General features: G+C 44.8%; 2 protein-coding genes across 3 annotated transcripts; one reads left to right on the top strand and one right to left on the bottom strand.

Moving 5' to 3' along the window:
* Positions 1 to 66,287: 66,287 nt before the first annotated feature.
* DPYS (dihydropyrimidinase) lies at positions 66,288 to 186,641 on the top strand. 2 transcript variants are annotated; one of them, XM_030217944.1, is made up of 10 exons: positions 66,288 to 66,848; positions 118,557 to 118,715; positions 128,392 to 128,571; positions 133,000 to 133,189; positions 149,364 to 149,520; positions 158,039 to 158,180; positions 159,349 to 159,491; positions 171,039 to 171,246; positions 176,640 to 176,730; positions 186,187 to 186,641. In XM_030217944.1, exons 1-9 carry the CDS (start codon positions 66,591 to 66,593, stop codon positions 176,700 to 176,702), a joined length of 1,500 nt encoding a protein of 499 aa, XP_030073804.1. In that variant the 5' UTR covers positions 66,288 to 66,590; the 3' UTR covers positions 176,703 to 176,730; positions 186,187 to 186,641. The 2 variants fall into 2 exon arrangements, with proteins under 2 accessions (XP_030073804.1, XP_030073797.1); XM_030217937.1 differs by lacking the exon at positions 66,288 to 66,848 and adding an exon at positions 104,359 to 104,743.
* Positions 186,642 to 246,272: 59,631 nt separating this feature from the next.
* On the bottom strand, positions 246,273 to 263,262 carry DCSTAMP (dendrocyte expressed seven transmembrane protein). The gene is made up of 4 exons (XM_030190199.1): positions 263,187 to 263,262; positions 254,587 to 255,652; positions 249,664 to 249,999; positions 246,273 to 246,674 (listed from the first exon to the last, which is right to left on the bottom strand). The coding sequence occupies exons 2-4, from the start codon at positions 255,628 to 255,630 to the stop codon at positions 246,594 to 246,596; spliced, it is 1,461 nt and encodes a 486-aa protein (XP_030046059.1). The 5' UTR covers positions 255,631 to 255,652; positions 263,187 to 263,262; the 3' UTR covers positions 246,273 to 246,593.
* Between the last annotated feature and the right edge of the window lie 24,920 nt (positions 263,263 to 288,182).

Here is a 288,182-nt window from a genome sequence, read left to right as displayed (position 1 = left end):
CACATCTCACTACTGCTTTCAGCAGGATACCCAACGCGACAGTCGGTTCGGGCAGTCGATGCTGCAGAATCTGTTCGGGGTTTAGAATCCAACTCCACCCCCTAGACCCATTTTTGTTCTGTTCCAGGCTGCACTCTCAGTTAGTTGTTTATAGTTTCAGGTCAATCTATGTTATGTCTTCGCCGTTGCGAGGCCCAATTGACCAATGTTCATTGTTTTGAGTGAGCCTGGTTGCTTGGGAGACCCCACCTGTGAGAACAAGCAGCCTGCTTGTCCTCTGAGAAAGCGAAGATACATACCTGTAGCAGGTATTCTCCGAGGACAGCAGGCTGATTGTTCTCACAAACCCGCCCACCTCCCCTTTGGAGTTGTTGTTTGTTTATTATTTGCTTTTTGATTAAACTGAGTGGGAACGCTCACGTGACGGGTGGGAAGTCATCCGTGCATGTGAGGTGCGCACGGTTCGTGTGCCAGAAGGCTCTGGCAAAACTTTTTAAATTTTGCTGTAGAAAAATTTGCCGTTTCCTGGGCCGCTGTTGACGCCGACCCACATGTGAGAACAATCAGCCTGCTGTCCTCGGAGAATACCTGCTACAGGTATGTATCTTCGCTATACTGAATGTTAAAGGAAGAACAGAGACAAAAGCTCTTAGCTTATTGCTGATAAACAACTGTCCTTTCCCATTCATCTTGCTGTATCATGTTACAGTAAATATTTCTGAAAGAGCTGTATGTTGAGTTATGCTAAATATTGGACATCTGAGGAGGATATTTTTAGAAATTTTGAGAATTTGTGTGCTTTCTTAGTTTCAAGCATTTTAACAAAATGCATGATGTTGCGAAGTATGAACCACCAGCAGATCTGGAACTAAATATTTCATTAGTATAAAAAAATCACTTAACACACTACAGAGGAATCAACAAGCTATTTGTCCCAGATATCCTGTATATGGTTTTTATCCTAATAGTACAAGTAATAATTTATCCCATAAGCTTCAGATTTATCCCCCTGGTTACTAAGCCGTGTGCTAATGCCGACACAGCCCATTCATTTTGAATGGGCTATCTCAGCATTGCCGCACAGCAGCTGCTAGCATAACTTAGTAAATGGAGGGGGGGTTAGATTTTAGACTTCATACTACACTTTTCCAAAGTTCAAGATAAAAGTCAAGTTACACGTATGCCTACTGTATCTCTGTATATTTTAGTGTTTCTTTTAGAAATTTGCTCGGGAGTAACTGAAGTACACAGGTTCTTCTGGGGGAGGTGGGAAGGGTGGATGGTCAAGTATTAGTATATATGGGTGTCTAGCATTAGTGCACGCTAAAAAGTTAACGCGCCTACAGTGCGGCTTAGTAAACAGGGCCCTTAGTTACCATCAGAGGGTGAACATCAGAGAAGGAATGCTGCTTCTCATGTTTTTGTTTCCTTTGCATTCCAAAATTTACAATATATTGATATAATTGAGAAGTTCTAAATTAATTTGGTAGGATAAGCTTTCTTGGAGCTGTGCTTACCTGCATATTCTGCATCATTAATTTCTGAATTTTTATCTGCCTCTTGAGCAGCCACTCTGTCTGCCTAAACTCCACTCTAAAATTAAATTATTGTCAGGTCAACTTTATAATACAGTGAAACTGGTCTAATAAATCCTTATAGCTTAAATTGATGTATAACTGAAACAAGCATGAGTACATAAATAATAGGTTCTGATAACTGCAGATTGTTTCTTCTGGTATTCCATTGATGTACTGTGGTGAATAACGGCATGTAGAGTATATGAAGTTAATGCATTACCTGGTGGACTTACTTAATTATGACTTTTGACTCCATCCCTAAGATAAAAATTTGAACTTGCATTTTTTAGAATCAGTTTTTTGTAAAATTAGCTTCACTTATGAAAGTGAATTTAGGGGCCGTTCTGCAAAGGCGCAGTAGGCTCTACATGCGTGTGCTGCGCACCAAAATGAGACTACCACCAGGCTAGCGTGCCCCACTGGCAGTAATTTCAGATTTGGTGCGCTCCTATAACGCTGGGACAAATTTTTTAAATTTCCTACCGTGTGCGGTGTTTCCAGTGTTAATCAGCAGTTGGTACGCGCTGACTGGTGAGGCCTTACCACTAGATCTCAGGCTGAAAATGGACACGTGCTGGTTTCAATTTTAGTGCACTCCATTTTCCAGCCCCCTTTTAAAAGGCCCTTTTTCCTAGACGCAGTAAAAAAAAAAAAATGACCCTGTGTGTGCCCAAAAGATGCGCTCGCACTACCACATGCCACTTCTTACCATGGCTTAGTAAAACGACCCCACAGATTAAAAAAAAACAAACTAGTACTATCTAAATCAAATGCCATTTACTTGTATCTTTTTAAATGCAACATCAAATGGCTAAAGACAATGTATCCTTTGCATTAGTCTATACAATTTTGAAACATCAGTATGGTACAAGTCGCAACTCATAATTTGTTTTTCATGGGTAGATTTAGACTCCATTCCATTAGGTTTTTAAAATATACGTTCCACTTCTCTTTTCCCAATATACCCGAAGAGAAACGTCAGTAAAACAGGCATCGAGAATGATTTTGGTTACATAGCCTGTGCACTGTAAATTTGCAAGGACCTAGGGATTTGCACTAAAGTTGTATTTGCCTTGATTGAGCTTGGTGCCCACGCACTATCACTTTAAGTACTATTATTTTCTGGTACTACAAAGAATATTTGATTCCAAGACTATTTCTTGAGTGTTGCTTTTTCAGTTTCTTTTTTAAAATTTTGCTACAAAGGGATTTGCAGTACTAATTCCTTATTTATTTGTTCTATTTAAACAATGGGCCGAATTTTAAACTTGTTATTAGGCAAGTATTTTGTCAAATCATGTAATATTTTGGTTGTCTAATTTTTGTAATGGCACATGTTATAACAAAACATGTCAGAGAAAAATATTCAGTGTTCTAAATTTTTTGACAAGTAGGTTTATATGCAGCTATCAGAATGAATATTAAGAACCTACATTCAAAAACAAATTGTCAACTGCTATTTATTTATTTCTTGCCAGTCTATTTTAGTAAGTTTAAAGACTCATGAAAATGTATTTGTGTGACTGTATCCTATTTATTAAATTTTAAATACCTTGCTGAGTGTCATTTTAAAGCATGTTTAAAGTGTTGTGCCTTTTTGTCTTGTGTTATGCTGTCAAGCAAACCTGTTTAAATATGTTAACAGAAATTAAAATATTTTGTTATGTGTTAAGGTAATTTCTTCAGATAATTTTAAAGTAGCATTTTCCTTTTTTGCAGAAGGGAAAACTATTAGGTCCACCTTTTAATTGGTAACCATATGTTAAACATAGATATTAAAATTTGATTAGTGGACTATTTTTACCACAGGTAAAATGAAGACTTTGAAAATTAGCAAAGAAACTGTTATCCCTTGGTTATTTTTTTTTAACTATTTAGGGGCCCCTTTTCTAAAGTGCATTAAACATTTGCAGTGAACACAGCTTAACGTGGGATTTCACCGCACATTAGCTGCAAATCTAACGTGAATTAGCAGAGGCATTTGTAGCATGTTTTTTAAATTCAGGTAGTTCTTTAACGTTCCCATTAGTGTGCAGTACCTGCGCACAGTTAACATAGGAGAACTTTGAATGGGCTTTGTTGACATTTTGCCACGCAGCTTAGTAAACAGGGGGGTAACTGTGCATTGTTAGGTAACATAACTCACTAACTGTACATAAGTAATGCCATACTGGGAAAAGACCAAAGGCCCATCAAGCCCAGCATCCTGTCCCTGACAGCGGCCAATCCAGGTCAAGGGCACCTGGCAAGCTTCCCAAACGTACAAACATTCTGTGTGTTATTCCCGAAATTGTGGATTTTTCCCAAGTCCATTTAGTAGCGGTCTATGGACTTGTCCTTTAGAAAACCGACCAAACCCTTTTTAAACTCTGCCAAGCTAACCGCCTTCACCACGTTCTCCAGCAACGAATTCCAGAGCTTAATTACGCGTTGGGTGAAGAAAAATTTTCTATTTGTTTTAAATGGATAACATTTCTACACCCATTCCCTGTCTGTGTTACGCTCCCTGAAAAAGAAATTAATGTATAGTTTATTGTACGATAGCAGGTAAACTACAGCAAAATGCCTTCACACAGTTGCATGTTTTCAAGCGTTAAGGACTATATTCTATATATGGTGCCTGACAAAAATATTTCTGCCTTGGCGTATTCTGTAAACCTGGTCTAGGTTTAGGCGCTGTTTATAGAATACACCTAGCCAGTTTATAGAATATGCCTAGCGGCCATGCCTGCACCTAACTCTAGGTGAGTCCTTTTACACCAAGTAAAACTTGGTATAAATACGAGCGCCTAAGTTAGGCATGGAGCAAGTGTATTCTGTAACCCTGCATGTAGATTTTCAGTCTGCCCATTCTATACCCATGGCCACACCTCCTTTTTGGCAGTATACATTAGAATTTGCGTGCAGTACTTTATAGAATACGCCTAGCAATCTGTGTGCATAAATTCTAATTAATGCCAATTAGTGTCAGTAATTGCTTAAGTGGCAATTATTGGCGCTATTTGCCATGTTAAGTAATTAAATTGCACATGCAAATCCAGAATACGACTGGATTTGCGCATGCGATTTCGGTCACGCTATATAGAATCTGGGAGTTAAGTGCCTAACACACTTTAGTAAAGGAGCCCCTTAGTGTACATTTTAAAACTTAATTTTTTTATCCCTCACATTTTTCTTTTGGTGTATCTGTCCCTTCTCCCCAGGTGGCATTCATAAGCAATCTATATATCAACACCACGATAAGAGCAATCTTCCCCTGAACAGGCCCTAAATGTTGCTTCTTTATCCAAAAGTAATTACTACAATAGTGACTGCAGCCTTTCCCTCCTAGGATGAGGTGGGTTGCTTGCAGGGTTTGCCCTGCTTGCTTTCTCAAGCAGAAAGCTCAAACACAAGTCCTTATGCTGTTGTGTTAGCTCAGGTTTCAGTTTTGTTTTACCTTTTTTTTTTTTTTAATGTAGGGAACCTCCAATATACAATTCATTCAGAACTGGAATAGAGATCTGATATAAAGAGCCTTCATTCATAACTTCATGGGGTATTTTGCTCCTATTTTTTGATACCACTTTTCTCCACTTTAGGCCATTCATCTCATTAGCTTTTTTTTTTTTGGCTAGGGGTTCATGCACTCATGCTGCTCCCTTTGCAATTTGTGATCATGATTCCTGACTCTTTCCACAAGGTGTCACTGTTAAGCAGTGGTCAAAGTTTGCCTCTTCCTAAGGTTTTAAATGGTGAATCTGTAGTATCCATAGGCATCCCAGATTAGCAGAGCATTTGTTTACTCAGCCTCATAGTTTAATCCAGTTCTTGTACATGACAGTGCTTGGTGCTGCCTGTGAACCACTGGGTCTGTCACATATCTTTTTAATGAAATCAAAGTTTTAGGGCTCTAATGTGTAAATTGTGGTAGCTGGCATTTGTTTCAACTGTGGAGCAGCAGCAAATCTCTACAAACAAGGCTCATATCTTAGATCATCTTGTGAGCAAAGTTTATCAGAAGGTTATACTCGCCTCTTGCTTAGCTTCTTGCAAGCTTTTCATGGATCAGTACAAGATAAAGAGTTTCCCAAAGAGAAACATAATAGGATATTAATGGACAAAGGAAAGGAGTGCACTAAACATCAGATTGATCTACATTGTTTTCAAGGTGGCATGGCTGTAAGTACTCACAGGCTTTAATGGTTGCAGGGCGTTAGACCTCAGATACAATGTACAGGAAAAGCTCACTTACATTTATTGTTTATCAAGCACTTTACTGCCTTTAGTGTCGAGCACAGCAAAGCAGTATACAAATTCAAATTAATAAATTAATAGAAAGGGATGCCATATTCAGATAAGGCAGGGAAAAGCAGTGTTGTTTAAAGTACTTAAGTAAAAGTAAAGATAAATGCATATTTTGATACAAATAAAAAGTACAGTGAAAATCACATTAAAAGTTACTTAGATAAAATTTAAAATAGTAAGTGCCTACTATAATATTTTTGAGTAAAAAATACTGTGACTACAAAATGTGTGTTTATTAAATTTGATATACCACTTAACAGCAGTGGCCACTGGACACAGTAAATTAACATCAATTAAAATCAAACACTTAAACGAAAAGGAACGCTGATCAAGAATCTGTGGCAGGTTGCCAGTGCAAATATCCAAATGACAGCCAATGACAAAGCTCAGAGTCAGTTGCAGCCTGGAACAGGATTATTACATGTGATCACAGAAATGAAATACTCAGTTGCACAGCTTCAACATTTGTTTTAAAAGGCTCAGTAATAAAATATTGAAGCCCCCCCCCCCCCCTCCAATTGCCTAAAGATACAGAAAAATGTTTTGACAACAGCTGAAACTTGTTTTGAAAAAGACTATTATCTGGAAACCCAGATACTTAATTAAAAGTGTTAACCAAAACAATTGCAACCCCTTTAATCGAAGGAGAAGGAAACGATCTACACCAAACATATCCAATCTTTTTTTTTTTTTTTTTACTGGGGACCACATTTAATCTTTTGTAACATTCGGAGGTCCAAAACGTGCATCATTGTATTTTGCTACATTTTGTCAAATAGGGCAAAATATGCCAGTGCATCATCACTTCCCGCCCCCCCCCCCCCCCCCCCCCGCGTCTTCACCCAGCCATATACCTGCCATCATATTTTTAAGCTTTAACAGTATAAAAAAGAAGAACCGGGAGCAAAGCCACAATAGTGAAGGTCAAGATAGGCAGTCTCCAGCAGAGTAAGGAGCTGCAGTGGTTAACGCAAACAACTTCAGGCAGGCTGTAATGTCCCAGCAGTGAATAGGCATCCTGCAGCAGGTTATAGCACCTTCTCTCTGCCACATCCCCCTCTTCCACATGGGTGGGACACAGCAGGGAGAAGGTCCCATAGTCTGCCAGAGGTTTGCCTGTTTTCAACACTGACTTCGTATCATGGGATGTTGCTACATAAGAGGAGGAAGCGTGGGAGAGCAATGCTAGACACACTGAGGAATCAAAGATAGATGGCGAGAGACAGAGTTGGACTGACAGTGATCTGAGCCCTTGAGCAGTAAAGGTCATTGGACCTCTTGGCCACTTCCCACCCCGTGCAGCTGCCCCCACCACCACACAGCCCCCTACCCAAAAGGTTTGTGCACACACTCCATCCACTTTTATATCCAGCCCCCACAAAACACCCACCATGCACCTTAGTTTCCAGCCCCCTCCTGCACACTACAGACCCCCCCCCTTTGTTTCAAGCCCCCCCTGCACACACACACTACAGCAAACCCCCCCCCCTTTGTTTCCAGACCCCCTCCTGCACACTACAACTTTGTTTTCAGCAACCTGAGCCTTAGTGGGCCCTCCACAGCCCTGTCTTGAAGGGCCCACGTGGTCTAATGGCCTCTTTGAGGGCAGGAAAGAGCCCCACTCTTTCCTGCCCACTGCCACTGCTCTTCCTGGTGACCATTTTCAAAATGGCTGCTGAGACTGCTCATGGTAGTCTTGCGGATCTTAGCAGTCTTGCAAGACTATTGCAGGAAGTCTTGGCAGCCATTTTGAAAATGCGGCGGTGCTGGTGGGCAGAACAGCAGCAGCGGGCAAGAAAGAGTGGGGTTCTTTCCTGCCCCCAAAGAGGACATTAGACTACCAGGGTCCTTAAAGGTAGGATTATAGAGGGCCTACTGAGGCTCAGGGGACTGATGTGTGCGGGGGGGGGGGGAGAGCCTCTGGGCCCCCAAGTACTGCCTGGTGCTCGTATGGTAAAAAGACTGGAGAGGGGAAGCCTTAACTGCTGCAGCTGCTAGAGATTGAAGCAAATTTTAAGGACCCCATGGGAAGAAAGCGAGAGGGGAGATAGAGCCATGTGAAGAGGAGAGGGGAGAAAATTTGGGTACTTCAGCCTTTTACTTGTAGCGTAGAGGCATGTAATGAGGTAAAAGTACTTAAAACCGGTTCAGATAATCCTATATAATAATTCTCACCACCAACGTTCTAATGTCTTGCCTGTGTCCGTGGCTCCTTTGGTGTTGCTGAGCTAGGCTCCATAGCCAGGCTGACGTCACTCACAGCTGATCCCCCCCCCCTCCCCACACACACACACGTGCAAATCTGGCATCAAACAACACAGCAAAAAAAAAAAAACAGCCTCGCACCCATCAGCTGTCGCGCTCCCTAACAGAGCTGCACACACTACAAAACGGAGAACCGGCTTCAGCGCACTGTCGGAGAACGCCCGCCTGCTCTCCCTTTGAGACTTACAAGGGCGGACTCCAAAACTTCAACCGAAATCTCGTGAGTCCGCCATTGGACATCTCAGTGGCCATTTTGCACAGCGATCCAGCAGCGGGGGAGGGCCAGCGCCAGCAGCGGGCAGGCAGGACCGGGGATCTTTCCTGTCTGCCACGAAGAATTAACTACACAACCTGACTGGCTACAGGGGGGGCAGGTGAGAGAGCAGGGTCGTTGGACATGGGTGGCTGGAGGGGGGGCAGGGGGAGGGTTGCTGGACATGGGTGGCTGCAGGGAGGGCAGGGGGAGAGGAGGGTCGCTGGATAAGGGTGGCTGCAGGGGGGTCAGTGGGAGAGGAGGGTCGCTGGACAGGGGTGACTGCAGGGGAGGCAGGGTAAAAGGGGCCTTGGTGTGCGGCAAATCTATGTGCCAATCCTATTACAGGGCCTCTTTTATGCAGCTTGGTAAAAGGGCCCCTAAGCAAGGAAAGCAGAATGATTTCGAGATTTTTATCTGGGTCTGAAACCAGACTGGCATGGATGTGGGACTCATTCAGCAAATTGAGAAAGCCTGCTAAGCATGGTTTGCTGCCTACATAGTTCAAGAAGGAGCGTGGCATTTAGGTTCTTGTAGCTGCATCTCCTGTGCAGGGCTGTGTTTCCTGCTGCTCTCCTCACTAGCTGGCCCTGCAATACACTAGTTGAGAACCGCTGAATTGATTTAATGGAATCCTGTGCTGTTTGTAAGCACAAGTTGAAAGTGATATCAAACTGAAATCAAGTAAAAACATTGGGCTTAGAGGGGCTCAAGATATGGGATCCATAAAGCCTACATTTCTATGTGAAGTAAAAGTCTGTAGTATACCAAATGAGCTGGTGACAACATATGTAGCAGGCATATCTCAGATCAGCCTCCATTAGAAAGACCTGCAAATCTGCTACTTGGCCTTCACATCAGATTAGTTTGTAGAGAGATTCATGACATGGTTGTAGATTTTGTCAGTCTGTTCTGAGGAATCTTGGAGATTTAGAATTCAACTCCATACCCTCTAGGGCCTAATTTTTCCATCTTGCCTTCTTGTTTTCCATTTTCCTCTCTTTTTTTGATAGTCAAGTTATAGTCAGGAATTCCCACTTGTGTGGAGATTTTATATCCTGTTTATCCTTGTGTAAAGATTTAAAGAAAAGTAAGCATAACTTGGTAACTTTGAGAGAAATGTAGGTGAGGCTCCAGCCTAATATGGATGGATTTTGAAGCTGTGCTTCAGTGCAATAAAGTATAAAATTGTGCCTCTGTGTTACAGAAATTCATTAACTAGTTAGCAGGAGCATAGTTCCTGCAAGCTGCCAAGCAAAAGAGAAGATATAAATAATCAATTCAAACGATCTGAAGGTTGCCAGTCAAAGTAATAAAGCTGTGAGGAAAACTAACTGTACTTTTAGGGGTATAAGGAGGGATATTAACAGCAAGAAAATAAGCGCTTATACAACCTGAATGGATACTGCCAAGGTTCCTGCCACTTGCTGTTCTGGGCTGTATCCATTCAAGTTATATAAGTGTTTTCATTGCTATTGGAGTTAGGCACAGGCTTATCTAGAAGCCTCTCTTAGGGTTCTGAGTGTGTGCATTTGCCTCAGCCTGAATAAAAGTTAGACCATCTGTGTCGTTCCTCATTTATCTCTCTCATTGTTCTTGCTGCTATTGTAAATAAATAAGCAACCTATTTTTATAATAATTGGACTGTGGGAGCAAAAGGCCCTGCAGGAAGCACTATCCAGCACCATGAATCTGACTTTAAAAGATACAAACTCAGGCTAACACCATCTTTCACGTCAAGCTTGCTGCTCTAACAGGCCTCAAGTCTATATGCAGAACATTGTTGAATGAATAAGGCTGTAGGACAGTGGCGTAGCAATGGGTGGTCCTGGGTGAGTACAGGCCCACCCATTCTTGGCTCAGGCCCACCCCACGGTGTCCCAGCATCTGCTTGCCCATCGCTGAACCCCGACCCTCCCTGGCGTACCTTGCAGGCGTCCCTGGTGCCAGCCCGGCAGGCTTCCATCGGCCATGTCCCACCCTCGCTTTCATCATTTCCTGTCTGGCAGGACAGGGCCAATGGAAGCCTGCAGGGCCAGTGCAGGCAGCAATCATTGAATCACTGCAGGCACCGTGGACGCCTGTAAGGTACTCCAAGGAGGGACGGGGTTCAGCGATGGGCGGACACATGCCGGGATGCCGCGGAGGAGAAGAGATGTTGATGTGGCGTAGGTGAAAAAATGTATACATATTTTAATATCTCGGGGGGGGGGGGGGGGGCTGTGGAGTGCCATGCCATGGAAGGGCCCATCTAAGTTAGCTCTGGGCTCATCCAAAATACTGGGTCTGGCTACACCACTGCTGTAGGAGAGCAAAAACAACTTCAACAACAACCTCGTTTACAGAAACTGGGTGTTCAAATTCGGAACAAATCTGCTCCTGGCATCTGGGGCCTGGTGTTGTGGTCCTCCAAGCCATAATGATAGAAAACCCCAATCTTTTGTTCCAGACAGCAAGGCTCGCCTTTACCAAAGGAAGGGTATAAGAAGCCCTTGGAAGAGACATGAAGTTGTCTGGAGTAGTCCATGTGGAAGCTGCTTACAGTGAAGCAGATGGCAGCCCTGGTCTGAACCTGCCACATCATGTCAACAACTGAGGCTCGTTAAAGACATGTGGTCTTACATTTACCTGCTCCAGTCCTCTGCCCACCAGGTGAGCCAGTGCATGTTTTGAATGCATTCAAGTAGGGAAAGCAGACACGCTACCCTAAAAGGTATACATCACTCAGGGGTTAGTCGATTAGCCCCATACCCCCTGATAGGGTTAGTGGGTTAGACACCTTCCCCACCCCCCTATGGTTCTTCCACCTTCTTGATGACCTGTAGAGGCAGAATATGAAGTTTAGCAGACACAGGGACAGGGTCCACTCTCCTAAGATCAAAAGAGTTAATTTTAGCCCAGGAGGATTCTTGACAACCTGTCATATTCCTTGAATCTGTACCTGGAAAATATAAATACAGATTATTAATTAGAAACTGAGTTCTCATCACTCTCTCTTTCACTCAGGATGGCAGTAAGCTTCCTAGGGTGGTACAGTCTGAGTTGATTCATATGGGCCCACTTCAGGGTACCTTCTTCATTCCCAGCCTTCCTAATGCAGATTTGATAGGCTACAGGTGATGCCTTATCAACAATTTGGTAGGGGCCATTCCAGCTAGGTAAAACTTTGAGAGACTTGGTCTTTTCTTTATCAAAATTATATTAGAAGGCTTTATCACCAATTTGATATTCCTTTGCAGTAGCCTTTAGATCATAATAGGCCTCTTGCCCCTTGGCCACTTTATCAAGATTCCTTTGTGTGAAGGAATACATTTTCTGAAAATGCCTATATAGATGAATAATGTACTCATGGGCAGTAGTGGTGTTAATGAGATTCACATCCTGCTTTCAGTGTAGCAGGTGAATGGGTAGCATCTTTGCCCTACCCATCATCATCTCAAATGGTAGCAGTCCTGTGGAATGGTGAGGTGTTGACCTAATAGCTATTAAAACCAATGGTAACTTTATATCCCAATCTCTACCAGAGGTTGGTGTATTTTTTAAAATATACTAACTGTTTGGTTTACTCTCTCCACTTGACCTGAGGATTATGGATGGTAAACAATGTAACATATATTCTCGACACCTAAAATTTTCCACATATGTTGAATTACCTTACCTGTGAAATGGGGGTCCCTGATCAGAGTCTACCTGCATCGGTAGAGCCCTTCGACTAAACACATGGTTGATAAGAAGGGTAGTTGTTGTTTCAGCGGTGCAGTTGGGAGCTGGTAAGTACTCAAGCCATTTGGTGAATGTACAAACGATGGTGAGCATGCATGGATTGCCATGGGAGGACCGAACTACCTGTCCTACCCAGTCAAGGGCATAGTTATTCCTTTGCTTCGGAGGGGAGCACGATGGGACGGAGCCAAGGGTTGAAACCTGCAACAGGTTAGACAACCTCAAGTATAGATCTTTATGTCTGGATACATATGGGCCCAATAGGTCACTTGTCTCAAGGCTTCATAGGTAACCTGATCTCCCCAATGACCGCTACAGGGTTATGTCCTCCATGGTTCATACACACCAACATCCCTCGTATGGCATACAATATTCTTAGCTTGTCATTGTTCTTAGTTTCTGCTCGAGTGATAGGATTTTTCTCGTAGTCAGGATGTATGCGCAGAGCCTCCCAATAGCTGGGTCCTCCTGTTGTGCAGTGATCAGATCAAATGAAGGTTCATTAGAGAACCACTGCAATACAAGATTATCTGCAAGAAATCAGGATTGCTGTATGGTGACAACTGCAACAGGGGTGGATCCCAGTTGTTCGTATGTCCATGGATTACCTGAGGGAGCATCCTCCTTGGCTAGCTAGTCAGCTAGATCATTTCCTACTCTGTCTGGGTGGTCTACTTTGGCGTGCCCTTTCACCTTCTTCCAGTGGACATTCATATCATTATCCTGGATGAATCGGTCCAGGATCAATATGAGATCCCTGTTCACAACAGGTTTCCCTCTTAAATTAAGCATGCCATTGGTTTTCTAAGTTGGTAGGTGGACTGCGAACGCGTGTTGGATATAATCAGTGTCAGTGCAGATGATGATTGTTTTGACTCCTTTCCTGATAGTGAATTGCACAGCTGCAACTGTGGTACCAAGTTCCATATACTGGTCGGTTTTATGTCTCAGTTGAGATTTAAGTTGTTCTTGTGGGTTCACGGTATCCAAAAGCACACCAATCCTGACCACCACCACCATTTCTCCGAAAGGCACATCTGTCCACATACACCTGAGTGGCTTGCCCACTGTGCTCTTCATCATAAAGCAAATGACGAAAAGACCCATCTAACATCACAGTGAGAGGAGCAACAGAGGCAACTCCTTCTGGGTCATGTCCTTCTACCATGAAGTCATGCAGTTCAGCCAGACCCTGTGTGACTGTGCTCTTGTGTGTTTGAGTATACTTTATCTTCATGGGCTACCCCTGTAATGCTAATGTCTCTAGGATATAATTTGACTGTTGGTAACGCGGCAAGTCTTGAGGCAGTCACTGCCTAGAAAATTCAAGACTTCATGGCTGGTCTTCACAGCCAGTTCTTCCCCTTGGACAGAACTACAAAAGTGTTGTAGGGCCCATACAACTGTCAACAGTGCTTTTTCATAGTTGCTATATTGCTTTTCAACCTCAGACAAAGCTTTGCTGGCCTAAGCTACTACACGACAATTGGTGTCATATTGTTGGGATAATATGGTCCTCATGCAATTCCATGTGAACCCTAATTCTAGGTAGAATTCCTTGCTCCAGTGAGGGTAGGCTAAGCATGGAGCATGACCCAAGATGTCCTTCAGCTCTTGTACAGCGGAGTTCTGTTCTGGGCCCCATGCTCAGGGTTCACCCTTTTTAAAAGCTTGACTAATGGTTGTGTTATCTCTGAATATTGGTCCATGAACTTTAGGGAATAATAGCAGATCCCTAGGAAAGATCGTAGTTTGGAGATATTTGTAGGCATCTTTAACTGCTGCAATGCAGGGATTATTCTCTTCTGTGGACAAAGTCCCTCTGCAGACACCTGCGACACCAATGTCTCTTTTCCAGGAATAATTTAGCACCTGCATCCTTTAACTCAGTGGTTCCAAAACCTTGTCCTGAAAGCTCCCTAGCTAGGTAAGAACAGTGGGAAGTAGACCTGGCTCTCCAGGGACAAATCACAAAGACGTCAAATTCTTAATGGCACAAATTTTATTGATAGAAGACTCAACACAGCCTCAGGAGTCTAGGTAAACATATAAAACATAAAATATTGTTGACAATGGTAAAAGCATGTACATATAATTCTAAATAAAAGATTAATTAAAACAATAATAGAAAATATCTCTTAAAGTAATAAAAGATAAAATAAATGAATAAAAAGCAGGGCATCATCAATACATATGCATTTGGCAAAAACATGTATATATAATTTGAATTTAAAAATGTAATAAGAACAATACTGAATCATAAAAATGTCTTATGGTAATAAAAGATGAAAGCTAGGGTATCAAAACATGGCATATCAACAAGAACCAAAAGGAACTTACCTTTCTCTATTATCTCTGGTAAGTGAAATCATCCAATGGTAAGTCTACCAATCAGCTTAGAAAGCAAGTGGTCTACAAAACCTGTGTCAAGATGTATCGTAAACAGAACACTGAACACCAAAGAATGAATATGAATGAAAATCAACTATGTATATAAATGTATCTCTATGGCTTAAAGTATTTATAAATCAAAAAACATTGAGACATTTGCCAGTAACATAAAGTTACATAAAGCCAAGAGCTTCCACTGGCTACCTTCCAGGAGCTTTGGAGGACTTGCAGCACATCTGCATATCCTCCCAGCCTTCTCCGGGGTGACTCCCAGATCCACCCCGATCCACCCACATCTTCCGCTCCAGGTGCTGCACACCACATTTTCTCGCTACACTTTATATTTTCTCTCTGCTACTCCCAACAACTCCAGTACAATTTTTTTCTTGGTACTATCCCTTTCCAATCTCTTTCTCCATCTGAAACCACTGTATACCTCAGAAACACATTGCCAACCTTCTGCTTTCATCACCTCACCATCCATTTTTTCTTCTCCCTTCTTTTCAGCTCTCAACCTTCAACATTTTCTTCCTTTCATTCAACCATCTCCATCTTTATTGCTGTCGCCATGCCTCTCCTGCTGTTCTCTGTACTCTCTTGCTCCTTTTCCTGCTCTCCACTGGGAATATCAATCCCAATCCTGGTCATCCAGATCAGCTCTTATCCTATTCATGCAGGTCACACCGTGATGTCTCCAATCTAAATTCTGTTCTTCTCCTCTCCCCTTCTTCACTACCTTTCTCATGTGCTCTGTGGAATGCCTGCTTTGTCTGCAACAAACTTTCCTACATACACAACCTCTTTTATCTCTCATACTCTTCATCTGCTTGCCCTAACTGAGACTTAGTTTTGCCCAGAAGACTCTGCTTCAGCTGCAGCTCTGTGCCATGGAGGTTACCTTTTCTCTTATACTCCTTGCTCGGCTGGCCACGAAGATGATGTCAGGCCACTACTCTCTCACCATCATGTAGATTTCAACCTTATTGCTTTTCTTTCTTCAAAGTCCACTCCATCCATCTATTCACTCCTCTACCTCTCTGAGTACCAGTCATTTATCGACCCCCTGATAAATTCTTTTCTTCCTTTCTCACTGACTTTGGCTTCTTGCTTTCCTTCTTTCTTGAACCTTCATCTCCTTACCTCATTCATTCTGATGATCCCTCTGACTCTTATGATTCTCATTTTCTCACTTTAACATCTTCTTTCACTCTTTAACTGTGCTCTAGCACCGCTACTCACCTTCTCCAACTACTCACTCTCCAGTTTCTGTGCCTCAGCTATTGCCCTCTCTGACCATCATCTGATAATTTTCACTCTTAAACACCCAGTCCCATCCAAGCTCTACCAATATATTTAGGAATCTTTAGGCTGTTGACTCTTCCACTCTCTCCTCCAGTGTTTCAAATTTCTTCTCAACCAAAGGAGCCAACTTTTCAAAATGATTGGGGTTGCTGAATGAACGCAACCCAATATTCTCCAGCCACCTGCCACCACCAAAAAAGAAATAGTCTTAGACTGCATTCACCTTTCTTTTGTTTTGGTTTTTTAAAATATATTTTATTGCAACAGTCAGATAAAACAATAACAACAGAGCAATACCAAATCAAAAATGAATGGTGTGCAAAATGAGTCTACTGTCTAAGTAGTTGCAGGGTGCAAGTGTAAAATCTTGCACCACAGCATTTCTTTATCGTCAGCTGTGGGAGACAGTGGGACTGCTGTGCTGATAGGTCCTAAGTTCAAAACAAGTCATTTCCCTCATATTGACAAACCATAGCTGCAGATAGTGGTGGTGAATCTTCTGCCACTCAATAGGACAGAATCAATTTCTTGATGAGCAAAAGAGCATTATAAAGGAAGTGGCACTGTCAGACCAAGATGCCCTGCTCCACCAAGTGTTCCTGAACATCCAAAAGTAAAAAGCCATAGTCCCACTCGGGGAAGCACTAGACAACTCATGCCAGCACCAACAGTCTTGCCAAATCAGAAACAATATGTTATCAAAATCTCAGAACCTAACAAACAGATCCCTATTCAGACACTTGGCCTTGCAGTCACACATGCAGAACAGAGATAGCCCCTCTTCAAATTCTTCAAAAATTAACCTGAAATCCTAAGAAGCTAGACTCTGCATGCAGCACAATACCAGAAAAACAGAAAGAAACACATTGCTATACATTACAAAATAAGACAGCAGATGTAAATTCTCAAATTGGACATATTCCAAACACTAAAATGAAAATAAAATTATTTTTTTCTACCTTTGTTGTCTGGTGACTTTGTTTTTCTGATCATATTGGTCCCAGTCTCTTATTCTGCTGCTCTCTATCTGTTCTCTTAACTCCGTTTCCAGGGCTTCCTTTCCATTTATTTCTTTACTTTCCTCCTTTCTTCTTCATTTCTTGCCCTACATCCATAGGTAAAAGCTGGGTCCTCCACAGACTTGACTGGAGAAGGTATAGAGTGGATCCAGCTTTTGCCTATTTTCTCCATCCGTATAGTTTTTCTCCTCTTTTCCCATTCCCTCATCTCCATCAGTATGCATCTCCTTCCTCTCTCTTCCCTCTCTTCCATCCATGTCCAGCATTTCTCCTCCTCCCTTCCATCCATGTTCATCTCACTTCCTCTCTCTTCCCTCCCCTCTGTCCATGTCCAGAACTTCTCCTCTCTCCCCTCCATCCACGTGCATCTCCTCCTCTGTCTTCCCTCTCTTCCATTCATGTCCAGCATATCTCCTCTCTCCCCCTCCATCCTTGTGCATCTCCTTCCTCTGTTTTTCCTTCCCTCCATCCCTGGCCAACATTTCTCCTCTCTTCCCTGCCCTCCACTCCATCCATGTCCAGAATTTCTCTCTCCCCTCCCCTCCATCCATGTGCACCTCCATCCTGTCTTCCTTCTCCTTCATCCATGTTGAGCATTTCTCCTGTCCTCCCCTTCCATCCATCCATATCCAGCAATTCTCCTCTCTCCCCTACCCTCACCTCCCATCCATGTCCAGAAATTCTCCTCTGCCCTCCCCTCCCATCCATGTCCAGTGACTTGCCCCAACCCCCACCTGCCCCCCCTTTTCAGCCCCCGAGTTCCAGTTCCAACCCCAGCCCCAGCCCTACCTGCCCACCCTCTTCTCCCACAACAGCCCTCCTTTCCTTACTGCCGCCGTGTTTAAAACTTTTATTTTACCTCAAGTCGCGGCAGCGGCAGTGGCAGTGAAAGCAACAGGCTTGTCTCCAGCCTTCCCTTCCCTCTCAGTGTCCTGCCCTCCTCTGATGTAGTTTTCTGTTTCTGCGAGGGTGGGACACTGAGAGGGAAGGGAAGGCTGGAGGTGAGCCTGCTGCTTTCACTGCTGCTTACTGGGTTGCGCTCGCCCTGCGGCAGCCGTAGTTCCACTTCCAATTGTGTTCTGATTGGGTCCCAAAAATATTGGGGGTGCTCAAGCACCCAAGGAGTCAGTGCCTATGTTCTCAACCACTACGTTATCCAAGTCTGTCAATGAGGCTGTCTCTTCCTATAAAACTATTCTCTCCTCTGCTCTGGAAACTCTCACTCCTCCTATTCCCTGTTCTGTAAGGCATTCCATACCCCAGCCTTGGCTGACATCTAGAATCCACTACCTACGTTCCTGTGCCCGATCTACTGAACATCTTTGGCTGAAATCCCATGCCCATGCTAATTTCATGCATTTCAAATTTCTTCTGACCTCCTTCCAGTCTGCTCTTTCACTTGCCAAACAGGACTACTACAGCCATCTGACAAACTCTCTTGGCTCAAACCCTCAACGTCTCTTTGACACACTGAACTCTCTCCTCAAGGTGCCTTTACCTCCAATCCTCCCCCCCCCCCCCCTTCAATTTCTTCCCAGACTCTAGCTGAGTACTTTCTTGATAAAGTTTACAAGATTAATCTTGAGTTCTCAACCAAGTCAGCTCCACTTCTCTTTCCCCTAGTCCATTCTGTCAACCCTCCTTCAACCCCTGCCTCCTTTCCTTCCTTTTCTGAAATCACTGATGAGGAAACTGCATATTTTATTTCCTCCTCCACACTGACTACCTGTTCCTATGATCCTATTCCCTCCCATCTACTTAGCACTATCTCTCCTACTGTGATCCCTTTTATCTATTATATCCTCAATCTTTCTCTTTCAACTGCGACTGTTCCTGGTGCCTTCAAACATGCTGTAGTCATACTGCTCCTTAAAAAAACCTCCATTGGACCCTCTCTGCCCTTCCAACTATTGCCTCATCTCCCTCCTACCTTTCCTATTCAAGATATTTGAATGGGTTATTCACTGCCGTTGTCTTGACTTTCATCTCAAGCTATTCTTGATTCACTTCAATATGGATTGTACTCTCTACATTCAACTGAAATAGCCCTTGCTAAAGTACATCATGTTGGGTTCTGAGTCTTTTCCCCCTTTATTTTAATCACACATTATTGCTATATAATGGCTATATAAATAGTTACTAATTGTCAGCATCAAGAAGAGTGTTTTGGATCAATACACATTATCTAACCCATTTGAAGAAACTGGCCCTTGAGAACTGCAAGATGCATATGAGGGAAAAGTATGAGCCTTGTCGAATGTAAGTGCTGTCCTTTCCTGAAGAGGGTTGTTGTGAGAAAAGGATGCAATAATAGGAGCATGAATTTATTTTTTTATTCATTTGGAACAAAACTGTATTGCATGCAGGTTATAATACTGTTCCCACATTTCCTTGTTTTTACTGTATTCTTTACTATGTAAGATGCTTTCTTTTACTATGTAAGCCGCACTGGACCTGCTGTATGTGGGAAAGAGCGGGGTACAAATGTAATAAATAAATAAATTAATTAATTAATCATACCAAGTGTCCTGCTAAATCATTGTTTGTTTCCTGTCTGTAAAAAGCATTTTTACCGGAGTGAGTGCTGTGATTTTCTTCATTAATTCCTATGAAGCAGGCCAAATAAGTGTTTCAGAAAGCATAAAAATGAGGTAGTCTGGAGGCAGAAATGTCAGCAGTTGTTAATATTACAGCCTTAGCATGCTTAACCTCAGAAAAGATAAAACAGATCTAGTGAAAATGCTGGACCTGCATTATATTTTTGGATGTATATTTTTCTATTAATGTAATATTTTATCATTGGTGTTATCTGGTCCATTTTTAATACTACTATATATTTTAATGTTTTTATTTTATGTTTATATTAATACACTTTATGTTTATTTTCAGTGGAATATATTGTTTTACTATCTGATATATATTTTTTTAATTTTAGTTGTTGCCTATTTTGTTTAGGAACATGCACTCTGCATTGAATGGATTAAAGCACTTGAAAAGATGAATACTTCTCAAATTAGCGTGCTTGCTCTGTCTTTTTCTTTAGGTAGCAACGTCACCAGGACAATGTTGTATGTCCAAATTAGAATAATTAAGCAGCTAACGTATTCCATAGCATAGAACAGAATGGGCTCAAATGGTTCATTATACCTCCACATTTAAGAGTCCTTTTTCTAGGGTGCGCTGAAAAATGGCCTGCAGTAGTGTAGATGTGTGTTTTGGGCGTGCGCAGAATCATTTTTCAGCGCACCTGCAAAAAATGCCTTGTTTTAATTTTTGCCAAAAATGGACGTGCGACAAAATGAAAATTGCCTAGCGTCCATTTTGGGTCTGAGACCTTACCACCAGCCATTGACCTAGTGGTAAAGTCTCACAAGATAACCGGGCGGTAATGACCTACGCACGTCAAATGCCACTTGGCGCGCGTAGCTGACGTGCACCAGAAAATAAAAATTAGTTTTTGGATTCCCGCCAAAAATGAAATTACCACAAGGGCAACATGGTAGCTGGGTGGTAACTCAAAATTGACATGCATTGGGTGCGCATAGGTGCTTACGCAGCTTAGTAAAAGGGCCCCTTATTATTTTGGGCCCTGTTTACTAAGTTGTGCTAGGGTTTTTAGTGCGTGCTAAATGCTAGAGTTGCCCATATATTCCTATGGGCGACATAGCATTTAGTGCATGCTAATCATTAGTGCACGCTAAAAATGCTAACACGCCCTTAGAACTGCTTAGTAAACAGGGTCCTTATTCTGCTTCAGCTTTAAATAAAAACTAGATGGATGAGCAGGTCAGCAAATAAAGGGTGCTACATTTGGCCATGAATTACAGAACTAGGGGGTCTTTTTATTAAAGCGCGCTAACTGATAAGATACCCATAGGAATGTAATGGGCATCTTCTAATCACTAGCGTACCTTAATGAAAGGATCGTCCTAGGACTGAAGTAGTGTCATATATGAATGGATTTTGTTTAATTCTTTTTTTTGCAACAGTGATAGAATAATTTTAGGCAACATCACACTATCTTTAAGTTCTACAACCATTTATTTATTTTTCAGCGGTAAAAATAAAGTTAATTTTAACTGTTGCATTTTTATTGGACTAACTTAATTTATGGATTGCATAAGCTATTTGAAGCTAGAAAGGACAAAGACTTTGGGGCCCTTTTACTAAGGTGTGCTAACAGATTTAGCCATGCTAATGATTAGCACACACTAAATTATAAGATGCCCATAGGAATATAATCTATTAGCGCACCTTAGTAAAAGAACCCTTTTATTTTCTGACCTGCTCAGCGATCTATTTTTTTTATCTAAAGACTTGGGACTTGATAGGGGTGGCAATTCATACTTGCATGTATTGCCCTGTTCAGAACATCAGTATTGTATAGAATTCCTTATCACATCTCACCCACATATCATTCATCTGTTTAGAACTTCAGTATTGTATAGAATTCTTTATCACACCTCCCCCACATATCATTCCTCTTCACTAGGAGTGCATTTCTGAAGTAGGTTCTGAAAACTTAATGCTATTCATAGCTATTCTGCATGCTGTTTTAGACTCACGCTGAACTTTGCAGTAGCTGCCGGGTGTTCTGCATACACTAGGCAGCACAGAGATAAGTATGGCTTCTCTTCTAAGAATGTTTTTTCATTGAATACGGTTATTAGAATTGAACTGAAGTATTTTGAGGAGCTAGCTCTTTTTCCAAGAAGTGTGTTTTGAATGTGCTTTTTTGTAGTATGTATGGATATTATTGACACACTCAGGCTTATTTTCGAAAGAGAAGGGCGCCCATCTTTCGACACAAATCGGGAGATGGACGTCCTTCTCTCAGGGTCGCCCAAATCAGCGTAATCGAAAGTCGATTTTGGGCGTCCCCAACTGCTTCCCATCGCGGGGATGACCAAAGTTCCCAGGAGCGTGTCGGAGGTGTAGCGAAGGCGGGACTGGGGCGTGCCTAACAGATGGGCATCCTCAAGCAATAATGGAGAAAAGAAGGGCATCTCTGATGAACACTTGGTCCTTTTTATTTTATGACCAAGCCACAAAAATGTGCCCTAAATGACCAGATGACCACCAGAGGGAATTGGGGATGACCTCCCCTGACTCCCCCAGTGGTCACTAACCACCTCCCACCCCGAAGAAAACAACTTTAAAAACTTTTGTCTTTTTTTTTAGAGTATGGGTGAAGGATGTCCTTCGCTATGCCTCTTTCCCTGCAACAGCAGTTGAGGACATCCAAAATGTGGATGTTTCTGTGAGAAGGATATCCATGCCTTTGCTATGTCTCTGACACCTCCTTTATTTATTTGGATTTTGGATCACAAATAGCAGCAGTGGGATTTGAACCAGCTATCTCAGGATTGCAAGACCAGTGCTCTAACCACTAGGCCACTCCTCCACTCCCTTGAAATTTGGCTGTCCCTGTCAGGAGGGCAGTATGCAGGTTCCTGGGGGGAGAGGTATGTCTGTGTCACCGGAGGCAAAACAAAGACGTGGACGGCCTTCTTTCAAACATTTTAGACATCCTCAACTGCCCCCCCCCCCATAGGGACAGCCAAATTTCAAGGGAGTGGAGTGGAGGAGTGGCCTAGTGGTTAGAGCACTGGTCTTGCAATCTAGGGGTGGCCAGTTCAAATCCCATTGCTGCTACTTGTGATCCAAAATCCAAACAAATGAAGGGGGTGTCAGAGGCATAGCAAAGGCATGGATGTCCTTCTCACAAAAACATCCACATTTTGGATGTCAACTGCCATCGCAGGGACAGAGGCATAGCGAAGGACGTCCTTTACCTATACTCTAAAAAAATAAGACAAAAGTTTTTAAAGTTGTTTTCTTCGGGGTGGGAGGTGGTTAGTGACCACTGCATGCCTTTTTCCGTTCAGTTAGTGCATCAGTTAGTCCACTGCAGTGCCCCCTAGGGTGCCCGGTTGGTGTCCTGGCATGTCAGGGGGACCAGTGCACTATGAATGCTGGCTCCTCCCATGACCAAATGACTTGGATTTGGTCGTTTTTGAGATGGGCGTCCTTGGTTTCCATTATCGCCGAAAACCAGGAACGACCATCTCTAAGGTCGACCATCTCAACATTTATGTTGATCATCTCTAAGGTTGACCTAAAGGTTGAGATTTGGGCATCCCCGACCATATTATCAAAATGAAAGATGGACGCCCATCTTGTTTCGATAATATGGGTTTCCCTGCCCCTTCGCGGGGACGTCCTGCAAGGATGTCCTCAGGAAAACTTGGGTGCCCCATTCGATTATGCCCCTCACTATATATCATTTTGAAAGGAGTATTGTAAACATTGAAAAGTATTGACTAGTGGCATATTTATAACATCTGTATGTTAGAGTATATTAGTATACTAGCGCTTATGCTTTAGATTGTATGAGTCAGCATACTAGCTCTTATGTTTTAGACTGTATTAATAAACCAGAGAGGGTATGAGAACCCTTATAGAGTAGCTAGTAGCTAGCAAGGCTTTAGGCTTTTCAAGCACACTCATTTGTTGCAAAGTTAATTATGGAGCATGAGATAGAGCTTCCTTGTTCAATATAGGATATAAATGGAGAGCTTGTTTGTAATTTAATATATAATACTAGTAAAAAAAGGCCCGTTTCTGATACAAATGAAACGGGTGCTAGCAAGGTTTTCCTCGGAGTGTGTATGTTTGAGAGAGAGTGTATGAGAGTGACTGTGTGAGAGAGAGAGAGAGTGAATGTGTGAGTGTGTGTGTGTGTGTGTGTGTGACAGAGAGAGAGTGAGTGAGTGTGGGTGCGAGTGTGTCTGTGAGAGAGAGAGTGTGTGTGAGACAGATAGAGTGTGAGAGTATTGTGCGATACACAGACTCTCTGTGAGATCAAGAGAGTGTTTGAGAGTGACTGTGTGACACATAGAGAGTGAATGTGATACAGTGTGAGACATAGAGTGTGTGAGAGACAGTGTGTGAGAGTGAGAGGGAGAAAGACACTGACTGTGAGAGAGAGAGAGAGAGAGAGAGAGAGAGAGAGAGAGAGTGTGTATGACAGAGATACCTCCTCCCTCCCCCTCCCCCTCTGGTCTCAGGACCCCCTCCCCATCCTCCCTCTCCCCCTCCTTCCCTCTCCCTCTCCCCCTCCTCCCCTCTCCCTCCCTTTCAGGTCTCAGGACCCCCTCCACTCTGGTCTCAGGACCACCCCTCCCCTCTGGTCTCAGGACCCCGTCCCCCTCTCTGGTCTCAGGACTCCCTCCCAATGTCTCCCCTCTTTCTCTCTGCATCCTTCCATCCAGTGTCTCCTTTTTTTTCCGTACCCTTCCATCCAGCGTCTTCCCTCTTTCTCTCCCCATCCTTCCACCCATCTACCCTCTCTCCTGATCCTTCTATCTAATGTCTCTCTCCCCCTCCTTCTATCCAGTGTCTCTCTATCTCTCTACCCTTTTCTGTTCAGTGTCCCTTCTCTCTCCACATCCTTCCAATCTCTCCCCTTTCTCTCTGCATCCTTCCATCATGTCTTTCTCTCCCCATCTTTCCATCATGTCTTTCTCTCCCCATCCTTCCATCTGTTTTCCCTCTTTCTCTCCCAATCCTTCCATCCGTCTACCCCCTCTCCCGATTCTTCCATCCAGTGTCTTGCTCTCTATCCATCTAGGCCCGCCCACCCAACACAGACCTGCCAAGTCTCCCATGAAACACGCGGCACCAGCTCCCATTTCCAGCCACTGCTGCTTCTCCTGTTGAGCAGCAGTGGCTGGTACAAAAACAAAAACAGCTGTTTTTAAAAAGTAAGCATGGCACCACAGGCAGCCATCAGGCATTGGCTGTCGGCTCTGCAGCCGCTCCTCTCGCCTCTCACATCACTGTGCTCCTCCGGGGTCTGCTCCAGGGGCAGTGACGTGAGAGGCGAGGGGAGCAGCTGCAGAGCCAACAGCCAATGCCTGATGGCTGCCTGCGGTGCTGCGCTTGCGTTTTTAAAGCATTTTTGGTGCTTTAAATAGCTCTTTTTGCTTTTGTAGCAGCCGCTGCTGCTCAACAGGAGAAGCAGCAGTGGCCGGAAAAGGGAGCTGGCACCGCGTGTTTCATGGGAGACTTGGCAGGTCTGTGTTGGGTGGGCAGGCCTTGAGGGAAAGTGGCTGGGCCTGGGCGGTGACCTCGGGGGGTGGAGGGGGGAGCAGTGGCTGCGGCGACCTTGTGGGGGTGGAGGGGGAGCGGTGGCAACCTTGGGGGGGGGTGGAGGGGGGAGCGATGGCGACCTTGGGGGTGGAGGAGTGAGAGGTGGCGGCGGTGACCTTGGGAGAGGGGCGTGGCGGCAAGGGAGGCAGGGGCGGGGCCCCGTGCTGCTGTCATGCGGTTGGTCAGTGCTCCGTGTGACGTCAGCCTGGGCTTCGGAGCTTAGCAGACCAACTCTGAAGAAAGCCACGGACACAGGCAGCTAGACGCATAGAACGTTGGAGGTGAGAATTATTATATAGGACTAGTAAAAAAGGCCCGTTTCTGACACAAATAAAACTAGCGCTAGCAAGGTTTTCCTCGGAGTGTGTATGTTGAGAGAGTGTGTGTGAGAGTGATTGTGTGAGAGAGAGAGAGTGAATGTGCGAGTGTGTGTGTGTGACAGAGAGAGAGTGAGACTGGTTGCGAGTGTGTTTGTGAGAATGAGATAGTGTGCGACTGCGTATCTGAAACAGTGAGTCTGTGAGAGAGAAAGTGTGTTTCACACAGATACAGTGAGTGCTACTACTACTACTACTACTTAGCATTTCTATAGCGCTGCCAGGGTTACGCAGCGCTGTACAAGTTTAACATGGGGAAGGACCGTCCCTGCTCAAAAGAGCGAGTGTGAGAGAGAGAATGTGTGTGAGGCAGAGAGAGTGTGAGAGAGTATGTGTGCGATACACAGACTCTCTGTGAGCAGCCACCCATGTCCAGCAACCCTCCTCTCTCCCCTGCCCCCCTCCAGCCACCCATGTCCAGCCATCCTCCTCTCTCCCCTGCCCTCCTCCAGCCACCCATGTCCAGCGACCCTCCTCTCTCCCCTGTCCCCCTCCAGCCACCCATGTCCAGCAACTCTCTTCTCTCCCCTGCCCCCCCTCACTCCAGCCGCCCATGTCCAGCGACCCCCCTCTCCCCCTGCCCCCCTCCAGCCACCCAGGTTGTCCAGCGAATGCTTCGGGGCAGGCAGGAAAGATCCCCAGTCTTGCCTGCCCACTGCCAGTGCTGACTCTCCCCCATTGCCGGATTGCTCTTCAAAATGGCCACGAGACTTCCAGAGGCGGCCTCACGAGACTTCTGCTGAAGTCTTGGCGGCTATTTTGAAGATCGATCTGGCAGCGGGGGAGGGTCAGCACCGGCAGTGGGCAGGCAAGACTGGGGATCTTTCCTGCCTGACCCAAAGAATTCGCTGGACAACCTGGGTGGCTGGAGGGGGCAAGGGAGAGAGACGACCTCGGGGGGGGGCGAGGGGCAGAGCAGTGGCTGCGGCAACCTCGGGAGGGGGGGGTGGAGGGGGGAATGGTTGCGACCCTGGGAGGCATGGAGGAGGGAGCGATGGTGACCATGGGGGGTGGAGGACTGGGCGGCGGTGACCTTGGGTGAGGGGCGTGGCAGCGAGGGCGGCAGGGGCGGGGCTTCGCACTGCTGTCGTGCGGTTGGTCAGTGCTGCGTGTGACGTCAGCCTGGGCTTCGGAGCCTAGCAGACCAACTCTGAAGAAAGCCACGGACACAGGCAGCCAGATGCATAGAACGTTGGAGGTGAGAATTTTTATGTAGGATATCACATACACTATTTTAGAGTGGTGAACATTCGTGTTGATTGGGAGCAAAAGATTTACTCACAGGTGTTTTGAAATATATTCGGAGACATTATATGATAGAGAAACCCATCTACTCTCTAGGAATAGCCTACTTAACGTGGGCTGTCCGCTTGGGTGAGTACAACCTCTGAGAATATCTCCTTTCACACAAAAAATTTGTGATTTAGTATTTTATGTGATTTGCTTTAGAAGTTTTCGGCTCTCTATTTATAGCCTTTTAATTAGCATAGTTAAGTTGAGGGAACCCTGGTTTGTATTGGTATAAGTGTTTGTAATTACCAGTGGTTTATAGAGTGGGATGATTTAGTTTTGTTTAGTGGTCTTCCTTATTTTAGAGCATAAAGCACTGTATATCCTTTGATTTGTATAAGCTGCACGAAAGGTCTGGTATAATCAAGCTCTGTAATATACTGGTTATGTGGTGGCAGGGGCTTATACTCCTACGAAAAGAGTGATAGAGCATCCCAACACTGAGGGCCAGATGCACTAAACTTAATGAGCCATTAACGTGGGTTTTAAACTGGTTCTAGCCAGTTTAATGTGCAAGTAGAAAACCAGGACATGCACAAAAGGGCATTGTCCGATCACGGTAGCAGCTAACGAAAACGGAATGCAGATGAGCAAATTAGAATTATAATGTGTAGAGATCATATTGTAATGAGATGCACTACCGTTTTCCGATTGCCTAACCATGGAAAATCTAATGGGAGGTCTGTACCTCTCGTTGGGGCTGCGCAGCCTCTAAAAACTTCTATAAATGTAACAAAAAAAATTTGGAAAAAAATGTCCAAGTGCTTGTCAGGGCCATCCTTTATGGATGTCCTTCACTGCCTAGCCACATCCAAGTGCTCTTCAGGGCCGTCCTTCTAAAGCACCTAACATGGACGTCCTTCACTGAAACATTTGAAAAAAAAAAAAGAATGGCCCTGACGAGCACTTGGACGTTTTTCCCCAGATTATTTTGTGATGGGTGTTCTTCTGCGAGGACATCCAAATAAAAAAACTATTTGGGCGTCCCTTTCGATTATGCCCCCCCTCCAGGTCTCTCTCAGCCAATCACAGCACGTTTAGCTGTCACCAGTGTCAGCTAAACGCGCTGTGATTGACTGAGAGAGACCTGGAGGGGGGCATAATCAAAAGGGACGTCCAAATAGTTTTTTTGGACAACCTCGCACGTCCCGATGCCGGCGGTGGTAATTTGGGGCAACTCTCACCCCCCATAGCCCCCAGAGCCGCACGTTCCTGGGGAAGAGGGTCTGCATGGTCAGCCGCAATCCACCCCCTTCTTCCGAGAGTGGGGCGGCAGGGATCACCAGCTGTACCGGCGGCTGCAGCTTGCGCTCCGGCCCGCGGCTCTGACAAGTGCTCGTCAGGGATGTCCTTTTTGGATGTCTTTGGCATGCGCAGATCAGCCAGCATAACGCTTGGCTGCTCTGTGCATGCTCGACCGGCCGACTGGTTTCCGAGGGAATAGAGAATGCAAGTGAGCTACAACGAGCAGCTCATTTGCATTCCATTTCCTTGATGCATGGCTGTTCCCTACCGATTCGCTATGGAATCGGTAAGGGAACGGCTCTTTCGAGCAGTGGCGTAGCTATGTGGGGCCTGAGGGGGCCTGGGCCCCCTTAGATTTCAGTCGGGACCCCCTCCCAGCCGACGTCCTCTCCGACCTGCAGTCAGACTCAGAAAAGTCTTCTTCCTTCAACAGTTGCATGCTGACGTCCTGCACGTTGTAAGTGCAGGACGTCAGACTCAGAGAACAGAACGTTCTGTTCTCTGAGTCTGACGTCCTGCACGTACAACATGCAGGACGTCAGCATGCAACTGTTGAAGGAAGAAGACTTTTCTGAGTCCAACTGCAGCAGAATGGTCGGAGAGGACGTCGGCTGGCGGGGATTGGGATCCCCCGCCAGCAAAACCGAAGGTAGGCAGCGGCGGGGGAGGGTTTGCTGCGGGATGGGGGGCGGCAGAGATGGGGGGCGGCAATGGCGGGGGGGGGCGGCGCCAGGGGGGGGGGCTAAAATGTGCCCCCTCCCCTCGAGCTCTGGATCCCCCTCCCACGGAAGTCTGGCTACGCCCCTGCTTCTGAGGACTTTAGTGCATCGGCCAGCAAGTCCCTAGGCCTCACAGTTTGATTCAGTGATTCCCAATCCTGCCCTGCAGGAACCCCAGCCAGTTAGGTTTTTAGGATATCCCAATGAATATGCATTTCTACTATTTTTTGTTGATTCTTATGATTATTAAGTACTTACAAGCAATACTAATAAAACATGTCTAATAAATATATACTAAAATTGTGAAAAAAGGTGCTCAGTATATCCCCATGATCTCTATCTGGGAAATCATATTGTGATGAAAATCACTGTACCCACAGCATCACTGATTAAGGCCATTTCTGCACAGCAGCTAACCTTTCAGATTATACACCATTGGATTCCCCTGTAAGTTACGTTTTTTAGCCTTCAGTAGGCTCTGAGCAGAATATAGTTGCTGGATTGAATTTCTGTGGCAACTGTTTGTTGTCACTGCAACTTCAGCAGTGTCTGTAGCTGTACCCACTGGAACTTTTACGTGTTGCTGCAGTAAAGCTACTATAAGTAACTGAACTGTTCCACTTTATCCATTTGGTCCTGTCAGTCACAGGACAGTATTCAACTTAGGACACCATATATAGGAAGCTAGAATGGTGGGAAGAATGCCCAGCCCCAGGAAGCATGAATTTTAATCTGAGTTTAACAAAAAAAAAAAAAATTCATAGCCAGTCATTGGAAGCACAAATGTTTGTGCTCAGTAAGCACACCATATTAAGACATTATTCAGCAGCCAAACAGATATAAGTATCAGGGAAAAGTCACCAGTCCTGGTAACAAGAGGTCGGAAATTATGTAGTGACAGCACAAACAGGGCAGGCGGCACATTGGTACTCTCCTTTCATCCCACACATCAGACTCAAATAACAGCACATAACAAATCATTTAAGAAGAGGAATGGAATTATTTTGGCTGCAGCATAGTACTCTTTACTTACAGATATGAAATACAATTACATACTTGAGTCCTTCATAGCATTCTATCTAAATGCTTCCTGGGCAGGGTATCTAACCTTTTGAGTCACACAGCTCCAACTATTTCCACCTCAATCAGCAGCCAAAACATATTTCTGCCCCGTCCGTGCATGGACTATAGACGTCTCAATGCACTACCATCACTTCACCTATCAGGGATGCATTAAAAGCACATTCCTTTCCTTATCCGTTTTACTCCTTTTCTTGTTGCCTAAAACCCCATATTCTGTCAAAGTCTGGGTAGGCCCCCTGTCCTTTGTTTTCTCTGGCACTGGTCATCCTCAGTAGAAGAGGGGAATTGCCCTGGGTTTTTGACATCATCAATGTCTCTGTTAATATACGTCACAACAACTTCTCATTTGACCACTGCTAATACTTGGTTTTCATCTAACATTACATACTGCTATGTGCTCTAATTGGCTGTCACGGACTGTGACAGCAACACCTCATTTGTTACAGTCAGCCAACTTCCCTTACTACTAGCTAAACAGCTGTGTGTGCGTGTATATATATATATATATATATATATATATATATATATATATATATATATATATATATAGGCCAGCTTTGCAATGAGTGTTACAGAGGTTTTAAAGGCTGAGGCACAATCCAGACATAAGACGCTATAAAAAGCTTACACATCCATGAAAAATGTACACATCCACTAATCAAGTCTTTGTTCTCAATGGAAACAGTGAGACCTGGCTTCCTTCAATGCAACTATATCTGTCAAACAATGAGTTTACACATTCATTTATGAACCATCAGTTTTCAGTGGGAACAACAAGGTCTGACTCCCTCACATAAGCTTGCACATCCACTTATCAACGGTGAGATCTGAGTCCCTTACCTGCAACTATGTAGACAAAAGGCAGCTTACTGTTCTACCTTCATTTTCATGGAGGCAGATGATAAGATTATATAATAGAACTACAAATCCCTGTAACCCTGTATTTCCCTGTAATAGACTCTTTCATGGCACATGTCCACCACACACACACACACACACACACACACCTCTCTCTCTCTCTCTCTCTCTCTCTCTCTCTCTCTCTCGGGTCTGTAAAAAAAAGTCTGCAGCATGTTTCTTCTGTGAACTGAAACTGCTTATGCTGTAGTCTGTTGTATGATCCCTTCAAACTACTGTGACTATCAAGGTTTCACCAATAGAAAGTATAAACAGCATTGGCTGAAATTCTCCCAGCATCTTTTGCTTGAGAGAGAGAGAGCTGGTTGAGAACAGCAAGGCAAAAACTCTTGTCCAACACATCTGAATTGTAAGTTATTTTTCCTTGTTTAATTACTGTATTAAAGAAGATTTTGGTTCAAGAGTTCTGAATCTTCTCATAGGGATATTCTATACTCTGGTTTAAACTGACTGTCAAGCACAGTTTTAGGAAAGTGGATCCAACCATGATTGTCACAGGAACCAAGATAGTACCTCCAATGTTATATAGTTTTGGCATCCTGGGATGCATAGTTTGGGATCCAGTGGCATAGGCGTCACTTTTATCCAAGGAATCACGATCAGCACTGGTGATACGCCCTTCCCTGGTGGATCCATCAACCCCAGCTGTGATACCCCATTCTGTTCTATAAGACAGGAAGAGCTAGTCTACATGCGCAAAAAGGGGCTAATACCCAACCAAAAGTGTACATGAACCCCACTCTGAATGGTGTAAGTAAATAAAGGGTATATGTTAAATAAAGTATCATAATGAAAGTGTAACGAATAATGTCTAATAAATCACAATGCTGAAGTTAAAATGTTGATGATAGAGGGAGAATTGAGGGTGCCATAAGGTGTACCCTGTAATAGCATTTTTTTATTTGTTGGTTTGTGGTTGGGAGGCAATGAGGTGCACCAGCTAATGGCATTTTGGTTTTGAAGCATAGGGCAGCCTAAGACCACATTCCCTCATTTTCAGCTGGTTTTAACATTTCTTGAGCAACTTTGTTCTTTCTTCAAATTCACATGGCATCTGGTGGTAAACTTAATGCAAAAATAAAATGGCTGCAACCATCCACAGGCAAAACAAGTTAAAACGTCAACCCTAAGTAGACAGACCAAATTCATATATTGTATTATCAAGGAGGAAAAGACCTCAGATGTCACATGAAACATCCACCCAAACCCTAAGCAAATCTCCTGAGGGGGTTACTCTTTGGTGACGACCATCATGACTCTTTTCTCTCCCTCGCTACAAATCTCAGTCTCACCCAGCACATTTTTGTACTGACATACAAGGATGACCACACTCTCGACTGGGTCTTCACTTCACAGCCTCTTTCTGTCCTTCCGCACTCATGTCTCCCCTCTCTTGATCCCTAGTCTGATCACTTCCTCCTCACTTTTTGTCTTCCTTGCCCTTCTCCCTGGCACACCTCACTTGTCCAGGTCTTACATTCATGCACACTAAGTGAAGGTAACATCATTAATATCTCCCAAGCCCTTTCTCAGTTATCTCCCTCCCCCTCACCACTTCCCTTAGATCAGCACATTTCCAGCTTTGATCAAGTGCATTCTTCAGTCCTCTATCTGCATGCCCCCTGTTTCACTAAACCTCAGTTCCACCCCCGGGCTTCCCCTTGGTTCAGCCCTTCTCTTTGTGTCCTACGTTCACACTATTGTGCAGCAGAACTCAAATAGCATAAGTCACATCTGCTGTCATCTCAAGCACTCTTCCAGTCTTGCTACAGGGATTACTGCTTGGCCTTGCATCAGGCTAAGGCTGACTACTTTAGCCATCAAATCTCTAACTCTCTCACTTGCCCACACACTCTTTTGCATTCTTAACACTGTGGCCCCTCCCTTGACCACATCTACTGAATACGACCCTTCCATGCTTCCCCTAGATTCATTCGCAGCCACCCGACAGTCAAATACTTCATTCAGCGCTCCTTCCTACACTTTCTCTTACTTCTTACCCCTCTCCAAACTCCCCCTCACCCTGTTCACACCTTCCCCATCTTTGATCCTTCCCCATTGCCTTCTATCCCCACAGCCCTCCCTTTCTCAACTCCTTCATGCCCCTCTTCCTCCCGATAGTTCTTCAATCTTCCTACTGCCACATCAGTTTCCACAGCCCTGGCTTCCCTTCATCCTTCCCCTTCTGATTCTTGGCCTGCATCACTCGTGAAACACTGGGCCCATCTCCTCATTCCTCACCTGTTACATCTCATTGCTTCTTCTCTTGCATCTGGTACTGTCCGTTCACCCTGGAAGCATGCTATTGTACGCCCCCCCCCCCTCCTTAAGAAACCCTACCTCGACCTTACCTCTTCCACAAATTTCCACCTGATTTCCAATCTTCCTTTTTTCTCCAAAATTTTGAAAAAACTTGTACACTCACAACTAATCCAACACATTGAACAAAGTAACAATCTTCAGCCCTACCAATCTGTCTTCCGTCACCATCATAGTAGCGAGACGCTTCTTGTAGGCTTACTCGACCTTATCTGCACCTCCCTAGACCAACACTTCTCTGTTATCATGGTTTCTCTTAACCTCTCCTCTATCTTCAACCTGGTTGATCACTCGCTTCTTCTTGACCATCTTCATTCTATCGGTATCTCTGGCACCATTCTTTCTGGTTTTCCAGCTATCTTTCTTACCGCTCCTACCAACTCTCCTTCAACCAATCCTCCACCTCACCCCTCCCTCTCCTTTCTGGCATCTCTCAAGGTTCCACTTTGTATAGCTGTCTTTTAACATCTTTCTTGCCCCACTCCTCACCATTATCTGGGATCATTATTACACCTCCTTCTGTTAAGCTGATGATATCCAAATCCTTTATAGGGTCTCTGATGTTCTCTCCCTTTCCCACCTTAACACTTGTCTCACCCAGGTTTCATGCTGGCTGACTTCCAACCATCTTTTCCTCAATGCCTCTAAATGTGAAGCAATCCTCTTTCCATCCTTCTCATTCCCACCACCTTCCTTGAATGGTTAACTACTCTCCTTCAAAGACTCAGTCAGGATCCTTGGGGTCATTTTTTTACCCCTTTCTTACATTCACACCACAAATTAATTCAGTCCTCCATTCATCCTTCTTCGCACTCCACAGTGTATGCTCTGTTCATCCTTTACTACTTGCCACCACATTACATACCCTCATTCTGACTTTGGTCATCTCACACCTGGACTACTGTAACATTCTCTGCACTGGTCTTCCCCTGAACTCTTTGATATGCTTGCAATTAGTACAATCAATTGCAGTTAAACTCTGACACAATGCCCGTAGATTTGACCATGTCACTCCCCTATTATATTCAAAACATTAGCTCCCAGTCTCTGCATGTATCAAGTTCAAAATCCTCACGTTGGTTTACAAATCCAGTTCGACCTTCTGCTCCCTCCAACCTCAATAATCTCCCCATCTCCTACACCCCCCTATGCTGCCTCCGCTCCACAAACAATAACCTCCTCATGTTTCCCCACCCTCACTTTTATGACTATTCAGTACCCATGACTCTGCCTTCTCTTACCTCAGTCCTAAGTTATAGAACAACCTTCCCCTGCATATCAGAAACAAACCCTCACTCCTCAACAGGCCTTGAAAACATACCTCTTTTCTGCTTCTTTCCCTTCTACCACTTAGCCCTTCCCTCATCCTTTCCCAACTAGTTCCTCTTCTTATCTTTTGCACTGCTGTCTTATTACTGTTTATATTTTAATTATTAACCGCTTCCTGCCTCTGTGTAGGCTCAGCGGTATATCAAATGTGCTGAAATTACTGGTCAAAAACCTCCTGTATGACCAACTGTGTGTTCATCTTCTTTAAAAGTTTTTTTTATCAGTGAGTCTTAACAATAACTTCAAAAAGTGAATCATGAACAATGAGAGTTCATGGTATATCATTCAAAACCATTCCACAGAATCCATATTATCTTAGGCAGAACCAAAGATCAAAAACTAATTCCTTCCAGTGAAGGGGAAGCTCCACTGGTAGGTGGGGTGAGTGCCCCTTTTGGTAAGGCCCCAGGACACATAAGGCATAAAAGGGAAACCCAGGCATCAGCCTTGCTATTACACTGCCCTGTTGCCGTGATACAGGGGATGCTATTCTGTGCATAGAAAACCAAAGATGCTACCAAAATCCACTGGACCCAATATTAAACACATTGCCTAGGACGCATCGAGAGGCAGCTCTGAGGTCCCGTTTGGCGCTAAAGTTTTTTCCGCGACAATGCCTCATACCAAATGAAAGGGGTCTACGAGGTTAGCTCCCCCACCTACCTCAACGTCCTCCCCATTCCACACGGGGCTCGAGCGCTTCTTCTCGCCACTTTCCCACGGAAACAGAGACATGGATCCCGTTGCGCAGCCCTCGGGAGAGGCGGAGACCATGCTGGGAGAGGAGGTGTCTCTTTCACCACCAGCAATGCTGAAACCTCCGTGCCTAGCGTCATCGACGAGTCTGGTTGAGAAGCAGCAGCCTACCGGAAGTGTTTTGGCTGCTGCTCCCAGTGAGGGTCAAGAAACGTTGAGGAAGACGCTAAGAGCAGAGGCAGGAGCCTCAGGAAAAGAACTGGAGGTAAATCTTGAGATGATTTGGAAGAAGCTGAATGAAATGGATACAACTTTACATCAGACATCAGGTGAAATTAGAGCCTTTAATAGTAAATTTCAAGAACTTAATTCTAAAGTGGATTTAATTAAAGAAGAAACTGTTGAAAAAATTCATAGTGTTCAAAAGATGTTGACTCTTTACAGGAATTTAGATTATCTGTGATTAAAGACAATATAGACATTCGGAGAAAGATGGAACAGATTGAGAATTTCAATAAAAGACTAAATTTACGTTTGTTAAATTTCCCTAATCTCTCTGGGATTACTCCCTATGATATGTTCAAAAGATATGTGAACGAAGTTTTACAAATTCCTTTGGAAGCTATTCCGCCAGTAAACAAATTATATTATATTCCTGTTCCTAAGGGAGAGAAAGGGAAAAAACAAGAGCTTCAAGAAGTCAATCTGGACTTAAATAATATTTCAGCAATACTGGAACAGACATTGGATGAAAATACCGAAAGATCCACTTTAATTGTGTCATTCATTTTTGAACAGGATTTGAATAATATAATGAAACTTTATTGTAAGAACTTGAAAACCTGTTTTGGGGGAATTAAGGTTCAGATTTTCCCTGATGTAGCGAAATCTACCCAACAAAGAAGGAAAGCTTTCCTTGCGTTAAAATCAAAAATATCTGATATAGGAGGGAACTTCTTCTTGGCATTTCCATGTAAATGCATTGTTAAATTGGGTCAGATTAAATACACCTTTTATTCACCTGAACACCTTAAATCATTTCTTGATTCAAGGCAGCAGTAACGATATACAGTGGTGGAAATAAGTATTTGATCCCTTGCTGATTTTGTAAGTTTGCCCACTGACAAAGACATGAGCAGCCCATAATTGGTAGGTTATTGGTAACAGTGAGAGATAGCACATCACAAATTAAATCCGGAAAATCACATTGTGGAAAGTATATGAATTTATTTGCATTCTGCAGAGGGAAATAAGTATTTAATCCCTCTGGCAAACAAGACCTAATACTTGGTGGCAAAACCCTTGTTGGCAAGCACAGCGGTCAGACGTCTTCTGTAGTTGATGATGAGGTTTGCACACATGTCAGGAGGAATTTTGGTCCACTCCTCTTTGCAGATCATCTCTAAATCATTAAGAGTTCTGGGCTGTCGCTTGGCAACTCGCAGCTTCAGCTCCCTCCATAAGTTTTCAATGGGATTAAGGTCTGGTGACTGGCTAGGCCACTCCATGACCCTAATGTGCTTCTTCCTGAGCCACTCCTTTGTTGCCTTGGCTGTATGTTTTGGGTCATTGTCGTGCTGGAAGACCCAGCCACGACCCATTTTAAGGCCCTGGCGGAGGGAAGGAGGTTGTCACTCAGAATTGTACGGTACATGGCCCCATCCATTCTCCCATTGATGCGGTGAAGTAGTCCTGTGCCCTTAGCAGAGAAACACCCCCAAAACATAACATTTCCACCTCCATGCTTGACAGTGGGGACGGTGTTCTTTGGGTCATAGGCAGCATTTCTCTTCCTCCAAACACGGCGAGTTGAGTTCATGCCAAAGAGCTCAATTTTTGTCTCATCTGACCACAGCACCTTCTCCCAATCACTCTCGGCATCATCCAGGTGTTCACTGGCAAACTTCAGATGGGCCGTCACATGTGCCTTCCGGAGCAGGGGGACCTTGCGGGCACTGCAGGATTGCAATCCGTTATGTCGTAATGTGTTACCAATGGTTTTCGTGGTGACAGTGGTCCCAGCTGCCTTGAGATCATTGACAAGTTCCCCCCTTGTAGTTGTAGGCTGATTTCTAACCTTCCTCATGATCAAGGATACCCCACGAGGTGAGATTTTGCGTGGAGCCCCAGATCTTTGCCGATTGACAGTCATTTTGTACTTCTTCCATTTTCTTACTATGGCACCAACAGTTGTCTCCTTCTCGCCCAGCATCTTACTGATGGTTTTGTAGCCCATTCCAGCCTTGTGCAGGTGTATGATCTTGTCCCTGACATCCTTAGACAGCTCCTTGCTCTTGGCCATTTTGTAGAGGTTAGAGTCTGACTGATTCACTGAGTCTGTGGACAGGTGTCTTTCATACAGGTGACCATTGCCGACAGCTGTCTGTCATGCAGGTAACGAGTTGATTTGGAGCATCTACCTGGTCTGTAGGGGCCAGATCTCTTACTGGTTGGTGGGGGATCAAATACTTATTTCCCTCTGCAGAATGCAAATAAATTCATATACTTTCCACAATGTGATTTTCCGGATTTAATTTGTGATGTGCTATCTCTCACTGTTACCAATAACCTACCCTTCAATTATGGGCTGCTCATGTCTTTGTCAGTGGGCAAACTTACAAAATCAGCAAGGGATCAAATACTTATTTCCACCACTGTAAATATAACGTGGGAATGTTAAGCCACTATCTTTTTGTTTTTTCCTAATTTTGTTAATAAATACTTGTTTTAAATCCTCTCTAAATTCCACCGACCCCTCTCTCACCTTAATGTGGTCTAATGAAGCAAAAAAATGTATGTTATAGGAATTTGATAGAATACGATTTGTATATCTGTATAATTGTACGATATTTCCTTAAATGTTGTTTAATTTCCTCTTATGAATCATGGCTGTATTTCAATAACAAGTATTTTCTTGTTGTAATGTTTAAAATTAATAAACAAATTTATTAATAAACACATTGCCCAATTGACCTATCTGGTACTGTAGTTAGGATTTTTTCTTCTTTTTTTGTACTTTTATGATTGAGCAACATCACCCTCACTTTTCATTTTAAGGAAATATGTGCTAAATAAGAACTGAACCCAAGGTTATAGCTACTTCTTTCTGGTTTAATGAGCTCATGTGGAGAGAAGACAAATCCTGCTAGTGGTTAAAAAAGTGTTGTCAGAATCAGGCACCAATTGTCAACTGTATAGGTCTTCATACCAGTGAGATTCTGGAACGCTCTGGGCTTGAACAATCAAATGCCTCAGTAAGGTGCCTCAACAATATTATTAGGTCTGAAAGAAATAAGTGATGCATTGCATGTTATATTATAGTACTTATATAACCAAAACTATGTTTACTTATTCTCTAGCTGATGGCTAAGAAATGCTGAGAAGGCTACCATGCTGAAAACAGCTCTGGAAACAGGGGGGGTGGGGGGGGGGGGGGCAAAGCTCCATCTTCCTGTTGCAAATGGCCGGCCTGCCCTGCCCTGCCCCCAGTGCCACTTTGGAAGAACCCTGGGAACCGCAAGGAAACGCTACTCAAATCTGAAGGAGCTCCTGATAAAATCCCAGTAACTCCAGACATCCGAGGGTTCAAGGTACAGTTTATCAGGTTACCTGCTTAGGGTCAGACCATCAAAGCAGTGTACGTAATTAAAAGTATAAAACAAAAATACAGATATAGCTCATCTCAGGTCAGAGGTTGAATTTCTATGTCCCACTTTACCAGAGGGTGTTGACTCACAGATGTGCACTGTGAAATGGGTACCAGTCACTAGTATAATGATCAAGCGTATATGTATATATGGGTGAAATCAAGACAGAGCCAAGCCAATGCGTTTAGATAGGGAAAATAGATGATGATTTGCAAAATGGTAGTAACAGTAACATAAAACTTACATAAGTTAATATTCAAATTCTGTGTTGTCCACCTCTATTCAATGCCCCCTCACTGCACTGAAACTCTTGCTCCTTCCAGCTAATTGGAACCCCAAAACACTCCTCCTCTCTCTTCCGGGGTCCTCTGGTACTGGACTCTGCAGGCTGATCATTCCAGCTATGATCCCTTTGGATATTAAATACCTCTTTCTCCCGTGTTCAAGTTGTATCTTGGTTATGCTCCCTCTGGCTCATGGGATAGAACTTCCAACCAAGAGACCTAGCTGGCCATCAAGAAGATAGCACCCTAGGAACCCTCCTTGTGGGCTCCTACATCCTCTCCTGTTTCCTCTGTCTCTGTTGGGCTATTTATTCTTCCCTCCACAATCACAGGAGGCACCCCCTATTCAAACACCAGCAGGCTGATCCATTCCCCATGACTTTACAAACATGACTAAACAGCATTTAGAGGCGGAAGATAAACATTAGAGGATCACACCCTGATGCAGCCTTATGCATATGCCAGGCGAAACATGGCCCATGTTGGTAGCAGATCCTTCTTAAAAGATACGCTATTAAGCTATCAAGCTATGCATTACTATTATTAAAGATTAATGATATTACATATGCAAAAATCACTTTTATTGTGACTGATGAGAAGGCAGGTGAGCCATGGACCGTGAAAAAAGTTGCTGCTGAAGTCACTTATCAGTGTATGAGGTACTTGTATTCAGCACTGGGAGTTTTCAATTGTTTGCAAACAACAGGTCTGATTAGGAGCAGGGACTCCAGAGTGCTTTCCAATGTGGTCACAGCGGGCATATTGAAGTGATCCTGTTACATTTTATTACCTCTTAAGAGACACATTTGTGAATTATATAATACACACAACTTTTATCTCTGACCTGTGAGAAGAAAGCGTGATATGAAGATATGACTTTCTTCCTCTGGACAGCTTTATATCATGCATGCCAATCATGGACTCACTTTGAAGTTTGTGATGATTTCCAAATAATTATGTCCAATGGACATAAATTAGAGGGGCATTTGCATTAACTCCTTAGGGCTCTGAGAAAGAGTCAAGGACACAACATTCTAAGCCATTGAGTGAGAACCAAGGGAGCAGAATCAAAGGTAAAACTAATACTTTGGACTCCAAGTCCTTCTGTAATATCCTCATAGCACATTTTCACAGCACTTCTAGATAGTAAATTAAACCAGATCATCATCCATATACTTTCTTACTTTCCAACTATTTTATTACAAATAAGCAAAATAAGAAACTTACAGGGTCTTTTACTAAAGGTTAGCTCGAGTTATCTGCAGCAGGTCTCATTTTATTCCTATGGGCTGTACTGCAGATAAGTCAACCTAATCATTAGTAAAAGAACCCCTATTTGTAAATAGATGAAATCAAGAGGGCTGCAGTGATTCTGGTTCAACGATGAGTCTTTCTGTAGGTATTTCAACTGAATGTTAACTGAGTGAATGGATGGTTCAATAATTGTAAAACAATGATGCAATTCACAAGGGTACAGAGAGGAGGAAAGCAGTGGAGTGGCTTGCTTCCTGTGTTCAAGATGGATATTTCTGCCTTAAATGGAGGAGTATAATAGCTTATCCAGAATGCTAGCTTCTCTAATGATAACCAATAGGGTCAAAGATTACACCTTCATCTAGGGCATGCATCCAGCAACATCTTGAGAGGAATAGAGGAAATTAGTCACATGCAACATTCAGCCTATAAGAACCACAGGGCTAATATTCAACCAGCGGCTCTTAGCATTTTGCTAACTGCCACCAGTGTTATAACTGAAAATTCAATGATGGGCCGTGTCCACTGTTTCCTCTAAGCTGAGCAGGAGTCCCCCATCTGCAGTCCTACCAGCAGGGGGTGCTGCTTCATTACCACATTTTCAATAGCGAGGGACAGGCAAGCTCTGTAGGAATCCAGGGAAACTGCCTGTATCCTCTCGATTGAAAACACAATATTGAAGTATCATTCCCCACTGGCAGCAATGCAGTTGGAGAACTCCTGCTCAGAGAACAGTGGCAACACTCCATGCTACCAATCCCAGGGCAAGCAGTTGCTTTTCCATGTTTGTCTCAATAGCAGACTATGGACTTTTCCTCCAGGAACTTGTCCAAACTTTTTAAACCCAGATAAGCTAATTGCTGTTACTGCAAACAATTCCAGAGCTTAATTATTCATTGAGTGAAAAAATATTTCCTCCTATTCATTCACATACTATAAGGGAAATTGAAAAGAACTTTGAAAACAGATCTGAAGAAATGTGAAGTCATAGATTTAGAAGTAAATAAGTGAAATCTGTGCTGTCTTCAAGAAGAATTCAACTTGACAGCATGATCATTCATGTAGGAGCAGGTCAGACAACAGCAGCAGCAGTAGTAAGAGTGGCAACAACACAGCAGGGTGTTTTATGCTGCCTTCACACATAGAGTGAATAAATGAGAAGTTAAAATCTGGCAACGGCCTGGTCACTTAGCATCACTAGATGAGTATTTTAGCAATATATTTAATAATTTCCAACTTGGTAATTCCAAAGGTTTAAATAGTACATAAGTTCATATGTAAATGAGGCTCTGAGGAAGCAAAGCCTTGCTTCGCTGGCTTCCAGTCTAGTCAACGATTGCTCTCAACAATCCTTCACCATGGCCTTTCTCAGTCCAAGCCTATTAGTGAAAATATAGTCCTCAAACGTTTCTCATTCTGGTTGGCATTTTACACTTTTCACAATTTATCTAGTATTCAAGAGTAAGACTCCTTAGTTTCAAAAGCTCTGGGGCCGCCTCTTACAGCTCCTTCCCTTAGAATAATTTTACTTTAAGCAACTGATATTATCCCCACCCCATAACTGTCAAACACTAGTAAAATAGGACCCGATATTCAGCTGGCAGTGGGCAGCACTTTTGCTGTCCGCTGCCAACATTAAACCCAGATATTCAAAGCCGGGTCACTTCCAGCAACTGGCATTGAATATCTGGGGGGCTTTTAACCACTAAAAAGTTAACTGGTTATGACAATATTCAGTGCTAACCAGTTAAATTTTGGGGGTTAAAGATAGGACAGCTATTTATGCAGTCCTAATTGACTACTAAACTTCTCTGGTTAGGCCCTGAATATCAACACATAACCATATGAGTCACATGATATAGCTGGTTATGCGTTAACTGGCAATATTCAGAGGAGACAACCGATTATCAGCCAATGAATATTAGTGGTTAGGCACCAATATGGTATTTAACCGATCAGCAGCCATGTCTGGCTGGTTAAATACCTTTGAAATCGGGAGGATAGTATATAATAAGTCTCTCTCTCTCTTCTCAACAAAAATGGCTTCAACTCTAACCCCCCCCCTGCCCCCACCCTTCACATCTCCATACCTTGGGGTTCAAACTCAGCTTCCAAGTCAGTTCAATCCATATATTCAGACTCAGTCATTTGTTCTCTAACAGGATTCTGAATAGTTCCTGTCTCAACAGAGGTGGGTTTCTCCAGCATCTCAGGAATATGCAGGAGCTCCTCCTCTCTGGTCCTGCTGGGAGCCATTACATACTGTTTGTGCACCCAGAGAAGTTTTTGCTCCCCAGGGCTCTTCCCATCATTAAACCCTCCCAAAGAAAAATGTTCTAGGTACCAGAGATCTTCCCTCCTTTCCACTCCTACTCCAGCCCAGGATTTCCCTGTCCCCTCCCAGGATTCCCTGTCCCTTGTATGTTGTGTTCTTCATGAGAGTCTGCATTCATCTGGGAAGGGTTTTTTTTTAAGGCTGGATCAGAAGCTGAGGCTTTGGCACCCTCTTGATTATGTCTGCGGAAGAACTATCATCCAAGATAAGTAACAATTTCAGGTTACTTTTGACTCAATACAGGGTCTCAACCTATAGGTGTCTGTAAGGGTATAATGGCAGAGTTATTGTGAATTGGATATTGTGGAGTTTTTTTTGGAGACTTATGATTAATGTGGTGCTCTCATTATACAAAAGGCGTGTCCTTTTAAAAACGAGGTGTTTCCGATATCACTGAGGTCTTTTTTCTCCACTTTTTTCATTGTTGCCTGCCACAATTACCCACAAACACCTTGATTACATTGTAGAATTGTTGGAGATTTTTTGATATTATATTCTACATATTCCACGATTAACAGTGAAACAAAGGAACTCCCCATTTTGCAAGATTTATTCAAGACCTAGCAAACAAGAGAAATTATTCTAGCTTCTAACCTGAGGAACCAGAATCAAATAAGGCCAGCTACTTTCAAAATGAAAGGCCAAACAAGAACACCAATGTCAGGAAACCCATATCTGTGCACACAACAGAAGTGGTGCCCACCACGTCTATACTCTCTGACCTTCATCCTTACTGCGAACTGAAGGATTCAAATTGCTAATATCCTTTCTTCATGAAGCCTCATCTTTTGAGATAATGTTATGAGTTTTGACAGTAAACTCTCAAAGAATTTAAAAAGTTGTTTAAAAAGTACAGAATCTGCTATAAATGCTGTTCTTCATCTAGTCATCTTGCTAAAGACTGTAAAGCAGCCATCAAGTACATAGAGTGTGACAAAGGTTTAGAACAAGGACCATGCCAGGCAGACTTTTACAGTCTATGCCCCAAAAATGGCAAGGACAAATGAAGATCAGGTATATATATATATATGAAGTAGCACATCATACCTTATGTAATAAATGTATCTTGTTGGGCAAGCTGGAAGTACTGTCATCTACTATGTTATACCCAGAAGGTGTGAAACCTAGCCCCCTAGAAACCTCAGCTTCCAAATTAGAGCATGGCAGGGAGGAATGATAAAGCAAAGACAGCAGCACCTCAGGTTAATCTAAACTGTACAAAAATATGTGGAGGAAGATGTCACGGGAAGTCAAGCACCAAGATATGCCTAGCCAAAGTATAATCCAAAGGACAACCTAAGATGGCAGTCAAGAGGTATGTCATCATAGATGAGTAAAGCAACAAGCTTCTAACTAGGTCAGAGTTCTATGACTTGTTTGGCATTCATGAAGACTACTCTCTCTATTGTCCCAAAACCTGTACAGGGTCTTAAAGACAACAGGAAGAAGAGCAAGTGGGTATATTGTACTGCCAGGAACAGTGATTAGCTGTTCTGCAAATTCCTACTACAATATGATAGAAGCAATGGATGGCAGCATCAAGTTGCACCTACCCATACTCATCGAATGTAACCAGATACCAGACAAAAGTGATGAAATGCCCACACCAAAGGTTGCTCAGAACTATCCTTACCTGAAGCCTATAGCCAACCAACTCCTACCTTTGTATCCAGAAACTGAAATCCTACTTCTACTGGGTGGAAATGTACTAGAATTATTCAGAGTTCATCAGCTACATATCAACCCATGTGAAATTCCCTATGCCCATCAACTTGCCTTGGGATGGGTGATAATGAGTGGTTTGTCTAACAGAATATGAAATTTGAGCAATGATGCATATGCCACAAGTGTTCTAGAAAATGAGCACACATATTTATTTGAACCGTGTCCTAATCATCTATGCACTAAAGAGGCTCTCAACTTCAAGGAACCAAACCATGATCTACCAACCTGCCAGACCACCTCTCTACAAGACTTGGAAGAACATCTGGGAAGCTCAGTGTTCTGGGTCACAAAAAATGATGATAGACTCTATCCATGGAAGACAAAGAATTCTTAAGAATTATGAGCAAAGAATTCTTTAAAGATGTATCTCAGAGCTGAGCAACACCTCTTCCATTCCACACGCCTAGACCTTGACTCCATACCAATAGGAATCCTACTCTCTCATGGCTTGCCTCACTGCAAAGAACTTTCATGAAGGTTACAAAGCGCTGTCTCATCTCTGGCTTCCTTATGAAAGTTATGCTCACCAATGGCCAAGCAGAACTAGTCCCCTACCCCCAAAAGAGAATGAAGAATGCTAGTACTTACCTACCTTTGGGAGTATATTACTCTCAAGCAACCAAGTGAAATATGAATTGTCTTTGATTCCAGCTCTCAGTTCTAAAGAATCTCTCTGAACAATGTGCTCCTCAATGTACCTGACCTGACCTGACCAATAGGGGTTTTATTATACTTCAGAAAGGAACCTATCACTGTAACAGCTGACATTCAGCAAATATTTTACTGATTTGTTGTCCACAGAAGCTACATGAGATTCCTGTGGTTAACTGAAAGGGAAGCGTCAATGTCACAAACAGATGTAAGAGGGAAATGGACAAATGCAGCAGGAGAAAGGAGAAATGGCAAATGGGCAGAAGACCTGGTAAGAGATTTAGAAAAAAAAACAGATACAGAAAAGCAGAAAAAAGAGATTGGGACCAATGAGTGGAAAAAAATAAAATTCTCAGATAATAAAGGCAGGAAAACTATTTTATTAATTAAAATATGTCTGTTTTGGGAAATGTGCATCTGTGATGTTTTTTGAATTATGCTCAGTAGAAAAGGAAATACATTTCTCAATTTATATTTCTCCAGTATTGCACTGTATGCAAAGTCTAACTGCTTGAGGTTTTCAATTAAAATGTTATCTATTTCTAATTTGTGGTCCTTTGTTTTGTATTTGGTGAGGTACTGTTTATGTTTTGCATATAACTGAGGTGCAATATTCTGACAGTGTCCCTTTCTGTATAGGACTCTATAGCAGTGCTGCCTTTTCATAAGTAAGGTTAGTGTTGTGTTAGTCTATGGAATGGCAAGTATGCTATAAGCTCTGAATGAGCAGGGTTTTATGGTGCATTAGAATGTATCTGGTTGTCATGTAGAAATCTGATAGTCTTTCTGTAACTCCACTGCATGTATAAACAATGTTCAAACACTTATGAAGTTATTGTTAGAACAAAAAAGAAGCTTGAGAAGGGATTCACTGGAATTCCCCTGGGGAGGGAGAGGGGTTCACATTAATCATTTGTATAGACAGCTAAAGAAGTAGCACCAGCTATGATACGATCACACACACTGTTAACCTTAATGTTTCCTTGCTGAAAAATTCACCAATAGGGGGTTCACTGTTGTTCCCCTTTGTGAAACAGCCTTGTTGTAGTATTTTCAGAACCCAGTTCATAAAGTTACTGGGATTTGACTTGTTCACTAATTTTCTATCTATATCCTTACCAGAGTTGCTATGCTTATGGTACTTATTTCTCTTGTATCACATTTCCTCAGTTATTCTATACATAGATCAGCTATTTTCTACTCAGCTTTTATGATTGTAATACCTGGTAGTACCGCTGTAGGATTAAATCTGCTCTTGCCTTACAGACTACATTTTCAGACATGAATTCCCATCTTTTTCAGAGATGCCCTTTCTCACTCATTTGAAGCCTTTCTCAGTTTTTGAGCTCCTTCTTTCACTCATCAGAGCTTTAATGTTTCTTATGCATTGGTCCTGACCACTGCTTTCATGAGAGACAGCTGTGCACTATTCTGTAAGGCATGATGCCTAACCCCCATGGCGTGTATCTCGAAGGGAGTTGTGGCCATGTTGGGGGCATTCCGAAAAGTTGTATGTGGAATTACAGAATACTTCCTACCCACGCCTAACTTGGGCACTGGCATTCATACCAGGGTTTAGCAGCCGTAAGTCTAATGCCCAAAAGTTAGGCGGGGGATCCACACTAAATGTGGAGGAGTGGCCTAGTGGTTAGAGCACCAATCTTGTAATCCAGAGGTGGACAGTTCATATCCCACTGCTGCTCCTTGTGATCTTGCACTTAACCCTCCATTGCCTCAGGTACTAACTTAGATTGTGAGCCCTCCCGGGACAAAGAAATATCCAGAGTACCTGAACGTAACTCACTTTGAGCTACTATTGAAAAAGGTGTGAGCAAAATCTAAATAAAAAAATAAGGGGGTTGTTTACTAAAGCTTAGCTCAAATTATCTGCCACCAGGCCCATTTTATTCTTATGGACCCTGCTGCACAGAACTCGAGCTAAGCTTTAGTAAACAACCCCCTAAGAGAAGAAAAGCCAAGTGTCCCAACCAATGGGAAGAAATCTGAGCATAGCTTCCCTTGTACTGCCTCCTGCTGCCCATTGCATTTCACTGCACCTACCAGCATCTGTGCTATAAAAACTATTCACATTCACTCAGTGGAGAGCAATTTTCAGCCCACAGAATTTACCCATATTGCCTCTGCTTTATCTGTATCTGTTTAGACACTTGGAAAAAAAAAGAAAATATAATTTTATCAGCTTTCTTCATAAGCAAAGCAATACTACAGTTAAATCTTGCCAGATTTATACCATAGATGCACCCTCTGGAAAATCTCACTTTTGGTCCTTCAATCTCACTCATCAGGGTAGTAAACACACTCTTCAGGATGGTTCACCTTTGGCATCTCTGATTATTTTTCTGATTGGGGTCACTTAAGAACTGGAAAAAAATCCTGAAATTCATCACTACCTCAGTATGAAGGGATGTAGAAAAACCACAGCTAGGACAAACAGGTAGAATGAAATGGACAGACTAAATGCCCAGGCACAATAGGGAAGAACTATTAATAAAGTAAGGAGAGGGAGGTACTGAGCCCAGGCTTCTATGTGACCCCAGGTTCATATGGAACACAATTCTATTACAGTGCACCTATATATAAGCACCTATAGGATGCCTGATTGGTGCATATTCTATAAAGGAAAATAGGAGCTTACATGTGTATGCATTTAGATGTGAGTATTTACACCAGCCATAGAACTGGTATAAATGCTCACACCTAAGTTGCTGTATTCTATAAAGTGTGAGTAACTGTGTGCCCCACCCATGCACCTGCAAACTATGCACTAATGAAGATATGCAGGTAGTTACACGTCTATGCCAAAATACATGTCTATGATGCATAAAATTTAGTGCCCACTGTATAGAATTACCCCATTGTGCTCTAGTATTCCAAAGATATTAGTGAAAAAAATCCTTTGTGAAATAGATTAGGTTTGGGTGTAATAATTTATCTGATAGGGATAGGGGTACCAGTTGCCCCAGCCACCGAATAATGATGTAACTATTGAAGGCTTTTCTAGCTGACTCCCTACATGGAGTGTCATGTAATGTCATAGAGATTATAAGTAGAAGTCTTTTGAAAGGAAACTTTCTTGTGTTTTTTTTTGTCTGCCTCCTAAAGGCAAGGTGAGAATCCAATAGTTGATCCCAAGAGCTTAATCCAGTTTTGGTATAAACAGAAGGAAAAATAAGGGACCCAAGGAGGGTCCCAGATTCAGATACCCCTGAGAAACACTGTTCCTTCTAAACTGAGCAGGAGTCTTCCACCAACAGTCCTTTAAGTGGGAGGTGCTGTTTCACTATGACATTTTCTGTAATGAGGGATGGGCAAGCTCTGTAGAACTCCAGGGAACCTACCTGTCTTTAGCAATTGAAAACAAAGCACTCCCCCCCCCCCCACCCCAGCAGAAAGGAGGGGGGGGGGTTGTCTCTCTCCCACATTTTCTACCCACATGTACCAAGGCAGCCGGCTCCTCCCCAGCACTATCTAAAATCCTATCTAGATGACTCGTGAAGTCCGCCACCTTTGCACCAGGCAGGCAAGTGACCAGGCGATCCTCACTTCCACCAGCCACCCAGCTATCTACATGCCTAACAATTGAATCACCAACTACAACAGCTGTCCTAACCCCTCCCTCCCTGGCAGAAGCTCCTGGAGACACATCCTCTATGCGAGAGGATATTACATCCCCTGGTGGGCTGGTCCTGGCTATAGGATTACTTCCAGCTGACCAGGGTGATGCTCTCCTTTTAGAAGACCTCCCTCCTCCAAGGCAGCCCAGGAGCTGCCAGACTAGAGGTGGGATGTCTCTACAACGTCCCTGTAGGCCTCCTCTATGCACCTCTCTGTTTCCTTCAGCTCCTCCAAGTCTGCTACTCTAGCCTCAAAAGAACGGACTCATTCTCTGAGAGCTAGGAGCGCACACATATAACCTCTCAACAACTGGAAGATAATCATACGTGTGACACTCAATGCAAAAGACTGGAGAGCACCCCTCTCGCTGCTGGACTGCTGTCTGCATCTTAGTATTATAGAGTTGTTTAATAATTAAAACTTCTTAAGGTACTAAGGATATCAGATGAATATAAAGTGCTTTAAGATTGTATGGTGTAATTTGTAATTTATTTAGTGTTTGCTTCTCAGAAACTAATTAAATATAATTAAAACTCTAATGAAAACTCTTCTTGTTGTTCTAATTAGAATAATTGACTGTAAATGAAGACTTGAGCTAGGGGTGGGTGAGAGTTGGGGAGGGTGGGTAGGAATGAGGATTGAACTAGGCCCTACTGTGCCTTCTAGAGTCTATCTGTTAATGCTGTGGTAGAAAATTCAAGTTTTAAAACTATGGGGAAAGGGTATGGAAACTTGCTAATAAAGTTTGCTTCTTCTTTTTTAAATCAATATCCTACAATTCCTCTTTTAAACCAAGCACAGTGCAAAATAATGTCACTTACCCAGAGAAATGTCCTCTTCTTTCAGAACTTCTCATAAAGAAAGTTAAGTGAAACCTTTTTTGGATATTAAGGAGACTGTTTCACTACTACTAATCATTTCTATAGCACTACCAGAGATATGCAGTGCTGTACACATTATATACAGGTACTTTCTCTATCCCTAGGGGGCTTACAATGTAAGTTTTTTGTACCTGGGGCAATGGAGGGTTAAGTGACTTGACCAAGGTCACAAGGATCTGCAGTGGGAATTGAACCAGGTTGCAAGGATCAAAGTCCACTACACTAACCATTAGGCTACTCCTCCAATCCAAACCCTTTGAAACTAGCCCAGTAATCATAGTGCCCTTAGTAACCTTTGCAAATATTCCACTTCTTCACACCTTAACTAACACCTAATTCAGGTCAATAGCAGTACTACTCTCCAGCAGGCAAAGAACAGAAAATAACTTTCTTTTAGGACAGTTTGAGTCTTGCTATTATCCTTTTTAATACTCTTGGCTAAGTTTCTACCTCTAGAGAAAGTTTCAGTTTAAAACTATGTGGAAAAGGGTTGTACACTATGGAAACTAATTAATAATGCTTGCTTCTCTCTCTTTTATTATTTTTTTCTTTCACTGAACAAAGCCCTACTGTGCCTTCTAGAATCTATCTGTTAATGCTGTGATTGAAAATTCAAGTTTTAAAACTATGGGGAAAGGGTATGGAGAACAGCTAATAAAGTTTGTTTCTTTGTTTTATTTTTTTTTTTGCCTGTGCTTATCATTCCTCTTTTAAACCCAATCTTTAAGTTACGAAGCACAGAGCAAAATAATCTCACTTACCCAGAGAAATGTCCTCTTCTCTCAGAACTTCTCAGAAATGGCTGTTTTGGGACATCTTCGTTTCCCCATCTATATTTCTTCCCTTGCTGCACTAATCTCCTCCCATGGTTTTCAGTATCTTTATGCTGATGACTCCCAGATCTACCTCTCAGTACTAGAAATTTCAGCAGGAATCCAGGCCCAAGTCTCAGTCTGTTTGTCTGACATGGCAGTGAGACATCCAGGCAGCAATCTGAAACTAAACATGGCCAAGACTGAGCTTCTTATCTTTCTCCCTAAGCCCACTTGTCCTCATCCCCCATTCTTTATCTCTGTGGATAACACTCTCATCCTCCCTGTCTCATCAGCTAGTAACCTTGGGGTCATCTTTGATGACTCTCTCTGCACATATCCAACAGACTGCTAAAACCTGTCGTTTCTTTCTCTATAATATCACCAAAATTCATCCCTTCCTTTCTGAGCATACTACCAAAACCCTTATCCACACTGTTATCACATCTCGATTAGACTACTGCAACTTGCTTCTCACAGGTCTCCCACTAAGCTATCTCTCTCCCCTTCAATCTGTTCAAAATTCTGCTGCACAATTTATATTCCACCAGTGTCACTATGCTCATGTTAGCCCTCTCCTCAAGTCAATTCATTGAATCCCTATCCATATCTGCATATAGTCATACTCCTCTTATTGTCTTACAAGTGCATTCACTCTGCAGCTCCTCAGTGTTAATCTGATTGTGAGCCCTTGTGCCCAGGCCAAGGCTTAGAAAGGACCTTGGCTGAGGCCTAGGGTAGACCAAACAGGCGCTATGCAATACCATGGGCCACAAAGCCCCGCACACTCAGGAAAATCAACAAGCACCACCAGAAAAGGGAAATAGACCACTCAGGTGGGCCACAAGGCCAATCTGGAACCCACTCATACAGAGTCCAAGCATACGGGCTGCAAGGCCGAACTGGAACTGTATCATACACTGGGAAGGGAAAAGAACAACGAGGGGTCCCAGAAGGGACTGGAGCACAAGCAGCGCACACAGCGCCAGACGGTGACATCAAGGGAAGGGCAACAGACCAAACTGGCGGATACAGACTACAACCAGAGGGACAGAATACAAACAAGGGCTACACAGTAACCCAGGTAGCGGAGGGCACAGCCCACAGGGAAAAAGGGAAAGCCAGGGTCAGAGCAGGACACTATAGACTCAGAACCTAAAAGAGCGAAGCTCCACAGAAATGGCTGAGCAGGAAAAACAGGCTGAAGGAAAAGGCTGCTAGAATTCCCTAGGCGGAGGAGGGCCAGGACCCACCAGGGCCAAATCAAGGACAGAAGCGGACAGAAAGAAAAGGCAGATTCTAACTAACTACAGCAGAAAAGGAGGACAGAGCGTCCCAAAGTCAAATAACAAACACAGGGCACCCAGAGTAAAAGCAGAACAGAGGGAAGGACTGCCTTCAAATACACACACAAGAAAATGGCCAGAGCCCACAGCAAAATAACAAGCAAAAGCAGACTACAGAGAAAGGACAGGAAAGAAGCAGGGCACACAAGAGAACAGAAAGGGTTAAAGCAGAGACCAGAGAAAGGCTGCCTAAAAGAGGCAGGGCACAAAAAAGACAAATACCAAGCACTGCACATAAAGGGTTAAAGTAGAGTAGAGGGAAGCTTAGACAAACAAAGGAGGAACGAGCTTACCATGGACAGAAAGGCTGCCTAAAAGAAACAGGGCTCACAAAAGACAAATACCAAGCACTGCACATAAAGCGTTGTAGAGGGAAACTAAATAAACAAAGCTGGAACAAGCTTACCATGGACAAATTAACACCACAGCCAGGCAGGGAGAAACAAGGCAGAGGAGAGACAACAGACCCAGCTGAACTGCAGTCAAACAATCAAGGAAACGCTGGTTACAACCAGCACACACAGAGACCACAAACAGAAGAGGAAAAAAAACTCCAAAGAATACACACTGTGCCACGAGCACAGACTACACAAGAGAACCAGAGCTCAGCTGAGAGGAAATAATGCTAGAGTGTTCACTGTAGGGAGAGGTAAGTTTAATTAAGGTCTGACGCCTGTTGCCTCAGACGTCAGCTCAATCCCTGACAGGCCAATCAGAAGCGAGTCCCAGTCATTCCCCTGCCTGTCTCAGAATCATAACACTCAGTACCTCTCCACTCTTTTTTCTCCCTACACTCCTCCCAGGGAATTCCGTTCATTGGGTAAATCTCTCCTATCTGTACCAGGGGCGTATCTGCGTGGGGCCATAGGGGCCTGGGCCCCCGCAGATTTCGCCCTGGACCCCCCCTACCACCATCAACCCTCCCCCGCTGCCGTTGTTTACCTTTGCTGGCGGGTCCGAGGTCCGCTTGCCGCCTTTAAAGATATTTCTTCAGCTGGCGGGGGACCCCAACCCCCGCCAGCCGACCCGACGTCTTTAAAGTTCTTCTTCGGCCTCCGTGGCCATGCTGTAGTTGATAGCTGTTCAATCCAGTTTGGAGTCTGACGTCCCAGCACGTTGTACGTGCAGGACAACGTGCTGGGACGTCAGACTCCGAACTGGATTGAACAGCTATCAACTACAGCACGGCCACGGGGGCCGAAGAAGAACTTTAAAGACGTCGGGTCGGCTGGCGGGGGTTGGGGGTCCCCCGCCAGCTGAAGAAATATCTTTAAAGGCAGCAAGCGGACCTCAGCTGGTGGAGGGTGGGGTCCCCACCAGCAAAGGTAAGCAACGGCAGCGGGGGAGGGTTGGCGGCGGGGGAGGGACGGTGGAGAGTCGTTGGTGGGGGGATCTGGCAATGGCGGGGGGGGGGGGTTCTGGCAATGGCGGCAGCGGGGGAGGGGGTCATTAGGGGGGCTAAAATGTGCCCCCTCCCTCTGGCTCTGACCTCCCCTACCGCCGGAGTCCAGATATGCCCCTGATACCCTTCTCCTCCACTGCAAACTCCAGACACTATTCCTTTTATCTTGTTGCACCATATGCCTGGAGTAGGCTTCCTGAATCAGTATGTCAAGCTCCATCTCTGGCTGTCTTCAAATCTAGGCTAAAAGTCCACCATTTTGAGCGTGCTTTTAACTCCTAACTCCTATTCACTTGTTTAGTACCCATGTCTGTTTTATCTTTCCCACCTTAAGTAATTCCCTTATCCCTTATTTGTCCTGTTTTTCTGTCTTGATTAGATTGTAAGCTCTGTAGAGCAAGGACTGTTTCTTACATTTTTCAGTGTACAGCGCTGCATACATCTAGTAACATAAGCAGTAGTAGTAGTATATGTACTGGCTAACAACAAGTCCTGCTTACCCCACCATTTACTTTTTACTCAGCATGAGTCTCGGCACCTGTTTTCTCAGAACAAAGCACTAGCCCACATCCTCATGTCACCCTTCCACTAGGCCCAATCCTTCTTCGCAATTTTCACCCATTTTCTTCCCTATTTGGTGACAGATATTCATACCAGAAGAATTGCTCCAGGGTGCCCTCCAAGCATGCCACTTTCCCAACCCCCGTAATACCTCACATTGTACCTACTGTTAGTCACCACTGTGTAACTAATAATCCCACCACAAACCATTTCATCACAGTTAGGCAGTACTGCACTTTGGATTGCTATATCATTTACAAAAACATTCACAACAATTGCTCAGTGAATTAACAGTTTCCCTGTCAATAACCTTGTGATGCCATGTCAAAGGGTCATTGTCATACCTCCCAGTTATACAGGTGTCTCCAGCAAGCTGTGTAACAGAGTTGCTGTGTCGAGGTAACAAGATTCCACTCAGCATTATAGTCACCTCTGCCCTCCAATGGCAAAAGGAATCAAGTGACATGTGTTAGGATCATTAAAGACTTACCTGTTTTGCAAGGCCTATCCCACTGACCCTACTTAAATGCTTCAACTCTGCAACACAACATAACATTAGATCGTATTGGACTTTATATATTCCTTATTATCATTGACTCTTATTGTATCTTATACCCTAACCTTACCGGACCTCTATTTCAATCTATATTTGTTTACCCTACCAGACTTGGCGTTCACCTTTACGGTATTTTGTAAGCCACATTGAGCCTGCTAATGGGTGGGAAAATGTGGGATACAAATATTACAAATAAATAAATAAACATTGGGGTCATTCCATATCTGACTTTGGGGGTTTTGTTAGTTGGTGGAGTTGGAGTAATGTTGCCTGTTTTGTCGCAGCTCAGGTGTTAGGTTTCGAATATGTGGGGTTAGTTATGATGCTTGATATACGAATGGCAGGCGGTGAGGCACATGCGATACCGCTGTGCTACATGGTATGGGTAGAGGGGAGGAAAAGTGATTGAAGTGATGCAGTCTGGCATCACCACAGGCAGGGGGATAAAGGCATGCAAATTTGATAACTTATGCGTGACTAGTATAAAACCGTCTAGTCATAATCTTTCATTTTAATGTGCACTGTTGATATAGTCAATGTAATACATGCTATTCCAGTATTAAATAAAGCTGCGGCGTAGATTTGCCACTTAATAGGTGTCAGTAGTTTTTTGAGTATTTTTTGCGTGTAATGCTGCTTAAATGGGATACTGTGGAGGGTCTTTTTTTGTGAAACTTTGCCTGGCAACACACATTAATTACTGGTGTTCTCAAATGTTGAGTTTTCCCACTTGCTTCATTTTCCCTTTGGAGGGTAAACTGGTCAGGCATGGGCTTTTGGTGTGCATACAGCACTGTTTGTCACAGTCTGGTCTTACTAATGTGTCCTTTGCTCCTTTCATGCAGACTTTGCAACTGTGCAGGGTGGTGGTGTGGATGCCACCCCAGAGGTGGAGGATGCTGCTACTGCTGGCCCTTCACAGCACATTCCCCAGCACCATAGGCTGGAACATCAGGGTCCAGCAGCAGTGGAAGAGGCCAACATGCCACCTCTTGAGGAAAATGAAGACCTTGGGGACAAAGGTGTCAAGGCAGAGGAGGAGGAGAAAGATCTAGCTGAACCAACCATGCTGGAAGATCTTGACAACGAGGCCCCTGCATGTCAGAAGAAAAATCTTGTCCACCCTGAGTAGGAACAAAGAAAGGAGGAAGATAATATTATAGGCGTTGACCAACAGATTTGAGAACAACAGGTCCTGCTCAGGGAAGAGGTTTCTGGCGTGCTGCAGGAGCTATCAGACAGTATGGTATACACCCCAGGGTACTGAACTCAGACATAAAATTTCTGATCTGCTGTTAGTAATCTGTAAACTTGTCATTAAAATCATCCATTGTACCTGAAGATTGGAGGGTGGCTTTTGACAAAGTTCCTCATGAGAGACTCCTGAGAAAATTAAAAAGTCATGGGGATAGGAGGCAATGTCCTTCTGTGGAATAGGAATTTGTTATTGGACAGAAAGCAGAGGGTAGTTTTTATCAATGGAGGAGGGTGAATATTGGAGTGCCGCAGGGCACTGTATTGGGACCGGTGTTATTTAGCATATTTATAAATGATCTGGAAATTGGAATGACGAGTGAGGTGATTAAATTTGCAGATGACACAAAATTATTCAAAGTTGTCAAAACGCATGTGGATTATGAAAAATTACAGGAAAACCTTAGGAAATTAGAAGACTGCGCTCCAAATGGCAGATGAAATTTAATGTGGACAAATGCAAAGTGATGCACATTGGGAAGAATAATCCGAATCATAGTTACCTGATGCTAGGGTCCACCTTAGGAATCAGCACTTAAGAAAAGTGAAGACAATACACTGAAATCTTCTGCCCAGTGTGTGGTGGCAGCCCAAAAAGCAAACATGATGCTAGGAAAGAAAGGGATGCAAAATAAGACCAAGAATATTATAATGCCTCTATCGCTCCACGGTGTGATCTCACCTTCAGTATTGCGTTCAATTCTGTTTGCCATATCTCAAAAAAAATATATATAGCAGAATTAGAAAAGGTTCAAAGAAGAGCAACCAAAATGATGAAGGGGATGGAACTCCTCCCATATGAGGAAAGGCTAAAGAGGTTAGGCCTCTTCAGCTTGCAAAAGAGAAGGCTTAAGGGGGAAATGATCAAGATCTATAAAATCCTGAGTGGTATAGAACAGGTAAAAATGAATTGATTTTTCACTCTTTCAAAAAGTACAAAGACCAGGAGACACTCAATGAAATTACATGGAAACACTTTAAAAACAAACAGGAGAAAATATTTTTTCACCCAACAAATAGTTAAGCTCTGGAACTCGCTGCTGGAGGATGCAGTAACAGCAGTTAGAGTACCTGGTTTAAAAAGTTCATGGAGGAAAAGTCCATGGTCTGTTATTGAGATGGACTTGGGGGAAGCCACTGCTTGCCCTGGGAATGGTAGAATGGAATGTTGCTACTAATTGGGTTTCTGCCAGCTACTTGTGACCTGGATTGGCCACTGTTGGAAACAGCATAATGGGCTAGATGGACCATTGGTATGACCCATATGGCTATTCTTATGTTCTTAGACAGCTGCTGGCTGGTGTGATAGAGGAGCTAGTAGCTGTGAGGGAGGACAGAAGGGCCAGGACAAATTTGGGGACTGTTTACTATAGCTCATGTCATCTGTTGTGTCCAATATGGAAACCCAAAATGATACACTGGCCTCCATCCTCCTCTAGCTGCTGCAAGGCTGCCAGTCAGTGGGCAGCTTCCCCAGCTCTGTCATCCCAGTGTCCCAATCGTGCCCCTTACCCATCCTTAGGCAATCAAGGCCACTAACTGCTGGGCCCAGCGGATCACCCCCAGCACCTACGCATCCTCCAATCCTGCCACTTGGCAGAGGAAGTGACCAGAACACCCGAGGCTGGGGCAGGATAAGGGGGAAGCAGCGATGGGGTCATTTGGGCCCTTCCATTCTCACCAGGACTTGAGATATGTTGCTGCTTGTACTGTTGCTTTCTGGACTTGAAGTCCGGGTTTTACCATGCATATCTCTCACATTTTCTTTCATGTAATCCTCCACATCATGATTGCATGTTGTGATGCCAGATACTAGTTTTGGGATTGGGCCTTACCTGAGATGCTGAAGTTCTGTAAAGGACATTGTAGTCCATGGTAAAGGGGGAGGGGGGAAACCTGGGGGCCACATATTTTTTAGTTATCACTGTGCAGCACAATGGTGGGGGAGGGGGAAACCTGTGGTCACATACATTTTGGTTATCACTGTACTGCACAATGGTTGGATGTGGGAGAAGGGAGACAATAACACTTATGTACACTTATATAATAAAAATTCTCACCATATTCACAAATAATGTGTCTAGATTATGTTATTTCGGACTTCCTGGTCTCTCTGACATGCCTGGTTAGGTGGCAGATCTTCCTGGAGTACCTCAGGTCTCTCATCCTCGCTGTCACTCTTCTCCCTGGTCTGTTCCTCTGATTCTGGCATATGCCAGATTGTACAGCATGCAGCGAACATTTCACAGATCTTTCTTGGCTTGCACAAAAGCTTCCCCCTCCCCGAGCAGCCTAGGCCCAGGAATCTGGTCATCAGAAAGCAAATGTCCTCTCAATTACTGCCCGGGTAGCACTGTGGGTGGGCCCTGTTGTATCTGACCTCCTCTGGCCTCTGGAGGTTCACAATAGGGGTCATCAGCTAGCTCCTGAAGGGATAGCCACGGCCACCTGTATTAAGGAGAGGCAAGAATATTTTAGAGAAGGTACATACACCTTTTATTGTGTGTTGGCAGTTCCTTCAAGTGTGTTTTGTGTCATCCTCCAGGCCACTGAGCCTACACTGGTCACACACCTATGGAGTAAAGAGAAAGATGTAGTCAAAGATTGAAAGGATGTATAGGTTGTAGGATGCTCTTCACCTAGTAACCATCCCCCTCTGATTTCTCCACTCTGAAAGGCGTCGTGGATGCCAGAGCATTAAAGGACACAGACATTGTGACAGGATCTGGGAAAGTTGGAACACACATTCGATATCTTCAGTGCTGCATTACAGACAACCTGCATGTTGAGAGAGTGATAGAGCCTTTGATTTCTGCATTCTGGCTCACTGGCTGCAGGTGGACTGGAGGCCACATGTGTATAGTCTATAGCCCCCAGCACAGAGTGGAATTGGGCAAAGTCATAAAATACTATTATGGTTTCTTGCTACAGAATCTGATATAAAGGGTGTCCCTTTTCAAAAAGGCCTTAAGAAAGTGGGTGATGATGCATGAGGCAGCTGTCTGGCTGATTCCTGCTGCAGATCCCAGAGGTGTTTAGAATGTGCCAGTTGCTAGAAATGCCAGGGCTGTGGTCACTTTCACATGGACTGGCAGGACATGCCCCCTCCAAGCAGTAGGCTCCAGCTCCTCTTGCAGTTGTTCACACAGGTGTACTATGGTCTCTTTATGAAACCGGTACCTAGCTACACATTTTTCATCAGTCAGGTCCAGGCACCTGGGTCTGAGCCTGTACACCCTCTGCACCCGCCCTTGCCCTTGGCCTCTCCCTCTCCTCTGTTGCCCCCACAACTGACATGCCATCAACTAGCCCATGAAGAGCTCAGCCATCACTCTGTGCTGCAGCCACAAACACAATCACACACATACACAAACGATGGGACAACAACACTGAGAGGACACACCAAAGGCAGACACAAGTGGCTGCAGCACCCCCACCACCACCACACACACACACAATAGCACACTAATGTTAAGACACTAATACACAGACAAACACATCAACTTGTTGTGTACAGGATGGGGGGATGGACAAGGGAAGGGATAAGGACAGCAGGTAGTGGGAAGGAGGAATGGACAGAAGTGGAGCAGGTTTAGGTGAGAAGGGAGTTAGCAGGAGCAGCAGGGACAGAATTTATATCAAATGGGTATGGAGGGTTGGGTCAGAGCACACACCAAGATTGCAAAATATCACCAGAAGCACGGTAGAGCATGTGTCCTAAAGACAAAATGGAGTACACTTGAGCACTAGTTATAGCACCTGTGGAGATCAGCACTTATGTTAGGCATCATCACATTCCGCAACATTTGCAGAACCCAAATTCTATGCTGATTTGACTTGTTATTTGGCGCCAATAAAATAAGTTAGAGCCTAAATGCTAGCAGTCATTCCTATTGCCATGTTAACTGTGACCCCAGTACACAGTACCACTAGTGGAATTTGAACCTACCACCTCAAATGATGTGTCAGCTGTTGTAACCACTAGACTACTTCATCTATTAAGCCTACTGTCTAAGACATCTGCACAGATCTATTACGAGCACAGCATGTTCCATATATGTGAAGCCCTGGAAATAAGAGACTGTGGAATGTGGAAGGGGATATAGGAAGAATGATGTAGTACAGTAATGTCATGCCCCACTGTAAAGAACAAGGTAATATTGTAAGACTTCTGTCACGTGCCTACAACTCAACCTTCCTCTCCATCTCCCCCTTGTCTCCATACAGATAGAAGACTTCAATTTGCAAACTTTACTACAGACAGTTCTCTTAGAGGCCTCTCACAAAACAGCTCCCACAAAACATCTATGTATGCTCAATACATCTGTCCACCACCTGCCACACCCAGGAGACATAATAAACTGTCTGGGTTTCCCAAAACACATATTTCTTCAGGGGATGGTTCTGTGCTACAAAGAAAAACCTTTCTATCCCTCCTGGATTCACCATCTCACTCTAGCTAAATAACTTGGGTGAGATGTGTATGCTGGCCAGCTGCTACAGCAGGACTTTGAACCTCAGACAGTAGTATCAAAGGTTGCTGTGCTAACCATTAGACTATACTACCAGGCTATCCTCTAGCCTTTTCATTGAAGAGACACACCTTCCAGCACAGTCGAGAATGTCAGTACATCTGTGCCCAGGAAGCTACCCCAAATCAACACACACTCCCATCTATTCAGATCAACCTAGACAAACATCTGTGCTTGATTGTTGTGACCAAGTGAAAGGCGTGGCTTGCAGAGGAGGAAATATATCATAGCCCTAAGCTAAAACAATAGGTAACATCACAGGAAGGGTAACCTGTTCAACAGTAGGACATGAAGTCATAGGTGCCAGATATAGAATAGCACCTAGTGCCAGGATCCGTTAGGCGCAACAATTTATACCAGGTTTCAGCAGGTGTAATTTATCACACCTAAGGCATGATTCCGCCAAATTCTGTAATACTGTATGCATCTTTGGCAATGCCTATGAACCGCCCATTTTGCTGCCTTGGGTGCGCCTCTTTTTCTGATGTATGCAGCAGAATTTAGGCGCACCTCTTTATAGAATACTACTAAATAGATATGCATATAAATTCTAATTAGTGCTCATAATTGCTTGTTATTCCTCAATTATTGGTGATAATTGGCTCATTATTCAATTAAGTTGTGTGCACAATTTGGCCAAGCAGCCAAATTTGCACAGACAACTCAAAGTGCCATATATAGAATCCAGGGGATGCTGTACTAAACATATATAGTATATATAGATATTAAATAAATATATACATAAATATATACAAACCCCCTGGTGGTGGAGCTAGGTATTACACCGATGTTAAAAATATGTCAAGGTTTTCACCCCAAATATATTCTATGCCAAACCAGGGAATTTAATTGAATAATATGTTTTAAGATGTAAATTTATAACTAATATTAAATCAAACATTCTATTCTAAGTAAAGGAGCAACCCACAAAGAATGTAATTTTTCCAGTGACATTTTCAATCACAGTTTACATACAACTACAATGTCAAATAAGTAATTGTCTACTGGTAGATAACTCATTGAGAATGTTTTCCTTAACATCAACTCCCTTCCTGAATTTGATACTTTGTATTTAAATTTGTGTCTTTTAGGTACAAATTCTACACTGAATTCCAATACAGGTAAGTATTTTATTTCCCCTCTGTATCTCTCTTCTCTACTCTGTTTCACAGTTCCCTTTCTCTTTATCCTGTAGAACCTCAGTTCATGGACTTAGCTGAATGGTAAGATATAATTTGGATCACACATATATAATTATTATAGAACAATTACAACAATTAATTAGTTATTATCTTGACTGAATATATATGTATGTATGCATATATATTCATTCATTTGCTATTATTACAGTTATAGATACATGTTAAACATGTTAATGAAAGATTCATTAGTTCCTAAGCAGTTGTGCTACTTCAGCCCAAATGTATCCAGAGGGGGAACACCTGTTAGAAGATCTGTTTATACCTTATTAGGCATTACCTCAATACCCTCGTAATGCTATGCCTTTTATAAGCAACAGGTGCTTGGGAATTAAAGAATGGCTTTTATTTAACACAACTTAATAGTTACGCAGATTAATTAACAATTTTAATTAAGGTGTGATTAAACAAATATGTAGAAACTTACAATCTCTGTATCTAGCTTACCCCTTGTTCCGTAAATGGACTTAAATTTTGCCAGCTGCTGTCAGGCCAGTACTGCTCCAAACAGAGTCTGATTTAAAAACAGAAATTTCACTGTAGCAGCATTTCTGATGTTAACTCAGTTTGAATAGCAATTTCTCACCTCTGCTCAGGGAGAAATCCTTGCTCCCCTCCCCCTCTTCGGTGAGACATCTTTTTCCATGACTTATCTTTCTAGTCCATGTCCCTCTGCTGCACTGAAGATCACCTTCTTTTGCATACTCCAACTCACTCACTCACTGTCATTCTTACTCTCCCACTCTCACTCTCCAACTCCCCTTCTCTCACTCATTCTTGCTCTCACATTCCCCTTCTCTCACTAACTCACTCACTCACTCTGCCTAATATCCAGGAAATCCCATGTTGTTTAAGATTTGTCTCCATAGCAGTTGACAGACTAACATGGAAGTGATGGAGCTTGGCAATTCATGATTGGTCCAGCTTAATGAGGATTATGTCATGGGGGCTGATCCTATGATCCAAAGTCCTAGTTAGCATAAGCATACACAACCCATTTTCTGATAGGCTCATCAAAGGGGGGTCTCTGAAGACATACTTTCTGACCACCTTCATCAGCGGGCATAATTGGGCTAGGCTATCATGTCCTCAGTTATACCCAGGTTGCCTAGAGGGGCATAATCGAAACAGACGCCCAAGTTTTGTTGAGGACATCCTCGCAAAACATCCCAATGGAGGGGCATGGAAACCTGTATTATCAAAACAAGATGGACTGCCATCTTTCGTTTTGATAATACGGTCAGGGACAGCCAAATCTTGAAATTTTGGTTGTCCTTAGAGATGGTCATCCCTAGACTTGGTCGTTTCTGATTTTCAGCAATAATGGAAACCAAGGACGCCCATCTCAGAAACGACCAAATGCAAGCCCTTTGGTCATGAGAGGAGCCAGCATTTGTAGTGCACTGGTCCTCCTGACATGCCAGGATACCAACCGGGCACCATAGGGGGCACTGCAGTGGACTTCATAAAATGCTCCCAGGAACATAGCTACCTTACCTTGTCTGCTGAGCCCCCCAACCCCCCCCCCCCTAAAACCCACTACCCACCACTGTACACCACTACCATAGCCCTTACAGGTGAAGGGGGGCACCTAGATGTGGGTACAGTGGGTTTGTGGTGGGTTTTGGAGGGCTCGCGGTTTCCTCCACAAACGTAACAGTTAGGGAGGGGGGTGGGACTGGGTCCGCCTGCCTGAAGTGCACTGCACCCACTAAAACTGCTCCAGGGACCAGCATACTTCTGTGATGGACCTGAGTATGACATCTGAGGCTGGGAAAAAATATTTTTAAAGATATTTTTTGAGGGTGGGAGGGGTTTAGTGACCACTGGGGGAGTAAGGGGAGGTGATCCCTGATTCTCTCCGGTGGTCATCTGGTTAGTTTGGGCACCTTTTTGTGCCTTGGTCGTAAGAAAAACAGGACCAGGTAAAGTCATCCAAGTGCTCGTCAGGGAAGCCCTTTTTTTTCCATTATGGGTCGAGGAAGTCCATGTGTTAGGCACGCCCAAGTCCCACCTTCGCTACACCTCCGATATGCCCCCTTGAACTTTAGCCATCCCTGCGACGGAAAGCAGTTGGGGAACTCCAAAATCGGCTTTCGATTATACCGATTTGGACGACCCTGGGAGAAGGACGCCCATCTTCCGATTTGTGTCGAAAGATGGGCATCCTTCTCTTTCAAAAATGAGCCTGCTAGTGTATCACAACTCTTCTGTCCCATGATCTCACCTAGAGTAAATAGTCGAGCTCCACATTGCAATTCTCTTTGGTACACCAGCCTGGATCAATAATGCTGACAGATTAATTCTCTTAAAATTACAGTTCAGGCCTGGTCTGAACAGCTAGGAAGCAAAGCCTAATTTAATCTAACTTCCCTATAGCCTAGAGGTCCAAAGTCACCCCAAAGCTAACCATAACAAGCTGTCTTGATAAATTTTATTTGGACGTTTCTCATTTTTTTATTTGTTCACATTGTATTGCTTCTTTTGATGTTATTTTTAAAGTTTTAGCTAAGCATATGAATTTAAGATGTTCTTCTGTTTGAGTCTCATTCTTTAGCTTGATGTTTTGGGGGGTTTCCCCTTATTTTATGTGTTTTCTATCCTTTATAAATTTCTGGCCCCTCATTGTTTTTCTAGGTGACACAAGAATGGCTTTATAAATACACTGCAGGGCTGGCTGTTTTTACAGTGGTAGAAATATATCTTAGGCAAATAAGCAGACAGTTGACAGATGAGATTTACTGTGGACAAGTGTAGTACAAGATCAGAGAGGTTGAGCCTGGTCAGCCAAAGTGTAAACATGTCCTCAGATATCTGTTATTTTTTTTCACAAGAGACTGAGAACAAATAAACAGTACATATTGATGGCCTTTTTAGGGAGTTACTGATTTGCTGCAGTAGGTGTCTCAAATAATATTCAAAGCATGGACTTGGGGCTTTTTATCCAACATAAAGGTAAATATACAAGAGTTCTCAGTCACCTGTGACAGAACTGGGTCTTTCCGGACCTGTAAGTATGGCAATTCCAAATAGAAGAAACTGCAGGCCTAAACTGAACAGATTATGCCTGTATGGTGACTGCACTATGCATATATTAAATGACACTGACTACACGGTCAGCAACAATGACAATACAAACAAAGTTAAATGCCAGTACTGGTACTTTAATCTGACCGCCATGCTGCAGAAAAATGGCATGCCAAGCATTTCATCACTCCTCAAGACTTCTTAAATTGCTTTCCATTCTGTGTACATGTTCACTTTGTTGCAGATTTTATTGTCATCCACAAAAGGACAAACTGTTCCTTCTAATCCCCTTTGTTATATCACTCAGAAAGCCATAATGGACAGAGCAGGCTCTAAGCCCAATACACTGAGGCTCTCTGCTAATTACCTGGTTCCAGAGATGATCTGGGAAATTATAGACCAGTGAGCCTGACATCAGTGTCAGGCAAAATGGTACAGACCATTATAAAGAACAAAATTACAGAGCATACTCATAAGCATGGATTGATGAGACAAAGCCAACATGGAAATATTCCAGGGAAATCTTGCCTCACCAATCTACTACATTTCTTTGAAGGGGTGAACAAACATGTGTATAAAGGTAAGCCGGTTGATATTGTGTATCTGGATTTTCAGAAGATGTTTGACAAAGTACCTCATGAAAGACCCCTGAGGAAATTAGAAAGTCATGGGTTAGGAGATAATGTCCTATTGTGGATTAAAAACTGGTTAAAAGATAGAAAACAGAGAGTAGGGTGAAATGCTCAGTATTCTCAATGGAGAAGAGTAAATAGTGGGGTTCCCCCGGAGTCTGTGCTGGGACTGCTGCTTTTTAACATATTTATAAATGATCTAGAGATTGGAATAACTAGTGAAGTAATGAAATTTGAAGATGACACAAAGTTATTCAAAGTTGTAAAATCATAAGAGGATTGTGAAAAAAATTGCAAGAGGACCTTACGAGATTGGGAGACTGGGCATCCAAATGGCAGATGACTTTTGCCCCAGATTCTGTGTATGGTGCCTGAAAATCTGTATGGAAATGGAAGAGTATTCTAAAACAATGCGCATAACTTAATTGGTTAGCTAGCTAATCAGTGCTGTTAATAGGAAGTTAACAAGCAATTAGCCGCACTATTTGGCATTCAGATGTATGCGTACTTGATCCAACAAAGTGTCATTATATTTCACCATTTCTCAAGTAATATAATATAATAAACATTTTTTTCTAACACTCAAGTCCACTATAAAAAGGTTCCAAGAATTTGGAGAATCAAAGAAAAATTACAAAGGTTAATCAGCACTTAGTACAGAACAGAGAATACTAAATTAGACTCCATCAGATCTTTTAGAGGATATGAATGATGACAAGTGTGAAGGATCCATGAAAACGTATTTATGTGAACTGTATTGTATGACAGCCCCATCCTAGTATATTATGGGAGTTACAGCACTGATTTCCTTACTACTCCCTTGCCCATCTCTACTTGCCTATCTCTTTTTATTCTGTTATACTTAACTCACTGGACAAGTCTCTCTTGTCGTCCTCCTCCTCCATTGCTAACTCCAGGCTTCGCTCCTTTTCTCTCACAGCACCTTATGCCTGGAATAGACTTCCTGCACCTATACAACTAGCTCCATCTCTACCTGTTTTCAAATCTATGCTGAAAACCCACCTTTTCACTGCTGCTTTTAGCTCCTAGCCACAATTGCCCTCCCCTTGTCCCTTCCTCCCTTCTCACCCATTACTTCCCTCACCCGTAACTGTCTTGTCTGTCTGTATTATTTAGATTGTAAGCTCTTTTGAGCAGGGACTGTCTCTTTGTATCCGGTGTTCAGCGCTGCGTGCATCTGGTAGCGCTATACAAATGCTAATAATAATAATAATAATAATAACTTATATTTTCTCTACCAATATTATGTAATCCCTATTACTATGTAAGCCGCATTGAACCTGCTTTGAGTGGGAAAGCGCGGGGTTCAAATGGATAGGATTGGCTACTACAAATCCCATACTGCTTTCAGATATAAATTCAAAACCAGGTCTGGTTAAAAGGTCCCCCTGCAGGAACCGGGTAACTTGGCAGCTCTGTAAATAAGAAGTCTAGCAAAACAGTTCCTCAGGATCTTCCTTTAATAATGTTAAGGTTTGATTGATTCGGGTGTGGGAAAACAATCTGTCAGTGCGCTTTTATTTTGTTTTCTGGTAGTGATGGAAGTGAACTGTGGGGCATAGAGGAATTGTGGCTAATGTGTAAAGAATCCTTTGGAATGCAAGGCAGCAAAATATTCAGAGTCAACTCTGACCATGCACTAGGAATGCTACTAGTAAATTCAGTCTGCAGGCGTGCCCTAGGGACTAGTAGGAACTGCCTTCAACAACTTTTGTGGCTCAGACTGGATGCATCATTGGTATTTCAAAGAAGACCAAGAAGGAAATCCTAAGAAAAGTTATTTAACTTGGAGCTGAAAGTTTTTACTGAACCTTGGAAAGTAGCTGACTAGCAGGTGACAGAATTGACTCAGAGACTAGTGGAAAATATTTCAGATATAAAAGAACTAATGGCTTCCCAGAACAGTATTTTAATTAAAGGTGGTAAAATAGTGAATTATGACTGTTCCCAGCTGGCTGATGTCTATGTAAAAGATGGTGTAGTGGAAGACATTGGAACAGACCTGATGCCAGACATACTGGAAGGGGTGAGAGTGATTGATGCCACTGGCAAACTGGTGATCCCTGGAGGAATAGATACCCACACTCACATGCAGATCCCTTTCATGGGTACCTGCGCTGTGGACGATTTCTACATAGGAACAAAGGTACTGAATATTGTCTTTTTCATGTTTGTGCAAGTATTTTTCATGAATGCTCATTGGGCACATTCTGAAAATCAAGGGCATGCTTCTTTTTGCTTGAGTTTTATTTTGTGGAACTCAGAATGTGAAAACTGCAGGTTCAAAAAGTCACAAATTAAACAGAGCCATTGTTTCAATCAGACAAAATCCTGATTGATGGCAATACTGAACCCTTAAGCTTGGTAGTGATGCTCCATTAAGTTAAGGATTTTGCATTGAAAATTTCATTTCAAAGCAGCAAATTAAGCAGAGCTCAATTTTCAAACTGTCCGCATGGGGGCAAAATCGCATTGAACTTGCTGCAGAGGCAAAGTATCTGAGGATATGTGCCCTGCTTTTTTGTGTGGATGGTTTTTCCTGGAAATGTGATGCAAACATAAATGAAAATGCAATTTAAGCATATGTTCTCTTCCCCGGATCTAAACAGGGATCACCACTTATAACTGTACATGGTTTGCACCTTTAGTCATTTTGAGAAAGGATCATTTTCCAACTACCAGTTTACACAAATAAATTGCTATTTTCTTGCACAAATGGTTTGGAAAATTATATTCTAATTGCATGAAATAAATATGTGCAAAACTGTCAAGACTTTTCTAAAATATCATGCAAAAGGGAATCTGATAATCTGAATCTGACCCCTAGCCTGGGGTATAGTGGGTAGGAGCAATGCCCAGTTGCTTCTGCCTCAACAATGTGTAATGTTTGGGCCAATGATTTATCCGAGTACAAATCTGTTTGGCAGATCATTGGTAGCCTTGAATAGGTGACCACTTTTAGAAATATTTCGGACCAATATTGAAAAGAAGTTATATGGTCACCAGCAACTGGTGAATGTATTACTTCCCTATCCTTGCATCATGGATAGTATCAGGCCAAAGATTAATCTGAACAGCCTGATTCTATCTGTATAGGAAAAGGGTAAACCGAGGTCAGTGGCAGAATTATTCGGATAGCAGTGAGATTCAGTCACTACCTAGGTAAGTTATTCATTTAGTTTAGGTCTGCTGAATAGGTCTAAATCAGCGGTTCCCAACCCACTCCGTAGGACACACCAAGCCAGTCAGGTTTTCAGAATACCCACAATGAATATGTATTAGAATTTGGAGGCAGCACATGCAAATTTATCTCATGCATATTCAGTGTGGATATCTTGAAAAACAGATTGGCATGGTGTGTCCCAAGGACTGGGTTCAGAACCCCTGGTCTAAACCAAACATATACTCCCTAATTCTATAAAGTTGCATGTCCAATTTTCCGAGTAGCACACAAAGTCAGTCAGTTAACCAAGTAACTAAGGGGTCCTTTACCAAGTTGTGGGAAAAAGGGCACTGCGTTAACAACAGGGGCCATTTTTTCCCATGCACCAGGGCCCTGTTTACCACAGCGGATAATAAGCCCCCAGACAAACATGCCATGCTGTAAGAGAACTCTCACCGTGCGGCCATGTGTCAGGGGCCCATACTGCCACCAATTGAGGTGGTGATAAGGGCTCCCATGGTAAACCGGTGGTAACTGGGCAGCATGCAGCAATGCCCGATTACCACTGGGTTACCCCCGTGCAAGCCATTTCTAGGGTTTTCTTTTCCCCCCAGAAATGGCATGTGCTCGGGGTGGAACTACCGCTGGCAGCCATATTGGGCCAGTGGTAGTCCTGATTTAACGTTCGGTAAGCCCATGTTAGGCTTACTGACACTTTGTAAAAGACCCCCTTAATTAACTATCAAGCTACTAACTGGTGTTAACCAATAATTGGTGTTAACTGGCACTAATTATCAGGAATTAGTAGTTATATGCAAAACTGCCCCTAGTCAGTATTCTATAACCTGTGCACGTAAATTCCACAGTGTGTAATTGCAAGGGGACATGGACCTGGGAGGGGCATGGGTGAGTCAGGTGTGTGCCTAGCAGTTACTCACGTGGATTATAGAATACTTGCATTTATGTGCCTAACTGTTCTGGAACTCTTTGCCAGAGGATATGGTAACAGCGGTTAGCATATCTGGGTTTACAAGAGGTTTGGACAAGTTCCAGGAGGAAAAGTCCATAGTCTGCTATTAAGACAGACATGGGGAAGCAACTGCTTGCTCTGGAATTGATAGCTTGGACTGGTGCTATTTGGGTTTCTGCCAGGTACTTGTTTGACCTAGATTGGCCACTGTTGGAAGCAGGATACTAGGCTAGATGGATCATTGATCTGACCCAGTATGGCTATTCTTAACTGCCTACAGTTAGGCAGGTGCATTTTCACCGGCCATTTGGCAGGTGTAAGCGTTTGCATCTTAAGTTAGGCACATAATTGTGGACTTATACTAGTATTCTGTAATGGCAATTGCATGCACAATTGCTGTTATGGAATCCGCGCTTAGCGGGTATTTATTTATTTATTACATTTGTATCCCGCGCTTTCCTGCTCATCGAAGGCTCAATGCGGCTTACATAGTAACAAAAGAATACAATCTGTAGTATCTGAATCAACAAAGGAGGTATGTGGTAGGACAAATGAACAAGGGTAAATGGGATAAAAGAGGTATGAGAGAAAGGATAGCGATAGGTAAGGAAGTGGAGCGATGAAGAAGAGGTAGGGGAAGAGCATGGAGGGTAAGAAGATTGGTAGGAGGTAATTTCTGAGCCAATTACCCCCAAAGAAGGCTATTCTGCAAAGTGTGCCAAAAGTTAGATGCCAAAAAGCTGGGCACTAACGGAGAAATTCTATATATAGCACCTTAAAAATTGGTGCCGTAAAACCACACAGCATGATTCTATAAACTATGCCTAAAGTTAGGTATACTTTATAGAATAGGCTTATGCACCATTCTTTCACCTAAAATTTAGGCGCACCCATAGACGGTCGGTGGCCCAACTGTTTGGGGAGGCTAAAGGGGGCGGGGTTAGGGGTGGGGCCAGGGGTGGAGCTTAAATCCATAATTGTCTGATAACACGCAGAAAAAATAAATAAATAAAAATAAAAGTCACAATTAATACCTTTTATTAAATTTAGATATTAGATATGTATCATATGTCAAAGCATAAAGTGGTTGCTCAAAGCATATTCTAACCACAATCGCTCAGCTACAAAACACTATGCACAACTTTGTCCAAAAACACACTCAGAACCTTACTGTACCATAAATACACTGGGCAGACCTAATACACCAATATACCACCCATACGGAAAATGCAGACTGTCAACAATATGAAACAAGGGATCATATCATCACAATTCTCATGTAGAGCCACAAAACACCCTAATTCATGTTTAATGTGGGATAAAATGCCATAAATAAGTAAATAAATATAAACTTTTAATGTTGAGCACCTGATTCTCAAAGTGGACATATTCTAAACACTATAATGAAAATAAAATGATCTTTTCTACCTTTGTTGTCTTGTGACTTTTTCTGATCATGCTGGCCCAGTATCCGTTCTGCTGCTATTTGTCCTCAGTGCAGGTCAGGAAGTCATCCTCGTTAAATATCTCCCTGGCAACCCAGGACACCTCCAGCCAACCCCCCCCCCCCCCCCTGCTTTCCCAGCAGTAAGGTAAACAAACCATAAACCAATTTCTACAACTGCTAGAGGGCTTTCACTGCAGCTCCTGCTGTGAGGATGGAGGTAAATCAACAATTTAATCCCCTCAGAGCAGCTGGACTCCACAGCTGATCCATTCTGCTGCAGCAGGGGGGAGGCTTAGCCTCTCCAAGCCTCTTATACCGGGCGCCTATGGGCGCACCCATTTAGGCCACCTAAAACCAAGCCTAAATACATGCGCCTAAGTTAGGTGCAGATCAGGTGTATTCTATAATAGTGCACATACACATCCCGCCCATTCCACACCCATTGCCATGCCCCCTTTTTGACTGTGCATTAGAATTTACACACACCATGTTGTAGAATGTGCCTAGAAAGTTATGTGCATAAATTCTAATTAAAGGCAATTAGTGCCGCTAATTGCTTGTTAACATCCAATTATCAGCGCTTATTGGCTTGTTAATAAACTAATGTGTGCAATTTGGCTGCACAGCAAAATCAATGTACACAACTTAAGGCACCATATGTAGAATTTGGGGGTAAGTGCAAATTCTATAACAGGATATGGGCGCCAACATTTAGACGTATTACAATATCTCCATGGCAGTCATAAATGCATGCATCTATATGACATGTAAATGACACTATTCTATAATATGTGCATGTAATTGTGGGAGATGACCATGTCCTGTCTATATCCCGCCCACTTGAACACCCCCTTTCAATTGCTTGCTATACAAGTTGGGCATTAAGTTTATAGAATACAGTTTAGTGCCCAACTAGCACTTACATGAGAATTTGTAGCATTCACTTGTGTCAGTGCTAGTATTCTATAATCTGAGTATGCAAATGGCACATACATTTAGGCGTTCAAGTTATAGAATGAGGGAGATAACGTCAACATCAGTGCTGTGACTGGTTTGTTGATGAAAATGGTGTTTATTATTAAAAATAAAGTAATAAAATAGGTAAAGGGCTGTAAAAGGTTCTGATCCCCATATCAGCAGGACCCCCCTCCCCCAGGTAGCCGTTTCCCCTTGTGACTAGACACTCCCCATGGCATCCCCCCCCCCCCCCAAGGTAAATACCCACCCTCTAAAGGCTAATAGCTTCCCAGTACAGCAACCAATCCAGAGTAGTAACTACCATTACCATTTAATCTTCATCTTAGCCATGGTACGACTGCAACTCGAATATTGTGTTCAATTCTGGTCGCCATATCTCAAAAAAGATATAGTGGGATTAGAAAAGGTGCAGAGAAGGGCGACGAAAATGATAAAGGAGATGGAACAACTTCCCTATGAGGAAAGGCTAAAGCAGCTAGGCTCTTCAACATGGAGAAAAGGCGGCTGAGGGGAGATATCCGCTCCCACCCCACCCTCGCTCTCTCCTCAATCACTGGCTGATTACTTCCACGACAAGGTGCAAAAGATCAACCTTGAGTTCACTACCAAGCCATCTCTTCTTCACCCTGCAACCCTCTCCCTCACCCAACCAACCCAGGCCTTTTTCTCCTCCTTTCCTGTCATCACCGAGGAGGAAACCGCTCGGCTTCTTTCCTCCTCGAAATCCACCACCTGCCTTTCTGATCCCATCCCCACCAACTTACTTAACATCATCTCTCATACTGTCACCCCCTCCATCTGTCATATCCTCAAACTCTCTCTCTCCACTGCAACTGTCCCTGACACCTTCAAGCACGCCGTAGTCACACCTCTCCTCAAAAAACCATCACTTGACCCTATCTGTCCCTCCAATTACCGCCCCATCTCCCTCCTACCCTTCCTCTCCAAAATACTTGAACGTGCCGTTCACAGTCGCTGCCTTGATTTTCTCTCCTCTCATACCATCCTCGATCCACTTCAATCCGGTTTTCGCCCTCTTCACTCGACAGAAACAGCACTCTCTAAAGTCTGTAATGACCTGTTCCTTGCCAAATCCAGAGGCCACTACTCCATCCTCATCCTCCTTGATCTATCCGCCGCTTTTGACACTGTGAATCATGACTTACTTCTTGCCACACTGTCCTCATTTGGGTTCCAGGGCTCTGTCCTCTCCTGGTTCTCCTCCTATCTCTCCCACCGCACCTTCAGAGTTCACTCTCATGGATCTTCCTCCACCCCTATCCCCCTATCTGTTGGTGTTCCCCAGGGATCTATCCTTGGACCCCTAATCTACACCTCTTCCCTGGGCGCCCTGATCTCATCTCATGGTTTCCAGTATCATCTCTATGCTGATGATACCCAGCTATATCTGTCCACACAAAACATCACCACAGAGACCCAGGCAAAGGTATCAGCCTGCCTATCCGACATTGCTGCCTGGATGTCCAACCGCCACCTGAAACTGAACATGTCCAAGACCGAGCTCATCGTTTTTCCACCAAAACCCACGTCTCCTCTTCCTCCACTTTCTATCTCAGTTGATAACACCCTCATCCTCCCTGTCTCATCTGCCCGCAACCTCGGAGTCATCTTTGACTCCTCCCTCTCCTTCTCTGCACATATCCAGCAGATTGCCAAGACCTGCCGCTTCTTCCTCTTTAACATCAGCAAAATTCGCCCTTTCCTCTCTGAACACACTACCCGAACTCTCGTCCATGCTCTCATTACCTCTCGCCTTGACTACTGCAACTTACTCCTCACCGGCCTCCCACTTAGCAATCTATCCCCCCTTCAATCTGTTCAGAACTCTGCGGCATGTCTCATATTCCACCAAAACCGATATACTCATATCACCCTTCTCCTCAGGTCACTTCACTGACTTCCAATCAGATACCGCATTCAATTCAAGCTTCTCCTTCTTACCTACAAATGCATTCAGTCTGCTGCCCCTCACTACCTCTCTACCCTCATCTTCCCTTATGTTCCCGCCCGTAACCTCCGTTCACAGGACAAATCCCTCCTCTCTGTACCCTTCTCCAACACCGCCAACTCCAGGCTCCGCTCATTGTGCCTCGCCTCACCCTATGCTTGGAACAACCTTCCTGAGCCCTTACGCCAAGCCCCCTCCCTGCCCATCTTCAAGTCTTTGCTTAAAACCCACCTCTTCAATGCTGCATTCGGCACCTAACTCTTACCATTCAGTAAATCCAGACTGCCCCAATTTGACCGCCCCTATCGGACTGTCCGTTCACTTGTCTCTTAGATTGTAAGCTCCTTGAGCAGGGACCGTCCCTCTATGTTAATTTGTACAGCGCTGCGTAACCCTAGTAGCGCTTTAGAAATGTTAAGTAGTAGATATGATAGAGGTCTATAAAATAACAAGTGGAGTTGAACGGGTAGATGTGAAGTGTCTGTTCACGCTTTCCAAAAATACTAGGACTAGGGGGCATACGATGAAGCTACAATGTAGTAAATTTAAAACGAATCGGAGAAAATGTTTCTTCACTCCACGTGTAATTAAACTCTGGAATTCGTTGCCAGAGAATGTGGTAAAGGCAGTTAGCTTAGCGGAGTTTAAAAAAGGTTTGGACGACTTCCTAAAGAAAAATCCACTATTTCTGGGATAAGCAGTATAAAATGTTTTGTACTTTTTTGGGATCTTGCCAGGTATATGTGATCTGGATTGGCCACTGTTGGAAACAGGATGCTGGGCTTGATGGACCTTTGGTCTTTCCCAGTATGGCAATACTTATGTACTTATCTAGTGGGTAGGAGCAATGCTCAGTTGCTTCTACCTCAAAAATATGGGCTCTTAAAATAGTCACCAAGACCTTTGATATTACTGCTAGGGGGTCAGACTTCCATATAAGGATCATCCCAGTAAGGCAGGGTTAGGGATTGGGAGTGGGGGAGTTCTGCTATGGGGCACATCTAAGGGGAGGTTGTGGTCTGGAGGCTTGCCATGTTTTGGAGGGTTGTTGCCAAATAGAGGGTTCTGCCTGTGAGATGGGGATCAGATGCCTTGGTGAAGTTGGGATGGGATCAGATGTCAAGGGGGGATGGGGAGAGGATTGGATATAGGGGTAATGATTGAGGAAGGGGCCAGACATGTACAGCTGCCCCTTACTGCAAGCTTTTAAACTTGCCTTAGAGCAGCTGTAAATGTCGACATCTGTGTTTTATGTCTTCCAATAGAGATGTGGATTCCCTAATCAAAATATCCCAATATTTCAGAACATACTTTTGGGGCTGGGTTCTCTGGAGAGCCCTGAAGCATGTTTTGAGAGCCTCAAGGTCCCTCTGGAACTGGAATCACCTGTGGGACAGGATAGATCATAACAAATTAAGTGGGCTTTATCACTTGTTCCACCTCACCATCCCTGTCTCTGCCAGCCTCAGACCAGATATAGATGTTATCTGGCAAACAAAAAAATCTCACAAACCAGACACAGGGTGTAGCCTGTTCTTGTACAATATTTGAATCATGCTCCTGCCACTAGCACCACATCTTCTTTTGTTGGTGGCACAAATGGTGCAGTGAAGTCTAGGACCTTTCATTCTCATAAGCTCTTTGTAGGTGGGAAATATCTTAGCCACAGTATCAACGTATTTGTTGATGCCACACTGATAACTGTCCCTATATCATTACCCAACTCCCAATGTACCTTGATCACCTTATTCATACAATCTTCAAGGGATATCTAGATATAGGATCTATCAGATAACCATGTCACCACCATTCATGGTATAATATGAGCCAGGCATTTTCTATGGTGGGCATGTACTCCTCATTGATCCGTAATTTTAATTTTCTTAAACTGATAACTGTGGCATATTCTTTTTAGGGGGGGAGGGGGAGGGAGGAATTAGTTGCAGCCTGTCAGATTTCTCTCCTTAAGGTGGCCATGGCAGATGCAGTGGCGTACCAAGGGGGGGGGGGCGGTGGGGGCGGTCCGCCCCAGGTGCACGCCGCTGGGGGGGGGGTGCCGCGCGCGCCTGTCCATTCGTTCCATGCTCCCTCTGCCCCGGAACAGGTTACTTCCTGTTCCGGGGCAGAGGGAGCATGGAACGACACGAAGGACAGGCGCGTGCGGCACCCCCCCCAGTGGCGTGCACCCGGGGGGTTCTTTCGCGGGGGGGTGTCCTTTCACTGGGGGGGGTCACGCTGCATCCCGGGGGGGGCGCTACACCCGGGGGCGGGGCGCATCGGCGATTCGCCCTGGGTGTCAGCCCCCCTAGGAATGCCACTGGGCAGATGGATGGACCAACGTGTCTATAACATTCTTCTGAGTAGGATCAAGGATCCCTGGGCCTGTGTCTCTATTGGTTTCCTATTAGGGAACACTTTTCATTAGCATTTTAGACATTTTCATGGCAATATATTCTTGTGGGGAGATCCCAGCCAGGCTGGCAGGGCATTTCCTGTATGTTTATTAGGTGCATTTGTGTCTAGCCCCATTGATTTGATCTCTCTGCTCCATGGGAGTCTACTAGATGTTCTATTTAGTGCATGGGCACATGGATTTTGCTTACCTTGCTGGGGACATCCAGATGGATTCCCAGGCCTTCATTACTGCAGCTTGGACTGGCCTTGGGGCTCCAGGCCTATACAGGGTGCCCTCATTAGAGATCATCAGGTATAACAGGAGATGCCTCTCTCCCTCCTGGTTGCCATATTGGTGCTTTCTAAAGAGGGCACATTAGAGACTGCTGTGTAACACAGAACCAGAAAGACATCATTGTGCCTCTGTAGGGCAAGCAATTCCATGTGCTTAGGATGTGCAGGAAAGCACATGTTATTGGAGGACAAAATGCTACTTACTCATGCAACCTACAGGGACTTGTGCAAAATGTCGCCACTCGCATGTGGTTGTTTCCATGGGCCACAAAGGCTATTTTACAAGTGTAAGGTGTGAATATTCCAAAATACATGTGCATAATGATCCTGGACTGCTCTATATGCACTGACATCCATTTGGAACATGGCAATATGCACATGGATATAACAGTTATTTCAAGACATTTACATATGTATTTCACCACTCCTAGTTTTTTTTTTTTTTCAGGCTGTTCTCTGATAGCAGAAATATGTGTATTTAGGATTGGCCTCCACATTAATCACTGCTTTCATAAATACTGTCTCTATCTGCACATGTGGAGGGGCATAGCTGAAGGGGACGCCCAAGTTTTGCTGAGGAATTCCTCGCAAAAAGTCCCGGTGGAGTGGCACATTCCTTGATATTGTGGTTCAGTTGCCTGCCATGCAGATTATCTTTCTCCACTGCTGGCATGGATTCTTTCTCACTGTTGCTTTCACTCACTTCTTTCTCACTTAATTATCCCAAGCTTGGCCCATCTCAGCTGTCATTAATTCTTTCTTACTTTCTCACTCAATTATCCAAAGCGTGGCCTCTTTCAGCTCCACAAATACATCTAGTGGTTAGAAAATGTCGATCAGCCCTAGACACGTCCATAGAACAGCTTGGCAGCCCTTTTGAAAGATTATCGAAACAAGATGGACATCCATCTTTCCTTTCGATAATACGGTTGGGATTGCCCAAATCTTGACATTTAGGTCGTCCTTAGAGATGGGCGTCCCTACACTTGGTCGTTTCTGATTTTTGGCGATAATAGAAGCTAAGGATGCCCATCTCAGAAACTACCAAATGCAAGCCCTTTGGTCGTGGGAGGAGTCAGCATTCGTAGTGCACTGGTCCCCCAAACATGCCAGGACACCAACTGGGCACCCTAGGGGGCACTGCAGTGGACTTCAGAAATTCCTCCCAGGAACATAGCTCCCTTACCTTGTGTGCTGAGCCCCCCAAAACCCACTACCCACCACTGTACAACACTACCATAGCCCTTACGAGTGAAGGGGGGCACCTACATGTGGGTACAGTGGGTCTGTGGTGGGTTTTGGAGGGCTCACATTTACCACCAGAAGTGTAACAGGTAGGGGGGAGATAGGCCTGGGTCTGCCTGCCTGAAGTGCACTGCACCCACTAAAACTGCTCCAGGGACCTGCATACTGCTGTGATTGACCTGAGTATGACATTTGAGGCTGGCATAGAGGCTGGCACAAAAGATTTTTAAAGAGTTTAATTGAGGGTGGGAGGGGGTTAGTGACCACTGGGGGAGTAAGGGGAAGTGATCCCTGATTCTCTCCGGTGGTCATCTGGTCATTTCGGGCACCTTTTTGTGGCTTGGTCGTAAGAAAAACAGAACTAGGTAAAGTCGTCCAAGTGCTCGTCAGGGACGCCCTTTTTTTTCCATTATGGGTTGAGGATGCCCATGTGTTAGGCAAGCCCAAGTCCCGCCTTTGCTACGCCTCCGACACGCCCATGAACTTTGGTCGTCCCTGCGATGGAAAGCAGTTGGGGACGCCCAAAATCAGCTTTCGATTATACCGATTTGGGCGACCCTGTGAGAAGGATGCCCATCTTCCGATTTGTGTCGATAGATGGGCGTCCTTCTCTTTCGAAAACAAACCTGATAGCCATGCACACCTAAAAGTCTCTTTCCACACAGATATGTTCTATCTAAAATGGGATTTTATGTGCCTTTATAAAATCCAAGGGCTAAGTGGCAGAAATCACAGCTGGATTGAAGTAACGGACATTTACTCTGGTTTGGAGGAAGCTTTCAGGTTCCTTCTTTAACAATCAAGGTTAGAAGCAATTTGTTGAGCCATGAGTCTATGGGAGCAATTGTATTTCCCACTCCCACTATGCTTAGCACTTATGCATCCATAAAAATGATTCACTACATTAAAGAAGTATTTCATTACAGGTCTTCATTTCCACAATCCATGTCATTTAAGTAGTGTCATGTAAGTAGTGCCTTCCTTGCAAAGACCAGTTTTGTACTAGAACAGCTAAAATCATTCTTTTAAAAAAATTTAACTTCATTATTTTATCCCTCCAGAACTATCCTAACATACTCAGGGGCCAATGCAGAAAGCTTACACTGATATTGGGTTAGCATGGTATCTGCAAGTAATTTTATGGTCATGCAGTGCAGAGAGGTGTTTACCATAGAAGATAACACTGTATGAATCTGTGCGTAGGATACTGGCATACAGCATATTGAAATGAATGCTAATGGAAGCTGTTAGCTATTTAGCCCTGATGCAGACAAGTACATGGAAGATTTTAAGTCTGAGAACAAGGCAGGAGCTTTAAAGCCACCTCAGAAGAGGCACAGAGAGTTACAGTACTATCTGTAATGATTATTTAGACCCCTCCCTTTTCTTACATTTCCCCATTCCAGAAGGGCCCCCCCATATCCTGATTCCTAACCCACCAGAGATGCCCCCTCCCCTGACACAAACCAAAAAATCTCTGGTAGCTTAGTGGACCCCTACCCCTATCCCCCATGGCATCCAACAGAAATATCCCTGGTTGTGTAGTGAACCCCCCATCCCCTGTTAACCCCCTCTCAGCTTTCCAGACCCCCCCCCCTTTGTATCTTAAAGAAGAGACAGGAATGTTGCCCACCCACTCCTGTCTCCACACCACCATCTTCAAAAATCCTCTCCAAGTGCATCATGGGATGCACCGCATGGGATCAGTCTGCCAAATAAGGGAATTTTGACTTTATTTGGTAGTGTGGGTAAAGAATACCAAATTAGGGGGAAAATTCCTTATTCAGCAGTTGCTCCCAGAATTTGCTTCATGGGGTCAGGTGCAGCCATTTTAGAAGGTGGCAAAATGGAGGGAGAAGTGAGTGTTCATTGCCCCTGCTTCTTCTTTAAGATACATGGGGGAAGGTCTGTGTGGACCATGGGGGGGCCTCTACTAGACCACCTGGGATATTTTTGGGGTGTTGGGGGAGGGGTTGAATGTGGGGGTCCACTAAACTACCAGGGATATTTGATGTTGGAGACAAGGGGTGGGTGGCTACTAAACTGGGTGGTAGTTGGGACCACTAAGCTACTAGGGATATTTTTTGGGTATCAGAAGAACAGGAGTGGAGATCAACTAGACAACCAGAGATATTTTGGGGAGTGTTGGGAGGATCAGTGGGTGGTCCACTAGACTACCAGGGATTTTTTGGTTTGTGTTGGGAGAGAGGGACAGTGGCGTCTCTGGCAGGTAGGAAATTGGATGATCTTTGGGAGGGATAGCAGCTGGCTATTAAAAAAAATGTTTCCCTTCCTGTCAGTGCATGAGGCAATCACTACTCAAACATTTACAAGAACATAGTAACATAGTAGATGACGGCAGAAAAAGACCTGCACGGTCCATCCAGTCTGCCCAACAAGATAACTCATATGTGCTACTTTTTGTGTATACCCTACTTTGATTTGTACCTGTGTTCTTCAGGGCACAGACCGTATATGTCTGCCCAGCACTATCCCCACCTCCCAACCACCAGCCCCGCCTCCCGATCTTGACTAAGCTTCTGAGGATCCATTCCTTCGGCACAGGATTCCTTTATGCTTATCCCACGCATGTTTGAATTCCGTTACCGTTTTCATTTCCACCACCTCCCGCGGGAGGGCATTCCAAGCATCCACTACTCTCTCCGTGAAAAAATACTTCCTGACATTTTTCTTGAGTCTGCCCCCCTTCAATCTCATTTCATGTCCTCTCGTTCTACTAGCTTCCCATCTCTGGAAAAGGTTCGTTTGCGGATTAATACCTTTCAAATATTTGAACGTCTGTATCATATCACCCCTGTTTCTCCTTTCCTCCAGAGTATACATGTTTAGTTCAGCAAGTCTCTCCTCATACGTCTTGTAACGCAAATCCCATACCATTCTGGTAGCTTTTGTTTGCACCGCTTCAATTCTTTTTACATCCTTAACAAGATACGGCCTCCAAAACTGAACACAATACTCCAGGTGGGGCCTCACCAACGACTTATACAGAGGCATCAACACCCCCTTTCTTCTGCTGGTCACACCTCTCTCTATACAGCCTAACAACCTTCTAGCTATGGCCACCGCCTTGTCACACTGTTTGGTCGCCTTCAAATCCTCAGATACTATCACCCCAAGATCCCTCTCTCCGCTCGTACCTATCAGACTCTCCCCGCCTAACACATACGTCTCCCATGGATTTCTATTCCCTAAGTGCATCACTTTGCATTACTTCGCATTGAATTTTAATTGTCAAACCTTAGACCATTCTTCTAGCTTCCTCAGATCCTTTTTCATGTTTTCCACTCCCTCCCGGGTGTCCACTCTGTTACAGATCTTAGTATCATCCGCAAATAGGCAAACTTTACCTTCTAACCCATTCGGCAATGTCACTCACAAATATATTGATCAGAATCGGCCCCAGCACCGATCCCTGAGGCACTCCACTACTCACCTTTCCCTCCTCCCAGCGAATTCCATTCACCACCACCCTCTGGCGTCTGTCCGTCAACCAGTTCCTAATCCAGTTCACCACTTCAGGTCCTATCTTCAGCCCATCAAGTTTATTTAAGAGCCTTCTGTGGGGAACCGTGTCAAAAGCTTTGCTGAAATCTAAGTAGATTACGTCCATAGCTCGTCCCTGATTCAATTCTCCTGTCACCCAATCAAAGAACTCAATGAGATTTGTTTGGCATGATTTCCCTTTGGTAAAACCATGTTGTCTCGGATCTTGCAACTTATTGGCTTCCAGGAAATTCACTATCCTTTCCTTCAGCATCGCTTCCATTACTTTTCCAATAACCGAAGTGAGGCTTACCGGCCTGTAGTTTCCAGCTTCTTCCCTATCACCACTTTTGTGAAGAGGGACCACCTCTGCCGTTCTCCAATCCCTCGGAACCTTTCCCGTCTGCAAGGATATATTAAACAAATCTTTAAGAGGACCCGCCAAAACCTCTCTGAGCTCCCTCAATATCCTGGGGTGGATCCCGTCCGGTCCCATGGCTTTGTCCACCTTTAGCTTTTCAAGTTGTTGATACACACTTTCTTCCGTGAACGGTGCTCTATCCACTTCATTCTCATTTGTACTATTTCCAGTCCATCGCGGTCCTTCTCCAGGATTTTCTTCTGTGAAAACAGAACAAAAGTATCTATTTAGCAAATTTGCTTTTTCTTCATCATTTTCCACATAGTGGTTCGCAGTATCTTTTAGTCTCACAATTCCCTTTTTAGTCACTCTCCTTTCACTAATATACCTGAAGAAATTTTTGTCACCCCTCCTTACATTTCTAGTCATTTGTTCTTCCGCTTGCGCTTTTGCCAGTCGTATCTCTCTCTTAGCTTTTACAAGAAGGGAGATATCTTTGTGCTCTTCTACAGCAAACAGCTGCATTCTACCACCGCTGTATGTGCTGCTTTGTTTGATAGCGCACACTTTTAATCATGGCGGCAATTTGCATGCCATTAGTTTACTGCACTAGAGAACAAAACTTGTGCATTAGGTTGGCATCAGAAGCCAAGCACTCAGTCATTGGCACACAGCTCTAATGTACAGATTTCTGCATCAGTCCCTCAGTTAACAAAATCTGAGCTCCACATCTTTCAAAAGGGCTACCAAGCCACTCTATAGGTGTGTCTAGGGCTGATCGACATTTTCTAACCACTAAGGCCCAGATGCATTAACCAAATGTAAAAAAAAGCAAAAACGTAAAAGCTGTTACCGAATTTTAAAAAACGAACAATGCAGCAAAAATACAAGTCGCATATGTTTGGTGCGGTATTGTAAAGTACAATGCATCAATCTGGTGGAATCCTCGTCGGTAATCGGCCCCTAAAGCATGCGCAGAGCAGCCAAGCGTTATGCTGGCTGCTCTGCGCATGCCACAAAAGTCAAAAAAACAAAAAAACAAAACAAAACACAAACACGTGGATCGGGAGGGGGCAAAGGCGCTCGTCAGGAGCTTCCTGTATGGACGGCCTTGCCCCCCCCCCCCGCCCGTGGTCGCCGCTGCTGCTCCCCGCTTTCTCCCTCAGCATTAAATAAAAACACAAAACAAAACTCAAAGCTTTAGGAGCCCTGGCCCCCCTCCCTTCCTGTCTCTAAACTCTTTCTTCACACAGCTCCGCCTCCCTCTGCCCCCGTGCCCCGCCCCCGCCACCCCCCCTAAGATCGTCGCCGCCACTTCCCCCTCCACCGGCCCCCCCCCCGCATTACCGTGCCCGTGCAGCGCCTCTCACCTCTGTATGAAGGCGCTGCACGGGCAAGAAGACCATCAGATCGCTGCAGTCTTCAGGACGTCTCTCTCCTTCATCTTCCCTGACCTATATGAAAGTCTTGTTGAATTGGACAAGGTAATATGCGTGAATAGCTAGATTATTGTTAAAATTAGGTGAAAATAAATTAGGGTTTATTATTTTTTTGTTTATGAAGGACTTAATATACCACATTTAGGGGTCTGTTTACAGTGAGATGGGCCGTGTTGGCACTAGCGCATGGTCAGTCACTAGCTCCGCTTAGTAAACCGGAGAGTTAGTATCAAAGCAGTTTACAAACCATTAGAAAAAGGCAGGAATGTCATAAACAAAATAGGATAGAGTGATGGATAAGGAAGAAGCCAAATTTGGAAAACTGAAATTCAGAACCTCCAGGGTAGCATTTTCAGAAGTGTTCCCCGTTCCACACGTGGGACCCTTGAGACAGGAAGAGCTTCAGAGTCTCATTGCATGGATGGGATGATGGTGCAGGGAGGAAAGTTTTAGATTTGGTAGGAACTGGGCAACATTCTGGGAAAGGGGGAGGATATGCCGGAAAGATGGGCTCCACCTTAACCAGGGTGGAACCAGGCTGCTGGCACCAACATTTAAAAAGGAGATAGAGCAGTTTTTAAACAAGAAACTGAGGGAACGCTGACAGTCATTCAAAAGCGCCTAGTTTGAAACAAGATGTCTTTAAAAGATATCACCAAAACAGGAAAGATAGGGCATCCCAATAGCAAGCCAAGACCATAGTATTTATTTATTTATTATATTTGTATCCCGCACTTTCCCACTAAAAGCAGGCTCAATGCAGCTTACGTAGTAATAGGTAACACAGAATTTTGTTATGTGAAGTAGGAGATTAAGTAAACATAATAACAGGATGGATGGGTAGTAATAGAATGGATAGGTAGGTAGAGACAGGTGATAGAGAGAGGAAGGTAAGGTGGGAGATAGAGTCTGGGTCAATGTCGTTTTCTCTTCAGTATATGTAAGGTAGATGGAATCAAGAGATTAATCTGGGTCTTTTGGGTAGGCTTGTAGACTAGGAGGGGCATAATCAAAAGTTTTGTTGAGGACGTATTGTGGAGGGGCGTGGAAACCCTTATTATCGAAACAAGATGGACGTCCATCTTTTTTTTTGATAATACAGTCGGGGACGCCCAAATCCTGAAATTTTGGTCGTCCTTACAGATGGTCATCCCTAGACTTGGTCGTTTCTGATTTTCGGCGATAATGGAAACCAAGGACGCCCATCTCAGAAATGACCAAATGCAAGCCCTTTGGTCATGGGAGGAGCCAGCATTTGTAGTGCACTAGTCCCCCCTGACATGCCAGGAAACCAACCAGGCACCCTAGGGGGCACTGCAGTGGACGTCATAAAATGCTCCCAGGAACATAGCTCCCTTACCTTTTGTGCACAGCCCTCCCAACCCCCCCCCCAAAAAAAAACCCACTACCCACAACTGTACACCACTACCATAGCCCTGACAGGTGAAGGGGGGCACTTAGATGTGGGTACAGTGGGTTTCTGTTGGGTTTTGGAGGGCTTGCGATTTCCTCCACAAACATAACAGGTAGGGAGGGGGATGGGCCTGGGTCCGCCTGCCTAAAATGCACTGCACCCACTAAAACTGCTCCAGGGACCTGCATACTGCTGTGATGGAGCTGAGTATGACATCTGAGGCTGTGAAAAATATTTTTAAAGATGTTTTTTGAGAGTGGGAGGGGTTAGTGACCACTAGGGGAGTAAGGGGAGGTCATCCCCGATTCTCTCCAGTGGTCACCTGGTTATTTCGGCCATCTTTTTGTGCCTTGGTCGTAAGAAAAACAGGACCAGGTAAAGTTGTCCAAGTGCTCGTCAGGGATGCCCTTTTTTTTTCCATTATGGGTCGAGGATGTCCATGTGTTAGGCATGCCCAAGTCCCACCTTCGCTACGCCTCCGATATGTACCCTTGAACTTTGGCCGTCCCCGCAATGGAAAGCAGTTACGGACGTGCAAAATCGGCTCTTGATTATACCGATTTGGACGACCCTGTGAGAAGGATGCGCATCTTCCGATTTGTGTCGAAAGATGGGCGTCCTTCTCTTTTGAAAATGAGCCTGTAGGTGAGTCTTTTTCAAAGCGCCTAGACAGCATTTCTGAAGTGCTACCCATTCCACACAGAGGACCCAAGAGGCAGGCAGAGCTCCGGAGTCTCAATGCGTGGATGAGACGATGGTGCAGGGAGGAGGGTTTTAGATTTGTTAGGAATTGGGCAACATTCTGGGGAAGGGGGAGCCTATTCCGAAAGGATGGGCTCCACCTTAACCAGGGTGGGACCAGTCTGCTGGCATCAGCATTTAAAAAGGAGATAGAGAAGCTTTTAAACTACAGACCGGGGAAGGCTGACAGTCGCTCAAAAGCGCATGGTCCGGAATAAGGAATCCTTTAAAGATATCATCAAAACAGGAAAGATAGGGTATCCCGATAGTGAGGTTGCAAAAGAGACCATAGTAGATCAGGTGTCCTTAAATAAAAATAAAAATCAGACAAAAGATTGCAAATTAATACTGTCAAGTACTGAGCATGATGTAAATAAGAATAACAAACATAGTTTGAAATGTCTATAAGCAAATGCCAGAAGCCTAACGAATAAGATGGGACAGTTAGAATATATTGCACTAAATGAAAAATTATATATAATAGGCATCTCTGAGACCTGGTGGAAGGAGGATAAGCAGTGGGACACTGTCATACCGGGGTACAAATCATATTGTACTGATAGGGTGAATCGAATTGGTGGAGGGGTAGTATTGTATGTTAAGGAGGGCCTTGAATCAAAGAGATTGAAAATTCTGCAGGAAACAAAACACTTCTTGGAATCCCTATGGATTGAAATTATATGTGTAAAGGGGATACGGATAGTGATAGGAATGTACTATCGTCCACCTGGCCAGGATGAACAGACGGATGTAGAAATGTTATTGGAAATTAGGGAGGCTAACAAACTGGGCAACACAGCACTGATTGGTGATTTCAATTACCCCTGTATTGACTGGGTAAATGTAATGTCATGGCATGCTAGGGATGTCAAATTCCTTGACGAAATCAAGGACTGCTTTATGGAGCAGCTGGCAGTGGCATTCCTAGGGGGGCTGACACCCGGGGTGGATCGCTGATGCGCCCCGCCCCCCAGGTGCAGCACCCCCCCACTGGTGCAGCGCGACCCCCCTGGTGAAAGACCCCCCCCCCCCGGGTGCAAGCCGCTGAGGGGGTGCCGCGCGCTGGTCAGCTTCGTTCGTTTCCATGCTCCCTCTGCCGTCATTAGAGATGGCTGCCCTTATAGATGGCCGCCCCCATTCGATTATGCCCCTCTGAGCTTCTAAATGGCAGATGACGTTTAATGTGAGCAAGTGCAAAGTGATGCATGTGGGAAAGAAGAACCCGAATTATAGCTACGTAATGCAAGGTTCCACATTAGGAGTCACCGACCAAGAAAGGGATCTAGGTGTCATCGTTGATGATACGTTGAAACCTGCTACTCAGTGTGCTGCGGCGGCAAGAAAGCAAATAGAATGTTAGGTATTATTAGGAAAGGAATGGAAAACAAAGATGAGGACGTTATAATGCCTTTGTATAGCTCCATGGTGCGACCGCACCTCGAATATTGTGTTCAATTCTAGTCACCGCATCTCAAAAAAGATATAGTGGAATTAGAAAATGTGCAGAGAAGGGAGACAAAAATGATAAAGGGGATGGGTCGACTTCTCTATGAGAAAAGGCTGAAGTGTCTAGGCTCTTCATCTTGGAGAAAAGATGGCTGAGGGGAGATATGATAGAGGTCTATAAAATAATGAGTGGAATGGAATGGGTAGACGTGAAGCATCTGTTTATGCTTTCCAAAAATACTAGGACTAGGGGGCATGCGATGAAGCTAGAAAGTAGTAAATTTAAAATGAATCGGAGAAAATATTTCTTCACTCAACGTGTAATTAAACTCTGGAATTCGTTGCCGAAGAATGTGGTAAAGGCAGTTAGCTTAGCGGGGTTTAAAAAGGTTTGGACGGCTTCCTAAAGGAAAAGTCCATAGACTATTATTAAAATGGACTTGGGGAAAATCCACTGCTTATTTCTGGGATAAGCAGCAAAAAATGTTTTGTACTTTTTTGGGATCTTGCCAAGTATTTGTGATCTGGATTGGCCACTGTTGGAAACAGGATGCTAGGCTTGATGGACCTGTGGTCTGTCCCAGTATGGCAATACTTATGTAGACTTACAAAGTTCCATAGGTTACTAAGGAACTTTGTAAGTCTAAGTGCTTTGAAAATATGCCTCCACATGTCTTTAAATAAAGAACAGACAATTTTTAAAGATTGCAAATTATCACTGTCAACTGCTGAGCAAGTTGTAAATAGAAATAATATACAACCTAAATAGCAAGGTATATCTTAAGTTATTTCAACTGAATATTTCACCTAAATATTGCAGCTAAATAAAAACGTGGAGGAAAACACCAGTTTTTTTCAGTGCCTTGCCTGTCACTTAACAGCACTAATGGCTACATCAGACTCACAGAAATAGAAGCCTGCCTTTGCAGATCAGCAATGCGGCCGCACCGGAGAAGAGGACTTTGGCTGGCGGAGATTGGGGACCCCTGCCAGCAAAGGTACCCAACGGCGGCGGCGGGGGAGGGTTGGCAGCGGCAGGAAGAGGGAGTAGAAAGGGTTGGCGCTGGGGGGGGGGGGTCATCTGCACCCTGGTTCATAAAATTATCTATGGCGAAGCCCCGAGATACATGAAAGACCTCATAAACCTACCAATCAGAAACACAACAGGATCAACACGAACATACTTAAATCTCCACTACCCAAGCTGCAAAGGACTGAAATACAAATCAACCTATGCATCCAGCTTTTTCTACATAAGCACACAACTATGGAGCGCATTACCAAAAGCCGTGACAACAACTTATGATCACCTAAACTTCCGGAAATCATTAAAAACTAACCTGTTCAAAAAGGCATACCCTACCGACCCAACTTAAATGCCTGTACCCTGCAACACGACGAAACCAAAGTCCATAATGGACATATAAGAACTCTTCCTCTCTATGATTCTCTAATATGTCTGTACACACGAACCTTATTCTACCACAACATTACTGTATTTGTTCATACCCAAAGACGCAAAGAAAAGTGCCAGTGAACTAACTAACTACAGACCAGTAGCATCCATTCCCTTAATATCCAAATTAACGGAAGGGTTGGTGACCAAGCAACTTACAAACTATCTAGATAAATTTTCAATACTTCACGATTCCCAGTCAGGATTTCGGTCTAACTACAGTACCGAAACTGTATTAGTAACTCTTATGACTAAATTCAAACAAATGATTGCATCTGGTAAGAACATACTACTTTTACAATTTGACATGTCAAGCACTTTCGACATGGTTGACCACGGAATTTTATTACACATCCTTGAATACTTCGGAATTGGAGGCAACGTCCTCAATTGGTTCAAGGAATTTTTAACCACAAGATCATACCAAGTGACATCTAATTTGACTATTTCAGCAACATGAGCACCTGAATGCGGAGTACCACAAGGATCCCCCCTCTCGCCGACTCTATTCAGCTTAATGATGATACACTTGTCCAAATTACAATCAAATCAAAACCTTAATCCATACATTTTTGCAGATGACGTAACGATCTACATCCCATTCAAACAAGACCTAAAAGAAATTTCCAATGACATCAACCAAAGTCTCAATATCATGCATTCTTGGGCGGATGCATTCGGCTAAAACTCAATGCAGATAAAACCCAGTGCCTAATACTCACCTCACAGCACAACAAGAAAGAATTCACCGCCATTAACACACCAACTCTAAACCTTCCTATTTCAGAAACCCTAAAAATTCTTGGAGTCACTATTGATCAACACCTAACACTAGAGAACCACACGAAAAACATAACCAAGAAGATGTTCCACTCAATGTGGAAATTAAAAAGAATAAGACCTTTCTTCCCAAGGAGTGTTTTCCGCAACCTGGTACAATCAATGGTGCTCAGTCATCTAGACTATTGCAACGCACTATATGCCGGCTGCAAAGAACAAATAATCAAGAAACTCCAGACAGCCCAGAACACTGCAGCTAGACTCATATTTGGCAAACCAAAATTTGAAAGTGCCATACCCCTACGAGAAAAACTACACTGGCTCCCACTCAAGGAACGCATCACGTTCAAAATATGCTCACTAGTTCATAAAATTATCCATGGAGACGCACCAGCTTACATGTCAGACCTGATAGACCTGCCACCTAGGAATGCCAAAAGATCATCCCGCACATTCCTTGATCTGCACTTCCCCAACTGCAAAGGAATGAAATACAAAATAATGCATGTGTCAAACTTTACCTACCTGAGCACACAGCTATGGAACGCACTGCTGCGCAGCTTGAAATCGATATACGAAAGAACGAACTTCCGCATATTACTGAAGACACATCTCTTTAATAAAGCATACCACAAAGATCAACAAATGTGAATATGCACAACTCGCACATCTATATTCAGAACTTATTTCATAATATCTGCTTGTATACTATAACTTTGTTTATTTTGTTTGTTTTATTATCATCATGTTGACCAAAGTCCTGCAATACCGAATGTTTATCTACTAACATTCTTCCATTACTCATGATCTATTGTAAGCCACTTTGAGCCTGCAAAGAGGTGGGATAAGGTGGGATACAAATGCAACAAATAAATAAAATAAATAAAATACCGGAATTGGCGAACGCCTTTACGGTACTATGCAAGCCACATTGAGCCTGCAAATAGGTGGGAAAATGTGGGATACAAATGTAACAAATAAAATAAATAATTCTTTCTTTAAAATCTGAAAGTTTTGATTGGTTTTGGAAGCAGAAGGAAGCCTGTGCAAGCCCCTAAGTGCTGGTGGTGAGAAACCAGTGTGTGCAAGTCAGAGCAGACTCTAAAGTGAAAACACACATTGGCACCTGTTTCCTGCATTTAAATATGTGTTACAAACTAAAAAAAAAAATGAAACGCTTATATTTAAAGGCGCAGAAAACAGATGCCAATGTGTGCTACAGTGATAAAGGTATTTCACTATGCAACCAGTACCTCTTCCTCCTCCTTCCCTCCTCCCCTCTAGCGTTCTGGGCATATGCTGAAGAGCTGTGCTTAGCAAGCAGCTTTTGAGCGCATGCGCCAGGCACCACCCTCCCCTAACTTCTAAACAACTTCTTAATTCTCAATGCTATGAGCACACCTACATTTGCTTCTCATTAGCATTAAGCATTAGGGAGTAGTTCAGATGCGCTGTTCTGGTGCTATTTCTCCGGGGCTGTTCAGTACAACACTGGAGTTTTGAGCATCGGGGCCTGGATGAGGCAGGTGATGGATGAAAGTTGATTGAATCAAACTATCACCCCCGACATATGAAGGGACCCTGCTAAAGTGTGCTGAAATCTGGACTTAGCACATTTTAATGCAGGATTTTCTCATGAATTAAGCCTAGATTCTATGCAGCACATTTTAGATTTTAAAATATATATATTTTTAATGCATGTTGTGCGCTAATATAACAATTATCATTTGCAGTACTTGCTGGGGTTAGGAGAACTTACTGCCTCCTATTTGAGAGGCTGTACATGCTCCCGTGTTAACACTGTGTGATCCGGTTAGCATATACTAATCATACCATGCTAGCCGAATAGCCCAGGAACACCCACTCTCTGCCCATGACACATCCTGCGCCAAATATATATAGAAAAAATAGTTACCACGTGTATAAGTGCACGGCAACAGGAAAATTACTGCAAAACTCTTAACACATTTTGCTGTAAACTTTTTATCATGTGCTAACCTCATGGTAGGACTTAACGTCCTTTAATAAAAGGACCCCTAAATGAGGCAAGTGAAAAAACAAAGATCTTAATTTCACAAAGCTACTTGTAAAACACCAGGAAAGATAAAGAGACAGGGGACATATATAGATATACAGCAAGAAAGCAAAGAAACAATGCCCAGAAGGCCATGTGTATGGATACTCATAGTTGGCTAATATATATATATATATATATATATATATATATATATATATATATATATATATATATATATATTTTTTTTTTTTTTTTTTTTATATACAGTTTTATTGAAGAATTTGCACTTTATTTAGTTTCAATGCAGTTCCTTTAACAATCACTGGATGGCATCAGAAGGTTAAGGTTTTATTTTCTTTCACTATACATGAAAGGCACAGACTGAGTTTCAGAAAAATAGACATTTTACTTAGGCAGAGTAATGATAACTGATAGTACTAACCACATCACTCAGCTCTCATTATTTATGTCTCTTTTTTTTCTCATAGAATCTTTGCAAGTATTAGAGAGTTTTGTTGAACTCTAAACTATTTTATACTGGGTTTCAGCATACTTCCATATTCTGCAGGATGTACACGGCCAAGCTGTGCGTTTCCTCTTTCCTCTACTGGTGTCAGCATGCTGTGGAATCTGCTGCTGGAGGATGTGACTAACATAGCAAGGTTCAAAAGAGGTTGGACAGGTTTTGGGCGGAAATTTTCACATAAAATTATTAGGACCCTGTTTACTAAGGTGCGCTAGCGATTTTAGCGTGTGCTAAAAATTAGCGCTCGCTAACCATATAGTTACCCCTAGGAATATTATGGGCATCTACACGGTTAGCTCACACTAATGTTTAATGTGTGATGAAAACACTAGCGCGCCTCTAGCGCACCTTCGTAAACAGGGCCCTTAATGAGGAAGATTTGGGGAAACCATCATTTATCTCTTGAAATGTCATATTAATTTACTTCACTGTAATCACTATAATTTTATTCCAATTTTTATTAATATCACAACATCAATTCAGTACAATTTTGATACTTGGTACAATATATTTTTCCTTACTCTCAATCATACCCACACTCACTCAGAAACGGTTTCGAATATAACACAAACAGGAAATTTAACAGCAGAAATTGGATTACAAACATTGCAGAGTTTAGAAATTGTATAGTGTTAATATTCAAAAAAAAGGTTCAAGAAAATGTATGGTCAATATACATAGCTTGTGAGTGAGTGTGGGTATGATTGAGAGTAAGGAAAAATATATTGTACCAAGTATCAAAATTGTATTGAATTGATGTTGTGATATTAATAATAATTGGAATAAAATTATCGTGATTACAGTGAAGTAAATTAATGTAATCAGAGTGAAATCTAGATAACTCAGGATAAGGTTGAAATGTCATATGAGAAATTTGATTACTTTTGGGGTAATTGTAACTCAGACTGGCCACTATCAGAAAAACTATGCTGGGCTCAATGGACATTGGTTTGATTTAATATTGCTTGTCTTATATTTTTCTCTAGGAGTTCCTGGAGATGATTCTGTGATGATAGACTGTTTTTGGTGGGGGTTTTTTTGCAAAACATTTGTGTTACTTAGAGCTTCTTGTACAAAGCTGTGCTAGTGATTCCTGCATGGTAAATGAGAGGCTTCCTCTCAGCAGGAATTGCTAACATGGCTTTATAAAAGAAGACATCAGTTTCTCAGTGTTATTGCAAAACCTTTTTATTTGAGAAGTTCTTTTCCTGAAATACATTAATGATATTTATAATTACTGTATTAACTGTACTGTAGTTCCTGGAACTTTGTTCTGGCTTTTTATTTGTAATCTGCTTTAGGCACATGGGAGAAGCTGGTGGAATAAAAATGTATAGACTGTATTGTATTGTGTTTATTCTGCTTGTACAAAATTTCTGCTGGTTTTAAAAAGAGAACTAGAGAGACAGCCGTCATGAATAAGACCCCTATGTAGATGCCTGAGATTTTGCATGTGTGTGTGAATGTAAGAGCCAGTCAGAGAGAGAGAGAGAGAGAGAGAGAGAGCAACATCTTCATGAAAGTTGTTGATGCGGCCTTGCAGGATTATATAAAACTAGTAAAAAAGGCCCCATTTCTGACACAAATGAAACAGGCGCTAGCAAGGTTTTCCTCGGCTCCCCTGCAGCCATCCCTGTCCAGCGACCCTCCACTCCCCCTGCGCCCACTGCAGCCACCCATGTCCAGCGAACCTCCTCTCTCCCCTGCCCCCCCTCCTGCCACCCATGTCCAGCGACCCTCCTCTCTCCCCTGCCCCCCTCCAGCCACCCATGTCCAGCGACCCTCCTCTCTCTCCTGCCCCCCTCCAGCCACCCATGTCCAGCGACCCTCCTCTCTCCCCTGCCCCCCCCCCTCCAGCCACCCATGTCCAGCGACCCTCCTCTGGACATGGATCAGCTGTGAGGCATGTTTTTTTTTCCCCCCGGGTTCTGAAGTTGACATCATAATGGCTACAGTGATGTCAGCCTGATCTATGGAGCATAGCAGACCAACTCAGAATGAGCCACGGTCCCAGGCAAGTCAGAACGTTGGAGGTGAGAATTATTATATAGGACTAGGAGCAAGTCCTTGCTCCTATTTTTATATAATCCTGAAGGCCGCATCAATATTGGTCCTATATTATGTAGTACACCCTGACCTAGCAGGATGAGCATGGGTGTAGTGTGTGTGGGGGGGGGGGGCAAGGGGCATTATTCCCCCCCAAATGCTGCAAGGCATAATGTCAGAGCAGAGTAACTTCCTACTGTCTTTCATACTGAACTAGTGTTCCTCTCTTCTCCCACAGTTCACGCATCTTTGTTCCTCCATACAGCACTAGTATCCTGCTTCCTCTTCCCTTAAACCTCTGTTCTGAGTCAGATCAACAATAAAAAGAACAGCGGGGTGCCTCAAGCCTTTGTGCCAATGTACGCTGAAGTTTCAGCTAGATCACATCCCCTCTAACGCACACTTCCTCTACATCATAGGGCAGCAGATATAGAGTACTTTGACATGAAGGCTGGAAGTGCCCCGCTGTTCTTTTTACTGTTGACACTGGCGAGGATGGAGGAGCAGTTTGAGGAAAGGTGGGTGGGAGGACAGTGTGGAGGGATACTGACGCGGCATGGAAGAGAGATTTGAAGGGATGGGGAGAGAGAGAAAGAGATTCTGGAGCACTGAAGGTAAAGAAGTGGAGAGCAGGAGAGGAGATGGAAGGTGTTGGGACTATGCTGGGGGGGGGGGGGGGAAGGACAAGAGGGGATGGTGCAATATCATTGGTTGCCTGTTGAATTTAGGATATACTACAAATTGTTGACATTTGTTCACAAAACTTTGTATAAGGGGGTACCTGTCCATCTGGAACCACTGGTTAAACCATATGCACCAGGGAAGACTTTGAAGTCTGGGGCAGTGCCAGGGCGTGATTACCAATGACAAGGGAGAGTGCATTCTTTTGGAGAGCTCCAGTGCTGTGGAACCAAGTCCCCTTGGATTTGAGATTGGAGACATTTTAAACAATTCAAGTGGAAATTAAAAGCTTTTTTCAGAAGAAGTTTGCACAAGAACTGATGTGGGACTCTGGGTGATCATCTATAGTAAATTGAAGATAATGTGCAGGAACATTTTTTTTAAGGATATGTGTGGTGTAATTGGTCTTGTTAAGTGGGATCTTTTCTATTTTTAATAGTATTTCTTTTTTTTTCTATTTTATAAGTTTTAGTGCAAACCACTTTAAATGAAGAAGAAAGATGGTATATCAAGAAATGTAAACTATTAAGCTAAACTATCAAATGGGGCAGGATATGCTTGACTAGATGGGGAAAAAGCTGTACTATGTGGGAATAGAGAGGTGGCACGCAGGAAAAGAGAGGGAAGATGACAGACCATGGGGAGGAGGTGGGAAAGAGAGAGGGTGGTGCTTAAGCATGTGGATGTGAGGGCAGGAGAGTAGCTAGAAGGTGCTGGACCATGTTGAGGGGGGGCAACATGGAAATGTGTTAGTTCGAAAAGGGGAGCAGGAATAAAAGGAGATGAGAAGAAAGGTGCTAAACCTTATGTGGGGGACAAGAAGGGTAGTTGCAGGACCACATGAGAGTAGGGAGGTGGAGAGGATTAGAAGGAAGATTCCAGACTATATTGGAGGGGGTGGCAAGAAGAGGGATGCTATACCATGTTGGGAAGGGGGAAGACAGAGGAGATATGCTGGACATAGGGAGAAAGGAATAGGGAGAGGGGAAAGCTGATGTTAGTAGATAGTAGGGTGGGAGAAGGGGACATCATGTTAAAAGAAGGGGCTGGGGCTGAGGCAATGGCTGGTGGTGGAAGAAGAGAGATGACTCAGACTGACAGATTCTGGTACTGGGGTTTGATTTGGAAGAAGGGCCTTATGCTGGGGCTGGTTGCTGACAGGTCCTGGAACTGGCAAGTAGCAGTGAAAGAAGAGGGCTGATGTTGGGGAGTGAGAAGAAGAGTACAAACTGGCAAAGGGGCGAAAGCAAGGACATATATAGGAGAAGGTAGAGATGTACAAGTAGAAGGATGGATGCTGGGGCAATGAGGAAAAGCAGGATAAATGAATATTGGGGAGGAAGGTAGGTGAGTGGGTGCAATTTAAGACCATATACAGGAGGGGGAGGGCAAATGGATATTTGGGATGGGGGAGAGGCAGTGGCAATGGATGCCAGGAATGGAGAAGAAAGATGCAGATGGCTATGAAGCAGGAAAGAGAAAGGGAATGGGATTTGATATACCGCCCTTCTGTGGTTACAATCAAAGTGGTTTACATATTTAATGCAGGTTCTTGTTTTGCATCTGAGGCAATGAAGGAAGTGACATATGACAATGTCAGGTTTTTGAAGGAGGTGAGAGTGGTTATTATTATTATTTATAGCATTTGTATCCCACATTTTCCCACCTATTTGCGGGCTCAGTGTGGCTTACAATACATAGTGAATAAAGGAGATACATTTTGTTACAATTCAATTATGAGTTACATCATGAAGGGTTATGGGAGGCAAAATCAAAGTATCATTAGGAAAAGAGAACAGTGGAGTGTAACAATGGGGAAAATGATAAGGGCGATAGGACGATAATAAGAAACATTTGGGTATAGCGATTTAACTATAGGTAGAGTTCTAAGTGCGGTGAGGATATGGGGGAAGAGAATTCAGAAGAGAGTGTGTTGATGCACTTCTGTTAGTTTGTATGGACTTCATGCGTTTTGATCCTTGCGATAAGTTTTATCAAAGAGATGAGTCTTCAATAGTTTGCGGAAGTCGGTAAATTCGTAGATCGTTTTCAGGTTGCGTGGTAGTGTATTCCAGAATCGCGTGCTCATATAAGAGAAGGTTGATGCGTGCAATACTTTGTATTTTATGCCTTTGCACATAGGGAAGTGGAGGTTGAGGGGTGTTCGGGATGATCTTTTAGCATTTCTGGGTGGTAGGTCTATTAGATCAGACATGTATGCAGGGGCTTCACCGTGAATGATTTTGTGAACTAAGGTGCATACTTTAAAAGTTATACGTTCCTTGAGTGGGAGCCAGTGTAGTTTCTCACGTAATGGTTGTGCACTTTCGTATTTTGGCTTTCCGAAGATGAGTCTGCCAGCTGTATTCTGGGCTGTTTGAAGTTTCCTCAGTATTTGCTCTTTGCAGCCTGCTTATAGTGAGTTGCAGTAGTCCAGATGGCTGAGTACGAGTGATTGCACTAGGCTGCGGAAGACAGATCTTGGAAAGAACGGTCTTATTCTTTTCAGTTTCCACATGGAGTAGAACATCTTTTTGGTTGTGTTGTTCGCGTGAGTCTCAAGTGTTAGGTGTCGGTCGATAGTGACTCCAAGGATTTTTAAAGTTTCTGAGATTGGCAGATTTAGTTTAGGTGTGTTGATGGCGCTAAATTTTTTCTTGTTGTATTGGGAGGTAAGTATGAGGCATTGAGTTTTTTCTGTGTTTAATTTCAGTCGAAATGCATCTGCCCAGGTGTTCATGATGTGTAGACTTTGGTTGATTTCGGTGGAGATTTCTTTAATGTCTTGCTTGAAAGGAATATATATTGTTTCATCATCAGCGTATATGTGTGGGTTAAGGTTATGGTTTGATAGAAGTTTTGCCAAGGGGATCATCATTAGATTGAAAATAGTTGGTGAGAGGGGGGATCCTTGTGGTACTTCACTATCAGGGGTCCATGCGTCGGACGTAGTTGAATTTGTTGTGACCTGGTATGAGCGCAAGGTTAGGAACCCCTTGAACCAGTTTAGGACATTGCCTCCGATGCCAAAATATTCAAGTATGTGTAATAGGATTTCATGGTCAACCATATCAAAGGCACTTGACATGTCAAATTGTAGGAGGAGTATGTTGGTGCCGATTGCAATCATTTGTTTAAATTTGGTCATTAGGGTAATTAATATTGTTTCCATGCTGTGATTTGTTCGAAATCCTGATTTGGCATCATGCAGTATTGAGAACTTGTCGAGATAGTTTGTGAGTTGTTTGGTTACCATTCCTTCGGTTATTTTGGTTATTAGAGGTATAGATGCTACTGGTCTGTAGTTAGTTATTTCGCTTGCGTTTTTGTTAGTGTCTTTGGGTATTGGGGTGAGTAAAATTTTTCCTTTTTCTTTTGGGAAAAGTCCGTTTTGTAGCATGAAGTTCACGTGGTTTGTTAGGTCTATTATGAATTGCTGAGGAGCTGATTTAATGAGGTTGTTTGGGCAGATAACTAGTTTGCATTGGGATTTGGCGAATCTTTTGAGTGTTTTAGAGATGAGGTCTTCTGATATTAATTCGAATTCGGTCCAGATCCTGTCTGCTGGGTATATTCCATCTTCTGGGTCTAGACAGTTTAGGAGTGTGGCGTATTCAATAGGGCTGGCGGGTGTTTTAAGTCGTAGTTGTATAATTTTCTCCTTGAAGTATTTCGCGAGGTCGTTGACCCCTGGTGTATCTTTGCTGTTGTTTAACTTGTGTGGTGTCTAACAATTTATCTACTAGGAAGAAGAGTTTGTGTGTGTCTTTGTAGTTTGGTCCAATCATCGTTTTGTAGTGTAGTCTTTTAGTCTGTTTTATGGTGTATTTGTATTTCCTCCGAAGTAATTTCCAGGCATTCAATGTGTGTTCATCTTTCTTTTTGTTCCATGCACGTTCTAGTCTTCTGACTTGTGTTTTGAGTTCTTTCAGCTCTTCAGTGAACCATGGATTAGATTTTTTTCTATGTGATGTTCTGGTTTGGATTGGGGCAATTGTGTCTAGTGTTGTCTTACATATATCGTCCCATTCTTGGAGGAATTGAATGGTGTCTGCATTTGTTGACCATTCATTTTGGTAGACCTGTTGCCAGAATATTGTGGGGTCTATTTTTCCTCTCGTGGTGTATGTTGTTCGTTCGTGTTTGTTGACTGCGTTTCTGTGTATTTTTCACCAGTGGAGGGAGACATATGCTTTATGGTGGTCTGTCCATGGTGTGGGTGTCCATCTTGTGTCTGTAAGCAGGAGAGTTGAGTCTGGGTCGAATTTGTGTGTAATGTGTGTGTCCTTTTTCATGTGTTGGTTGAGTATTAGGTGCGTGTAAGTCCCAGAGTTTTAGGAATTCTTTGCATTCTGGTGTGCCTGTTGAGGTGTTGTCTTCGAGGTGTAGGTTGATGTCTCCTATTATGAGGATGTTTGAGGCAGAGACACATGTGTTTGCGATGAAGTCCATGAGTTGTGTTTGGGAGTCTTTCCATTTTCCTGGTGGTCTGTAGAATAGGATTGTATTGAGGTGTCCTTGTAGGTTCGGATGATTGATTCTTGTCGAGGCGATTTCGAGTTGTGGTGAGGTGGATTCACCAGTGGTTGTGATGGTGAACTCGGATTTGTATATTATGGCTATTCCACCACCTCTTTTTCCATTTCTTGTCCAATGGGTGATTTTGTATTCTGGTGGGCATGTCTCTTTGATGGCGGGGTCTGTGGGGCTGTGAAACCATGTTTCCGTGACGAATAGAAGGTCTAGGTTCTCTGTGGTAATCCAGTCTAGTATGTCTACTGAGTTGCTTACTGCTGATCTAGCGTTGATGTATCCTATTTGGATTGAGCGGTATGGTTCTGTGGGGAGGTTAGGTGTGTTTATTTTTATTAGTTGTCTATTTCCTCGGTGGTTGAATTTGTTGTTGTTGGTTTTCTTCTCTTTCTGTTGGTGGTGTTCGTGTGCGGAGACTTTGCCTTTTGGTTGGTTATTGTATTTTTGGTCTGGTGAGTTGTTAATAGGTTGTACATATAGTTGGTGTATTGTGGTTGGGTTGCTGTTGATGTTGGGGGTGGTCCATGCGTGGTGGATTATGGGAATGAGATAAATTATTATCAGTAGCTTATTGGTGTTCATGTTGGATATATGTGGACGGTGCTCGTGGGAGTGTGGGTAGTGTTGGTGGTTTCAGTGGTGTTTGTGGGCAGTGCTCGTGGGAGTGTGGGTAGTGTTGGTGGTTTCAGTAGTGTTTGTGGGCAGTGTTCGTGGAAGTGTTGGACAGTGTTGGTGATATCTAAAGCATTTACCGGGAGTCTTTCACACACGTTATGGAGCCTATAAAGCAGTTAAAGCATTTGGATGAAGCATTTATAACATTTAGAGCATTTGTAGAGAGTCTTTCAGCATGCAGCTAGCATTTAAAGTACATAGCACATTTAGTCATTTAAAGGGAGTCTTTCAGACATGCTATAAGCATATTAAGCAATTAAAGCTTTAGATGAAGCTTTTAGAGCATTTATAACATTTGAGAAGAGTCTTATAGCATGCAGCAAGCAGAAATTCGGGATAAAGCAATCGGTTTATTTAAGTTAGGTATTGCTCACGAGTCTTCCATAAATAGAGGCTGATGTTCTGGTCAAAGCGTCCGCCAGTCAGGTTTGTGTGTGTCGGCTGTCCCCTGTTGCTATATTGATCTGGACTCTGGGTTCTTTTTTTTTTTTTGCGTGTGTTCCGGTTTGCTTGCTCTTCAGTCGGGTTCGCCGACATCCCTCGGTCTCCAGTCCAGTGTGGCTTCACTCCGGTAGGCAGTGACAGCACCGGCTGTCCTTCGTGCGGATCAGCCGCTCTCCTCGCGTGCACCTCGCCGGGATCAGCCGCTCCCTCGCGTGCACCTTTCCAGGGAGACCGCTCAAATACCAGCAGTCCCTCTCTCTTAGCCTCAATCGGGGGCTGAGTGCCTCTGGGTCTTTTCGTGTATCGGGAAAAGACCACGAGGGAGATCTGCAGGGCTGGGACCGGTTCCAGCGGCAGCCGCCTGCCAGGCTGTTTCGCAGCACCTCCCGCTCGTTGATCAGGGCCTCCCTGTCTCCCGCAGTCTCTCCCTCTGCACTGCCAGTGAGTTCCCCAGTTGAGCGGGTGGGGGGCTAAGTCTCACGGTTTGGTCCCTCTCAGTGCCGCGCTCCTGTGCTGATCAGCTGTTCGGGTATGATGAGTCGGGAGGAAAACTTCGTCCACTCTTTGTCCCTCAGTGTCTTGCTCAGTTAACTGGCTCAGCGACAACTTATTGAATAACAAGGGGGAAAAGGAAAAAAAAAAAAACTCTCTCACCGGGGGAGTTGGACTCGTCCGGTCTGGACTCGTCGTGGCCACTCGGTAAGCCGATGGCCGCGGCCTATCCGGGTCGCTCTCTGGCTCGCGCTGGGGTTCAGTGCTAGAGCTCGCGCTGGGGCTCAGCGAGGTCCTTTCGGTTTTCCGGTGATTCACCAGTCGGCCGCGTGGCCAGGCTCACCGTCCCCCGATCAGGACAGGCAGGTCGGTCTTGGCAGCAGGATGATCGTCAGGATCTGCGAAACGCGACCACGGACTGCCTCTATTGTTCTCGGGCCACTGTTCGTCCGGATCGCCCGCAGCTGCTCGAGCCCTCTTTGCCCTTCGCTCTTCGCGTGGTCAGGCTCACCTCTGGCCACACTGAATGTAAGACCAGGCCTGGGGGAATAGGAGCCTAAATAAGGGGATAAAGACTTAAGGAAGAGACTGCACAAGCGCCTCTGACTAAACTAGATCCTGCAGTGTCTGCTAGAGGCTATCTGTTAATGCTGTGGTACAAAGTACAAGTTTTAAAACTAAGGGGACAAGACTATGGAGATTAGTTGATAAAATTTGCTTTTTTTTAATTTTTATTCTGCCTATCACTAACCTACAATTCCTCCTTTAAACTCCAATCTTTAAGTTCCCAAAGCAGAAAGCAAAATAGTGTTCACTTACCAGAGAAATGTCCTCTTCTCTCAGAACTGCTCAGAAAGAAAGTTCTGTGGGACCTTTCCTCTTTATATATTTTTTGAATCTAATGGGCCTTTCTTAAACAGGGTCTTTCAAGTTAACTCAGCAACCTAATTAAACTCTGGAATTTGTTGCCAGAGAATGTGGTAAAGGCGGTTAGCTTAGCGGAGTTTAAAAAGGTTTGGACGGCTTCCTAAAGGAAAAGTCCATAGACCATTATTAAATGGACTTGGGGAAAATCCACTATTTCTGGGATAAGCAGTATAAAATGTTTTGTACTTTTTTGGGATCTTGCCAGGTATTTGTGACCTGGATTGGCCACTGTTGGAAACAGGATTCTGGGCTTGATGGACCTTTAGTCTGTCCCAGTATGGTAATACTTATGTACTTATGTAACCTATGCAAATATTCTACTTCCCCACACCTTAATTAACACCTAATTGAGGTCATTGGATGTGCTACCTCTCCAGCAGCCAAAGAACAGAAAATAACTGTCTTTTAGAACAAGAGTTTTTGGCTGTTACGTTTCTACCTCTAGAAAAGGTTTCAGTTTAAAACTATGGAAAAAATGCCTATTTTTAGAGAAATTTTCAGTTTAAAACTATGGGAAAAGGGTTGTACACTATGGCAACTAGTTAATAATGCTTCTCTCTCTCTCTCTCTCTCTCTCTCTCTCTTTCTCTCTTTATTCCCCCCTTAATACTAAACTTGCTTTTCCCTCTCCCTCTCTCTCTCTCTCTCTCTCTCTCTTTTTATTCCCCCTTAATACTAAACTAGATCCTGCAGTGTCTGCTAGAGGCTATCTGATAATGCTGTGGTACAAAGTTCAAGTTTTAAAACTATGGGGAAACGACTATGGAGATTAGTTGATAAGATTTGCTTTTTAAAAAAATTTTATTCTGCCAATCACTAACCTACAATTCCTCCTTTAAACTCCAATCTTTAAGTTCCCAAAGCACAAAGCAAAATTGTGTTCACTTACCAGAGAAATGTCCTCATCTCTCAGAACTTCTCAGAAAGATCAAGTCACCTGGTTCCGGAGAGGAAGGGTTACAATAAAGCAATCTTGCCATATAGTTTCCAGCTGTATTATTACTTATTGTTATTGTTTCTGAAGCTACTAGTGTATATAACACTGTACAAATACACATAAGACAGTCTGGCTCCACAGAGCTTAAAATTTAATCAAGAGAAACACACATGACAAACCAGAGAATCTGTTTACTCTTTCCAAAAATACTAGAACTAGGGGGCATGCGATGAAGCTACAAAATAGTAAATTTAAAACGAATCGGAGAAAACTTTTCTTCACTCAATGTGTAATTAAACTCTGGAATTCATTGCCAGAGAATGTGGTAAAGGCAGTTAGCTTAGCAGGATTTAAAAATGGTTTGGACAACCTCCTAAAGGAAAAGTCCATAGACCATTATTAAACTGACTTGGGGAAAGTCCACTGCTTGTTTCTGGGATAAGCAGTATAAAATGTTTTGTACTTTTTTGGGATCTTGCCAGGTATTTGTGACCTGGATTTGCCACTGTTGGAAACAGGATGCTGGGTTTATTGGACCTTTGGTCTTTCCCAGTATGGGTACATGAATGTATTTATTATAGAGATATGGCAACATGTTATCTTTTGCAACTATCCCCTTAGCCTTCTGTTCCTAGAGAAGACAGGCTGTTTATCCCTGCTGTGCCCAACCCCCGAATCCCACAAAACCAGAAAGATTTCTTTCGAGTGATTCAAAATATTTGATAATTAAAATCTTTTTTTTAATACATCATGTAACACAAATGAAGAAGGTGGCTAAAATATTTTGAATATTTTGAGATCTTGGTGGGCAATTTGCCAATTGAGGGCGTATCTGAGGCAGACTATTTGAAAAACCTACCGGTGGGAGATTACAAGGGGCCACATTTCATAGAAAAACTTCAGCCTCCCCCCCCTGCCCCCAACCGGCAAGTCATCTGGGACGGACTGTTTTACAGCAGCTATGCTCTGCTGGAGCCAGTGAAAAGCTCGTCCCTTGCTTCGACTGGGGAGCATCAGGGGCCTTAGGCACATGTTGCTGACAAAAACAAGCGTGCTGGGGCTGAACCTGAACAGGCTGGGCTCTGTGGGAAGTAGGCACCCCTCCTAGACTTGCCAAAAGACCTCCTAAATGAGGAGGCTGATGCAGAAGGTGCCTGGTGGGAAAGAGAAGAGATGGTTTCGGTGTGTTTTTTGATTTGGTCAGCTGTTCCAAGTCAGAAACATGCAGCCATGAGAGTCTGCGTATTGCTATACTTTGAGCAGAGATCCTGGTTGCCACATCAAAGGTGTGTTGTAGGCTCTGGCTTACGACACACCTTTTGCTGCTTGGCCAACTGGTGTACCGACTTGGCCTGCTTCGGTGGGAGAGAGTCCAACAGCTTGCGCACTGTGTCACGCAAGTACACGCTTGTAAAGAGCTGGTAAGACTGTATATAGGACACGAGCATTGAGGCCTGGAATATCTTTCTCCCAAAAGAGTCCAAGGTCCAAGCTTCTCTTCCTGGGGGCGCCGAGGCATAGTCTTTAGAACTCCTGGCTCTCTTGAGAGCGGATTCCACTGCCATGGGAATGGTGAGGCAACTGGGGCCTATCAAAACCTGGACTGATATACTCATATCACCCCTCTCCTCGAGTCACTTCACTGGCTTCCGATCAGGTACCGCATACAGTTCAAGGTTCTCCTACTAACCTACAAATGCACTCGATCTGCAGCCCCTCCTTACCTCTCTACCCTCATCTCCCCTTATGCTCCTACCCATAACATCCACTCTCAAGACAAATCCCTCCTTTCAGTACCCTTCTCCACCACCACCAACTCCAGGCTCCGCCCTTTCTGCCTCACCTCACCCCATGCGTGGAACAAACTCCCTGAGCCCATACGCCAGGCACCCTCCCTGCCCATCTTCAAATCATTGCTCAAAGCCCACCTCTTCAATGTCGCCTTCGGCACCTAACCACTACACCTCTACTCAGAAAATCTAGACTGCCTCAACTTGACATTTCGTCCTTTAGATTGTAAGCTCCTTTGAGCAGGGACCGTCCTTCTTTGTCAATTTGTACAGCGCTGCGTAACCCTAGTAGCGCTCTAGAAATGTTAAGTAGTAGTAGTATCAAAACCAGGTGTGCTGTGGATCTGATATATGATAATGCTGGGCAGACTTATATGGTCTGTACCAGAGCTGGTGGTTGGGAGGCAGGGCTGGTGATTGGGAGGCGGGGATAGTGCTGGGCAGACTTATACGGTCTGTACCCTGAAGAGGACAGGTACAAATCAAGGTAGGGTATACACAAAAAGTAATACATATGAGTTTATCTTGTTGGGCAGACTGGATGGACCATGCAGGTCTTTTTCTGCCGTCATCTACTATGTTACTGTTCTCTCCTTATTTATATTCAGTGCATGTAATTGTTCCTGTACTACAGGTAAAGTAAGAATTAATGATTTAACTAACTTGATCAGACAAACTGGTTAAAAATGAAAATGTTTAAATATTGTATTCATAAAAATAAGTACTAACGTTCTTTCTTTTGGGGGTGAGGGGAGTGGATTCCTGGATTTAATGTAGCGCATGAACAAGATATAAACTAGTTTAATAAAGGGTTGAGTGTCATTGAGTGTCTCTTTAAATAGAACCATGGAGGGGAGCCAAGGAAAGGTGGAGTCCTAAATCACCTCTTATAACAGATGTTTGTAGAATCTGAAGTGTATCAGATGACATTCTAATTATCGCTCCCAATGAGAGTACTGCCTTTGTAATAAAAGGACAGAGTGACAAGCTATATAGTCAGTGACTTGAAACCAAATCATTTGTTCTACCTTTATGTCTTGTTGAAAACTAGTAGCCTGCAGGGTTGCATTTCACTAGTCTGTCGGCTGAATTTAATAACAAAAGAGACGGTGTGATGGATTCCCAAAATAAGATTTTAATTAAAGGTGGTAAGGTAGTAAATGGTGATTGTTCCTTCCTTTCGGATGTCTACATTGAAGATGGTGTTGTGAAAGATATTGGCGTAAACCTGAAACCGGCAAAGCCAGAAGGGGTGAGAGTGATTGATGCCAGTGGTAAGCTGGTGATCCCTGGAGGAATTGATACTCATACCCACTTGCAGTTCCCCTTCATGGGTTCACAGTCAATTGATGATTTCTACCAAGGAACTAAGGTACTGGACTATATCAGTTTCATATAGCATAGAAATATCATGCAGTGTTCTCAACTATCCTAAGATGGAGGATAATTTTTGTAACGTAATTTGCAAACTTGCACAAAAAACATACACATAAGTTACACCATATATGTACTTTCCCTTTGAAAATTACTCTACTGAAGCTATACCTGTTACTTCATACTCACAAAATTGTTAAGAAAATTTATGTGCGGGCTTTTGAAAATCAAAACGTATGTGCAGAAGTCCAAACTCCATCCCATATCTGCTCTGGGAATGCCGCTTGCTTGCTGTGGCTGAAAGATTGTGTGAAAATGGTATTTTGCACAACCATGTACTTCAACCTGAATAATATAGTCTGGGCAATTTTAGAGCAAGTCAATTCTGTGCATAAACTACAATTTTTGTATGCAAATAAAACGTTTCTGAAATTGCTTCCTTAGGGTAGTAAGGAAAGGGTAATGTTTTTAAATTGTAAGACATTTTAACAAGACATGATGACATGAAAGAACAGGCATCTTCATTTTCACATATGCCAAGTTCTTCAGTAGAATACTTAGGGCTCATTTTAATAAGCCACAGTAAATGTGGCTTGTGGTACTGTGGGTGGGTGTTTTTGGTGTGTGCTGGGCCATTTGTTACCGCAGCTTGGAAAAAAGTTTTTTTTCAATTGGGGTAGTAAATGGCTGTGCACGAGAATTAAAGGTAGTGTGCGGCTATTTCCTGCCTGAGCCCTTATTGCCACCCATTGACCCAGCGGTAAGGGCTCACACGCTACACACGCGGAACTCATGCAGCATAGGAAACAGAGAGTGGGGTTAAATGGGCAGTATTCACAATGGAGAAGGGTAGTTAGTGGGGTTCCTCAGGGATCTGTGCTAGGACCGCTGCTTTTTAATATATTTATAAATGATTTAGAGATGGGAGTAACTAGCGAGGTAATTAAATTTGCTGATGACACAAAGTTATTCAAAGTCGTTAAATCGCGACAGGATTGTGAAAAATTACAAGAGGACCTTACGAGACTGGGAGACTGGGCGGCTAAATGGCAGATGATGTTTAATGTGAGCAAGTGCAAGGTGATGCATGTGGGAAAAAAGAACCCGAATTATAGCTATGTCATGCAAGGTTCCACGTTAGGAGTTACAGACCAAGAAAGGGATCTGGGTGTCGTCGTCGATAACACACTGAAACCTTCTGCTCAGTGTGCTGCTGCGGCTAAGAAAGCGAATAGAATGTTGGGTATTATCAGGAAAGGTATGGAAACAGGTGTGAGGATGTTATAATGCCGTTGTATCGCTCCATGGTGCGACCGCACCTTGAGTATTGTGTTCAATTCTGGTCGCCGCATCTCAAGAAAGATATAGTAGAATTGGAAAAGGTGCAGCGAAGGGCGACTAAAATGATAGCGGGGATGGGACGACTTCCCTATGAAGAAAGACTAAGGAGGCTAGGGCTATACAGCTTGGAGAAGAGACGGCTGAGGGGAGACATGATAGAGGTATATAAAATAATGAGTGGAGTGGAACAGGTGGATGTGAAGCGTCTGTTCACGCTTTCCAAAAATACTAGGACTAGGGGGCATGCGATGAAACTACAGTGTAGTAAATTTAAAACAAATCGGAGAAAATTTTTCTTCACCCAACGTGTAATTAAACTCTGGAATTCGTTGCCGGAGAAAGTGGTGAAGGCGGTTAGCTTAGCAGAGTTTAAAAAGGGGTTGGACGGTTTCCTAAAGGACAAGTCCATAAACCGCTACTAAACGGACTTGGAAAACTCCAAAATTCCAGGAATAACATGTATAGAATGTTTGTATGTTTGGGAAGCTTGCCAGGTGCCCTTGGCCTGGATTGGCCGCTGTCGTGGACAGGATGCTGGGCTCGATGGACCCTTGGTCTTTTCCCAGTATGCCATTACTTATGTACTTATGTGGCTGCGCTACCAATTAACGCTGGGAATGCCCCATGGTAGAAAATAGGAAAATATTTTCTACTGTAGGAAACAGCGCATGCCAGCTTCGACATTACCACCGGCTGGGTGCCCTACCCAGGCAGTGGTGTCGATTTTGATGAGACCACAGATTATACACTGGAGTAATATTTTTCGCAGAAAGATCATGGGATAACAGGAATATTTTTAGCTAAGAAGAGAAAATGAGAGAAGGAAGGCGTTTAGTTTGCTGTTATACTGCGTTTGTCCAGGAAAGTCCAACTGAAATGCAGAATATATTGCAGTTGCCTCTTGCTCTGTAGCATTGTTCTTATTATGTTGGCTTTCATTTGGTCTCTGATGAGAAGTGCTAATAAGGAGCCAAGGAATAAAGTAGCCACTGGACAGTCAGTTTTGAAAGTAAGGAGCGTAGTACAGCAACCACTAGGCATGAGGATATAAAGGTTACAACATATACATCTATGCAACAAAACTCATTAAAACTATTTTAGCGTGGACTGATAAGCATAAGGAGGGCAATCTTAAATTCAAAAACATGATTCCTTGGAAAGAAAACAAATCTTTTGTATTTACTGTTTTAATTTTTCTGGAAAATAGTTGAAATGTTTTGACAATTATTAGAAATGGTGACTATTTTCTTATTTAGCTATCCTTCATCAGATGTGCCTGTTCTAAAAAAAAAAAAAAAACTCTTTACAACACCAAACAGTTTTGAGAGTCAGAAAGCATGCTAATTGCAACCATGCCGGACAGTTGCTTTCTGGTAAAAGAACTTACAATAAAAATTACTCCATGTGTGTAATTTATTGTTTCACCCCTAAAACCATATACTTTTTTCTATTTTTTGATGATTTGAGGTACTTGTGTTTATATACAGCACTCAACTTGTATTGTTATTGGGCATTTGTGTGGAAAACGTAATGTCAGTACAGCAAATTGGTATCTGTAAACCTGCCCACCTCATGTGCAGGAAAAGTATACATGTAAACCTTCTATGCTTATATTACAACCCACAGCAGGAAGAGATGTCCCCAGAGGTAGAGTTAGGGTGGGATTTAGAATTGCATTTCAAATGTATGTGCACCATTTTCCCAGAAAACACTATGGGCTAGATTAACTGCAATGATCTAATTCAGGGGTTCTCAACCCAATCCTTAGGATACACCTAGCCAGTCAGGTTTTCAGGATACCCACAATGCATATGCATGAGATTCGCATGCATATTCATTGTGGGTATCCTGAAAACTTGACTGGCTAGGTGTGTCCTGAAGATTGGGTTGAGAATCCCTGCTCTAATGCATTAGCATGTGCTAACATAGGTATCCCCTCATTCTATATACTGTGCCAAATGTTTAGGCACTATGCCCTGGATTCTATATAAGAAGCAGCGAATTGTTCACATTAAATTGAGTGTGTGCCCAATTTATGCATGCAACTTAATTGAGCAATGAGCTAATTAGCACTGATAATTGGCCGATAACAACACTAATTGGCAATAATTGGAATTTACACATGCATCTTTGTAGGCGTATTCTACAAAGAGGCACATGTAAATTCCATTGCATGTTGCTGAAGGGCGTGGCCATGGGAGGAGTGTGGGCATGTCAAAGGTGTTCCTCAAATTTATGTGCATGGTTATAGAATTTGGGGGAACCATGCCCAGGAGCAGCCCTATAATGAGGCCAACTGAGGAGGCGGCCTCAGGCAGCACTCTTATGGGAGCAGTATCTTGCCGCTTGTCAACAATCTCTGCCACACACACCCCCCTCTTCCCCTGGACTGGCATCTCCTCCTGTCCTTCTTCATCCCAATCCTAAGTCTCTACCTCCCCCGGGCAGCATCTCCTTCCTTTCTTGAACCCCCGGGTCTACCTTTAATTTGTTCTAAAAGTCAGCGTGCAACAGCAGCAATTCACACACGCATGCTGCCCAGTCCCCAGCCCTGGCTTTGTCTCTCTACTGCGCCCCCCCCCCCCCCCCACCCAGTGGAAACAGGAAGTTATGTCTGAGGGCGGGCCAAGCAACTGTAGAGAAACAATGCTGGGGCCAGTGGGAGAGCAGCACGTGTGAACTGCCTTTGCCCAGTGACTTTTAGAATAAATTGAAGGTAGGCTCGGGGGGAGGGTTAAGGAAGTGAGGAGATGCAGTCCAGTGGGGAGGGATGGAAGTAGATATGCAGAGAAGGGGTTGAGAAAGGGAGATGCTGCAGGCGGGGGGATGGAAGGAGAAACTCGGGGGAAAGGGTTTCAGCAAAGAGGTTCGATGAAAACAGGAGGTGGGATGACATCAAAAAGTTGAAGCCATTTAGGATTATCTCTGTTTCCCCTTCCCTGCAAAGACATCATCCCATTCCCAGTACACTCAAAACAAAGCAAAGCTCATCCATGTTGTCATTCTTTATGCTGGTAGCATTTTAATTTAATCTCACTTGCATTTTCAAACATGCCAGTTTGTGCACCATATGGATGTACACATATGAAGTATAATAGTGGAATAATTTTTCATAGGTAGAGCAGTAATTTGTTTTATAAATCGTAATCAGTGTGTCATTTGGAGGGGCTGCTTATAGGGATACCCTAGCACTCTTATATTTGTGCAGAGATTTCTTTCTCTTGGTAAAGGGTCACTAAAACAGATATCATGTTATGAGAATCAGGTGCTCAACATTCAGAGTTTTTATCTATTTATTTACTTATTTGTGATATTTATATCACATTTTATACAGAATTAGGTTGAAACCTGTGAGCATTTAAAATCCTTTTTTTCCCTGTGCTTAGATCAAAAGAAAAAGATGGCATGTGGGAACTTACTCCTTTTGTTTTGTGGATTGCAGAGGTATATTATAAAAATGCACTTGATATGCCAAGTTCATACAAAGTTAATTATGTTCAATGAAAAACAAATCTGTTGGCTCAGGCTGCTTGCTTCGTGAATATTCCATCACTGTTTCATTATTGCTACCAAGTATTTCATATTAAGGGTATTTGCTTTAAACTTTGTTTTAATTCATTTATCCAGTCCTTACATGCACATGGTTTTGCTTTTTAAACCCAAAGGTGAATCCTAAGGGTGGTGGAAGAATTAGGTATAAACTGTGCTGTTTCTGACTTGTTTTGGATTGCATTGGGTCCTGCTGATCTATGCATCTGCTGTCTAGAATTTTAGAAGATGGAAATGAGAAAATAAAAATTAAATTTTGAATGAACTCTGTGACTCCCTGACTGTAGCTCTCAGGAGGGATTTGGGGGAGAGGGGCATGATGCCTCAGGCAGCAGAGTGCCTTGGGTCACCCCTGACCAAGCCTAAATTAGTCATAGGCATCTACACCACATTTTCAGTGGCATAAATGGTTGTGCCTTAACGTAGATGCATTTCCCGGCCCAATGCACTATTCTATAAACCATGCTTAAGTTTATAGAATACTGCTAAGCACTATTTTGGGATACGCCTATTTTTTAGACACTATGTACAGAATCTGGCCCCTATTTCAGTACATAACCTGCACTACAATGGCAGTAACTGCAAGGAAGGGAGTTCACATGGGTGGGCCATTGGCATGTCGCCAAGTAAAGGAGTAGTAACATAGTAAGTGACGGCAGATAAAGACCTGTACAGTCCATCCAGTTTGCCCAACAAGATAAACTCATTTTACTTGATATGCGATACTTTATATATATACATGAGTTTGATTTGTCCTTGCCATTCTCAGGGCACAGACAATACAAGTCTGCCCAGCACTCTTCTTGTACTAAAGTTCTGAACCTAACGTCGAAGCCAGAGGCGTATCTGAAGTTCGGCGGTAGGGGGGCCAGAGCCAGAGTGAGGGGGCACATTATAGCCCCCCCTGCCGCCGTCACCCCCCCCCCCACACACACACACACACACACACCTACCTTTGCTGGCGGGGGACCCCAACCCCCGCCAGCCAAGGTCCGCGTCCTCCTGCCGCTGCCTTTAAAAATATTCCTTCAGCTGGCGGGGGACCCCAACCCCCGCCAGCTGAGCCGAGGTCTTTTAAGTTCTTCTTCGGTCTCCTAAACTTTAAGTTAATAGCACCAAACTTCCTTTGGTTTATCAATCTTGAATCCCCCTTTTTTTGTGGGCTGTTGTAACCAGATTGAAGAAAATTTTGTATGTATACTATATTCTCTAGTGCATTTGTATATATATCTGGTGTATCTTTTCAAAGATGTATTCTTTGTCTTATCACTTAAAATAATAAACAAAATAATAATAAGTTCTTCTTCGATCGTCCTCCATGCTGTTCAAAGCTTCTGAATCCAGTTTCGGAGTCTGACGTCACTGCACGTTGTACGTCAGACTCATAGAAACAGAAGCCTGTGCGGCCACACTGCTGATCTGCAAGGGCAGGCTTCTACATGGACTGTTGCAAGTGGAGGAGTAGCCTCGTGGTTAGTGCAGTGGACTTTGATCCTGGGGAACTGAGTTCAATTCCCACTGCAGCTCCTTGTGACTCTGGGCAAGTCACTTAACCCTCCATTGCCCCTGGTACAAAATAAGTACCTGAATATATGTAAACTGCTTTGAATGTAGTTGCAAAAACCTCAGAAAGGCGATATATCAAGTCCCATTTCCCTTTCCCTATTTGAGATTCTAGATGGAATGTTGCTATTATTGGAGATTCTGTTACTACTATTTGAGATTCTACATGGAATGTTGCTATTGCACTAGCAACATTCCATGTAGAAGCCTACCCCTGCAGATCAGCAACGCGGCTGCGCAGGCTTCTGTTTCTGTGAGTCTGACGTCCTGCACGTACGTGCAGGACGTCAGACTCACAGAAACAGAAGCCTGTGCGGCCACACTGCTGATCTGCAAGGGCAGGTTTCTACATGGACTGTTGCAAGTGGAGGAGTAGCCTCGTGGTTAGTGCAGTGGACTTTGATCCTGGGGAACTGAGTTCAATTCCCACTGCAGCTCCTTGTGACTCTGGGCAAGTCACTTAACCCTCCATTGCCCCTGGTACAAAATAAGTACCTGAATATATGTAAACCGCTTTGAATGTAGTTGCAAAAACCTTAGAAAGGCGGTATATCAAGTCCCATTTTCCTTTCCCTATGTAAGTTAGGTGCACTGTTCCAGAATAGCACTTGGGTGCTGTGCTGGCACTTTCAATTCTTACATGTGTAAGTACTAGTATTCTAGACATTTACATGTGCCAGGATCATTTAGATTACAGAATTGACCTTGTAATGTTCAAGCCAATCTGGAACCTATGTGCTGTATAAAATATTTATCAGGTACATATTAAAATATTGCTTCCATAGGATGTATACAGTAATAATGTGCACATTCTCCAAAAATGTGTAGCATATCTGCTAGCTACCACTAGTTAGCATGTGAGTTTATTTTTGCCCCATATTACTACTCCCCCAATGACAATTTTCCTCCCCCAGCAACCTCCTAAACACTACTTTACTTCCTCAACCTCTTTAGCAGCATCAGTCCTCCAAATAACAATTAGACATCCACCCACTCACCCACTTCACATTTGCCCTCTAAATTTATAACTGGGAGCTCATGTTAACATGCCATTTGCATGTGTAAATTTACAGAATACCAGCACTTTTGTAGGTAAATGTACACTTACATGTGTAAGTCCTAGCAGGACACACATAAATGGCATAGTACGTAACTGGGTAGTGCTGAGGCAGTCGGACATGATATTCAGTGATATTATCCAGATAATGCTACTGAATATTACTACTTGGACCTGATGAGCACTAGCTATCTAGGTAGTGGATGCTGCTATCTAGATAACTAGCTTTAAATATTAACCACTCACAGTTTGTCTAAAGCAAGTGTTCGATTTTCAACATTAACATTAATTGCAGTGCAGATGCTGGACACACCCTAACAGTTACCACATTTCTGAGCAATTTCGAGTTTCTTTAGTCATCCATTTTGGTCATGTTTGCTTTTTCATTTTTTGGAGGGACTTTTCACTTTTTCTAGTACAACTTTCTTCATGTCTTCAGATAACTCCTCTGAAACTCTGCTGTAAGTATCCAGTATGGTAAATTGATTTTGCAGGCGGTCTTTAAATTCCAATCATACATGTTAAATGCACTTTCATCCATTTTAAAGATTCTAGGGGTCATCATTGATAATCAGCTAACATTTGAGCACCAAGCGTCCAAGGTCATCACCAAATCCTTCTCAACCCTCTGAAAGCTTAAGCATATCAGGCCTTGTTTCCCGGCTGGAACAATTAGACTCCTGGTTCAATCTCTAGTTCTCTTTTGCATTACTACTCAGTTTCTATTTGTCTACAAGGAATGCCATCAATACAACTATTATTCAGTTATATTCACCCACAACAGATTCAGAAGAAGACAAAGCTGATCGGTTCTATGAACAAGTAAAAGCTGAAATCAACAGAACATGCCAACAACATATATTGATAGTCCTGGGTGACTAGAATGCAAAAGTTGGGAACAAAGAAGAAGGCCAAGTGGTTGGAAAATATGGCAAGAGGAACAAAGCTGGAAAACGTCTGATAGAGTTGTGCATGATCAATCTATTTGTTTCAAACATCATCGTCCAGCAACACAAGTGGTAAATGTACTAAAGGACTACCCAGTGGATTGTACATTTACATTGCCCCAGGTACAAAATATGTACCTATCAAACATATAAATGGCAAGTGACAGACTCACTTGCAAATGCGCAGTAGAGACTTCCCTCTCTGTCCCGCCACCGCGTCAAGACGTGATCACGGAACAGAAAGGGAAACTACTGCGCTGAGGAGGGAACCGCCGAGGTCGCTACCGCTCCCCCCCCCCCGACGTCGCCGCCGGACCCCCTCCACCTGGGCTGGGCCCTCTCTTCTCCATTGAACTTACAGCACCGAAACCGAAGCAGGCAGATCAGCTCCTGTCGGCCTTCCTTCCCTGCCTGTGTCCCGCGCCGATGTTATGTCACACGAGGGCGGGACACAGGCAGGGAAGGAAGGCCGGTGAGAGCTGATCTGCCTGCTGCGGTTTCAGTGCTGTAAGTTCAATGGAGAAGAGAGGGCCCAGCCTGGGTGGAGGGGGGGTAGCAGTAGCGACGACCTCGGGGGGGGGGGGGGTAGTGTTGGCGGCAACCTTGGGGGGGAGGGCAAGAGAAATGCTGGACATGGGAGGTCTCAGAAGGAGGAGGGCTTTGGAGCTGGGAGGGATGGATGAAGGGGAGCTTTGCAGCTGGCTGGGAGTAGGGTGGGCCTTGGAGCTGGGAGGGAAGAGGGGCGGGGAGGGGAGGGGGCCTTGGAGCTGGGAGAGATGGACAGAGGGGGTCCCTTGGAACTGGGAGGGAGGGCAGGGGCCTTGGAGCTGGGAGCTAAGGGGGCCTTGGAGCTGGGAGGGGAGGGACTGGGGCCTTGGAGCTGGGAGGGAGGGACAGAAGGGGGCCTTGGAGCTGGGAGGAGGGGGGGCCTTGGAGCTGGGAGGGAGGGACAGAGGGCCTTGGAGCTGGCAGGGAAGGAGGGAGGGCAGGGGGGCCTTGGAGCTGAGAGGGGAGGGGGGAGGAAATGGGGCCTTGGAGCTGGGAGGGAGGGAGTTACACATCAAAATAAAACATACCAATACTCACCCGTTTTAATGGGTTTAACGGCTAGTATATAATATGTAAACCGCTTTGACTGTAACCACAGAAAGGCAGTATATCAAGTCCCATACCCTTTTCCCCCCTTCCCCTTATACATGTGAAAGTCAGTGATGGAAATCCTTAACAACAACAGAGATAAAACCTGGAGTCAATTGTGGTACAGATCATCGGCCACTGTATGCAAGTCAGCCTAAAGCTGAACAAGAGCAAGCCTGCAAGAACACAGCAAAGCACAATCTTGAACATTTATTTTATTTATGGCATTTATATCCCACATTATCCCAACATGGCTCAAATTCAATGTGGCTTAAAGTAAAGATTAAGAGTTTCTTTTACAAAGCCGCACTAGCAATTCCCACATGGCAAATGAAAGGAAGCCTATAGGAATTCAATGGGCTTCCTCTCATTTGCCACACTGGGAATTGGTAGCTTAGCTTCAACTTTCTTTAAATCAGTCACCTTACTTTCTAATTCTTCCTACTTTCTTACCCATCTATATGTTACAACTTTGCCTTACCCTTCACTATCAATTATAATGTTCTATTACGTATTATGTTGACAGTGCAAGTAGTATACTGTGCCATACTTTGTATCGTTATTTGAATATTTTTACTGCTGTAATTGCCTATTGCTCATGTTTGATCAATTCTTACTGTACACCACCTTAAGTGAATTCCTTCAAAAAGGTGGTAAATAAATCCTAATAAATAAAATAAATAAATAAATAAAATAAAAGAGGCCTAAATAAACAAAGAATGAATTACAGCAATCGTAACACAGTGTTTTTTTTTTTTTTTGTTACATTTGTACCCTGTGCTTTCCCACTCATGGCAGGCTCAATGTGGCAATGGAGGGTTAAGTGACTTGCCCAGAGTCACAAGGAGCTGCCTGTGCCTGAAGGGGGAATTGAACTCAGTTCCTCAGGACCAAAGTCCACCACCCTAACCACTAGGCCACTCCTCCACTAGGAGTGGAGGAGTGGCCTAGTCACTAGTGGCTAGTAAAAACAGATTAGCAAATAAACTGTACAAGTGTTCGAATGGACAAATACATAACAGAAAATGATAAGATTGTCAACTGATTAATTAGATCTCAATACTTAGACTAGGGTAATGAATTAGCAAAGAAATAAGGTTTAAGCATCTTTCGAAACTGCATGAATTATGATGGAATCTAACAGATTTTGGGAGAGAGTTCCAACATTTAGTTCCAATATAGGTGAAGTCTGCAGAAATGACTGATTTATTGACAACATTTTTAAAGTTCAGCGAGTAGAGTCTGAGAAAATCTCTAGCTCCAAAGAAGGCATTACGAGAAGGTGGTTCTATTAAATGGTGCATATAGTCCAGAGCCAAACCGCTAGGTCAATGGGAGGCAGTAAAGACTCAGGCCATAAATAGGAAAGGTTTGTCTTTTTGTGGATGACACGAAAATAGCCAATAGAGTGGATACCCTGGAGGAGGTAGAAATGATGAGAAGGGACCTCCGAACGTTAGAAGAATGGTTGAGGGTCTGGCAGTTAAAATTTAATCTCTTAAAATTCTACCGGGAAACCCTTTATAAACTACCTGTGCTATATTAAACACTATAATCCACAGGAACCAATTACATATATATTTCTCGACGTTATAATTATTGATAATTTTATATAAGGTGGATATATCAGACTTTATGAAGATTGCGTGATAAAACCACATTTATTGGAATAAATCTTTCAAACACAATATATTCTGCTCCTAAACGTAGCAGTTCTGTTCATGTTTCATACAATAATCCCATTGTGAATATATACATATAAACTGAATCCTGATTATACTGCCCACGCCCACTAGGGGATCATACACTCATCACTCACTCCTAGAAATCCCTCCTACACATCAGCCCAACCTTTTGCTAATAATTAATGCTTATTGTCCACCGGACACATATATCATGCTTGAGTCGCTGTAAACTGTTCCATCTAAGATTCCAAATTGTCTCTGCCTGTAATAATTAGCTTCAATCTTCTCTAACTTGTCATCCAGACCTCTGTGTGGTTCCTTCCACTAAGCGTGCCCAAAAAAATATTTTTTCTTTTTCTGGCGCACATCAGCTATGTGCGCCAAGTGGCATTTGGCGCACATAGGTCATTACCACCTGGTTACCACGTGAGACTTTGCCGCTAGGTCAGTGGCTGGCAGTAAAGTCTCAGAAACAAAATGGACATACGGCAATTTTCATTTTGCCGCACATCCATTTTTGGCAAAAATTTTAAAAGGCATTTTTTGCAGGAGCGCTGAAAAATGATTCTGCGCGCACCCAAAACACGCATCTACACTACCGCAGGCCATTTTTCAGCACACCTTAGTAAAAGGACCCCTTTATCAGTTAGCCCATGGCCAGTTACATCTACTACTACTACTACTTATCATTTCTATAGTGCTACAAGGCATATGCAGCGCTGTACATCATACACAATGTCAGGTTCTCAGGTTCAGAGCAAGCGGGGCTGGGCTCTGGAGCAAACGTGAGCCCTTGGGCTGCTGACGAGGAGCGACAGCAGCAGGCAAAACCCCCCAACCAACGCTGGGCAAGCACACCGACACCGGCAGGGACTGCAGGCACCGCCCAGCGAGCCGGAACACATGGACTGGAACACTGGACTGGAATTCCCCGGACTGGAGAACACAGGACTGGAACACCGGACTGGAGCACACCGGACTGGTCCACACAGCTTCACCTGCACTTAGCTACTAAGCCCCACAGGAGTTGAGCTCCTGGGTTCGAGTAGCCGGCAGGCCTTACTGGATACCGGATGACACAGGGGCCAGGACTGGAAACAGAAGTGCTCCTAAACCTAAACTGATCTACATGCTCCCAAGCCCTAAACCAGCAGGAGTGTTCCTAACAGTAAACTGACAAAAGGGCTTCCTAAGCCCTATACTAAACAGGAGCTCCTAAGCCCTGCTCAAGAAAGGGACTTCCTAAGCCCTAAACTAACAGAGCAGGGAACTAAATACACAAGCTAACACAGGTGCTACTAAGCACCAAGCTACAAGCAGTGCTCTACAACTCTAAACTAACTAAGGTGCTCCTATGCACCAAACAACCAAAAGAGCTCCTAGCACTAAAAGGGAAGACAGGGAAGGCACAAGGAAAAAGCAGGAAAGCAAACACACACTAGCAAAGGAGCTTCCTAAGCCCCCACGCTACAGCAGTGCACCACCGCACTAACCTAACCTAGGACCTTAGCAAAATCAAGCAGGGAAACTAGACACAAAGTCAGAAGTGCACACTGCACCACTCTATCTAAAGCAAACACAACCGTTGCAAAGGCTCTGAAGGAAACAACACCACTTCCTTATCAAGGCCCTCCCTGATGATGTCACACTCCCTAGACCCAGGCAAAAGCACACTGACCCAGAGAGGCCCAACCCACACCAATGCAACACCGTGAAGCACTTGAAGCCAGTACACCCAAAGAGAGGTAGCGCTAACTCAGACCACCCACACAGCTGTAGTAAAGTAAAACAATTAACCCCATGCTGCTGGAAGCTGCCAGCACAGAGAGACAGAGCCAGCTCAGAAAGGACAGAGAAAAGAAACAGAAGCCAGCTAAGAAGCTGACCCCCAGGAAAGAGGTAAGTTTGAGAGGGGTTCTGACCCCAATCATAACACACAAAAGACAGTCCCTGCTCAAAGAGCTTACAATCTAGATAAGACAGGCAGACAGACAGAACAATTAAGGGTAAGAGAATAAAGAGGTGAGGATAAAGGACAGGGCAAGTGAATTAGGAGTCAAAAGCAGTAGTAAAGAGGTGGGTTTTGAGTTTGGACTTGAAAATGGCTAAAGACGGGGCTAGACATACAGGCTCAGGAAATCTATTCCAGGTGTGAGGTGCAGCGAGATAAAAGGAACGGAGTCTGAATATTGACTTAACAGGGCATGCACTAGTCGGCTTTAAAAAAAAACAGAAATTCAATGCTGAAGTCCACCCAAGACCCGGCCTTGAATTTCAGGTTTTAGTGCCAGTGGCAGACAAACCACCACTGTCTACCGCTGGCTGAATATCAGCCGGTATGTCTTCTATATTTATCTCTTTATCTGCTTTGAAAATCAAATACAGCACTGCAATATCATAAAGCAATGTAGACGTGGGGAAACTATGCCGTTACAGTGAATTTATATGATTTGTACTGAAATTAGCAACTCGGTGATGACTTCATGTACTGTACCATATTGTTAATTTCTTGCATCCGTGTTCTGGTTCTAGGCTGCTGTGGCTGGAGGTACTACTATGATCATCGACTTTGCCATACCCAAGAAAGGCTGCTCTCTTATTGAAGCCTATGACACATGGAGAAGCTGGGCAGATGCTAAAGTCTGCTGTGATTACACTCTGCACGTTGGAGTTACATGGTGGAGTGACAAGGTAGAATGAAGTGTGTTGTCTGTATAAGGCTTTTTTTTTAAATTCTCATAAATAACCACAAATCATAAAACCAATTGGTATTTTAGCAATGCCTTGATCACCCTTTTGTGTTCTATGCTTGCGATGTGCCTAGAACATGTTTTACGTGGGTCAGCAATAAAGAAAAAACTTGAAATATATACATAGAAGGGTCTTATCTAGCAATTTCACAGGTTTTTAACCTGAAGAATCTATGTTCGGAGGTCAGATTTAGGAGAGTTTCCAGGATTTCAGGCAGTGATAGCTCATTCTCTGACATGGAAGACAGCAGGAAGTGTTAGTGTCACTTGTGATGCAGCTGTCACCTCATCCACAGTCTATTGGTTCTCAGCTGGAACCAGCTGGTAGGAGTACCAGGATACAAGGCACAAGTATTTCATATCTGCTGTTTTCCACAGTCACTCATGCTATTCTGCCACTGGTCATCTGGACAGTTTAGGAACCTTTTTAACACTGGGGGGGGGGGGTCCTTTTACCAAGCTGCAGGGAAAAAGGACCCTGTGCTAGCAGCAGGGGACATTGTTCCCGCATGCCAGGGCCCTTTTAACTGCAGGTGGTAAAAAAGCCCCCCCCTCCCCCGCACACCTGGCCATGCGGTAAGAGAACTCTTACCACACGGCCGTTTATTTATTTATTTGCTGCATTTGTATCCCACATTTTCCCACCTATTTGCAGGCTCAATGTGGCTTACATTATGTCGCAAATGCGAACACCATTAACAGAATACAGAATATTGATGCAAATAAGGTACAAAGAATAACAGGTAAATTAGAAGTAAATGAATAATTCAAAACATGTAAATGGGAGTAGGACAAGGTATAATGTTTAGTAATGATAATGTGGATTAAAGTATCTAAATTAAGAGAGTTCAATATTGGCTAGTACTGATGTAGATAAGGGGTCAAGACATTATGGAGGATTCTCTTTGTAAGTCTCTCTGAACTGGTAGGTCTTCAGTAAGACCTACCTGGGCAGGGAGCCCTTATCCCACCCTTTGAGGTGGCGATAAGGGCTGCCGCGCTAATGCGGCGATGCCCTATCACCTCCAGGTTATTGCCAAGCAAGGCATTTCTGGGGGTTTTCTTTTAACCCGGAAATGGTGCGCGCTCGGGGCAGGACTACAACTGGCGGCCATGTTGGTCTGGAACTAGTCCCGGAAGAGCAAGCGGTAAGCCCGCATTGGACTTACCACCGCTCTGTAAAAGGGCCCCTTAGTCATTATTGAAATAGGTCTAGCCAAAAAACATTCTATTTCTTGCCCTGGACATATTTACACTGTTCTATTATAACAGAAAAACGTCCACATCGTAAGCTTGACCTAGTCCCACCAAAAACATGCCTCCAACACACTCCCTTGAGATTTAGACAAACTGCATAAAAAATATCTTTTAAATGAGTTTCGAAAATAGTGATTTGGACATTTTTACAAAAAAAGAAAAGTCCATCTGCTGCTTTGTGCTGTTTTTTGAACATTTTTCTTTTTCGAAAATAAGCCACTTAGCGTGTTTTAGTGACTTATTTACCTTTTGATATTTATTTATTGAGGATCTGGCTAGTTTTAAGGTTCTTTTTAGTGGTTGAGATATGTTTTTAATATGTTTTAATTAAGTGAAATTTGACACATGGTAGGAGGTGTATAATAAGTACTGCTAGAAGCAGGAACAGTATTGCTGCCAGAATCTGTATTTGCTGGCATGCTGTGTGAGACTGCCATCTTTTGGAGTAAGTTGGTAACAGACCTTGCCTGTAAGCAAATGAGCTGGATGTTTGTAATATATATATTAAGGTGGTGTTTGTTCACTCATTTTTTAGTTTTGGGCAAGCTGGTAAGGTGAATTTTGAGCACCACTTGTATAGGTGTCCTGTTTTTTACCTTTAATTTATTACACTAACCATTGTCTATTTAAATGTTTTATTGTGTCTGTGCTATAAGTTAGATGAGATTATATTTCTTTCGATATTATCAACAATGAGTTTTTATATGCATGCTCTGGTATTTATATTTGATATTTATGTATTCATTTTTTTAAAACATGATTTTGTTTTATTTGTTATTGGTATTATTTAGCCCCTGATGCAGCCCTTGCTTAAGCAAAACATGGCCAGTGCCAGGCTTGTTTGGTTATATCTTACACTTCACAGAGAATAAAGGTTTGAATGAAGAAAACATTCCTGATTCTGATCTACTTTCTTCTACCGCCACATTGGATTTAGCGGATTGTCTGCCCTGTTGTTTCCTTCGCAATATCAGGAAAGACTGCACACTCTTTACACGTAGGGCCAGATTCTATATATGATGCCTGAAAAATCTGCACAGAAAACATTTCTGCCTAAGCATATTCTACAATCTGTGCCTAGATTTAGGTGCAGTATATAGAAGTGTGCTTAGTTGGCCATCCTAGCACTTAAAACTAAGAACATCCATTTACGCCATTGGAAATATGGCTTAAATCCCAACACGTAGATTTAGACACAGACAGCCATATTACTACTACTACTTAACATTTCTAAAGCGTTACCAGGGTTACGCAGTGCTGTACAATTTTAACACAGAAGGACAATCCCTGCTATATTCTATAGCAGTGCATGTAAATTTTGGAACACCCATAAAATGCCCATTTCCCCACCCGTAACCATGCCCCTTTTCACCTGTGCACATTAAAATTTAGGTGCAGTGCATTACAGAATATGCTTAGGGAGTTGTGTGCATAAATTTTAGTTATTGTCAATTAGTGCTCATTATTGCTTGTTAAGTGCTGTTAACACTGATTGGCTTATTAAGCCAATTAAGTTACCTACATTGTTATAGCATACACCTGAATTTTGGTGCGGAACGCTAGGCAGTCTGTATAGAATCCAGGGGATAGTGCACACTTTTTAATAAGAATGTGCCCTCTTTCAATTTAGCCCCGGTTTCTACATATGGTGCCAAAAATTGGGCACTGATCCAAGATATGCGCCCAACTACAATGGCTAATGAGCCAATTAGTGCCACTAATTAGGTGCTAATTGGCACTGTCGCACCAATTTGAATTTGTGTACATGCATCTTGCTGTGCAGTATTCTATAACAATGTACACCCAAAACCCATAGCGCAGAACCCACAAGGGGGCATGGCCATGGGAGGTGCATGAATGGGTCAGGGGGATTCCTAAAATTTGCACACAGTGTCATAGAATACCAGGGATGTGCATCCAAATTGGGCACTGGGAATTTCACCTGGTTTCAGCAGGCGTAATTCTTAGTGCTCAAATTTTGGCGTCAAAATTGGCACGCAATGCTATTCTATAATGGGCACTCAAAGATGAGCACCTATTATAAAATTAGTACATAGTATTGCCATAATGGAACAGTCTGAAGGTTCATCAAGCCCAGCATCTTGTTTTCAACAGTGGCCAATCCAGGTCAGAAGTACCTGACAAGATCCCCAAAACGTACAACACATTTTATGCTGCTTATCCTAGGAATAAGCAGTGGATTTTCCCCAAGTCCATTTTAATAATGGTCTATGGACTTTTCCTTTAGGAAGCCATCCAAACCTTTTTTTAAACCCCGCTGAGCTACCTGCTTTTGCTACATTCTCTGGCAATGAATTCCAGAGTTTAATTACACATTGAGTGAAGAAACATTTTTCTCTGATTCATTTTAAATTTACTACTTTGTAGCTTCATTGCATGCCCCCTAGTCCTAGTATTTTTTGAAAGAGTAAATAGATGCTTCACATCTACCCGTTCCACTCCACTCATTATTTTATAGACCTCTATCATATCTCCCCTCAGCCGCCTTTTCTCCAAGCTGAAGAGCCCTAGCCGCTTTAGCCTTTCCTCATATGGAAGTTGTCCCATCCCCTTTATCATTTTCGTTGCCCTTCTCTGCATCTTTTCTAATTCCACTATATCGTTTTTGAGATGCGGTGACCAGAATTGAACACAATATTTGAGGTGCGGTCGCACCATGGAGTGATACAAAGGCATTATAACATCCTCATTTTTGTTTTCCATTCCTTTCCTAATAATACCTAACACCTAGATCCTTTTCCTGGTCAGTGACTCCTAATGAGTGCCGATGTTGTTCTGCACCGATTTTTGAGCGCCATTTACTGAATCTAGCCCATAGTGTACATAGCCCATAGTGTAGAAAAGTGTGTACTCAGAGACAACTGTTGCAGAATTTAAAAAAAAAACAGGAAAAACAACACAAAAAATTTCTGGCTGCCCATCCGTAGTAAAAACACCTATTGAAAATAATAGATATGCATATTTGAATGAAGAGATTTTAAGAGTGATGTGGTATGTCCTTACAACTAGATTTATAAAAAGCACTACCAAATGACCAAGTGCTGCATTAGTTACCGCAGGTGCCTTTTCATGCAATGCAATCCATTTACTGATAATACACATTAACAGCGTTAGCATGGACTAATGAAGTAGTGCACTTTAATACGTCTAAGAAAGGTAGGGGCTCAGCTATTGCATCTCATGGATTCTCCCTCTCACCAATCCATGGTGTTTGAATTGCAGCAATTAAAGTTCAGCAAATCAGGTATGAGTGGGTTTTTTATAGCGACCAATAGATGAGTCATCACACTTTCTCACAGCTTAAGGTTCAAAATTAGGATATGACTTATACATGGGGGAGACCTTATGTGAGCATCTACAATATTTTGTTTCAATTTAGTTAATTTTCTGGGTTTTAATGTTTTTGTATTCAATTTTTGTATTACGACTAAATTTGGATTGTGAATATGTTTTAAACTTCCTTGGACAGTTCTTCAATAAGATAGTATATAAACATTTTAAATAAATATATAAAAACCATGTTGTGGGAGGACCCAAGATGGCGGCCTGAAGGGAGTGCAGCGCGGCAGCTCAGTAGAGATCGTTTGCCTAAAATAAACTTACCTAAGGAATGCCGAAGCGGAAGGGCAAGCGGGTGCCTGGTTCAGCGGCGCCCGCAGGGCCTGCTTCTGGCACAATGGATCGCTTCGTTGTGGTGGGAGGAAGTCAGCTGAGTTCAGGTGCCTCGGTGTCGGGAGGGATGGAGAGAGGCGAAGCGTCCCAGCCGCTTGAGACGGAGCTTAGCCCAGAGGTGAGGGAGCCGCCTCCCATGCCTGCCTCGGTGCGAGATGCGGCCGGACAGGGTTTCCTGGCCTCCGAGGAGGGGGCGGAGGGCCCTGGGATAGGACCTGGATCGGATAGGAGAGGACAGCAGTCCCTGGAAGGGAGCAGGTTCAGCATGTCGGGAGGCGGTGCTCCGGGGGGAAGACTGCTGGAGGAGGGGGCCAGTCTCTCCATGGGGTCAGCGAGGAGCGTTGAAGAATTATGTAAGTCTTCACTTTTACCTAAACCGCCGAATTTCACTTTGGAAACAATATGGGAGGCGTTGCTGACATTGGAAACTTCTCTTTCTAAGAAAATGTTGCTTTTGTCACAGACCTCACAGCTACCATTAGAGACTATTTCTGTTATGGGACAGCAATTGAAGGAGGTTGGAGAAAGATCTGAGGCCCAGGAGTTGGCCATTAAGTCAGTTCAATCAGTGCACGCTACCCTTATTAAAGAAAATAAGTGGTTACATGGGAAGATTGAGGCTCTTGAAAATCGGCAGAGGGCTAACACTCTGCGAGTGATAAATTTTCCTAAACAACAACTGACTGCACCTATTCTGACTTTTAAAAAATACCTATTGGAAGTGTTAAAGGTGCCAGAACCAGCATGCCCGGCTATCTCACAGATATATTATTTGCAACCATTTAAACGAGTGGCGCAGGGCGTGCAGGCTGGTGTTGAGGAGTCTGCTGTGCGGTTTGACACCTTGGACTTCATTAGGGAGCTGGAGGGTGAGGAGGAGCGGCAGGAGCGCGCTACTCTTATTGTGACATTTATTTCTCATTTTGATAGAGATCGGATTTTGAAGCTGTTCTTTAAATTTCGGAAGGAAAAGTTTTTGAATGTTCAAGTTCGGATGTATCCTGATGTGACCAAGATAACGCAGAAGAGGCGGCAAGCTTTTCTGAAGCTGCGCCCTACTGTGTTTCAGTTGGGGGGCCTTTTTTGGCTCAATTATCCCTGTAAATGTGTGGTGAAGATGGAGGCTGTGAAGTATGTGTTTTTTGAACCTTTGCAGTTGAAAACGTTCCTGGACTCTCGGGGGGGCGCGGGTGCCCCTTCTCTGGTAACTGGAGCAGAGATAAGATCAGCACCTCAGTTATAATAATCCTCTACATCTCCTTTTTGAGTCGCTTTATTTGTGTCTCCCCTTTAGGGGGGGTTTTGATTTACAATTCTTTTCCTAGAACTGTGGCTTGGGTTCCCTAGGTGTGGACTAAGGAAGGAGGCGGGATAGTAATTGTGAAGTTTTGTTATTTCCTGTATAATATGTAAATACTGTTCTCCTGTAGTGGTACAAGAGTGTTCTTGGTGTACATATATGAAAGTCTAATAAATATATTGAAATAAAAACCATGTTGTGCTGTCTGCAATACAATTAACACTCATTAAAATATCTTCCTCTACACTAACTGAAAGGGGAAAATGCAAGGAATATCCCAACAGTTAACACTTGTTGGTCGTTTTTTGTGTATTATCACCACTAGGGGGTGCCCTAGGATGCAATCTCTGCCTTGAGACTGGTTAAGCTAAGTGAGCAGGCCTTGAAAGAGTCTCACAAAGGTATGGCTGGTACTGAGAGGGAGCTGTAGCCTCCATGATATTCCTACTTCTCCCCCAGAACTAGCCCAGCCTAACCTTGTGGAAGCCTTTTCCTAAAATAACCACAATTCTCAGCATTTCCCAAAAAACAATATTTTATTGTGGCTATAACAAACAGAAAATACAAGCCTTTATTCTTGGCATCTTCTCATATGGCTTCCATAATACATAAAAGACACCAATACCAAAGTAATACTTCCCCTTCCTTTACAAACAATAGGACACCAATTATCTACCAGTGAGGATTCTCTCCTGCCAATGCCCCTCTCTGGTTCCACAACATTGGTTGATTTTAGGCACTCCACCCCTCTTCTAGGCTTAGCCTGCCAGTGCTGTCTATCAGCCGTCCCCCTTCTCTACATACAACATATGCTACATCTAGGCTCTCAAACCCTTTTCCCAGTTCTGCTTACCAGTGCGGCTTCCCTTGGGTTGCAAAGCGCTGCACAAGGAGGTTTCTTCCTTCCACCTTTCTGCATCTAGCATGTAGTGCTCTTAGACGTCCTTTTACTAAGCTGTGGGAAAAAGGGCCTTGCAGTAGCAGCTGGGGCAGTTTTTCCCATGCACCAGGGCCCTTTTTACCGCAGCGGGTAAAATGCCCCCCCCCCCCCCCAAATGGCTACAAGGTAAGATAACCCTTATTGCATGGCCATGTGGTGGGGAGCACTTACCGCCACCCACTGAGGTGGTGGTAAGGGCTCCCGCGGTAACACGGCGGTAACCAAGCAGCGTGTGGTGAAGCCCGATTACCTCCAGGTTAGTGCTGCGCTACAGAAAAAGAATTTCCGTCTGCAGGAAATGGGGCGTGCTCCAGCCTGAACTACCACTGGCAGCCACGTTGGGCCAGCGATAGTTCCGGATTAGCGAGCAGTAAGCCCACTTTGGGCTTACTGCCGCTTTGTAAAAGATCCCCATAATTTTTTCCACTGCTGTAATCCTTCACCATGGGAATAAACCTAGTTGGGGAGTCTGCCACAAACGTAGAAGAGCACAAATCCCTATGAACGTAACAAGAACAGTCTAGAAGAGTAGGGTGAGAAGATGCACTTCCAAAAAACATGAGGGAGTCTTTCTTCACACACAATGTTTATTCTGACAAATACACCTTAGAGATTCAATAAAACCGATCTGTGCAAATCTAGTCAGAAGATTATCTGATTACATGAATAAAAATAATTTATGTGAAAGCATGAATGAAAACAATCTGTGCAAGAAAAAAAAATTAATCAATATGGAAGACACCAATGTGTTTTGAGAGCAATAAATGCTAATAAATAGCTCAGGTGTACAAATATTATGGAACATGTGAAGGGACAAAAACATCAATTACAATTAAATAAATGTGTGAGAAAGAGAAATCATATCAAAAACAAAAGCTATATATGATAACTTAACGCAAAGGATAACATTTAATTGCAACATAACATTAAAAAAAACATTCTATCAAGAAGGAGTAAGAAGCATCCTGAAAAGCACGGAGTTTTCATATACAGTGTATATTAGCCCATAAGTCATTATTAAAATGAGCTTTGGGAAATCCACTGCTTATTTCTAGAATAAGCAATACCTAAACTAGTAGGAAAACATGTGTGTATGCCTTCTGTCTTGTCACTATATTAATCACTATTATGTTGTAGAGGGGAAGTCTCATACAGTCGCTGGGGATTTTTTTCGCCAATGTTGGCTTAACCCTTACTTTGCGACAATTATAATCATAGACATTCACCTCCCTCCTCCCTATGTTTCTCTATATATATTTTTAAAGCTTTTCTTCTTATTTTCTTTTTTATTGTTTTACTTAACTATCTGCAAATCTAAATATAGACTGATTAATCTCAAGATCTCTGCATACATGTATTGAACTCATGTGTTGAATAAACGGACTAAGCTGTACATCTTTTGAATATAAGATTTCAACTTAGCTTGGGCTTCCAGGTGCACATTTCTCCCCTGTAACGTTCCTGCACGCCAACTATTTCTAAGTGAAAAATTGTGTTGATGGGGTTGTACTCTTTTGTTTCTTTCCAGGCCCGGAGTGCGACTAACCCCTTGAGAAAGCCACATTGAGCGAAACAGGCACCTGCCGGGGAGAAATGTGCACCTGGAAGCCCAAGCTAAGTTGAAATCTTATATTCAAAAGGTGTACAGCCTAGTCCGTTTATTCAACACATGAGTTCAATATATGTATGCAGAGATCTTGAGATTAATCAGTCTAAATTTAGATTTGCAGATAGTTAAGTAAAACAATAAAAAAGAAAATAAGAAGAAAAGCTTTAAAAATATATATAGAGAAACATAGGGAGGAGTGAGGTGAATGTCTATGATTATAATTGTCGTAAAGTAAGGGTTAAGCCAGCATTGGCGAAAAAAATCCCCAGCGACTGTATGAGACTTCCCCTCTACAACACAATAGTGATTAATATAGTGACAAGACAGAAGGCATACACACATGTTTTCCTACTAGTTTAGATATTGCTTATCCTAAAAATAAGCAGTGGATTTTCCAAAGTTCATTTTAATAACGACTTATGGGTTTTTCTTTTAGGAAGATATCCAAACCTTTTTCAAACCCTGCTAAACTAACTGCTTTTACCACATTCTCTGGCAATGAATTCCAGAGTTTAATTACACGTCGAGTGAAGAAATATTTTCTTGGATTTGTTTTAAATTTACTACGTTGTAGCTTCATTGTATTGTATTGAGTTTCATGCATGTCTGCAAAATATTCAGAAAGTAGAAAAAGAATCTCAAATTGATTAAGAAAGGTGAGGTAAACCACAAGGCCAGAACAACTTGTCCCGGGTGACACATCTCTACAATGGTCTCCCATCTCACACTATTGTACTATATCATAGGTAAAGCATAATTAAAATGGCACAAAAAACTTTTCTAGTGTGGTCTTACTGTCTAACAATATTCCTTTGCAGGTCAAGGAAGAAATGGGAGTTCTTGCCAAAGAAAAAGGTGTCAACTCCTTCAAAATGTTTATGGCCTACAAGGATTTATACATGATTCATGATACTGAGCTGTATGCTTCATTTTCCCGTTGTAAAGAACTTGGAGCGATTGCCATGGTGCATGCAGAAAATGGAGATTTAATTGCAGAGGTAATTGTTCTCGCTGTTTGAGTGTGAGTCCGAGCATGATAGAATTCTTGGGATGAATATCCATAAGTACATAAGTAATGCCACACTGGGAAAAAACCAAGGGTCCATTGAGCCCAGCATCCTGTCCAGGACAGCGGCCAATCCAGGCCAAGGGCACCTGGCAAGCTTCCCAAAAAAATTGAAGTGCTTGTCAGAGACGTCCTAAATTGAAACTATTTTTGCTTGGCTTTTTCAGTAGTACCAGTGGGATTTGAACTGGCCACCTCTGGATTACAAGACTGGTGCTCTAAACACTTGGCCACAGCTCCAGTGTAGCTAGCCACCAGTTACAGAATAGCACTTAGCGCAAGGATCCACATCCAGTTTTGGGCACGAGGTTTTATACCAATGGAAGCCTGGTGTAAATCTTTGTGCCTAAATTAGGCACAGATCTCCCATATTCTATACTACTGCGTGCATCTTTAGTGACTGTCCATGACCTACCCATGCCCCTCCCATAGCCACACCCCTTTTCAATTGTGTACTAAAAAATCTACACATGCATCTTTATAGAATAGCGCCTAGCAAGATACAGGTTTAAATTCAAATTGTTGCCAATTGGTATGGATAATTGATTATTAGCACCCAATTATTTGTACTAATTGGCTTGTCATTCAATTAAATTGCATCCACAAATTGGGCCCGCGCCCACATTTGTGCATGCAATTTTGAGCACCATTTATAGAATTTGTGTTCAGTGTGGCTTTTAATGTACACTACAGCGCAGTTCTGCACTAACCCCAGGATTCTGTATAGTGCGACTTATATAGCACGTGCAAATCTGGTCATATTCTGGATTTGCACGCACAACTTAGTTAACAAGCCAATCAGCACTGATCATTGGCACTTAACAGCAATTATTGACACTAATTGGCTTTAATTAGAATTTACACGCACAACTGTCTAAGGGGTCCTTTTACTAAGGTGTGTTAAAAAGTGGCCTGCATTGGTGTAGACACATGTATCGGATGTGTGCAGGTTCATTTTTCAGCGCACCTGCAAAAAAGGCCTCTTTTTTTTTTTTTGCTGAAAATGGACTGATTACTGCCCGGTTAGCGCCACATGCTGGAAAATTTCCAGCGCACGTAGTGGACGCACATAAAAAAATGAAATTACTGCCCAGGCCACACGGTAAACAGGTGGTAATTTTGAATTGGTGTGTGTTGGGTGCACGTAGGCGCCTACACGGCTTAGTAAAAGGGCCCCTAAGTGTATTCTGTAATGTGATGCGCCTAAATTCTAAGTCGCATAATTGAAAAGGGAGCATGGCAATGAGAATGTCATGGGCATTTCTATGCGCATTGTTTCGCGAAATGTGCACCTGGAAGCCTAAGCTAAGTTGAAATCCTACACTCGAAATAAGTACAGCCTAGTCCGATTGTTCAACACATGAGTCAAATGCATATATGCAGAGATCTTGAAATTAATTAGTATATATTTATATTTGCAGATAGTTAAGCAAAACGATCAAAAAAACAGAAAAGAAAAAAGAAAATAAGTAGAAAAGCCTCAAAAAATATATATAGAAATATAGGGCGGAGGGAAGTGAATGTTTATGATTATAATTGTCGCAAAGTAGGGATAAGCCAGAAATGGTTAAGAAAATCCCCAGCAACTGTATGAGACTTCCCCTCTATAACACAATAAGTGTTACTGATATAGTGACAAGATAGAAGGCATACATACATGTTTCCCTACTAGTTTATGTATTTCTAGAATAAGCAGCATAAAATGTATTGAACTGTTTTGGTATTTTACCAGGTATTTGTGACCTGCACTGGCCACTGCTAGAAACAGGATGATGGCAATACTTATTAATTTCATAATATTCACAATTCTTTAAAAAACTGAATTTACTTGTTTTCACATTATTCCCCCAAATTCTATAAATGGCGCTAAAAATTGTGTGCTGATGGCCTACATCTGCCAGTGTTTGGTGGTCCTGTCAATCGCGGCAGTAATCCCAGCTCATTGGCAGATGTCACTCTGCCTGTCAATGCCTGAGTTGCGATTGGCTCAGGCATTGACAGAAAGGGTAACATTATTTAAAAAATAAGGTTCTTATGGCCTTCATCCGCCAGAGTCTAGTGGCACTACACTCCCCCAACCCTCCTCAACTCAGAACCTCTTGATGAATGCCTCCCCCACCCAGAATTTAAAAAAAAAGTCCTTGGTGTCTAGTGCCCCCCCCCACACACCCGCAAACCTGAGCCTCTCCCAGGCCCCCTCCACAAACCCTGTACCTCTTGATGTGGATGCTGTCCTTCTCAAAATGGATGCTTCTGCCCTACCAGGTGCATGCCTTACATGTCAGACTGGTCCCATCTAGTGCATCCCAGAATGCACCAGGTGGGGCAGGAACCATTTGAAAAGGACAGCGCCTGAGGCAAGAGTGAATGGGCATCGGTCTTACCTCATGAAAAGGTACTGGTTCGGGTGGGGACTGGGAGGTGATTGGGTGCGTCTAGACACCATGGACTTCTTTTTCATTTTAAATTCTGGTTTGACAGGTGGGGGAGAGGAAGGAAGGGAGAAAGGTAGGAAGGGGGGGCTGTTCATGTGGAGGGGGGTGTGCCACACAGATGGGTTTTTTATATCATGGGGGAGGGAAGGGTGTGTGAGGGAATCGGGTCAGGTCGGTGATTTTGTGGGGATAGGACAGTACTGGAGTGGGCAGAGGGAAAGCAAAAGGGACCAATGTCAATCATGGGGGGATCTACGCAAGTCTCAAACCTAGCAGTAGGTTTTTGACATTGAGCCCCTGCAGTAGACATCACCATATAGCTCTGCATGTTGTGAGGTAGCTTAATCAGCTATTTAGCATACATTTTAATATGCTGTGTGCTGTTTACTGCGGCAGCGCAGAAAACCTTTCAGCATATAGCAGCCATTAACGAGCAAGTAAACTGTTTGTTAAGGGCGCGTTGTAGCCCACAGTAGCTTTCTGCATCAGCTGAATAATGGCCCTGTGTGTGTCTGGTGGAGGGGAGGGGGGGACAATAATGGTGTACATGCTTATGCGCACATATGCTAAACTTCCACTTAAGTGCTATTGTGTAAATATGTGCATATTTTACTTTGCATGTATTTTACAAGTAGGTGTAGACATAGGCAGAGTCTAGGCAGGATTCACACGTATGCACGTAACTTATAGAATATTATAATTTCTTTATTTGGATTTTGCTCATACCTTTTTCAGTAGTAGCTCATGGTGAACTACATTCAGGTACATTGGATATTTACATGTGTCTCCAGCTTTTAGGCACAAACATTTATGTCATCTCCAGTGCTCACACCTAAATTATAGGCATATGTTTTTGCTGTTACACTAATATTCGATAAAGGAACGCAGGCACCTATATTCATTCATAGACTAGGCTCCTTCTAGGCTGCAATAGGTTTACAGTATCTGCAGGCCCAGCCCCCAAAAAGGGTGTAACACTTCTATAGATTTTTATAAAATATTTTTTTGAAAAGGCATTTCTAACTGTAATGACATTTTTTTTATTTGCAAATTAAAATGATGTTGGGACTTGCAAATGGATGTAAGCACCTCTCACCCCCTGAGCAGTTCATCAGGTACCTGCAGTGGAAGCAATTGGTCTTTCATAGCTTTGGAGTGGATGCCTCCAGGAGAGAGCATATACCAAGTTCTGAAATTCTCACTTTCAAGGTTATTTTCTCCTTTTGAGAGTGCAGAGTGGTATATTCTAGTGATAGGAACTCCTGGGGTGCATGTCACTTTTAGGGATCTTCAGATACCTATGTAAACAATATTATTTATGGCCTCTTTTGCCTTAAAAACTGTTGTTATTTAACAGAACTGGCTAAGTTCTCATGTTTCTATGTGAATAGAAGAATAAAAGTTCTGCAGATAGGATGAAACAGCTCAGTTCAAGTGAAAAGTGTTGATGTAGGGGAGCTTATGTTGGAAGGAATTTTTCTCACTGATCTTCAAAACTGGCTACAACTTCATGTGCAAAACAGTGTGAGTGTGTATCTTGAACTTTCATGTAAAGAGATTGTTGAAAATTAGAAGAAATTTTGTGAAACTGCCCCCTTCCCCCCCCCCCCCCCCCCCCCCCCCCCCAGATGAGGTAGATGAGATCTAATCTAATTTCTGTGACAGCTGAATGTGAAATTGATGTGCTTAGCAACTTTGGAGGTGGAAGTTAAAAACAGTTTTTGAAGTAAAGTTCATTCAGAAAGCCTATATCCCCTGGCTAGGTAGTGCACCTACTGATAATACAGGAATACTTTATTCCCTCTTTCAGAGGCTTTCAATGTTTTGGTACTGTGCTCCTCTTGTCACATCCAGTTATAATTTATATTCTATGCCTTGCTGAGGAAAATAAATCTAGTGTGATTTTGCTATTTTATGTTTTGAAGGGTGCAAAGAAAATGCTGTCGATGGGGATCACTGGCCCTGAAGGACACGAGATGTGTCGTCCTGAAGAAGTGGAGGCAGAGGCCACTCAGAGAGCAATCACCATAGCCAGCCTCGTCAGCTGCCCTCTATTTGTGGTACATGTGATGAGCAAATCCTCAGCTAAAGCAATAGCTAATGCCCGGAAAGAAGGTAGCTTCTATCATTGCATTTTCAACTTACACTATAGCACCCTGGCAGCTTTACAGTAAAGCAGCAGTTAAAAATGGTTATTCTGCTATTGCTTACTTGCAGCTTTCACAATTGCGTTCATCTATAATTGATGACTTTATGACTCAGACTGATATTAGGTTGCTTGAAAAGTCAAAATTTTACTTCTCGGCATGGTTAGTGAGCAGGTCACAGGACTCTGAGCTGCTCACACCTGATTTACCCATACGTAGTTCTAACAGTTTAAACTATCATGACCAGAAATTGTGGAAACAACTCTCGCATTTGCACTTATTCTCGCATTGACTCATCACAATAACTACCTCTAAAATGTGGCAAAAAAATCTTGGCCACAGCTTTACTAACTTCACAACAAATACATTAGAACTTTTCCAACAATTTTTAATCCCTAGTAATATTTTCTTAACCTATCCCTTCCCAATACAGCCCATTCTCACAACATAGCTAGTCGATGATGAACTAGCCATATCCAAAAATATGCATGTTCCATCCCATCACATCTCCCCGCCACGAGGCCTGCGGTAACACCGAGCCTTGTATCCACCCATGGTGGTATCACACACAAGTATCCAACATGCCCATTTCCCCCACTCCCATTACCCCCTTTTGTTTTCCCCATTCTTCTCAATACTCCCCACAGTGAATTCCATTACCATCCTGTGCCGCAAATGATGACAGCCTCGAGCTTGTCACCGCTCCCCTTTCCACAGCTGTGGCCATTGTGTCACCCAAACAAGGCTATAGCAAATCTTGAATAGAATTCAAAAATATGTCCAATCCTATGTCCAAAAGATGAACCCCATCAGGTTGATAAAGCCCAGGACAATCAGAAGTCAAAAGCTTGTAAGAAAGAACTATCCCCCCTAAAGCTGTGATAAACCTGGAACTATCAGCATTCACCCTTTCCCTTAGCCTCTCAATAGCAGCCACCTTTCTAGTATCCTTCCAAACAAATATGGGGGTAATATGGGACCAGACTAAATGTGGTGAGGAAAATAACGAGCAGCTAGTAATAAATTATGTTTCATTTGGTGAATCAAGTCTACTACTTTAACCCTGAATATATCATTACCCCCAAGATGAATAAGAATAAGACAAGGGGAAGAAAAACTGTATGCTGAAATAGTGTCAGAAGGAACTGGTCTCACCACAGGGGTGGGCTGACAGTGGCCGGGGCCCCCAGGCAGTGAAGGTTGTTGGGGCCCCCCTGCCACCCCACCGCTGCACTGCTGCACCGCCACTCCCCTCCCGCACACTACAGCCACAGTTAACACCCCCTCCCACACACTACAGACCCCTGAGCCAAAGTGGGCCCTCCCCGGTCCTACCTTGAAGGGCCTTGGTGGTCTAGTGATTTCTTTGGGAGAAGGAAAGAACCCCACTCTTTTCTGCCTGTTATCACTACTGTGCTCGGCGCTGCTTTCTTAATATCTGTGGGCAGTTCGCAGAGCTCAAATGACCATTGCGCGAATATACTTACATTGCGATAAAGTTGGTCTGGCATTATTATCAGCGGCATAATCGAAAGAGAAGGACGTCCATCTTCTGACACAAATCGGGAGATGGACGTCCTTCTCCCAGAGTCGCGCAAATTGGCATAATTGAAAGCCGATTTTGGGCGTCCTCAACTGCTTTCCGTCGCGGGGATGACCAAAGTTCATGGGGGCGTGTCGACAGTGTACCAAAGGTGGTTAAGAGATGGGCATCCTCGGCTGATAATGGAAAAAAGAAGGGCGTCTCTGACGAGCATTTGGCCGACTTTACTTGGTCCAATTTTTTTCACGACCAAGCCTCAAAAAGGTGACCGAACTGACCAGATGACTACCGGAGGGAATGGGGATGACCTCCCCTTACTCCCCTAGTAGTCACCAACCCCCTCCCACCCCCCAAAAAATTAAAAAACATTTTTTTCCAGCCTCTATGCCAGCCTCAAATGTCATACCCAGCTCCATTACTGCAGTATGTAGGTCCCTGGAGCAGTTTTTAGTGGGTGCAGTGCACTTCAGGCAGGCGGACCCAGGCCCATCCCCCCTACCTGTTACACTTGTGGTGGTAAATGTGAGCCCTCCAAAACCCACTGTACCCACATGTAGGTGCCCCCCCCCCTTCAACCCTTAGGGCTATGGTAGTGGTGTACAGTTATGGGGAGTGGGTTTTGGGGGAGGTTGGGGGGCTCAGCACCAAAGGTAAGGGAGCTATGCACCTGGGAGCAATTTGTGAAGTCCACTGCAGTGCCCCCTAGGGTGCCCGGTTGGTGTCCTGGCATGTGAGGGGGACCAGTGCACTACGAATGCTGGCTCCTCCCACAACCAAATGGCTTGCATTTGGTCGATTTTGAGATGGGCGTTCTTGATTTCCATTATCAGCGAAAACTGAGGTCGTCCATCTCTAAAGTCGACCATCTCAACATTTAGGTTGACCATCTCTTAGGTCGACCTAAATGTTGAGATTTGGGCATCCCCGACCATATTATCGAAACGAAAGATGGACGCCCATCTTATTTTGATAATACGGGATGCCCCGCCCCTTCACGGGGACGTCCTCAGAGACATATCCCAATCATAGTCTGAAGGAGAAAGGTGGGGGGAGGGGAAGGTTGGTGGTTGCTCAAATGTGATAAACAATAGAATTTTATAGCTTATCCTGAGCTGAAAAGCCTAGCCCTTTGAGTCTTCTTGTCAGTTCTAAAATCTCTGATCCTTTTAACCTGAAGAATCTTACACTTCTGTTGTAAATTAAACAACAGTGTTAGGGAGTACTTGGTTGTAATATATTAACTTTTTAACTTGGGACAGATTTTGCATTATCAGTGACACAACAATGGGGCTGACTCTAATACCTCTCTTTCTAGAGACTAGTGCAACTTGCAGTTTAAGCATAGTTGCATTATTTTGCTAACCTTGAGATCATGTCCTAAGCTGATCTTGATCGCTTGCTAATCAGCTAAATTTTGGTGTACTAGACCAGTGTTTCCCCAAGTCCGGTCCTGGAGTACCTCTTGCCAGTCAGGTTTTCATATCTACAATGAATATGCATGAAAGAGATTTGCATATAATTGAGGTAGTGCATGCAAATCAAGCTCATGCATATTCATTGTGGACATCCTGAAAACCTGACTGGCAAAAGGTACTCCAGAACTGGACTTTGGAAACACTGTACTAGACACCCTGGATTTACGGGCACACTATAGTCAGATTATTCTACACAGAGCTAAATAGATCAAGTTCCCATTCCAAACTAATTAACATCCTGGAACTTTATGTCAATGCTTTTTGATAAGAGCAAAGAACTTCAGAGGATTTCTATAATGGTGCACCATGGGTCTCCAGTGCTCAGGGGCCAATGTTTAAAGGGGCTCCTTTTACTAAAGCGCAGCCAGCCAATAGCAGACGTGCCGCGGGTGATCCAAGACTACCGCCGGACTACCTCAGGAGCCTGATGGTAGTGCTTGCCTCCACCACCTGGTGACTGGGTGACTGGAGAATTGAATCAAGGACACACTATGGACGTCATCTACTTAGATTTCAGCAAAGCTTTTGACACGGTTCCCCACAGGAGGCTCTTGAATAAACTGGACAGGCTGAAGATAGGACCTGAAGTACTGAACTGGATTAGGAACTGGTTGACGGACAGAAACCAGAGGGTGGTGGTTAATGGAATTCGCTCGGAGGAGGGGAAGGTGAGTAGTGGAGTGCCTCAGGGATCGGTGCTGGGGCCGATTCTGTTCAATATATTTGTGAGTGACATTGCCAAAGGGTTAGAAAGTAAAGTTTGCCTTTTTGCGGACGATACTAAGATTTGCAACAGAGTGGACACCCCGGAGGGAGTGGAAAACATGAAAAAGGATCTGAAAAAGCTAGAAGAATGGTCTAAGGTTTGGCAATTAAAATTCAATGCGAAGAAATGCAAAGTGATGCACTTAGGGAGTAGAAGTCCAAGAGAGGCGTATGTGTTAGGCGGTGAGAGTCTGCTAGGTACGGATGGGGAGAGGGATCTTGGGGTGATAGTATCTGAGGATCTGAAGGCGATGAAACAGTGTGACAAGGCGGTGGCCATAGCTAGAAGGTTACTAGGCTGTATAGAGAGAGGTGTGACCAGCAGAAGAAAAGAGGTGTTGATGCCCCTGTACAAGTCGTTGGTGAGGCCTCACCTGGAGTATTGTGTTCAGTTTTGGAGGCCGTATCTTGCGAAGGATGTAAAAAGAATTGAAGCGGTGCAAAGAAAAGCTACGAGGATGGTATGGGATTTGCGTTACAAGACGTATGAGGAGAGACTTGTGGACCTGAACATGTATACCCTGGAGGAAAGGAGGAACAGGGGTGATATGATACAGACGTTCAAATATTTGAAAGGTATTAATCCACAAGCGAACCTTTTCCGGAGATGGGAGGGCGGTAGAACGGGAAGACATGATATGAGAGTGAAGGAGGGCAGACTCAAAAATATGTCAGGAAGTATTTTTTCATGGAGAGAGTGGTAGATACTTGGAATGCCCTCCCGCGGGAGGTGGTGGAGATGAAAATGGTAGCGGAATTCAAGCATGCGTTGGATAAACATAAAGGAATCCTGTGCAGAAGGAATGGATCCTCAGAAGCTTAGCCGAGATTGGGAGGCGGGGCTGGTGTTTGGGTGATGGGGCTAGATCTGGGCAAGACTTCTACAGTCTGTGTCCTGAAAATAGCAGATACAAATCAAGGTAAGGTATACACAAGAAGTAGCACATATGAGTTTATCTTGTTGGGCAGACTAGATGGACCATGCAGGTCTTTTTCTGCCGTCATCTACTATGTATGTTACACGCCATTTCCAGCATGCTGGAATTATTTGGAGGCGTTAGCACCAGGGGCTTACCCAGAAGCGGAGCCAGGTTGACGGCATGGGGGGAGCGAAAGCGGCATGAGAGCGGACTTCCTCCGGCACTGGCGCACAGTTTCAATTGAACATGTTGAGAAAAAAATAGGAGCCAGCAGAACTCTATTTGGGGGAGCGGCCACTCCCCTGGCACCCCCCTTAGCTACGCCACTGGGCTTACCCAGCGGTAATCAGTGCTGCCCGGTTACCGCTGGATTAGCGCAGAAGCCTTTACCGCCTCCTAAATAGGTGGCGGTAAGGGCTTCCCTAGGAAATGGCCACATGGCAAGTGGTTAACTTTTTGCACAGCCATTTCCTTTATTTTTCTTAAAGGTCTTTTACCCACTGCAGTAAAAGGGGACCTCAGTGCATGGTAAACCCGCACGCTGATGCCACCGCAGGAGTCCTTTTACCGCAGCTTGGATAAAAGGACCCCTAAATTTGAACACCTCTCCCCCCCACCCCCCCAGCACACACCACATCACACCACACAGGAGTTCCTAATCCACTACTTGTATTCCACTGGATCTCTGACAGCATCTCTTTTTGTCAAATCTTATGCTTTTCTACCAGGGCTGTGTTGTATTATGTCTTAACACTAGATGTCACTGTTGCCAGTCTTGAGGCATGACACTTACTATACTTCAAATGGTAGTAGTATCTGTCTCAGAAATTTCCATGACATTTTATCACAGACCAATATGAAAAGCATTCAGCTCTGGAACACCCAGCCTCCTTCCCCTACATTGAAATGCATCAGTTTGACAGACCACTGTAACTGCCTCACTGGAAGCAACTACTTGTATTTCTGTTGAGTCAGGATATCTTTAGTTACTACTACTACTACTATTTGACATTTATAAAGCGCTACTAGGGTTACGCAGCGCTGTACTCTCTGTCAGCAGTGCTAGAAGTCCAAATCAGATCCCTGATCCACATAATAGGTTTGCCCCCCCCCCCTAAACCTTTTCATTTCATAATCAGGTGCATTGGAGTGATTACAATTTTGGAGCAAATGTAAAGCACAGAGTTCTATGAGCAAAGATCTGGTTAACTTTAATCTGAAGGTTAAAACCTGTTTAAAATCATTGCAAAAAATAAGAGTGGGAAAGGACATCAATATACAGCTGGTGATAGGGTTTTTAAAATGCTGAAATAGACCCAGTTCTGGGCCATATCCAGACACTGGCATTGAATTTTAAGGTCTTTGGCAGTACTCGGAAGTTATGTTGGTACAGCTGATATTCAGGGGTCCTTTTACTAAGGTGCACTGAAAAATGGGCTGCGATAGTGTCAATGTGTGTTGTGGACGCTCACAGATCCATTTTTTCAGCGCACCTGTAAAAAAAGCCTTATTTTAAATTTTTGCCAAAAATGGACATGCGGCAAAATAAAAATTGGCATGTGTCCATTTTGGGTCTGAGACCTTGCCGCCAGCCACTGACTGCGGTAATCGCCTACGTGCATCAATTCGGAGTTCCCGCCTGATTTTCACCGCGTGCCAGAAAATCAAATATATTTTCTGGTGTACGTAGTGAATACGCGTCAAAAATGAAATTACTGCATGGGCCACATGGTAGCCAGGCAGTAACTCTGAATTGACGTGCGTTGGACACGCATAGGTACCTTCGCGGCTTAGTAAAAGGGCCCCTCAGTACCTTACCCTGCATAGCTTACTATCACCTTTAGGACTGCTATTTAAGCATTCCTACTTGACTAATTAGCAATGCAGGTACCAGCCCTGAATATCACCAGACCTGCCAAGTCTCTCGCATTCAGTGGGAGACTCCCACTTTGGCGGGTTACCTCCCACACTCCCGCCAAAACGGGAAAGTCTCCCGCTGAGACACCGCGGCGGTAGCTCCCTCTTCCACCCGGTATTCATTTCCTGGCCAGTGCTGCTTCTCCTGTTGAGCAGCAGCATCTGCGACCAAAAAATAAAGGAAGTTGGGCGCCGCAGCAGCCTTAGGGTATTGGCCATCAGCTCTGCAGCTGCTCCTCTTACTGCCCCTGGAACAGGAAGTTGAGATCGACTTCCTGCTATGCTCCTCCGGGGACAGAGAGAAGAGAGAGGATCGGCTGTAGAGCCAACAGCCAATGCCTGAAGGCTCAGTGCTTTGGCGCCGCACTTGTTTTTTTTTTTTTGTCGCAGCTGCTGCTGCTCAACAGGAGAACCAGCAGTGGACAGGAAATGAATATCGGGTGGAAGGGGGAGCAGGAGGCAGGATGTATAATAGATAGAGTGGGAAGATGGGGAGAGAAGGAGGGGAGATGGAGAAGGGCTGGAGAAAGAGAGAAGCTGCTGGAGATAAGGATAGGGAGAAAGGGGGGGATCCTGGCTGAGAGCAGAAAGAGGGAAGACGCTGGAAGGAAAGGTAGGGAGAGAAACAGAAGAGACATTGAAGGATGGAGAGAAAGAGGGGGGACATGATGAATGTAAAAGGGTAGAGAAAGAGAGAGACACTGGATAGAAAGAAGGGGATAGAGAGAGAGACACTAGATGGTAGGATAGGGAGAGGGGGTAGACGGATGGAAGGATGGGGAGAGAAAGGGAAAATGGATAGAAGGATGGGGAGAGAAAGACACTAGATGGAAGGAAAGGGAGAGAAAGAGGGGAGATGGATAAAAGGATGCAGAGAGAAAAGGGAGAGACTGGAAGGATGTGGAGAGAGAGGGAACACTGAACAGAAAAGGGTAGAGAGACACTGGATAGAAGGAGGGGGGAGAGAGACACTAGATGGAAGGATCAGGAGAGAGGGTAGATGGGTGGAAAGATGGGGAGAGAGAGACAATGCTGGATGGAAGGGTAGGGAGAAAAAAGGAGACGCTGGATGGAAGGATGCAGAAAGAAAGAGGGGAGACACTGGAAGGATGGGGAGAGAAAGAGGAGAGTTGCTGGATGGAAAAGGGGAGAGGACAGAGTAGTGAAAGACGGGAGAATAAGAGGAAGGGGCATGAGGAGAACAAGGGTGAGGAAAAGATGAAAAGCCATAGGTAGATGAAGTAAAAAGAAGGAAATTAATGGATAGTAAGAATGAATTAAATCTGGACAGAGAGGCAGAAAAATACTGAAGAAAACAAAGAAAAATGAGAGTAGATGACAAATGGACAGGAAACCCTGGGAAAAGAGTTAAGAGAAGATCGAAGGAAAGCAGAATCAAGATACTGGGAGCAACACAATTAGAAAAAGTAAATGGCCAGACAACAAAGGTAAAGAAAATAATTTTATTTTTAATTTAGGATAAAGTAATGTGGTAGCTATGTTAATAAAGTTTAATAAATGCAAATAAAACACAAAATAGAAAATAAGGTGATACCTTCACTGATTTTAAAACATTTTTGATTAGCTTTCAGAGTCCAACACTTCCTTCCTCAGGTCAGGAGAGGATACCATAACAGCATTATATTGACCTGAAGCAGGAGGCTTTGGCCTCTGAAAGCTAATTAAAAAGGGTATTAGGCTATTAAATAAAATATTTTCTGAAATGGCCGAGGGTTTCAGGTGTGCCAGGAGTGGAGCCATGTAGAGTGGGTGGAGCAAAGCAAAGCAAAGTAGGGCGGGGCTGGGGCATGTACTAAAATCTCCCTCTCAAAGCTACTACTGAAAAAAGTGTGAGCAAAATCTAAATAAATAAACAAGGAGCACTACAGAAAATACAAAATTATGTATTCTATAGCCTCACTGGGTAATTTTATAAAACTTTTTCTAAGTGTGAAGTCCATTTTAATGCATAGATAGATATATTTTCCAAGTGAGCGTGAGTGGGAAGGGGGGAGTCCACCCAAGATATCTGCAAAGCAGAGGGGAGGGTTTCTTTATGCTTAGAAGGCCATAGGGTCTTATATTGCTCATTTAAAAATGAGGCCTGTACTCCAGTTTTCCAGGGTACAAAACAAGTAGCACTTTGAAATTCCCACATTTCAGGGCATCTTTTACCTATCACAAATCAGTGGTTTCTTATAATGGACTATTCTTGTTATTTTATTATTTATTATAAGTTTTATGTTAAACTTTACCTGCTGTACACCGCCTTGGATGAATCTCTTCATAAAAGCGGTTAATAAATCCCAATAAATAAAATAAATAATACATTTTGAACTGTTATATTCCTCATTTAACCAAGGTAAAAACCACTCAATAATTGTAGGAGGCATCCCTTGCAGTTTCATACCAGCTTGGATCTTATCTTTGAACTCATCTTTTTAATAATTTGACTAAAGACTGCCCTTTATTTACATTTTGGCCTTTTATTGTTTGTAAAATTGTTTTGTTTACTAAGAAAGTTGCATTTGTCATATGTGTGGAGTTCTGTTTTACCTTACTAAAGAAATTCCTCACATTTTCTGAAAGGAGGTGCCTTCTGTTTTCAACACTTTACGAAGCTAAAGTTCCTCTGTGCTTACCTCCTATGTCTTTATCTATACCTTGAGACTCAAACATATGCAGACGTAAATCCTGCAAGCTGATTGTAGGCATCCCGAAATGCCCGCCCGCCCCCACTGCCATGTGCACATAGATGGAAGGTGGGAGTGACGCGCTCAAGCTGCGCCCACCCACCTCTATCTCTCTGACCTGTCGGAGTCTGCCTCGCAGTCCGGCACAGTTCTGTTGCTCTTCCAGGAACGAGAAGCCGTGGCCGGCTCTTCCAACAAGGAGAAAAGCTGCTGTTGCTTCCTGGAGCTCTTCCTGGGTGAGTTTCGTGGGCCCTTCGGGGAGGAAGACCCCTTGCCCCTACAGCATGTTTCTGAGCACACCACCGAGGGGGAGGGGTAAGTGTCTGGACCTATGTCTGCAATAACTCTATAAAGTGCCGAGACCGTTTTGTGCTGGGGTCAGGATGAGTGAAGCGTGACTCTGGCCAACACCTGCATCTCCTCTCCTTCCTGCTTCCCTCCACCAGTGAGCGAACATTGACCAGAAGTGTGTGTCACACCCCGTTTGTATGAGCGACTGCTCACCTTAGAAGGAATAAAGATTGTTAGATCCTATTCTATAATGGTATCAGGGCAGATTCTGTTACAGAATACTAGTGTAAGCTGACATTGGTATGCCTTATATTTACACGCCTACAGTTACACCAGCCATAGACCTGGCATAGCTATGGCACCAATGACAAAGTAGTGAGGAAAAGACAGCAAGGATTTCCAAAGTTTAAGGGCCTTCAATGTAGTCACAAATTCAATACATTTGGGACCCGACACAGCTGTGTTTCGGCGTGTGAACCTGCCTCAGGGGTCAACAAACCTGTAAGCATTTGTCGGTGGAAATATAGTTAACATATGTTGAAAGAATTTGGTCCAATCCTAAGTAATCTCAGTGTCCATGTAAAAATAAAGCACTTGTGCTCTGCTAGCATAGGCAGCTCCAGAAAAGATTGGTAACGTGCTGCATGCATGTGGCAAGGACACAGGGCTGCTGAGGGGGGGGGGGGGGGGGGGCAAAATTCCCCGTGTCCGGCCTCCAAAGGGGAGCTTGGCATCGGCAACCTTCTTCCTGCCTGCCTGCTTCCAATTCTGTGGATCTCCTGCTCCTGTGTGTCCAGACCCAGATGATTGTATTAATGTAATAACCTGGATGACCTGTGTTATCGCGTTAATCCAATCATCCGGGTCTCAGCACACAGCAGCAGGAGATGACAGACAGAAGGAGGAGCGGTCTTACACAGGAAGGTAAGAGGCGGGCAGGGTGGCGACCTGAATGTGTGTGGGGGGGGGGGGGGCAGGCCAAGTGAGGGGCGTGGCATGGCATCCCAGGTGGAGGAGCAGTTGGAAGTCAAGTCCCGGGCCCAGCTGTGTCTCTCGGCAGCCCTGCAAGGGGCATATAACTCATAGTTTTGTAGCACCACCCAAGACCCTCCCATGCTCCACCCTCTTGCACTGTGCCACTAATGGCCTTACAGAATAGCACTTTTCTGCCACTTAACATAAGTGTATACACACCCACGAAAGTGGCAGTTTTCTGTATGTTTATACACACCAGTGGCATGTAAATGCAGACACCCAGTTATAGAATTGCCCTTTTTGTACACATGCACATGTACACCACCTTGGGACTAAGTGTAAATGTGTATGTTGGCATTTATGTGCTATTGGAGCTCATCCAGGGGGCCTATTTTATAAAATAGGCTTAATGAAGGCACCTTTTGGACTTCTCACTTTGAGGGGCATAATCGAACGGCGCTGACCAAATAGCTGGCCAGCCATCTTCAGGGCTGGCGCCATCAACCGTATTTTCAAAAAAGATGGCCAGCCATCTTTTTCTTCGTTAATACGGTTGGGCCCAGCCAAATGTCAGAGTTCGCCGGGTTTGAGATGGCCGGTATCGGTTTTCGGCCATAATGGAAAATAATGCCGGCGATCTCAAACCTGGCAAAATCCAAGGCATTTGGTCATGGGAGGAGCCAGCATTTGTAGTGCACTGGCCCCCCTCACACGCCAGGACACCAACCGGGCACCCTAGGGGGCACTTCTAAAAATTAAAAAAAAAAATAGCTCCCAGCTGCATAGCTCCCTTCCCTTGGTTGTTTAGCCCCTCAAATCCCACTCCCCACAACTCTACACCATTACCATAGCCCTAAGGGGTAAAGGGGGGCACCTACATGTGGGTACAGTGGGTTTTGGGTGGGTTTTGGAGGGTTCCCATTTACCAGCACAAGTGTAACAGGTAGGGGGGGATGGGCCTGGGTCCACCTGTCTGAAATGCACTGCACCCACTAAAAACTGCTCCAGGGACTTGCATACTGCTATCAGGGAGGTGGGTATGACATTTGAGGCTGGCATAGAGGCTGGCAAAAAAGGTTTTTTTTGTTCTTTTTTTTGGGTGGGAGGGGGTTGGTTACCACTGGGGGAGTAAGGGGAGGTCATCCCTGATTCCCTCTGGTGGTCATTTAGTCAGTTGGGGCCCCTTTTTGAAGCTTGGTCGTGAAAAAAAAGGGACCAAGTAAAGCCGGCGAAATGCTCGTCAAGCCTGGCTTTTTTTTTCCATTATCAGGCGAAGCTGGCCAACTCGTGAGCACGCCCCCGTCCCGCCCCCATCCCACCTTCACTACCCTACCAGCACGCCCCCTTGATGTTTCGCCGGCTCCGTGACAGAAAGCAGTTGAACCCGGCCAAAATCGGCTTTCGATTATACTTTTTTGGCCGAGTTCAGGAGATCGCCGGCCATCTCCCGATTTGTGTCGGAAGATGGCCGGTGATCACTTTCGAAAATGAGCTGGATAGTCACTCAAAGCTCAGGCTCATTCCGTTTAAAGAAAGAGAAAAAACTAACAAATGATTGTTTGAGTCTTTAGAAATAGACATGAATATCATATTACAATCTACTGCCCATAAATCAAGCAATTCGTTTTGGGAATGATTACATGATCCCTTCTGTTTATTCATGACTCATTTAACACAATCAGACTGACAAGTATGTATGCAAAACGTTATGTAGTTCTTTTTCATCTTGGATATAATCATCTGCTTTATAGGAGATTATCCCTCCCAAATATTCCCAATGAACTTAAAACTGTGTAACGCTTCCAAAGATTTATGTAACTGTGGCAAGGTGTATATGCTCCAAAGAAAAGTACTTCATAAAAATGAAGGCAATCAGCAAAAAGAGCTGCAAAAGAACCACAATAATGGCAGACAGAGAAACAAAAAAAAGAAGAAAAAATAGTATTCCCCTCAAAAGCAGACCTGGCAAAGGGTGGCATTAGGACTGCACCCACAATGGCCACATCTCCAAAGAACTGGGAAAAGAAAAGGCAGGAGAGAGAAATAGAGGGGGAGCCAGAGGAAGAATGCCAAACCATCACAGGATCCTAGATCTGGGAAAGCAGGATAAGCCCCAAGGTGAAAGAAGAGTTCCCTTCAAGGATTAAGAACTCAGGCAGTGGTGTGCTGGAGCCGGCTCGCACCGGCTCGCAAGAGCCAGTTGTTAAATTTTTTACCGACTTGCAAGCCGGTTGTTCTTGAGGACGAGCTGGCTCTCCTTCCTCCCTCCCTCCCTCCCTCCCTCCCTCCCAGCTACAGGGTCCAGTCCCTCCCCTCCCCTCCCTTGTCCAGCGAATTCTTCGGGGCAGGCAGTCTTGCCTGCCCACTGCCGGCGCTGACCCTCTCCCGCATCGCTCTTTAAAAATGACCGCAGAGACTTCTAGCGACGGCCTCGCAAGACTTCTGCTGAAGTCTTGGAGGCCGCCCTTGTAAGTCTTTGGCATCCATTTTGAAGAGCAATCCGGCAGCGGGGGAGAGTCAGCACCGGCAGCGGGCAGGAAAGACTGGGGATCTTTTCTGCCTGTCCCGAAACATCCGCTGGACAACCTCAGTGGCTGGAGGGGGGGCAGGGGAGAGAAGAGAGTCGCTGGACATGGGTGGCTGGAGGAGGGGGGGCAGGGAAGAGAATGGAGTCGCTGGGCATGGGTGGCTGAATGGGGGCAGGGGAGAGAAGAGAGTCGCTGGGCATGGGTGGCTGGAGTGGGCAGGGGAGAGAAGGGGAGAGAAGGGAGTCGCTGGACATGCGTGGCTGGAGTAGGGCAGGGGAGAGTAGAGAGTCGCTGGGCATGGGTGGCAGCCCAGCGGTAGTTCCCACCTCCAGCGCGCGCCATATCCGGTGCTACAAAAATATTTTTATTTTTGTAACACCAGTGTGCACCCGGCGGTAATCGGGCAGTGCTATGTGCTACCCGGTTACCGCTGGGTTAGCACAGGAGCCCTTACCGCCATCTTAAGGGGTGGCGGTAAGTTCTCCCCCCCAAAAAAATAAATGGCCACGCGACGACTGCTTCACTTGCCTCACAGCCATTTCTTCAAAAAAAAACAAAGACATGCCTTTTATCTGCTGTGGTAAAAGGGGGCCTCGGTGCACATCAAAAACACAGACCGATGCCAGCGCAGGCCCCCTTTTGCCGCATCTTCGTAAAAGGACCCTTAAATCTTCATTCAACATTCTCAAGTATGTCAGTAAAAGCTTAATAAAATATTAATAATAGAGAAATATTTTTGTACATTATTTATTTATTGCATTTGTATCCCACATTTTCCCACCTCTTTGCAGGCTCAATGTGGCTTACAATATATCATGAATAATGGAGATATGTAAGAAATAAACATTTAGTATCTTGGGTAACATGATAATGATAAAGCATGATATTAATATAACAAGCAGATAGTAAAGACAATTCTGGGTATGTGTGAAGGAGTTCATATTTGTTGGTCTTTGTGGTGTGTCTTGTTAAATAAATGGGTCTTCAATAGTTTGGGGAAGTTGGTTAGTTCATGGATCGATTTTAAGTTACGCGGTAGTGCGTTCCAGAATTGTGTGTTCAAGTAGGTAAAGGTTGACTTGTGCATTAGTTTGTATTTTAGCTCTTTACAGTTGGGGAAATGAAGGTTAAGGAATGTGCGGGATGATGTCTTAGCATTCCTAAGTGGTAAGTCTATCAGGCCTGACATGTAGGCTGGGGCATCTCCATGAATGATTTTGTGGACCAGGGTACATATTTTGAACGTGATGCATTCTTTAAGAGGGAGCCAATGCAGTTTTTCTTGTAGGGGTTTAGCACTCTCATATTTTGTTTTACCGAATATGTGTCTAGCTGCTGTGTTCTGGGCTGTCTGAAGTTTCTTGATTATTTGTTCTTTGCATTCAGCGTAGAGTGCGTTGCAGTAGTCTAAATGACTGAGTACCATTGATTGTACCAGGCCGCGGAAGACCGTCCTTGGGAAGAAAGGTCTTACTCTTTTTAGTTTCCACATTGAGTTGAACATCTTCTTGGTTGTGTTTTTCGCGTGATTCTCAAGTGTTAGGTGTCGATCAATGGTGACTCCAAGAATTTTTAGAGTGTCTGAGATTGGAAGATTCAGTATAGGTGTGTTAATGGTAGTGAATTTGTTCGTGTTATGTTGAGAGGGGAGTATAAGGCATTGGGTTTTTTCTGCATTGAGTTTCAGCCGAAATGCGTCCGCCCATGAATGCATGATATGTAGACTTTGGTTGATGTCGTTGGAAATTTCCTTTAAATCTTGTTTAAATGGGATGTAGATCGTTACATCGTCTGCTTATATATATGGGTTGAGGTTTTGGTTTGATAGTAGTTTGGCCAAGGGTATCATCATTAAGTTGAATAAGGTCGGTGAGAGGGGGGATCCCTGTGGGACTCCACATTCAGGTGGCCATGTGGCTGATGTAATAGAATTAGATGTCACTTGGTATGATCGTGTGGTTAGGAACCCCTTGAACCAATTGAGAACGTTGCCACCTATTCCGAAGTACTCGAGAATATGTAGTAGTATTCCATGATCAACCATGTCGAAGGCGCTAGACATGTCAAATTGTAAAAGTAGTATGTTCTTGCCAGTTGCAATCATTTGTTTGAACTTAGTCATGAGAGTATCTAGTACTGTTTCAGTGCTGTGGTTGGTTCGGAATCCTGACTGGGAGGCGTGTAGTATTGAGAATTTGTCTAAATAATTAGTGAGTTGTTTGGTCACCATCCTTTCCGTTAGTTTGGTTATTAAGGGAATGGATGCTACTGGTCTATAATTGGTTAGTTCATTCGCACTTTTCTTTGCATCTTTGGGTATGGGGGTGAGTAGAATATTTCCTTTCTCCTTCGGGAAGAGTCCATTTTGTAACATATAATTCAAGTGGTTCGTTAAGTCTGTTATAAATTGTTGAGGGGCAAATGTCATGAGGTTGTTTGGGCATATGTCTAATTTGCAGTGAGATTTGACGAATCTTTTGAACGTTTGTGAGATGAGGTCCTCCGATAATATCTCGAAGTTGGTCCAGGTTCTGTCTGCTGGGTATACACCAGGGTCTAGTTTTCAGCCATTTTTTTCTCTGTGACAGAAAATAAAGATCTTGTTAAAAGTTTTGTAATGGCATAGTTTAAGTTTCATTGAAGAATTTTCTATCCCGTCCATCAAATGCGTGTCTGGGCGGTTTACAATCTAAAATAAAGAGAGAAAGGAGACCAAGAGAAAAATACAGCCAAGATATAACACACCAGTATAATAGGAGCAGGGGAAGAACTACAATGCTGACAGGAAAGAAGAGAGGGGGGACGGAGGGTGAATGCACAAAGATTCAGTTTAGTAAACAAACCCAAGCCCATCTGGAGAAAGCTGAGGTTGAACCATTGTTCTACGGATTACCATGAACTGAATGCAAAGAAGTCCATTAAATTCTCATGGGCCACTTCACATTCAGCATATGCTAATTGGCAGCATTGCTTTGTAAAAAGAGCCCTTAATGTATTTGTTTCTTAAACTTAATATTGATTTTGATATTTTATAGGTAAAGTAGTTTTTGGGGAACCAATTGCTGCTTCTTTAAGTATAGATGGTACTCACTACTGGCATAAAGACTGGAGTCATGCTGCAGCCCATGTCATGGGGCCTCCGCTAAGACCGGATCCTTCAACGCCTGAACATCTCATGAGGCTTCTAGCCAAGTAAGTATTTCAATACCCTACTACTACTACCCTCCCACATATAGTATTAGTATTTATGATCTAAAGTGATTTTAAGAAATACAGTGACATGCAGTAAATAACACGTATTTGCACATCAGCCTACACCATATTATGGAATACTATATGTTGCTGGAACATGCCTTAAAAGACCAACATTAGTATCTTTTCAGTTAATGTCATCAATTTTGAGTTGTCATAGAAAGTTTCATGAGGTTCATTTACCAGATAATGGGCAAAGTTTTTTGTTTGTTTTTTTCTGAAGAAAAGAGGCATAGATGATGGTTGACTGCACCAGGTTTTGGTTACAATCCTGAAAACAAATGGTGATAACCTGCATTGAGTTGCAGAAGAACCCTGTCCACTTTTCTGGGCACACTGGATAAGCCATGTTATATAATTTTTCACAACTTTTATTTTAAAAAAAGCACACACACACACACACACACACACACACACACACACACACACACACACACATATATAGCGAAGTTACTTACCTGTAGCAGGTATTCTCCGAGGACAGCAGGCTGATTGTTCTCACTGATGGGTGACGTCCGACGGCAGCCTCAGGATCGGAGATCTTCCTAGCAACAAAGTTTGCTAGCACATGCGCACACCGCGCATGCGCGACCATCTTCCCGCCCGTAGCGCGAGCATGCTCCTCAGTCAAGTAGAAAGCAAAGACAAGGGAAGACACAACTCCTAAGGGGAGGTGGGCGGGTTTGTGAGAACAATCAGCCTGCTGTCCTCGGAGAATACCTGCTACAGATAAGTAACTTTGCTTTCTCCGAGGACAAGCAGGCTGCTTGTTCTCACTGATGGGGTATCCCTAGCCCCCAGGCTCACTCAAAACAACAAACATTGGTCAATTTGGCCTCGCAACGGCGAGGACATAACTGAGATTGACCTAAACAGAAACAACTAACAGAGTGCAGCCTGCAACAGAATAAAAATGGGCCTAGGGGGGTGGAGTTGGATTCTAAACCCCAAACAGATTCCGAAGCACCGACTGCCCAAACCCACTGTCGCGTCGGGTATCCTGCTGAAGGCAGTAATGAGATGTGAATGTGTGGACAGATGACCACGTCGCAGCCTTGCAAATCTCTTCAATAGTGGCTGACTTCAAGTGGGCCACTGACGATGCCATGGCTTGAACACTATGAGCCGTGACATGACCCTCAAGAGTCAACCCAGCCTGGGCGTAAGTGAAGGAAATGCATTCTGCTAGCCAATTGGAAATGGTGCGTTTCCCGACAGCCACTCCCCTTCTGTTGGGATCAAAAGAAACAAACATTTGGGCGGACTGTCTGAAGGGGCTTGTCCGCTCCACATAGAAGGCCAATGCTCGCTTGCAATCCAATGTGTGCAACTGACGTTCATCAGGGAGGGTATGTGGACGGCAGGGAAAAAATGTTGGCAAGACAATTGACTGGTTTAGATGGAACTCCGACACCACCTTTGGCAAAAACTTAGGATGAGTGTGGAGGACTACTCTGTTATGATGAAATTTAGTATAAGGAGCATGAGCTACCAAGGCTTGAAGCTCACTGACTCTACGAGCTGAAGTAACTGCCACCAAGAAAATGACCTTCCAGGTCAAGTACTTCAGATGGCAAGAATTCAGTGGCTCAAAAGGAGGTTTCATCAGCTGGGTGAGAACGACATTGAGATGCCATGACACTGTAGGAGACTTGACAGGGGGCTTTGACAAAAGCAAACCTCTCATGAAGCAAACAACTAAAGGCTTACCCTCTACACGATAATGATAAGCACTAATTGCGCTAAGGTGAACTCTTACAGAGTTGGTCTTGAGACCAGACTCGGACAAGTGCAGAAGGTATTCAAGCAGGGTCTGTGTAGGACAAGAACGAGGATCTAGAGCCTTGCTGTCACACCAGACGGCAAACCTCTTCCATTTGAAAGAATAACACCTCTTCGTGGAATCTTTTCTGGAAGCAAGCAAGACTCGGGAGACACCCTCAGAAAGACCCAAGGAGGCAAAGTCTACGCTCTCAACATCCACACCGTGAGAGCCAGGGACTGGAGGTTGGGATGGAGAAGCGCCCCCTCGTTCTGAGTGATGAGGGTTGGAAAACACTCCAATCTCCACGGTTCTTCGGAGGACAACTCCAGAAGAAGAGGGAACCAGATTTGACGCAGCCAGAAGGGAGCTGTCAGAATCATGGTTCCATGATCCTGCTTGAGTTTCAGCAAAGTCTTCCCTACCAAGGGTATGGGAGGATATGCATACAGAAGACCCTTCCCCCAAAAAAGAAGAAAGGCATCTGGCGCTAGCCTGCCATGGGCCTGGAGTCTGGAACAGAACTGAGGGACCTTGTGATTGGTCTGAGTGGCAAAAAGTTCTACCAAGGGGGTGCCCCACGCTTGGAAGATCTTGCGTACTATTGAGTTGAGAGACCGCTCGTGAGGTTGCAATATCCTGCTCAACCTGTCGGCCAGACTGTTGTTTACGCCTGCCAGATACGTGGCATGGAGGAACATGCCATGACGGCGAGCCCAAAGCCTCATCCCGACGACTTCCTGACACAGGGGGTGAGATCCGGTGCCTCCCTGCTTGTTGATGTAATACATGGCAACCTGATTGTCTGTCTGAATTTGGATAATTTGGTTGGACAGCTGATCTCTGAAAGCCTGTAGTGCGTTCCAGACCGCACGCAACTCCAGGAGATTGATCTGAAAACCTGCTTCCTGGAGGGACCAACGTCCTTGGGTGTGGAGCCCCTCGACATGGGCTCCCCACCCCAGGAGAGACGCGTCTGTAGTCAGCACTTTTTGCAGCTGAGGAATTTGAAAGGGACGTCCCAGGGTCAAATTGGATCGAATTGTCCACCAATGTAGGGATGTGAGAAAAACTGTGGACAGTTGGATCATGTCCTCTAGATTCCCCGCAGCTTGAAACCACTGGGAAGCTAGGGTCCATTGAGCTGATCTCATGTGAAGATGGGCCATGGGAGTCACATGAACTGTGGAGGCCATGTGGCCGAGCAATCTCAACATCTGCCGAGCTGTAATCTGCTGAGACGCTCGTACCCAGGAAACAAGGGACAGGAGATTGTCTGCCCTTGCTTCGGGGAGGTAGACATGAGCAGTCTGGGAGTCTAGCAGAGCTCCTATGAATTCTAGTCTTTGAACTGGAAGAAGGTGGGACTTTGGATAATTTATCACAAACCCTAGTAGCTCCAGGAGTCGAATAGTCAGTCCCATGGACTGTAGAGCTCCTGCATCCGAGGTGTTCTTCACCAGCCAATCATCGAGATAAGGGAACACATGCACTCCCAGTCTGTGCAGAGACGCCGCCACGACTGCCAGGCATTTTGTAAATACTCTGGGCGCAGAGGCGAGACCAAAGGGTAGCACACAATACTGAAAATGCCGTGTTCCCAGACGGAATCGAAGATACTGCCTATGAGCTGGTAGTATCGGGATGTAAGTATAAGCATCCTTTAAGTCCAGAGAGCATAGCCAATCGTTTTTCTGAATCTCGGACCAGATATTTGTTCAGGGCCCTTAGGTCTAGGATGGGACGCATCCCCCCCCCCCCTGTTTTTTTTCCACAAGAAAGTACCTGGAATAGAATCCCAGCCCTTCCTGCCCCGGTGGCACGGGCTCGACTGCATTGGCGCTGAGAAGGGCAAAGAGTTCCTCTGCAAGTACCTGCTTGTGCTGGAAGCTGAGAAGGGCAAAGAGTTCCTCTGCAAGTACCTGCTTGTGCTGGAAGCTGAAGGACTGAGCTCTCGGAGGACAATTTGGAGGTTTTGAGATCAAATTGAGGGAGTATCCTAGCTGGACTATTTGAAGAACCCACTGGTCGGAGGTGAAAAAACTTGAACCTCCCTCCTACCGGCAGATCGTCCGGCAGGGACACTTTTTTATCGGCTATGCTCACCTGGAGCCAGTCAAAAGCCCGTCCCTTGCTTTTGCTGGGGAGCTGCAGAGGCTTGTTGAGGCACACGCTGTTGACGTGAACGAGCGCGCTGGGGCTTAGCCTGAGCAGGCTGGCGGTCAGGTGGATTGTACCTACGCTAATTATAAGCGTAGGGAGCATTCCTCCTTCCCCCATAAAACATCTACCTGTTGAGGTAGATGCTGAAGCATCTGGTGGGAGAGTTTGTTGAAGGCGGTGTCCCGCTGGTGGAGCTGCTCTACCACCTGTTCGACCTTTTCTCCAAAAATGTTATCCCCCCGGCAAGGAGCATCCGCAATCCGCTGCTGGCCTCTATTCTCCAGGTCAGAGGCACACAGCCATGAGAGTCTGCGCATCACTATACCTTGAGCAGCGGCCCTGGACGCAACATCAAAAGTGTCGTAAGCACCCCTGGACAGGAATTTATGGCACGCCTTCAGCTGCCTGACCACCTCCTGAAAAGGCTTGGCCTGCTCCGACTGGAGCTTATCAACCAAGTCCGTCAGCTGCCGCACATTGTTCCGCAAGTGGATGCTCGTGTAGAGCTGGTACGACTGGATCTTGGACACGAGCATAGTAGAATGATAGGCCTTCCTCCCAAAAGAGTCCAGAGTCCTAGACTCCCACCAAGGGGGCGCCGAGGCATAATCCCTAGTACTCTTGGCTCTCTTGAGAGCCGAATCCACAACTCCAGAGTCATGAGGCAACTGGGTCTTCATCAACTCTGGGTCCCCATGGATCCGATACTGGGACTCAATCTTTTTGGGAATAGTGGGATTACTTAATGGTTTCACCCAGTTCGCCAGCAATGTCTGTTTCAGGACATTATGCAGGGGAACTGTGGACAACTCCTTAGGTGGCGAAGGATAGTCCAGGACCTCAAACATCTCAGCCCTGGGTTCATCTTCAGTAACCACTGGGAAGGGAATGGCCATAGACATTACACGGACAAAGGATGAGAAAGACAGACTCTCGGGAGAGAAAGCTTTCTCTCCGGCGAAGGAGTAGAATTAGAAGGGAGACCACAAGACTCCTCGTCAGAGAAATATCTTGGGTCTTCCTCTGCCTCCCACGAGGCCTCACCCTCGGTAACGGACACAAGTTCCCTGACTTCAGTCCGAATACGAGCCCGTCTCGACGCCGAGGAACTAGGTCCTCGATGGTGGTGCCAAGAGGAAGACTCCCGCACCGCCGAAGCTCCCTCCAGCGACGTTGACGGGGAGTCAACCTGGGTGGCAGCGGAGGCCGATGCCGCAAGCGGTACCGGCATCGTAGTCCTCACCACGGGTGGGGAGCCAACTGCTGCATCTCTTGACGGTACCGGTGGCGCAGGCACCGGCGGTACCGGAACAGATGGTCGCAGCAGCCCTTCCAGGATCTCTGGGAGTATGGCTCTGAGGTGCTCGTTCAGAGTGGCTGTTGAGGAAAGTAGTAGGGCCGGTACAGGCGACGAAGTCAGAATCTGCCTGGAGTGGAGGCGGTACCGGGCTGTCCGGAGAAGAGCGCATCGACACTTCCTGTATGGAGGGTGAGCGGTCCTCCCGGCGTCGATGCTTCATGGGTGCCGACTCCTTTGGCGCCCCGGAGCTCTCAGTACCGTGATTGGAAGGCGACCGATGACGGTGCTTCTTCGCCTTCGCTCAAAGCATGTCACCGGTACCTCCCAGTACTGACGAGGAGGACATGGAATCCACACATCTCCATGCGCATGTGTGGGCGTCTGAAGTGACGACCTAGTGGATGACTGGTCTCGAGTACCCAACAGTCTGCGATAGCCAATTGTGACCCCTGAAGACGCTCGGAGGAGCGAAACACGTACGTGTAGGGTCCTGGTGAAAAAGAGATTGTATCGCTAAATCCAAACCAGTGATGTCTTCATGTCTTCAGTTACGAGGAACAGTGCAAGCAGTTATGTGATAGTAGCTGACTGAATCAAGATGGTGAAAATTACATGAATTTTCCAGGATGTATATGGTCTTGGAGTAAGATATTTTAAGGACAATTTTGCCTATTAAGTGAAGTAACAGTGGATTTTTTGCACAATGGAAAACTTGTTTACAACGGAATGATACCAGTTTTTGGATAACTTCAAAGTGATTGGGTTCTTAGAAGAACCTGGAAGAACTTTTTAGCACTATATTTGTGTATAATCGCATTGAGTGTATTGTTAGTTGGTTAGGTTAACCACTGTCGGACTTGATTGGCAAGTTTTGAGAAAATATATGTTCGTATTTGGGTATTTGAATAGGTTTAAAATGTGAGGATATATGTATAAGTAATGTATGAATGGATGAAGAATGAATGGTGATATTTGTGGATTTTAATAAATAATGAACAATAATGTGAATATGTAAAGTGTAATAATGGAATAAAGATTTATAAATATTAATAGTTGTGTGTATATATATATATATATATATATATATATATATATATTGGAATGATTATTGAAGTATATATATATTGGAATGATTATTGAAGTTAGTCATTTTTGAATGATGCCATTGAATTCCACTTTTAGTTTGGTTTTGGCCTTTATTTGCCATCATGTTCGATGTTGCTTTATTATATCCATGAAACAATGGTATCATTCTATGGTGGCTGTGTAAGTTTCTGGTATTTATTTCTTCTGGAAAATATTTCCTCTGAATTTTCTTACGAGGGAAGATGGACATATTTTGCCAATGTTAGTTTCAATTTGGACAAATTCCTGGAGGAAAAGTCCATAAGTCATTCTTAAGGTAGACACTGCTTATCCTTGGGAATAAGTAGCATGGGATCTTGCCACTTTTTGGGACTGTGCCAGGTTCTTGTAACCTAAACTGGCCACTGTTGGAAACAAGATACTGGACTAGACTCAGGAAAGTGTGCGCGCTCTTAGTACGCACTCTTTGCAAATTGTGCATGATCTTAAAGACTGCATTCTTTCGCAAAGAAATTAATGATAGTACTTCCATGACGACATAAGGGGAAGAACCCCCCCCCCCCCAAAAAAAAAAAATAAACAAACATTCCTGAAAACAGCACTGGAAATGACAAAAGTTTTCTGGCTCCCACCCCCTCCCTCCTTTATAAAAATGATGAATTCAAAAAGGTCATAACATAATGAGATCTGCAAATAGGAAGTGCAAAAATGTGGAAAATTAAAACAACAGCAATACTGATTGTCAGAAGAGCACTAGGTGCAATACCACAAGGACTCTGAAGAAATTTGGACTGTCTAAAATTAAAATAAACTACAACAGCCCAGCTACAGACAACAGCACCGTTGGGCACCTCATACATTATCAGGTGATACCTTTATGATTTCTAAGGCCTTAGTTAGAGCTCAAATAATGGTGAAGGGAGCCAGTGAATGTCTACAGCAGAAGCAGGAAGACACCCTCTATGAAGATCCACACACGGCCTGTGTCGGGTCTTCTCATTTTGGTGCTTGAATAAATCTGCTTTGAACTATATCTCCCTGGTGGATTGGTCATTGTGTCATCTTCTATTTCTGCTTTGGCTTTCTTTGAAGGGAGCCAGTGGCATACTAGCCACAGAACTTTATAAACGGTGCCCATGCCAATATCTGGGCACCAATCCAAGATGTGCGCCCAACTAAATTGGCTGAGCGAATTATTGCCAATAATTGGTTGCTAATTGGTGCCAATTTGGATTTGCACACACATCTTGCTATGCACTATTCTATAACCATGTGCACCCAAATCCTATAGCGTGCAACTCAAAAGGGGGTGTGGCTATGTCAGGAGCATGGGCGGGTCAGGGGTGTTCCTAAAATTTACACGCAGTGTTATAGAATACCAAGGATGAATGCTGGGAATTACACCTGATTTCAGCAGGCATAAGTCCTGGCACCCAAATTTGGGCACCGAAATAGACAGTGTTATTCTATAATGGGTGCTCATCTTGAGTGTCCATTGTAAAATAGCATTGAGCACCGATTTTTTTTCAGCACCATTTACTGAATGTAGCCCCTTTTGTGAACTGTGAATGGTAATAACCCTAAAGAAAAGCATGACGAGGGAATAAGCTGCATGGAGCATCATTAACTAACCATTTTACTGGGCAGAGTGGATGGACCACTCTAATTTTATCTGCCATCATTTACTATGGACCCCTTTTACTAGCACTGAGTTTTTTGCCACGCACCAGGACCACTTATACCACAGAGGGTAAAAAGCCTGAAAAAAATAAGTGGCCGTGCGGTAACCGGGCAGCACACGACTCTTCCCAATTCCCAGCGGGTAACTCCCTGCAGAAATATTTTTACAATATTCCCGCTAGCGCCAGAAATAGACGGTAGGGTGAAACTAACAGCAGCACCCAAATTGAGCCAGTGGTAGTTCCAGGTTGCCATGCGGCAACCCTTTACTAAATGGGCCCCTATGTTATGTTATAGTTACAAAACGTAACAAAAAAAATCAAACATTAACAATAAAATATTCATTATTCTCATCTTTCCTGCTTCACAACTTAAAATCCCTAGGCCCTAGCCTTTTCCTTCCATCCCAAATGAAGGTATGCCATGCAATGCATTTGTGGTCTCAACATTTTCCTGTTTTTTTGCAGTGGGGACCTCAGTGTGACAGGGACTGACAACTGTACTTTCAGCACCTGCCAGAAGGCTATAGGCAAGGATGACTTCACCAAAATCCCTAATGGACTGAATGGTGTGGAGGATAGGATGTCTGTAATATGGGAAAAAGGAGTGGTAAGATCTTATCTATCTATACATTTAGTTCGGGTGTAAATAGTATATGGAATGTCCACTAAAGCAAAAAAGGGAATTTGCGTTGTTCTTCAAAATGAGGTTAAGAATTTAGGAGTCATTTTTATCTTTGTTGTGCTGCTCAGATCCTTCACAAGATTTGTTGGTCTGCCACATGTTTTTGTTAAAAATTCTACAATTGGTGCAAAATGCAATAGCCAGCTGCGGTAATGTGAGCGACAGCAAGGCACGGAGCCCTCATAAAACACAGATGGGGGGTAGTGAAATGTCAAAACGAAAGGCAAAAAGTGCAGAAAGAGAAGTAAACAGGCCTGTTTCCTCAAAGGCTTTTCACTCTCAAGTCCCTTAAAAATAATCCTGGAACCTTTTACCGCAGCTTAGTAAAAGGACCCCTATGTGTGAGAAGTCTCTTTGGTAGCCTTAAGGTGTGCAGCATGGTCTAGCTGAGCTAAAAATTTGGGGGCCCTTTTACAAAGTAACAATAAGCCCAAAGCGGGCTTACTGCATGCCAATTTGGAGCTACCACTGACCCAAGGCAGACAGCGGTGGTAGTTACGGCCCCAGGGTGCGACATTTCCTGCACTGGTGAAAATCGGGCTTGATATTTTTGCACGACGGTTACCCAGCAGTAATTGGGCAGTGCTATATGGTACTCGGTTACCGCTGGGTTAGTGCGGGAGCTCTTACCACCACCTCAATAGGTGGCATTAAGTGCCCCCCCCCCCTCACATAGCCGTGTAAGTAAGAGCAATCTTACCACATGACCATGTATTTTTGCAGCCTTTTTACCTGCTGTGGTAAAAAGGGCTTCACCTTGCGGCAAAAACAACCGCTGACACTACCGCAGGGCCCTTGTTACCACAGCTTGGTAAAAGGGCCCCTCAGTTCTTTAGCAGAGATAAACTGGGCCTGATGTTAGTACTATATAAAGTGCAATCTCAATTTAAAAACCCAACGAATGCATGAGAAAATGGCGCTGAATGTAGGCAGATAGCAATCATAACAGACTGACTGTAAAAGGCAACAGATATTTATAGAATACCTGTTGTGTCAGTACTCTACTCAGGAACTATTTTATTCCAGCACTCTGGAATGTGAATTCTGTGTCTTATTCAGGAAAACTGTGTTTAACTTGTACACTGTTTTACAGCACAGTGGTATAATGGATGAAAACCGGTTTGTGGCCGTTACAAGCACAGTTGCAGCAAAAATCTTCAACTTGTATCCCAGAAAAGGAAGAATAGCCATAGGCTCTGATGCTGACATTGTCATCTGGGACCCAGAAGCTACAAGGTAGAGCGTGACAAATTAAAATGTCATGATTACGTTATACTGGAGTTAAGATCTTTATCAGTTTCAACTGAGTTTCACCTATACATTTTTGGAAAAGTGAAAAACCCTTTAAACAGAATAAACAATAGAAAGTTGAAAATATGCATAAAGTTTAAACGTATAGCTTATTAAGTCAATTTCTAAAAAGCACTTGGGATAATTCAGTAAACAACACCCAATGGGGGACCACAAGATTAGCACCAAATATCAAGGGTTGAAATTCCATGTATAAAAGGGAAAAGGACGGTGATAGGAGTGTACTACCATGCGCCTCGACAGGATGAGCAGGTAGACGCAGAAATGATAAAAGAAATCAGAGACGCACACAAAATGGGCAATGTGATAATAATGGGTGACTTCAATTATCCAAATATAGACTGGATAAATGTAACATCTGGACACGCTAGAGAGGTACAATTCCTTGATGAAATCAAGGACAGCTTTATGGAGCAGCTGGTGCAGGAGCCGACGAGAGAAGGAAAAATTCTAGACTTGGTCCTTAGTGGAGCGCTTGATCTGGTGAGGGACGTTATGGTACTGGGGCCGCTTGATAACAGTGATCATAATATGATCAGTTTTGATATCAACCTTGAAGTAACTATACACAGGAAGTCAAATACGTTGGTGTTTAACTTTAAAAAAGGAGACTATGATAAAATGAGAAGAACGGTTAAAAAAAAACTTAGGGGGGCAACTGAGAGGGTAAAAACTGTACAACAGGCATGGACGCTGTTCAAAAATACCATCCTGGAGGCCCAGGCCAAACATATTCCGCGAATTAGAAAAGAAAGATGGAAGTCCAAAAGACAGTTGGTGTGGTTGAAAAGCGAGGTGAAGGAAACTATTAGGGCTAAACGAAACGCCTTCAGAAAATGGAAGAAGGAACCGTCTGAAAATAATAAGAAGCAGCATAAAGAGTGTCAAAGCAAATGCAAGGCGCAGATAAAGAAGGCCAAGAGGGATTACGAAAAAAAGATAGCATTAGAGGCAAAAAAACAGCAAAACTTTTTTCGGTATATTAAAAGTAGGACACCGGCAAAAGAATCAGTTGGGCCGCTGGATGACCGAGTGGTAAAAGGGGCGATCAAGGAAGATAAAGACGTAGCAGAGAGATTGAATGAATTCTTTGCTTCAGTCTTCACCGAGGATACCGGTGTCGGAAATGGTATTTCAAGCAGACAAGTCGGAGAAACTTACTGACTTCACGGTAAACCTATGGTAGTGGTGTACAGTTGGGGGTAGTGGGTTTTGGGGGGCTCAGCACACAAGGTAAGGGAGCTATGTTCCTGGGAGCATTTTATGAAGTCCACTGCAGTGCCCCCTAGGGTGCCCGGTTGGAGTCCTGGCATGTCAGGGGGACCAGTGCACTACAAATGCTGGCTCCTCCCACAACAAAATGGTTTGCATTTGGTGATTTCTGAGATGGACGTCCTTGGTTTCGAAAATCGCTGAAAATCATAAACGTCCATGTCTAGGGACGTCCAAATCTAGGGACGGTAAAATTTAAGGATTTGGACGTCCCTGACGGTATTTTCGAAACGAAAGATGGGCATCCATCTTGTTTTGAAAATATGGGTTTTCCCGTCCCTGGATTGGGACATTTTGCAAGGACGTTGAAATCGAAAGTTGGACATCCCTTTTGAAAATGCCCCTCCACATTTCCTATCTAGTTTGATCCAAAGCTGTCCCTTAGTGCATACTGACAGGAGGGAGGCCTGTTCTGTTACAGAGGTATTATGATATACTCTACTTTATTCTCCCTTCCTTTCCTAATAATGCCCAACACTCTGTTTTCTTTTTTGATCATTACTTCACACTGATCCAAGGATTTCAACATACCTAAATCCCTTTCCTGGGTGGTAACTCTAAATGTGGAACCTAGCATCATGTAGCTTCAGTCATAGACACCCATGTAAGACCTCCCCAGCCCCAACCATGACCTTCCCATTTGTTCCACCCATCCACCCACTTTCTGCCTCCTCCACAGGTCCTGGGTCTACAGCAGAGGTAGCAAAAGAAAAATAAAATAAAAATAATGCACAGGACCATTCCCCTGTGCACACCACTGCTAGTTCTACTGGTCCCGCCCCAATTATGGAAGGGTAGAACTTGCAGAGCTAGCAGCAGAATGTACAGGCAGTGGCGTAGCGAGGGCAGCTGACACCCGGGGCAGGTCGCCGATGCACACCCCCCCCCCCCCCGGGTGCAGCACGACGCACCCTCCCCCCTCCGGAGCGCACCCTCCCCCCTCTGGAACGCACCACCCCCTCTGGAATGCACCCCCCCCCCTTCTGGAGCGCGTACTTACTTCGAAAGCGGGGCGGGAGGGCCGAACCGCCCCGAGTGCATGTCGCTGGGAGCTGCGTCGGCTCCGCTGGTTCCCTGCTCTCTCTGCCCCGGAACAGGAAGTAACCTGTTCCGGGGCAGAGAGAGCAGGGAAGCAGCAAAGCCGACACCCCCCTAGCGGCGTGCACCCAGGGTGGACCGCCCCCCCCTTCCTACGCCAGTGTGTACAGGGCAGTGGTCTTTTATTTTGTTTTTTTCTGCCACCTCAGACCTGGGCAGACAGCTGGTGGAAGTGGGAGCAAGCAAATCTGGGGGTGGGAGGGAGAGGGAAACAAAATATTCTGAGAGAGTGTGGGGGTGGGGTGGGGAGAGAAAGACAGAAAGGAGATGCTACCTGGCAGGAAGGAGAGAGAGAAAGAGAGAGAGAGGAGAGTTGCTGGATGGATGACAGGAATGAGACAGTGGGAAACAGAGAGGAAGTACTGGATTATGGTGGGATGGGGAGAGAAATAGTGACAGAGGAGATGTTGGATGGTCAGGGGAGAGAGAGAAACAGAAACAGAGACAATATCATGGATGGCAAGGAACAGACAACTGTCCCTGACACCTTCAAGCATGCTGTTGTCACACCACTCCTCAAAAAACCATCACTTGACCCTACTTGTCCCTCCAACTACCGCCCCATCTCCCTCCTACCCTTCCTCTCCAAGATACTTGAACGCGCCGTTCACAGCCGTTGCCTTTATTTTCTCTCCTCTCATTCCATCCTCGATCCGCTTCAATCCGGCTTTCGCCCCCTACACTCGACAGAAACGGCACTATCTAAAGTCTGCAATGACCTGTTCCTTGCCAGATCCAAAGATCACTACTCCATCCTCATCCTCCTCAACCTATCCGCCGCTTTTGACACTGTCAATCACAATTTACTTCTTGCCACACTATCCTCATTTGGGTTCCAGGGCTCTGTCCTCTCCTGGTTCTCCTCTTATCTCTCCCACCGTACCTTCAGAGTACATTCTCACGGTTCTTCCTCCACCCCCATCCCGCTCTCTGTTGGAGTTCCTCAGGGATCTGTCCTTGGACCCCTTCTCATCTCAATCTACACCTCTTCCTTGGGCTCCCTGATCTCATCTCATGGTTTCCAATATTATCTTTATGCTGACGACACCCAGCTTTATCTCTCCACACCAGACATCACTGCAGAAACCCAGGCCAAAGTATCGGCCTGCTTATCCGACATTGCTGCCTGGATGTCCAACCGCCACCTGAAACTGAACATGGCCAAGACCGAGCTTATTGTCTTTCCTCCCAAACCCATTTCTCCTCTCCCTCCACTCTCCATCTCAGTTGGTAACACCCTCATCGTCCCCGTCTCATCTGCCCGCAACCTCGGAGTCATCTTCGACTCCTCCTTCTCTGCGCATATCCAGCAGATAGCCAAGACCTGTCGCTTCTTTCTCTATAACATTAGCAAAATTCACCCTTTCCTCTCTGAGCACACCACCCGAACTCTCATCCACTCTCTCATTACCTCTCGCCTTGACAACTGCAACCTACTCCTCACTGGCCTCCCACTTAGCCATCTATCCCCCCTTCAGTCCGTTCAGAACTCTGCTGCACGTCTTATCTTCCGCCTGGACCGATATACTCATATCACCCCTCTCCTCAAGTCACTTCACTGGCTTCCGATCAGGTACCGCATACAGTTCAAGCTTCTCCTACTAACCTACAAATGCACTCGATCTGCAGCCCCTCCTTACCTCTCTACCCTCATCTCCCCTTACGTTCCTACCCGTAACCTCCACTCTCAAGACAAATCCCTCCTTTCAGTACCCTTCTCCACCACCGCCAACTCCAGGTTCTGCCCTTTCTGCCTCGCCTCACCCCATGCTTGGAATAAACTCCTTGAGCCCATACGCCAGGCCCCCTCCCTGCCCATCTTCAAATCCTTACTCAAAGCCCACCTCTTCAATGTCGCCTTCGGCACCTAACCACTTTACTTCTATTCAGACATTTTATCCTTTAGATTGTAAGCTCCTTTGAGCAGGGACTGTCCTTCTTTGTTAAACTATACAGCGCTGCGTAACCCTAGTAGCACTCTAGAAATGTTAAGAAGTAGTAGTAGTAGTAGAGATGCTGGATGGCAGGAGGGAGAGAGAGACAGACAGACAGACAGGAGATGCTTCATAGCATTCACCTGTTTAATCATTCTCACAGTAACTACTTCCCTAATGCCTTATTTGTTCTGTTTGTCTGTCTTGAATAGTTTGTAAGCTCTGTCAAGCAGGAACTATCTCATATATGTTTAATGTACAGCGCTGCATACATCTAGTAGTGCTATAGAAATGATAAGTAGTAGTAGTAGAGGAGAAAGGGAAAGACAGAGAGGAGATGCTGGGTTGCAGGGGTAGAAAAAGAGATAGAGAGGAGATGCTACATTGTAGGGGAGAGAGAGACAAACAGAAAGAGGAGTGGCCTAGTGGTTAGGGTGGTGGACTTTGGTCCTGAGGAACTGAGTTCGATTCCCGGCACAGGCAGCTCCTTGTGACTCTGGGCAAGTCACTTAACCCTCCATTGCCTGCCGCATTGAGCCTGCCATGAGTGGGAAAAAGTGTGCGGTACAAATGTAACAAACAAAAAAAAAGAGAGGAGATGCTGGATGGTGGGGAGGGGGAAGGTATAATGAAAGATTGGGGAATGAGAGGAAAGGGAATGGGAAGGTCAGGTAAAGGAAAGAGATGGAAAGCTACAGGTAGACACAGTAAAGAAAAAAAGAAGTGAGGATTGAAGACTGAATAGTAAGAATGAATGAAATCTGCGTGAATATAGAGGCATATAAATGGAGACAGCTGAAAGAAAAAGATCTATGTCAGAGTTGGAAGTAGTGGAGAAGGAGAAAAAGACAGAAAGAGAGAGAACATTGACATATGGATAGGAGACCCTGTAAAGAGAGTTAAGAGAAGACAGGAAAGCAGTAGAGACTGGGACCAAAATGATTAGAAAAATGAAATGGTCAGACAACAAAGGCAGAAAAAAATTGTTATTTTTTTTAGGATGTGTCGCGCCGCTCTGCCTTCGGGGCACAACTTCCATGTCCCCTTCCTGCCCTGGCTCTCCATTGTGGTGCGCTGGTTTGGTGCCAGAGCGAGCTGTCTTCCAGCTCGGCACCCCAGCCACAGCTTTCCCTACCCCGGAGGACATCCACTTCTGGCTCAGCACCCCAGCCGCCACTGACGTCAGTGCAACATCAGACACTTCCACAACCATTATCTTCTGGCCTCTCTGCACACTCAGGACCTCGGCAACAGGTTTCCTGCTCAGGCTTCTGATGTACATTACCTTCTCGGAGTCCACTCCTGCCCTGTGCTTGACTTGACCGGACCTGACCTCTGCTTGGTATCTGACTACGTCCTGCTCGCTGCCTGACCTGGCTGCTGCCTGGTAGGTTCCAGGGGAGATCTGGGAAATTATAGACCGGTGAGTCTGACGTTGGTGCCGGGGAAAATGGTAGAGGCTATTATTAAAAACAAAATTATAGAGCACATCCAAGGACACGGATTACAAAGGGGAGCCGGCTGATATTGTGTATCTGGATTTTCAAAAGGCGTTTGACAAGGTACCTCATGAAAGGCTACAGAGGAAATTGGAGGGTCATGGGATAGGAGGAAAAGTCCTATTGTGGATTAAAAACTGGTTGAAGGATAGAAAACAGAGAGTGGGGTTAAATGGGCAGTATTCACAATGGAGAAGGGTAGTTAGTGGGGTTCCTCAGGGATCTGTGCCAGGACCGCTGCTTTTTAATATATTTATAAATGATTTAGAGATGGGAGTAACTAGCGAGGTAATTAAATTTGCTGATGACACAAAGTTATTCAAAGTTGTTAACTCACGACAGGATTGTGAAAAATTACAGAAGGATCTTACGAGACTGGGAGACTGGGCGGCTAAATGGCAGATGACATTTAATGTGAGCAAGTGCAAGGTGATGCATGTGGGAAAAAAGAACCCGAATTATAGCTACGTCATGCAAGGTTCCACGTTAGGAGTTACGGACCAAGAAAGGGATCTGGGTGTCGTCATCGATAATATACTGAAACCTTCTGCTCAGTGTGCCGCTGCGGCTCAAAAAGTGAATAGAATGTTGGGTATTATTAGGAAAGGTATGGAAAACAGGTGTGAGGATATTATAATGCCGTTATATCGCTCCATTGTGCGACCGCACCTTGAGTATTGTGTTCAATTCTGGTCGCCGCATCTCAAGAAAGATATAGTGGAATTGGAAAAGGTGCAGCAGAGGGCGACTAAAATGATAGCGGGGATGGGACGACTTCCCTATGAAGAAAGACTAAGGAGGCTACGGCTTTTCAGCTTAGAGAAGAGACGGCTGAGGGGAGACATGATAGAGGTATATAAAATAATGAGTGGAGTGGAACAGGTGGATGTGAAGCGTTTGTTCACGCTTTCCAAAAATACTAGGACTAGGGGGCATGCAATGAAACTACAGTGTAGTAAATTTAAAACAAATCGGAGAAAATTTTTCTTCACCCAACGTATAATTAAACTCTGGAATTCGTTGCCGGAGAACGTGGTGAAGGCGGTTAGCTTGGCAGAGTTTAAAAGGGGGTTAGACGGTTTCCTAAAGGACAAGTCCATAAACCGCTACTAAATGGACGGGAAAAATCCACAATTCCGGGAATAACATGTATAGAATGTTTGTATGTTTGAGAAGCTTGCCAGGTGCCCTTGGCCTGGATTGGCCGCTGTCGTGGACAGGATGCTGGGCTCGATGGACCTTTGGTCTTTTCCCAGTGTGGTATTACTTATGTACTGATATACTTATGATAACTGTCTATGTTATGCTTGCCTGCCCTGACCTCTGCTTGGTACCTGACTACGTCCTGCTCGCTGCCTGACCTAGGTTATTAACAGGTGTATCTCGGGCAACACATATTACTCTAATTTTAAGACAGCTGCACTGGTTACCAGTGCAGAGTAGAATACAGTTTATGGTTCTTTGTTAGGTACATCAGGCTATCTATAGATCTGCACCAAAATATTTGAAAGGTACCTGCCAGGAGTTTGAGATCAGAAACAAGTCATCTTTACAGTGTCTCAGATATTGTGAGACTAGATTTGCTGCTTTTTCTGTGGCTGGGGTGCAGCTCTGGAATGCATTAAAAGATCAATTGAGATTATGCACTGAAATTTCACAGTTTATGCGGCTATTGAAAACATCATTGTTTCTAGAGGCATTTATGTAAAGCTAGTTGTTATAATGGCACAATTTTGCTGTAAGTTTTGGTTATGACACATTGATGGCATGTACTGTATTTTGTTGGTGATTTTATTTTCTATGTTTTGTTTATTGTAAACTGCTTTTATTTAAGCAATCTATAAATGTGTAAAATAAATCAATAAATATGCCACAAGCTAAATGTGGTTTACCATGCTAATTGAGAGGTAGAGGACTGTAAAAGGAAATGGAGGAAGATGAAGAGGTTTGTGAAGCGCATGGCTGGAGACACAGTGCTGGATGCGGACCCTATAAACCTCACCCCTGTGGTGCTCATGGTGCATAGGCTCCTTCCCATGGACAGCATCCATGGCCTGGAAACTCGCCTCCGCACAGGCTGGGGAGTCAGGTAAGATTTGGAGGATAAAGATGTGCTGGCTGTTCTCTCTTTTTCACCCTCTCTCCATCAAATTTGGACAGTGTTGGGGGAGGGGGGATGATAGGAAACCCAACTGTGCAAGAGGTTATCAGATAGATGTGGAAAGGGGATAAGAAAGCACAACAGACTGAAAGGCTGGTTATAGGACCCTTGTCCTAACCAGTGGCGTAGCCAGACCTGACTTTTTGGGTGGGCCCAGAGCTAATATGGGTGGGTACTATGTATATAGGTATGAATAGTGCTTCTTGGGATACTACAAACTAATGCCTTAGAATGCTGCCCAACAGCTGCCCTGCATCAATAGAAACCACATACATACTTAAAAACCGATATTTGTCAATACAGTTACATTATGCCATATCAAACTTGACCAGACGTAAGTCTACTATAATGGCAAACATCTCAACACACATGACAGGATCCTGCATTATAATTACAGCAATGACATATAACAATGTATTCAAGTTCTGGAAGCACCTCAATAATAGCAACAAAATCCCGTCACTGTCAGGTACTTTGTGAAGTAACACTAAATCCTGCAAGAGGCTTCTTAGCGCCTATATTGCAAACCATAACACCAGTTCCAATAACAGTACCTTTAAAAAGGCAGCAGTGAATGTACACAACAGAATACACATCCCATTGGAAAAGCCACATTTCTATGCCATACTATCGCTGCAATTCTAAGCAGATCAGAATTCAACACACTTAATTTTAAAACATATTACAAAAACATAAAACATAAAGACCTTTCCTACCCCCAAACATCCATCCCAGCAGCCTGGCATCAGCTTTTCCCTTCCCTACTCCCTATCCATCATCCCCATAGCTCAGCATCAGCCCTTCCCTTCTCTACCTTACCCACCCCCACCCCCCCATCCATTCCTGTAGCCCAGTATCAAATCTTTCCCTTCCCCACAATCCATCCCATAGCTAAACATCAGCCCTATCCTACCACCGCACCCCTCCCTCCCTGTAGCTTACCGTCAGCCCTATCCCACCCCCTATGGCATTAAATATAAAATACTTTTTTTTTAATGTCCTGGGCCATGCAGAGCCCACCTCCGCACCGGTCCACCCAGAGAAAACCGCCTACACTTTTTTTTTTTAATTTTAACCTATGCACTTCAGAGACCATCCCCACCCAAAAACCTGCCAAAATGAGAGAAATAGACAACTTTTTAAAAATGAACCTGCTTGGGCACTATTAAAATTTATTGTTGGTGAATTTCTGGGTGGGGTAAGCACTTCACTGCTTAGGGCAAAAAAGGTACATTTAATGATTAAAATATACCTTTTTTTCATCCTTGGCAGTGAAGAGCCCATCCCCACCCAGAAGCCCACCACCAGACCAGAGCCATCATTCTGATTACAAGAATAATCAAAATGCTGGCTGGTAGTGGGCTCTTCACTGCCTAGGACGAAAAAAAGGTATATTTTAATCATTAAATATACCTTTTTTGCCCTAGGCAGTGAAGTGCTTACCCCACCCAGAAGCCCACCACCACCAGCATTTTGAGTACAAAATAGCAAAATTACTACTGCATGACGACATGTAAAAAAATATTTAAACATATAATTTAATTTACTTTATTTCTTATGAATCGCAACATCCCCAAAGGAGTTCAGTGCGATTTACATAGTAAAAGAAGCTGGACATACCAGTTTCTTAGTTTCAAATACAGTTTGAAACTAATAAGAAAAAAAAAAACCCTCATCCTCAGACTTTACCCAGAACCTATGTTTCACACAACTACATTTCCAAAGCCTTACGAAACATATAACAAGGGATAATCTTTATCTCAATTGATAAAGATGCATTTATTACCTGGCTTCTGTAGCTGAGTGGTGCTGCGGGGGAGTGCTACTGTGATTGAACAAACTGACTGAAAACAATCACAGACCCAGCTGGCAGGGAACAAGCAGGCATAGTGTAGATTTGGCACTTTTGCCAATCCTGTTTCCAAATGGCGTGCACTATTTCCAAAGAGTTGGAAACTGACAAAATGATGAAATGGCCAGCAAAACCTGACTAAAATGAAAATTCCTGTAAACAACACACACACAAAAAACCAACAGCAGCACAAACAAGCATTTTCTGGATGCCCATCCTTACATAGTAACATAGCAACATAGTAGATGACGGCAGAAAAAGACCTGCACGGTCCATCCAGTCTGCCCACAAGACAAACTCATATGTGCTACTTTTTGTGTATATCTTGCCTTGATTTGTAACTGTCATTTTCAGGGCAAAGACCGTACAAGTCTGCCCAGCACTATCCCCGCCTCCCACCACCGGCTCTGGCACAGACCGTATAAGTCTGCCCAGCCCTATCCCTGTCTCCCAACCACCAGCCCCGCCGCCCACCACCGGCCTGAAGGATTTCTTAATACAATGTTACTGTGTAGGGTGCGGCAATTACTCTAAGGTCAGCTCAGTTAAGCAAACTGGAGATAAATAATTGGAGGTTTTCTTCATTGCTGTTGAAGGTTGTATTAAAGGTTACTTTTAAAAAAAGTTACACAGGACATTATAACAAGTTGTCATACAAATGAAAATGATCTGCATTACACAATCATTTCAAACAGTTAGTAGTCCAAAATATAAAAAAGATAGACAAAAGGAAATAAAAAATGAATCCTGCAAAGTTCACACCACATTCTCACAGTATACAATTCCAGTCTTGGTTTCCATAATTCACAGTTTGCACCTGAGTGGAAGAGCCAAGGCCAGACAGCAGCTACACTAACTCTGGAGTCTGAATATCCAGCATTTTTTGTCCCTGCCCCTTCTGTAATTTACTGGCGGTGTCTCCTCTACATTTTAACTCCCCTGCCCCTTCTGCATTTTATTGGAGTTTCCTATGGCATTTTCAGACCCTACCCCCTATGCATTTTTGCTGGGGTCTCCTCTGGCATTTTTAGCCCATGCTTCTTCTGCATTTTACTGGGAGCCCAGACAGTATTCCTCTCACATAACAGAGGAGTGAGAAAAGCATGCCTGAATTAAGAAGTTAATGAGTAGTCAAGCTAGCAATACTGAAACTTCCAGAGAACAGAGAAACCAAAATCTTTCTGCAGTGAAAAGAAATTATGTGAGAGGGCACTCTCTTGGCGTGTTCCTACCTTCAGAGGCTTTGGTGTCATAGGTGCAAATTGGGCTGTGGTTTTGGCAGGCACAGTGTGGATTTGGAGCCGCGCCCTAACCTTTCCCATGCGGCACTGCATGCGGCGCAGCCACAACGCCATCATGCCGTGCGGGGTGGGCCCCAGTCGGGCCCGAGGAGGAGGGAGACGGCAGAGAGTGCAAATAGCATTCAGTGTCCATGAAAGGTGTTTCTATATTACCACACCATTCAAGTTTTATTTGTTTCCAGTGCAACGAGTTGTCAGGAGTAAATAATATTTGTTCACAACTCAATTTCAGGAACTTCAGCTTCATGTTTAGCAGTGCCGATACTCTTGTTTTTCTTCATTTCTCTTTATATTAACAGAAAAGTGACATTATATTTATGGTAACCTCAGTTCTGCTTTATTTTTCTAACCATAGGACTATTTCTGCAAAGACTCATCACCAAGCCGTCAACATTAATGTCTTTGAAGGCATGATTTGTCATGGAGTGCCCCTGGTGACTATTTCAAGAGGCAAAGTGGTGTTTGAGAAAGGTGTCTTGCATGCAGTTGCTGGGCATGGAAAATACATTCCCCGGCAGCCATTTTCTGACTATGTTTACAAGCGAATCCACCAACGAGATCAGGTCAGTTGTAAAAATGGATTTCTGAATAATGCAATCCCTTCAAAAACAGAAGTCTAGTTTTGGCCAAAGGGTGTAAGAGCATTAGGAAACAAACCTTTGACTAAAAGTTTGTTTTTACAACATCCGTAAAATCCGCCCCTTTCTTTCTGAGCACTCTACCAAAACCCTCATCAACACCCTTGTCACCTCTTGTTTAGACTACTGCAATCTGCTTCTTGCTGGCCTCCCACTTAGTCACCTCTCCCCCCTCCAATCGGTTCAAACTCTGCTGCCCGTCTTGTCTTCCGCCAGGGTCGCTTTACTCATACTACCCCTCTCCTCAAGACCCTTCACTGGCTCCCTATCCGTTTTCGCATCCTGTTCAAACTTCTTCTACTAACCTATAAATGTACTCACTCTGCTGCTCCCCAGTATCTCTCCACACTCACCCTTCCCTACACCCCTTCCCGTGCACTCCGCTCCATGGATAAATCCTTCTTATCTGTTCCCTTCTCCACTACTGCCAACTCCAGACTTCGTGCCTTCTGTCTCGCTGCACCCTACGCCTGGAATAAACTTCCTGAGCCCCTACGTCTTGCCCCATCCTTGGCCACCTTTAAATCTAGACTGAAAGCCCACCTCTTTGACATTGCTTTTGACTCGTAACCACTCGCCTCCACCTACCCTCCTCTTCTCCTTCCTGTACACATTAATTGATTTGATTTGCTTACTTTATTTTTTTTTTGTCTATTAGATTGTAAGCTCTTTGAGCAGGGACTGTCTTTCTTCTATGTTTGTGCAGCGCTGCATATGCCTTGTAGCGCTATAGAAATGCTAAATAGTAGTAGTAGTAGTAGTAATACCACCTCATTGGTTTCCTGCACTGGATCAAATAGATTCTGTGACAAAGGCTGGAAAAATTCTACAGCTGAGTTTTTGAGATTCCATGACAATTCTGTGACACAATTGGATACATTTGTCTAATATCTCAATTGCTCAGTGTAGTTTAAATTGCAAGTTAAAAATATATCTTTAAAAAATATACAAGCTTTGCACAAATCTGAAACTGATTGTGTTCACTGTTGATGACCTCAAACACTGCGCGCAATTCTGGTCACTGCATCTCAAAAAAGATATAGTGGAATTAGAAAAGGTACAGAGAAGGGTGACAAAAATGATAAAGAGGGTAGGACGACTTCCCTATGAGGAAAGTCTAAAGTGGCTAGGGCTTTTGAGAAAAGACAGCTAAGGGAAGATATGATAGAGGTATATAAAATGAGTGGAGTGGAGTGGAACGGATTTACGTGAATTACCTGTTTACTCTTTCCAAAAATACTAGAACTAGGAGGCACATGATGAAGCTTCTAAATAATAAATTTAAAGCAAACCGGAGAAAATATTTCTTCACACAGTGTGTAATTAAACTCTTTAATTCGTTGCCAGATAATGTAGTAAAAGCAGTTAGCTTAGCGGAGCTTAAAAAAGGTTTGGCTAATTTCTTAAAAGAAAAGTCCATTTGCCATGGACTTGGAAAATCCACTGCTTATTTCTTGGATAAGCAGCATAGAATCTGTTTTACTATTCTGGGATCTTGCCAGGTATTTGTGACCTGGATTGGCCACTGTTGGAAACAGGATACTGGGCTTGATGGACCTTCAGTCTGTCCCAGTATGGAAACGCTTACGTTCTTATGTTCAACAGTCTCCTCTCTTTTCTTGTCTTTCCTTTATCATGATATCCCTTTCCTGTCCTTCCTTCTCTCCCATCTTTTCCTACTGCTGTGTTTGTCCTCTTCCTTTCAGGCTATTATTTCTCTTTCCCAAAGGTCTCTTATTCCAACCCTATTTTCCTTTCTTAATGATTTTCTGCTCCCCCATGGCAATTTTTGCCACATTCATACACCTCCCCCAACAAGCTGAGATCTTTCTCTCTCCTTCCTCCCCCCTCCCCAGGGCTACTGCTGCTCCTCTATTTCCAACTGTCTCCTTCCCAAACTGCTACTGCCATAAAAGCCAGTTTTTCAAAATAATTGGAGGTTCTAAAGTCAACACCAATTATCTCTTCCTGGACACAGTGAAGGAGTTTGCTTAATGTTATGGGTACCCAAGCACTTCCAACAAACTCCAAAATATGTGCTGTTCAGCTGCATTGCATTGAGCAGCATGACTAGTAACTAATTGAAGATTAAATATTGCAATAGAAAATCAAAAATGGTGGAGAAAGAAAGACCTCAGAACTCACCAGAGATACTCTAGCATAAATCACTCATTGGGCTCAGTATGATAAATTGTAGGTCTTAAAGTAAACTGATCTTGTTAGTATAATATATTGTAACACCCCCTTATCAGATGCTCCTGGATCTGGGTCCCAACCTAGCTAGAGCCTCCTGAGGGTAGTCTCCATTAGTCCCGTGATGCTTGGTGTCTCCACCTGGGGAAGAAAAGTGTTAGTAGGTGGAATTACCCTCTTTTCCCTCCAGGACAAATGCAAAAGACTGCTGTGAACAGGGCTGGCTAATAAATTAAACAGGTTTTATTGAACTATTTACATAGACCTCTATATACACTATCTTATATACCTAAGAAATGAGGATTTCTTATCACATCAATTCAGCTACCATAAACAAACACCAACAAATTTCAAGTCTTGGCTTTTAACCCTATACTTGTGCACATAGACAGTGGCGTTCCTAGGGGCGCTGACACCCGGGGCGGATCGCCGATGTGCCCCGCCCCCCCAGGTGCAGCACCCACCCCTGTGCAGCATGACCCCCTCCCCCCAGCGAAAGGACACTCCCACCCCAGCGAAAGAACCCCCTCACCCCCGGGTGCATGCCGCTGGGGAGATGCTGCGCGCCGGTCAGCGTCGTTCATTTCCATGCTCCCTCTGCCCCGGAACAGGAACCTGTTCCGGGGCAGAGGGAGCATGGAAACGAACGACGCTGATCGGCGCGCGGCACCCCCCCCAGCGGCGTGCACCCGGGGCGGACCACCCCCACCGCCCCCCCCCCTTGGTACGCCACTGCACATAGATTAATAGCATTGATCTATAATTCAAATGTTTAGAACTAGTAACTTAGAGTCTGTCACATCTTTCATATAAGGCACCATAATCTCTTTGAACATGCCCTGAAGAACGGGAGTTGTCCTCAAAATGAAGCTTTGTAGAACCCTACTACCCTATGAATATACCTTTGGGTGTTTTCCAGATAATTTAAGTGGACATGGATATACTAAATACTAATGTTGTGGATTGGAGAATTTATGTGAACATTTTGATATGTGCTTTTAACTTGTATCTTTAATCTGTGTTCACTTTAACCACAAAGAAGGACTCCTTTGATGTGATGGTTTGAGCAGACCTTTAAAGATTTGGGTCGGGCTCCTTTCCTCTGCACGTCACACTTCCTGCTGATGCAATTTCCTGTTTACAAGGTGCTGGGATGTACAGAGGAAAGGTTCCAGCGCCAGCTGTAGACAGCGTGTGTTGATTGCTTCTGGCATGGAAAGAAGCAGGAGAGGTATTTGGACCTGTGGGGGACATCAAGAGAACTTCTGACTTGCACTTGGGGAGGAGGAAGCAAGGAGACAGGTTAGAAATGCTACGGGGCTAGGCAGGGGGAGGGAGAGCTGCTGGATTCGTGGGAGGAGGGCAGGAGATATGCTAGACTGGCAGGGGAAGGGGGCAAAAGAAAATCTGGACCTGCAGGAAGGGAGAGATGATGAACTATTGGGGGGCTGGGGAGGTGAGATGTCAAGCTACCCAGAGGGGTTGTGATTAACTATTGGGGGTAGCTGGACAGAGAGGGGGAGATGCAAAACTACCTAGGGGGACCCAGAGAGAGACGGGGAGATGAGATGCTATATTGGGGAGAGATGTGGGGACTGTGGTCTGTGGGAGATGGAGAGAAGAGGAGGGACATACTGGGCCATGTTGGGCATGGAGGGTAGAGAGAAAGAAGAAGCTGGACATAGGGAGAGACAGGGACACAGAAGGGAGATACTGGGCATGGAGGAGCATAGGGGCAAGGACAGAGAGGGTCAATGCTGGATAGGGAGGGTGAGACACAGAGGACCAATGCTGAACTTGGGAGAGGGGTGGTTAGGGGCACAGAAGGGAGCCTATGGTCAGAGAAAAGGGTGATGTTAGACAGTGGGGATAGGGACACAGAGGAGTGATGCTGAAAAAGGGGTGGTAGGGATACAGAATGGAGATGATGGTCAGGGGAAGTGAGATGCTGAACATGGGGGCAGGATAGGGACAGGGACATAGAAGGAAGGTGGATAATGGAATTGGAAGAAAAGAGAGGAGACAGGCTGCACATGAAGGGAAGGGAAGAAAAAAGGGGAGGCATGATAAATTTGAGAAGGAGGCAGCGAAATTGAAGAAAGCTGAACATGAAAGATCATTGCCAAACACACATAGGGCAAGAGGTGAGAAAAGAAATTGCAAATGGAAAGGAGGCCCTGCAAACAGAGTTAAGAGCACAGACGGAGGAAAGTAGAACCAAATATTGAGAACAACATGATTGGAATAATAAAATCACCAGACTACAAAGATAGGAAAAATGATTTTATTTTCAGTTTAGTGGTCGAATTATGTCGGTGTTGAGAATTTCAGAACACGCATTTCTTTGTTTCTCTGGTGTTGCACAACATGCAGACTCCTGTATCTCTGCTTTCAGTTTGTGTCTGCATGTTTTTTTGTGGTTCCATAGGTGAGAGTCATGTTCTGTACTTGCAGCTGAGGTAAATGATTCTGCTGGCATGTGGTGTCTCTGCAGGAATCTGTTACAGTCCACCTTGTTTCAGTTTCCCAGTAACAGGTATATTGGTGCTGTATGTATTTCAGTAGCATATTGAAATAACTACTTCTGAAGGTTACAGGTACAGGTGGGGATGAAATGGATCTTAGCAGGTATAGGCAAGTATGGGTTAGATTACAGTGGTGTGCCTCGACAATATTTGCACCTTGTATGTGTGCCATGAGAGGAAAAAGGTTGACACAGACTTAGTTACTATACAACACTGCACATACCACAAAGTTTAATATTTTAAAAGTATGATGACTTGCAAGTGGTCTGAAATTTAATTGTGTGGTGGTGGGGGGGAGGAGCATAAGTTTGAAGGTTTGCACCGGCTCTGCCTGGAGATCGCTTATGTTGCATTATGGAATAAATGAGAGAATTTTCAGACTACAGAAAACTCCCATGCAGGGCCTGTTCAGTCTGCACCTGCTACATGATACCTAGGGCTTCTGATTGTAAGTTTTAATCAATAAACACTAATAAAAATCTTTGATGCTTATTTTAAAAAATGGTTTAAAGGATTGATGGTAGATGTCCTAAGGGACTGCTTTTTGTGATGCATCCTGCAAAATAAAACAGCTGTATTACATGGGATATTCTTCTGTAGGTCTGCCAGCCTGTTGCAGTGCAGAGGGAACCTTATAAAGGAGAGGTGATTTCAATATCTTAGATTCATTAGTTGACATTTCTGCAATCAGGTGAGTATTTTCTTCTTCCTGTTGTTTATCTTTTCTTCATTTATCTAATGTACCTGAAAATATAAAACAAAGACTGCATGGATAAAGCACACTTTCTCCTATGTCAGTGTCATGTCCCCTACCTCTACGCAAGCAGCGTCCTCGGGCTGCGCAGGGTCCCGTCAACAGTGGCACTGCCTGAGCCATGTGTGTATAGTCCTCTCTGGGTTTGTTCAGAGAGCAGTGGTTGCAGGCTCCTTAATTGCTTTGCTTTCACCCACCTGGGTCTGCTCTTCCTCTGCCTGGCTCCCCTTGCTTCTCTCCTATTGGTCTTCCAGTTCCTCCTTCCCCTGCTGTGGCTGTGCCCCTTCTCCCTGCTGATGTCAGACGCCAGCACTTTATCAGCTGAGCTCTCCCTGGACTCCATGCTTCGGCTTCTACTTTGGTAGGTGTTTCTAACTCTGTAGTCTGCTTCTTATCTACTGGTCTCTCGTTGCTGACTTTGCCTGTACCTGGATTACCCTTCTGCCTGCCGCCTGCCTACTGACTTTCGCCTGTAGGTGTGTACATGGTTTACGCGCGTATATGGTTAATGCGCGTCAAAAATGCTAACATGCCTATAACCCGCCTTAGTAAACAGGGCCCTAAATGATCTTCAAGCCTGAAGGCCATTGTAGTGGTGGACCTCAGGGGCGTAGCCAGGTGGGGCCATGGGGGCATGGGCCTCTGCAGATCTAGAGCTGGCCCCCCTTTCACTCACCCCCGCCACCGACCCTCCCCTGCCACATTCGACCCCCCTCCCCCGCCACCAACCCTTCCCCACAACAACCGTCAGATACCTTTGCTGGCGGGGGTCCCCAACCCCTGCCAGCCGAAGTCCTCTTCAGCGCCGCTCTCCAGCACATTGCTGATCTGGATTCTGTTTCTGTGAGTCCTGATGTCCTGCACGTAGGAATGTGCAGGACGTCAGGACTCACAGAAACAGAATCCAGATCAGCGAACGCACCGGACTCAGAGACCTGCGCTGAAGGGGACTTTGGCTGGCGAGGGTTGGGGACCCCCGCCAGCAAAGGTACCTGGCGGTGGCAGGGGAGGGTTGTCAGCGGCGGGACGGGGGAGGGGTGACGGCGGCGGGGGGGGTCAGCAGCGCCGGGAGGGGGGGGCTAAAATGTGCCCCCTCACCTCGGGCTCTGGACCCCCCTCCCGCCGAAGTCTGGCTACACCCCTGGTGGACCTTTAGGTACAGTAGGTTTTCTCTGTTCCTGGAGGGTCCACCATACAACATGGAGGGGTTTAGGTGGGATTTGTACCTGGGTCCCTCTATGTGAAGTCCACTGCACTGACCACTATGCTGCCCCTCTGCATTGTTGGGATGCCAGTGTGGCCAGTTCACCAGGAATGCTACCAGGCAAATGTCCCTATTACTTAATTTCTAAGTTTTTCCCTGGGACCTTTTATTTTCCAAAAATGGTACTTACAGATGGACATTTTGAGCTTGAAAATATATAGCTGAAAGCCACAATTGAACCAGAAATTTAGATGTTTTCTGGTGTGGTTATGACTGAACTATATGTTTCTTTGAGATGTTTTCCGCAAAATCTCTCAATTCACTCTTAGATGTTATATCGAAAATGCCCCTCCACATATCCAGCATTGCTCTAGCAATACCTATTATCAGAGCAGATAGGAGATAAGCCTTTGTCCTCATGCTAATTGTGTTGGGACCTATTTCAGAAAGGGGAGGAGATAGGGGTAAATTTATTTACTTCAAACCAGGGCCGCCGAGAGACTAGGCCGGGCCCGGGGCAAGGCTGCCCCGCCTCTGCCCCCCGCCGCTGCAGTCCGCGGTCTCACCTGCCTGCCTCCACGGCTCCGGGCCCCTTTCATTCAAAGCGGCAGTCGCAGATTGCGTCTTCTCTGGCCTTCCCTCCCTGTGTCCCGCCCTCATCTGATGTAACTTCCGGTTTCCACGAGAGCGGGACACAGGGAGGGAAGGCCAAAAGAGAGGTGATCTGTGACTGCCGCTTTGAATGAAGGGGGCCCTGAGCCGTGGAGGCAGGCAGGTGAGACCGGGCACTTCAGTGCTGGTGGCCTGACCCTGGCGCCAGGCTCCCCTTGGAGACCTGGGCCCGGGGAATTTTGCCCCCCCTTGCCCCCCCTCTCGGCGGCCCTGCATCAAACAGAAAGGAAAGATGATTGGGTGGGAACTTAGGCAGCCACATTTCATTGTTATTTCAAGCAGAGAGGAATGGGAAGTGAGAAAGGGATCAAGCAGTTACAGGGCTTATTTTACTTCAAGTAGGCTATGGCTGTTATTGAGGGCCTAATATGGGGTTGTGATATATGCTCATATTTTATAAAATACATGAGTACAAACATAGGCACACAGTTATACTTTCTTCGGAGCAGATATAGGAGTGCGCATGAAGATTTGTTCACTGCTGGGGCTGGTTCTGGGAGTCTGTTTTACTAACAGGGGCATTTTCGAAAGAGAAGGGCGCCCATCTTTCAACATTCATTGGGAGATGGGCGTCCTTCTCTCAGGGTCGCCCAAATCGGCATAATCAAAAGCCGATTTTGGGCATCCTCAACTGCAGTCCGTCAATAGGACAACCAAAGTTCCCAGGGGCGTGTCGGAGGTGTAGCGAAGGCGGGACTGGGGCATGCTTAAGAGATGGGCGTCCTCGGCCGATAATGGAAAAAAGAAGGGCGTCCCTGATGAGCATTTGGTCAACTTTACTTGGCCCATTTTTTTTTCATGACCAAGCCTCAAAAAGGTGCCCAAACTGACCAGATGACCACCGGAGGGAATCGGGGATGACCTCCCCTTACTTCCCCAGTGGTCACGAACACCCTCCCACCCTAAAAAAAAAAACTTAAATTTTTTTTTTTTGCCAGCCTCAAATGTCATACCCAGCTCCATGACAGCAGTATGCAGGTCCCTGGAGCAGTTTTAGTGGGTGCAGTGCACATCAGCCAAGCGGACCCAGGCCCATCCTCCCCACCTGTTACACTTGTGCTGGTAAATGTGAGCCCTTCAAAACCCACCCGAAACCCTCTGTACCCACATGTAGGTGCCCCCCTTCACCCCTTAGGGCTTTGGTACTGGTGTACAGTTGTGAGGAGTGGGTTTTTCGACCTAAATGTTGAGATTTGGGCGTCCCCGACCGTATTATCGAAATGAAAGATGGACACCCATCTTGTTTCGATAATAGCAGTTTCCCCGCCCCTTCGCCGGGACGTCCTTAGAGATGGGCGCCCTTAGAGATGGTTGTCCCCATTCGATTATGCCCCTCCACGGCACATAGATGCCTAGGTTGCCTTCATAAAATAACCTCGCAGTGAGTTCCCAGCTAGTTCCCCCCCCCCCCCCCCCAAAAAAAAAGGTATAATCAGAAGCACAAAATCAGAATAATGCCTTTATCCAATCAAATTAAATATAAGAATAGTGGATCATCATATTAGAAGCAACAGCTATCATGTTCATATTATCATCTTTTAAGCCTCACCCATTTGGTCAGTGCACCTCAAGAAAAAGTGTGTGATTGATCCCCTTGTGATAACTCAAAATTCAATTACATTTTAAAACATAAATAACTTCCTCACCAAGGGGTCCTTTTATTAAGGCGCACTAACAAATTTATTTATTTATTTACTCACTCAGTTTTTTAGCCTGTTCTCTCGACAGCTCCCAGAATGGATTGCAAAAATTATATTCATAATAATCCTATATAATAATTTGCACCATGAACGTTCCATGAAGCTGCCTGGGCCCATGCCTCCATTCTGATTGGCTGTGCCTGTGACTGAAGCCTCGGATGATGTCATCCAGAGAGCCCAAGCAACAGCAGCGCGAGTCGACCTGCAGCTCGCCACCCCGCACGCCAACGCCAGCCCGACCGCCCAGCAGTGTGAGTCGACCTGCAGCCCGCCCCATCAAAACAAATAGCACAGAAACCGCCAGCTCGCCCGCCCGCTGCCAGTCAAAAACGGCACCCAAGGCAGCCGGAAAGAAAAATAAAGGACTGGCAGTCCAACAGAAACCATGCCCGCTGCCCGTCAAATTGAAAGCCAGACCGCCCGCCCAGCAGTGCGAGTCCACCTACAGCCCGCCCCGCCAAACCACATCGCAACGAAACCTCCAGCCAGCCCGCCTGCTGCCAGTCAAAAACGGCACCCACAGAAAAACAAATCACAACTGCACACCAGGTAAGAGGAAACACGATCTTCACCCCCACACACACTTCAACAAAAACATCACCCCAACCCCCCCTCTGTTATTTTGACAGTGGAAAAAAAAAGGGAACACCCTGTCAGAAAACCTCCCCTGTCTCACACATACACACACAATCTCTCTCTGTGACACACAACACACACAGTTCCTCCCCCCCACACACATAATTACTGACTCACACACACTCATGCACCATCTAATATCATCAAACACACCCCCACCACTGTCACTGACAGACACACACAGAATATGTCTCACATACACAGACACTGTCTGTCTCATAGACACACACAATGATGAAGCCTTGAAATTCAGAATCAATTACCGCTCCTCTGTCAATAGAACAGTGATATCCAACAATTCTAAACTCCACTCAAACCCCACCGCAACCCCATACCACTTCACCAACTACATCCCCCAAGCCCCCTCTGTGATTATGACAGACACAAGCAATCTGTACAACACACACACATACAGGGGGGAACCTGAAACTCGGAGGAAGGAGGCGGAGACCCTGAAACTCGTACGGAGGAGACCCTGAAAGTCGGAGGGAGGGAGGGGATGACCATGGCACTCAGAGGGAGGGAGAGAGGTGGGGACAACGACCCTGGAACTGGGAGGGGGGACCCTGGAACTGGGAGGGAGGGGGGGATGACGACCCTGGAACTGGGAGGGAGGGAGGGGGGGCGAGGACCCTGGAACAGGGAGGGAGGGAAAGAGAGGGGGGCCCTGGGACACACTCTCATTCTCACACACACACTCTCACTCTCACAGACACACTCGCACCCAGTCTCACTCTCTCTCTCTCTCTCACACACACACTCGCATTCACTCTCCCTCACACAGTGACTATCACACACACTCTCTCAAACAAACACTCTCCGAGGAAAACCTTGCTAGCGCCCATTTCATTTGTGTCTGGAACGGGCCTTTTAAGTAAAACAATACTTAATAATTAAAACAGTCAAACATTAATTTCAAATTGACAGAAAACAGTTCAATGTAACAGTTCCTCAGCATAAATTCTAACAATCTTCCAAAAATAAATAACAGGTCCTTTTACTAAGCTGCGTCAAAAGGGGGACTGAACTGGCGTCAGTGCGTGTTTTTGATGTGTGCTGAGGCCCCCTTTTACCGCAGTGGGTAAAAGGCTGGGTTTTTAAAAAAGAAATGGCTATGTGGCAAGTGAAACACTTGCTGCACGGCCATTTTGGGTGGGGGGGGAGCACTTACCGCCACCCATTGAGGTGGCGGTAAGGGCTCTCAAGATAACCCGACAGTAACCGGGTAGCATGCAGCGCTGCCTGATTACTGCTGGGTAAACACCAGCGTTACAAAAATTAAAATATTTTTGTAGCACTGGAAATGCCACACACCGTGCATATAGCCCCGTGCAGGACGTAAGGCGTCAGAAACAGCTGATCACACCAGGCCAGGAACTTCGTTGAACGAAAGCGCAATAATGGCGCTGAAGAAGACTCTCTTCGGCTGGCGGGGTTCGGGGACCCCCGCCAGCAAACAAGGTATCTGATGTGGCGGCAGGGCAGGTGGCGACGGCGGGGGAGGGTTGGTGGTGGGAGGGGTGTTCAAGGGGGTCACCGGCAGGGGGGTCCAATGTGGCCGCGACGGCTCGGGGGAGGGGCGGCTAAACAGTGCCCCCCACCTCGGTCTCTGGCCCCCCTCCCGGCGAGGTCTGGCTAAGCCCCTGTAGGGCGTCTCTAAGGTTTAACGTGGGCTTATTTTTAGTGGATGCTAAAATTGCTAGAGCGCCTTTGTAAAAGAACCCCTTAGTGCAGAGATTACTTTACTCCAAATCACTTCCACCACTTTACTGCTATCACCAGTTTCACTTTTAGTATCTTCTGTCCATAACCTTGTGTGCTAAACATATTTTGAGTGGATAAAGGTATTATTCTGATTTTTGTTTTGCCTTTATAAAATAGACATTAAAAGAGGTGCCTTTTTTGAACATTCCACCTAGGTTCCCAGTTATAAAATTACCTTATGTGTCTGTGCCTACTTTTTGGGGTGAATTCTATAAATGGTGCTGTGATATCCTGAGCGAGGGCTGAGGGTGGGCCTGCGAAATAACAAAGATGGACAAAGGTATAAAAACAAAAAACAAGTGTTTTATTAACTGAATCCTGAGGCCTTTTATGTCACAGGGCCAGGAACACAAGGTGAAACCCCTCTGTAGTTCAATAAATACAGTCTTAAGCAAGCCTCTGGCTGGCAGGCCCAAAACATAGTCTATGGCTGGTGGAGCTGCCATGCCCCAAACACAGCCTGTAAGTTCTTCTCTGTCCTACAAGTTCCAGATCTGGATCCGGCCAGACCTCAGAGCAAGGCTGGCAAGTCTCAAATCAGGAGATAGGGAAGTTTACCTCAGCCAGGTCACGATCATTAAACATAAGTTGTAGAGGCATATGCCGAGGCTTCAGTCTTCCTTCCCTGGGTCTCCTTAACCTCGGTCTGGCACTGCCTTTTATACTTCCTGATTCTGACTCCTCCCCTCCTGGCTCACTTCCTCCCGGGGTGGGACTAGCGATCATAACGTGGCTCAGGCTATCTGAGGGATCCTTCTTAAGGGTGAGGGGCAGGGTTCTGTATCCCCTCTCAAGGGCACCTAAAAATTTGGTGCCAAAAAACCTCCGCTTTAGCTGCATTCTATAAGCCATGCCTAAAGTTAAGCATGGCTTATAGAACAGTGCTTAAGTCCCAGGGGTCACACTTAAATTTAGGTGCATCCATTTGCACCAGTGAAAACATGGTGCAAATACCCATGCCTAAATTTAGGCACAGTTCCCTCTTATTCTATAATTGCACACATAACAAAAAAACACACCCATGATCTGCCCCAAACCGTCCATGACCCTCCCATTTCCACCCTCCTTTTTCAGGACATGAATAATATTTAGGTGTGGATCCTGTGCCTAAATTTACGCATGTAAATGCCAATTAAATCTAATTAGTGCAATAATTGCTTGTTAAAAAGCCAATTATTGGCACTAATTAGTTCATTATTCAATAAAATTGTTCACACAAATTGGGCATGCACCCAAATTTATGTGCGCAATTTTTGGCAACTTTTATAGAATTAGGTGTTTATGTTCATATACTCTCAAGCCATTTTATAAGAATACACCCGAGCATATAAAATGTTATTCTACCTGCCCAGGTTCCTTATAAAATTATCCCCTTAACATCCAAAGTTAAATGCAAACTGTATTAAAATGGGGTCCTAGGTGTTCGCTACCATTACTTATCTATGACAGGGGTGGGCAACCTCAGTCCTCGAAAGCCACAAGTCAATCGGGTTTTCAAGATTTCCATGGTATGCAAACAGATCTCGTGTATATTCATTGTGGAAATCTTGAAAACTCAATTGGATTATGGTCCTCAAGGACTGTGGTTTCCCTTCCCTGATCTATGGGCCCTTGTACTAAGGTGCATTAGACACTAATACATGCCTCATGCAACTTAAAATGGCATACCATGAGATGTACTGTGGCATTCTGCATGCCTCTCCCATGGCCACACCCCCTTTTGGATTGTGCACTGTGGGATTTGGGTGCCCAGTTTTATAGAATAGCATGCAGCCAGATGCATGTACAAATCAATCATATTGATTTTAATTGATTCATAACAGGTTACAATTGATTCATAACAGGTTACAAAATAAATATATTAAACAAATTAAAGTAATAAGTCTTAAAACTGTCCAAATTCTCAGGGTTGCTGCCATATTCTACATGAATTGTAACCTATTATAAAATTTTGCTACATACAATGAGCTAGATAATCAATATGGGATATATATCTTAAACCAATAAGCAAAATGTTCTGAAATGAGAAAAATGTAATTACCCTTAGCTGACACAGCTGCAAAAACATTTTCCTTCTGAGTTTGTTCACCCAACACGCCATTGTTAATGGAGCATCCAAAAATAAATCCTAAAACTCCAGGGAGACATTTCATAATTAATGTCTTCACCAATCCTGAGTGTAAGAAACTTGGAATAGCCAATAAAGTATTATTAGAATAAAGGGCTTTTTTGTCTTGATACGGGGCGGTTCCTTCCCCACTCATCCCCTGTCTCTCTCTCACGACCACAGCTGCATTTCCCAATGAGAAGCAGCAGCGGGCAAAGCAAGGAGTAGCAGGTGCAGGGCACAAGCAATGTCGGCTCTGTCGATCCCCTGCCTCGGAACAGGAAGTTGACCAGGGGATCGTCAGAGCTGACAGTGTGCATCTGAGGACTACGGCACCGTGCCTTTTACGCCTTGATTTGCCCTCCACTGCTGCTCATTGGGAGAAGCAGCAGCAGCAGCTACAGGAAATATGCTGGATGGGAAAGAGGGGCAAAGGGAGAGAGGAGTCAAGGGATGATGCTGAATGGGAGAGAGGGGAACATTGCTGGGTGGGGAGAAAGGGAGAAATACTGAATGGGGAGAGATGCCAGATGGGGAGAGAGGGGGCAAGGGGAGAAATGCTGGATTAGACTATTCCTCTAACTTTTGCAGATCCTTTTCATGTTTTCCATTCCCTCTGGGGTGTCCACTCTATTACAGATCTTGGTATCATCCACAAAAAGGCAAACCTTACCTTTAAATCCTTCAGCAATGCTGCTCACAAACATATTGAACAGAATCAGCCCCAGCACCAATCCCTGAGGCATTCTGCTACTCACCTTTCCTTCCTCCAAGTGAATTCCATTAACCACCACTCTCTGGCATCTCTGTCTGTCAACCAGTTTCTAATCCAGTTCACAGCTTTAGGTCCTAACTTCAGCCCATCAAGTTTATTCAAGAGCCTAATTGATTGATAGTGCCCAATTGATTGATTAGCACCCAATTATTGCCATTAATTGGCTTGTTAACCATTTAAGTTGCATGCACATCTCAGGATCACTTCCAAATTTTGGCAACCTTAACAGAATCCAGGGGTGACTGATTTGTGCAGAAATGCCTCATGAGCCCTTACGGCCTACTAAATGAATGGTGGTAAGTACTGATGCAATAACATCTTTTAATGGCTGCATGCCAATGGCAAATTAGCATATGGCCATTAATACAAAAATGGCCGTTCTTATGGCTGCAGTAAAAATGGCCTTAGCGTATGGGAAAAACCCATATAAGGGTGTGCTAAGACCACTTTTTGCTGCAGCTTATTAGTAATGTATTAAAAAGCAGTGAATTTGTTTTAAAAAATGTACATTAAACATTTTTCTTCTCTTCCTTAGATAATCCAGAAAGCTATGGCTCCTGCTATGATTTCATCCAAGCAACGCATTACGGTGCTTGAAAAGAAGAAGTCAAGTATACTCTTCTCACTAACATGAAGCACATGGTGGCCCTTTTACTAAAGAACATTAAGCCATCTATGTATATATTTTTTTGTTATCCACTTTGGATAATGGCGGATTATAAATAATAAATCTAAATCTAACACGTGTTATTTATACTCTTTAATTTGGGGGGGGAAGGGGTGTGCCATGGGTGGAAATGGGCGTGGAAGTGTTATCCAGATAGTGCATTCTGATTGTCGCTTGTTAATTGGATAATGTGGACTTAACTCGTGAGCATTTAGTGAGACGGTAGGTGCTCCCATGTAATTTTTTTGCAAGTTCCATGTGCTAATGGAGTGGCCTAGTGGTTAGAGCACTAGAGTGCTAGAGTGGAGGAGTGGCCTAGTGATTAGAGCACCAGTCTTGATATCCAGAGGTTGCCAGTTCAAATCTGACTTCTGCTCCTTATGATCTTGGGCAAGTCACTTACCGCCTTGTAATCGAAAGTGATGGGCGCCCATATTTCGACCCAAATTGGGAGATGGGCGTCTTTCTCCCGTGGGTGCCGAAAGTGGTATAATCGAAAGCCGATTTTGGGCATCTTCAACTGCACTCAGTCGTGGAAACGGACAAAGTTGACGGGGGCATGTTGGAGGCGTGGTGAAGGCGGGACTGGGGCGTGGTTATCGGCCGAACAGAAATGGGCGGCTTTCGCCGATAATGGAAAAAAAATAGCCGTTTTTAGTGAGAATTTAGGGCACTTTTTTGGACCCTTTTTTTTCACTAACAAGTCCCAAAAAAGTGCCCTAAATGACCAGATGACCACCAGCAGGAATCGGGGATGACCTCCCCTGACTCCCCCAGTGGTCACTAACCCACTCCCACCACAAAAAAAAGACCTTTAAAAACTTTTTTTTACAGCCTGTATGCCAGCCTCAAATGCCATACCCAGCTCCATCACAGCAGTATGCAGATCCCTGGAGCAATTGTTAGTGGGTGCAGTGGACTTCAGCCAGGTGGACCCAGGCCCATCCCCCCCTACCTGTTACACTTGTGCTGGTAAATGTGAGCGCTCCAAACCGCCCCCAAAACCCACTGTACCCACATCTAGGTGCCCCCTTCAGCCATAAGTGCTATGGTAATGGTGTAGAGTTGTGGGCAGTGGGTTTGGGGGGGGGGTTGGGGGGCTCAGCACCCAAGGGAAGGGAGCTATGGACTTGGGAGGTGTTTTACTTTTTATTTTTAATTATTACAAGTGCCCCTAGGGTGCCCGGTTGGTGTCCTGGCATGTGAGGGGGACCAGTGTAGTACGCATCCTGGCCCCTCCCTCGACCAAATGCCTTGGATTTGTTCGTTTTTGAGCTGGGGGCCTTCGGTTTCCATTAATGCTGAAAAACGATACCGCCCAGCTCAAATCCGCACAAATCCTAGGCATTTGCCCGGCACAAACCGTATTATCGAAAAAAAAGATGGACGCCCATCTTTTTCGAAATTACGGTCTGTCCTGCCCCTTCACGTACCCGTTCTCGGAGATAGACGCCCATGGAGATGGGTGTTCGCGTTCAATTATGCCCCTCTTAACCCTCCATTGCCTCAGGTGCAAAATTATATTGTAAGCCCTTCTGGGACAAGGAAATGCCCAGTGTATCTGAATGAAACTCACCTTGAGCTACTACTGAAAAAGGTGTGAGTAAAATCATAATAAATAATAATAATGGGAAAAATTAGCACAGGATCTGCAAAAGAAAAAGAGAAAAAACTTGAATATACTGTCACATAAAATATGGACTTAGCACACAGGAAAGTCCCGTGTTACAAAGATACTATGTCCATACTTTAACACCTTTTGGTAAAAGAGCGCCATAGAAATTTATAGAGCCAATATTCAAAGGCAGCAACATTCAACCCACAGCAGTCAGCAGTGTTGTAGCTGACAACACATGGGCTAAATTAGACCTGGATATTCAATGATGGACCATGTCCAGGCACTGACATTGAAAATCAGGGTCTTGGACAGACTCAGAAATTATATGAGTAGTGGCTGATATTCTGTGCCAGCACCTGCATACCTAAGGGGATCTTTTACTAAGCGGTGGTAAGCCCAACGCAGGCTTACCGCTTGATAAACTGGAAGTACCGCCGGGCTACCGCAGCAGCCCAGTGGTAGCTCCCACCCCACACACCATTTCCAGCGGTAATCGAGCAGTGCCGCACGCTGCTCAGTTACTGCTGGGTTAGCGCCGGAGCTCTTACCACCATCTCAATGGGTGGCGGTAGTGCTCCCCCCGAAATGGCCATTTCTTTAAAAAAAAAAAAAACAACAGTCTTTTACCCTTTGTGGTAAAAGGCCTCAGCGCGCGTCTAAAACACCCACTGATGCCAGCGCAGGGCCCCTTATGTCGCAACTTAGTAAAACGATCCCCACGTGAACAATGATAGAAGTACTTTTTGTGAGGTCCTAGCTGCCCACTTACTTTGTATAACTGTAATAAAAAGCTTCTAACCAAGAATGTGCCCACATAAGGACCCAGGAAATGCATCTTTTATGTGCCTTCTCACTCATAATAAGACAATGACATATTACAGAACCAGCTTTCTTGTACTTTGAGCTGAGGATAAGATACTGTGTAAGGACTGAAATACTATGGACAGGTTGGGCACTGATGGTCCTGGGTCTCTGGAGAGCCAGAGTCTTAGTAGGTGTCTCACTTGCTGTTTTTACCCTGGTTAGCAGACTGAAAATCACCACTAACAGGTTAAGTCCTGGCTCCACTGACTCTGTCCCTGGACTGCCCTGGCACTAACCAGTTAGTGGGCTGCTCAGATTTTCAACACCACTATCTGTTTATGTGTGCTACTGAAAATCCAGGTACGAAACGGTCAGTAGGAGATAACCAAGTAGGAGCCTCTCCAAACCAGTTATCTCCCTTTAAAAATCAGCCCCTAAGTTAGGCACCCATTTTCAACTAAATTTAGTAGAGGAGTGTGGTAGCCGTGTTAGTCCACTCTTAAGGATATCAATAGAAATCAAACAAAATAAAACATGGAAAAGAAAATAAGATGATACCTTTTTTATTGGACATAACTTAATACATTTCTTGATTAGCTTTTGAAGGTTGCCCTTCGTTCGTCAGATCGGAAATAAGCAAATGTGCTAGCTGACAGTGTATATAAGTGAAAACATTCAAGCATTACTATGACAGTCTGACAGGGTGGGAGGATGGATGGGGGTGGGTAGGAGGTATGCATGGGGACATCAAAGCATATCATTGATATTCTAACAGGATGGGTGTGGATAGGTGATGCTTAAGACAAGATTCAATTTACATAGACATCACATGAACAATACTGGTGCCAGTAGGGCTCCCACGCCTGTTGGTCAGCATTTTACAGGACCAGGACACTGTACCAGTGACTTCACAGTGAGAATCCTGAAAGGTAACTTTAAAACCATACAAGAACTAAGACCTTTGAAGTCAGAATGATTGAATATTTTAACACCCAACAGAAAGGACTTAACAAGGATCTGGGATTCCTAGCCCATTATAAACCATAAAGCTGTATGTCTCTGTAGATCACCCCACCCCTCACCTATCCACACCCATCCTGTTAGAATATCAATGATATGCTTTGATGTCCCCATGCATACCTCCTACCCACCCCCATCCTCCCACCCTGTCAGACTGTTATAGTAATGCTTGAATATTTTCACTTATATACACTGTCAGCTAGCACATTTGCTTATTTCCGATCTGATGAAGAAGGGCAACCTTCGAAAGCTAATCAAGAAATGTATTAAGTTATGTCCAATAAAAAAGGTATCATCTTATTTTCTTTTCCATGTTTTATTTTGTTTGATTTCTATTGACAACTAAATTTAGGAATCTAAGGGGTTAATATTCAGCCATGATGGTAAGCTGCTTCAGGCCTCAGCTGAACTAAACCCAGATATTCAATCCCAAGGCATGTGTGGCTTCTGGCATTGAATATCCAGTTATGACAGTTGACCCGGAAGCTAATCAGACTTTTTTAAAATTGATAATCAGTTCTCATTTTTTAAAGATGTAATTAGTCCATACCTGAGGCTGCAAGTTTGAAGGATTATCCCTCTATCTTGTGGTATAAATAAGTCATATACCCCATATTTTAAGTACTTTCATAAAAATGCTTTTCAGTCTAAGAGGCCTTTTACTAAAGCTTAGCACACATTAATAGATATTAGCATACGCTAAGTGCCACATGGCCCATAGGTGTAAAATAGGATGCTCAGCATTTAGCGTGCACTGGTGTCATTTAGCACACGCTAAGCTTTAGTGAAAGGGCCCCTAAGTTACATAGATATTTTAAGTATTTTTATAAAAGTTGGGTTTTAAGTTTTGTAACAAACATAGGACCCTGTTTGCTAAGCTGTGCTAGCTTTAGCAAGTGCTAACAATTAGCGCTTACTACACTCTAGAGACACCCGTAAATTCCTATGGGTGTCTCTAGCGTTTAGCGTGCGCTAAAAACGCTAGTGTGCCTATAGAATGGCTTAGTAAACAGGGCTCATAATGAAACGTGCATGTTGTATCAATGTTTGCATTGCAGGAACTACAAGAAGCCTTAATAACATGTGCTTACATAAGAATGCAAAAAGATGTGGGATACCTAGGATGCATTGTTCAGAAATATTTCTGCAGGGAAAGGTTACACAAAGTGCAATAATACCTCTTAGGACACTAGGATAAATAGCATGAGTGACACTAAGTGAAAGCATCCTTTCCCTCAACATCCAAAGCATTTCACTCATCCATGAAGCAGCAGCTGCACTCATCCTCTTGGTCTAAAGAAAGATGCATAAAAGACAAACATGCCTAGGAAGGAAGGGCTAAGACAGCTGTTGTACTTGACAATTCAGTCATTAAAAATTAAAATAGTTGAGTGGCTGGTGGGCATAAGAACCGCTTGGTAACTTTCATGCCTAATTCGAAGATGGTGGGTCCTATGCATCACCTATATAGGACTTTGGATAGTACTGGGAAGGAGTTTCTGTCATGGTACATATGAGTATCAATGACATAAGAAGATGAAGGAGGAAAGCAGAGCTCCAGAGTCTCAATAAGTTGATGAGACAATGCTGAGGCAACTTAATGTTTAAAGGAATGCGTGATGTTTTGGGGAAGGGGAGTTTTTCCCTAAATTAAGGTTCCACCTTAAACTTGGTGCAACCAGGCTGCTAACCTTGAAAAAGAACAGAACACCAGTGCCCAAATATTTTGTTCTCTTTGCCTAGGATCTTCCTATTAGTACTTCTTTAATGCTTTCCTGGTGCCTTGGGGTCTCCAAGCCAACATTGATACCGTTTCACCTTTCTCCATGCCTTGGGGCCTTACTGCCACTGTTGGTGCTTTGCCATCCCCCTCTCCTCATACCTAGAATTTTTATGCCATTACATATTTATTGATTTCACATGTTACAGTTATATTGTCTCAGAAGCTGTATTTTGAATTGCTCACTGGTAGCTCATTTGTGATGACTTGTGAAGCACTGCATTCCAATCTTCCTTTCAAAGTAGTTGTCCTAAGCTCTTTGATACGATCTGTCTTGCAGTGCAATAGAAAGAAAGCACTTGCAGTCATAGTCTCCTGAGCAAATCTGTCTATGGAGACACTCAGACATTCCTGCATGCATTCCTCAAATGGGGTCATTTTTCCACAAAACTCCAACCCTGGTCTAACCCTCTGAATGCTTCTTTGGTCCAGACCCTAAGGATTTGGATTTTCTATTCTAATGCTGCTGCTGCTCCTGCTTTATCCCATCTGTTATCTTGGGGTTTCCCTGCCAATATTAGTGCTACTTTACTCCCTCCCAACACTTTGGGATTTACACAACTCTGTTAGTGCCCTTTGACCCTTTGTGGTGTTGTGGACTCTTCATACCACTGTCGATGTCTTGGAGTGCTGTTGCCTCTGGGGTAAATACCTGCCAGCAAGTTTTAATTAAAGAATGGATGGAAATTCCAATGTTGGAGTGCATAATTGCATTCACCATTGACTTTAATTGAACTGAATGAAGCGAAGTTTTCAAAATCTGAAAACAAACCACAGGATCACTTGATCCAAACACAGATCAAATTAAAACTTTGTGCTGTGCATATCCTTAATGCACTAAGGGGTAAGGGCGTCCTCTACAAAGCCGCACTAGCGATTCCTGTGTGGTAAATGAAAGGAAGTCCATAGGAACTGAATGGGCTTCCTCTCACTTGCCGCATTGGAATTGCTAGCTTGGCTTTGTAAAAGAAACCCTAAGTTTACTAAAGAGTGGTTTAGTTTTTGCACGTACTGTAAGTTATGAGCAAACCAAACGCACAGTAAGCGTCAAGCTGAGCGATAAATGCAGGTAGCATGGCCAGCATCTGCTTGGTATTTACCACACAGACACCTTGGTACCTGCAGTGGCAGATAGCAGGAATCACCTGCACTATTTGCCACTGCAGGTAATACAGTTGGGGCCTGGTCCATTAAAACAAGTCAAAACTGCCAAGCTGCAGCAGAGCAGAATATATTCCCCTCATTCCAATTGGGGACTAGAAATGCCAATTTGGATGACAGTGCTTCCAGCCCAGAGCCTGAACTACCATGTCAAAAACCTCAGGTAGGATTTGAGAGGGGTTTGAGACAGGATGTTCATGTCAGGCGCATAGCTTTATGTTTACTATGGGCTTTGTGTCTAGCGAGGGAATCTGACTTGTGGTGGGATCAGACATCATGTGAAATTTCAGGGAAATCAGACATCATGGGCAGCATCAGAGAGGTAGATCAGATGCTGAGGAGAAGATTGGAAGTCCTAGGGAGTGCATCACCATGGCACTTCAATTGTCAGCAGCCACTATGCAGGACTGCCGGTAGTGCAGCAGCATTTAGCATCTTCTCTTGAGGTGGTGCTACGTGCAGCCATGTATCAGCACTTGTGACACCTAGTGTGCAGTCCCAACCCATACACTAGCTGTCATAACTGACCTGTCCAAATCATGCCCAATTCCCATCCCTTAAGCAGCTAGTGTGGGATTTTTGTTTTCTTTAAATGTTAGCGAGAGCCCGTGCTAATATGTACCATGCAGAAAAACTTAATGCAGTTTAGTAAAAGGGTCCCTAAGGGTTAAGATTACTTATTTTTATTATTTTATAACAATTTTGTTGTAAATACAAAAGTAACTTGGCCTTGGATGAGATTTACCATGTCACTAATAAACAGGTAGGGAATTTTGAGATTAAAATGCCCTTCCTTTTTAATTTACTATTTCACTTCCTCAAATGTAAATCTAAACATGAAATTGGATCTCAAATGAAGAAGTCGGTCTTTCTGTTGATATTTATCAAAAAAAGGAACTTCTGTTTAATTTCCAGAATCAGTCCTCAGTATTCTGGAAATATTTAACCCTGCATACTTTCCAGTACTTCACAATGATTTTCTGGATTCCCCCTCCTAATGTTGCTTTTGATATCCAACCCCCCTCCCCCAATGCTGCCCAATCCCCCTCCTCCAAGATGCTATACTCTCCCCCAGTTCAGGAGGCTTAACCAAAGAAATACCTTGAAAGTTAATCAACAGCAAGTAGAGTGAAGATCCAGGGTGCTTAACTTTGGTATTTGCACTCCTTTTTGTCATCTCAATCCACCCAGTTCCCCAGCAAAATAACACGCTTAGACTAAGGCATGTGGCAAAACTAATGGCCATAGCTTTATTTTAATTAATATAACATAACTTCAATCTATATTCTCATTACATATTTCAAATTTATCCTAAGTTCTAAGTTTATTAATGATTTGCTATCCCACCCATAAACAAGGTTATCTGAGCGACTTGCAATCTAATAAGTTAACATTTCATAAGCAATCAACAAAGTGGTTCGACAGTGTCAACCTAACCATCACTTCATCCCCACCCATTGTAATAACATGGCCCATCTCACCCAAGCAAGGTTTGCGTTACCGCCAAGCCTGCCAAATCTCTGATTCATGACAATATTGTACATGAATCCCACTTCTTCTTACTCCATCTCGCAAACTCAAAATAATTCACAGTATGCCCCAAACCTTACCGTTGCGATACACCCTACCCCAAGAACCCAAAGTACACAAGGGGATCAAAAAACCCAGAACCTCCTGAGCTTCCCTCACAAAAAATACTTAAATCCTGCAAAATCGTTAAAAAACATTCCTTCACCACTTGATTGGTGGAATTCACCCAATGAACTCCACCAATTAGCAACCCCCTTATTCCTAATCTCCAAGCCATCACCTCACCCCCCAATAACTAATTTAACCCTTATTTCTCCCAAATGACCCAACTAAATGTCAGCTTGACCAAGTTATGACACATTCCTGTGAACCAGGAATGTGCCACTTAACTTTGGCCTTCATACTCTTGTAACTTCAATCCACTTCAATCTTGTCAACAAAATAACACACTTAAACTAAGGCATGTGGCAAAACCAAATGTCCGCAGCTTTATTATAATTAACATAACACAGCTTCAATCTATATTCTGATTACATATTTCAAATTTGTCATAAGTTAACATGTCATAAGCAATCAACAAAGTGGTTAGATAGTATCGACCTAACCATCACTTCATCCCCAACCATTGTAATAACATCACCCATCACACCCATGCAAGGCTTGCAGTATCACCAAGCCTGCCAAATCCTTGATTCATGATGGTATTGTACATGAATCAAACTTCTTGACCCCATTTCTTCCCACCTCCATCCCATAAACTCCCAATAACTCAAACTATGACCTCAAGCACTACTAGTGGTGACAGCCCAGCTTGTCACCACTCTCCCTTCCCCTTCCCCCAAACCGATCTGACCATCACAGTTCAAACATGCCTCCAAAATGTCTTGCACATCAAGAGATCAAAAGCTCATCAGCTCTGAAAAGTCCTGCAGTTAATAAAGGATGATACAAAATCAAACCCCCAATTTAGACACAAAATGCAAAATTTAAGCATTCACCCACTTACAGAGCTCGTTAATTGCTCACACATTCTTGGCATCCCTCCAAACAAGATGAGAGATTATCAGCGCTGTGTACTGTAAACCACACGGCCACGGAGGAGTGTGATAGGGCCACCACAGCCGGTGTCTCGCTCTGCTCACTCTGCATTTTTACAATCTGGAATGTTAAGTAGTAGTAGTAGTAGCAATCCACAGTCAGGGCTATCTCGCTCAACCTCTTCACTCTTACAGTCTGGAGGCTTTCTCTCCTTCTCTCTCTCCCTTCCCCTTCCCTAGGAAGGAGAAGAGAGTCTATGTGCTCTCCCCTCTTCCCCCCCCCTCTCTCAGGTTCCTTCAACTTTCCTGATTAGGGAGTTAGTGTTGCAGCACAAACCCCAATTAAACAGTTCACTTTTGTCACCACACAAACCCCAATTCAACAGTTCACTTTTCCGCTTCAACCTTTCCTTCCCCTACCCACCTATTACCAAGCCAGGGGAATGTAAGGGTCCCATCCTTTCACTGTAAGCACCAACTGACAACCTCCCGCATGACCCAGATTGAAACATTTGTTCCTTAATTCCTCCTCTGGTGCAGCCACCTTTTCCCTCCCTGCATCAAGCCAGAGAACCAGGCTACCATCTGCCCTCTTAACTCTCTACCTTTAGCAAGAGCTGAGATATCCATGAGCTCCTCTTCCAGGCTCTCCTCTTTTTCTTTCTCCCCACTGTCTCCTGATTGCCAATCCATGGGTTCTTCTACCCTGCCCTCTCCCAGCTGCTCTTCATTCCCCTGATTGCACTTACTCAGTCTCCTCCTTCCCCTTAGCCTTCTGGGACTGGTAGTGTGAATAATACTTACTTGCTCTACTCTGTCTCCCTCAGGGGATGCTGGGAATTGTAGTCCCTGGCTCTACTTTGTGTTTCCCTCAGGGGCTGCTGGGAATTGTAGTCTTTGGCTCTCACTATTCCCTCTGGGGAAGGGGACCAGCTGCTTTCCCTAACATGCTGGAGCCTTGGGGACCAAAATCTACAGCGACCACCCCTACGGGAGGACTCCGGCCACCCCAAAGGAGCCCTTCTCTCCCCTTCCCTGGCAATTTCCCACTCTATGTCCTCGTACTCTTCACAGTACGTCTGGTAGCGCTATAGACAGTGGTGTGCTGGTAAATTTTTAACAACAGGCTCTCTCCCTGGTCCACCTCGGCGCCCCCCCCCCCCCATTCACCTCTGCCCCCCCCCCAAAAAAAAAAAATTGCAGAGCTGGCTATATCCGGTGGGTGGGGGGGGGGGGGGGGCAATGCATTACTCTCTCCAGGAAAAAAAAATTAAATGATCCCAGGTTCCAATCTAATTCATGTTTAATATGGGATAAAATGCCATAAATAAGTAAATAAATATAAACTTTTAACGTTCAGCACCTGATTCTCAAAGTGGACATATTCCAAACACTATAATGAAAATAAAATTATTTTTTCTACCTTTGTTGTCTGGTGACTTTGTTTCTCTGATCATGCTGACCCAGTATCTGATTCTGCTGCTCTCTATCTGTTCCCTTAACTCTGTTTCCAGGGCTTCCTTTCCATTTATTTCTTTTCTTTCCTCCTTTCTTCTTCATTTCTGATCCTCCGCAGACTTGACTGTACAGTGGATCCAGCTTCTGCCTATTTTCTCCATCCATGTGCAGTTTCTCTCCTCACTTCCTTTTCCCTCATCTAATCTCCTTCCTCTATCTTCCCTCCATGTCCAGCATTTCTTCTCTCTCCCTCCCCTCCCCTTCATCCATGTCCAGAATTTCTCTTGCCCTCCCCTCCATCCATGTCCTGAAACTCTCCTCTCTCCCCTGCCCCTCTCTATCCATCCATACCCAGCAATTCTCTTCTCTCCCCTGCCCCCCTCTACCCATCCATGCCCAGCAATTCTCTTCTCTCCCCTGCCCCCTCTACCCATCCATGCCCAGCAATTCTCTCCCCTGCCCCCTCTACCCATCCATGCCCAGCAATTCTCTTCCCTGCCCCCCTCTACCCATCCATACCCAGCGATTCTCCTCCCTCCCCTGCCCTCCCCTCCCGCTCCCATCCATGTCCAGCGATTCTCCGTCGCCCCCATCCTCCCCTCCCGCTCCCATCCATCTTTTTCTATTACCTCCATCGAAGCGCCGCGTTATTTAAAGCCCTGCTGCCCATCTCCAGCCTTCCCTGCTTGCTTCGTGATGAGTTCGTTCCCTCAGTCCCGCCTTCGCGGAAAAAGGAAATGACATCAGAAGGCGGGACTAAGGGAACGAACTCATCACTAAGCAAGCAGGGAAGGCTGGAGACAGGCAGCAGGGCTTTAAATAACGCGGCGCTTCCACGGAGATAACAGAAAAAGATGGATGGGAGCGGGAGGGGAGGGTGGGGGCGAAGGACATCGCTGGACATGTTTGGGAGTGGGAGGGGAGGTAAGCATGGCCTGTGATGGCGCTCTCCTGCCATGCTTACCTCGTGTAATGGAGCCGGCTTGCCCAGAAGAACAACCGGCTCGCAAGAGCTGTCAAAATTTAACAAGCGGCTCTTGTGAGCCGGTGCAAGCTGGCTCCAGCACACCACTGGCTATAGAAATGATAAATAGTAATAGTAGTAGTAGTATCTGTGACCAAATCAACCTCGCTATAGGAAAATAGCAGTGAGCAATCAACAAAGCTCGCTTCATAAGGCGAATGAGTTCAATGCCCTTAATACAGCAAAGATCATTCCCACCCAAGTGAATCACAATAAGAGCAGGCCTGGAGAAACAGTTAGCTTGCAGCAAAGAAGGTAACAACTGCTCCTAAAGCATACCACACAAATCCAGCCAACAAATCCGAACTCCCAAGTGAGACAGACCCAAGTTGGGACCCCGTCAGGATTGTTCAGCTCTCTTCTGAGCCCAGAACACAAAAGAGTGACCTCACAACCAGGTCACAATTTCAGGTAACACAGGACCTGCAACAGAAACCAAAAGAAAAGAAAGTTAATATAAAATATAACCAGGTATTAAACAGAAGTAACAACAGCATGGATATAACTCTGAAATCAATTGGACTTCCATCTACCCAAGGGTTGAATCACCAGAACCGAAGCTCCCAAAGCAAAAGCTGTAGTGGCTGTCCCAAACCAAAAAGAATGAGTGCCAAAATAGTGAGGATCTAACCCCATCCATAGCAAGCACCACTTAAGAACTGCGCAAACTGAAAAACAGTCATAAGAGTGCACCAACCAATACAAAGCTGACAGAGTCTGCACAAATGCAAACTGCTGTGCACAACCCCAAGGGCAGATCATCAAACTCTCCACCCTATGCAGAACCACCCAAGAGCCTCTTCCACTTGATTCACCTTAGACTTATGCAGCAGCAGATACATATGACTGGCCGCAAGACGAACATCCGCACCCAACAAACCTCTGTCACCAGAAACCAGAGAGTGTGAGAATTGAGAGACAGAGAGTGTGTGTGTATGTGTGTGAGAGAGAGCGAGACAGAGTGTGTGTGTGTGTGAGAGAGACAGAGAGTGTGTGTGTGAGAGAGAGACAGAGAGTGTGTGTGAGAGAGAGAGACAGAGTGTGTGTGTGTGTGTGTGTGTGAGAGAGAGAGAGATGGATGGAATAGGATAAAGTGTTGTGATATTAGTACTGTAATTAATGGGTCTTGTTGGCAGTTTCTCTGTGAGTGTGGAGCGGGAGCCCAGTATTGCACTTACTCTAAGGAGTCCCGGGTCCCTGGCCTCAGGAGCTGAGCTGCAACTCCCCTGCTAATCACTCACCGTTGTGACTGTCATAGCCCCACAGATGTGCCATCCTCTGTCTGCCTCTGTCCTGGTAAACGTGTGGCCCTGGCTCGCTGGCTCTCTCAGGCCTCGGGTTCCTTCTGGGGCTTTTTATAGGCTCCCCCTGCCTCTAGCTCCCTCTGACCGCAGCAGGTGGGTTTGGCTCCTGGAGCTCAGCCTGCCTCTGTCCCGGTGAACGTGTGGCCCCGGCTTGCTCTCTCTCTCAGGCCTTGGGTTCCTTCTGGGGCTTTTTTATGTTTAAACGGTTTTTATTGATATTGCAGCAACATAAACATTGTCATACAAGGCACTGCATATAACATTCATCAAACCTCGATCTAACTATACAATCATTTGTTAATGAACATGTATCATTTTTGAATTTTTTTATTAAAGCATTTTTATTTACTCCCATCAGGATGTACTTATCCTCCCCCCACCCTCCCCCAAACCCCTCATCTACCCCCTCTCTCCCCACCCCCCAGACCTGGAGATCTATTCAGTAACAGCCCGTTGAGTTCACCCTGCATTTAAGAGTAAACTACGACCTCTATGGCTTAGACTTCGCAGATAAGGACCCCAGACAGCCAAAAATGTGACTCTCTTATTCTTTGAGAGCCAGGATTCTCCAGCCTCCCAAGATACCAGCTGGTGCAACTGGTTTCTCCAGTGCCAATATGCTGGAGGATCTTTAATTGTCCAGTACTGTAAGATGCATTTCCTGGTCGTAAGCTCATCTTACGGAGCAATATTGTTTCAAATCGATTCTGCCCTCTAAATGACCCCGGGATGTCTAAAAGCAATTGTTCAGCTGTGTTCAGGATCCGAAGCCCCAGCCGTTCCTCCCAAAAACCTCGGACCTGTGTTCAAAACCTTTTCAAGGTGGGGCAGCTCCAAAACATATGTAGCATTGTGCCAGGGTCCTTTCCACATTTGAGACATTCTGGGCTCCGATTCCCTCCCATATGGGAGCTGTAGTTACATATCCCCTGTGAATACAGCGATAGGCACATTCTCTCAAACGAGCATCAGATACTAACAAGGGTATTCGTGCTATCGATTTAGAAATATCCCATGATGCTACTCCAACCCCCAATTCCCTTCTGGGGCTTTTTATAGGCTCCCTCTGCCTCTATGTCCCTGTGACCGCAGCAGGTGGGTTTGGATCCTGGAGCTCAGCCTGCTCGGGGGCGGAGAGAGAAGCACATGAATCCTGTATCCCCCCTCTATCACCTCCTTCTCCCCACCCCCTCCAACCCTAGCCAGCCAGACCTAGCACCTGCGGCCACAGCCGTCCAGATTCCTGTCCCCGCAGCTGCGGTCCAGACCTGCTGATTCCCCCCTCCCCCCCATCACATCACCAGCTTTCCTCGCCAAGGCACCAGATACAAAGAACCTCCTCCTAACGATGTTCTGCATCCCTTTGAAGGCTCTCATGCTCGCTCGCGTTCTCTCCGCTGCCCGGGAGTTCTGGATTTCTGTAGTGGCGCTGGTCCACCCTGCCTCTAACCACGTCGGGAGTGATCTGTGATGTGTGGCATGTGCAGCATGTCGGTCACTCTTCATTTATATAGTAGGATTCTTAAACATAAACAGAAATATATATTTTAAAATTGCTGCTACATTTATTTGTATTATCACAAAGAATATTCTATTATCAAAAATAGTCTACTATAAAAAAATTTTTAGGACCATCTGAAGAGCACCAGAACCATGCTCAATAGTTTAGAGCCACCCATTCTTGTTTAACTCTCAATTTCATTCATCAGTCCAATTTTCAATAGAGGTATAACTAAAACATTCCTTAACTTATAACTTCATTTCCTGAAACCTCCTAACACAATTAAAGCTATACAGAAATCCAAACCAATTTCCTTAGTGGCAAATCCATCCAATGCAACCAACTCACAATGAAAACCAATCTATGCCATTGTGGGGAGACTAGTAAAGCTGTTTCTCTTTTGACAAACTTCTCCAAAAACCCTCTCCACCATAACCTATAACACAGTACTAGGTTTTGAGTCCTTGCTCTGCATCACAGAGTCCACTCCCAGATCACTTTACAGATGCTCACTCCAAAATCGCCTTACAGCATTCTTCTTCACTGAAGAAACAAAATTTTATTTATTTTTATTACATTTGTACCCCGGGCTTTCCCACTCATAGCAGGGTCAGTGCGGCTTACATATTATATACAGGTACTTATTTGTACCTGGAGCAATGGAGGGTTAAATGACTTGCCCAGAGTCACAAGGAGCTGTCTGTGCCTGCAGTGGGAATTGAACCCAGCTGCCCAGGACCAAAGTCCACCACGCTAACCACTAGGCCACTCCTCCACTCCAAAATGGTGTCAACGTGTTATAAGGACTGTAGTCTGATTATGCTTTTATTGAAAACTGGATCAATGAATGAAACTGACAGTTAAGCAAAAATGGGTGGCTCTAAATTATTAAGCATAGTTCTGGCTCTCTTCTGATGGTCCCCCCAAAATATTTGTTTGATAGTAAAAAATTCTTTTTGAAAGTACAAATAAATAAAGCAGAAAATGTAAAATATATTTTCATGTGAGTGTATTGGATGAGGGATTATTTTGGATCAAGTTTTTGTAGTTTCTTTTCCTTTATGTAATACCCCATGGAATGGATATTACTAAAGTGATAGATTTTTCCAGAGCCCTGGGGGAGGGAGGTCCTTGCAAGAGGACTGGAGTGGTAGGATGTCCCTGGGTGGGAGGAGGCCCAGCCCATGGGGAGAAATAGTGCCCTGGTACTGAAGAGTGGCAGCAGGGCTGTGCCAACACAGTAAGCGAGGTAAGCATGGCAGGGGGGCGCCTCCCACTGGGGGGCGCCGCCGCACCATGCTCACCCCGCTCGCCCTCCCGCTCCCATTGTTCAACTTCCCGCCCTCTTCTCCCCCCCCCCCCCCCAACATCCCTTTTCTTTTTTTTTCTTTTTAAATTTACCTCTGTGGCGGTCCAGCAGCACAGCATCAGTGAAGGAGGCGGCGCTCCCGACGTCTCTAGCCTTCCCATCGCTGTGTTCCGCCTTCTTCTGACGTCAAGGAAATGACGTCAGAAGAAGGCGGAACACAGCGAAGGGAAGGCTAGAGACGTCGGGAGCGCCGCCTCCTTCATGACGCTGCGCTGCTGGACCGCCACGGAGGTAAATTTAAAAAGAAAAAAAAGAAAAGGGATGTTGGGGGGAGAGAAGAGGGTGGGCAGTTGAACAATGGGAGCGGGAGGGCAGGGGAGAGACGAGAGCATGGATGCAAAGGGGGAGGGGAGAAGAGGGTGGGCCGGGCCAGGCCAACTGGGACATGATGAGACATGGGAGCGAGAGGAGAGAGAGGAGCATGGATGCGACGGGGGGGGGGGGGGGGAGTCATGGAAGGGAGAGAGGGGAATTGCTGGATAGGGATTAATGGAGGGTGACAGAGGAGCGTGGATGGGAGGGGCAGGGCTCAGGGAGAGAGGGGAATTGCTGTAAAAGGATGAATGGAGGGGGCAGGGGACAGAGGAGCATGGATTGGGAGGGCAGGGCTCAGGGAGAGAGGGGAATTGCTGGAAAGGGATGAATGGAGGGGGGCAGGGGACAGAGAAGCATGGGTGGGAGGGCAGGGCTCAGGGAGGGAGGAGAAATTGCTGGACATAGAGGGGAGGGAAGAGAGATGAAGGAGATGAAATGAGGGAAAAGGAAGAGAGGAGAAAAACTGCACATGGATGAAGAAAATAGGCAGAAGCTGAGGACCAGAAATGAAGAAGAAAGGAGGAAAGGAAAGAAATGGAAAGGAAGCCCTGGAAACGGAGTTAAGAGGACAGATAGCAGCAGAATCAGATACTGGGCCAGCATGATCAGAAAAAGAAAGTCACCAGACAACAAAGGTAGAAAAAAAATCATTTTATTTTCATTTTAGTGTTTGGAATATGTCCACTTTGAGAATTTACATCTGCTATCTTATTTTGCAATGTATAGCAATTTGTTTCTAAGAATATTGCTGACAATTCCTGTCAGTGTGGCAAGTGGTGAGCGATCATTTTCACGGGGGGTGGGGGGAGGGCCGCCGCCGCCAACTGATAGTCTGCAGGGGGGGGCGCCAACTGATAGTCTGCAGGGGGGCGCCAGAGACCCTAGGCACGGCCCTGAGTGGCAGGAGGGAGGAGTTTGGAAGGAGATAAAGCTAAAGTTATGCCCTTTAGGGGGGTCTTTGGTTGCCTGATGGTTCCCTGCCAAGAAACCAGGAGGAGAAAAGGGGAATCCTAAGTGAGGAGTGTGATCACTGGCTGTAAAGCAGAGTTGTGGCTCCTGAAAGTGGCAACTGGGAGATTGTCAGGCTTATTTTCGAAAGAGAAGGGCGTCCATCTTTCAAAACAAATCGGGAGATGAGCGTCCTTCTCCCAGGGTTGCCCAAATCGGCATAATCGAAAGCCAGTTTTTGGCGTCCTCAACTGCTTTCCGTCGCGGGGACGACCAAAGTTCACGGGGGCGTGTTGGAAGCATAGCAAAGTGGGACTGGGGCGTGCTGAACACATGGGCGTCCTCGGCCGATAATGGAAAGAAGAAGGGCGTCCCTGACGAACACTTGGCCGACTTTACTTGGTCCTTTTTTTTTTACGACCAAGCCACAAAAATGTGCCCTAAATGACCAGATGACCACCAGAGGGAATCAGGGATGACCTCCCCCTACTCCCCCAGTGGTCACTAACCCCCTCCCACCCTAAAAAAAAAAAACCTTTAAAAATATTTTTTGCCAGCCTCAAATGTCATACCCAGCTCCCTGACAGCAGTATGCAGGTCCCTGGAGCAGTTTTAGTCGGTACTGCAGTGCACTTCAGGCAGGCGGACCTAGGCCCATCCCCACCCCCTTCCTGTTAAACTTGTGGTGGTAAATGTGAGCCCTCCAAAACCCACCACAAAACCATTGTACCCACATGTAGGTGCCCCCTCCATCCCTAAGGGCTATGGTAGTGGTGTATAGTTGTGGGGAGTGGGTTTTTTTTAAGGGGGTTGGGGGCCTCAGCACACAAGGTAAGGGAGCTATGCACCTGGGAGCTTTTTCTGAAGTCCACTGCAGTGCCCCCTAAGTTGCCCGGTTGGTGTCCTGGCAGGTGAGGGGGACCAGTGCACTACGAATGCTGGCTCCTCCCATGACCAAATGGCTTGGATTTGGTCGTTTCTGAGACAGGCGTCCTCGGTTTCCACTATCGCTGAAAATCGGGGACGACCATCTCTAAGGTCGACCTAAAAGTTGAGATTTGGACGTCCCCGACCATATTATTGAAATGAAAGATGGCCGTCCATCTTGTTTCGATAATACGGGTTTCCCCGCCCCTTTGCAGGTACGTCCTGCAAGGACGCCCTCAGGAAAACTTGGGCGCCCCGTTCGATTATGCCCCTCTGTGTATGCTACAGGTGGGCAGAGGAGAAACCCAGCCCGGGAGCAGGGGATTGTAGCCAGGGAGAGCTCAGTTTCGAGATCAGGGAGGATCTAGGGTCCTTGCTGAAAGAGAGTCATACCAGAGGAGGGGTCTGAGCCCGCAGAGACTGAATTTGTGCCGAGAGGAGGAGAAACAGCCACTGAAAACAGCACTGCCTTACAGGATAGGCATGGACAAGAGAAGCAGTAAATACCTGTAAATATAACACCAAGAATCCTATAAATATAATTCAGGGAAGGAGTGGAAAGGAAGTTCCCTTTTGAAAATAACAACAAGGAATACTTTGGATTGATAATTTGCCAGTTGCCATTTCCCTTTTGCAAGAGTTCAAATAAAGACTTTTTGAGTACTGCCTGGTTTGTGGAAGAGCCGGAGCCGAGGGAGCTCTAGTGGATAAAGCATTGCCTCTCAAATCCCCGGATCACCAATCCAGACCATAGACACACACCCAAGCTCGACTACAGGTGAACTGGAACGGATGAGTGAGGTGAGAGTGGCCCTGAATGTGAAACTGAACTAAACTAATCTGTTTTGTGGCCTAGGGCTGGAGCTAACTCACGGGTGAGACCTGGGTTATTTTAAAAAAATAGGCACTTTTTCTAACTTCATACTTAGACATCCTTAAGTGGCCAAAGTTATCCATTTTAAAAATGGGCTTGGCTAGTGGCTAGAGGCCAGTGGCGTACCTTGAGTAGTTGAAACCCGGGCCTGGTCATTTTTTTACACCCCCCTCCAAAATCCAGTACTAGGCATACCGAAAATACAAAACACTCAGGAACTATGAAGCAATTCTACCATACCATAAGCAGTAATTTCTACGAGTCACACAAGGAAAAGGAAAGCATCTTAAACACTACAGTTAGCACTAGAACATCAATTCACCTATTGTAAAACGAAACCAGACAGAATAATACAGATCCTGCACAGTCAATGCCAACTGAAAGCCATGTCTTTTTCACAAACACAGATACACCCTAATCCACTATAGAATAAGTAATCATAAACTTTCTATTTAGACAAAAATTAAACTGAACCCCCAAGATGCCAAACTCTGCATACAATGCAACACCACAGAAACAGAAAATGTCCCCTAGTACTGTGCAAAATATAAAGACAGCAGATGTAAATTTGAAAAAACTAACAAATACCAATCACCACTTTACAAATTAACAAATAGAAATAAAACAAATAATATAATTTTATTGGACTAATACATTTAGCTTCCAGAGGCCAAAATCTCCTTCTTCAGGTCAATACAGTATAGTGCTGTTACAGTATCCTATCCTGACCTGAGGAAGGGGGTTTTGTTCTCCGAAAGTAAAATGTATTAAAATTCGTCCAATAAAAAGATTACCTTATTTACATGTTCTATTTATAAACATTTATTAACACAGCTACAATACTACTTTATCCTAAAGCAAAAAAATAAAAATATATATTTTATTTACAGTTTGTTGTCTCTGGTTTCTGCTTTCTTCATCTTCTTTTCACTGTCTTCCTTCCATCCAGCATCTGTCTTCGCTCTCTCTCTGCCATCCAGTGTCTGCCCTCTCTGCTGTCCCCTCCATCCAATGTCTGCCCTCTATCCCTGCTCCTTCCATCCACATCTGCCCTCTATCCCTGCCCTTTTCATCCACTGTCTGCCCTCTCTCTCCCTTCCATCCACCATCTGCCCTCTATCTCTGCACCTTCCATCCGCCATCTGCCCGTCTGCCCTCTATCTCTGCCCCTTCCATCCACCACCTGCCCATCTGCCCTCTCTCTCCCCCTTCCATCCACTGTCTGCTCTTTCTATCCCTTCCATCCACTGTCTGCCCTTTCTCTCTGCCCCTTCAATCTTCCATTTGTCCTCCCTCTCCCATCCATCCAGGGTCTGCCTTCCCTCTCACTCCCCCTTCCATCCAGGGTCTGCCCTCCCTCTCGTCCCCTCCTTCCACCCTGGATCTGCCCCCTCTCTCTCTCTCTCTGCCCCCTCTTTTCAGCCACCTGTTCTAGCCCCATTATCCCACCTGCCCCAGTTCCAGCCCCAGCCCACATCTCCCACCTGCCCCCCTTTTCAGCCCCCAGTTTCAGCCCCACTATCCCATCAATCCCCAGTTTCAGCCCCAGCCCTTTTCTCCCACCAGTGCCGAGCTTCAGCCCCAGCCACTTCTCCCTGTCCCCTTTTCAGCCCCCAGTCCCCACAGTTTCAGCCCTCAGTTCCAGTACTGTCCCTCTTATTCCACCTACCCTCCTTTTCAACCCCCAGTTCCAGTCCCCTTCATCCACATGCTTTGCATTAGGGCCCCCCTTTTCAGCCCCAGAACCATTCTCCCACCTGTCCCAGGAATAGCCCCATTCTCCCTCCCCCCTTCTCAGAGGCCAGTTCCAGCCCCCTTCTCCCATCTGAGTCCCCCCTCCCCGACCCAGTCCACACCTATCAGCTCTGTCGCCAGACGACCCTCTTCTCCTGCCACCCGGCACCTGACCCAGCCTTTAAAAAAAATCTCTGAAGTGGTGGCGCGGTGCCTTGCGTCTGCTCTGTGTGTAAAGGAAGAAAAATCGCCTCGTCGGCCAGCCTTCCCTCACTGCGTCCCGCCCTCTGATGTAACTTCCTATTTCCGCGAGGGCGGGACGCAGTGAGGGAAGGCTGGCCGACGAGCCGATTTTTCTTCCTTTACACACAGAGCAGATGCGAGGTGCCGCGCCGCCATTTCAGAGACTTTTTTTAAAGGCTGGGTGAGGTGCTGGGTGGCAGAAGAAGAGGGTCGCTGCGTAACCCTAGTAGCGCTTTAGAAATGTTAAATAGTAGTAGTAGGAAATTACTAAATGTACACAACTAATAAACTATTAAAAAACAAACAAACCTTAAAACAAATTACCAAAATCAATTATCCAGAAATCTAATGAATAAGGTAAAATTATGTATCATACCTGATAATTTTCTTTCCATTAATCATAGCTGATCAATCCATAGACTGGTGGGTTGTGTCCATCTACCAGCAGGTGGAGATAGAGAGCAAACTTTTGCCTCCCTATATGTGGTCATGTGCTGCCGGAAACTCCTCAGTATGTTGATATCAAAGCTCCATCCGCAGGACTCAGCACTTAGAGAATTACACCCACAAAGGGACACTCTGCCCAGCTCACCACCGCCGAAACGGGGGAGGGGAATTAACCCAGCTCATCCCCACACAAGTGGGGGAGGGGAATCCGTCCAGCTCATCCCCGCGGAGCGGGGGAGGGACACCACACCCGCCGATGCGGGGGGATCTGGCTTATCCTGCAACCGCAACCGCGGGAGGAGCTGACTGACCCTAACACCGCCGAAGCGGGAGGGGTTCAAAGCTGCCCTACAGCCGCACGAAGCGGGAGGGAGTGCCGGCAGAATTTTAAGTCTCAATCCAGCCCCGTAAAACGGAGGGGAGAGGAATGCAGCAGCTCACTGTAACACAAACTCGTCTCAACTCTTGAAGAATCCAAGTGAAAAAACTTGAACACGAAGTCTTTCTGAAGTAACTGAAGACTAAACTTGAACCTGAAATGCAACCAGAATAAAAACAGCACAGATATCTTGGAGGGGCTATGGATTGATCAGCTATGATTAATGGAAAGAAAATTATCAGGTATGATACATAATTTTACCTTCCATATCATCATGCTGATCAATCCATAGACTGGTGGGATGTACCGAAGCAGTACTCACCCAGGGCGGGACATTGAAATCCCTGAACTCAACACTGAAGCTCCAAACCGGGCCTCCGCCCGTGCAGCCACAGTCAAGCGGAAATGCTTGGAGAATGTATGGGCCGATGCCCAAGTTGCCCCGCGGCCACATAAGCCGCTGCAATGGCTTCCTTGACCCATCTTGCCACTGTAGGCTTAGCAGCCTGCAGACCCTTACAAGGACCTGCAAACAGGACAAACAGATGATCCGATTTCCGGAAATCATTGGTCACTTCCAAGTATCTGATGATGACTCGTTTCACATCCAGATATTTAAGAGCAGAGTATTCCTCTGGGGAGTCCTCCCTACGAAAGGAAGGGAGACAGAGCTGCTGATTCACACGGAAGCGAGAAACAATCTTGGGCAGGAAAGAAGGCACTGTGCGAATAGCCACTCCTGCCTCAGTGAACTGCAGAAAAAAAACTCTCGACATGAGAGTGCCTGGAGCTCGTAAACTCTTCTGGCTGAAGTGATAGCCACCAAAAAGACTGCTTTCAACGTCAGGTCTTTCAGAGATGCCCTCAACAAGGGTTCAAAAGGCGGCTTCTGTAATGCTCTTAGCACCAGGTTGAGATTCCACGCAGGCACCACTGAGTGCAGAGGAGGGCGCAGGTGCTTAACTCCCTTGAGAAAACGCACAACATCTGGCTGCGAAGCCAGGGAAGCACCCTTCAGGCGGCCCCTGAAGCAAGCCAGGGCCGCTACCTGGACTTTCAGGGAACTGAGCGACAGGCCTTTATCCAGACCTTCTGCAGGAATGCCAACACTGAAGAAATTGGAGCAGTGAATGAAGAAAATGAGCCTGCTTCACCACGCTGCAAAGGTACGCCAAACCCTGGCGTAAGCAGTAAAAGTAGAGCGCTTCCTCGCTCTCAGCATATGGGCGATGCCTTGTCTGAGAAGCCCTTCTTCCTCAGACGCTGCCGCTCAATAGCCAGGCCGAAAGACCAAAGAGGGAGGGATCCTCCATCACCACGGGACCCTTATGCAACAGGCCCTGCTCCACTGGCAGCCGCAGAGGATGGTCCACTGAGAGCCTGATCAAGTCCGCATACCAGGGACGTCTGGGCCAGACTGGACCCACCAGGATTATCCGGCCTGAATGCTTTGCCACCTGGTCTATCACCCTGCCCAACATGGGCCAGGGCGGGAACACATAGAGAAGCTCTTGTGCCGGCCACTGTTGGAGAAGAGCATCTACTCCCAGGGAGCGAGTGTCCCGTCCTCTGCTGAAAGAGCGCGGCACTTGGCAATTGGCCGATGACGCCATCAGGTCTAGGCTCGGCTGGCCCCAGCGCTTCGTGATGCTCAAGAACGCCTGAGCAAAAAGCTGCCACTCTCCGGGCTCCAAGGTATGGCGACTGAGAAAGTCCGCCTTGACATTCATGACTCCGGCAAAGAGAGCCGCTGACAGCTGTTCCAGGTTCACTTCCGCCCACTGGCATAAATTCATGGCCTCCTTGGCTAGAGGGGCGCTCTTGGTACCTCCTTGGCGGTTGACATAGGCCACAGCCGTGGCATTGTCCGACAGGACCCGTACTGGCTTCAACGCCAGTACCGGGATGAACTCCAACAACACCAACCGAATGGCTCTGAGTTCCAGGAGGTTGATAGACCACTTGCCTCTGCAGGAGACCAGAGCCCCTGCGCTGTCCTTCCCAAGCAGTGGGCTCCCCAGCCCATCAAAGAGGCGTCTGTCGTGACGACAATCCACTCCGGGGTCACCAGAGGCATTCCTGCAGACAACTTGTCTGTCTGCGTCCACCAGCTCAGCGCCTTGCGCACTGCTGGGTCCAAGGGAAGGCGCACAGCATAATCCTCCGACATCGGAGTCCAGCGCAGCAGCAGAGATTGTTGTAGTGGTCTCATATGAGCCCTGGCCCAGGGCACTACTTCCATCGTGGCCGTCATAGAGCCCAACAGCTGCACGTAGTCCCAAGCCCGAATAGGAGAGGCTACTAGGAACTAGTCCACCTGAGCCTGAAGCTTGACAATCCGATTGTCTGGCAGGAACACTCTGCCCACTTGGGTGTCGAATCGAACTCCCAGAAACTCCAGGGACTGAGTCGGGCGCAGCTGGCTTTTCTCCCAGTTGATGATCCACCCCAGGGAGCTCAAAAGAGCAACCACCCGGTTCACAGCTTTGCCGCACTCTGCATAAGAGGGGGCTTGGATCAACCAGTCGTCCAGATAAGGATGGACTTGAACTCCTTCCTTCCTCAGGAAGGCCGCGATGACCACCATTACTTTGGAAAAGGTCCGCGGAGCAGTAGCCAACCCGAACGGGAGGGCTCTGAACTGGAAGTGTCGGCCCAGTACTGCAAAACGCAGAAAGCGTTGATGAGGAGGCCAGATGGGAATATGCAAGTACGCTTCCTTGATGTCCAAGGATGCCAGGAACTCTCCTGCCTTCACTGCCGCTATAAAAGAGCGGAGGGTCTCCATGCGAAAGTGCCGAACTTTCAAGGCCCAATTGACCCCTTTGAGGTCGAGGATAGGCCGTACAGAACCTCCTTTCTTTGGCATCACAAAGAAAAAGGAGTAACGTCCCTTGCCAAGCTGATTTTCTGGCACCGGAACGACCGCCCCCAGGCGGATCAGATTGTCCAAGGTCTGCTGCACTGCCACAGCTTGACCGGAGACTTGCAGGGAGAGAGTACAAACCCGTCTTTTAAGGGTCGGCAGAACTCTAGCTTGTAGCCGTCTCTGATGACTTCCAGCACCCAAGCGTCTGAAGTTATTGTGGTCCACTCGCCCATAAACGAGGACAGCCGTCCTCCAATCTGCACTGGGGCGTGGACCAAGACCCCGTCATTGGGTACGAGACCCTGGGGGAGAACCGGAGGGAGCACCTCCGGGACGGCGGTCTCTGCGAAAGGAATGCTGCTTGGGGGAGAAGTTCCTCTTGAAGGAAGAGGGGGCAGAGGAGCCCGACCTGCCCGGGCGGTACCGACGGGCTTCCTGAAACCGTCCTCTGGAGGTACCAGGGCGAGTACTAGCCCGAGCCCTGACCTCTGGTAACTTCTTGCCCTTATACGTGCCGAGATCGGTCACGATTTTGTCCAGCTCGACCCCAAAGAGCAGCTTGCCTTTAAAAGGCAATCCAGCCAGGCGGGATTTAGAGGCGTGGTCAGCAGACCAATGCTTCAGCCAAAGCCACCGCCGCGCAGAGATTGTCTGAGCCATGCCTTTAGCTGAGGCTCTCAAGACGTCATACCGCAAGTCTGCCAAATAGGCTAAGCCCGATTCCAGGGCCGGCCAATCAGCCCTCAAGGAATGATCCGAGGGGGAAGCCCGCTGCACCATAGTCAGGCACGCCCTGGACACATAGGAGCCGCAAACTGAGGCCTGCAAACTTAAAGCAGCCGCCTCAAAGGACGACTTTAAGGCCGCCTCCAATCTTCTGTCTTGGGCATCCTTTAGGGCCGTGCCACCTTCCACCGGCAACGCCGTTTTCTTAGTCACCGCAGTGATTAAAGAATCCACGGTAGGCCACAGAAAGGCCTCACGTTCACTTACAGGCAAAGGATAGAGGCGGGACATAGCCCTAGCCACTTTAAGGCTCGCTTCCGGGACATCCCATTGAGCCGAAATTAAGGTGTGCATGGCATCATGCACGTGGAAGGTTCTAGGCGGGCGTTTCGTCCCCAGCATAATGGCAGAGCCAACAGGGGCTGAGGGAGAGACGTCCTCCGGAGAGGAAATCTTCAAAATGCCCATGGCCTGCACAAACAGGTTGGGCAAATCCTCTGAGCCAAAGAGTCGCGCTGCAGAGGGGTCATCCGCTCCATCCGAGCGGGGATCCGTCTCCTCCAAGGAATCCGCAAAGGACCGTTGGGAGAACTCAGATACGCTGCCCTCATCTACATCGGAGGAGACAAAGTCCTCCAAGGCCTGGGAATCAACCCGAGGGCGTTTACCTCCGGGGGCCTCAACCTCTTTACCTGACGAGGGAGCAGGGGCAGCGTTCTGCATAAGGAAGGCCTGATGCAGCAGCAAAATAAACTTGGGGGAGAAACCCCCCAGACTGTGCACTTCCGCAGCCTGGGCAACAGCCCTAGACGCACACTCAACCGGCGCTCGCAAGAGCGGGGGAGAGACATGCTGCGCATCCAAGATGGCGTCCGGCGCGACACTCCGCGAAGGAGCCGCGCGGGAAAAACGGCGCTTAATTTTAGCCGCCTTTGTGCCGTCGCCCAAATTAAGGGCGTTCATGGCATTGTCTCCTACCTCAAGGGCGGCCCAAGAAGAAGCCGTCCGAGCCGCGTGGCCGGCCAAGATGGCGGAGGCAAGGAGCGGGGGATGGGCGTTTATGGCGGGAAAAAACCGCCACACCAGAGGAAGGACCAGGACACTCATCGGTCACAAAACTGTCACCCAACAAGGGCGAATCAGACTTTAAGACCCCCGCATCCCCTCTAGAAGCGCCCAAGCGATCCGGGGAGCGACTCTTTACGCCCTCGCCCTCCGACGCCATATGCCACGAGGAGATAAATCGGGGAACCCCCTGCCCGCTATAAAAAGGTAAAAATTACCTGCTTTCCGCTCCGAGCTGTAACGACCTGGTGTCCCAGTGAGTAGCTGCAATGAACGTTTAAATAAACGTCGAAATAAACGCCTTTAAGGACGTTCAAAATTTTTTTTTTTTTTTAACGGAGCCAGCGGGAGGGGGGAGAAAAGGAGGGACCTGGCACCACCAGGTTTGCACTTGCTCAAAAGAGCCCTCAACCCCAGGCACTCAACAAAACCTAAAAATTAGGCTTGGAGGCCTAGCCAGAGCTGCTGCTGTGTGTGATCACCACCTGCTGAGATAGAGAACATACTGGGGAGTTTCCGGCAGCACATGACCACATATAGGGAGGCAAAAGTTTGCTCTCTATCTCCACCTGCTGGTAGATGGACACAACCCACCAGTCTATGGATTGATCAGCATGATGATATGGAAGTAGGCTTTCAGTTTCTTCCTAAACCTTACATAATCTGACTCTATTTAGCAGAGATTTCTAAATACTGGTTGCCTCTATGAAACAGACAAAGTATGCACACACTTATATTTCACCCGCAGCATCGAAAGGAAAATTTAATTTTAATCAACTTTCCACTTGAAGACCCTGAAAGATAATATAGGCCTTAATGATATAGGAGATAGCCCATACCATATAAGATGTTAAGTATCCAAACGCATAATTTGAACTACGATCTAGCTTTCATAGGGAGACTATATAGTTGCTTTAACGAAAGAATCACACTATCTTATTTTGATGCCTGGCGAAACAGCCTTACCCCCACATTCTGTAATGTTTGCATGCGACGGAGTATTAATCTAGAGAAGCCCACACAGAACAAATTACAGTGATCAAACTGATTCGAGGCTAATACTTGAACTACTACTACTACTACTATTTAGCATTTCTATAGCGCTACAAGGCGTACGCAGCGCTGCACAAACATAGAAGAAAGACGGTCCCTGTTCAAAGAGCTTACAATCTAATAGACAAAAAAATAAATAAAGTATGCAAATCAAATCAATTAATGTGAACGGGAAGGAAGAGAGGAGGGTAGGTGGAGGCGAGTGGTTACAGGTCAAAAGCAATGTTAAAGAGGTGGGCTTTCAGTCTAGATTTAAAGGTGGTCAAGGATGGGGCAAGACGTAGGGGCTCAGGAAGTTTATTCCAGGCGTATTGTGCAGCAAGACAGAAGGCCGAAGTCTAAACCAAACGGATGTAAATATACTATCTAATTCTTCTCAACTATGGTAATTTCCTAAAAACGTTTTTTTGGTTAAAGACTAGCATTGAATTGGAATTGGGTGTGGGGGGAGGGGTACTTTTTGAAAAGTTGCAGGTCACCGCTAATTGGGTGGTTTTTTTGCACGCTGCGGCCGCGGTTTTCCATGTTTTTGCCTGGTTACCCTCGAATTGGACCAATAGGAGGCTGAGGAAGGCGAGATCCAGGCTTCTTTAACTGACAACGTGCACGTGCTCTGCTCTCGCGGTCTGAGAAGAAGAACTTGAGTTTAGTTTGTTTGCGCGCCCTGCACTGTTATTTTTGTTTTATAGAGACTGTTGTTGTTGTGCGGCACGATGTAAAAGCCAGATCCAGCGAGATCTTCCCGGATTCCATCGGAAACATTTTAAAACTTCATTTTTCTTTTGGTAGCGTCCCGTTGTTGTGCTAGTATTTAGATTGGAGAGGAGACTACGAAGAGACAGGAGGAGAAGAACAGCACTGACAGACGACAGAGAGAGCGCGAAAGGGAGCCGGGCAGCAGTGCAGGAGCGTGAGTGGGGGGTGAGAAGACTCCTCAGATGTTGCTGACCCGGTCCCCGAGGGAGAGTTGGGGGGGGGCTCCGGTTTCGGCCGGGCTCTGGAGGTAGCCAGGGTCGGGAGGGACTGTAAAAAAAAAAAAAAAAAAAGCCTTTTGCCTGCCTTGTTGCTGGTGGGTCATACTCGCCCCAGCTGGATAATATTCGACGCTCTTTGCCCGTTCCTTGGGGGGGGGGGGGGGGGGGGGGGAGGGAGGAGATAGAAAAACTTTGTTTTCGACTCGCTCTTGCTGTGGAGGAGGGGCTGTTGAAAAAAGAAAAAGTCCTTGATGTGGGAAGGAGGAGGGAGGCCCTCCGGCTCCAACATATAATGGAAGTCTTTTTTTTTTTTTTTTTTTTTTTTTAAACAGCCCCTCTTCTCTCCCGCGACGAGCAGGAGTTTCTCTGGGGGACTCTCCTCTTGGAGGAAAGAGGGTCAAGGGCTGTTAAAGAAAACAAAACACACACAAAAAAAAAACTCATCCTTGGAGGGACTCCTGCTCGTCTCGGGAGAGAGAAGGGGCAGGGGCTGTTAAAAAACAAACAAGCAAAACTTAGTTGCATATGTGAGCCTAGGGAGGGAAGAGGAACTGTTTAAAAAAGCTTGCTGTTGATGGGTTTGCTTCCCTTTGCCTCTCCAGGCAGCTGTCATCCTGTTCGCCCAAAACAAACAAATTTGAGCTGCTCTGTCAACGCTGTTGTTCTTTATTGTTGGTGCCATTTTTTAGTGATCTCACTTGTATTTTTAAATATGCCTGCTTGTGCAACATAGGGATGAACTCAGAGAAAGTATTGGTTTCGTTGGTTAGAGACTAATTTAAGCTTTAAATCGTGCTATTTGGAGGCGATGGTCATAGGGACTATCTATATTAGAGCAGAGATGTCTGTTTTGGTGGCCCTTTACTTCGTGAATTTGAGAATCAGGTGCTTAACATTCAGACTTAAGTACAATTAGAAAAAAATTGATTAGATTGAAACCTGGGAGCATTTAACATTTTTTTTCCACGTGCCTACATCTAATTAAAGATGGCATGTGGGAATGTGCTCCTTTTGTTTTGTGGCTTGCAATGGTACTTTCTAAAAATGTACTTGCTTTCTTTATTACTACTGTTTCATAGAGAGGTATTGAATGAGAAGGAAGAGCTTCTTTCATTCAGAAGTTCTGTCCAGAGGGAGTGTAAATGTGCCATCATTGTTCAGCACACTGTTGCCAAGTTCATATAAAGTTAATTATGTTCTATAGAAAAGAAATATGTTGGCTGAGGCGGCTTGTGCTATGTATATATTCCATCACTTTCATTATTACTGCTAATCCTATGTAATAATTCTCACCTCCAACAGGATATGCTTGGGACCGTGCCTGCCGGAAGTGGTCTGCTAGGCAGGCACGCACTGACATCAGTGACGGACAATTTGGCAAAGCAAAACAATCCGAGTGCTGGCCATTAGGACACAGGGTTGATAGGAGAGTTTTAAAAGACTGAAGTAGAGGAGTGTGGTAGCCGTGTTAGTCCACTCTTAAGGTTAAAAAATCCACACTGGACCATCAATACTCACCAGAAACTATCACAAAATTAATCAAATTCATCTTAACTCACAACTACTTCCACTTTAACAATGATATCTATCTGCAAATAATGGGCACTGCGATGGGCACCAGGACAGCACCCCAATATGCCAACCTTTTTATGGCTGAGCTGGAAGAGACATTTCTGAATACGCACCAGACCAAACCTCTAAAATACTACCGGTACATCGATGACATTTTTATGATTTGGACGGAGGGTGAAGAAACTCTGAAACAATTTTATTCTGCATTCAATACATACCATCCTACAATCAGATTCAAAATTGACTACTCCCCAGAAAAAGTCAATTTTTTGGACACCACGGTCTCAATCAGTGATGGCTGTATACAAACATCTGTATACAAGAAACCCACAGACAGATGTAGCTATCTCCACAACTCCAGCTTCCATCCTTCACATACAAAAAGATCCATCATTTACAGCCAAGCCACAAGATACCACCGTATCTGCTCTGACCCAGGGGACAGAGACAGACACCTTAAAACCCTGACTGAATCCTTCAAACAGAAGGGCTACAACCCCAAAATAATCTCCAAGAATATTGCCTCCTCCCTCAAAACACCCAGGGAGAATCTGCTACAGTACAAAAAGAAAAAATCCACAGACAGAATCCCGCTTGTAGTGACATACAATCCAGAGCTGGAAAAACTGAGGAAAATCATAAGAGATCTACAACCTATACTCCAGGAGGATGAATTACTGAAAGAGATATTCCCATCCCCACCAGTACTGGCCTTCCGACAGCCACCCAATTTAAAACACAAGCTAATCAGAAGTAAACTTCCTTCACAGACTGAAAAGGAACAGAAGGGCACACTTCCCTGTAATTTAGCCAGTTGCAAACTATGCCAAAATATTTCACAGGACCCCAAAGTCATCCACAAAGGAAAGATATTCAACATAAAGGGATCTTTCACTTGCTCATCTTCCAATGTGGTATATATCATTCAGTGTAAAAAATGTAACGAAGGATGCTATATTGGAGAAACAGGCCAGATGCTTAAGACAAGATTCAATTTACATAGACATCATATGAACAATACTGGTGCCAGCAGGGTTCCCACGCCTGTTGGTCAACATTTTACAGGACCAGGACACTGTACCAGTGACTTCACAGTGAGAATCCTGAAAGGTAACTTTAAAACCATACAAGAACGTAAGACCTTTGAAGTCAGAATGAATGAATATTTTAACACCCAACAGAAATGACTTAACAAGGATCTGGGGTTCCTAGCCCATTATAAACCATAAAGCTGTATGTCTGTGTTGATCACCCTCCCCTCACCTATCCACACCCACCCTGTTAGAATACCAATGATATGCTTTGATGTCCCCATGCATACTTCCTACCCACCCCCATCCTCCCACCCTGTCAGACTGTCATAGCAATGCTTGAATGTTCTCACTTATATACACTGTCAGCTAGCACATTTGCTTATTTCCGATCTGACGAAGAAGGGCAACCTTTGAAAGCTAATCAAGAAATGTATTAAGTTATGTCCAATATAAAAGACTGAAGGAAACGAAAGTGTTAAATGGTGGGAGGGGGGAGTTCTGAACGACTGAAAGACATGAACATTTGGGAAAGGAAAACAATCTGAATGCTGGCCATTAGGACACAGGGTAGATAGGAGAGTTTTAAAAGACTGAAGGAAATGAAAGTGTTAAACTGGAGAGGGGGGGGGGGATTGTGAACGACTGAAAGACATGCAAATTTGGGACAGGAAAACAATCTCAATGCTGGCCATTAGCACACAGGGTACATAGCAGAATATTAAAAGACTGAAGGAACCGAAAGTGTTCGGGGGGGGGGGGGGGGGGCAAGTTCTGAATGAATGAAAGAAATGAAAATTTACGAGAGTAACACAATCTGAATGCCAGGCATTTGGACACAGGGTAGATAGGACACTTTATGTTTAAATATATTTTATTGACGAGACAACTTCCATTTTGCAACTAACACAGAGAAATAGAACAATTACCTCTGCTCTCCAAGAACATTTTACATTTTTCGTCCCTCCCTTCCTCCCCCCTCCCCCCCCCCCTCCCAAATCTCTAACAGTTTATTGATGGTACTTCAGAAAGAACATTTTCAAGTAACAAATGGAGATAAGACATACAGTACAAATGCGTATGCGACTCTCATAGAATAGAACAATCTACCATCAAACATTTCTCCCAACATTTTCCTCCCCCCCCCAAAAAGTCCCTGATAAACTGCTTTCCACATTATATTGAAGTCCATGTATGACCCTCTAACATAAAACAATATTGCAATGCTGCATCACAAACATAATTAGTGGAGCCTTCAACTATCACAGCAGTATTTAAATGTCGCTGCTCGAGCAGAGTGCCTGAACTCTGATGACACTCCACCCTAATTTAGAAACCATCTATTAACCCCCCCCCCCCCCCCTCATGACCCTTTCCCACCCTCACTATGAATGCACTTTCCCATCTTCTGTGTCTTTAAAAAAAAATGAAGGACGTCAAACTGTTACATCTTGGGGGAGGGGTGAGGAGGAAAGCGGTGGGGTATCCGGATACTGGGCGTTAGGGCCACGGGGGTACATAGACTTTTGAAAGCCTTAAGGAACCCAAAGTGTGGGAAGGAGGAGGAAAAGGAGGGGAGGGAACGGGGTGAGGGGCATTAGGAACAGGGGAGGGGGCCCTGCCACACACTCTCATTCTGACACACACACTGTCACACACCCACACATTCACTCTGGCTCTCTCTCTCTCAAACATACACACTCCCAGGAAAACCTTGCTAGCGCCCGTTTCATTTGTTCCAGAAACGGGCCTTTTTTACTAGTACTTACATATTAAGGGCATTTACTTTAAACTTTGTTTTAATTTGTTTATCCAGTCCCTACATGCACATGGCGTTCCTTTTAACCCTAAAGGTGAATCCTAAGGGTGGTGAAACAAACTGTGTTTCTGATTTAACTTGTCTTGGACTGCTTTGGGTCCTGCTGATCTGTACATCTACTGTCAAGTTTTGGAAGATGGAAATGAGAAAATAACAATTAAATTTTGGATGTACTCTCTAGACGTTGTTTACTTTTGCAATGTGTGTATAGATGTTTGTTCTAGTGTATGTATGTGATATTTGAATAAATACTTGTGGCTATGATTTCTGAACATGTGGCATTAATGGACAGACTCTTAAATGCCCAGTTGGGTGTATATGCTATCTCAGCTTTGTCAAATGTTTCAGACATATCTATCTACTTGCTTCCATGATATAACTGAATATTATTCTGTCTCACTGTATTTTCAAATGTAAGCCACATTAAACCCAGGTTTGCTTGGTATGTGGGATATAAATGTGGAGGGATGGAGAGGGGATGTGAAAGAAATGTTTGCTTTGTTAGGGAGGGAGGGAGAGGGGGCAGTGAAAAAAATGGCTACTTTGGAGAGGGAGCTGAAGGAACGAAAAAAACTGGATGCTTTGTGGGTGCAGGGAGGGAGGGGGGCTGTAAAAAAGTGGATGCTAGGGGCCCCCCTCCACTCACACATAGCATCATGCTATGTGTGGATGGAGGGAGAGGGCCCCAGCATCCACCTTTTTACACCTCCCCTTCTCTCTCTTCCTGCTGCACCCACACACTTCCCTCCTCTCTCTAGTGGTGTTGGTGCAGGAGCCAGGACTCAGGAGTGAGGGAGCTGGAGCCTGGAGTGGAGGGGGGGGGGGGGGACCTAAAAAAAAACCTCTGCTGTGGAGGGAGGGAGATGTGAAAAAAGAATGCTTGCTTTATGAGGGAGGGATAGGGAGCAGTGAAACAAAGTGGCTGCTCTGGAGGGCAAACTGAAGGAAAAAAAAACCTGGATGCTGTGTGGGTGCAGGGAGGGAGGGGTCTATAAAAAGGTGGATGCTAGGGGCCCCCTCCCTTCACCCATACACAGCTATGTGTGGGTAAGAGGGGTCTCTCCCTTCCACCTCTTTACAGCTCCCCCTTCTCTCACTTCCTGCTGCACCCACTACACATTGGGGCCCCCACCCACCCACCACATTTTCTCTGTCCTTATTGCATTGAGAAAAAGATGTTTTTAACTGTCAATTTGCCAGGCAGCTATTCTAGTACTAACTTGTGCAGTTAGTAAAATATATCAATTTCATGAATTATTACATAGCTGAGCTAGGTGGTTTGATAACAGGAGATGGCATGATGTCAAAAACCTGAAGCCAGTCTCCACCCACCAGACCCAAGGAGGTTTTAAATCTCCCCTATGCAGCTGCTGCCATCTTGGTAGATGCAAGACAATTGAATTGATATGGTGACAAGCTCTGCCCACTGGCTTTAGCCCACACAATGAGCCACATAGGCTCATGCTACCAGTCTCCCGTTATCAAACCTCCTTGGAGCAAAGCAGAGAGGGAGGTGGGGCAGCACCTTATGGCCACAAACTCTAGTAAGACTACCGTGAGAGGTCACAGCCATCATTTTTGATTCTGGGAGCCAGCATCGTGAGCACAGGCAGCAGCAACTGAGGATTGCCTCTGTCTGAGGGAGGAGAGAGGCCCTGCATCAGGGGCAAAGAGGGAAAGCTGAGGTGCTACGTGATGGGCAGGGAGAGGGGGAAAACACTTGTATAGAAGGGCAGGGAGAGGGGGAAATGCATATGGATGGAAGGGAGACAATGAAAGGCTGCATAGGAAGGGAAGAGGGGAGAGCTGGTACACACAAAGTTTCACAGTAGCAAATTATTTTGTGCTCTAGGGCCTGTCCTCATAGGTAGGTTAGGGCTATTAAGAGAGCCTTTTTGCAGGGGTTTGTATTATTTTTCAAAGTGTCTGGGCATGTCAAGTTTTAGTATGTGTTTGTGGTTAACAGCTAATCATTTTTGTCTTTTTTGTTTACCACATCTTGTTTACAGATAGTGTGCTATGGGAAAGTGTGTCACTGTATGGTTAAAAAGTACTGCAAGAACTGAGAAAAAGTCAGGATTAAAGGACTGGATACGGAGTGTGCCACGCGACCATACAAAAGTGTTTTGTAAGGCTGAGATCCATGCACATCTTGCTGATTTGTTTAGCAGTACCGCTATAGCCAAGCATAAGAAGAATGTGCTCAGACTTGTCTGCTTTCATTCAAAGACCTTTGACAACTCTGCCAAGACCCTGAAGTTGGTGGCACACGTTTTATGCCATGCCAGTTCTTGTGCTTGAGGTCTGGCTGGAGGCAGACCTGTGTGGTAAAACCTGGCAAGTAGATGTGTGTATATGTGGGTTTAAAGCCGAGAATCATACGCCTGTGTAAAGTTGCCTCTGAAGTAAAGTATACCTGTGGAATAAGTTGTTTAATAAAGGAGTTTTGTCTCACTTCCCCCTTTCGTTGTATTTTATAACGGTGTTTCCCAACTTGATTCATGCAATCAGTTGCATCAGGCTTATTTTCGAAAGAGAAGGGCGCCCATCTTTCGACACAAATCGGGAGATGGGCATCCTTCTCCCAGGGTCGCCCAAATCGGCATAATCAAAAGCTGATTTTGGGCGTCCTCAACTGCTTTTCGTCACGGGGGACAACCAAAGTTCCTGGGGGCATGTCGGAAGCCTAGCGAAGGTGGGATTGGGGCTTGGCTAACACATGGGCGTCCTCGACCAAAAATGGAAAAAAGAAGGGCGTCCCTGACTAGCACTTGGCCGACTTTACTTGGTCCTACATCATGGACTTGTGGGCAAATGCATTTCAACTAAAACTCAACAAAGAAAAAACACATTGGAGGAGTAGCCTGGTGGTTAGTGCAGTGGACTTTGATCCTGGGGAACTGAGTTTGATTCCCACTGCAGTTCCTTGTGACTCTGGGCAAGTCAGTTAATCCTCCATTGCCCCTGATACAAAATAAGTACCTGAATATATGTAAACCGCTTTGAATGTAGTTGCAAAAACCTTAGAAAGGCGGTATATCAAGTCCCATTTCCTTTTCCTCCTTTCCCTCTCATCCCAACACAGCGTGGACAACCCCACAAGAAATGACACACCAGACTACACCCTTCCTATCTCAGTCTGAAAATCCTCGGCATAACAATGGACTGTAACCTAACACTGGAGAGCCAAGTGGCATCCACAACAAAGAAAATGTTTCACTCAATGTAGAAACTCAAATGCTTAAAACAATTCTTCCCGAGGGAAACATTTTGCACCCTGATACGATCAATGGTACTAAGCCACGCAGACTATTGCAATGGAATCTATGTGGGATGCAAAGAACAAACCTTAAAGAAACTTCAGACCGCACAAAACACGGCAGCTAGACTTATATTTGGAAAAACGTGATTTAAAAGCGCAAAACCCCTCTGCGAAAAGCTACACTGGCTCCCAATCAAAGAATGCATTGCTTTCAAAATCACTAGGAGTGGCCTAGTGGTTAGAGTGGTGGACTTTGGTCCTGGGGAACTAAGGAACTGAGTTCGATTCCTGGCACAGACAGCTCCTTGTGACTCTGGGCAAGTCACTTAACCCTCCATTGCCTGCCACATTGAGCCTGCCATGAGTGGGAAAGAGCGGCGTACAAAAATGTAACAAAAAAAAAAATGTAACCCTGGTTCTCCGAGGACAAGCAGGCTGCTTGTTCTCACGACTGGGTGACGTCCGCGGCAGCCCCCATCAACCGTCTTCCCGCTCGTGCGTGACCGTTCCCGCCAGTCTTTTCTTTTCCGTGCCTGGAGAGAGACGTGTTCACCTCTCTCTCTTCCTCAGCCCCGGAAAACCGTTGCGTTGTTCGCGAACCTTCGTTATTTTTCGTTTAATTTCGTTCCGCGTTCTTAGTAATATTTTTTTCTGTACAAAAAAAAAAAGAGAGAACGCGCTGTTTTTTCCCTCGTTTTCTAGCGGGGGCGTCGCTTTGCGGCCTTGTGGCCGCGCGGTCGAGTTGTATTTTGAGGTGTGATTTTACCGCCACCATCGACGACTTTGATTTTGCCGATGCGATTTTTCCGTCGATGTCCTCGAAGGTCCCGAGTGGATTTAAGAAGTGTGGTCGGTGCGGCCGGCCTATCTCGCAGACCGACACTCAGGCTTGGTGCCTCCAGTCGTGTACTTTGTGTCTTGGTCTCCGGAAATGGACTCAAGTTGCGAGGCAAGTTCTTCGGGACCGTCTTTTTGGAACTTGTGCCGGCCCCTCGACGTTGACCTCGACGGCATCAGTATCGACGGCCGGTTCTTCGGTACCGGTATCGATGTCCGCGAAATCTGCACCGATGGCATCGACCCCAGGAGCACAGGTCCCGTCGGCCCGCCGGTCCTCCGGTGACGGTAGGGGGTGAGAGGCCGCGTGGGCAATCGGCCCCGGTCACTCCCTCTGCCCATGGCCCTCGGGATCGAACCCTGTCTGACCCGGTCCCATCGCAAGAAAACAAAGAAGCACCGTCATCGGTCGCCATCGATGCATCCGGCCCCCGGCGGCGGAGAGGAGTCGACGCCGAGTCAGCGTCGAGAGGAGAGGTCCCCCTCTGTAGTAGAGGTACCGACGCGTCAGGGTCCCAGCACTTCGGTGCAGTCTCCTGGACCCGAACAGCTTCCGGCACCGACGCCTCTACCGGCCCCCTCCCCCCCCCTGTCTTTCCCGGCAGCGGGCCTGGACGAGTGCCTCCGAGCCATCCTTCCGGGGATCCTGGAAGGGCTGATGCACCAGACTGTGCCGGCGCCGGGGGTGCTTGCGCCCTCAGCGCCGTTGACTGTGGCGCCGGCGAGCTCTAGCCCGGTGCCGAGGCCGCTTGCAGCGCCGGTCTCGACCGCCACGCAGGTGGCGTCGACGTCGATGGAGGGAGCTTCGTCCCCGCCGGCGCGGGAGTCCACCGCTCGACGACACCGAGGCCTCGGTGCCTCGACGTCGAGCCGGGCCCGGTTGAGGACTCAGCTGCATGAGCTTATGTCCGACACCGAGGAAGAGGCCTCGTAGGGGGAGGAGGAGGACCCCAGATATTTCTCCTCAGAGGAGTCTGTGGGCCTTCCCTCCGACCCCACGCCTTCACCAGAGAGAAAGCTCTCGCCTCCTGAGAGCCTCTCCTTTGCCTCCTTCGTCAGGGATATGTCTATATGCATTCCCTTCCCCGTGGTCTCTGTGGATGAGCCGAGGGCTGAGATGCTCGAGGTCCTCGATTATCCATCACTACCTAGACAGTCCTCCACGGTACCGTTGCACAATGTCCTCAAAGAGACACTGCTTCGGAACTGGATGAGACCATTATCTAATCCCACCATCCCCAAGAAAGCAGAGTCCCAATACAGAATCCACTCGGACCCAGAGTTAATGCGGCCCCAATTGCCTCATGACTCGGCGGTCGTGGACTCTGCTCTCAAGAGGGCACGGAGTTCGAGGGATACCGCCTCGGCGCCCCCGGGGCAGGAGTCTCGCACTCTGGACTCATTTGGGAGGAAGGCCTACCAATCTTCCAAGCTCGTGACCCGCATCCAGTCCTACCAGCTCTACACGAGCATACACATGCGGAATAATGTGAAGCAACTGGCAGACCTGGTTGACAAGCTCCCGCCGGAGCAGTCCAGGCCTTTTCAGGAGGTGGTCAGGCAGCTGAAGGCGTGCAGAAAGTTCCTGTCCAGGGGTATTTATGACACCTGTGACGTGGCATCTCGTGCTGCGGCCCAAGGTATAGTGATGCGCAGGCTCTCATGGCTGCGTGCCTCTGACCTGGACAACCGCACCCAGCAGAGACTGGCCGACGTCCCTTGCCGGGGGGATAACATTTTTGGTGAGAAGGTCGAGCAGCTGGTGGACGAACTGCATCAGCGGGAAACCGCCCTCGACAAGCTCTCCCACCGGGCGCCTTCAGCATCCACCTCAGCAGGTGGACGTTTTTCCAGGGCCCGGCAGGCTGCGCCCTATGCTTTTACCAAGCGTAGGTACACCCAGCCGGCCCGAAGGCCTCGTCAGGCACAGGGACAGCCCCAGCGCGCTCGTTCTCGTCAACAGCGTGCGCCTAAGCAGCCCCCTGCGCCTCCACAGCAAAAGCCGGGGACGGGCTTTTGACTGGATCCATGGGAACATAGCCGCCCTCAAAGTGTCCGTACCGGACGATCTGCCGGTCGGAGGGAGGTTGAAATTTTTTCACCAAAGGTGGCCTCTCATAACCTCCGACCAGTGGGTTCTCCAAATAGTGCGGTGCGGATACGCCCTGAATTTGGCCTCCCTGCCACCAAATTGTCCTCCGGGAGCTCAATCCTTCAGCTCCCATCACAAGCAGGTACTTGCAGAGGAACTCTCCGCCCTTCTCAGCGCCAATGCAGTCGAGCCCGTACCACCCAGGCAGGAAGGGCAGGGATTCTATTCCAGGTACTTCCTTGTGGAAAAGAAAACAGGGGGGATGCGTCCCATCCTAGACCTGAGAGGCCTGAACAAATTCCTGGTCAAAGAAAAGTTCAGGATGCTTTCCTTGGGCACCCTTCTGCCAATGATTCAGAAAAACGATTGGCTATGTTCCCTGGATTTAAAGGACGCATACACTCACATCCCGATACTGCCAGCTCACAGACAGTATCTCAGATTCCGCCTGGGTGCACGGCACTTTCAGTATTGTGTGCTGCCCTTTGGGCTCGCCTCTGCCCACGGGTGTTTACAAAGTGCCTCGTGGTGGTAGTGGCGTATCTACGCAAGCTGGGAGTGCACGTGTTCCCATATCTCGACGATTGGCTGGTCAAGAACACCTCGGAGGCAGGAGCCCTCCGGTCCATGCAGCGCACTATTCAACTCCTGGAGCTGCTGGGGTTTGTGATAAATTACCCAAAGTCCCATCTCCAGCCAGCCCAGTCTCTGGAATTCATAGGAGCTCTGCTGAATACCCAGACGGCTCAGGCCTTCCTTCCCGAAGCGAGGGCCAACAACCTCCTGTCCCTGGCTTCGCAGACCAGAGCGTCTCAGCAGGTCACAGCTCGGCAGATGTTGAGACTTCTGGGTCATATGGCCTCCACAGTTCATGTGACTCCCATGGCTCGTCTTCACATGAGATCTGCTCAATGGACCCTAGCTTCCCAGTGGTTTCAAGCCACCGGGAATCTAGAAGATGTCATCCGCCTCTCCACCAGTTGCCGCACTTCACTGCTCTGGTGGACCATTCGGACCAATTTGACCCTGGGACGTCCATTCCAAATTCCACAGCCCACGAAAGTGCTGACGACGGATGCATCTCGCCTGGGGTGGGGAGCTCATGTCGATGGGCTTGACACCCAGGGTCTGTGGTCCCTCCAGGAAAAGGATCTGCAGATCAACCTCCTGGAGCTCCGAGCGATCTGGAACGCACTGAAGGCTTTCAGAGATCGGCTGTCCTGCCAAATTATCTAAATTCGGACAGACAATCAGGTTGCAATGTATTACACCAACAAGCAGGGGGGCACTGGATCTCGCCCCCTGTGTCAGGAAGCCGTCGGGATGTGGCGTTGGGCTTGCCAGTTCGGCATGCTTCTCCAAGCCACATACCTGGCAGGTGTAAACAACAGTCTGGCCGACAGACTGAGCAGAGTCATGCAACCGCACGAGTGGTCGCTTCATTCCAGAGTGGTACGCAAGATCTTCCGAGAGTGGGGCACCCCCTCGGTCGACCTTTTCGCCTCTCAGACCAACCACAAGCTGCCTCTGTTCTGTTCCAGACTTCAGGCACACGGCAGACTAGCGTCGGATGCATTTTTCCTTCATTGGGGGACCGGCCTCCTGTATGCTTATCCTACCATACCTTTGGTGGGGAAGACCTTACTGAAGCTCAAGCAAGACCGCGGCACCATGATTCTGATAGCGCCCTTTTGGCCCGTCAGATCTGGTTCCCCCTTCTTCTGGAGTTGTCCTCCGAAGAACCGTGGAGATTGGAGTGTTGCTGCACCCCAACCTTCTGGCTCTCATGGCCTGGATGTTGAGGGCGTAGACTTCACTGCGTTGGGCCTGTCTGAGGGTGTCTCCCGGGTCTTGCTTGCCTCTAGGAAGGATTCCACTAAAAAGAGTTACTTTTTCAAGTGGAGGAGGTTTGTCGTTTGGTGTGAGAGCAGGGCCCTAGAACCTCGTTCTTGCCCTGCACAGAACCTGCTTGAATACCTTCTGCACTTATCAGAGTCTGGCCTCAAGACCAACTCAGTAAGGAATCACCTTAGTGCGATTAGTGCTTACCATTATCGTGTGGAAGGTAAAGCCATCTCTGGAGAGCCTTTAGTCGTTCGATTCATGAGAGGCTTGCTTTTGTCAAAGCCCCCTATCAAGCCTCCTGCAGTGTCATGGGATCTCAACGTCGTCCTCACCCAGCTGATGAAACCTCCTTTTGAGCCACTGAATACCTGCCATCTGAAGTACTTGACCTGGAAGGTCATTTTCTTGGTGGCAGTTACTTCAGCTCGTAGGGTCAGTGAGCTTCAGGCCCTGGTAGCTCATGCTCCATATACCAAATTTCATCACAACAGAGTAGTGCTCCGCACCCACCCAAAGTTCCTGCCGAAGGTGGTGTTGGAGTTCCATCTTAACCAGTCAATTGTCTTGCCAACATTCTTTCCTAGACCGCATACCCACCCTGCTGAACGTCAGTTGCACACATTGGACTGCAAGAGAGCATTGGCCTTCTATTTGGAGCGGACACAGCCGCACAGACAGTCCGCCCAATTGTTTGTTTCTTTCGACCCTAACAGGCTAGGGGTCGCTGTCGGGAAACGCACCATCTCCAATTGGCTAGCAGATTGCATTTCCTTCACTTATGCCCAGGTTGGGCTGACTCTAGAGGGCCATGTCACGGCTCATAGTGTCAGAGCCATGGCAGCGTCAGTGGCTCACTTGAAGTCAGCCACTATTGAAGAGATTTGCAAGGCTGCGACGTGGTCATCTGTCCACACATTCACATCACATTACTGCCTCCAGCAGGATACCCGACACGACAGTCGGTTCGGGCAGTCGGTGCTGCAGAATCTGTTTGGGGTGTAAATCCAACTCCACCCTCCAGGACCCGAATTTATTCTGGTCAGGCTGCACTCAGTTAGTTGTTCTTCGTAGGTCAATTTCTGTTATGTCTCGCCGTTGCGAGGTTCAATTGACCTGGGTTCTTGTTTTGAGTGAGCCTGAGAGCTAGGGATACCCCAGTCGTGAGAACAAGCAGCCTGCTTGTCCTCGGAGAAAATGAATGATACATACCTGTAGCAGGTGTTCTCCGAGGACAGCAGGCTGATTGTTCTCACCTACCCTCCCTCCTCCCCTTTGGAGTTACGTTTCATCATTTTTGCTTGTCATTTAACTGGCGGGAACGGTCACGCACGGGCGGGAAGACGGCCGCGCATGCGCGGTGGGCGTGCCCTGCGTGCGGACCGCCCGTGAAGGTTCTTCCGGTTGATGGGGGCTGCCGCGGACGTCACCCAGTCGTGAGAACAATCAGCCTGCTGTCCTCAGAGAACACCTGCTACAGGTATGTATCATTCACTTTCACAAAATCATCTACGGTTAAGCCCCTGGATACATGAGAGATCTGATCGACTTACCAACCAGAAGCATATCTGAATCAACACGAACACTTCTAAATCTTCACTACCCAAGCTGCAAAGGTCTTAAATACAAATCAATCTACGCATCCAGTTTCTCCTACATAAGCATGCAATTATGGAATGCATTACCAAAAGCCTTGAAAACGATGTACAATTACCTAAACTTCCGGAAATCACTAAAGACTAACCTGTTCCAAAAGGCATACCCTACTGACTCAACTAAATGCCTGAACTCTGCTACACAACAAAACTCAAGTATGTAATGGACATTCTCCGAGGACAAGCAGGCTGCTTGTTCTCACTGATGGGTGACGCCCACGGCAGCCCTGAGGTCCGGAAATCTTCCTAACAACAAAAAGTTTGGTAGAGCCTTCGGGAGCGCGCACCGCGCATGCACAGCCATATTTCTGCCCATCACGTGGGGACATCACCTTAGACTTTGACTTCACCACCGCTATTTTTCCGTCCATGACATCGAGGTTTCCCAGCGGCTTCAAGAAGTGTGGTCGGTGCAGCCGGGCAATCTCGGGTTCTGATCCACACGCGTGGTGTATTCAGTGCCTTGGGCCCGAACATCGTCCAGCTGCCTGTCAATTGTGTCTTAGTCTCAAGAAGTGGACACAAGCGGCGAGACAAGCTCAGCGGGGACCGTCTGGAGCTTTGCCCTGTACTTCCAACATCGACAAAGGTACCGAGTTCGACGGTGTCGATGTCAGCACCGGAGCAAGCATCGACGTCAGGAGTGCAGGTAATGGCTGTCCGCAGACCACTGCACACTGGGAGTAGTGAGCCGTCGAGTGGGTCTCCACCTGTCTCGCAGGCTCCTGCTTTGCAGGCCCATCGGGACCGACCTTCGGACCCGACCCCGAGGAAGACGTTTGGATTTCACGTCCTTAGGCGAAGGTTAAGAAGCATCGGCATTGGTCTCCTTCTCGACACGGTACAGGGAGCTCCGGGGCGTTGAGGGATTCAGCACCCGAGAAGCGTTGACGCCGGGAGGACCACTCCCCCTCTATTCAGGAGGTGTTGACGGCGTCGGTCAGTGGACAGCCCGGTACCACCGCCTCATCCTTTGCAGGTTCTGCTTCCGTCTCCTGTACCGGCTCCCCTGCCTTTCCTGGTAGAGACTCTGGACGAGCGCCTCCGAGCCATTCTCCCAGGTCTCCTGGAAGGGCTGTGGCGCCAGTTTGTACCAGTACCGGGGGTGCTTGCGCCCTTGTTACCATTGACAGAGGCGTAGGCTGGCTCCCTGCCTGTGGTGAGGTCACTGGTACCGCTTGCGACATTGGCTTCGGCGGCCACCCAGGTTGATTCCCTGTCGATGCCGTTGGAGGGAGCTTCATTGCCGCCGAGGGAGTCGGCGTCTCGATGACACCATCAGGGACATAGTTCCTCGCAGTCGAGGCAGGCCCGGTTACGGACTGCTGTTCAAGAGCTTTTGTCCGATACAGAGTAGGAGAAGGAAGAGGATCCCTTTCTTATCCGAGGAGTCTTGTGGTCTTCCTTCTGATCCCACTCCCTCACCTGAAAAAAAGCTTTCTCTACGAGAGCCTTTCTTTTGCCTCCTTTGTCCGGGAAATGTCTTTGGTTACTGAGGATGAGCCTAGGACTGAGATGCTAGAGGTCCTCGACTACCCTTCACCACCTAAGGAGTCGTCCACTGCTCCTTTGCATAATGTCCTGAAGGAGACATTGCTTAGGAACTGGACGAAACCCTTAACTAATCTCACCCTTCCTAAGAAGGTTGAGTCCCAGTATCAGGTCCACGGAGAACCTGAGTTGATGTGGACCCAGTTACCTCACAACTCTATGGTTGTGGATTCCGCTCTCAAGAAAGCCAAGAATTCTAGGGATTTTGCCTCGGCGCCCCCAGGGCGGGAATTTAGAACTCTCGATTCTTTTGGGAGGAAGGCTTACCAGTCCTCTATGATCGTGTCCAAGATCCAGTCGTACCAGCTCTACGCAAGCATCCATATGCGTAACAATGTGAAGCAACTGGCGGACCTGGTGGATAAGCTCAGGCCTTTTCAGGAGGTGGTCAGGCAGCTGAAGGCGTGTCGTAAATTCCTGTCCAGGGGTGCTTATGACACTTTTGATGTTGCATCCAGGCCTGCTGATCAAGGTATAGTGATGCGCAGACCCTTATGGCTGTGTGCCTCTGACCTGGACAGTAGGACCCAGCAGTGGCTTGCGGATGTTCCTTGCCGGGGGGATAACATTTTTGTCGAGAAGGTTGAACAGGTTGTAGAACAGCTCAACCAGTGGGTAACCGCCCACGATAATCTCTCCCACCGGGCGCTTTCAGCATCTACCTCAACTGGTAGACGTTTTTTCCGAGGAAGGAGGAGTGCTCCCTATTCTTACAATAAGCGTAGGTACACTCCACCTTCTCGACAGCCTTCTCAGGCTCAGCCCCAGCGTGCTCGTTCGCATCAACAGCGTGCGCCCAGACAGGCCCCTGCAGCTCTCCAGCAAAAGCAAGGGATGGGCTTTTGAGTGGCTCCAGCTGAGCATAGCCGCCATAAACGTACCTGTGCTGGACGACTTGCCAGTCGGAGGGAGGTTAAAATTTTTTCACCAAAGGTGGCCTCTCATAACCTCCAACCGATGGGCTCTCCAAATAGTCCAGTTAAGATACACCCTCAATTTGATTTCTACACTTCCAAATTGCCCACCGGGAGCTCAGTCCTTCAGCTTCCAGCACAGGCAGGTACTAGCAGAGGAACTCTCCGCCCTTCTCAGCGCCAATGCGGTTGAACCTGTTCCACCCGGGCAAGAGGGGCTGGGATTCTATTCCAGGTACTTCCTTGTGCAAAAGAAAACGGGGGGGATGCGTCCCATTCTAGACCTAAGGGCTCTGAACAAATTCCTGGTCCGAGAAAAGTTCAGGATGCTTTCCCTGGGCACCCTTCTTCCCATGATTCAGAAAGACGATTGGCTATGCTCACTGGACTTAAAGGATGCTTACACTCACATCCCGATACTTCCAGCCCACAGGAAGTATCTTTGGTTACGCAGCACTTCCAGTATTATGTGCTGCCTTTTGGTCTGGCCTCGGCACCTCGGGTCTTTACAAAGTGCCTGGTGGTGGTCACAGCATCTCTACACAGACTGGGGGTGCATGTGTTCCCTTATCTCGACGATTGGCTGGTGAAGAAGCACCTCAGAGGCAGGAGCTACTACTACTACTACTACTACTACTATTTAGCATTTCTATAGCGCTACAAGGCATACGCAGCGCTGCACAAACATAGAAGAAAGACAGTCCCTGCTCAAAGAGCTTACAATCTAATAGACAAAAAATAAATAAAGTAAGCAAATTAAATCAATTAATGTGAACAGGAAGGAAGAGAGGAGGGTAGGTGGAGGCGAGTGGTTACAAGTCAAAAGCAATGTTAAAGAGGTAGGCTTTCAGTCTAGATTTAAAGGTGGCCAAGGATGGGGCAAGACGTAAGGGCTCAGGAAGTTTATTCCAGGCGTAGGGTGCAGCGAGACAGAAGGCGCGAAGTCTGGAGTTGGCAGTAGTGGAGAAGGGAACAGATAAGAAGGATTTATCCATGGAGCGGAGTGCACGGGAAGGGGTGTAGGGAAGGACGAGTGTGGAGAGATACTGGGGAGCAGCAGAGTGAATACATTTATAGGTTAGTAGAAGAAGTTTGAACAGGATGCGAAAACGGATAGGGAGCCAGTGAAGGGTCTTGAGGAGAGGGGTAGTGTGAGTAAAGCGACCCTGGCGGAAGATGAGACGGGCAGCAGAGTTTTGAACCGACTGGAGAGGGGAGAGGTGACTAAGTGGGAGGCCAGCAAGAAGCAGATTGCAGTAGTCTAAACGAGAGGTGACAAGGGTGTGGATGAGGGTTTTGGTAGAGTGCTCGGAAAGAAAGGGGCGGATTTTACGGATGTTGTAAAGAAAGAAACGACAGGTCTTGGCGGTCTGCTGGATATGAGCAGAGAAGGAGAGAGAAGAGTCAAAGATGACCCCAAGGTTTCGAGCTGAGGAGACAGGGAGAATGAGAGAGCCATCAACAGAAATAGAAAACGGGGGGAGCGGGGAGGTGGGTTTGGGGGGGAAAATGAGAAGCTCGGTTTTGGTCATATTTAATTTCAGGTGGCGTTGAGACATCCAGGCAGCAATGTCAGACAAGCACGCTGAAACTTTGGTTTGGATGCAAGGTGAGATATCAGGGGTAGAAAGGTAGATTTGGGAGTCATCAGCATAGAGATGGTAGGAAAAGCCATGGGATGAGATTAATGAACCAAGGGAAGAAGTGTAGATAGAAAAGAGGAGGGGACCAAGAACAGAACTCTACAGTCCATGCAGATGACTATTCAGCTTCTGGAGCTATTAGGGTTTGTTTTAAATTACCCAAAGTCCCATCTCCTTCCAATTCAAAAACTAGAATTCATAGGGGCTCTGCTAGACTCAACGGCCGCTCATGCCTTTCTTCCGGACACAAGAGCGGACAGCCTTCTGTCTCTTGTTTCCATGGTTAGAGTGTCTCAGCAGATCACAGCTCAGCAGATGTTGAGACTGTTAGGTCACATGGAGGCATATTTTCAAAGCACTTAGCCTTCCAAAGTTCCATAGAAACCTATGGAACTTTGGAAGGCTAAGTGCTTTGAAAATATGCCTCATGGTCTCCACAGTTCATGTGACTCCCATGGCCCGCCTTCATATGAGATCAGCTCAGTGGACCCTAGCTTCCCAGTGGTACCAAGCTACCAGGAATCTAGAGAATGTGATCCAATTGTCCACCGCGTTTCGCAACTCTCTTTGATGGTGGACCATTCGATCCAATTCGACCTTGGGACGTCCCTTTCAAATTTCTCAGCCACAAAAAGTGCTGACTACGGATGCATCTGGGGTGGGGAGCGTATATGGATGGGCTTCACACTCAGGGAGTTTGGTCCCTCCAGGAATCAGATCTTCAGATCAATCTGGAGTTGCGAGCGATCTGGAACGCTCTAAAGGCTTTCAGAGATTGGCTGTCCAACCAAATGATTCAAATTCAGACAGACAACCAGGTTGCCATGTACTATGTCAACAAGCAGGGGGGCACCGGATCTCGTCCCCTGCGTCGGGAAGCCGTCCAGATGTGGCTTTGGGCTTGCCGTCACGGCATGTTTCTCCAAGCCACATATCTGACAGGCGTAAACAACAGTCTGGCCGACAGGTTGAGCAGGATAATGCAACCTCACGAGTGGGGCACCCCCTCGGTGGATCTTTTTGCCACTCAGATCAAACACAAGGTCCCTCAATTCTGTTCCAGGCTTCAGGCCCATGACAGGCTAGCATCGGATGCCTTTCTCCTGCATTGGGGGAAGGGCCTTCTGTATGCATATCCTCCCATACCTCTGGTGGGGAAGACTGCTGAAACTGCAGCAAGACCATGGAACCATGATTCTGATTGCTCCCTTCTGGCCGCGTCTGGTTTGGTTCCCTCTTCTGGAATTATCCTCTGAAGAACTGTGGAGATTGGAGTGTTTTCCGAACCTCATAACTCAGAACAAGGGGGCACTTCTGCATCCCAACCTCCAGTCTCTGGCTCTCACGGCTTGGATGTTGAGAGCGTAGAATTCGCTTCCTTGGGTCTCTCCTGGGTTTTGCTTGCTTCCAGGAAAGATTCCATGAAGTGGTGTTGTTCTTTCAAATGGAGGAGGTTTGCCGTCTGGTGTCACAGCAAGGCCCTAGATCCTCGCTGTTGTCCTACACAGACCCTGCTTGAATACCTTCTACACTTGTCAGAGTCTGGTCTCAAAACCAACTCTGTAAGGGTTCATCTTAGTGCAATCAGCGCTTACCATCAACGTGTAGAGGGTCAGCCTATCTCTGCACAGCCTTTAGTTGTTCGTTTCATGAGAGGTTTGCTTTTGTCAAAGCCCCATGTCAAACCTCCAACACTTTCATGGGATCTCTACTTTGTTCTCACCCAGCTGATGAGGCCTCCTTTTGAGCCACTGAATTTCTGCCATCTGAAGTACTTGACCTGGAAGGTCATTTTCTTGGTGGCTGTTACTTCAGCTCGTAGAGTCAGCGAGCTTCAAGCCTTGGTAGCCCATGCTCCCTATAATAAATTTCATCACAACAGAGTAGTCCTCCGCACTCACCCTAAGTTCTTGCCGAAGGTGGTGTCGGAGTTCCATCTGAACCAGTCAAATTGTCTTGCCAACATTTTTTCCCTGTCGTCATACCCGCCCTGCTGAACATGAGTTGCATGCATTGGCCTTCTATCTGGAGCAGACAAGCCCATTCAGACAGTCCGCCCAAATGTTTGTATCATTTGATCCCAATAGGAGGGGGGAAGTCTCTTGTTGGGAAATGCACCATTTCTAATTGGCTAGCAGATTGCATTTCCTTGAGGGTCATGTCATGGCTCATAGTGTTAGAGCCATGGCAGCGTCAGTGTCCCACTTGAGGTCAGCCACTATTGAAGAGATTTGCAAGGCTGCGACGTGGTCTTCAGTCCACATATTCACATCTCACTACTGCCTTCAGCAGGATAGCCGACGCAACAGTGGTTTGGGCAGTTGGTGCTGCAGAATCTGTTTGGGACTTAGAATCCAACTTCACCCCCCAGGCCCATTTTTGTTCTGTTCCAGGCTGCACTCTCAGTTTTCTTCGTAGATCAATCCTTATTATGTCCTCGCCGTTGCAAGACCCAATTGACCTTTGTTGTTTTGAGTGAGCCTGGGGGCTAGGGATACCCCATCAGTGAGAACAAGCAGCCTGCTTGTCCTCAGAGAAAGCGAAGATACATACCTGTAGCAGGTATTCTCCGAGGACAGCAGGCTGATTGTTCTCACAAACCCGCCCTCCTCCCCTTTGGAGTTGTTCCTTCTTTTCATCTTTGCTTTTTGATCTAACTGATGTCCCCGCGCGATGGGCAGGAAGATGGCCGCGCATGCGCACGACCGACGGCTGCTTTTTTGATCTAACTGATGTCCCCGCGCGATGGGCAGGAAGATGGCCGCGCATGTGCACGACCGACGGCTCTAGCAAACTTTAGTTGCTAGGAAGATTTCCGGACCTCAGGGCTGCTGTGGGCGTCACCCATCAATGAGAACAATCAGCCTGCTGGCCTCAGAGAATACCTGCTACAGGTATGTATCTTCGCTTTACTCAACTCTTCCGTTGTACGACTCCCTAATGTGACAGTGCTACATGAACTGTATCCTATCACATTACCTTGTATTTGTTCACCGGAGACTTCAAAGCCTCTCCGGTACTATGTAAGCCACATTGAGCCTGCAAATAGGTGGGAATATGCGGGATACAAATATAACACATAAATTTCTTGCCCTACATCCATAAGTAAAAGCTGAGTCCTCCTCCGTGGAATTGACTGGAGGAGGTATAACGTGGATCCAGCTTTTGCCTATTTTCTCCATCCATGTGCAGTTTTTCTTCTCTCTTCCCTTTCCCTCGTCTCCATCTATGTGCATCTTTTTTTTTTTTCTTTCCTCCCCTCCATCCATCCATGTCCAGCATTTCTCCTCTCTTTTCCCTCCCCTCTATCCATATAAAGCAATACTTCTCTCTCCTCTCTCCCTGCCAACTCCTCCATCCATCCATGTCCAGCAATTCTACTACTACTATTTACTATTTAGCACTTATATAGCGCTGCACAAACATAGAAGAAAGACACTCTCTGCTCAAAGAGCTTACAATCTCTCTCCTGCTCTCCTCTCCATCCATTTCCAGCATTTCTCCTCTCCCCTCCCATCCATGTGCATCTCCTTCCTGTCTATCCTTCCCGTCATCCATGTCCAGCATGTCTCTTCTCTCTCTCCTGCCCTCCCCTCCATGTCCAGCAATTCTCCTCTGCCCTCCCCTCCATGTCCAGCATGTCTCCTCTGCCCCCTGTCCTCACCTCCCATCCATGTCCATCAATTCTCTCTTCTCTGTCCTCCCCTCCATGTCCGGCATGTCTCCTCTGCCCCCTGTCCTCTCCTGCCATCCATGTCCAGCAATTCTCTTCTCCTCTCCATGTCCAGCAATTCTCCACCCTCCCCTCCCTCAGCTCTCTGATTTTCTGTTCGTGCACCCATGCTCCCTGCCTTGAAATCTTTAGTTTACCCAAAGTCACCACGAACCGGCAGTAAAAGCAGCAGGCAGGCTCGCCTCCTTGTTGCTTCCCTTCCTTCTCTGTACGTCCTGCCCTCGCGGAAAAGGAAATTACATCAGAGGAAGGTGGGACGCGCTGAGAGGGAAGAGAAGCGACGAGGAGGCGAACCTGCCTTTCAGTGCCTGCCTGCTGCTTTTACTGCCAGTTCTCCGTGACTTCAGGTAAAGATTTCAAAGCAGGGTGCATGAACAGAAGGGAGCACTGACTTAGACTGATAACACAGTTGGACATCCACATAACTTTAAATGAATAACTTATCCGTATATAATCCTCCTGTTAAATTGGGATTACTGATAGAATCCCTGTGTAGAGTTACTGAGGGGAGTGACTGGGAGGTCCCTGGGTGGGAGGAAGCCCAGCCCCTTTATGAAACAAAGTGCAGAGGAACAGTGTACCTGGAGAGAAGAGTGACAGGGGAGGTAGAGTTGAGGGATAATAAGAGGAGATTTTGAACAGGAAGATGTCCTTGCTTTTGCCTCTGACTAAGGGGACTCATTTTCAAATCACTTAGACTTACACAAAGTTTCAGAGGTTACTATGCAACTTTGTAAGTCTGAGGGGCCCTAAGCCACTTAGGCACCTGTGCGCATTACAAAGCGTTCGCAACGCTGCACAAACATAGAAGAAAGACAGTCCCTGCTCAAAGAGCTTACAATCTAATAGACAAAAAATAAAGCAAGCAAATCAATGTGTAGAGGAAAGAGGAGAACTACCGCGTGCCCCAGGTGGTAATTCCATTTTTGACGTGCATCCAAAACACACTGTAGAAAATGTTTTCTATGTTCTACCGCGTGGCGCTTACCCAGCAGTAATTGTCAGTTTATGTGTACTGACACACCGCGCCCGGTTAGCACGAGACCTTACTGCTAAGTCAATGGGTGGCGGTAAGGTTTCAGGCCGAAAATAGACACACGCTGGTTTTAATTTTGCCGCACGTCCATTTTCAGCCACAAAAGAAGGCCTTTTTACCAGGTTGCACACATCCAAAATACGCACCTACACCAGCGCCTTAGTAAAAGGGTCCCTAAAGTGCTTTGAAAATATGCCTCCTAGTGATCTCGGGTTGCCTGCAAGTCCCTGCCAAGTGACCAGAAAAGAGAAGGGGGATCCTGGAAAGCCATTGACAATTGGGCAGAAATTAAGTTATTGCTGTTCTTACAATAACTGGAGAAGTAGTGAGAGCTCTGGTGGGATTGGGGGGAGCAGGGAAGGGTCTGCTCAAGGCCGGGGTGTGACCCAGTGAGGTGTCTACCAGGATTGGCATGGGCAGGAGTATTTGTAAATAGCCCCAGTTAAGAATTCCCTGTACATATACCTGTGAGAACGGTCCGGACATCAATAGTCTTGACACTAAAACTGGAAGTTGAAAACATTTGGCTTGTATTGAAGAAAAGCTCGAGTTGTTAACTGCCTATTGCAACCAAGTTCAATAAAAGTTAAGTTTATTTATAAAATCTCCTGAAGTGCAGAGTGGTTCCTGGACTGAAGAACGGGGCAGAATCCTGCCTGTAAAGCATCTCCCAACCCCCCAGATCACTATTCTGGAGTCTGGACCATTGACCCACTCCCAGCTTGACTGGAGTTTGACTGAAGAAGACTCGAGTGTGGTAAGCTTGGCCTGAATGAGCAGTGATTGTTCTATGTACCTAGGACCGGGGAAGACCCAGGCTATACATAAGTGACAACCACTGGCTGAATATTTACCTCATTTTATTAAGCCCATAACCAAACTATGGTGATTAAGATTTATGCTTCTCAAAAATGTTCCAGTTTGTGGCTGTAATTGATTCCATTTCCTGTATTTCTAGGAACTTGTTGAGCAACAGATCAGTATTTGGGGGTTGTGGTTTCCTATTTGTGCTAAATAATGGAGACTTGCAACTTGTAATTAAGTCCACTGACAGAGGCAGCAGGAGACCTTTGACATCAGAATGAGTCATTCTTTTATATTCTATCACTCATCTAAATTATAATTGAAGAATTAATCTCTTGAATTTACTATTACTCCACTTCAATAATTAAAACCTATCTCAAAAAATTAAACTTTTTTTTATTTATTTACCATGTTTCCATAATGAAGATAATTTTTGGTTTGTTCACTAAGGAGTTATAGCTTGCTAGACTTTGCTAGGTGAAAATTACACTTGTGGTATAGATGTGGATGTTTTATTTATTTTCAGTGCTTCATATACCGCAAGCAGGGGCGTAGCTATGTGGGGGCATGAGCCCCCGTAGATTTGGCCCTGCCCCCCCCCCCCCCCCCCCGCCAACCCCTTCGACCCTCCTGCCACCAACCCTCCCCTGCCGTCGGGTACCTTTGCTGGTGGGGGTCCCCAACCCCCGCCAGGTGAAGTCCTCCGGCGCGGCCGCATTGCTGATCGGCAAGGGCAGGCTTTTGTTTCCCATCCCCTTTACCATTTTCATTGCCCTAGGAGTAGCCTAGTGGTTAGTGCAGTGGACTTTAATCCTGGTGAACTGAGTTCAATTCCCACTGCAGCTCCTTGTGACTCTGGTCAAGTCACTTAACCCTCCATTGCCTCTGGTACAAAATAAGTACCTGAATATATGTAAACCGCTTTGAATTTAGTTGCAAAAACATCAGAAAGGCAGTATATCAAGTCCCATTACCCTGTACCTTAACAGTTACACGTGTGAATTCTGCTCACACTCTGCCCAGACACTGCTTGTGTATCCCCACCTGTCAAATTCACACTATGCAAGGCAGATTTTTGACATTTATATGTGTATGAGCACACATATGCACAAATATGTCATTATTCTAGTTATTTACATGCAAATTGATGCATAAATATTAGCACCTTCTTTATAGAATTATCCCTATGGGGTCAATATTGAAAGTGATTTAAATGGAGAGCCTCCTGCCTATATAAGTCACTTGTTCTTGCATGGCCACTGATATTCAGTGACACTTAGCTAGACAGTGCGGCTGAATATTGGTACTCACTGGCCATGTTGGAAGTGGGTAGGTGAGGGGTGGGGCCTTAGAGGAGCAGGGAGTTATGTGGGTACCAGTAATATTCAGTGCCCAGTGCCTGCATAGCTAACCCAGTTTCTAGGACTGCATAAAAATCAGTCCTAACTGCCCCGTTAGCTATATGGGTACCAGCACTAAATATTGACTGGCACCCACATAACTTTCAGGTCCTGGCCTGCAGAGTACAGTGTTCTTTCTCCTTTCCACCCTGGCAAGCTCCAATCAATACCCTTCTCTACCACATGAGAGGGGAAAGTCTCCCCCAGAGGAGTTCTCATTCTTTGAATTTGTAAGGGAGATGACTAAATCCATCCCATTTGAGTTGAAGACTGAGGATAAGCTTAGGGTAGAGAGATTGGACATACTTCAGTTTGGTGTCCCCTGAAGGGAGGCCATCATGATACCCCTGTGCAGGATCCTGAAGCTGGCACAGATGAGGATGTGAGATGACCCCCTCTGTACAGTAGGTCAACTCTATGTATAGAGTCCAGAAGGATCCAGGATCCAATAAACCAAAACTTCAGCACCATTCCATGGTGGCTGAATCTGCTCTCAAGAGCCAAGAATTCAAATACTCACTTCTTGGTGCTCTAGGGAAGTTTGTTTACTCTTTCCAAAAATACTAGGACTAGGGGGCATGCAATGAAGCTACAAAGTAGTAAGTTTAATACAAATTGGAGAACATTTTTCTTCACTCAATGTGTAATTAAACTCTGGAATTTGTTGCCAGAGAATGTGGTAAAGGCGGTCAGCTTAGCGGGGTTTATAAAGGATCTGGAAGGCTTATTAAAGGAAAAGTCCAAAGACCATTATTAAATTGACTTGGGGAAAATCCACTGCTTATTTATGGGGGTAAGCAGCATAAAATGTATTGAGCTCTTGTGGGATCTTGCCAGGTATTTGTGACCTGGATTGGCTACTGTTGGAAACAGGATGCTCGGCTTGATGGGCCTTTGGTCTGTCCCAGTGTGGCAATACTTATGTACTTAATCTTCCCTCCCACCACCCCCCACCACAATCACAGACCCTGTCTCTGACACCCCTCCAAACAATCACTGAGTCACCAGATGCCAATGATGAGTAAACTGGCTCTGAACAGTGGTCTGTTTTATTATGAACTGCTCTCACATGCTCTTCCTGAAAAGTCATATGCTGCAATTAGAAGGTTAATCAGAAAGAAGAACTAAATTACTGTACAGTTTATAATACAGAAAGTGCTCAGGCCACCCTACAGACTGTCTGTGCTACTGTGTTCACAGTGATTCACCATGGATTTGATACTTAATATGAAATTTCCAAGACAGAAACAACCTTGAAATCCCCTTCTCACTCAACCCACCACTCTGCCACTGTGAGGGTGTGGGAGAGGTTAGTTATTTTTTCACTTCCTTTTCCTTAGTTCTCATAAGACTCTAAGCAATTAGTGTGGCTTTTTCTGCACTGACCCCGGTATGTTTTGTTTCAAACTCAGCTGAGCAGCTCAGAAGTGTAAGTTGAAGTTCTAGTCGATAATTCATATAAAACACATTTGTTTGTGCAGGCTTCTTTTTTTTTTTTTTTAAGTTTTATATGTCTTTATTTGTGAACAGTTGAAGAATTGGCAGTTCAGGAAGATGATGGATTTGATATTATGTCCTCTTGTTTTACTGTCAATTGTTTTTATGTGTGTTCTTTGTAATCCGCCTAGTTAGAAACATAGAAACATGACGGCAGATAAGAGCCAAATGGTCCATCCAGTCTGCCCATCCACAGCAATCACTATCTCCTCCTTTTCCTAAGCGATCCCACGTGCCTGTACCATGCTTTCTTAAATTCAGACACAGTCCTTGCCTCCTCCACCGGGAGGCAATTCCACGCATCCACCAACCTTTCTGTGAAAAAGTATTTCCTTAGATTACTCCTGAGCCTATAACCTCTTAACTTCATCCTAGTTGTAGGCAGACTATAAGTTCTTCAATAAATAAGTAAGTAAATAACTCAGATCTGTGTGTTTTGAAACCAATGGAAATAGACAAATATGGAGATGGTGCATATATTACAGGTAACGTAATCTTTTCTGTGGGTAAAACAGCATTTTACCCACAGAAATAGGTGCTTATAAAATTGTTGAAGAAGTATAGATGTGTACATCTTCGACAATTTTATAAGCACCTATTTCTGTGAAGGACAGTTCTCTTAATATGTAGTCTTTCTTGATACTGGTCATCTTGGTAGTCTCAGCTTTTCTTCATTGAGTGTTTATGCCTTTGCATACCTTTTCATATACAAATATAGGCCACCAGCAAGTCCCATGTGTGCCCACACATTCAGTTTCCCATGGCTTCGACTAGAGGCCGACCAAATTTCAGTTTTGGTTTTGTAAACTGGACTGAAATCCAGGTTCGGATTTCAGCCAAAAATGCCTGCATTTTCTACTGAAACTCTGTTTCCCCACCTGCCCCTGTGCTCACTCTCTCCCTACCCCCCACCCCCCCCCCCCCCCCCCCCCCCCCATCCTGCCTGACCACCCATAGCTCTACCTCGGTCTTAACTTGGGAAGTCCTGGTGGTCTAGTGGCCTCTTTGGAGGCAGCAGCAAACGTCACTTGTTCCTGCCCTGCTCTGTCGCAATGGCTGCCAAGGTTTCCTGCTGCACGAGACTGCCACAGGAGGTTCTGGCAGCTGTTTTCCGATTAGAACCACCACGAGCAGGACTCAATCCTGCCTGTGCTGGTTCCAATCACAAAATGGCTGCCAAGACTACCACAGACAGATGGCATAGGGTGTAAGCAAAGTTGGAACACACAGATCAGATAGAACAACAGAATTTAAAAAATGAAGGGACTAATCTAAAGAAAGTTGTACTTAAAATATGTAACAAATAAATAAAGTTCTTCATTTAATCAAACAGACATATTTATTAGGGTTGTATTTTGATTAAAATTTTTAATCCCAATTTAATGGCACAATTAAAGGACTGATATCTCCTTCCCTTCCACATCAAGTCCAATAACTCTCCCTCTGTTTTCTCACCCTTCCTCCCCTCTACCCTAAGGTCAATTATCTCTCTCTCTCTTTTTTTTTTTTTTCTTCCCTAGGGGACAAAATCTCTCCCTCTCTCCTCCCTCCCTCTGCCCCATTATCCAATATCTCTCCTTCTCTCCCCTCTACTCCACAGTCCATTATTTTTCTTTCTCACTTCCACCTCCCCAAGGTCCAACATCTCTCCCTCTTCCTTCCTCCCTCCTGTTGTACAGCATCTCGCCCTCCCTCCCCAAAAGTCCCATGTCCATTATCTCTCTCTTCCCTTCCTCACGTCCTCCCCACCACCCTCTTGGCCTAATGTCTCCCCAACCCTCCCCTCCCTCCCCTCCACCTTCAGGTCCAACAGCATTCCTTCTCCCTCCCTTCATTCCTCCCTCCCATTGTCCAGCAAATCTCTCTTCCCTCCATCCCCCTCCTGGTGCATGGTCTGGCACCTCTCCCTCTACTATTCCCCCCCCCCCCCCCCCCCCACACTCGGGGCTCTTCATATTCCCCCCTTCACTTAATCACACCTGCTGGTCTACCTTAAAACTGGTCTTCTTATTGGTCCCCAGCAGCAGCAGTAGTAGCAATGCCTTATATGTTGCTTGTGGCCTTCTCCACAGCTTCCTTCTCATCCATCCCGCCCATATGGAAATGGGTAATGACATTAGAGAGGGCAGGATGTCTCAGAGGGAAAGCTTCAGAGCAGCCTGCAGGCAGCATATGGACATCACTGCCACTGCTGGGGATCACTAGAAGAAGGGATTGCGAGAGATGTTGAATTGTGGTGGGGGAAGAGACGCCATACTGCACCGAGGACAGGGGTTGAGAGTAGATGAGAGAGGGATAGATGTTGGGAAGAGAACTAAGAGATGCTGCACTGTACCCAGTAATTGAGTTTGGTCCTATAATGCTTTGGTGCTGCTATTAAATTTAGAAGAGGCATTTACCAAACAAAGGACTGTGAAGGCATATAACTCCTGCTTTTCTAATTTTTGATGTTAGGTGTTTTTGACTGTACCCCTCCAATTCACTTTACAAAAGTTGGAATTTTTTATTGAGTTTGATAGCTGTTGTAGTTCCCTTTTTTCATTTTTTGGCTGATATAAGCCCCCATTTAAAGGAGTTTGTTCCATTTTTCCTGAGATACACAGGATAAAACTCATTTTATTTACAAATATCAGTGATTAACTTCCACTCAGAAATTTTTAGGTTCTGAATTTGAGTAAAAAGGAGGGGGGGGTGGCATAGATTTGACATACTGCTTTTCTGTGGCACAACCAAAGCAGTTTACATTTTATTTTATGCAAATACTTTTTCTATCCCTAGTAGGCTCACAATCTAAGTTTTTGTAGGGTTAAGTGACTTGCCCAGGGTCACAAGTAGCAGCAGTGGGAACTGAACCCAGTTTCCCAGGTTCTCAGCTCTTTTATGAAAACAACAAATCGAAGACCAATGCCAGTGAAGAATCCCCAGAGCAAGAAGAAAATGGCTGGTGAACCAGGTTCGATTCCTTCTGCAGCTGTTTGCGACTCTGGTACAAAATAAGTACCTGTGTATAATATGTAAACCACTTTGTAACCACAGAAAGATGGTATATCAAGTCTCACCCCCTTTCCCTACCAAAAACCAAAACAGTGAAGTGGACTGCAGATGAAACTACAAGGAAAGGGAAATGGGACTTGGTATACCGCATTTCTGAGGTTTTTGCAACTACATTCAAAGTGGTTTACATATATTCAGGTACTTATTTTGTACCAGGGGCAATGGAGGGTTAAGTGACTTGCCCAGAGACACAAGGAGCTGCAGTGGGAATCAAACTCAGTTCCCCAGGATCAAAGTCCACTGCACTAATCACTAGGCTACTCCTCCACTCCAAGGTGAAGCCAAATGAGAAGCAGGCTTTATTATAGAACTCAACACAGCCCGTGTTTCAGCAAATGCATGGGTCAGGGGTCATATACATTAAAAAATATACAATAATTTTAAAAACAATACACAAAATAACAAAGAAAAAATATATATATGTGACATCAAATATAAATACCAAAATTGTGCATCATGGTATTACAGCACTTCCTGTGTAATATCGTTGATTGTAATGCGTAAAAGTCCTGGAGAATTACATAAAAAATAAACAGAAATAGAAAGTAACTTGTCAAACTTAGGGGCCGTTTTACCAAGCTGGGGTAAAAGGGGCCCTGCAGTAGCATCAAAGTGTGGATTTGCAGCAGGTCAAAAGGAAATGGCCGTGTGGTAAGTTAAGCACTTGCTGCACAGCCATTTCCTGGAGTATTTATTTACTTATTGCACTTGTATCCCACATTTTCCCACCTATTTGCAGGCTCAATGTGGCTTACAAAGACCTGTTATGGCATTGCCATTCCAGGGTAAAAGATACAATTGGTGTTACAAAAAGATCTAGGATGACAAAAAAGATCTAAGCAAACAGATATAGAAGTATGACTTTCAGAATAAGGGTGGAGTGGTGAAGTGTTATAAATTAAGCTATGGATTCTCGTGGTAGGCCTTGTTGAAGAGAGAGGTTTTCAGAGATTTGCGGAACTTAGTTATTTTGTTAATTATTTTCAAGTTAGTTGGTAGTGCATTCCACAGTTGCGTGCTCATGTAGGAAAAGCTGGTCGCATGTGTTAGTTTGTATTTTAATCCTTTACAGCTGGGGAAGTGTAGATTAAGAAATGTGCGGGCTGATCTTTTAGCATTTCTGGGAGGCAGGTCCACGAGGTCTAGCATGTAGGTTGGGGCATCTCCGTGAATGATTTTACGAACAATCGTGCAGATCTTGAACGCTATACGTTCTTTAAGTGGGAGCCAGTGAAGTTTCTCTCTTAGGGGTTTTGCACTTTCATTATTTTGTTTTTCCAAATATGAGTCTGGCTGCGGTATTCTATTTAGGAGGCAGTAGGGGCTCCACGTATATCGGCAGTAACTGGACAGCACCAATTACCACTGGTAAGCCCCCAGCACTAAAAAAAATAAAAATAATTTCAGAGCGCCGAAAATGGCACACGGCACACACCAGAACTACCACCAGGCTCCTGCAGTAGCCCAGTGGTAAGGCCACTTTGCTGCACGTCAGTGCTGCGGTATCCCTACCGTGCCTTTGCAAAAGGACTCCTTAATACACATCTCAATAAGAAATAAATTACCAAACTCCATGTGAAGGACATGCTGATTTGGTCAAAATGTGTATTGAGAGAAAACAATGTACTACAAATAAAAAGATAATGCACATATGGTTTAAGAGAGAAATGTACTCAGAATTCATTATGGTAGGCCAAATAGAAATAAGGGCCAAACCTTAAATAAACATGGTCAAGTTACAAGAAAAAACCAACGAAGCATAATACAGTATATATATATTTTTTAAAACCCACAGCTACAGTGTAACAAAAGTAATGGGGCTACCTATTGAATATAACATCACATAATATCTGCAAACAAAAGAATACTAAAGGAAAATGGAAAGGAAAATAAATACTAGATATTAACCAAATAAAAAAAGACTCTATTGACCTTTAGAAAATTTAGGTTAATGTAGTGAAGTAGAGCGTATTCTGAACTATATCATAGGAATACATTGGCATCTTTAGTGTTTAGCGCATGCGTATTTTTAGCGTGTGCTAAAAACGCCAGTGCGCCTATGTAAAAGACCCCCTAAGTCCTCAGGCATAGCTAGGTGACCAATCAGCAAATCTTGACTTTAGCCATCACTGGATTTAATTCAACTAAGTCCGACTTTATTATCATTTTTACAGCTCTTTACTACTACCTATTGCCTTGCTGATTAAGAAACAATTCAAAGAGTAAAATCTGCAGTCAACTACAGCAAATGAGTAATTTTACAAAAATAATCTTTCACAATAAAACCTGCAGACCAAAGAATATATTTTAAGTAATGACAATTATGCTGCACAAAAGACTGTAATGAGAAAAAAAAGGGATATCTTGACATAATCAAGGAATGTTTTCAGCTATCACATCCGTTGTTTTCTCTGCAGCCTGTTTCATTTTCAGCAGTGGAAACCAGAAATGCACCTAGAGAAAGAAAACAGTAAAGTTAAACGCTGTATTTGAACAAATGTAGGGGCCCGTTTAACTAAGCCACATAAGAAGCTGTGTGTCAAATTGGCACCACCGCCTGGCTATCACGTGCCCCGGGCGGAAATTCCATTTTTGCTGCACATTCAAGACACAAGGTACAAAATATTTTCTATTTTCTACAACATTGCGCTTACCCGGCAGTAATCGGCAGTTTACACGCGTTGAACCCTTACTGCCCGGTTAGCATGTGAGACCTTACCGCTAAGTCAGTGGGTGGCAGTGAGGTCTCAGGCCAAAAATGGACACACGCTGGTTTTAATTTTGCTGCATGGCCATTTTCTGGCACAAAAAGAAATGCCTTTTTTCCAGGCGCACTGAGGAAATGGATCAAGGTCCATCCAAAACACGTGCCTACACCAATGCAGGCCACTTTTAGGCATGTCTTAGTAAAAGAGCCCCATGCTTTCTCTTCAAATTCATCCATAATAGTGCTATTAAAGATACTGTGGTCAGTACTCAACCGGCACAGTCACTGCATTAATTTTACGTGCCAGCATCAGCAATTATAGGCCTCAACGTTCAAAAAAAGATGAACTCCTAAAGGTAGAGCCTAAGGGGCCATTTTACTAAAGGACTGGATTCAGTAAATTGTGCTCAAAATTTGATGTCAAACAAAATCAGAACTGAACGATTATAATTAAAGAGTGTTACAGGATGGGCGCCCTTAATAGAACAGTGCGTATCATTGGGATCCGAGCTCAACTTTGGGTGCAAGAATCTAGACCAACTAAAACCAGGCAAGTTGGGCGCAGATCTGCATAACTTTGTGCGTATCTTAAGGGAACGCCGCTGACCCACACATGTCCCTCCCATCATTACACCCCCTTTGCAGATCTGCACAAAAACACATAGGCGCTGTTCTAGAAATGGACGCATAAGTGTGTTTTCAGGCGAACTCTTACAGCGTAGCCATGTGACAGGGAGCCCTTACTGCCACCCATTGAGGTGCTGTAAGGGCTCCTGCGCTAACCCAGCGGTAACCAGGCAGCATGCGCCGATGCCTGATTACTGCCAGGTTACTGCTGCGCAAGCCATTTCCGGGGGTTTTCTTTTTACCCCGGAAATGGCAAGTGCTTGGGGCAGGACTACCGCTGGCAGCTGTGTTGGACCGGCGGTAGTCCTAGAAGAGTGAGTGGTAAGCCCACGTTGGGCTTACTGCCACTCTGTAAAAGGGCCCCGAGATGATAAAATGTTATCTCAGCTAGGGTAGGAGTGGATAAACATGTCCTGCTGCAGTATGTGCAGCCCGTGTCACTCCTTGTGTGTGTGAGTGAGACTAGGGCTACCATATTTGCCCTAAGAAAAAAGGGGACACAAAATATCACCCCGCCCCTGTCACACCCCTGCCCTGTCACTTTGACACCCCCCCTTTAATGAAAACCAGATTCCCTCTCTCTCCCCTCATGTATATCCCCTCCCCAATTTTCCAGCCTCCCTCCACTCACATGACTCCATTCACTACCCCTCCCCTCCCATACCTTATTTTTGTGCCCTAGTGGCCTCTTTGGGGCATGAAAAATCCCCCTTTCCTGCCTGCCGTGGCTGCTGACCTGTCTTGCTCCCGGTTCCGCTTCAAAATGGCTGCCACTAGACCACCAGGGCAAGATAATAAGGTAAAGGAGGGTAGGGAAGGCTAGGACACCCTGAGGCCTCCCTGCCCATCCGCAAACCCAGACAAACGGGGCAGGCTGGAAAAACCTGCCCGGATGCCCCGTAGGTCCTCAAAAAGAGGGCATGACCGGGTAAAACAGGACAGCCTTCCAAGCAGAAGATTTAGGGCCTGTCTGTGCAGATGTATGATCAAATTTGGAGGAACTAAATATGTCTTCTTTACCCCAGAGCAATTTAGGGCTTTTCTAGATGTGATGAAGAATCTTTGAGTGTTGTGCTATTTGACTTATTGATTGGGAATTATAAGGTGGTTTATCCTGCTAAGCCTTTCTTTCTGTTTTTTTTTGTTTGTTTGTTTTTTCAGAATGTTATATATACCCTCTTTGCTGTCTCTGGGCTTTTTTGAGTCCACTTCCCCTTTAATAGTGGTCTAAGGAAAATGTTTCTTTTGTTTCTTGTTATTTTTATTGTATTCCTCGTGTCATTTTTGTTCTGTGCTGCTTAAACAAGATTTTAATCTTGCGATTATATAATTGAAATTTATAAATAAAGAATTTATAAAAATAGCAAATAGTTTGTTTATATGAGAAGAATAAATGATTGAAAAAATTGGACTTAGGGTTGAAGCCTGAAATGGGATGGCTCGTAAGAGACCTAGGGGCCCTTTTACTAAGCCTTGTAGGCGCGTCCTATGTGCATCAGTTTTGAACTACCGCCCAGCTAGCATGTGGCCCAGGCAGGAATTTCATTTTTTACACATGTCCACTAAGCATGCTGGAAATTTTCCGGTGCATGGCGCTAACCCGGCGGTAATTGACATTGTACGCACGTAGACCATTACTGCCCTGTTAATGCAGGAAACTTTACAGCTAGGTCAATGGGTGGTGGTAAGGTCTCAGACCCAAAATGGACGCACACCATTTTAAATTTTACTGCACATCCATTTTCAGCCAAAAAAAGGCCTTTATTGCAGGCACGCTAAAATTGAACTTGCGCATGTTCAATACACGCATCTACACCGGCGCAGGCCATTTTTCAGGGCACCTCAGTGAAAGGACCCCCTAATAACCCATAATTAAGTCCATTTTCTATGATACTGATATTCTTCACATTTACCCCCTGTTTACTAAGCCGTGCTAGCGGCGGCAATGCATTAGTGCACAGCAGCTCATAGCGCATCTTAGTAAACAGTGTGTATTGATAAGTGATTTAATTGAGAGCATTATAGTGTAGTTTACTGGAATACAATTCAAAAGTCCACTATTTTTTCTATTTTTGTGTTGCTATTTTTCCGACATTGCTGCTATCTTACCGTTGTAGCCATCGCATTCCGTTTCTGTTCTGCATTTTTGATCCCAGCCTTGGATCTTTTCTTTAGCACTTTTGAGTGCAGGTAATGAATGCGTTCTAGCTCCTTTTTGGGATAGAACGAAGCTGACACCAGTAGTTTGAGCTGTGACAGGACAGCAGACAGCATCCCAAGAATAAATAGAACCACAATGATGATACCAAGTAGGATCCAAGCCTTGGAAAGTGAGATCAGTGGTGTGGGGATACAGTCACGTTCGAAGAGAGATATCTTGAAGGATGCACTGAAGGAATTTTTAGTGCCCTCTTTAGGCACGATGCCCAACACTCTCTGTTCCCTCTGCACAAAAGAAGGACAACAATGCAATTAAATTATTTAGGTTCCTGGTATCGATAGTCAGGTACAGTATGCAGCATATTATTTTCCATATTTTGGATGTTAATCTAAATTCTGATTGGTGGCCAGGTTCTGTATTCAGGCTACTGATGAAACTTATTATGTTATACCAAGGATTACTGTACTAAACAAGACATGGTACTAGTTGTGCAACCCATGCTTTGCTAATGGGTGGTCATTTAGGCTTGCCAATCTAGAAGGTACACAAATAAAAATCAATTAAAAGGATAGTAGACAGGCGGCGGCAAATGCTCCATAGCTTGACTGCTTGATCACACTGGGGAACACTTAGTACTCAAAGTAACTCCAGACCAGTCCAGGGGATATTTTCTTACAAGCACCTTTATTAGATTAATTCCCCTCAAAAGGCAGGTATTTATGAAAGAACAAGAATGAAAATCAGCACAATCACTGGAACAGTTCAACCAAAGTAGCACCAAAAAAATCCCATAGTACTGTAGGTTTAGTATTGGCAGGTTCTCTACAAATCTACTGGTAATACACACTTCCTGTTTACTCTGGGTCATTAGACAGGTCTCTTCTCCTAATATCCATTATATCAGGGTTGTCCAACCTCAGTCCTCAAAACCCGCAATCCTGGGTTTTCAGGATTTCTCCAAACAATATGTGATGCCAAACATTAACCCCTGAAGACGCTGGTATAGTGAAACACGATTCATGTAGGGTCATGGCAGAATGGGAGTATTAACAGCGGAATTGGAAGCTGGATTCAAAGGATTATCCCTATGCACCGGTCTGTTTTAAAAGGTTTTGATGAACAGTGGACGACTTACAGTACATCATTGAAAGTATATATTGAAAAGTTCTTGCGCAGAAATTTGTCAATTGAGGACTTTGGAGCGGATTACATTAAGTGATTTGACTGCAGTAATATTCAAGATCCAAGGAGTTTCTACAGTGGACTGTGTAATCGTTGGCGGGTTTCGCCAAGATAAGTACTGAGTCTTCAATTATTACAGGGGACTGGATACAGGGGATTGCTGGTTTTTAAGAGTGATTTGTATGGGTGGTGTTATTTTATGGTGTGAATGTAAGGTTAGCAAGAGTATGTGATATGAATAATATGTTTCAAAAATAGTTTTGTAATCCAAGGTTGGGAAATGTAATAAATGTTTTGCATATTATGTAGTTGCTGAGTAGTGATGACAATCAATATGTATGAGATCTATTTTCATGTACTGCCTCCATTGTATGCAAATAGATCTCATGCATATTCATTGGGGAAATCCTGAAAAACCCGACTTGACAAGGGCCAAGGTTGGACACCTTGCATGAGATGATCTCTTTTAATAGTTGCACACCCAGTCCCTTTCTCTCTCTGGAAATCACACTATCAATCGATCACAAAACCCTTTCAATACATAAGTACCCAATACAGTTGGGAAGAAAATTAGTGCCTCTTTCACTACACAAAAAGTCATTCATGCACTGTTCAAAATTGCTGGAGCTGCATGATGACGCGAACATGCGGCTCCAGCAATTTTGAACAGTGAGCGAATGAATTTTTATGTGGTGAAAGAGGCACTAATTTTGTGCTATGCTGTCATATTAAATACTCCTGAGGAAGCCGATGAAGATGGTGAAACAGGCCCCGTTGGGATGTTAATGACTACAAGATAAGTCTTTGGTTTTTTGACATTTGCATAGCTTTTTATCTGCTTGCAATGAAAATATTTGATAGTTTTTTTTTGGGGGGGGGGGGGGGTTGAGGACCCATGAAAAATAAAGGAACCCATGGTTAAAGCAGATGAAAAATTTGAATATCTGCATTTCAAATGGTTACTGTGGTCCTTTTCCCAATTTTTAAGCAACAGGAAATATATGTAAGAAACAAGAAGATTTACTGTCAATAATTAAAGATAATAGTGCTTATTTAAGTAACTAGACTTTGTTGGTAACTTTGACCCTTGTGGAGTTGGCTGACATAATTGATCCAAGTTCATCTTGAGTTTGTATTGTAAATGCTGGCACGCAGTTAGGCACACAAATGCAGGTATTCTATAATATTGTACCTCATTTTTGGGAATGCTTCTGACCCGCCCATGCCCCTCCCATGGCCATGCCCCTTTCGAGATGCACGCTATGAAATTTAGGTGCGCATGTTATAGAACAGGGTGTAGGGCATATCCGTGTGTAATTCCTAATTACTCCAATTAAGTGCTTGTTAACTCCAATAATTGATTGTTCATGCCTAATTTGCACCCAAATTTGGGTGACCAATACAGAAGCTTATCTTTATCCCTTAAATAAGGTGTGAGAACTTATCCAACTAAGATTAAGACTGCATATTCAAGGGTCCAATTTGTACTGAAAATATGCTTAAACAAATTCATATAGGAATACGTTTTTCCTACATAGGAACGCAGCTTTGGAATGCACTACCACTTGATGTGAAAATAATAAGCGACCTAATCAACTTTCGGAAATCACTGAAGAATTATCTCTTCAATAGAACATACCACAATGACCCATCACACAAACTTTAGTGCAGTACAACTTTAACTGTCATTTTATTATTGATCCTGTTATAACTAATGCTTTATCTCATTTGTTACATATATTCTTCTGTAATTATTGTATCTTCACTCTGCTATGGCAATAACCAGGGCAGAATATTGTAAGCCACATTGAGCCTGCAAATAGGTGGGAAAATGTGGGATACAAATGCAACAACGAAAGAAAGAAAGAAATATAATTTATTTGGACATCTTTAAATGGCAGCTCCTCTACTGTATATTGAACTGTAGAGAATGTTCCCATGTCAAAACACAATGTCTTGTTCTGAGGTAGTATTGCCCTAAGTGCCATTGTATTATACACAGGTATCCACAGACTGCACACAGATTTCCTTGGAAAACTGTTAACTGTTTAGCAATGTGTAAAGCTGCACTTTCACAGATTGGGAGACAGATGGATACTAATTACTTAAATAAACCTCCTACTCTCCTCCATCTTCCAAAACCTATCAACTTGTCTGTGAAAAACACATTATCAAGACACTTTGTCACAAATTATTTTGGGCCCCTTTTACAAAGGCACAGGAGGGCTAACATGCAGGTAGCTTACACCAATCGGAACTACGCCAGGGTAGCATGTGCGCCTGGTGGTAATTCTGAGTTTGGCGCATGTCAAATCCTGCGGTAGAAAAGAATTTTCTACACAGGGGGCGTTCACAGCGGTAACCAGCAGCACTCCCACGTTGGTGCATGCTGCATGGTTACCAGGTGGGTAGTGTGTGTCCCCTTACCGCTAGATCAATGGGTGGCGGACAGGGCTCAGGGCGTAAATAGGCGCACACTAGTTTTAATGTTAGCACAGGCCCATTTCTTAGCCCATTAAAAAATAGCCTTTTTCCCAGCCGCGGTAAAAAATGGCCTAGTGCGCACCTAAAAGACACACCTAGCCCACCGCAGGCCACTTTTTACCGTGGCTTTGTAAAAAGACCCCTTAGTTTGCTTAATTCTATACACACACTCAAAGTAGTATAGAGGGGCATTTTTTTAATAGAACTCCTAAGTCCAATTTTGGACGTTTTGCTAGAAACATCCAAAAAGCAAGTGGTGAATATAGCCATTTCTGAACCTGAAAAAAAGTCTATTTTTGGTTCAAAAATCACCTTTTTCCTAGGCATGTTGTGGTCAGTGCATTTTTCTTTTTGAACCATTTTGGAAAATAAAACATCCAAGAGAAAAATGGCCAAAAACCAGCCTTTGGGATTCTTAGTAGACTGCCCACACAGACATCACAGCAGAGCATTGGGGCAGCCAAGAGGGGCACTGCAGTGGACTTCACATAAAAGGTTCCAGGTACACATCTCACCATAACCCCTTATACTGTATGGAGAGCTCTCCAAGCTGAAAAATACCAACTGTACACCACTACAATAGCTCTCAAGCTTGCAGGTGTCACCTATATTTAGGTACAGTATGTATTCAGTGTTTTTTGGAGGGTTCACACGTTCCACCACAAGTGTACTAATTACAGTGGGATAAGGGATTGGGTCCCCTTCTCTGCAGTCCACTGCACTGAACACTGGGCTGCTCCTGGGAACTGCTTGCTGCTCTGATAGGAATGACCATTATATCTGCAGCTGTCATAGAGCTTGGTATGTAATGCCACTGTCATATGTTAAGGGGCTGGGAGGGGGTCAGTGACCACTGGGGGAGTAAGGGGGTATATGACTTAATCTCTCCACTGGTCATTTGATCATTTAGTGCACATTTTGGTCACTTAGTCGTGATTGAAACAGGTCCAGCCAAAAACATCTCAATTTTGGCCCTAGACAGATCTTTGTTCCATTATTGCAGAAAAACGTATATCTTTTGGTGCTGCCCATATCCCAAAACACACTGTGGAGATAAATGTTTAACATTGGAGTGTCAAAAATTGCAACTTGGACGTTTTTCTGAAAAATACATTCTTCTGCCACCATGACATTTTTTTGGACTTTTTTTTTTTTTTTTTTTTTAAATGAGCCCCATAGCGTAACATCAATGTAATGATACTCACAAAGTTTGAAATAAGCCATGGAATGTTTTGCTCAGGTAGATTCTCCAAATGCTTGCTCACCGAAAATATTAGCCAATAGAGTGAGAAATCTATGGCCATGAACAATGCCCAGAGACCAAGATTCATCAGTATAGGGAGGAAGAAGAGTCCCATGTGTTTCCTCTCCTTACGGGATAGGTGCAGTGTCGGAATGGTGATATATTCATTTTTCTCTTTTTTATTGAGTGGGAGGACATAGGGTTTCCCCTCTTTCCTATTATGCTCATCAAACTCAATGAAACGCTTTGTGATATATGTGTTATCAAACTTCCTACCATTCTTGCTCAGATATCTTCTGAGGAAGACTCCTGTGCCAATCAAAACTATTGCAAGGCCCAAGACGAAAAGCAGCCTGCGGCCCACGAAGAAAGTGGCTTCCAACAGATAGGATATGTCGTCCACAACTCTTTGGATCTGCAGTTCTGTTTCATTTAATTTCAGTTTCAGTTTTTCATCTGAAATAGAGGCATGGACATCAACCTTGTCACTCAGGGTCACTATATCTGAGAAGGGTCTGATGAGCGCACTTTGATTATAAATCCATTGGATTGTTTTGATGTAATGATCCAAAGGAGTCACCTGGAGAGAAAGACGTTTTGCTTCCAAGTTGCATGTTATACTATCTGCTAGATTTCTGAGGTTGGTAAAAATATTTTTGATGTCATGGAATATGACTATGCCAGTTCCAGCTGTAACAAGTGCATTCCTGCCTTCTCTCATTCCACAAGAAAGTAGAAACAGTATGCTGAAACAGCGAACATGTTTAGAGTAAAACAGTAAGGTAGACATGGCAAATGTGATGGAAGTAGATATGACTGATGCAATGAAAAAGGTGCATGTTTCTGATGCATGTAAAATAAGGAGCAGGGTGGAACCTAAAATAAGGCCAAATATACAGCAAACCACCAACAGGGTCAGTGAATTCTTCCATTCTGTTTTCCTCTCAGATACGAAAGTGTCCACAAGGTGTAAACAAAGCCGAGTCACTTTGACAAACTCTATCATGACTGAAATTTGAGAGGACAACCTAGAATTAAAAAAAAACCAAATTGTAAACATTTTACTACACCACTATCAGACATTTAAGTTATTCTAATGTGGTCTGATAATTTCATGTATTATTTTATTACCTACTGATTGATTGAGGTTACCTTGAATTATCTACTGAACCTCTGTATCTTTATTCAAAATTTCTTTGGATGTTTATTGAAATTTGCCTGACACTATAAAGGAGCATTGCTGAGGAAGAAGGTTTGAAGGGAAGTGCTGCATCAGAATGGAATATGGGGAAGAAAGAGACAAGATGCAGTAGCAGAGAGTGAAACACCCTGTTCTGTTCCTTCCCCCCTCCCCCCATCTACACTCATAGAGGGGCATAATCGAACGGGGCGCCCAAGTTTTCCTGAGCAGGACATACCCGCGAAGGGGCGGAGAAACCCGTATTATTGAAACAAGATGGGCGTCCATCTTTCGTTTTGATAATACGGTCAGGGACGCCCAAATCTCAACATTTAGGTCAACCCTAGAGATGGTCATCCCCGATTTTCAGTGATAATGGAAACCAAGGACACCCATCTCAGAAACTACCAAATCCAAGCCATTTAGTCATGGGAGGAGCCAGCATTTGTGGTGCACTGGTCCCCCTCACATGCCAGGACACCAACCGGACACCCTAGGGGGCAATGCGGTGGACTTCAGAAAAAGTTCCCAGGTGCATAGCTCCCTTACCTTATGTGCTGTGCCCCCCCAAAAAACTCACTCCCCACAACTGTACACCACTAACATAGCCCTTAGGGATGAAGGGGAGCAGCTAGATGTGGGTACAGTGGGTTTCTGGTGGGTTTTGGAGGGCTCACATTTACCACCACGTGTAACAGGTAGGGGGGGATGGGCATGGGTCCGCCTGCCTGAAGTGCACTGCAGTACCCCCTAAAACTGCTCCTGGGACCTGCATACTGCTGTCATGGAGTTGAGTATGATATTAGAGGCTGGAAAAAATATTTACAATTTTTTTTAGGGTGGGAGGGGGTTAGTGACCACTGGGGGAGTAATGGGAGGTCATCCCCGATTCCCTCCGGTGGTCATCTGGTCAGTTCAGGCACCTTTTTAAGGCTTGGTCGTAAGAAAAAATGGACCAAGTAAAGTCGCCTTAGTGCTCGTCAGGGATGCCCTTCTTTTTTCCATTATCGATCGAGGACGCCCATGTGTTAGGCACGCCCCAGTCCCACCTTCGCTACGCTTCCGACATGCCCCCATGAACTTTGGTCCTCCCCACGACAGAAAGGAGTTGAGGACGCCCAAAATTGGCTTTTGATTATACCGATTTGGGCGACCCTGTGAGAAGGGTTGCCCAAATCGGAATAATCGACTGAGCTTGTCATCTTTCCCCCTAAACCAACCTCTCCTCCTCCCCCATTCTCTATTTCTGTGGATAACACTCTCATTCTTCCTGTCTCACCAGCTCGTAACCTTGGGGTCATCTTCGACTCCTCCCTCTCCTTCTCTGCACATATTCAACAGACTGCTAAAACCTGTCATTTCTTTCTCTATAATATCAGCAAAATTCGCCCTTTCCTTTCTGAGCACACTACCAGAAGCCTCATCCACACTCTTATCATCTCTTACTTAGACTATTGCAACTTGCTTCTCACAGGTCTCTCACTTAGCCATCTCTCTCCTCTTCAATCTGTTCAAAATTCTGCTGCACGACTAATATTCCGCCAGTGTCATTACGCTCATGTTAGCCCTCTCCTCAAGTCACTTCACTGGCTTCCTATCCATTTCCGCATACAGTTCAAACTCCTCTTATTGACCTATAAGTGCATTCACTCTGCAGCTCCTCAGTACCTCTCCACTCTCATCTCTCCCTACATTCGTCCCCGGGAACTCCGTTCACTGGGTAAATCTCTCTTATCTGCACCCTTCTCCTCCACTGCAAACTCCAGACTCCGTTCCTTTTATCTTGCTGCACCATATGCCTGGAATAGACTTCCTGAGCCAGTACATCAAGCTCCATCTCTGGCAGTCTTCAAATCTAAGCTAAAAGCCCACCTTTTTGATGCTGCTTTTAACTCCTAACCCTTATTCAGAACCCTTATTTTATCATCCTCACTTTAATATTCCCTTATCTCTTGTTTGTTCTGTTTGTCTGTCCTAATTAGATTGTAAGCTCTGTCGAGCAGGGACTGTCTCTTCATGTTCAAGTGTACAGCGCTGCGTACATCTAGTAGCGCTTTAGAAATGAGAAGTAGTAGTAGTAAGGACGCCCATCTTCCGATTTGTGTAGAAAGATGGGCGCCCTTCTCTTTAGAAAATAAGACTGATAGTGATACTGGGGTGGTAAAGGGATGGCAAGACATTTTTGGAGGTGCCACTCCATAGTGACACCTACAGTAGGAAAAGATAACCACTTAAAGAAAACCCTCCCCATAGGGATAATTCTGTAGGCACAATTAAAATAACCAAAGACTGATCTGCCTTGGAGAAGCTCCATCAAAAGCCTCTGCCAATCTGCAAACCTTATTCTAAGGTAATCTAGGCTGAATCCAAACTGAATCCAACTACTCAACTAGAAAATTAAGGACTGTTGGCAGGCCCTTTAATTTCTCCTTCACTAAGGGAATCCCAATCTCTGCTGCTAATGACAAACTCCAACCTCGGGAAGCCCCACAAAAAGAAAATCATCCAAATAATGAATAACATCCCTAACCCCAGCAATTTGTTCCACAGTCCAATAAACAAACGAAGATGCCTCACTACAAGAGCATAACACATGGGCATACATTTATCAAATAAATGCTGTGACTCAAACTTAAATCCCAAAAGATAAAAAGATTCCGAATTCACAGGTAGCAACTGAAATACAGACTCAATGTCAGCCTTGGCCATCAAAACATCCTTCACACAAGATCACAGAAACAATACTGCCTGGTCCAATGACACAAACCCACATACCACACCAAACAAGAATCAGAGTCTATGAATGCATTCACACCTGTAGCATTATTTATTTATTACATTTGCCTCCCACATTTTCCCGCATAGCAGTAGGCTCAATGTGGCTTACAGGTTCCGGAGAGGAGAGTACCAACTCCGGGAATATATACAGAGTGGAAAATAGAGTAACAGTAGGTACAAGGAAGCTGATAAGGTTCCGTTATGCTAGAACAAATTATAAATTAAATGACATTTCCAGGGTTCCTTCTTAAGCACAACTCCCAAAGGATAAATCACCAGGTCAGAAAATGGAGGTTTATACAATGGATCAGCAATCCTACCCAACTCCAATTCCTTACAAAATTTTTCAATAATCACCTTTTTTTGTTCTAAAACTGTGGGGGCATCACAGGGCTTAAGAGATAAAAGCAGACCCTGGAAAGGAATAAGAAAACTGACACTAAAATCCTCCAACAACAAATAAGCATCATCTTATCGAGAGTAATCATACAAACACTTGGATAAAGCTGTCAAACTTTAGAGACAGGGCCTTGAGAAATATCTTCTGAGGACTATGATCTGGATCCAATGCCTCTGGCAACCTTTGCTCCTTGGAGATGACAATGGAGAGTTGGTTGCCCAACTCTACAAATGGAACATTTGTGTTTAAACTTACCTGACTGCTGCACACAATGGCCAGAATTGAAATACATTTCCACTCCCACTCAGACATTCACCAACAAATTGCCCAGATATCCAAATCCCAGTGCCCGCTGTCATGGATTTGGAAAGTGGCACCAATGACCCACTGTCCTTGAACTGCTACAGGCCATCCTGATGTTCCAACACCAGGAACTGCTGGCAAGTATGATGGCTGCCCAAATCCCTGAAAGGACCAAGGCCAAACAGGTGTCTTGTCCATCAGCCAAATATCCTCGTCTTGAAAACCCCAAGCTTCAGACATCCTTTGCCAACTGCTTTCTAAAATGAATATCACAATTTAGCCAAGCCCAACTTCCACAAGTAGAATAATCCTGTAAAATCATATCAGAATACTTAAAAAAACAATAAAAAACAAGAATACAAAGTCGGTTTGGCCGCTCCCAAAATGGCTGCAAAAATATTAAAACCTAAACTCCAGTTATGAACAGACTTAACCACCCTAACCTTCTTTTTTACCTGTTCCTTCCTTTTCTCATGTTTCGGAGCATCTCCATATTCCTGCTCTCTAACTAAAAGAGAAAAATATATCCATATTCTTTCCACATAAAATTTTACACATCAGCTTAAAAGAAACATGAGCCCCCAGAGAAGCCAAAACTACATATATGCCCATATTATGAGGGCCCAATTGCAAAGGAGTCCACAAACCCACATCAGACTCAGATGAACTAGAAGAAGATTCAGAAGAATCCAAAGAGTCTAAATGAGTCCCACACATCCGCTGGCACAGAACCAATAACCCTGTGCTTGTGTTTTTCTAAATCCAAATGCTTCACAACCTGTCTCAAATTTTGCATAAATTTCTTATCCTTTAAACACTTGTGCAAACCTCCTTTGTGATTACCTATCCCCTTTTTATCCCTACCTTCCCCTTTTCCCATTACAACCCTCAAATTATTACTAAGATCAGAATACTGACTCAGAGGGTCCAAGCTCTGAATGAGCATATAATTCTGCCGCCTGCTGGCAACTATCTGTAACCATCTGACCAGCATGACATCAGGCCCAGCTGCATTTCTAGAGTTCAGCAACTTCTTTTTGGATAACATCTTAGACTTGGACAGCAAATAGGCCCTTCCAACCCCCAATCAATTCCTCTCCCACCTTTGCTCCCTTTATGATGTTCACCACAGGTACCTGCCACCTCCTCAACCAAACACCTAGATCTTTTTTGACCCCCCTTTTCCCTTCACCCTGCAAAATTCACCCTTCCCAGACTTCACATTTATTTTAAGGCCCATCCTGAAAGTCTACCCCCTCCCCAAAAAAAAAAAAACCACAATAACACCCTGAGCCCCATCCTACAGACCTCTGAATACCACCAAACAACCCCCACAAACCAACTTCAACCCCCAAAAAGAAACTCCCAAACCCATCAAATTATCACAGGTTCTAAAATAAATAGATGACGGGCAATAGGACCCTGAGGCCATCTTGCCCAAAACAGCATCTGTTAATCAGACTCCTGCTCAGCTGCTGCACTGGCAAACACTGCCAACTCTCCTGCACCACAAGTGTGCACAGACCACTTCTACCACTGCACCTTAGCCTCAGCCTAAAGCCCACCACTGTGCTGACCGGTGCAGCTGCTCGAAGACACCACAAAATGGGCCAAAGGTAAGCTTCTTCACACACTTCTCCTCCCAGCTCCGAATTGACTGTCACAAACCCCTTCCCATAATAAGCAATGTGCAAATAAACATTTCTGTTCGACAATATGAAAGATAGGTAAAACTGAAACAGATCTCTATATCTTTATGGAAAATAAAAACAACCTTCATTGGTTGTCCTGCACACTAAACACAAGCCGGACGATTTTTAGCACTATTTAACCGGCCAGGAATGACTCCTGGCCGGTTAAATAGCCCTTAACCAACTATCTGTGAATATTCAGCAGGGGTTAGTCGGCTATCTCCCGCTGAATATTCACAGTCAATGCATAGGGGGATGTTCTATATATGGCACCTACAAAATTGGTGCGGAAATCAGTGCCAACTAAGCGTATTCTATAAGCGACGCCTAGATTTGGGTGCAGTATAAAGAATACACTTAGTTGACATATCAGCGCCAAACATTACACCAGCGAAAATGTGGTGTAAATCCCAGCGCGTAGATTTAGGGCGCACTGGGCCATATTCTATAACTATGCACATAAATTTTGTAATGTCCATGAAATGTTCATTTCCCCGCCCATAACCACGCCCCCTTTTGCCTGCACACGTTAGAACTTAGGCACACTGCATTACAGAATACTCTTAGCAGGTCGTGTGCATAAATTCTAATTAATGCCAATTTAGTGCTCATTATTGCTTGTTAAGAGCTGTTATCAACGCTGATTAGCTATTATTATTATAGAATATGCTCTAATTTTGGCGTGGATCTCTAGGCGCACTGTATAGAATCCGGGGGATTGTAGTTAACCAGCTATATTGAGTGATATAGCCAGCTAGCTGCAAATATTCAGTGCATTGACAGCTAGGTTAGGCTGCCAAATCGGGCCACCCAAATAGCAGGCCTATCTTTGGCTATAAGGCTAGCGCTGAATATTTACTTAACCAGTTGAGTTTATGCCGGTCACTGGCAACAGTCCGGCATTGAATATCCAGCATCACCGCTGGCAGCAGGAGTTAACCGGACTGCCTCCCGCAGTCTGAATATTGCCCCCAAGTTGTCTAAACATTTTGGAGGCAATTCTATAAGTGAGCACTTCCATGTAGGTGCCTTAAGACCACATCATAGGTGTCTACTCTATAATGGAACCTGGCACTTAAGTTCCATTACAAAATACTAGTGGAATCCGGTATCGGCACATCTAACATTTAGATGCTGGTGTAAATGCAAGCACCTAATATAGCAGGAGTGCAAGTAAGTTACAGCAGTGGCGTAGCTACAGGGGGCCATGGGAGCCTGGGCCTCCCCAAATTTGCTATGGGGCCCCTGGTTTGGCTGGCGGTGGTCCGAAACCCCTGCCAGCTGAAGCGTTTGTCTCGCGCTGGTCTCGCCACATTGCCTACCCTACTCTTCTCAGTTGCACCGTGCACACTTGTTTTAGTGAAACTGAGCATATGCGACATTTCACACATGCTCAGTTTCATTAAAACAAGTGTGCACAGTGCGACTGAGAACAGAGCAGGGCAGGCAATGCAAGACCAGCGTGGGACAAACGCTTCAGCTGGCGGGAATTGGGGACCCCCGCCAGCCAAGGTACCATCATGCGGCAGTGGTGGCACAGGGGGGGCAGCGGCGGGGAGGCGGGCCAAAATGTGCCCCCCCTACTTTGGGTTCTGGCCCCCCTCCCTGTTGAGGTCTGGCTATGCCCCTGAGTTACAGTATTCTGTAAGTTACACATGTAAGTGGGAGCCCTGCTTGAGTTCCCCCTATGCTATGCCCCTCCATTTCCAATACATGCTTACATGCACAACTAGCACTTATGCGGGTCTGTGCACACATATGTGCTTAAGTGTTAATATTCTAAACATTTACCTGTGCAATGCACACAGAAAGGTATACGGCTAGGTTATAGAATTGCCCTGCACATGCTTTTTACACATTTTAATATTTGTTTTCTCTGGGGGTCTTTTACTAAGCCATGGTAGCATTTTTAGCTTACGGTAGAAATCAGCTGGTGGTAAACACTGAGACGCCCATAGGAATATAATGGGTGTCTCAGCTTTTACCACCAGCTGATTTCTACCGCGAGCTAAAATCGTTACTGAAGCTTAGTAAAAGACCCTCTCTGTTCTTTGTTCTATATTAGTTTTATCTGTAACAAAAATCTACAGTTCTCCATTAGCAAAATAATAATAATTTGTACTTTATCAATACTAATAATCATAAGGTAACAAATGATTTAAAGTACTTATATTTCATGAGTCAAGCATTAAACAAAAAAAACTTGTTACCTTTATTGTAAGCAAATTCCAGCACTGGTACACAATCTTCTTGTTATCTAGAAAACAAAATGAAGCATAGGAACCCCAAACGTTCAACCTGAGTCAGTCTAACAGCTGTCTGCAGACATACACACACTAACAGCAACATTTTATGACACCGAATTAGTAGAGAAGGAGGAGTCAAGAGACCTGAGATTCTCTCTTCCACTGCACTGGGCAGTGCTGGGCTTCCCAAGAACAGCCAACCATATACTCATGTGTCATGCTACTTTAGAAGTCTAACAGTGCTAATGTGAGCAAAACAGAACACAATTACTCAGCAAAACAACCTTCTTTCCACCTCCATATTCCTTGCAATGGAAACTGATTAATAGCACAACTCATGTGTCTCCTCTCCTTCCCTAAAATAGGAAAGAGCTTGCTGAATGACACTGTGGGCATTCGAGTTCCTTCCAGTGGATAACACCAGAGAAGGAATTTTAGCAATCCAAAGAAACAGAACAGAAAAGAGCCCAATGCAATGCTCAGTACATTTCTAAAGAATGGTCAACATAGATCGGTACATGTTAAGGTTTTTAAATATCCAAGACTATAATTCCTGGAAATTGAGCAGAAAACTTTGTGGTTAGCATGTGACACTGAGCTGCCCTATGGAAAGTCTGAGTTTGCTTCTTGTTTTATGGGCTTTCTGGCCACTGAGGCTGAAAATGCTGTCACAACAGATAACCATTGTGCCAGGGATACCAAACCTTGGCAATTTGCAAAGGTGGAAACAGGAAGACAGCAACCACAGGTCAATCAGTTTGACTATACTGTCTGAGGATAAATTAGTAGTGTTGCTCTTAAAGAAACATCATGAATCCAGCAGGGTACGTGATCTAAGGTAAGGATAGTTTTACTAAATGGTGATCATATTAATAATAATTGTAATAATTATAAACCGGTTGTGTATACTGTCAATACCATATGCTCCAAGACAGTTTATAACATGATTAATTAAAATAACATCTAATAAAAAAGGCAATTTAAAAAAAATCTTTCAAAACATCCTTTTTAAGGAAACATATTTTTTTAAAGTTTACAGAACTTAGGTAATTTTTATTATGTTTCATTGCAAGAGGGAGGGTACCTTGTCTAGCTATAGGTGTTCATCTTTGTTCAACAGTATTCCTCTTAAAATGGGCAGCACATTTTGATAAAAAAAATACTTTGGTGAAAGTTAAGGTGAGTTATATACCAAGTGACAGAATCAGGATTTAAAATCACTACATCACATAGGTAATCCTTATCCCACACATTTTTGAATTCCTTCACACTTTATGACTCCATCACGTGGAAGGGCATTCCAGGCATCCATTACCCTCTCTGTGAAAAAGTATTTTCTGACATTACCCGTAAGTCTATCACCTTGCAACTTCTATTCATGTCTTATAGTTTTTCCACCTCTATGTCTCTGGAAGAGGTTTGTTTGTATATTAATTCCTTTCAAGTACTTAAATATATGTATCATATCTCCTCTCTCTCTCTCTTTTCCTCTAGTGTATACATATTCAAGTGTTCCAGTCTTTTCTCGTACATCTTATAGCGCAAACCCTGTATCACTTTTGTCACCTTCCTCCGGACTGCCTCAAGTCTTTTTATGTCCTTGGAGAGATACAGTCTCCAAAACTGAACGCAGTACTCCAAATGGGGTCAGCCACCACCTTATCACATTGTTTTGCTGCCTTGACATCCTCTGACACTATCACCCCAAGTTCTCGCTCCTGATCTGTGCATATCAGTCTCTCACCCCCTAGCACATACTGTTCTTATTTATATATTGTGATTTATTAACTGCCTTTATGAAGAGATTCACCCAAGGCAGTGTACAGTAGGTACAGTTTAACATCAAACTTACAATTTTGTTAACAGCATAACATCAGTAAAATGAACAAGACAGACAGAATGAAAGAAGAAAACTTGAAAGCAGCAAATTGAGACCTAATAATAGGATCACCATGAAACAGGATCAAAAATGTACACATTTGACAGCACTGAAATTCAAGCAACAGAGATATAATACGATGTAAGCATAATGGCAATGGAGTATCTAATAAGCACACAATTAGAACATTCAAACAACATTGCTATGATACTAATGCTTTTCTACAATACAGCTTACCATCAAGTGGTGTAGCCACAGGTGGGCCTGGGTGGGCCGGGGCCCACCCACTTAGGGCTCAGGCCCACCTAACAGCAGCACACATTTAGCAGTAGCTGGTGGGGATCCCAAGCTCCGCCAGCTAAAGACCTCCTCCTGATGGTGCTGAAAACATTGCTCTCCACTTCAGAAGTCTGAGCTTCCTAAGCTGCCGATATTGGCAACTGCGCATGCTCAGTTTTCAGCGCATGCCTGCTGCAGGCTGCCAAGGTAGAGAGCAGTGTTTTCCTGCCAGCTGAGATATTTTTTTAAGTTGGAGGGGGAGGGGGGGAGAACACTTGTGCCCACCCACTTGTTGTCTAGGCCCACCCAAAATCTGCTGTCTGGCTACACCCCTGCTTACCATACAGCTGAGGGGCCAAATGAAGTTATAAATACATGGGGACAAGATGCATGGTACAGAGTCAGTTGAGATAAATAAATGGGTGGTTAAACTAAAGACAAGTTTTGTATAATCAAGAGATAAGGAACTGATCTAAGTTACAGTGTGTGTTGCAAGCTAGTCCAGGTACAGAATGGGTGTATAGTCAATCACCCTATGTATTAAAGGCTTGGGAGAAGAGCCAGGCTTTTACCTGCTTCCTGAAGTAGAGGTAGTCTCGAGTTATACGTAACCCCTCTGGGAGTAAATCCCAGAGCGTGGGGCTACTCCTGAGAAGGCTCACTGGCGGGTATCACATCCTACAATTTCCTTTGAAGAGGGGACAGATAGCGATGATCCTTGAGAGGATCTTAAGAGGTCTCAAAAGGTGTGTAAAGAGCTAGCTTATTATTTAAGTACTCTCGCCCATTTTGTCTGAGGGCCTTGAAAAATCAAGCAGAGTTTTAAACTTAGCCCTATAAGGCACTGGTAGCCAGTGTAGGTTTTCCAGGAAGGGTGTGATATGGTCATGCAGTTTGTAGCCTATCAGTCATGCTGCAGAATTCTGAATTAGCTGGAGCTGATACAAACCTTTTGGTTTGACCACAGGGCATTACATGGATTCTTACATCCCCAATGCATCACCTTACACCTCTTCACATTAAATTTTAACTGCCAAACAGATCATTATTCCAATTTTTATAGATCCCTTCTCATGACTCCGGCAGCTCTCGGTCCTCACAATCCTCACCTGGCTGCCCTCAGCTTCCCACAACAGCCCTCCTTTCCTTCCTGCCAACCTGCCTTTAAAACTTTTATTTTACCTCAAGTCACAGAAGTGGTCATTTAAACATCAGAAGCAGGAAAAGACCTCAGAAATAGTCTGCAGACCTGGCATATAGCATGCTAATAATGTCTAAACAAACAGGACCTTCATATCATTGGCCAAAAACGTCCTGTGTGCTCATTCCACACAATATTTGTGGAAACCAATCGTTGTCAGCAAACTTCATACAAAAAAATATTTTGTCGGGTTTTTCAAATTTGTTCAAGATTCTTCACTTAACAAAAATAGTGCAAACTCTCATCAAGTAACAACATTTCTTTACAAATTAAGTTACGTTCAAATTAGGTTCAGCAAGTACTTAGTTTAGCACTCAGCTTTTAGCTCCATACCGACGGGTCCCGTTTCACATGAATGCTTCATCAGGGGATAAGAGGCTTGTACATAATTGAGGGCGTCTTTTAATAAGGCGCGCTCACGTTTTCAGCACACGCTAAACGTTAGAGACGCCCATAGGAATGCATTAGCATCTCTAACGTTTAGTGCCTACAGTTTTAGCGTGCGCTAAAATCGTGAGCGCACCTTAGCAAAAGACCCCCTGAATGACTTCACAACATAAGTCTCTCGCTGTTGCTGAACATAATTTGATTTTGAACATAATTTGTTTCGTAAAGAAATGTCGTTACTTGATGACAGTTTGCACTATTTTTGTTAAGTGAAGAATCTTGAACAAATTTGAAAAACTTCACAACACAGAGTGTGGAATGAGCACGCAGGAGGTTTTTGGCCGATGATGTCTGTTCAGATATTATTAGCATGATATACACAGATCTGCAGACTATTTCTGAGGTCTTTTCCTCCTCATTTTTAAAGGACCTCACTGCATCCTTCAACTTGAATTTTTTTCATTCACAAGTGGGTTGTTTAGTCTCTATGGTGGCATTTTCTGTATCTGTTTGTGTTTCTATTTCATTCGTGTTCTTAGTTGTGTAAGAAATATTTCCATTCTATGAAATCACAACTAAGATTCTAGACAGGGTGAACGTGTGGCTATCAAACCCTTAACCAATAACAAGGAAGCTCTGGACACTCACATATTCCATTTGGCAGTATATAAGGCAATAACAGTGAAAGTGAAAACAATGCATTCGTGGATACTAACATATATTACAATGTGATCCATCACTGCTTTCCTACAAAAGATATAGGGGCCCTTTCCCTAAGCTGCGTAAGCGTCTACCTGTGCCCAATGCGCGCCAAAATGGAGTTACTGCCAGCTACCACGTGGCTCTTGTGGTAATTTCATTTTTGGTGCACGTATTGGACGCGCGCCAAGTGGCATTTGATGCACGTAGGTCATTACTGCCCGGTTACGGCATGAGACTTTAATGCTAGGTCAATGGCTGGTGGTAAGATCTCGGGCCCAAAATGGATGCGCGGCAATTATCATTTTTTCCGCATGTCCATTTTCGGCAAAAATTTTTAAAAGGCATTTTTTTACATGTGCGCTGAAAAATGATTCTGCGCGCACCCAAAACATGCATTCACACTACTGCAGGCCATTTTTTAGTGCACCTTAGTAAAAGGACCCCATAGTAATTATAGAATAAGAACAAAGCAAGTCAATACTTACACAACTCAAAAGGAGTCTCTTATGAACCTTGTTGCAAATCGTAGTAGGATTATTAAGAGGAGCCATTCATATATAATTGTGTTTAATATCAATTAAAGCTCTATCAAACAAATTTTGTAACAAAGCTAGTAAAATGACCCTGTGGATTAGCATACAGGTGTAGGAAAAACCCAGAAGACCAGGATGCCTTGTAAAATGAATACTAATTCACTGGTAGCATAACATTTTAATTTTTTTAAAAAGCATACTATAAGCTGGACTGGGTGCTCTGTGGGAGTGTAACAGAATGGCACATAAAGGATCTAGATTTGATCCCAGCTCAGTTCTTCAGCTACCCTGACCAGTTGAAGTTAGTACTGTTGCAAAGGAAGTGTTCACACCCTTTGGGGACTAAAGTTGCAAGCCACAGTGCAACAGTGACACCTAGTGGCAGGATTGGCAAGAAATTACAGAAAAGGTGGTGGTGGATGCCTGGAATGCCCTCCTGCAGGAGGTTCTCAAGACAAAAATGGTGACAGAATTCAAAAATGCATGGGATAAACATAGAGGAACATTATATAGAAAAAAGATGGAATCCAATTAAAGCAAAACTTAAATGACCTCATAACTGGAGTGAGATTTGATGGCACCTGCAGAGGCTGGGAATTTTGACCAATGCCAGGCAAACTTCTACGGTCTGGGTCCCCTAAATGGCAAAAACTGATCAGGATTGGGCTTCGATGGCAACTCCAGTATTTAGGAAGTAGGACCAGTGCCTAGCAGACTTCTACAGTCTGAGTCCCAAAATTGGCAGAGAGAGAGACAGAAATTAACTATACTAGTGTTAAATGATAAAGAAGTGGAACCTTTATAAAGTGCCAGATTTACCTCTGGCCACCCTGTTGGGCAGACTGGATGAACTGTGCAGGTCTTTATCTGCTGACATTTTATATGTTACTATGATGTGGGGCTCAAAATTGTAAGGGTACCCAAGAATTTGTGATGCATGGCCCCAAGCTGATGATTGTAGCTGTAATAACACACTTACGTGACTTTAACGAGGTATTACATGTATGTAGCTATGGGGAAGGTGGGTTATAGTGCCTGCGGATCTTTAATGTACTGTATGACCGAAGAACTCATGTGAAGTGGACTTTTGTTGATCTCTGCTGGTATCTGGCTAGTGGTCTCTAGGTTGCATCCTGCTGGTTTTGCAACTGCATCCTTGGATTCTGAAGCTCTCACCCTATCAGAAGCATATTCTTATATAGTTCTGGTTTTCACCCTGAAGCAACACAGTGAATGGGAAACAAAGACTAACCAACCCAGCTTGCTCCAGTCCGTCCTTCCCAGCCTGTTTCAATCCGTCTGCTCCAACCTGCTTGTTCCAGTCCAAATGCTCTAGCGTGCTCTAGTCCGCTTGCTCCGCCTGCTCTATGCTCGTTCCAGTCTGCATGATCCCAGCTTGTTCCAGTCCGCCCAATCCCAGCTTGTTCCAGTCCGCCGATCCAGCTTCCCCTGCCTGCTCCTGTGTTCCAGTCCGCCTGTCCAGCTTCTCCTTGCTTGTTCCAGCCCATCTGCTCCAGCCTACCTGCTCCGGTACATCTACTCCACCGTGCACCAATCCGCCTGAACCAGCTCTCCGTGCTTGTTCCAATACACCTGCCCCAGCCTGCCTGAACCAGCTTCTCCCTGCTTGTTCCTGCACACCTGCTCCAGCCTGCCTGCTCCGGTACATCTGATTCAGCCTGCTCCAGACTACCTGATCCAGCCTGCTCCAGACTGCCTATCTCAGCCTGTTCCAGTCCATCTGCCCCAGCCAGCTTGCCCCATACTGCCTGATTCAGCCTGATCCAAACTACCTGATCTAGCCTGCTCCTGACTGCCTGCCCTGCCCACCTTCCTACCAGCTGATCCAAACTACCTGATCTAGCCTGCTCCTGACTGCCTGCCCTACCCACCTTCCTACCAGCTCATCACTCCCCTGCCCGATTGATCACCTCACCTGCCTGTTTCCCACCTCACCTACCTGCCCTGTGAACACCTCAGCCGCTACTCATGGCCCCCATTCACATCCTATTCCTTGTCCTGTCCCTCCCTAATCTTTTCCCCCTCCCATCGCTATCTACCTCACGATCTCACTACCCATCCCTGTCCTCCCCCGTCTTCTTCACTACTGCATTACCCTTCCTACCCACCTCACCATCCCTACTGTCTTCCTCCTCCTTCTTGGCTCTCAACCTTCAACACCTCCTTCCTGCCATGAACCCTTCCCCTTTCCTCCTAAGCGCATCCAGTCTTCATCGCCTTCGTCGCCCTTCCTCTCCCACCCTTCTCCGCACTCTCTTGCTCCTTCTCCTGTTATCCGCGGGAGACATCAATCCCAACCCAGGTCCCCCCCACCTGTCCTCGTCCTCATCTCATCTATGCAAACGCTCCCGCGATAGCTCCAATCTCATCTCTATTCCCCTCCTCCCTCCCCTTCTCGTGCGCCCTCTGGAACGCCCAATCGATCTGCAACAAACTTCCCTTCACCCACGATCTCTTCATCTCCAATTCCCTTCAACTGCTCGCCCTAACTGAAACCTGGCTCACCCCTGACAACACTGCCTCAATCGTAGCCCTATGCCATGGAGGTTATCTTTTCTCCCATTCGCCCCGCCCAGTTGGTCGCGGTGGCGGCATCGGGCTACTACTTTCGCCCCCTTGCAGTTTTCAACCTCTCCACCTACCTCAGTCTCACTGCTTCTCATCCTTTGAGGTTCACTCCATCCGTCTATTCCACCCACTACCACTCAGAGTTGCAGTCATTTACCGCCCCCCTGATAAGTCCCTCCCTTCCTTCCTCACCGACTTCGATGCCTGGCTCACTGTTTTTCTCGAGCCCTCATCCCCATCCCTCATTCTTGGGGACTTCAACATTCACACTGATAACCCATTCGACTCATATGTTTCTCAGTTCCTCGCTCTTACCTCCTCCTTCAACCTCCAACTGAGCCCCACCACCCCTACTCATAAATCTGGCCACTGTCTTGATCTCGTCCTCTCTTCTACTAGCTCACCCCCCAATTTCTGCGTTTCAGCTCTTCCTCTCTCTAACCATCACCTAATCACATTCACACTCCAGCATCCTCCCCCTCAATCTCGCCCCACACTAACTACTACATCCAGAAACCTCCAGGCTGTTGACCCCCCCACCTTATCCTCTAGTATCTCTCCTCTCCTCCCTTCCATCATGTCTTCCAAATCTGTTGACAAAGCTGTCTCCATTTACAATGCCACTCTCTCCTTTGCTCTAGATACCCTTGCACCGTCCATCTCCCGTCCCACAAGGTGTACCAATCCCCAGCCCTGGCTGACCCCTTGCACCCGATACCTTCGCCCGTTCGGCTGAACGCCTCTGGAGGAAATCTCGCACCCATACTGACTTCATTCACTTCAAATTCATGCTATCCTCCTTCCAATCCTCCCTTTTCCTCGCTAAACAGGACTATTACACCAAATTGACTAATTCCCTCAGCTCTAACCCTCGTCGTCTCTTCGCCACCCTCAACTCCCTCCTCAAAGTGCCCTCCGCTCCCACTCCCCCCTCACTCTCTCCTCAATCTCTGGCTGACTACTTCCGTGACAAGGTCCAAAAGATCAACCTCGAATTCACCATTAAACCTTCTCCTCCTCTTCATCCGATAACCCACTCTCTCAACCAACCTACCCAAGCCTCCTTCTCCTCTTTTCCTGCCATCACCGAAGAGGAAACCGCCCATCTCCTCTCCTCCTCAAAATCCACCACCTGTTCCTCTGACCCCATCCCCACCAACCTACTTAACACCATCACTCCTACTATCACCCCCACCATCTGCCATATCCTCAACCTCTCTCTCTCCACTGCAACTGTCCCGGACACCTTCAAGCATGCTGTGGTCACACCACTCCTCAAAAAACCATCACTTGACCCTACCTGTCCCTCCAACTACCGCCCCATTTCCCTCCTACCCTTCCTCTCCAAGATACTTGAACGCACCATTCACAGCCGCTGCATTGATTTTCTCTCCTCTCATGCCATCCTCGATCCGCTTCAATCCGGCTTTCGCCCCCTACACTCGACAGAAACAGCACTATCTAAAGTCTGTTCCTCGCCAAATCCAAAGGTCACTACTCAATCCTCATCCTCCTCGATCTATCTGCCGCTTTTGACACTGTCAATCACAACCTACTTCTTGACACTCTGTCCTCCTTTGGGTTCCAGGGCTCTGTCCTCTCCTGGTTCTCCTCTTATCTCTCCCATCGTACCTTCAGAGTACACCCCCATGGTTCATCCTCCTCCCTTATCCTGCTCTCTGTTGGAGTTCCTCAGGGATCTGTCCTTGGGCCCCTTCTTTTTTCAATCTACACCTCTTCCTTAGGCTCCCTGATCTCCTCTCATGGTTTCCACTATCATCTTTATGCCGACGACACCCAGCTTTATCTCTCCACACCAGAAATCACTGCGGAAACCCAGGCCAAAGTACTGGCCCTGCTTATCCGACATTGCTGCCTGGATGTCCAACCGCCACTTGAAACTAAACATGGCCAAGACTGAACTTATTGTTTTCCCACCCAAACCCACTTCTCCTCTCCCTTCACTCTCTATCTCAGTTGATAACACCCTCATCGTCCCCGTCTCATCTGCCCGCAACCTCGGTGTCATCTTCGACTCCTCCCTCTCCTTCTCTGCCCATATCCAGCAGATAGCCAAGACCTGTCGCTTCTTCCTCTATAACATTAGCAAAATTCGCCCCTTCCTCTCCGAGCACACCACCCGAATCCTCATCCACTCTCTCATTACCTCTCGCCTTGACTACTGCAACCTACTCTTCACCGGCCTCCCACTTAGCCATCTATCCCCCCTTCAGTCCATCCAGAACTCTACCGCACGTCTTATTTTCCACCTTAACCGACATACTCATATCACCCCTCTCCTCAAGTCTCTTCACTGGCTTCCAATCATATACCGCATACAGTTCAAGCTTCTTCTACTCACCTACAAATGCACTCGATCTGCAGCCCCTCCTTACCTCTCCACCCTCATCTCCCCTTATGTCCCTACCCGTAACCTCCACTCTCAAGACAAATCCCTCCTTTCAGTACCCTTCTCCACCACCGCCAACTCTAGGCTTCACCCCTTCTGCCTCGCCTCACCCCATGCTTGGAACAAACTCCCCAAGCCCATACGTCAGGCCCCCTCCCTACCCATCTTCAAATCATTGCTCAAAACCCACCTCTTCAATGTCGCCTTCGGCACCTAATCACTACACCTATTCCCAGGAATCCGTAACTGCCCCAACTTGACATTTCGTCCTTTAGATTGTAAGCTCTCCTGAGCAGGGACCATCCTGATTTGTTAATTTGTTAATTTGTACAGCGCTGCGTAACCCTAGTAGCGCTCTAGAAATGTTAAGTAGTAGTAGTAGTAGTAGATTTGATGGCACCTGCAGAGGCTGGGAATTTTGACCAATGCCAGGCAAACTTCTACGGTCTGGGTCCCCTAAATGGCAAAAACTGATCAGGATTGGGCTTCGATGGCAACTCCAGTATTTAGGAAGTAGGACCAGTGCCTAGCAGACTTCTACAGTCTGAGTCCCAAAATTGGCAGAGAGAGAGACAGAAATTAACTATACTAGTGTTAAATGATAAAGAAGTGGAACCTTTATAAAGTGCCAGATTTACCTCTGGCCACCCTGTTGGGCAGACTGGATGAACTGTGCAGGTCTTTATCTGCTGACATTTTATATGTTACTATGATGTGGGGCTCAAAATTGTAAGGGTACCCAAGAATTTGTGATGCATGGCCCCAAGCTGATGATTGTAGCTGTAATAACACGCTTACGTGACTTTAACGAGGTATTACATGTGTGTAGCTATGGGGAAGGTGGGTTATAGTGCCTGCGGATCTTTAATGTACTGTATGACCGAAGAACTCATGTGAAGTGGACTTTTGTTGATCTCTGCTGGTATCTGGCTAGTGGTCTCTAGGTTGCATCCTGCTGGTTTTGCAACTGCATCCTTGGATTCTGAAGCTTCCACCCTATCAGAAGCATATTCTTATATAGTTCTGGTTTTCACCCTGAAGCATAAAATGAGGTACTCAGCTATGGGAGGGGCATCTTTGAAGGCCTCTGTGATGACTTTGACCTAGATCATAGGTACTGAATCCATACTAATGGCTAACTTGATGTATAGGAAACTAGTTTTATTCCTTCATACAGACCACCACTTACACAATCATTATCTGTAGAATTGTGAACATTTTGCCTAGATGGATTCTCCAGACGCCTCTGGTATAAAGGTGGTATTCTTAGATTTACTACACTACGTGGGCAATTCTGGGTGTCTAGTAGGAGCCTAATCTATAGATGAATATAGATGCCTACTTTCCTTTATAGAATGCTAGCATTACAGCAAAATTGCATACCTATAATTTAGGTGTGAGCACTTATACCAGTGTGTGAGTCCCACCCAGACTTCACAAGTCCGTTCTCTTGAGGTTAGAGTAGCAGACTTGGAGGAACGGAGAGAGATAGAGAGGTAAATAGAGGAGACCTTCAGGGACGTTGTAGAGAAGTCCCACCTCCAGTCTGGCAGCCCCTGTGCTGCCTTGGATGAGGGAGGTCTCCTAAAAGGAGAGCATTACCCTGGTGAAGTAGGAAGTAATCCTGTAGCCAGGGGAGGCAATTATCCTGTCGCATTGAGGATGTGTCTCCAGGAACTTCTGCCCAGGCAGGAAGGGTTAGGACAGCTGCTGTAGTTGGTGATTCGATCATTAGGCATATAGATAGCTGGGTGGCTGATGGACATGAGGATCACCTGGTCACTTGCCTGCCTGGTGCAAAGGTTGCAGACCTCATGCATCACCCAGTAAGGTGTAAGAGAACAGTGTGTTTTAAATCTGTAAAATTATTAACTCTTGAAGTGTATTTCTGTAGTTTGGCCAGCAGGTGGTGCATGTTTTATATTAAAGCTGTTATTTATTTGTTGCATTTGTATCCCACAATTTCCCACCTCTTTGCAGGCTCAATGTGGCTTACAATACATCATGAATAGTGGAAATGAGAAGAGAATAAACAATTAGTATTACAGAAGGATTTTGGGATACATGTTAATGATAACGCATAATAGTGAAATAACAAAAAAGCATTATAAGACAGTTCTGGATACATGTGGGGTTTCACATGTTTTGATCTTTGTGATATGTCTTGTTGAAAAGATAGGTCTTCAGTAGTTTGTGGAAGCTGGCTAGTTCAGTGGTCGTTTTAAGGTTGCGCGGTAGCGCGTTCCAGAATTGTGTGCTCATATAGGAAAAGGTTGATGCATGCATTAGTTTATATTTTAGACCTTTGCAGTTAGGGAAGTGAAGATTAAGGAATGTGCGGGATGATATTTTGGCATTCCTGGGTGGTAGGTCTATAAGGTCTGACATGTAGGCTGGGGCATCACCATGGATGATTTTGTGAACTAGGGTGCACACCTTGAACGCGATACGTTCTTTGAGTGGGAGCCAGTGTAGCTTTTCTCGTAGTGGTTTAGCACTTTCATATTTTGATTTTCCGAATATGAGTCTGGCTGCAGTGTTCTGGGCTGTCTGGAGTTATTTGAGTATTTGCTCTTTGCAGTCAGCGTAAAGTGCATTACAATAGTCTAGATGACTGAGTACCAATGATTGAACCAAGTTACGGAAGACGGTCCTTGGGAAGAATGGTCTTTTAGTTTCACTCAGGGGGTCTTTTACTAAGGCATGCTGGCATTTTTAGCGCGCATTAAAAATAGGTGCATGCCAAACGTTAAAGACACCCATAAGAATACATTGGCATCTTTAACATTTAGCATGCACCTATTTTTAATGCACGCTAGAAATGCCAGCACGCCTTAGTAAAAGACCCCTTAGTGAAGAAGTAAATCTACAGTACTGTGAGCAGTATACTCTTAAAACTTGTTGACTGGGCTCTGATTGGCCTTGAGTTTGAACTTACCCAGCAGTTGTTGCTGGTTGTTGCTTCAGTCTTAGCTCGGGAGAAAAGAGAGATAGATCTGTTTGCTGAGGCTCAGTGAATTATATGTCATGATCTTCCAAGGTACTGTTTAGACAGTATGCAGATGTTTGTTAGTGTTATAATTGATCCATATTTCAGTTACCTGTTATTGTTTGCTAATTGCATTTTGTTCCACTGTTCAATTCTTAAGACAATAAACAATATTTAATTTATTGCCTCTCTATCTGGACTGATAAAGAATCCAGGTAACTTGTGTGTTGGGTCTGTGAGTGCTTTCTGGGAACTGTGGGACCACTGGGAGTGTGGCTCCAGTAACCTAGAAATCACTAGGGATAATTGGAGAGTGGGAAACTCACCCAGAGGCGGTTGTGACCCAGTCAGTGGGAGGAGCCTGCTAGTGTAGAGAACAAGCGGCAGGTGCAGGTGGCCAGAGATGTGCTGGGGATAGACCCTCTAAGTGGCCATGGGGTAACCCCAGGTGGGTGGCTAGGCGTTTCATGACATAAGGATTTTATATAGTGCTGGGGAGGAGCCGGTTGTCTTGATATATGTAGGTACCAATGACAAAGAAAAATGTGGGAGAGAGGTTCTGGAAGCCAAATTTAGGCTCTCAGGTAGAAAGCTGAAGTCAAAATCCTCCAAGGTAGCATTTTTGGAAATGCACTCCATTCCACATGCAGAACCCAAGAGGTAGGCAGAGGTCCGAAGTCTCAATGTGTGATTGAGACGATGGTGCAGGGATGAGGGATTTAAATTTGTTAGGAACTGGGCAACATTCTGGGAAAGGGGGAGCCTATTCTGAAAGGAATAGAACCAGGCTGCTGGCGCTGTTAAAAAGGAGACAGAGCAGCTTGTAAAGTAAAATGGGGGGGAAAGCCAACAGTCGCCCAGGAGCATATGGTTCAGTGTTGAGTATTCTTGAAGGATACTATTGAAACAGGACATTTAGGGAATCCCAATAAAGAAGTTTCAACAATGGTGAAAGAAATCCAGGAGTGTTAAGGAGAAAACAGGGTACAGAATGCACAATATCCCCATTAACTTCTAAGCAGTTTGTAGATGCAAGGAAAAACTTGCATCTGGAATGCAAAGATCACAGAGAACAGTACATAATAGGAGTGAAATACTGATGTGTGCACCTTCAAAGAACACACAACAAAGGGTGATCATACTTGTCACATTTCCTGGCTGTTCTGAGCTGGGCACTGGTGGCCATCTTGGATTCAGGTTTATTCCAGGGTTTGGCGGCCATCTTGGAGAGGGCTGTTAGGCCAGAGCAGCCATCTTGGAGGTGGCAGCTGCAGGAAGGAAGCCCTTATTTGGTCGCAGAGTGTTCCTGATGGGGGCTGCCATCTTGTTTTCAGCTGTGCCTGGTTGAGCCTGATTCCTTCCTATTTAAGGCTTTGCCCTCAGTCTATCAGTGCTTCGGCTTCTACTCGGTTTGCTGACTAGTAGCAGTGCTTTGGATCTACTTCTGACGGATACCTGGTTTTGACCTTTGCCTGTTCCTGGACCTGCTTCTGATCGCTGCCTGGTACTGACCATTGCCTGTTCCTGGACCTGCTTTTGACTGCTGCCTGGTACTGACCCCTGCCTGTTTCTGGACCTTCTAGTGACCGCTGCCTGGTGTTGACCTGTTGTCTAGCCCTAGTTTGCTGTGACCTGCTGCTTGGTCTAACCCTGTGGACTTCGTGCTGGACTTTGTTCTCTCTGTTGCTGGCCGCCCGAACTCAGGGGCTCAACTCCTGGGGAACGGCGGGAGGCACAGAGAGGACCTCTCCAGTCGGTTCAAAACTCTGCTGCCTGTCTCATCTTCCGCCAGGGTCGCTTTACTCATACTACCCCTCTCCTCAAGACCCTTCACTGGCTCCCTATCCGTTTTCGCATCCTGTTCAAACTTCTTCTACTAACCTATAAATGTATTCACTCTGCTGCTCCCCAGTATCTCTCCACACTCGTCCTTCCCTACACCCCTTCCCGTGCACTCCGCTCCATGGATAAATCCTTCTTATCTGTTCCCTTCTCCACTACTGCCAACTCCAGACTTCGCGCCTTCTGTCTCGCTCCACCCTACGCCTGGAATAAACTTCCTGAGCCCCTACGTCTTGCCCCATCCTTGGCCACCTTTAAACCTAGAATATTAATTCTTTTATTCATTCATCTAACATGGCTCATAGTTTGAAAAGTTGTGGGCCAGATTCTATATATGGCGTCTAGAAAATCTGCGTGGAAAACATTTCCGCCTACTAGCATTCTATAAGCAGCGCCTTTATTTAGGTGCGGTAAATAGAATCCGCTTAGTTGATATGCTAGTTCCTAAAACTACACGCCTCTATTTACACCAATGAAAATATGGCGTAAATCCTGGTGCGTAGATTTAGGCACAGAGGGCCATATTCTATAACATGTTTAAATTTTGGAATGCCCACAAAATGCCCATTTCCCTGCTCCTTTTGCCTGTGTATATTAACATTTAGGAGCAATGCGTTACAGAACACGCTTCTGGAGTTTTGCGCGCAAATTCTAATTATCGCCAATTAGTGCTCATTATTGCTTCAGTTTTAACAAGCAATAATGAGCCAATTAAGTTACACACATTATTACAGAATATGCTTGGATTATGGAGCAGAATGCTAGGCGCACTATATAGAATCCGGGGGTATGTGTTTTGTTAATTGTTTACAATACTGTTTCTTTTTTCTATGGTATCTTGTAAACCATTTATTACAAACATTAATAAACATATTTGAAAAAAAAAGAAAGGCTAAAGAGGTTAGGGTTCTATAGCTTGGAGAAGAGACAGCTGAGGGGAGATACGATGGAGGTCTATAAAATCTTGAGTGGAATGAAATGAGTAAATGTGAACTGATTGTTTGCTATTTCAAAACGTACAGTGACTAGGGGGACATTCCATGAAGTTACGGCATGTTTTCAAAGCACTTAGCCTTCCAAAGTTCCATAGAAACCTATGGAACTTTGGAAGGCAAAGTGCTTTGAAAATATGCCTCGTAGTGATATATTTAAAACAAGACAAATATTTTTTTCATTCAATGCATGGTTAAACTTTCATAAAAAGTAGCAGAAAACATCCAAAAACACAGGGATTTTGCATTATTTTTCATGTGCAGTATACTTCTGTAAAGTCAATTTGCATAAGTAGGCTTTGTTAGTCTTTTTTGTTTGAAGTCTGCTTTGCATAAATGTATATATAAATATTACTGAGATGCTACAATACATACACATGCAAAGCGGACCCCAATGAGGGGTTTTGCAAAAAAGAGCATGCAAAAAGGTTTTTTTAGGTCCATTTTTGAAGAAGACAAACCTATAGCTCAGGAGTTGTAGCTATTTCCCCCACGGAAAAGCCCTTGAGTTCTTAGGGGTCCCTTTACAAAGGCACACTAGCGTTTTTAGCGCAAGCTAAAAATAAGCATGTGCTAAACGCTATTGACACCCATAAAGTCCTATTGGCATCTCTAGTGTTTAGCGCACGCTAATCATTAGCTTTTATTGTCCTGGCTGCAAATTTGTTGATTGGTTGTATTATAATTTGGATGAAATACGTGCTTTTATGTGCCTCGTCCTGGGCATTTTTGTACAGACAGGCAAAATATTGACAAATGAAATGCAACTGGATGACAAAATTACAAATTAGCATATATTAATAAGTGTATAGTATTTTAGTAGCAGTATTAGTCTTTGATCAATCTACTTCAGATCCTTTATTAAAATTCTTCTTTCCTTTTGTACATAAAATTGACCAAAGGAATACCCTTCACCCCGGTCTATGCTTCAGTGCTGTGAATCTGCATTTTCATGAAATCAAACACACTTTGAAAATGTTTAAGTGAGTGAATGTTATAGTCTCACAATGTACATCTTTATGGATTGTTAATCATATGGGAGAGACCTTCAGTAACACTTAAAAATGCTTTCTCATAAATTAGGTGAACACCCAAAATCATTTATCACTGTCATAGTGGTCAAGATATTAGAATTTACAATCTTGGCCGCTATGACAGTAATAAATGGCTTTGGTGTTCACCTAATTTATTCAGTGGCTATGAGAAGGCGTGTTAGGTGTTAAGGAAGGTCTCTGCCTACACATCATGTATTCATACATATAGATGCATATTGTGAGAATATCACATTCACTCAAATGTTTTCAGAGTTTTGGATTTTTTGTCACTGCTACTTTGCTGCTCCTTGTATTTGTTTTTTTTAAAATCTGGATTCTGGCCATGGTCACCATGATCCCCAAACACGTTCCCTACTTCGTGCAGCTGATATTTATTATTATGTAACTGGGATCTTTCGTCAAGTTGATCATTTTCATTAAACACTGGCAGTGTTAGAAAACATGAAATTGCCATTTTGATTATTTAGGTCCCCTTTTAGTAAAGCAAATTATGCAACTAAAATGGAAATTAGCATGTGCTGTTAATGCAGTGGCTTGGCACTTAGCGCATGCTATTTCCCACATTAACTGGCAAATATAGAATAGAGTAGAGAATGAGTGGGTACTGTCCCCACACTTAGGGGTGTATTCCCCTCCCTTATTCTTTAATAACACATAAATGCTAGGTACGTGCCCATGACTCTCCCATTTCTGTGCCCTTTTGTTTTACTCATGCGTAAAATTTAGGCGCAGATCCTGCATCTAAATTTACATGTGTAAATTCCAATTAAATCTAATTAGTACCAATAATTGCTCATTAAAAAGCCAATTATAGGCACTAATTAGCTCATTATTTAATTAAATTGTGCATGCAAAGTGGGCACTAAAATTTACTTGCATAATTTTTGGTGACCTTTATAGAATTAGGGGGTTAACATGGTACCATGCCACATGTTAACTGTTAATGAGCAGATGACCGTTATGGGCCCTGTTTACAAAGGCATGCTACAGGTTTTAGCAGGCGCTAACCATGTAGACACTCATAGGAATATTATGGGAAGCTACACAGCGCACACTAAAAACACTAGCGTGCCTTTGTAAACAGGGCCCTAAGTGTATTGTCTCAGTGATAACAGTATGAGAAGGCACACCCTTAGGAGTTAATGCATAGGCTTTGCAGTGCAAATTTTGGTCATTAACACTGCGTAACTGCAACATTTTAGTGTGCATTAATTAAAGGGGTTTGTAAAGAGTTAAGAAATGAAGTATGCTGGCAAGATCAGCAATTTTGAAAAGATTTGTGTGCAACGCTTCAGGATTCTATCTTTTCAAGACTTTCATTATCCCACTTATAAAAGAAGGCATCACATTCAAATTCTATAAAGAAAATCTTTTATTGAAAGTGTTAAATACCATCACCAGAATGAATTTGATTTACAATAGTTGAGTGTTCATTATAGGCCTATTCTGCCTTTCATCCCCCAACTGTAATTTCCTTTGCTTTTAAAACATTCTATGTACAAGACTGCAGTGGGTACTGGAATAGTGCTATTTACATGACTAAATCATAAACAGAGCTGCAGACATAATGTGAAATTCTTTTTTAAAAATTACATCAACTTTTAAATAAATACTGCATGACAAGTATGTACAATTCTTTTATATGGTTACGTTCTCCTTATTAAAATTAGAAATAATTTATCCAGGGATATGAACAAAAGAGAATTAATACACCTCTCAGTATCAGGAAAAGGGTATTCTGGGCAAGTATGTTGTTGTTGTTTAACTCGGGGAGATTGAAGACAGTACACTGTTCGTATTTGTTGCTGGTACTTCAGTAATTACATTATTTTTTTCAATACATGGATTTAGCAGTTCATTCAGAAACTATGCATTGCGCCATTGTATCTTAAGACATAGTCTTGGTGTGTGTCATATTGCACTAAGTAAAGAAAAAGGCATTTGAAGAGCTACCCATTGTTACTGTTGTCCCCGTAAAAGGCAGAGATATTCTAAAATGGGCATTATTGTTTCAAACAATCTTAAAAAAATACAATAAAGAAACTGTGTGCATGGCATTAACTTAAAAGCGGTCACACAGTTATGTATATATCTGTATATATTTAAAACATTATTATAATGTTTTAACATGTAACCAAGGACATTCAGTAAGGGGAAAAGTGATGCTAAATGCTAGCTGGTTGAATTCCTCGCAACAGTAGAAATGATGACAAATTTAAAGAAGCATCACCACTGAATCATAATATTAAAGATCCTGATGTGTTACAGTCACATATATCAAAATTTACTAACTTCACTCTTAGGCTCTGGAGATAGCCTTAAATGGCTACTGAAATAAAAAAACAAAAAAATGGGGCCCTTTTATAGAAAGCTTTTCTCCCACAGACACAAAACGAAGAAAAACCCTTTAGGACATCAGGCACAGTGTCTTGAACTTTGTTTAGCCCAGTTTGCTAAAAAAAAAAAAGCCATTTTGGACGTTCACTGCTTAACACATACCAGAATCTTTGCTAACACACTTCATGAAAAATGGAAAGCCACAGCTGAAGAAACTAGAACTTATATCACCGATATTCACTCCCAATCCTTGAGGGCTGCCAAGAGGTTAGGTTTTCAGGATATTCATAATGAATATACACGAGAAAGATTTACATGCCTATTATCTCCACTGTATGCAAATCTCTCATGCATATTAGGGATATCCAGAAAGTTTGACCTTATGGCAACATTTGATGAGGTGGAGTAAAAACCAAGGACTTATATAGTAATCTTGATTATTTGAGGTGTGAAGGCATAGTTACTAGTCTGGTTTGGTGAAGACAAAAGTTTGCTCAGATTTCAATAGTATTATCTTTTGCCCTCTGAGATCTTTGAGAAAAGATATGCCAACCCCTGAATGAAGAATGTTGGGTGCTAAGAACAAATTTATTTAAGACATTGTACAATGGCCACAAGATTCCAGTATTTAGTTGCAGAATTCAGCTTGAAGGTGAGGAAAAAAAGGAAAATAAGTTGTCATGCACTGTACAGTAAGTTGCAAAAAGTTCAATTCTCTTTGTTTTCTCAAATACATGCTGAATTACTTTAATGTATGCCCAAGACATGTTGCAAAATCCTTTTCAACATGCTTGAAATAATGAAAGCTTTAAAACAATCATTTCCTTTAAGAATCCAGAGATGCAGGGATAAAACCTGCAACCCTCAATGAGAATTGGGGATATAGAATAATAAGACAAGGGTAATGCAGGGACATCACTAGCTATGGATACACAGGGCTCATGCCCTGAATCTACTGGTCGTTGTCCCCCATATCTTAGGCAGCCAAAAACAGTTGTTCTGTTTCAACAGGCAGCAACAAGAGAGAACAGGACAGGAGGGGCTGCAGCCAACACAGCCACAGCCTATGACCATGGAACTAGGGATTTAGTTGAAGACAAAGTTGGTCAAGGAGGAAGAAGACACTCTGGAACACAACTCAGTTAGAAGTAAATGATGTATGGAAAGGGAAAGGAGGCGAACACTGACAAGCAGGAGACAAGAAAACAGGGGTGAACGCTAGAGGTGTGAGAGGAGAAGAAAGTGGAAGAGGTAAAAAAAATGATGCATACTTGGCAGATGGTATGAGAGAGGGTTAATGCTGAAGGAAGCAATTGATTTGGATGAGGGAAAGAAAAATGGAGGATAAATGCTGGAGACAAGAGAAGAGAAGGAATATATAATTTCCTCTCTCATCTCTTTGAAAACAGAATACAAATTTGAGCTGAGGTGACGAGAGAAAGCCAGGTTACTAGCAGGCTTATTTTCAAAAGAGAAGGGCGCCCATATTTCAACACAAATCGGGAGATGGGCGTCCTTCTCTCAGGGTCGCCCAAATCGGCATAATCAAAAGCCGATTTTGGGCATCCCAACTGTTTCCTGTCGCGGGGACAATCAAAGTTCCCGGGGGCGTCAGAGGTGTAGCAAAGGCGGGCCTAACAGATGGGTGTCCTCGAGCGATAATGAAAAAAGAATGGCGACCCTGATGAGCACTTGGCCGACTTTACTTGGTCCATTTTTTGTTATGACCAAGCCTCAAAAAAGTGCCCAAACTGACCAGATGACCACCGGAGGGAATCGGGGATGACCTCCCGACTCCCCCAGTGGTCACTAACCCCCTCCCACCCTGAAAAAAACAACTTTAAAAACTTTTTTTGCCGGCCTCAAATATCATACTCAGGTCCATTGCAGCAATATGCAGGTCCCTGGGTGTGTGTGTGTGTCAGCGGAGGCATAGTGAAGGTGTGGACATCCTTCTTGCAAACATTTTGGATGTCCTGAATTGCCCCCCCCCCCCCCCCCACAGGGACGGACACATTTCAAGGGAGTGGAGGAGTGGCCTAGTGGTTAGAGCACTGGTGTGCAATCCAGAGGTGGCCGGTTCAAATCCCACTGCTGCTACTTGTGATCCAAATAAATAAAGGGGGTGTCGGAGGCATAGCAAAGGCATGGATGTCCTTCTCACAGAAACATCCACATTTTGGACGTCCTCAACTGCCCGGCATAGCGAAGGCGCATAACACTTGGACGTCCTTCACCCATACTAAAAAAAAAAAAAAAAAAAAGACGTCCCTGATGAGCACTTGGACGTTTTCACCTGGACTTTTTAAAGGTTGTAGACGGCAATTTATTTAAGGTTGTAGATGGCTATTATACATGCAGCTTGTCTGCATATATGAAGCCATCTTTGGCATGCGCAGAGCAGCCACGCATAATGTTTGGCTGCCTTGCACTGGCTTCCCCTCCTTAGGAAGGAAATCGTGTGCAAATGAGCTAACAGCGAGCAGCTCACTTGCATGCGATTTCCTTCATGCATGCCCATTCCTTTCTGAATTGCTAAGGGATCGGTAAGGGAAAGGCTTTTTCCGTTCAGTTAGTGCATCAGTTAGTCCACTGCAGTGCCCCCATGGGTGCCCGGCTGGTGTCCTGGCATATCAGGGGGATCAATGCACTATGAATGCTGGCTCCTCCCACGACCAAATGAGTTGGATTTGGTTGTTTTTGAGATGGGCGTCTTTGGTTTCCATTATCGCCGAAAATCAGGGATGACCATCTCTAAGGATAACCATTTCTAAGGTCGAACTAAATGTTGAGATTTGGGCATCCCAGACCGTATTATCAAAACGAAAGATGGGTGCCCATCTTATTTCAATAATACGTGTTTCCCCGCCCCTTTATGGAGCCGTCCTGAGAGGAGGGCCCCAGGAAAACGTGGGCACCCCGTTCGATTATGCCCCTCCACGTGTACGAGAACTACATGGGAGGAGGAATAAGTATGGAGATGGAAGGTGTCAGGGCACCCTACTAGACCAATTGAAAAAGAGCTGGTAGAAATGGGGTGGGCACAAGAAAGAGAGCTGGAGGAAGGAATTTCTGTGAAAAAAAAGCTAGAGGTGGCGATGAAAGGCAAAAAGAATCTGGGATGGAGTTGGATGTTATGTATGAGAGAGACCGCAAGCGGAAGCAAAAGAAAGATACAATCTCCACAAAATGGATTCAAACCAGAGAAGAAGTTGAGAACCAACAAAATTTCCAAACCGAAAGCAATGCAAATAATTCAGGAGCCTTCAAAAAGAAAATACTGTCTCTCTCTCTCTCTATATATATATATATATTGCAAAATAAAAAAACAGCTATGTGTCCACAAACGTATTATGTACTAATTGCTGTTGTTATCAAAGACAATTGTATGTGACAACTGTGTTTGAAACAGCAATTAGTACATAATTCAGGACCTGACATGGGCCATTTTTCATCCTAATGGCCTGCATCAGGGGTCCAAAAATACATCTGTATGACATGTGTTGTCCTGAAGTAATCAGAGAAATTGTTTTCTACGTAAAGCCTAAACTGCAGAAACCCAACTTCTACATGCACTTCTGTTGACAGTATCTCACCAGCAAGGCTTACACGCCAAACTGTCTGATGAGATACTATCGGCAGAAGTGCGTGGAGAAGTTGGGTTTCTGAAGTTTAAACTTTACATAGAAACCAATTTCTCTGATTACATCAGGACAACACGTCATATAGATGCTTACAGATGTATTTTTGGACCCCTGATGCAGGCCATCAGGGCGAAACACAGCCTGTGTTGGGTCCTGTATTATTTTAACAAAGGTTAATATTTGTATTGCACACCCTTTGGTTTGGGCATTTTATTGGTTCTCCACCTCTTTTCTGGTTTGTATGCATGACAGAGAATCAGAGGAAATGTCAGGGATGCTGACAGTTAGAAGTGGTGATGGAAAGAGGATAGCCAACAGTGTGACTGAGAGTGAAGGGAATGAGAGAAAGCTAGAGGTAGTGATTGGCAGGAGAGTAAGGGTCTTAAAAAGAGAGAAGCAAAAGGGCTATAGCCATGCAAAAGCCATAAGAGGTGAATGGGGTGGGGTTGGGGAGGTTAGAGTGGATGAGAGGATGTTGGGAATGGGGAAGTGAGAGTGAAGCAAAGATATGGCAATGGGGAATGTATGAGAGGGGATACTGAGGGTGAGGAAGTTAAAGCAGGCATGACTGAGTGAGGAAGTCAGACTGGAGAGAATGGGGAATGTGAAAGAAAGCAAGAAGAATGAAATGGTTGGGAGAGTTGAGAAAGTCAAAGTGGGGAGAATGGAAAGTGGTGAGAGAGAAGAGGTGGCTACTGGAGAAAAAGGAAGCTAGACAGCAGGAGAGTGAAGGGCATGTCATTCAGATGGGGCAAATTGGAGAACTGAGAGAGGCAATGGAGGGGAGATTTGGGAGGGTGATAGTGAAAGATAAACATAAGGAAGAAGAGATGAAATCCAGGTATGAGTGGACAGAGTAAAGCGATAGTGATGTAAGGGAGAGAGTTAGAGACAGAATAGAGAAATATAGAAACATGAGATTAAAAAAAACAGATGTAAGGGAAGAAAAAGATATGAAGAAAAGAGAGAAGAAAAGTAAAATGGATAGATTTAGAAAAAAGAGCTGGACAAGAAGAATCGGAAAAAAAAAAAGAGAATAAGGCCAAAAGAAAAGAAAGCATCCAGATAACAATGGAAGAAAAAGCATACTTCATAATTTAATGCTTGGAATATGTATACAGCGCAGTGATCTTTATGGCTTCTGGAGTGAACTGGATGATCTACAGGCTGTGATAGCTTCTAAAGGACCAATGTATTATTCAAAATATTGTATATGAGCTACTGAACCACCTACATCCCTTCTTTCTATGTGAATAATGCCTCTCCTGTGCCACCTGAATAAAGGATCTAGGTGGTTCCAAAGCTCAAGCCCAATATTTTTTTTGATAATTTGCAAACTGATCCGGTAAAAGGTTTCAAACTGTCAAGAATCCCATGACTAGGATGTAGGTTTCAGTGTTAATTTGTTGTATATTCCATGTACAATTTATTTTTTGTTACAAGGAGAGAGATATTAGAGGGTTAAATAATTTTATGAAAACTGAGCTGGTGAGAGCCCCTTGATAAGAAACTGAAAACATATGAGATCACCGATTATAAACGAATCAACCAGTGTGCTGTATCTCCCTGGCTTCTCCAGTGTGACTGGTGCTGATTTTTACAAGTGTCCCCACTAGATCAGTAGCATATAAGACAGACTAATGTACTGTAAATGTACAGGATCACACAGGGTAGGTAGAGGGGAAGGAATGAATTATGAATTTCAGAGGGAGATTTTATGGTCCAAGTCCCATGGTCATTCCCTGAGTCTTTCAAGCCCCTAGCAATGTCTCTGAGTAACAGTTTAAGACTATTATGGTATTTGGGGAAAAGGGGAAAAACCGAGAGATAAAAAAAGAAGAGGCTGGAAAGAGGAAAATGAATGGAAAGCATGAGGAAGAAAGAAAACAGAGGGTAGACAAAAAGACATATACCAAGTGCACATAATGTTGAATTTTACAAGGCTTTGACTGTTTACATTTAAATAAATTTCATATATTACATTTAATTTTGTCGCAAACAAAAATTTTTAATATTTTCTAGAAAGGTTTTTTATTCTTAATATATGTCTGCCAAAACACAGACCATGATTGGTTTAAAGAATGATAATCTTGATGTGTCTTTGTATCACGCTGTTGCATT

Source organism: Microcaecilia unicolor, chromosome 1 (assembly GCF_901765095.1).
Source record: "Microcaecilia unicolor chromosome 1, aMicUni1.1, whole genome shotgun sequence".
NCBI lineage: Eukaryota > Metazoa > Chordata > Amphibia > Gymnophiona > Siphonopidae > Microcaecilia > Microcaecilia unicolor.
This window is presented reverse-complemented; position numbering and strand designations above follow the sequence as displayed.

Excerpts from the sequence above, each read along its gene's own strand:
- DCSTAMP (XM_030190199.1), bottom strand. The coding sequence starts at position 255,630 with ATGATAGAGTTTGTCAAAGTGACTCGGCTTTGTTTACACCTTGTGGAC. Across the intron at positions 250,000-254,586 it reads CATGGCTTATTTCAAACTTT|AGGGAACAGAGAGTGTTGGG; the intron begins GTGAGTATCATT and ends TCTTTTGTGCAG. Across the intron at positions 246,675-249,663 it reads GGAATGCGATGGCTACAACG|GTGCATTTCTGGTTTCCACT; the intron begins GTAAGATAGCAG and ends TTCTTTCTCTAG.
- DPYS (XM_030217944.1), top strand. The coding sequence starts at position 66,591 with ATGGCTTCCCAGAACAGTATTTTAATTAAAGGTGGTAAAATAGTGAAT. Across the intron at positions 149,521-158,038 it reads CTCATGAGGCTTCTAGCCAA|TGGGGACCTCAGTGTGACAG; the intron begins GTAAGTATTTCA and ends GTTTTTTTGCAG. Across the intron at positions 159,492-171,038 it reads TGGGACCCAGAAGCTACAAG|GACTATTTCTGCAAAGACTC; the intron begins GTAGAGCGTGAC and ends TTCTAACCATAG.